The sequence below is a fragment of the Musca domestica genome, unplaced genomic scaffold (assembly GCF_030504385.1).
Source record: "Musca domestica strain aabys unplaced genomic scaffold, Musca_domestica.polishedcontigs.V.1.1 24, whole genome shotgun sequence".
Taxonomy (NCBI): domain Eukaryota; kingdom Metazoa; phylum Arthropoda; class Insecta; order Diptera; family Muscidae; genus Musca; species Musca domestica.
The window spans coordinates 6755273-7009743 of NW_026712272.1; the positions used below are offsets into that span (position 1 = coordinate 6755273).

Below are 254471 nucleotides of genomic sequence, written 5' to 3' on the forward strand. Positions count from 1 at the left end.
TCAGTTTTTATTTTTTATTTTTATAATACACGTTTTATCAAATATAAATGCAAATTGTTTGAAAGATATTTTCCAAAAATTTCTTGATACAGAATTTCTTTGATACAGAATAAATAATTGAAAATTTATTTAATTATTTCTCAAGGACTTCCTGATCTATAAACATTGAATTTATATTATTATTTTGGCAAGGACTAGATGAGTTTTTTTTTAATATTTTCAAGGATTTGAAATATTTTTTCAAAGACTTCCATACCATAGACATGGATGTTTAAAGGTTTTTTAATTACTTTCTCAACAATAAACATGGATTTTTTAAGCAAAATTTTCATGGAATTTCTCATATATAAATGTAGATTTCAAGGACTTTCTTAGCTGTAGAAGTAAATTTTTTCAGGAATGTTCTTCAAGGACTTCCTCAACCACAAATGCGTATTTTTAGGAATTATTTTTACAAGTATTTCTCAAACTACAATTTTTTCAAAGAATATATTTTTCAAGGACTTCTTCAACTAAACCCGTGGATTTTTTAAAGAGTATTTCTAAGGGCGATTCAGATCTATAAAGAATATTATTAATAACTTTTTTATAGTCCTTTATCTGCAAAAATATTATTTTCAGGACCTGTCATAATTTTTGTAAATTTTTAAGAAATTAGTGTTGTATATTTCCAATGAATACGTATTAGAGGAAATTAATACTAACATTTATATTTTGAGTTCTGTTATTGCATGACAGATATTTTCTCAAGGACTACATAAGTTTTTTTTTTAATTTTTTCAAGGTTTTAAAAGCCCATCTTTTAAAGTTTTCTCTCAATTTTCTTTCTTTTTTAAATATCTGATTTTTTAAGTGGATCATTCATAACTTTTAACGGCTATTTTCAAAAAAAACTACTCCACTTTTCCATTACAACATCTCCTAAAACAATTGTCGAATAGATTATGAAATAAATTTCAATTTAAAATCGCTGAGGCATAACCAAAGGATAAAGGTTTAAAAATTAAAACTCAATATCAATGGAATGCCTAAATCTAAAACACACAAGCACACTCACGGAGAGTCAGACACACACATAAATCTCCTTTGTAATTATTTTGAACTGAAAAACGAACACACACACACACACACACACACACACACACAAATAACAGCAACAACAGCAACAAAAAGATTCAAGAGTGTGATAAGCTTATTTTGATCTTTTCTGTCCAACTAAGCAATCCATCCAAATCTGATGAACGAGCTCTAGATTCGGTTTTTTTTTTTTGGATTTTTGAGTTTTTGATTGTCTAAGGGATTTGAGAGAGAACAAGGACAAAGAATGAACCAAAAAGAGAGATATCATTGTCTTGCTTAGGAGGGGTTGGAGGGCAAATGAGCCACAGCAACCCTCCTTTGGTGTAATGAACAATGCACAATTGAATAATATTATTGTACAATTTACCAAATACCCGAAAGGGGGGGGGGGGGGGGGGGGAAGGGAAAATGAGGAACACGTCCTACAATTGTTTGACATGATATACCCTACCCACCTTCATGAAGTTGCAGGACACATGAAGTTTGCATGTCAAGCCCACAGCAAAGAGGCGGTTATGCTCGATTGGTGTTTCTAATCTGTAATTATTGGAAAGTAACCAGAAATATTCCCTACCCTCCTCCCTGGGATGTGGTTAGTTGAAATTTTATTTTTTTTATTTAATTATTAATTTTCAATATTTTTTAATTATATATTTCTCTGAATATATAATTATAAGTTAATTTTTTTCAGGTTCTTTTTTTGTCAAGTTATCCAGGACATTCTTTGACGTCCACCCTCCTCTTTTCATGACCAAACCGAACACCCAAAAATTTTGTTTATACAGCTGCCCAAGAAAAGGACAAATTATGCCAAACAAAAAATAAACGAGACCTGATAAACATAGAAACAACGACAACAACAACCACAGGACATGCATTTGTTATTCTTCATTCGTCAGCCTGTTTTTGTTGTAAAGTAAACAAAAAGCAAAAAAAAATAACAACAAATTTGAAATTTGTTTATCATGGTAACCTTAGTAGTCGATTTAAATGAGGAGGACACCACAAAAAGCACATCCTTTGTGATCATCATTATTGAGGCACAGTGGCACAAAACCACATTTTTGAAGGAATTTTAAGGACATTTTTTTCAAGGACTTCCTGGTCTAAAAATCTTGATTTTTAAGGAATATTTCTTCGGAGACTTCCTTAACAATAAATGTAGATTATTAAAGAATATTTTTGAAGGGATTTAAAAAAATCAAGGAATTGATTTTTTAGAAACACTTTTTCAAGGACTTAATCAACCATAAACGCGGATCTTTAAATAATATTTTTCAGGGACCTCCTCAGCTATAAATTTGATTTTTTTTGAGAATAATTTTTTAAAGACTTAATGAACTATAAATGAGGACCTTTAAAGAATATTTTTCAGGGACTTTCTCAGTCATAAATGTGGATTTTTAAGGACTTTCTGAGATAGAAATAAGGGCTTTGGAAAGGATATTTTTTTCATGGAATTATTCAACTATAAAAGTGGACTTTTTAAAAAATATTTTTCAATTATTTCCTAAACTATAAACGCGGATTTTTAAAAAATATCAAGGATTTCCTGAGCTTTGAACGTGTGTTTAAGGAACATATTTTCAAGGACCTCTCAAACAATAAACCTAGAGTTTAATAGAATATTTTTCCAAAGACGTTCTCAAATATAAAAGTGGATTTTTAAAAAATATTTTTTAAGGACTTTCCGAGATTTTTTATGGACTTTTACAAGGACTCAAAATGTAAATTTTCGGGGTAAATCTTTCAAGGACTTCTTCAACTATAAACGCGGATTTTTAAATAATATTTTTTAAATTAGTTACTTAACTATAAAAATGGATTTTAAATGAATATTTTTTCAAGGACTTTCTCAGCCATAAATGTGTATTTTTTAGAGAATATTGAAGAATTCTGGTTATAAACATGGATTTTAAAAGAACATTTCTTCAAGGACTTCCTTAACAATAAATGTGGATTATTAAAGAATTTTTTTTGAAGGGATTTAAAAAAAATTCAAGCATTTGATTTTTTAGAAACACTTTTTCAAGGACTTAATCAACCATAAACGCGGATCTTTAAATAATATTTTTCTGGGACCTCCTCAGCTATAAATTTGATTTTTTTTGAGAATAATTTTTTAAAGACTTAATGAACTATAGATGAGGTCCTTTAAATAACATTTTTCTAGATTTTTCTTAGCAATAGATGTGGATTTTTTAAGGAATATTTCTGCAAGGACTTTCTGAGATAGAAATAAGGGCTTTGGAAAGGATATTTTAAAAATATTTTTGAAAGGCTTCCTGAAAAATGAACGTGGATTTTTGAAAAATATCTTATCAAGGACCTCCAGAGCTATAAACCTTTTTTTGGAAAATATTTACAAGGACCTCTCAAACAATAAACCTAGAGTTTAATAGAATATTTTTCCAAAGACGTTCTCAAATATAAAAGTGGATTTTTAAAAAATATTTTTTAAGGACTTTCCGAGATTTTTTATGGACTTTTACAAGGACTCAAAATGTAAATTTTCGGGGTATATCTTTCAAGGACTTCTTCAACTATAAACGCGGATTTTTAAATAATATTTTTTAAATTAGTTACTTAACTATAAAAATGGATTTTAAATGAATATTTTTTCAAGGACTTTCTCAGCCATAAATGTGTATTTTTTAAAGAGTATTGAAGGATTCTGGTTATAAACATGGATTTTAAAAGAACATTTCTTCAAGGACTTCCTTAACAATAAATGTGGATTATTAAAGAATATTTTTGAGGGGATTTAAAAAAAATTCAAGCATTTGATTCTTTCGAAACACTTTTTCAAGGACTTAATCAACCATAAACGCGGATCTTTAAATAATATTTTTCAAGGACCTCCTCAACTATAAATTAGATTTTTTAAGAATAATTGTTTAAGGACTTAATGAACTATAAATGAGGACCTTTAAAGAATATTTTTCAAGTATTTCCTCAGTTATAAATATGGATTTTTTAAGGAATATTTTTTCAACAATTTTCTGAGATAGAAATAAGGGCTTTGGAAAGGATATATTTTCATAGACTTATTCAACTAAAAAAGTGGACTTAAAAAAAAATTTTTTTTGAAAGACTTCCTGAACAATGAACGTGGATTTTTGAAAAATATATTATCAAGGACCTCCTAAGCTATACACGTTTTTTGGACGATATTTTCAAGGACCTCTCAAACAATAAACCTAGATTTTAATAGAATATTTTCCAAAGACGTTCTCAAATATAAAAGTGGATTTTTAAAAAATATTTTTTAAGGACTTTCCGAGATTTTTTATGGATTTTTTCAGGGACTCTAAATGTAAATTTTCGGGGTATATTTTTCAAGGACTTCATCAACTATTAATGTGATTTTTTTAGGAATACTTTTTCAAGGACTTCCTCAACTATAAAAGCGGATTTATAAATAATATTTTTTAAAGGACTTCCTTAACTATAAATATGGATTTTAAATGAATATTTTATCAAGGACTTGATCACCTCTAAAAGTTGATTTTTTAAATAATTTTGTAGGACTTTCTGGGTTATCTTTCTTTAAGAATATATATTTAAAAGAATATTTTTTCAAGGACTTCCTTAACTGTAAACGTAGATTTTTAAGAACTTTCTCAACATTAAATGGGGATTTTTGAAGAAAACTTCTTCAGAGCTTTCTCAACTACAAACGCAGATTTGTACAGTTTTTTTTTCAAGGACCTTCCTAACACCAAACTTGGATTTTTCTTTAAGGACTTCCTTAACAATATATGTGGATTATAAAAGAATATTTTTGAAGGGATTTAAAAAAAATTCAAGCATTTGATTTTATCGAAACACTTTTTCAAGGACTTAATCAACCGTAAACGCGGATCTTTAAATAATATTTATTAAGGACCTCCTTAACTATAAATTTGATTTTTTTAAGAATAATTTTTTAAGGACTTAATGAACAATAAATGAGGACCTTTAAAGAATATTTTTCAAGGACTTCCTCAGTCATAAATGTGGATCTTTTAAGGAATATTTCTTCAAGGACTTTCTGAGATAGAAATAAGGGTATTGGAAAGGATATTTTTTTCATGGACTTATTCATCTATAAAAGGGAATTTAAAAAAAATATTTTTGAAAGACTTCCTGAATAAAGAAGAATGTCTTATCAAGGACCTCCGTTTTTTTGGAAGATATTTTTAAGGACCTATCAAACAATAAACCTGGATTTTAATAGAATATTTTTCGAAGGACATCCTCAATTATAAACGTGGGTTTTTGAAGACTATTTTTTCCAAGGACATTCTGAGACTTTTTATGGACTTTTTCAAGGACTCTAAATGTAAATTTTCGGGGTATATTTTTCAAGGACTTCCTCAACTATTAACGCGGATTTTTAAATAATATTTTTTAAATTACTTACTTAACTATAAAAATGGATTTTAAATGAATATTTTTTCAAGGACTTTCTCAGACATAAATGTGTATTGTTTAAAGAGTATTGAAGGATTCTGGTTATAAACATCGATTATTATAGTATATTTTTCAAGGACTTTCTCGACTTTAAACTTGGATTTTTAAGGACCTTTCACACTATAAGTTTGGGTTTCTAAAGAATATTTTTCAAGAATTTTATAAGATTGGGTTTCTAAGGGATATTTTTTCTACATCTATTGACGTAGATTTTTAAGGTATATTTTTTCAAGGACTTCCTGAGATAGAAATGAGGGTTCGAAGGATATTTTTCCATGGGCTTCCTCAACCATAAACGTGTTTTTATAGGAACATCGTTTCAGGGACCTCTTAAACGATAAACGTATATTTTTAATAGAATATTTTTCCATGGACGTCCTCAATTATAAACGAGGATTTTTAAACATTTTTTTTTTTCAAGGACTTTCCCAGCTAAAGAACTTGTTTTTATGGACTTTTTCAAGGACTGTAAATGTAAATTTTCGGGGTATATTTTTCAAGGACTTCCTCAACTATAAACGTGAATTTTTTAAGAATACTTTTTCAAGGACTTAATTTACTGTAAGCGCGGATTTTTAAATAATATTTTTTCAAGGACTTACTCAGCCATAAATGTGGATTTTTTTAAGGAGCATTGAAGGATCCTGCTTATAAACATGGATTTATAAGGTAAATTGTTCAAGGACTTCCTCAACTTTAAATTTGGATTTTTAAGGACCTTTCACACTATAAGTTTGGGTTTCTAAAGAATATTTTTCAAGGGCTTCCACATCTATTGACGTAGATTTTTAAGGAATATTTTTTCAAGGACTTTCTGAGATAGAAATGAGAGTTCGAAGGATATTTGTTCATTGACTTTCTCAACTATAAAGATGTTTTTTAGGAACATCTTTTCAAGGACATCTCAAACAATAAACGTAGATTTTTAATAGAATATTTTTCCAAGGATGTCCTCAATTATAAACAGATTTTTGTCAAGGACTTTCCGAGCTAAAAGCTTGTTTTTTTTTTTTTTATGTAATTTTCAAGGACTATAAATGTAAATGTAAATTATTTAAGAATCTTTTTTCAAGGACTTCTTAACTATAAAAATGGATTTTAAATGAATATTTTATCAAGGACTTCCTAGATTTTTTTAATAATATTGTAGGACTTCCTAGGTTATAAACATGGATTTTAAAAGAATATTTTTTCAAGGACTTCCTTAGCTGTAAACGTAGATTTTTAAGAATTTTCTCAACATTAAATGGGTATTTTTGAAGAATATTTCTTCAGAGCTTTCTCAACTACAAACGCATGATCTTACAGTTTTTTTCAAGGAACTTCCTAACACAAAAGTTGGATATTAAAACAATATTTTTTTCAAGAACTTCTTCAATCATAAACGTGGAGTTTTTTTTAGATTTTTTTCAAGGACATCCTTATCCATAAACTAAGATTTTTTAAGAATATTATTTAAAGGACTTCCTTAACTATAAAAGTAGATTTAAAATAAATATTTTATCAAGGACTTCCTCAGCTATAAATGTGAATTTTTTAAAGAGTATTAAAGGACTTCCTAGACTATAAACATACATTGTTAAAGAATATTTTTCAAGGACTTCCTCATCTATTAACGTAGATTTTTAAGGTACATTTTTTCAAGGACTTCCTGATATATAAATGAGGGTTCGAAAGGATATTTTTTCATTGAGTTCCTCAACTATTAACGTGGTTTTAAGGAACATCATTTCAAGTTCCTATTAAACAATAAGTGTGGATTTTTAATAGAATATTTTTCCAAGGACGTCCTCAATTATAAACGAGGATTTTTAAAGAATATCGTTTTTCAAGGACTTTCCCAGCTAAAAACTTGTTTTTATGGAATTTTTCAATGACTATAATAGTAAATTTTAACGTATATTTTTTCTAGGACTTCCTCAACTATAGATGTGAATTTTTTAAGAATACTTTTTCAAGGACTTAATTAACTGTAAGCGCGGATTTTTAAATAATATTTTTTAAAGGATTTCCTTAACAATAAATGTGGTTAATTAAAGAATATTTTTGAAGGTCTACTTCAACTATAAACGTGATTTTTTAAAGAAGAAATTTTCAAGGACCTCCTGAATCGTAAATTTGATTTTTTAAAAAAACTTCTTCAAGGACTTAATCGACTATAAACATGGGTCTTTAAACAATATTTTTCAAGGACTTCCTCAGTCATAAATGTGGATCTTTTAAGGAATATTTCTTCAAGGACTTTCTGAGATAGAAATAAGGGTATTGGAAAGGATATTTTTTCATGGACTTATTCATCTATAAAAGGGAATTTAAAAAAAATATTTTTGAAAGACTTCCTGAATAAAGAAGAATGTCTTATTTTGGAAGATATTTTTAAGGACCTATCAAACAATAAACCTGGATTTTAATAGAATATTTTTCGAAGGACATCCTCAATTATAAACGTGGATTTTTGAAGACTATTTTTTCAAGGACATTCCGAGATTTTTTATGAATTTTTTAAATACTCTAAAATTAAATTTTCGGGGTATATTTTTCAAGGACTTCCTTAGCTATAAACGCGGATTTTTAAATAATATTTTTTAAATTACTTACTTAACTATAAAAATGGATTTTATTTTTTCAAGGACTTTCTCAGCCATAAATGTGTATTTTTTAAAGAGTATTGAAGGATTCTTGTTATAAACATCGATTATTATAGTATATTTTTCAAGGACTTTCTTAACTTTAAGTATGGAATTTTATAAGATTGGGTTTCTAAGGGATATTTTTTCTACATCTATTGACGTATATTTTTTTGGTATATATTTTCAAGGACTTCCTGAGAAAGAAATGAGGGTTCGAAGAATATTTTTTCATTTTTTCATGTTTTTAAAGGAACATCGTTTCAGGGACCTCTCAAACGATAAACGTATATTTTTAATAGAATATTTTTCCAAGGACGCCCTCAATTATAAACGAGGATTTTTAAAGAATATCTTTTTTCAAGGACTTTCCCAGCTAAAAACTTGTTTTTATGGACTTTTTCAAGGACTATAAATGTAAATGTTCACGTATATTTTTTCTAGGACTTCCTCAACTATAGACGTGAATTTTTTAAAAATATTTTTTCAAAGACTTAATTTACTGTAAGCGTGGATTTTTAAATAATATTTTTCCAAGTACTTCCCCAGCCATAAATGTGGTTTTTTTTGAGGAGTATTGAAAGATCCTGGTTATAAACATGGATTTATAAGGTAAATTTTTCAAGGACTTCCTCAACTTTAAACTTGGATTTTTAAGGACCTTTCACACTATAAGTTTGGGTTTCTAAAGAATATTTTTCAAGGGCTTCCACATCTATTGACGTAGATTTTTAAGGAATATTTTTTCAAGGACTTCCTGAGAAAGAAATGAGGGTTCGAAGGATATTTTTCATTGACTTCAACTGTAAACGTGATTTTTTATGGAATATTTTTTCAAGGACGACCACAATTATAAACGTGGATTTCTAAAGAATATTTTTTTCAAGGACTTTCAGAGCTAAAAAATATTTTTTTTGGAATTTATCAAGGACTATAAATGTAAATTTTCAGGGAATATTTTTAAGTACTTTCTCAGTCATAAACGTGAAATTTTTAAGTATACTTTTTCAAGGACTTTATCAACTATAGACGCGGATATTTAAATTATATTTTCGAAGGACTTCCTTATTTATAAAAAGTGGATTCTAAATGAATTATTTTTCAAGGACTTCCTCAGCTTTAAATGTAGATTTCTTAAGAGTATTTTTTCAAGGACTTCTTGGGCTTTAAATTTGGGATTTTCTTAGCTTAGGTATTTTTAAGAATATTTATTCGGGGATTCTTTTAAGAATATTTTTCAAAGAATGGATAGTGGAATTTTCTGATTTTTGTTTAAGAACTATATATTTGGATTTTTAAAGAATAAGACCTTTTTAATTCTAAGAGTCAGTTTTTAAGAATATTTCTTCAAGAACTTCCTGGACTATGAACGTGGATTTTTAAGGAATATTTTCAAATGATCCTGGGCTATAAACATGGATTTTTTAAAGGATATTTTCAAGGGATCCTGGGCTATGAACGTGGATTTTTAAAGAATATTTTCAAGGGCTTTCTGGGCTATAAACGTGGATTTTTTAAGAAATACCCGAGTTATAAGCAGTTATATTTTAAACAATATTTTTTAAGTACTGCTCTAACTATTTTAATTTTTTCCACGACCTCCTTAGCATTTTAAGTGAATTTTTAATTTTTGTTTTAAACAATAATGTCGGATTTTCTAGGGATTAATTTTTTCAAGAAATTCTCAAACTACATTTTTAAAGAATATTTTTTCAAGAACCAGTGTTATCAAAGTGGATCTTATTAAAAATATTTTTTTGTTGAACTTTCTATAGTGTTCGGTTTGTAAAAATATTGTTTTCAGGACCTTCCTTTATTTCGCAAGTTTTTAGGAAATTTCCTAAGAATACGTATTAAAAATATTATCGTAAAAAATAAAAAAAAATATCGTAATTTAATAAAATCAAAACGATTTTTCAAAATCTTTTTTTTTTTTTTTTTTTTTTTTGCAACACTGTGACATAATATCCGCACATACATGTTTACATATTCACAGCAATGAAAAAAATACATTAGGACATCGGCCTATCAATTTAACCCCCATTGGTGATGATGACAACGACGAACGCACGAATTCCGGTGACGATGAGTAGGCAAAATACTGCTGCAGCTCCGGGGAAAAGAGAACAGAACAAATTTCTGTTTTGACACTCTCCTCCTCTACACCGTAAGGCACCCTCAATTAAGGGCTGACAAAAGAAAAATGCAACACATACAAGTCCTAATAATTTTGTGTGAATTCAATATTTATTTTTGTATTTCATTTTTTTTTTTTCAAAATTATGTTGGTTAATGACAAATAAAGATGTTCAATAGTTTAAAACGAAACAAATCATTAATTTTAAAAATGTGTAACAATAATGCTAACAAATTATTGTTGTTATGGATTAATGTCAAGGATTAAAAGACATTTTTTTGGGACAACATTCAATTAATCAAACTCAACTTTATTATCTGTTTTTTAGATTAGCAAATGGTTTTAAAAAAAAATCACAAATTTAAAAAAATCTTAAAAATATCCCTATTTTAATATTAGGGAGTCTTTGAAACAATTATCTTCAAAAATCCGCGGAAAAATTATCTTTGGATGTAATCCAAAAATCACTATAAAATTTCAAAGTGGTGCGAAATCTGAAACTATATGGGTACCTTTGTAACGAATTTAGAAAATGTTGCTAAATTTTTCAGAAATAAACTATGCTTTTAATACCCTCAGCCATATGACTAGAGAGGTTAATTTGATCCGGACAACCGACATAGCGGTTTAAGACCCTAGGTCTCTTTTGACCGAATACGTTTCAGGACATTTGGCGTTGATATAGCGATGTCCGTCCATCTGTTTGTCTGGAAGGGAATATCCGATTTGGTCCAAGCTTGGTACATCGTAATATTATTATCAAACAGAGATCCAGTTCGGGTATGGGCAGTATTGGTCCGCTCCTTCAAAACAAAAGGTCGAAATTTTCCAAAAAAAAAAAAATATATATATATAAATATTTAACTGCACAGAAGGAGAAACCATTTTGCTCAAACTTTGCAAATCCTAATACTTGCATCAGTGCCAGGTCAGGTGCGAACATGGATAATATTGGTCAACTCCATCAAGTACCTCTACCACAAAGGGTTAACATTTTAAATAATTATAACTCTTATAAAATGTGATGGAAATGTCCGATTGTCTTCAAATAACACACACCACAATATTTTTATTAACCCAAGGCCTGGTGTGAAGATGAAATATATCGGTCCACTTTTTCTGGTACTTCCCCCACAAAGGGTCAAAATTTTGAATATCCATGAAGCTCATAAACGATTCCATTTAGACTTGGTACATCTCAATATTCCTATCAACGCAAGATATGTTATAAAGATAGTAGAATCGGACCGTACCTCCCCCACAAATGTTCAAAGTTTTGAATAACCAAAACGATTATAAAATCCGAAAAAAGCATCCGATTCTCTTCATATTTCACACATCTCATTATTTTTACTTACAAAAAGATCTGGATGGGATGTATCGTTCCACTCCTCCTGGTACCTCCCCCGCAAAAGGGTCAAAATTTTAAATATCCATTGAGCTTATAAAACGCGAAATTAACATCCTTAATACATCTCATCCACAAAGGGTCGCAATTTCCAATACTTATATCAATTTGTCCAGCATAAAAGGAAGTAGCAAGAATTCGCAAACTCTCAATGAAAGAGCGATCAACATTTTTCTCTTGAATTACTCTCTTTTGGAGAAATTTTTTGTTAACAGACACAAATAGATTCTATGGCGATTTTTTTCACTGGTGATATGCTATATCTAAATATATCACTTAACCAGAAATCTGATACGAATATGTAATTTATCAAAATTTATGATTTCGCATAAAATTGGATATAAATGTGCGATTTCCTTTAAAATTTCCCAAATTTTACCAATACTAATATTTATATCTGTATTAGAGGAAGTATAAAAATGGAATACTTCGGTCGACTATATTTGTTACCTCACGCATAATTGCATATTTTCCAAAAATTTACACATATTTCATATAAAGTATACAAAGTAGTCGATATAGTCCAAATCAGGCACGTTGTTATATTTATATCAGTCTTAGGTCAGAAACGAATTGGTCAGCTTCGTAACTTCGGAACCGCTCCCATAAAGGGTCAACAGTTTCAAGAATTATAACTCAAGGCTGGAAGTATACATTTGTCGGTAAAACCGACGGATACTATTTTACTTGTTTATCCGAGCCATCAGAAAATAAGTTTTAAAAATTTTCCAGAGCCCCGCAAAAAAATTTGAAATCAAGGTTCAGCAGAATTTTTAACGGATATTTTCTAAAATATCCACTTTTATCAGAGTTTTTTTTTTAAATATCACGTTTATCAGTGCCTTGTTAAAAATTATTTTTAAGAGGTCCACGATTAATAGAGCCTTGGAAAAAATACTTTTCTGAAAACCCAATATCCATGACTACTAATCAGAGCTTATGAAAATTATGTAAAAACCCATTATTATGTCTCTGGAAGACCTTGAGAAAAATATTTAAAAATGTTGCAGTTGCCAAGTACGCACAACTATTTAAATGTGCCACACGTTTCAAAATCTAAATTGGAAAATAATTTGCAAAAATAATTATGCGTGACAAATAAAATTACACAATTTCAAATTACATTCTATAGGCTATGCATGTTGCATATAAATTACTCTGTTTCATGGGAATGTTCTCTGATCTATACAAAGAGAAACGGGAATGAGATTGGATATTATCAACGAAATAGAATGTGATTTTTATGTTTTCTTGAAAATGGTCTCAAAGGGGAGATCAAGGTGCCGACATTACTTTTTTCTGCGACTTCATATATGAAATATATTTAAAGGTAAGAATTTTCCATTTTTGGTGAGAATTTTCCAGAAAAAAAGATATCCGTCATGGAATTCAAGCGGGATAGTTTCATTTCTTTATATTTGGCTGGAAAACCACAAGTGGCTATCCTTAGAGCACTCCAGCATTTAAATGTGAATAAATCTTTTTTGTCTCGTACCATCTCGTTCGTTAGCTCGTTACTGATACTGGTAGCGTAGTCCGACGTCAAGGAAGTGCGCGGAAGAAAATAGCAGCACCAGCAGGAATAATTCAAAAAGTAAGGAAGCGACTTGATCGAAACCCGAGTCACAGTGGCCGAAAAATGGCTCGTGAGTTGAAAATATTGTAATATTCCATTCGGCAAATATTGAAGAATGAGCTCGGGGTAAAGCCTTTGAAATTCCAAAAAGTGCAAAAACTTACACCGCAACAGAAAAAAATAGACACAAAAGACCTAAAGAGTGGCTTCGCTTGGCCGAAAGTGGTGAACTGCCGAATTTGGTTTTCTCCGATGAGGAAACATTCGTTGTCCAGTAGTTTGTAAACAAAAAAAAAATGATCGTGTCGTACTTGCCAAAGAGGTCAGCTGAAAATGTGCACCTTCGGTTGGCCACCAGAACTCAAGCACCGGCCATGGTGATGGTGTGGACCGCCATAACAGCCGATGGTCGCTCTCCTCTCGTATTAATCGACCGTGGCATCAGAATAAATGCCGAATGTTATCGCGAAAATATTCCGGAGGGACTATAAAAGCCTTGGGCACGCAAACATTTTGGCCGCAGACCTTAACATTCCAACAGGACTCAGCACCATCGCACTCAGCATGCACCACCTAAGAATGGTTACAAAATGAGGTTCCTCACTGTATTTCCAGCGCACAATGGCCACCAAAATCTCCGGATACCAATCCGTTGGACTATTGTGTCTTGAGTATTTTGGAAAGCAAGGTTGGCACTAAAAAATACCAAAGTGTCGATCACCTAAAGCACACGTTTCGGCTGGAATGGGCCAAAATACCGCAGATCAACATTCGGGCAGCGTGTGACGGTTTCATTGGCCGTTTGAAGGCCATAATTCGTGCCAAAGGTGACCAATTCGAACAAATCTTAACTTATTCCAAAATTTGATGCTACCTCCGACATTTTTTACTTTCATTCAATAAAATTTAAAAAAAAAAATGTAAAAATTATGGCGTTGGACTTTGTTGCAGATTTTTTATCTCACCCTGTATTATGGCGATTTTTTTTCACTAGTGATATTATTTTCAATTATGTTACCTTCCCATCTCTCCACCCTAATGTCCACACTCCTATAAATAGAATGCAACGGTTAAAAAAGTTAACTAGTTTAACTCGATCGATTTCAATTAATTTTTATTTTTATATTTCATCTCCAGCCATTGGGGCATTGAATTGAAAACGAAGGAATCGAAATGAAAAACTCGGACACAGCAACTGACGTAGCGCCATGTCATCTCTTAATAAAAATAAATGGTCATTGCAAATGTGCGCTCTCTCTCGCGATCTCTCTCTCACACACACTCTCCCTCAGTTACTAGTTAATTTTATTTGTTCTAAGTTTTCGGATCGCAGATGGGGGATACACGGAAAAAATTACAAAAATGGAAAATAATTTTTAAATTCACATTTCCAAAAAATGTAAAAATTCAATTCAAAATATAACTTCAAAAAAAAAAAAAAAAACAGCTTGAAAGACAAACGCGTTCAGATTGCCTTTAAAAATATTAAAAAAAATCCCATTTGTTTATAAAATCTATGGTTTGAGAATCTCTGAAAATTATGAAATGAAAAATAAAAATTCAATTCAAAATTTAAATTCCAAAAAAAAAATTTAAAAAAATCCATTTCGAAAAAAATGTAAAAATTCAATTCAAAATATAACTTCAAAAAAACAGTTTGAAAGACAAACGCGTTGAGATTGCCTTTAAAAATATTAAAAAAAATCCTCTGAAAATTATGAAATGAAAATTAAAAATTCAATTTCAAAAAAAAATATATAAATTCAAATTCCAAAAAAAAATTGAAAACCCGCCTTCAGATTGTCTTTTGAAAAAAATCTTATATAAAATCCGAATGTTTTTATAAAATCCATGATTTGAGTGTCTCTGAAAAACAAATATGAAATAAACCATTATAAATTCGAATTACAAAATTTGCTGCAGTGCATGGAAATTTTGTATTCTCAATCGCTGTGTTTCCACAGCAAATGATAAAATTTTATTAAATTATTTGATGTGAGCAGAAAGAACGATGGAACGAAATATTAAATGATCGTCCGCCAAAGCAATCACTAAATGCTGAGAGTAATAAAGTGGATGCGGTGGAACCACCAGCATATTAGCTACAGCAATTGTGATGAGCGCGCACGTCAGAACGTGGCAATTGCTGGAACGACTGGTGGGTAATTTTCAAAAGATTGCAACGTGAAAACAATATTAATCACAATTTAGTTGGAAAATATTGGGGTTGGAAGGCGGTCGTTTCCGAAGAGTTGCAAAAGGAAATTTTGAAAAACAACACATTTTAAAAAATTTTAAGATTATTTAAAGAAGAGAAGAGTTCACGGAATGGCTTCCAAGGAGTGTTTGAAACTTATCTGTGATGGTATAAAAAATGAAAAATATTTGAAATTAAAAAAAAAAAAAAAATAAAAATTATGATATTTTAGGTGACATTGAAATTGTGCGAATTACCGAGGATTTGTACGATGGGACAATTGAGGTGGGTATTGAGGGAAATAGTTTGATGAAAGTGAAATTTGAAAAAGAAGAATTCTAGGCTCCTTCGATAAATGTGGATTTTTTAAAAATTATATTTTCCAAGGCTTCAATTAACGTGGACTTTCTTAAATTTTTTTTCCAAAAAAGTTTTTTTTTTCACGGCTTTGATAAACGTGGATTTTTTAAAAAATATTTTTCCAAGGCTTTGTTAAACGTGGATTTTTTAAAAATTATTTTTCCAAGGCTTTGATAAACGTGGATTTTTTAAAAATTATTTTTCCAAGGCTTTGATAAACGTGGATTTTTTTAAAATTATTTTTCCAAGGCTTTGATAAACGTGGATTTTTTAAAAAATTATTTTTCCTAGGCTTTGATAAACGTGGATTTTTTAAAATTTATTTTTTTAAGGCTTTGATAAACGTGAATTTTTTAAAAAATATTTTTACAAGGTTTTGATAAACATGGATTTTTTAAAAATTATTTTTACAAAGCTTCGATAAACGTGGATTTTTTAAAAACTATATTTTCCAAGGCTTCAATAAACGTGGATTTTTTAAAAATTATTTTTACAAGGCTTCGATATACGTGGATTTTTTAACAATTAATTTTTCCAAGGCTCCAATTAACGTGAATTTTTTAACAATTAATTTTTCCAAGGCTTCAATAAACGTGGATTTTTTAAAAATTATTTTTTCCAAGTCTCCGATAAACGTGGGTTTTTTTAAATTAATTCTTCCACAGCCCAACTAAACTTGGTTTTTTTTAAATAATTTTTCCCAAGACTCCGATAAACGTGGATTTTTTAAAAATGATTCTTTCCAATCTCAAATAAATGTGGATTTTTTAAAAATGATTCTTTCCAATCTCAAATAAATGTGGATTTTTTAAAAATGATCGAATAATTGTGGATTTTTTAAATTTTTTTTCAAGACTCCAATAAACGTGAATTTTTTAAAAATTATTTTTCCTGGACCCCAATAAGAGGATTTTTTAAAAATTATTTTTTCCGGGGCACGGATAAACGTAGATTTAAAAAAAAAATTCAAGGCTCAAATAAAAGTGGATTTTTTGAAAAATTATTTTTTCCGAGACACCGATAAACATGGAGATTTTTTAAAAATGATTTTTTCCAAGGCTCCAATAAACGTGGATTTTTTAATTTTCATTCGAAGGGACCGATATACTTGGATTTTTAAAATTGGTTTACCCCAAGACTCTGTTAAAGTTGGTTTTTTTTTAAATTACTTTTTCCAGTGCTCGAATAAACGTGGAAATTTTAAAAAAAAAATATTTTTTCCAAGGCTCCAATAAACGTGGATTTTTTAAAAAATATTTTTTTCAAGGATTTTTTAAAAATTATTTTTTCCGAGGCTCCCATAACGAGGGTTTTTTAAAAATTACATTTTCCAGGACTCCGATAAACGTGGATTTTTAAAAATTATCTTTTCCAAGACTGCGATAAACGTGGATTTTTTAAAAACTATTTTTTCCAAGACTCCGATAAACGTGTATTTTTTAAAAAATTATTTTTTCCAAGACTCCGATAAACGTGGATTTTTTAAAAATTATTTTTTCAAGGCTCCATTAAACCTGGATTTCTTAAAAAATATCTTTTTCAAGGCTCCGAAAAACGTGGATTTTTTAAATACAGTTTTCCAAGAATTTTTTAAAATTTATTTTTTCAAAAAACGTGGATTTTCTAAAAATATTTTTTTAAAAAAACGTGGATTTTCTAAAAAATATTTTTTTAAAAAACGTGGATTTTTAAAAAATTATTTTTTCAAAAAACGTGGATTTTTTAAAAATTATTTTTTCAAAAACGTGGATTTTTTAAAAATTATTCTTTCCAAAGCTCCAAAAAGTTTGGATTTTTTTAAGTTTTTTTTAAACAAGTGAATTTGTTAAAAAATAATTTTTCAAAATAAATAATTTTTTGTTTTTTTTTTCAAATAACGTGGGTTTAATTTTTTCCAAAAACGTGGTTTTTATAAAAACTATTTTTCTCAAGTCTCAATAACGTGAATTTAGAAAAAAATGCAAGTCTCAAAAAATGTGGATTTTAAAAAAAATTAAGTTTAAAAAAATCTGCATTTTTTAAAAAAAATCCAAGTCTCAAAAGATGTGGATGTTTTGAAAAATATCTTTCCAAGTCTTTAGTTACGTTTAAATTTAAAAAATAAAAATACCTTTTTCCAGCTTTACCAAAATTATTTCATGAAATATGAAAATGTTAGCATTGCCTGTGAGCTATTGGAATCCCCCGAAACCATTGCAGAGATGGAGAAATTAATCCGAGCCATACTCAAGGATAATATCTCCTTTGCGGCGCGAAATGTTAAGACCAAGCAGTTGGTGGGCATGTGTATCAATAAAATGGTGGTAAGTATTTGAATTTAAAGTCCACACTTAAAGTTAATCCAAAATTGAGTTTTTATTTACAGAACCCCTCTGCCAACATAACCCTCGACGAGGTTTTCGATTCCTTTAAAACCGAAAACATGAAAGCAGTTGGAAACTATCTACACTATGTGGAATATACCTATGATATAAGTAAGGAGTGGCAGATCGATTGTTGGATCGAATTATCATTTCTGGCAACACGAACGGAATATGGTCGGAGAGGTATTGCTTTGGCGCTCTCTGAATATCTCATGGAATATGCCAAGAAATTGAAAGATGGTCATGATGAGGAGGTTGGAAAGTTACCCGACCACATCAAGGATCAGAGACCTGGGGCCATAACAGCAGCATTCACGTCAAGATTTTCCCAGAAAATTGGAGAAAAATTACAATTTGAAACCCTGTTTGAGGTGGAGAATTCAGAGTTGTCATTTCGTGGCATAAGTTACGCGGCGAAAATTGATCCAATACACAAGTATTCGAGATTTGCTGCAAAGAAATTGTAAAATATGGAATTTTTAGTAGTAAATAAGGGATAATTGTAGGTGTATAGAAAATTAAAAAAATAATAATAATGGTTATTTTTTCCCATGGTTCCAATAAACGTGGATTTTTTAAAAAATTATTTTTTCCAAGACTCCAATGAACGTGGAGTAGTTAGTCTAACACTCAGATAAATTTAAAAAAATCAAGGCTCCGATAAACGTGAATTTTTTAAAAATTATTTTTTCCAGTGCTCCTATAAACGTTGATTTTTTTAATTGTTTTTCCAAAACTCCTATAAACGTGTTTTTTTAATTGTTTTTTTCCAAAACTCCTATAAACGTGAATTTTATCAAAAGTATTTTTTCCAAGGATTCAATAAATTCGGATTTTTTAAAAATTATTATTTCCAAGACTCCAATAAACGTGGAATTTTTAAAAAAAAAAATTTTCCAGGGCTCCGATAAACGTGGATTTTTTAAAAATTATTTTTTCCAGGGCTCCAATAAACATGGATTTTTTAAAAATTATTTTTCCCAAGACTCCAATAAACGTGGATTTTTTAAAAATTATTTTGTCAAGGCTCCAATAAACGTGGATTTTTTAAAATTATTTTGTCAAGGCTCCAATAAACGTGGATTTTTTAAAAATTATTTTTTTCCAAGACTCCGATAAACGTGGATTTTTTAAAAAATATTTTTTCCAAGACTCCAATAAACGTGGATTTTTTAAAAACTATTTTTTCCAAGACTCCAATAAACGTGAATTTTTTAAAAAATTATTTTTTCCAAGACTCCAATAAACGTGGATTTTTTAAAAATTATTTTTTCCAAGATTCCAATAAACGTGGATTTTTTAAAAATTATTTTTTCCAAGACTCCAATAAACGTGGATTTTTTAAAAATTATTTTTTCCAAGACTCCAATAAACGTGGATTTTTTAAAAATTATTTTTTCCAAGACTCCAATAAACGTGGATTTTTTAAAAATTATTTTTTCCAAGACTCCAATAAACGTGGATTTTTTAAAAATTATTTTTTCCAAGACTATAATAAACGTGGATTTTTTTAAAAATTATTTTTTCCAAATCTCCAATAATCGTGGATTTTTAAAAAATTATTTAGGGCTCCGATAAACGTGGATTTTTTAAAAATTATTTTTTCCAAGACTCCAATAAACGTGGATTTTTTAAAAATTATTTTTTCCAAGACTCCAATAAAGGTGTAGGTATAATAATAATATTTTTCCTAGGTTCCAATTCCAATTTTTAAAAAAATATTTTCTTCAAGACTCCACGTGAATTTTTTAAAAATTATTTTTTCCAAGACGCCAATGAACTTGGATTAGTTAAAAATCATTTTTTCAATAAACGTGGATTTTTTTAAAAATTATTTTTTCCGAGACTCCAATAAACGTGGATTTTTTAAAAATTATTTTTTCCAGGCTCCGAAAAACTTGGATTTTTCAAGAATTATTTTTTCCAGGCTCCGAAAAACTTGGATTTCTCAAGAATTATTTTTCTATGGCTCCAATAAACGTGGATTTTTTTAAAATTATTTTTTCCATGACTTCAATAAACGTGAATTTTTTAAAAAATATTTTTCCAGGGCTCCGATAAACGTGGTTTTTTTAAAAAAATATTTTTTCCAGGGCTCCGATACACGGGGATTTTTTAAAAATTATCTTTAAGATTCGGATTTTTTTAAATTTACATTTCCCTAGATTCCGATAAACGGGGATAAAAAATTATTTCTTCCAAGATTTAGATTTTTTAAAAATGATTTTTAAGATTCGGATTTTTTTTTTAAATTACTCTTCCCGATAAATGTGGATTTTTAAAAAAAATTATTTCCTCCAAGATTTGAATTTTTTAAAAAATTATTTTTAAGATTTTTATTATTATTTTTAAGATTTTTTTAATTTACTTTTCTCGAGACTTCGATAAACGTGGATTTTTAAAAAATGATTTATTAATTTATTTTCTTAAGACTTCCTTGGGTGTCAACGTGCATTATTTTTAAATATTTTAATCATATATTTTCAAAATAAATTAAAAATTATTTATTTTTTTCTCTAAAAATCCCAACAAAAAAAATACAAATCTACATAACTTTCTACACAAAAACAGAAAACAAAAACACAATTTTTGACCTCAAAACAAATACACCGCATGCGCACAATCCTTGTGTATCGGTCCAATGCGTTCACTAAACGATTTACCATTAAAATGGAACTTGGTATAGGGCACGGAATTCATGGACTTGAAACCCACAGCCTTGCCAACTTTCTGTGAATAGTTTGAAGTCCATAACACGGTAACGGCCTCGGGGCGGCGATGTCTCAGACTGGGATGTATAAACTCCAAACCCTTGCCATTTTTCAACTCCCTCGTCAAATCGATGGTATGTTGAGTCAATGCCTTGCCAATACCTTTGCAACCCCACTCGGGCAATGTGGCCAAGAACATTAGTTCGCAGGTACATTTGAAATTGAATTTATCGAAAACATCATATTCCGCATCGACATCGATCATAAAATCCATCAGCGATTGAGCCTGCGGGGAATGGGCTTTCTCTTTGCGGAACTTTAGGAAGAAGACATCATCACCGTTTTCGGGAATGAACTGAAAGAGGGGAAAAGAGAGAAATTTAAAAATCGGATTTGAAACAAAAACAAATTAAAAAGTTTCTGTCGGTCTTGCCGACAGATGTATACCCTCAGCCAATGCTCGATTTTTTAAATATATTTTGACTTGTGTTGTGATTATTCAAACTGTTGACCCTCCATGGAGTAGGTTCCGAAGGAATGAAATGAAATCTGAATGGAAACGCATGTTAATTTTACATTTTATGAGCTCCATGGCCCTTCAAAAATTTGACCCTTTGTGGCGGAGGTATCACAAGGAGTGGACCGATATATTCCATATTCACAGGAGATATTGTGGTAGTAAAAATAATGGGATGTGTGAAATATAAACAGAACCGGATGCTTATTTCGGATTTTATAATCGTTTTTGTTATTCAAAACTTTGACCCCCTGTGGGGGAGGTACCAGAAGGAATGGTCCGATATCTATCATATTTATAACAGATATTGTGTTGATGGAAATATTGAGATGTGTAAAGTCTCAATGGAATCGGATGTTAATTTTGCGTTTTATGGGCTTCATGGATATTCAAAATTTAGGCCCCTTGTGGGGTAGGTACCAGAAGGAATTGTCTATATCTACCATCTTCATAACATATGTTGTATTGATAGAAATATTGAGATGTACCAAGTCTGAATGGAATCGGATGTTAATTTCGCGTTTTATGAGCGTCACGTATATCTTATGCAGGCCTTGTATATCTGAAGGGATCTTCTAGATTTTTTTTAAATACCAGATGATCTTCTTCCTCTGGAAAATTCTTCTTATATATCTCCAATGTGTCTTGAGATTTTTGAGACTCGTTCAAAAATCTTACCTGAATTTTATTAAAAGCCACTGACACCGGTTTTCCACTAGCCTTTTCTATGGCCACCAATGACACGCCATCCTGGGCGGTTAATCTGCTTAATTCTCGCAACTCCTGGCGGGCTTGAACATTTTCTGGCAGATTAATTTCCGAACCAATGCTCACCGATTCGTACAAGAAGAATGAGCCATCCAAAACCTGCAAAGGAATAAATGGGAGGGTAATTAATTTTACAAGTCTTTAGCAAGTAATCTTGTTACTGAACCATAAAGCCGGAATCCATCTAAGCTAGGGTAGTATCATTGTCTATTGAAATGTGATATATCCAAATCTGAACCGATCTCGATAAAATTTGGCAAAGATATTTCTGAGCTGTATTTGATATATTTTCCTGAATATCGTTGTTACGGAGTGCATATTACGCCTGTGGTTAACAAATATAACAAATCGGATGAATAATATATATGGAAGCTATAGCTATATCTGAACCGATCTTCACCAAATTTGACATACTAGCTTCTAGACTCAATTCGGTCGTAAGTGCCAAATTCCATCCCATTTGGACAAATATTAGACGTTTGGTGCACAATAAAAGGTAAATCGGACGAAGTTATATATGGGAGCTATATCCAAATCTGAACCGATCTCGATAAAATTTAGCAAATGTATTTCTGAGCTGTATTTGATGTATTTCCCCAAATATTGTTGTTACAGAGTGCATATTACGGCTGCGGAGGACAAAAATAACAAATCAGATGAACAATATATATGGGAGCTATAGCTATATCTGAACCGATTTCGATCAAATTTGGCATATTTATTTTCAGGCCTAATTTGGTCGTATGTGCAAAATTCCATCCCATTTGGGCAAATATTAGACATATGGTGCACAATTAAAGGTAAATCGGACGAAGTTATATATGGGAGCTATATCCAAATCTGAACCGATCTCGATAAAATTTAGCAAATGTATTTCTGAGCTGTATTTGATATATTTCCCTGAATATCGTTGTTACGGAGTGCATATTACGGTTGTGGGTAACAAATACAACAAATCGGATGAACAATATATATGGAAGCTATAACTATATCTGAACCGATCTTCACCAAATTTGGTATACTACCTTCTAGACTCAATTCGGTCGTCAGAGCCAAATTCCATCCCATTTGGGCAAATATTAGACGTTTGGTGCACAATAAAAGGTAAATCGGACGAAGTTATATATGGGAGCTATATCCAAATCTGAACCGATCTCGATAGAATTTGGCAAAGATATTTCTGAACTATATTTGATATATTTCCCCAAATATTGTTGTTACAGAGTGCATATTACGGCTTCGGAGGACAAAAATGACAAATCGGATGAAAAATATATGTGGGAGCTATAGCTATATCTGATCCGATCTTCACCAAATTTTACATACTAGCTTCTAGACTCAATTCGGTCGCATGTGCCAAATTCCATCCCATTTGGACAAATATTAAACGTTTGGTGCACAATAAAAAGTAAATCGGACGAAGTTATATATGGGAGCTATATTCAAATCTGAACCGATCTCGATAAAATTTGGCAAAGATATTTCTGAGCTGCATTTGATATATTTCCACAAATATTGTTCTTACAGAGTGCATATTACGGCTGCAGAGGACAAAAATAACAAATCGTATGAACAATATATATATGGGAGCTATGGCTATATCTGAACTGATTTCGATCAAATTTGGCATACTTATTTTCAGGCCTAATTTGGTTGTATGTGCAAAATTCCATACTATTCCGGCTGATATTACACGTTTGGTGCACAATAAAAGGCAAATCGGACGAAGATATATGTGGGAGCTATATCCTAATTTTGACCTATTATCTCCAATTTCAATAGGGTTCGTCCTTGGGCCAAACAAATGTTGTTTGGAAAATTTCATCTCAATCGGATAATAAATGCGACCTGCATTTTGTTCACAAGAATACATGGACAGACGGTCGGACGGATGGACGGACAGACGGATTGACATGCATAAATCAATTTAGAAAGTGATTCTATGCAGATCATCAAAAGGAACTATGGGTCTATCTCGTTTCCTTTTGCCTGTTACAAACAAATGCACAAAGACATAATACCCTGACCACCTTGTGGTGTAGGGTATAAAAATTTAGCTTTTCAACTTCCAAAGTTTATATGAGTCTGCTGGATGTCTTGCGCGGGGATATCATATTCATAGTCTTATGGGTTTTTACTGTCAGAACTGCTATTGCAAAATCCTCCTTAATTTCTTTCACTCCTTCGAATTTACCCTTTTTCATTGTCTCCAGGTTATTGGTGCTTTTTATCTAGAGGTTCCTATGGATTTCAATTCTGCCCTGTTATGTTTTTTTTTATTTTTTTTTACACCATCGTATTTAGTCTCGTATGGTATTTTGTAAAACCTTTACTTCGATGAGGCACGTTTTTGGCCGAATAAACATAATTTCTCCTAGCAGCGTGTGTTTTATTTAACCTTGCACCTGAACGCTCTCTGGACTAGTATTTGCTATAAACGTTACTGCAATAAATTTTCTTTTATCTAAATGAAGCGACGAATGATATTCTAGGCACGAAATATATTTTTGCAATAATAAAGTTATTCGTTATGGTACAACACTATTGGAATTTGTTAATAAGTTTAGAACTTACTTTTAAATGCCTGAAGTTTTCATCGTGTCTTCTTCTGATCACCTAACTATTGGGGTACATATATTATGGAGGAGAGATATAATCTCCCCTTTAAGAGATGTATAAATAACAATATTCAATAAGTGCTTAGATAATCCCTCTTTGAAACCTTATATTTTTTTGTTTTGAAAAAGTTAAATATTAATAATTATTTCATTACTCACATCTAATGCCTCCTCCAACTTATCTTCGGTCAATGATCTTATTTCAATTAGACCTAAATAATAGATTAAAACATTTATTAGACTTGATTTTGCTTGATAGCATAATTTAATAGACACACCATTGCAGATAGTGCTCCAGAGACGTCCATTTGTTGCTTGCATTATTATTATCGACAAGTTATAAATCTTTAAACTATTTTTTAAAACTGAGAACAAAAATCAATACTCGTTCGTTAGTCTTCTTCTGTACGAAGATGATTTTAAAGCGTCTGCACTACCGTTAGTCCAGTTAGAGACTGATAAACAAAACAAAACGGCATGAAAACATTTTAAATTCTCTGTTTCCAGCCATAAAGGCGGAAAGAATGCCTAACACACATGTACACTAACACATTGAGAATTGTTGTGACGACGCTCATATACCCAATAGAAATTGTTTTTTTTTTTATGGAGTGAGAGGAGAAGGTGAGAGAGAACGTTAGAATGATGACGTTCCGGTTTAGATTTACTTCTCTGTTTTGTTTTTCTCTTTGAAAAAATGGCAAGAACTAATATGACATGTAATTCTAACCAAGTTAAAACCAGACTTAAATTATATTTTATTTATTTTAAAATGTTTTCTACAATATTTCAGAAATTTTCCTATGGGGTTTGAGAACATTTCCCCTAATTCATATCATATGTTCGCGTGTATTTGATAAGATGTAATCAACAAGAAAAAAAAAACATGATACTTTTATTGCCCAATAATCACTTGTATAATTTTTTATTTAATGTCCAGCTACATACAGTCACTCACAGCTCAAAATGTAAACAATATTCGGTCTGAAATAAATGTAGAATTTTTGCTAGCTGTACGCCCATATTTATGGAAGATCTAAAAAATATAAATCTGACAAATAAAAAATTGTAATTACATGAGAATACCTTGGTAGTTGTACCATGGTTTTCCCAAAGAGAGTTGTATTTTATTACTACATACATACACGGCCAATTAGTTTCCAAGTATACCATGGTAGAAGAATACATATAGTCGAACAATACAATGAACTGTCAAACCGATTTTGAAATTGAAAATGTTGAATGAAAAATGATTGAAATCTACAAAAATTACTGAAAAATCCATATCATAATTGAGTTTTACCCATGGCTCAATTAGGGTTGTCAATCAACTTCGTTTATTTTATTTTTTTTACTAAATTCTTATATTTACTTCTAAAATTTGCATTTATTTTGCAAATAAATTTGAAATAATTTCAAATCATTGTATTTTATTATAATTATTGTAAGGGCACCAACATAAAAAATTGTATTTAATGGGTAGATTTGTTCTACCTTCTGTAATTGTGCCATGGGTAAAACTGATAAACTAAGAACTATCATAACGTTTACACAAGGCAAAGTGTCTTTAATCACATACATACATACATACTGCAGAAATTGATTTCCTCATTGTCTACCTTTTTTCCATGGTAGAAATAAGCTTCCATTTGCTTACAATTTTTTAAAAAATTATTCATTTGACATCTTATTGTCAAAATATATGTTTGTAAATCAGAGATGGGAATCTTTTTTTCAGTGAAATTTGACAAGGTATATTAGAGAAAATGCAGAGATGAATATGCCTATTTGAAATCACTTTACCTTCTTAATTTTATTATTCTTTTTTTAAAGACAGCAAATACTAACAAATTCTGACTTTATAAATAAATTATGGAGAAAAAGAATTAGGCTGCAAATACATAAAGAACAGATTTGGCTGGCTTAAGTCATCGGCTTGCTTCGTATATGAACAAAGTAGTTTTAGGTTGACATAGTTCGATTTTGGCCATAGGCTCCTTTGTTCATTTCCGAAGAAGCCAGCCGATGACTTAAGCGAGCCAGATAAGCGCTTTATGTATTTCCACCCTTAATTAAAAAAACTCTCCATATCTGTAAAAGCCATATAAATATTTTCTTTCTGGCTTAAATCATCGGCTGGCTTTTTGAAAAAATAACAAAAATAAAAGAGAGTTGGACCAAAATCGAACTAAGTCAACCTAAAACTCCTTTGTACCCATGGTAGAAGAATACAGGTAGTCGCATCGACACAGCTGCTGGAAAAATGAACTGCAAATGGAAATTTTGAATGAAAAATTATTCAGTTTTGTAAAAATGGTTGAAAAATTCATATCGTTATACCTTCGATCTGTGTCATATAAGAAAGCATATGAATATCTAATTATATTTGAAAAACAAAAAAAAAATAAAAACATTTAGAAGTTATTTTCCGAAGAAGCCAGTCGATGACTTAAGTCAGTGAAAAAGCTTTTTATGTATTCTAACCTTTAAATCAGTCAGAAAAAGACTTTTATCATATTTTACTCATCTTTACTTTTTCTAATTTAAATTAGTAAAAAAACAGGTTCCCATCTTAAAAATTTACTACACCAACACTTTTTGCCTGATTTGAAATAAAACATTTTTTGTTTAAAATTATTACACAAGCTTTGAGTGACTGTACCATACTGTATCACAAATATACATATAAGCAATCGTTTTCCTAATTGAACAATACAATATTTAAAATTACAAACATCAATTGTTACAATATAAACATGCCTCTAATTACGATAATTTGTAATTTATGTTATTATCTAATTTAACTGCATCCGATATAAATAATGTGAAATCTTAAAAAAAAACATGTGCAAAAATTGGGTGTTGGATTGAGGGTAATAAGTTTAAAAGTTAATTGACATATATGTATGTATCTTGACACACGATATTCTCAAACTGGACCTTAAAATAAATCTATCGTAACATCCATGGTCATGAAACTTGTTTCTTATATAATTGGGAATCTGGAATATTTGGTAAGAGTCCCAGGGTTTTTTAAACCAAATCCTAGATAAATTCTCTGTAATTCTATTATCGTAGCCAGGGCGAAACAATATTGTATTAAGGAATTTGGATTTGTTTCGTGTGTACAGCTTAAGCACAGATACAATGTTCCGTTTGACGTGAAAAATACAACACTGTTGCCACTTGTATTTTCATCCCTGTGGGAAAAATAGGTTATGTGTCGCCATGTCACCACAGTTGTCACTATTGATCCCTTAGATCAATGTTTGGGAACATTGATATGTCAAAAATTCATGGTATAAGAATATAGGTAGACGCGTCGACACAGCTGCTTGGACAATGAACTGTCAAACCAATTTTGGAATTGAAAATGTTGAATGAAAAATTATTTAAATTTGTAAAAATTTTTGAAAAACGGGAATTATAATAGCCTCCGAATGACGTAGTATATGAAAGTATATGAAAATCTACTTATATTTGAAAAACATTTAAATTTTTTTGACATATCAATGCTCTCAAGCGTTGATGCATCTACCTGTATTCTTCTGTCATGTCAAAAATTTTAAAATGTATTGACAAAAATTAGTAGTTTTTTATAGGTTTTCTTATACGACAAAAATCGTGGGTTGTACTGACATTCATTTTTCAACAATTTTTACACATTCCAATAGATGTTCATTTAAAAATCTCAATTCCAAAATTGGTTTGACAGTTCATTGTTCCAACAGTTGTATCGATGCAACTACCTGTACCGTGGGTCATTGTCAACACTTTTTCTACAAGCTTAATTTTTCTTCCAATAAGAAGAACATAATTTGTACAAAATGTATAGTTAAGGTACACACCATGGTAGAACTAAGAAGATAAGGTCCTATAATCATATGTTTACAATTTTTTCAAATGTATACAGAAGAATATAGTTAGCGCTTCGACGCAGCTGCTGGGACAATGAACTGTCAAACCAATTTTGGAATTGAAAATGTTGAATGAAAAATTATTTAAATTTGTAAAAATTGTTGAAAAATGCATATCTTTACAACTCACGATTTGTGTCGTATAAGAAAATATATAAAAAACTACTCATATTTAAAAAGAAATTTAAAAATTTTTGACATATCATTGCTCCCAAACGTTGATGCATCTACCTGTATTTTTCTACCATGTGTATACATTTGACAACATCTCATTGTCAAAATCTGTATTCATAAGTCTATTGTATTCACACTGTTTTTATGTTTTAAATTTTGTCAAGGTTAACTTTATTTCATTGTACCAATATTTATTGAATTGAAAAGAATACACACACATAAAGAAAGAATATAAAAAACTAAAATTAGAATTTAAATAGCCCTCACCATGGTATAACAGTTAACAGGAAGTCGCAGCTGATTTTACTCTATAGTAATACCAGTGTCAAACTCAATATGACGTTTTGCGATTTAATTCCATTCCACACAATAGGTATACCCCTTTTTGATATAAAAATTCACTGCAGGGCAATGTGAACATATTTTTTGCCTAACAATAGAAAAAATCGCCGTACTTAACAAAACACTAAAGGTGATGGTTCGGAAACTTTTTTTGCATTTAAGGAAAAGCGCCACTACGTTAGCTAATATATTCGTATATTTCATGTTTCCTAAAATTGCAAAATGTACAATACTTTATGTATGTATGCTGTTTGGTTCCAACTTGAAAGGGATGTCGCCTTTTCCACGATTTTCTAGCGATTGCTTGAAGTGTTGATAGATTAGGACCAACAGCTAACAGCTATACATTCAGGGCATTGATGTGAAAGCAATAAAATTAAATATTTTAAGAACTATTCTTCTGCATTTTCAATTTAATAATCCAAATTCCAAGAATGAATTTTTTTGAAATTTAAATCATTTATTGAAAATTAATTATTTTGTTTACATTTTTGGACACATATCTCTGACACTTGTATTACGTACAAAAAACAAATTTGTATGTGGTTGTAACTTGCTGTTACCTGAATTATTCTACCATGGGTACACACCTATAGCCGTTAAAATGTGTGTTGCTATCGATTCAAAGTGAATGAAAATATTTTCAGTCAAGAAGCAGTCAATTTCTGCGAAGTTTTTTTTTTTTGTTTTTTTTTTTTTGTTTTTTTTTTTTTTTTGAAAAAAAAAATACTGCCAGGTTCAATTGATAATTGTTTAACTTATATAGATTTATAATAGTTAAAAAATACTTTAATAATAACTTAAAAAACTTTAATTCATGTTAACCATTCAAAAGAATGGCGAGATATTTTTCGATCTACTAGAACCCTAACGACCAATCGTTGCTTTTGTTTTGATTTTTATGTTTATTGCGCATCTGTGCTTTGTTCTTGTTTCTTCCACCTATTGTTATTGTGCGGTGACGGATGTTTTATTAAGTTCTTACAACAAAAACAAATATTCAAGTAAAGAAAAGAACAACGAAGGTCAATTAATAAATACTTGGCAATTTTACATATATTACAAGATATTAATGATTATTGGCCTTTAATAAATCAGTAATCGATTACAACAATACGTCCAAATTAATCAAGTTACTATGACGACAACATAACAAGGCATTTGCTAGGATATCACAGAGGAAGTAGGTAGGTGGTGGTTGTTTTTTTTTTTTCACTTACCCTTCAGTTTACAAAACATTTCATCAGCTGCTGCTACTTTCCTTTCATTGCAGACCAAAAAGAACACGTCATTACTACATAAAACGCAATAACATTCTCCAAAGGATTGGAAGGACTCGAAAAAAGCTCAATTCAAACTATCCATCATGTTCATTTTGGATAAAATTCTGCCATATATATTCGTTTATATACGTCCATTTATAAAATGGTTCCTACACACCTTTACACGTCTAAGTGAGCTGCAAAGGATTTGCTATGGTGCCCGTTCAGGGGCCAGCCGTACCCGCCAGGTGGAACGTTCTTTGTACTTGTCGAAAAAGCCCGAAATAAAACATTTGTTAAGGGAAATGGATGAGGCTGCCGAATATTGCAGCCACGAGGAATTAATGCAATTCCCCGTCAAGGCGGTGGCCGTTGTGCAACGCGTGAAACGCATAAAGCCAAGGATACATCCAGGTAGGTGTTGTAAGATTTTAATATTGGCAATATAATTCGGAAAACTTCTTTTGTAGATCTCGTATGTGTGAAGAAAGACAATGGAGATTAAACATTGTTTGGAAATTTAATTTTAATTTAATTTAAATCTGAAAGTAGTGGGTCCTATAATTCTTCATTTGAAATGTATGAAGATATATGTGACTCAATTAAAAGGCGCTCTTGGTCATCGATTTCGTGGGAAGACCTATGGTCATATAAGGGCTGTTTTGGAATACCTTCTAGTCTCTATCATAATACCTTGTAGTATTCCAGTGTGCTTTCATACAAAACGTCCTTGTGGTTTTCTTTACAAAGGACCTTTCTCTTTCTCTCTTTGAAGGACATAAACAGCCGTTATTGTCAGAAGAAATTCTTCTTAAGAAGAAGGCCTTACAGCTAGTACTCTATATAAAAAGTCCTTATGCTCTTCTTTATAAGATCTTTAGGTCTTCTTCACAAGAATACATCAAGAAGTTCTTTATTAAAAAACCATAAAGAACAAAACCAAAAAGGTCTTGTGTCTTGTAAATAGCTGTTATTTTTAGAAGAAAATTTTCTTAATAGGAAGGCCTTAAAGCCAGTCCTCTTTATATAAAGACCTTATGCTCTTCTTTATAAGTTCTTTAGGTCTACTTCAGAAGCTTTTTTTATAAAAAAGGCTGAGACTTCCTTATAAAAAGATCCAAGTGTATCCTAAATAATAAAACCCTATGAGAACACATTGTGGTCTTCTTTACAGTCGTATAGAAGAGACCTCTTGGCGTTCTTAAAAAAGAGATGATATGAGATCTTATGTTATTCTAAAAAAATAACTTATGCCATTTGCTTCTATGAAAGAGAGACCTATGGTCACATGTTAAATTGCCTTAAGGAAGATATTATGGAAGGACTTAACAATTCCCTCCTGGTCTTCTTGGATTTTATTGGACAATCTTCTGTACATCTATGAGAAGAAGTCCATATCAAAAGGCCCTGTATACTTGCCAAGGATCTGATGAAAGTGGATTTTTTAAACATTTTTCACCATTCAACAGATGTGGATTTTAAAAAAATCGATGTCATATCTTTGATATAAGTGGAGTTAAAAAAAACATTTGTTCGGAAGCTCAGAAAGACTTGAATTTTAAAAATCGCTTTGGAATCTCCGTATTCGTGTTTTTTAAAAATAAAATATTAAAGGCTCGGATTTAAAGAAACTTCTTTCCAGGGTCTGATAATCGTGACATTGAGAAGCGTATTTTTCCAAGCATTTTTAAGAATACATTTTCTAAAGGCTCTGTAACGTGGGCTTTAAAATCTATTTTTACAAGGTTTGAAGGATTTTTAGGAGTACAGGGTGAGATAAAAAAAAACTGCAACAAAGTCAAAAGCCATAATTTTACATTTTTTATTATTATTATTATTATTATTATTTTTTAATAAAAGCAAAAAATTGTCGGAAATATCATCAAATTTTAGAATATGTTTAGATTTGTTCGAATTGGTCACGTTTGGCACGAATTATGGCCTTCAAACGGCCAATGAAACCGTCACACGCTGCCCGAATGTTGCTCTGCGGTATTTTGGCACCTTTCCCGTCGAAGCGCTTGCTTGAGGTGATAGACACTTTAGTCTTTTTTAGTGCCAACCTTGCTTTCCAAAATACTCCAGACACAATAGTCCAACGGATTGGTATCCGAAGATTATGGTGGCCATTGTGCGGCCAAAATGTTTGCGTGCCCAAGGCTTTAATACACCTTCCAGAATATTTTCGCGATAATATTCGGCATTTATTCTGATGCCTAGGTCGATTAATAGGAGCGGAGAGCGACCGTCGGCTGTTATGGCGGCCCACACCATTACCATGGCCGACGCTTGAGTTCTTGTGGCCAACCGAAGGTGCACATTTTCAGCTGACCTCTTTGTTTACAAACTGCTGGACAACGAATGTTTTCTCATCGGAGAAAACCAAATTCTGCAGTTCACCACTTTCGGCCAAGCGAAGCAACTCTTTAGCTCTTTTGAGTCTATTTTCTTTCTGTTGCGGTATAAGTTCTTGCACTTTTTAGAATTTCAATGGCTTTACCCCGAGCTCATTTTTCAATATTTGCCGAATGCGATATGTTCAGCTCACGAGCCATTTTTCGGCCACTGCGACGTGGGTTTCGATCAAGTCGCTTCTTTACTTTTCGAACCATTTCTGCTGATGTTGCTGTTTTCTTCCGTCTACTTCCTTGACCCCGGGCTACGCTACCAGCCAGTGTCACGGTAACGAGCGATGGTACGAGACACATAAGATTTATTCACATTTAAATTCTGGAGTGCTCTAACGATAGCCACTTGTGGGTTTCCAGCCAATATAAAGAATTCCATGACGAATAACTTTTTTTCTAGAAAATTCTCACCAAATTCCTTTGTAGGCTTGTAAATAATATGAGATGTCACTGGAATAATTTTAACAGCTGTCAGACAAGTGGCTTAGAAATGACAGCAGTCTGAATTTTGTTGCAGTTTTTTCATCTCACCCTGTACTTGCTAAGTGTGGATTTTTTAAATCCAATAAACGTGAATTTAAAAAACCTTTAATCAAAAGCTCCGATTAACAAGGATTTTTAAAAATCATTTTTTCGAAAGCTCCCATAGACGTGGACTTAAAAAAAAACATTTTTAGACGTGAATTTTAAAAATCGCTTTCGAATCTCCGATACGTGGTTTTTGAAAATAAAATTTTCAAGTCTGGGATTTTAAGAAGCTTTTTTTCCAGGGACTAATAGTCGTGAATTTAAGAGGTATATTTTCCAAGCATTTTTAAAAATATGTTTTCTAAAGGCTCTGATGAAGGTGGACTTTGAAAATTATTTTTTTCAAGGCTCTAATTCAAGGATTTTTAAGAATACTTTTAAATTACAGTATTTACGTTTTTTTACTTGTTATAATTTTAGACTTTGCTGGTCTCTTCGGATCGTGTGTATTACATATCTGGAGCTATAAACACTTGATGCATGAGGTTGAAAGGTTACGCTCCGAAATGTATGATGCTGATAATTTGGAACATGAACAAAAGTTATTGGAATTGTGGAAACGTTTAATGCCTGATGAGGACCTGACAGGACGTATATCCAAACAATGGCAAGATATTGGATTTCAGGTAAATATCCAGATTTTAATTTTAAAGAAAAAATTAATTTTTTTTTCATTTCAGGGGGATGATCCCAAAACCGATTTCCGTGGCATGGGTATGCTGGGTCTGGAAAACCTGCTCTTTTTTGCCCGAGAATACAAGGAGGCAGCCCACCATGTCCTGTTGCATTCACGTCACCCCAAATTGGGTTACACTTTTGCCATTGTTGGCATTAATCTCACCGCCATGGCATATCGCCTACTCAAAAATGGTGATGCTAAGACACATTTCTATAATTTAGCCCAAGCCATAAAGCAGCCATGTTCCCTGACACATTTCCATAAATTCTATTGTTATTTACTCTTTGAATTCGATCGTTTTTGGTTGGAATCCGAGCCGACGAATATCATGGATTTCCGTGAAATCTATCAAAATTTTGAAATAACCATTATTGAAGCTTTGCAAAGGGACACAACGATTTTTAAGACAAATTTAGTTGTGGAAAATGTCTAGGAATAGTTAGCTCGAAATTACTTTTAGTTACTATTTTTTTGTTGTTGCACCAATTTGTTATTTTATAGGGAGAAAATTATTTATATTGTAATTTATATGTAGGCACACGAAAAATGTAAGTTTTTTTATTAATTAATAACAATTAGTGTATGTATTTTGTAAATCGAATAAATAAAATTTAAAAGTTCTTTTCAGGAGAACAGAAAAACAATTGATTTTTTATAATTTTGAGGGATTTTTTAAGAACAATCTTAAAAAGAGAACTTCAATGGTGTAAATCTAGCTTAACACTACTTTGTAAAAAATCTCTATACCTACTTAAAATGTTAATAAATGATGGATCCGAACAGCAGATATGGGACGTTAGGGTACTTTTGTGTTATTGTAAAATAAAATAGTTTAAATCTAATATAATAGTTCAATTTAAGTTCAATATTTATTTAATGCCAAAACTGTTTCCCTTTGGCCAGCACTTCCAAAATTCGTATGCATTTCTTAATTGCCCTCCACATTCTCCCCAACCTTTCTCACGTATTCTGTTACTAAGACTTTATTTATTTAAAATTAGAACACACACATCAATACTTTCTTTATTTGCAATTGCCCAAATGTTGTGGCATATCATCTTTCACTAAACAAACCAGCCAACCAACCAACCATTACTAAAAATGATGAGTCATTTCTTTAAACTTTAATTATTCAAACACATTCTCTTGTCTATCTTTCACTTTTATTTTTGGTCAAAACAAATGTTTGGCCAACATGAAGGTCATTCAACTACAATGTTCGTTTTTTACTTTTTTTTTTTTTTTGAAGCAAACCATATGCTGCTGTGAGTCATAGAGCAAGAGGGAAAAAGTTGGCAAACATTTGTGATAAAAATGATGAGAAGACGAAAAGGTATTTAAAAAATGAAACATAAATGTGTTATTTTTGTTAGAAGAGGAAGGAGGAGGAGGAAACAATTTTTATTCATAAAACAGGCAAACATTTTTAATGGCTTCAAGGTATTTTCGAATTGAGCCAGTTTTTCCCAGAACAATTCGATTTAGTGAGTTGGTCCCAAAGAAACATATATTCTCCTTTAAATTTTACTAAGGGTCACAGAACAAAAAAATTTGATTGAGGAAATATTTACCAGAAATATAGTCCAAATCTAATTTAATTCATAAATTAGCCAAACATTTTTTACTGCCGTTGGGGCATTTTGGTATTAAACCAGTTTTTCACCGAACAACTCGTTTTAAGGAGTTGGTCCCAAAGAAATAAATATTCTCCTCTAAATTTTATTAGGGGTCAGTGACCCCAAAACAATTTGATTGAAGAAATATTTTCCCGAAATAAAGTCCAAATCTAATTCCGTTCATAATTTAGTAAAAAAAATTACTGCTTTCAGGGTATTTTGGAATATGGCCAGTTTTTCAGCGAACAACTCGATTTAGCGAGTTGGTCCCAAGGAAACATATATTCTCCTCTAAATTTTATTAGGGGTCACCGAACAAAAGAATTTGATGGAGGAAATATTTAACAAAAATAAAGTCAAAATTAAATTTGTATCCTAAAATATACAAACATTTTTATAATTTGTTTCAAAGTGTTTCCTTATGGTACCGATTTGACCTTTAATATTCTGATTTAGGAAGGTAGTCCCGAAGGAAAACATTTTCCTAACTTAATTTTATTGAAGGTCTCCGTACAAGCAAATTTAATAAAAATAATATTTACCGAGAAAAAAAGTGCAATTAAATTGATTTTATAGATTATGCAGTTTTTTAAGTCAGCTCTTTCGAAATATGCCAAATGGAGAGCCATTCTCGGGTTGAAGGAAGTTGGACTCAAGGGAAAAAATATTCCCTACTAAATTTTAATAGGGGTCTATAAAGAATAGAATTAGATTGAAGAAATATTTACCCGAAATAAAGTCCAAATCTAATTCCGTTCATAATTTTAGAAAAAAAAATACTGCTTTCAGGGTATTTTCGAATTAAGCCAGTTTTTCACCGAACAACTCATTTCAGCGAGTTGGTCCCAAAGAAACATATATTCTCCTCTGAATTTTACTAGGGGTCACTGGACAAAAGAATTTGAAGGAGGAAATATTTAACAAAAATAAAGGCAAAATCAAATTTGTGTCCTAAACTATGCAAACATTTTTAAAACTGGTTTCATAGAGTTTCCTTTTTGTACCGATTTGACCTTTAATATTATGATTTAGGAAGGTAGACTCCAAGGAGAACATACTCCTTACTTAATTTTATTGAAGTCCTCCGAACAAGAAAATTTAATAGAATTAATATTTACTGAGAAAAAAGAGAAATTAAATTTGTTCCAAAAATTAAGCAATTTTTGTATTAACTTTTTCGAATTATGCCAATTTGACCCTATATACTCCCAGTAATGAAGTTGACCCCAAAGGAAAAAATATTTTCCATTGAATTTTATTGGGAGTCTCCTTACAAGAAAATTTCCCAGGACAAATATTTGCCATGATAATATTCATATTAAATTGCATATATATGCCTTTAACAACATTTTCTAAAGAAATTCTTAAGGGTTTTCTGAATTTTGCCTTTTTGACCCTCAAAACTTCTATGTGGGCAGATGGTCTCAAAGGAACACATATTCCTGACAAAATTTCACCATGAGGCAATGAAGAGAAGGAATGTGTATATGGAATGTATACCACCAAAAAAATCAATATGAATTTATATATATGAATTTGGCAACCTTTTCCCGTATATTCCAAATATATTTTGACTTGTATCGATTTCTCGCACAATAATATATTTTAGCGGAGTGGTGCTAAAGAAGAAATTATTCTCCACCTATTTTTACTATAAGCTCTAGAAGAAAAGAAATTTGTATAAATAATAAATACCAAGAAAAAATCGACATTAATTTCAATTTACAAATTATGATGCATTTTTTGGGAAATTTTATAGTTTTTTTAGTAAGACCAGTATTAACGCGATCTCAACGGACAAAAATAGTCTAAAATACAATATATTAGATATCTTTGAACGAAAAATGTACAAATATTATATATCATAAAATCCAAATCCATATTATATTCGATATATTAAGGAATATAAACAACATTTTCTAAGAAATTTCTTAAGAGATTTTCGAATTATATCTATTTGACCCTCAATACTCGTATTTTGGTAGGTGATCTTAAAGGAAAACTTATTTCTGACAAATTTTCACCTCGAGTCCTTGAAGAAAATAAATTTGTATATAAAATATATACCAAGAAAAAACTATTATTAAATTTGACATAACAATTCCCCAGTTTTTTTCTGTTCATCTGACATGTATTCCGATTTGTGTCGTTATCTCTCACAATACTTCATTTTAGGTTGGTTGTACTAAAGGAAAAACTATTCTAAACCAAATTTCAATATAAGTTTCTGAATAAAGGAAATTTGTATAAATAATATGTACCAAGAAAAAAATCCACATTAAATTCTATCTACAAAAAATGCTACACTTTTGGTAATTTCATAGTTGTTGTCGAAAAGGGCTAATTTTTCCAGGAGAACTATAATTTATGAACATGGTCTCAAAGAATAAAATGTTCCTGACAAAATTTCGTTGTTACCCTCGGAACAAAAGAAATGTGTGTCTCTAACCGATAGCCCTTAACGAGCCACCTTTTTTTAATATTAAATTCAATTTGCAAGTTATTTTTAAAATTTCGTAGTTGTTTTCGAAATGGGCCATTTTTTCCCAGAGAACTATAATTTAGGAACTTGCTCTCAAAGTATAAAATGTTCCCCATAAAATTTCATTGGAATCCTCCACACTAAAAAAATTGTATCTTTAACCCATGTCCAACATTTTTTCAATATTAAAAGCAACTTATAAGTTATGCAGCATTTTTGGTTAATTTCATAGTTGTTTTCGAAAAGGGATAATTTTTCCAGGAGGACTATAATTTAGGAACATGGTCTCAAAGAATAAAATGTTCCTTACAAAATTTCGTTGTAACCCTCCCAACAAAAGAAATGTGCATCTCTAACCGATAATCCTTGATGAGGCACCTTTTTTCTATATTTAATTCAACTTACAAATTATGCAGCATTTTTGGGTAATTTCATATTTGTTTTCTAGAAGGCCCAATTTTTTCCAGAAAACCTTAATTTAGGGACATGGCCTCAAGAAAAAAATGTTCCTTATAAAATTTCGTTGCAACCCTCGAACAAAAGAAATGTGTATATCTAACCGATACCCCTTAATGAGCCACCTTTTTTCAATTTTTAATTCAATTTACAAGTCATGCAGCATTTTGGGCCATTTCAAAGTTGTTTTCGAAAAGGGCTAATTTTTCCAGAAGAACTATAATTTAGAGGCATGATGTCAAAGAATAAAATGTTCCTGACAAAAATTCGTTGCTACCCTCGGAACAAAAGAAAAGTGTATCTCTAACCGATACCCCTTAATTATACCCTTTTTCAATATTAGATTCAACGTATGCAGCATTTTTGGGTAATTTCATAGTTGTTTTCGAAAAGGCCCAATTTTTCACTGAAAACCTTAATTTAGGAACATGGTCTCAAAGAATAAAATGTTCCTTACAAAATTTCGTCGTAACTCTCCGCACAAAAGAAAGCGATACCCTTTAACGAGCCACCTTTTTCAATATTCAAATCAACTTAAAAATTATGCCGTTCTTTCCGTACTTGTTTTTTAAAACCCCCAATTTTCAACGGAAAACTATAATTTAGGGACTTGGTCTCAGAGAATAAATTATTCCTGACAAAATTTCGAGGTACCCCTCCGCATAAGAGATATGTGTATCTTTAACCGATATCCCTTAATCAGCCGTCTTTTTCCTATATTAAATTCTAGTTATGCAGAATTTGTTTGTCATTTCGTACTGGTTGTTGAAAATGGCCAATTTTTTCCCAACAAACTTAAATTTATGGTCATGATCTCAAAGAATAACATATTCCTCATAAAATTTCATTGGAACCCTCCACACAAAAGAAATCTGTACCTCTAAAAAATACCCCTTTAATGAACCTTTTTATTATCCCAAATTAAAACACATTAATTTGTTTTTTTTTTGCGTTTTTCTTAGTAGAAGTTAGTATTTATTATATCAGATAAATGTCATTATATATTGTAGTTGTTGTATGCGTATTTATCGTATTATAATAAATTGTAATCCATTGTCGTTTCGTGATGTCGGGGGAAATTTCCAATTTTCCCACACTGTTACACAAAACATCAATGGGATGGGGGGGTTGTTGGTGGTGGTGTTTGAGTGGATCCAGTCGGATCCCCACTTTGATGATTTTTTTTTTATTTTCGTCATCTTTGTTGTTGCTGCATTGGATCTGATGTTGTTTGATCATTTGCAAAATCATTGGGTGTGTCTTTCGTTTTTTTTTGTATTATGCTTAACCTCCCTAAGCATTTACACCATTTGCCCTCTTCCTTGCCCAAAATAAAGAACCCCAAAAAAGTAAGAAGTGGCAAAGACCTAGATGTCGTTGTTAAACGGTCTTAATGCATAGCGTAAAAACCATATCCACGAGCTTTACTTCTCGAGTGCAGGTTATAAGTGATTTCATACGGGTATAAATGTTGGGAAATGGCTTAAACACGACCAAAGATGTTGTTATGGTACTTCGACCCTCTTCTTTTCCGGGGGGTTATCTTGGGGGGGAAAGGAGAAAATGCTGCACAGGGGGAGGGGGTTTTCAAGTTTTTTTTTGTATTATGACACATCTCTTGTGGAATGTTCATCATCTTAATATCTAAAATCGTTTTGTCTATAATTGTAGATTTTTTTCTTTTGGTAGAGGAGTGGAGATTTCCTTTCCTCGGCTTCCTGATGACTTATAAGCAACAACCCAAGACTACCTGCCTTGTTATGCTATAACGCGAACATAACATTTCTTGAGATGTTATTAAGAAAAGACAAGTAGTTGAGATTGCTGTTATGTTACCAGAAATGGAGAAGAGGAAAATATGCCTCCAACCCCTCTGACCAGTTTCTTTACAATTTAGTACAATTATCGTATGGTTTGTCATCAAATCACTTACAAGCTATGGGGGTTTTGTTTATAATATTTATGGTTGTGTTGTTGTTGTTGTCAACATTTTTTATATTTTTATGGGGGGGTTCTGTTATGGATTATTTCATTTCATTTCATCTTCATGTTATTGGTTTCTTTCTTTTTTTTGTAGTTTTATAGGTTATGTTTGTCAAGTATTATTTTGTTTATCGTGCAATTGCGGTCATATGCTTGTACCACATTACTAAAATCTAATAATAATAATAATATATAATAATAATAATAATATGTATGTATATATATGAAATTTTTCTTATCAGTTTTGTTGTGTTTCTTGTTATTATTTTTTGTTTTTTAAGATATACTAATCAAATCGTTTTCAATAATATTATAATAATATTTTTTTTTTTATAATTATTAAATAATTTTGTTAGTGTAAATAGGAACATGTGGATTGACATTGAATTGTCTTTTGAATTCCACTTCATTTCATATGTTTTGTTTTTATTATTATTTTAATTTTATTTTTAATTTTGTTGCAATATTATTAAATAAACATTTCATGTATGTTTTTGTATTTGTTTGTTATGCATCATCATGGGGGAGTTTTTTTATTTAAAAGTTTTATATCATCTCAAAACTTTTTAATATATATATATATATTTTTTTTTTTTTGATTTTTTTTGTGGTTATTTTAAAATTTTTTTTGTTATATTTTCTTTTTTTGTTAGGTTATGTCTTGTCACTTCATCTAATTTTCTAAGATTAATCATTCATATCATCTAAGTTGAGAAAGTTTTGAATGTTTTTCAACTTTTCATGTTCATTGTGTTTTCATATTTATTATTATTATTAATAAAGTTAAGAAACAAAGTCCCGCCCAGGGTCATGTTGGGCGAAACTTTGTGGTTTTCGTGTTTGATATTTTTTTTTTGTTGTTGTGTGGAAATATCAAGGTTTTGAATGTGGATTTATTCATTGAAAAGTATGTGTTAATATTCGGTCAAAGTCTGGTTAAAATTATCTCTGGAACGGTAAGTCCGGTTAAGGCAATCCAGGGCCAAATCGAGGCCTGGATTGTGTCAAATCTGGTGGAAAATTGTAAATAATATAATTATCTCTCAAGGAAGCTTGGGGACATTTTAAACTGATCAGGAATAAAATAACCCAAAGCTTCCTAAGTCAAAATAATAGCAAAAAAAAATATTTAAACAGGATTTCGTATTTTTTTGAGGGTGGCTGTTTGAAGCCAGCATCATCACAAAATCCTGGGTCCTGGCCGGGTGGTTTTTCTTTTGTTTTTTCGTCTTTTAAATATTAATTTTTTTAATATTTTTTTTTTTTTTTGCTTACATAACTAAGTTTTTTGTTTGTTTTGTTGTTTTTTTTTTTTTTTTTTGTATTATATATCATAATTCCAAAAATTATGAAGCGAGGTTTTGAGTTATGCGAGTTTGTTTTCAAGGTTTTACCAAATTTTGTTGCATTACTTTTGTGTTATTTTTTTTCTTTAATAATTTGATTTATAATTTTTGTTTTTTTGATGATTTTAAAATCAAGCTTATGATTTTGAGACTTTACTTAATAGATATTATCGTGAAAATCATTAGCCATTTAAACATTTGCCAAGGGTCAGTGTATCCTAAAAAATCATGCCTTCCGCGGTAAACAATTCCAAACCATGTGAACCAAAAATCATTGAGCCTTTAGACATTTTTAGCCAGTTTGTCAACCCAGTTTCGAAAACCAATAACTGTAACCATTAAATCGTTATGCATTAAACCATTTATCCATTTGCCAAGGGGTCGTGTCAACGTCGTCAGCATGCGGCCGAGGCCGAGGTTCAGGTATTATTTTAACGATAAAATTTCACCTCAGCCTCAACGCAATCTTTCATCAGCTCATCCAGTTCCTCGGTAACAGTTGGATGTTCCTTCAAATAGGCCGTTACCTCTTCAACACAAGCCGCTTCCAATGCCTTCAAATGTTCCAATGCCGATACCTTTCGTTGTCCATGTAACTTGTGCAGCAGTGTCACACTCCCACCATCCGGTGGAGCCTTGGTCAGCGGCGATATCTTCGGTTTGGGTGCAAAAACGAATGGTTTAAATACCGACTCACTTGTATTCGGAGTAGCCGTAAACCAATGCGATGAAATGCCATTCTTGGAGAGTACAAAGACCGATGCCGAACGTGATGATTCTTCCTTGGCTGCCGAACGTAAAGTCTCAAACATATCCGTTACCGTAAATGTCCCGTCGTCGGGTGGTTTATCACCACACCATTTCGTCGAGGCCGTGGGGGTGCTATCAAAGGCCGCAGCGAAATCAATTTCACCCTGGAAAAGAGGAGGTAAGAAATTGGATTAATAATGGGATTTTATTTCACAACTTTTTTTAGGATCAAAGATGGATTTTTTTTTTGATTTTTTCAAAATATTCTGAAAACCACTTCAGAGAAGAACTGGAAGGAGTCGTATTTCGACAAATTTGCTGAAACAGCAAATTCTTTAAAGATCAAATTCAGGGAGGCAGCCAGGTCGTTTTTAGAGGAATTAAAGGTCTAAATTAAGTTTTTATAGACGAACTGAAAGGAGTCTTCCTAGACTAGATCTGGATGGAGTATTTCTAGTCAAACTGGAAGGAGACTTTATATATGAACTGAGGAAGTATAAACAAGATGGGAGAGGCTAGGTGAAAAGTTTGTTGGCGATTGAATGGAAGAGAGTCTTTCTTGAATGGAAGAGTTGACGGGAGTCTTTTTGGACGAGTTGGATGGAGTCTTCTAGAAGACCTGGAGGGAGTATTTCTAAACGATCTGGATGGAGTCTATTCTGGCGGTCTAAGGAGGTTTTTCTAGACAAACTGAAGGAAGTCTTTCTAGACGAGTTGTAGAGAGTCTTTCTAGCTGAGCTGAAGGGAGTCTTCCTTGGGGGTGTGAAAGAAGTCTTTCTAGACGAACTAAAGCCGACCTAGACGAGCTGGAGGAAGTCTTTCTAGACGAGCTGGAAGTAGTCTTTTTTAGACGAATTGTAGAAAATCTTTTTAGGCTGTCTGAAGAAAGTCTTTCCAGACGAACTGAATGGAGTCTTTTTAGGCGATCTGAAGGATGTCATTCTAACCGAACTGAAGCCGTCCTTCTAGACGAGTTGGAGGGAGTCTTTCTAACAGGGCAAGTCATTCTAGAAGAGCTAAGGGCAGCCCTTCTAGACGAGTTTGAAGGAGACTTTCTAAGCGAGTTAAATGGTGTCTCTATAGGTGAGCTGGAGGCTGTACCCCACTAGACGAGTTGTTGAAGGTACCTCTAGACGAGATGTAAAAAGTCCAAAAAGAACAATTTGGAGACAGTCACTCTAGACGAATTAGACGAGCTCAAATGGAATCTCATTAGACGAACTGAAGAAGCAGGGCTCTATAGACGAACTGAAGAAGGGCGGCTCTATAAACGAACTGAAGTAGGAATTTTCTATAAACGAACTGAAGAAGGGCGTCCCTATGGACGAGTTGAAGAGGGGAGGCTCCATAGATGAGCCGAAGAAGGGAGTCTCTACAGACGAACTGAAGATGGGAGACTTCATTGACGAGGTAAAAAAGAGAGACTCTATAGACGAACTGAAGAAGGGAGACTATAGACGAGCTGAAGAAGGGCGGTTCTATAGACGAGCTGAAAATGAGTCTCTATTAACGAGTTGGTCTCCATAGAGGAACTGATGGAGCCTCTACAGACGAGCAGAAGAAGGGAGTCTCTATAGATGAGCTCAAAAAGGGCGGCTCTATAGACGAGCTGAAAAAAAGGGGGGGGGGGGGTCTATAGACGAGCTGAAGAAGGGCGGCTCTATAGACGAGCTGAAGTAGGGCGGCTCTAAAGACAAGCTAAAGGAGGCGGCTCTATAGACAAGCTGAAGAAGGTGGTTCTATAGACGAGCTGAAAAGGTGAGTCTCTATAGATGAGCTGAAAAGGCAAGCTAAAGAAGGAAGTCTATATAGACGAGCTGAAGAGGGGAGTCTCTATAGAGGAGCTAAAGAAGGGAGTCTCTATAGACGAGCTGAAGAAGGTGGCTCTATAGACGAGCTGAAGAAGGGAGTCTCTATAGACGAGCTGAAGAAGGGAGTCTCTATAGACGAGCTGAAGAAGGGAGTCTCTATAGACGAGCTGAAGAAGGGAGTCTCTATAGACGAGCTGAAGAAGGGAGTCTCTATAGACGAGCTGAAGAAGGGAGTCTCTATAGACGAGCTGAAGAAGGGAGTCTCTATAGACGAGCTGAAGAAGGGAGTCTCTATAGACGAGCTGAAGAAGGGAGTCTCTATAGACGAGCTGAAGAAGGGAGTCTCTATAGACGAGCTAAAGAAGGCGGCTCTATAGAGAAGCTGAAGTAGGGGGTCCATATGTTCCAAAATTATTCTAAAATAAAAAAATAAAAATTTTGAATTTCTGGGAAGTGAATTTCAAAAATGGTATTTCGAACACATTTTTAAATCTAAGCTGATTGATATCTTTGATTCCAGCTAAAGAAAGTCGACCCTATAGAAGAGCTGGAGAGACTCCAAATGAGTTAGAGCAAGTCATTTCCAACGAGTTGGGGTCTTTCCAGACCGTCTGAAAGGTGGCTTTTGTAGACGAGCAGAAGGGAGACTTTCTATACAAAGGGGGGGGGGCGTCCTTACAGACGAAATGGAGAGAATCTTCATAAACGAGTTGATGCCAGACTCACTGATTAGAGACTGATATAAAACTTGAGAGACAAACTGATAGGCGAAACGAGTATTTGTAGAGAACTTGAAAGTATTTAGACCATCCGAAGGTAGCCTATCTAGATAGGAGACTTTCCAGACATGTAAAAAGTTATCCTTGTAGGCCAGTTGAAAGGGGTCGAATTTAGATGGGAAAACATGATTCAAATACGGTACTAAAATTGAAAAAAAAATAATAATATTAAATTTCTGGGAAGTGGTTTTCAAAATTGAAATACATCTTTGATTCTAAAAAATCAAACTTTTTCGTAATTGAAAAACAATCTCTATATAGAAAAAAATATATATGTACACAAAAAGAATATCAGATCACAAATTCAGATCTTTAAAATGGCATTTAACAATGTCCACACAACATAGTAGCAAAATATTTTTTTTCATTCAGGAGCCCTTGGCTTAGAAATCTGTCACTTAGTTTCAATTTACAAAAAAGGGGAGGAAGCATTTTACAAAATTTCTTTCTATCACTTTTTTTCTACATAGAAAATGTCCTCCGCATACGAAAACAGGTAAAGCTCGAATTCAGTCGGTGAAAATTTTTCTAAATAGATTTTTGAGTTTCTGAGAGGGAATGAAGACGAAAAAGTGTCTTCATCTTCTTCCTTAGCCATATGCTCGAAAATTGCTCTTTGAAAAATTTCACCATCTGAATATCGGCAATTAACAAAAAAAAAAAAAACATAACGTACCCAAATTCAATTCTTTTTTTTTTTCATGGTGGAACTGCTCACAACCAAATACACAATTTTCCAGATTCCAAAAGCAAATTTTTCTTTTCGATTTAAATAACAATTGAATTGTTTGTTTTCTTTTCCTTCCAATAATCATTGTCCATTGTTCATTAGCCGAGTGTTGTCTACAGGATGTTATTATGTATATGAAGGCATTTTGTTGTTGTTATTTTTTTTTTCGTTTTTTAATATTGCATTGGCTCATCCGCCTAAATGTGGACATAGAAAAACACACACATATGAGTAGTGTTGATATTTTTTGGGAATGATATACTAAATCTAATGGAATGAATCTTAAAATAACCTATTGACTTTGTCTTAAACACTAAGATATGGAAGATACTTATATAAATTTAGGAAAATTTATGGCGACATGAATTGTTTTCAGGCCTGAAAAACTGACACGGAATGCACTGAACGTATACAGAATTCATTATATACCGGCTGACGGTGACAGAAGTCCTGAGAAGTCTATGGGTTTCTAACTAAAAAAGATGCAGCATTTATTTTTGGATGGCTGACGTTCAGAGAGACTACTACAGACTTATAGATTTGATGATCATACAATTAAATTATTTGACATTTATATCTATCTGAATTTGAACAGAAAATCAGTTGTATAACAGTTTAAGAAAAACTGTTATACTGTAGAAAATCCTTCACATGAAGGCCAAAAATTATGTTGCACACAAATTATATATCAACGAGTTTTTTATATAGAAAAGTTAAGGGCATGGGTTATTATATAGACGATCTGAATTGCATCATCAAGTAGAATATATGGAAGTCCTATATAAGCAAAATAATAACCAGAATGTCAAGATAAACTGATAATTTTTAAACAAGTTACTTGGATAGCTCACAAATTACATATTTCTTTGTCTCTTATACTAAAAAAAAACGAGTATAACAGTTTTACAAAACTGTTATACTCAAGAAAATTCACCCGATTTTGCAGTAAATTTCATAACTATTCATGTATTTCTAAAATTAAAGGGGAAATAAATAAAAACTGAAACCCCCAACAAACACACTACCAAGAAGGCCAGAAAGTTACATACGATTTAAGAGTTAGTGATTCTTTTAGAGACAAGCTGAAGCCAACCCAGTTGTTCACAGGCCAGAATTAATAGTCAGAACGGCTAAAGGCTCAAATAATGTTTATCCATGTTGTTTTTAAAACCACGCAAATGCCGTTTTCTTCATTTTTATATCGAAAAACCTTGTATAACAGTTCTGTTAAACTGTTATACTCAAGAAAATTCACCAAATTTTACAGCAAAAATCATAAGAAATTTAAGTATATCGCAAATTTAATTGGAAATAAAGTGTATGCCACTTAAAAAAAACTGTTATACTGCCAGAAACTAAAACTAAATAAAATGAATGGATATAAAAACAATTTGGATGTGGAAAAATATTGCTCGCATCCCTTAGGATAATGAAGAAATATGTTTTTGGGATGTGGGAAACATATTTACAAACTTATCAGGATAACGATAAAAATATAATCCGAGTTATTTGGGCATCGAAATAAATTATCCGCATTATTTGGATGGTGAAAATCTATCATGTTATTTGGATAATGAAAATTTATTGTCCCCATTATTCGAATAGGGTAAAAATGTCTGGATAATGAAAATGAATTACCCCCGTTAACCGAACAACGAAAAAACATTCTCCACGTTATTAAGATAACGAAAAAATATTATCCACTTTAACCGGATAACAAAATATATACTACACATTATTTGGATAATGAAAAAATATTATCTCCAAAATTCGAACAGGGTAAAAACATTATCAAAGTTATCCAGATAACAAAAAAAAATAATATCCACTTTATCTGGATGTGGGAAACACATTATCCGAGTTATCCGGATAACAGAAAAATATTATCCACGTTATTAGGATAACGAAAAAATTTTATCCACGTTATAACGATAACGAAAAAATTTTATCCACGTTATCTGGATGTGGGAAACACATTATCCGGATGACGAAAAACATTATTCACGTTATCCGGATAATGAAAAACATTATCCGCGTTATTCGTATAAGGAAATATATTATCCAAGTTATCTGGATGTGGAAAACACATTATCCGCTTTATCCGGATAACAGAAAAATATTATCCACGTTATTAGGATAACGAAAAAATATTATCCACGTTATCTGGATAACGATAAAATATTATCCACGTTATCTAGATGTGGGAAACAACTTATCCGGATAACAAAAAACATTATCCACGTTATCCGTATAATAAAATAATATATCCACGTGAAAAACACTTTATCGACGTTATCCGGATAACGAAAAAATATTATCCACGTTATCTGGATAACGATAAAATATTATCCACGTTATCCGTATAATGAAATATATTATCCACGTTATCTGGATGTGGAAAACACATTATCCGCTTTATCCGGATAACAGAAAAATATTATCCACGTTATTAGGATGACGACAAAATATTATTCACGTTATCTGGATAACGAAATATAGTATCCACGGTACCTGGATAACGAAAAAACTTTATCCACGTTATCCAAATAACGAAAAAATATTATACACATTATCCGGATAACGAAAAAAAAAACATTATCTATGTTATCCAGATATCGAAAAAATATTCTCCACCTTATTAGGATAACGAAAAAAAAAAATTATCCATGTTATCTGGATGTGGGAAACACATTATCCGGATAACAAAAAAAACATTGTTCACGTTATACGGATAACGAAAAAACCTTATCCATGTTATTCGTATATCGAAATATATTATCCACGTTATTTGGACAATGAAAATCTATTATCCCTGAAATACGAATGGGGTAAAAATATTATCCACGTTATTGGGATAACTAAAAAATATTATCCATCTTACCCAGTTAACGAAAAAATGTTATCCCCAAAATTCGGATAGGATAAAAATATTATCCACGTTATTAGGATAACGAAAAAATATTATCCACGTAATGCGGATAAGACAAACGAATTAGAAAACTTGCATTCACTTATTTTTTGGAAATGCTAAAAATGTGATTTATCTGTCGCTGCTCTTAATTTTCTAATTTTTGTAAATTTCGAACTAAGCTATGTATCTCTTGCTCGCGCCCATCACATCATATCATGCATGTGTGCGATTATTATTTTTATTATTGTTATTATTGTTGCTGTAGGAAATCTGGCTATTAAATACACAAATCTGCTAATGAATGAAATTCATTGAAACTATTTATCCAATTAGTGACCTGAATAGAGGAAACACAAGCGCTGAGTGTTGATGATGATGATGATAATGACTGGGCCAGCCAGCAGCCAATGAGACTGGGGTGTCATTGCAAAATAAAAAAAATGATAACAACAACAAAATTCCAATCATCACCATCTTTAATAGAACAGAAAAAAAACGAAAAAAACTCGAGATGATGCTTTGCGGTTAGTCCAAATGGAATGCATTTGGCAAATGCAAATTTTCGAGAAATCCATTGCAATGGAATTTTGACTTGCTCCAGAGACACTTGGTGTAAATCAAAGTGAAGTGTTTTTATATTTTTTCATTAGAATCTTAGAACTCAGACATGAATTCGAAAATCCTCATTTCCCAAGAAATTCCAATTTGAATATGTTTTTTTTTTTTTATTATTACTCTCCAGAAATGTCTCCACTCCTATTCGAGAAATCTTAGAAATTCGCAATTTAACTCAGCCGAACAGGGGGCGAACAATAATAACGAACAAACAAAGTTGTTGCAAGTTAACCCTTTTCCCTTTCCCTTGCTGCACACACACACACACACTCGCACACGCAAAAAAAAAGAAGACGAAATTAAAATATATTTCTCCAGCAATTATTAACAGCCATTCCTGCACATAACCTGGCTCAAAAAGTTCGCATACATTCACGTTGACGTTGTTAAGCAGCCACTGACTGCATCTCTTCTCAGCCAGCGCGAGTCAGCCAACCAACCAACCAGGCAGCCAGTCCCGCCAGTCAGTTAGTAATCAACAGCATAAAAGAAGACGAGGAAAAAAAAAACAACAACACACACAACATAAATCCTCAAATAACTTCTCAGCCAACGGAAAAAATACTATATGCTCCCCCCCACCAATACTAAGGCAAATGCACACATATACACACACACTCACACTCATTACAAAAAGCATCATTATATTGTGTTTTGTATGCACAGGTAGGTAGAATGAATGAATGGTTGTGATACGATGCGATGCGATGCAGCTAATGAGGTCCTCGAAAAGAACAGAGGCCAAAGGAAGCCAAGTCGTTAAGGATTTAAGCTGTCTGGATGGCTGGTCTGTGTCGATATTGTAATGAAACATAACCTTAAAAATATTGATTGGGGAAAATACTAGGCAGACCCGAGGAGAGCTAATTAACCAAATTAAAAAAGTGAGAAGTCATTAATAAAATTTGAGGTGGAGATTTTGGGGGATAAGTTTTTGGAGCAATGTAATCAAGATTAACAAAACAAATCCGCGTTGTTTTAATAGCGAAAAAATATTATCCGCGTTATTCGGATAATGAAAACATATTATACAAAATATTGTAAATGTATTATCCACGGCACATGGATAACGAAAAACATTTTTATTGTCAGGATGATGAAAAAGTTTTATCCACGTTATCCGGATAATGAAAAAATATTATCCGCATTATTTGGATAATGAAAATCTATTATCCCCATTATTCGGATAAGGTAAAAATATTGTTCATCTTATCTGGATGTGAGAAACATATTATCCACGTCAATTATTTAAGTCAAAAATATTAACCCAGCCATTAGGATAAAGAAATTTATTATCCACGTTATTATTATTACGAACAAATTATCCAAGCTATCTGGATATGTGAAACATATTACCCACGTTATCAGAATAACAAAAATAATATTATCCAAGTTATTTGGATAACGAAAATATATTATCCGTGTTATTTGGATAATAAAAGTCTATTATTCCCGTTATTCGGGTAAGGCAGAAATATTATCCACTTTGTCAAGATGACGATAAAATAATATCCAAGTTATCTAGATGCGGGCAGCATAATATCCACTTTATCAGGATATCGATAAAATATTATCCGAGTTATTTGGATAGGAAGAAAATATTAGCCACGCTATCCGAATAACGCAAAAATATTATCTATGTCATCTAGATTTGGGAAACATATTATCCATGCTATCCGAATAACGAAAAAAATATCTAAAATATTCATTTGGATAACCGAAAGAAATTGTCCACCTTATTGAAATGATTATTATTATCCATGTTATCCATGTTATCCAGATAACGAAAAAAATATTATCCAAGTTATTTATACAAGTCAAAAATATTATCCACGGTATTTGAATGACAAAATATATTATCCACGTTATTTGGATAAAGAAATATATTATACAAGAAATTTGGATAATGAAAATGTGGTATCGCCATTACTCGGATAAGGTAAAAATATTATCCACATTGTTAGGATGACGAAAAAATGTTATCCACGTTATTTGCATGTGGGAAACAAATTATCCACGTTATCCAGATAACGAAAAATATTATACGAGTTATTTGGATAACAAAATATATTTTTTAAGTTATTTGGATAATAAAAAAAAAATAATATCCACAATTTTGGATAATCGAAAAATATTATCCATGTTATTTGGTTAACAAAAAAATATTATCCACATTATATGGATAAAGAAAAAATATAATCCACGTTATCCGGATATCTAAAAAGTATTATCCAAGTTATTTAGAAAAAAATATATATTATCCACGTTATTTGGCTAACGAAAAAATATTAGCCACATTACGTGGATAAAGAAAAAAAATATTATCCACGTTATCCGGATAATGAAAAAGTATTATCCAAGTTATTTAGATAAAAAATATATTATGCACCTTATTTGGATAACGAAAAAGTATTATCCATTTTATTTAGATGACAAACAAAATATATCCACGTTATCTGGAAATATTAAACATATTATCCACGTTATTCGGATAACGAAAAAATATTATCCACTTAATTAGGTTAACAAAAAACACATTATATGGATGTGAAAAACATATTATCCACATTATCCAGATAACGAAAAAATATTATCCAAGTTATTTAGACGAGTCTACAATATTATCCACGTTATTCAGATAAGTCAAAAATATTATCCACGCTATTAGGATAACAAGAAAAAAATATATTGGATAACGCATTATATTATCCACGTTATTTGGATAATGAAAAATTCTATCCACTTTATTTAGGTAACTAAAAAATATTATCCACATTATTTGGATAACGAAATATGCTATCCACGTGATTTGGATAATGAAAAAAATTTATCCACTTTACTTACATAACTTAAAAATATTTACCACGCTATTATGATAACGAAAAAAGTTATACACGTTATTTGGATAACAAAATATATTATCCACGTTATTTGGATAATGAAAAAAAAAAATATCCACAACATTTAGATAGCTTAAAATTATTATCCACGATATTAGGATAACGAAAATATATTATCCCCGTTATCCGGATAACAAAAATATATATTTAGCTTAAGGCCTCAGCAGCTAGAGCTACTACAATTTATTATATTTGTAATCTAACTTATAAATATAATTGTTAATAAATAAATAAATAAATAAAAATATATATTATCCACGTTGTATGGATGCAGGAAACATATTATCCAAGTTATCAGGATAGCGAAAATATGTTATCCACGGTATCTGGATGTGGGAAACTCATTGTCCGGATAAAGAAAATTATTATCCACGTTACTTGAATAAGTCAAAAATATTATCCACGCAATTAGGATAATATATTATCCAAATTATCTGGATAACAAAAAAATATTATCCACGTTATTCGGAGAAAATAAAATATTATCCACGTTATTCGGATAACAAAAAAATATTATCCACGTTGTCTGGATGCAGGAAACACATTATTATCCACGTTATTTGGATAAAGAAATATATTATACAAGAAATTTGGATAATGAAAATGTGGTATCGCCATTACTCGGATAAGGTAAAAATATTATCCACATTGTTAGGATGACGAAAAAATGTTATCCACGTTATTTGCATGTGGGAAACAAATTATCCACGTTATCCAGATAACGAAAAATATTATACGAGTTATTTGGATAACAAAATATATTTTTTAAGTTATTTGGATAATAAAAAAAAATAATATCCACAATTTTGGATAATCGAAAAATATTATCCATGTTATTTGGTTAACAAAAAAATATTATCCACATTATATGGATAAAGAAAAAATATAATCCACGTTATCCGGATATCTAAAAAGTATTATCCAAGTTATTTAGAAAAAAATATATATTATCCACGTTATTTGGCTAACGAAAAAATATTAGCCACATTACGTGGATAAAGAAAAAAAATATTATCCACGTTATCCGGATAATGAAAAAGTATTATCCAAGTTATTTAGATAAAAAATATATTATGCACCTTATTTGGATAACGAAAAAGTATTATCCATTTTATTTAGATGACAAACAAAATATATCCACGTTATCTGGAAATATTAAACATATTATCCACGTTATTCGGATAACGAAAAAATATTATCCACTTAATTAGGTTAACAAAAAACACATTATATGGATGTGAAAAACATATTATCCACATTATCCAGATAACGAAAAAATATTATCCAAGTTATTTAGACGAGTCTACAATATTATCCACGTTATTCAGATAAGTCAAAAATATTATCCACGCTATTAGGATAACAAGAAAAAAATATATTGGATAACGCATTATATTATCCACGTTATTTGGATAATGAAAAATTCTATCCACTTTATTTAGGTAACTAAAAAATATTATCCACATTATTTGGATAACGAAATATGCTATCCACGTGATTTGGATAATGAAAAAAATTTATCCACTTTACTTACATAACTTAAAAATATTTACCACGCTATTATGATAACGAAAAAAGTTATACACGTTATTTGGATAACAAAATATATTATCCACGTTATTTGGATAATGAAAAAAAAAAATATCCACAACATTTAGATAGCTTAAAATTATTATCCACGATATTAGGATAACGAAAATATATTATCCCCGTTATCCGGATAACAAAAATATATATTTAGCTTAAGGCCTCAGCAGCTAGAGCTACTACAATTTATTATATTTGTAATCTAACTTATAAATATAATTGTTAATAAATAAATAAATAAATAAAAATATATATTATCCACGTTGTATGGATGCAGGAAACATATTATCCAAGTTATCAGGATAGCGAAAATATGTTATCCACGGTATCTGGATGTGGGAAACTCATTGTCCGGATAAAGAAAATTATTATCCACGTTACTTGAATAAGTCAAAAATATTATCCACGCAATTAGGATAATATATTATCCAAATTATCTGGATAACAAAAAAATATTATCCACGTTATTCGGAGAAAATAAAATATTATCCACGTTATTCGGATAACAAAAAAATATTATCCACGTTGTCTGGATGCAGGAAACACATTATCCAAGTTGTCAGGATAACGAAAGTACGTTATTCACGGTATTTGAATATCGGAAACTCATAATCCGGATAACGAAAATTATTATCCACATTATTTGGATGAAAAGAACAAGTAAAAAAACAGTAAGTTCGGCCGGACCGAAATTTGAATATCCTACACCATTTAGAACGAATTTAAAAAATGTCAAAAAAAACTTGTCAAAATTTTGTTAAAATCTTAAAAATACCGAATATAGCCGTTATATTGGGGTCTACACGAAGATGTGGACCTGCAAAGGTCATAAGCCATTACAATATTCAAATACGAAACTTAAAAAAAATCCGGTGAATAATGCAGCTAAAATCATCAAAATACATCTATATAGACAATTCACTTTCAGGAGGTAAGGTACTCGCAATGAACTCCTTTTGTGAATTTTAAGACAATTCCATTGAAAAATGTAGCTAAAATCTTAAAATTACCGAATATTGGGAGGAATACGGGGGTTATACGATATCGTGGAGCTATATAGACAATAATCTTCCAGGAGGTTAAGTACTCAGAAAGAGTTCCTTTTGTGGATTTTTAGAAAATTTCATTGAAAAATTTGGCTACAATCATTAATAAACCGAATATCGGGGAGTACCGTTGCATGAGGGCTATACGGTATTGCATACCTATATTCTCTTCCAGGGGCTTATGTACTCAAAAGGAACTCCTTGTATTAATTTTTGGACAATTCCATTGAAAAATGTCCCTTAAATCGTAAAAATACCGAATATCGGGGAGGTACCGCTGTATGGTGGCTATACGATATCGTAGACCTATATAGACAATTTTCTATCAGGTGGTAAAATAGTCACGACACAGTACTTGTGTAGAGTTTCAGACAATTCCATTGAAAAATGTGGGAAAAATCATCAAAATACCGAATATCTGGAGATAGAGTTATACGGGGGCTATAAGATATCGTGGACGTATAGAAAGAACTCATTGTGTGGATTTTCAGACAATTTTATTGGAAAATTTGGCTAAAATCATCAAAATACTGAATATCGGGCGGTACCGTTCTATGGTTATTTAGGTCTTATCCTCATTACTCGGATAACGAACAATAGTTTGCCGAGGAAGAAATGTCATCAAATTACTTGGATAACCACCAAATATTTGCTCTGTTTCAGAACTTTCAAGAATCTCATAGTTTTCATTTCGATACCATAAAGGGAAAATCAGTTTTTGTACTAAAAACTTTACTTTCTGGAAGGTTCTGGAACAATAGTGTCACTTACTTTATTTGGAAAATGTTAAAATTATTTCTACCTTTGCAGGATAATGAAACTTATTCGAAAACAAAACTAGTCTTTCATCAAGTTTTCTGTAGATGAAGATTCATCTTCCGACAAGTTTCCTGTAGAAGAATACTGGTATTTCACCATATTTCTCATAGAAGAAAATTTCCCTCCAGCAAAGTTTTCCAGATTTCTGCTGAAAAAATTGTCTTCAATTAAAAATATTTATTTTTAATGGAAATAATAATATTTGTCTTAGTTTTTCCTGAAAATTCCATTATTTTCTGTTTTAATTTTTCCCCAAAAATTCAGTGAAAAAGTCAAATCTCATTTGAATCCTTAAATGAAAAGAAAAACTAATAAATTCCCTTTTTTTCGCCAAATCAAATATACGCCGCCTTGAGTATACTAACTACCAAGATGGTGAGAGTGTGTGTATGTGTGTGTGTGTTTGCATTACTTTTTTTTCATTTTGCCATTTTTGCTCCATCTTGTGACAACAAAATCTAATTATATATTCCTTTTTGGTAAAAATCTCCCCTCCTTTTCCAGCCCTCCCTCCCCCATAACATATGTATGTATGGCCGCCGTAAGTGGTGCTAAAGAAAAAAAAAAGTTCATGTACATCAAGTATTTTCTTTCATTGTGTCTCTGTGTTGTGTTCTTCGTTATTTTTTTACTAATCTCCAGCGGTTGAAGTAGCAGCAGTAACGTCAAATGAAAAATCTTTCTTTCAACCACCACCTTTTTTTATAATTCTTCCACCTCACTCCCCCTCACTACACACATATTCCTGTAATTTCTCATTCCTTTACTCTTCCTTCATCGTCATCATCATCGTCACCATCGTCATGTAGTATTGCCAAAGAAACAAACAAACAAAAAAAGTCCTTAACATCAACTAACGACTTATAACGACGATGCTGCTGCTGCTGCTGCGGCCTGCTTCCTACAACAAAGTTTATGTATGCAAAGAAACAACAGCAATAGCAGCAACAACAACTACTACAACAACGAAAAAGGCGGCAAAAAATCAAATCCCAACAAGAAGAGGGAAAATTATTTTTCTATGTACAGGCAACTTTTTCTTATACAAGAAAATTATTTGAGAAACTTTTTTATTCATAACGAATGAACGAACGACAAACGAAACGAATGTGGAGGAGGCAGGAGGCAGCAAGAAAAAAAGGAAGTCCTTTTTGCATCTCATTACTTTTGTTTGTGTGTGGCTGCTGCTGCTGGCGGAGGAAGAGGCGGCGGCGGCGGCGGCAAGGTGGCAAGCGTAAATGAGTGCTGTGTGTTGTGGGTGTTGAGTGGTTCTCACTCTCCCCGACACACAGCAGAGGCACATAAACAAAGAAGAAGGAAAAAATAACAACATATTCATCTCTTTATTAAAATAGACTCACAGCAGCCATCCAAGGGGGACTGAGAGAGCGAGGCAATCAAAACCCCCCACAACACAGAGAGAGAGAGCAAAATTTAACTGCTATGTTTGTTTTGTTTTCCTGTGGCTGGTACTCTCTCTCCCTTTCGGTCTCTTCTCTCTGACACTGTAAGGCTCCCCAATTCAAATGGATGCTGTATGAAATGCAACCCTGTTCGGCTGCTGTTAAGGCCATGTTATGTGCTAATTACAGAGTTGTATTTGTAACGGATATGTGCAGTGCTGTGCCACAATGACGTTACAGGTACGTAAAGTACGCATGTTTGCCAGTGTAATGTAACGTACACATTGGGGAAATGTAATTACCATTTTTTTGTTGTTGTTAATTTCAACACTCATTCGCAGAGAAGAGACAAACAACGGACGACGACAGCAGCAGCTGCAGCAGCACACAAAACAAAAACCCCCACAGCAAGCAGCAACAGCAATGGCAGCGCCAATGAGTTGTTATTAATCACCAACAACAACAAAGTAATTTCTCTCATTTATAAATGAGAACTCAAACAAATAAATGGAAGGCAACAAAATTACTCATTTGGATTGTGGAGCTTGCATGCGAGAGTGTGTGTGGGGTGGTCGGGGGCTCACAAGGGGGATACACATGACGACGACGACAACGACGATGATGTTGGTGATGAGTAGAGAAGGAAGAAGAATACTAACAACAACAACAACAATGCAAACAAGTATGTACTCACAATTATAATTGGAGGTTAATTAAAAATGTCTCATTGGATAATAAATCGCAACGAGCTGATTTCTTTTTCTCCGTAAAGGAATTTTTGTTTACACTTTCCATAAACGCTTGCCACCAGAGCTTTGGGGCATTGCAAGCAATAGCAGGCTGGATGGCAAGGAAAGGCAGGAAGGAAGGAAAATGAAGACAATTAGCATTTTAAATTTTACAAATGGAAAATTTTGGAAATGAATTTGTAACTATTTTGTTGTTAGTCTGTTTTTCTGATAAGAAAACTTGTTTGTGTGCTTATTGAATTTTGGGTTTCCTTTGTACCAGGATAAAAGGAAAATAAACACAATTAGGATTTTAAACATTTTCTAATGGAAATTTTTGTAAAGGAATTTGTAAATATTTTGATTTTAATATATTTTTTTCTAATAAGAAAAAAATGCTGATTTCCTGTTTCCTTTCTACCAGGATGAAAGGCAAATTCAGAAGAAGAATTCCCTATTGGAGTGTTTGGAAATAGACTCTTGCTTCTCCTCTTTTCTAATCAGAAAAAAATGTATTTCCTTTCTACCACAATTAATTGATGACTTAGAAAAAGTGCCAGATTTCTAATGCTTAGGAACTTTATGTTACGTTTTATTTCAAATCAAATTGAATTTTTGTTTTTTGAACAGTTAATTTTTTTCAAAATATTTTAATTTTTTCTTAATTCTTTTGGAAGGAGCGGAATGCATAGGAAATCAATAATAACACTATGATCCATTTTGTGAAATTAATTCTGCTCTGTAGAAGTATCCTCTTCAGAGTCCTTTTTTCGATAAATTGAATAAAAAATAATAACAATAATAAAAAAAAATAAAGAAGAATGTTACGATCGAACGTTTTTATGTTAATATAATGAACATTTTCAAAATCTCCGGCCATGTAATCAATGGAAAGTAGACAAAAGTTTATTCTAATAAGGGGGAAATTGAAAAACATTTATTTCTTTAAAAGGGAAAAAATCGAGAAAGTTCTTAAATTTTCCTCAAATTATAGACAAATCAAGATGTGAATATTAATCTTTTGCCCTCAAAAACAATTACCAAGTATTTCAGTTTAAAAGAAGGGTAAAAAAAGAAGTTTTAAGCCTCAATCTTTTGGGGTATACACCATCGATCCTAAAAATATTTATATGTATCGCAAACTAAGATTTTCGAAAAGAAGTAGTGGAAGTCTGTTTATTCATACTTCACTCTTAATAATATCATTTTTGTTTGATAAATTCTTCATATTTTATGCCTTTCTTTACTTGAGAATCATAAACAAACCATTCCTATTATGCAAATTGCTAATTTGTGGCCAAAAATTTAGATAAATGTGGAAAGTAAAAATAGTTCACACTCCGACCACTTCCCCAAAACTTATTTTTTCTAAGAAATAATTGCCTGCCTAAACATCATTGCAAATTTTTGAGGATTTCACACGATTTTATTAATGATTTAGATGAAGTTTTAAAATTTAAACCAAAACTCAAATCGGTTTAATGGTGCTTCTTTTAATTTGCCCTAATCTAATTAATAATATTTCTGATAGAACCCCAACTGTCATTTCCTTGCACTTGATACAATTTTTAGCAAACAAAATTTTTTTAAATGTCCAATCGTGTGTACCCCACATAAAAATGCCCCGTAACGAATTTTCAATGTCCCGTTTCCTAAAAAGTCGGTTTAAATTCCATTTAAACTAATTATCGTAAATTGTTTATTCAATGTGTACCACTCTTTAAATATTCCATGGTGTGTACCACACTTAATAATATTTCTGAGAAACCACCTTTAACTTTTCCAAATACAAAACCTAGTGCATCCTTAGAAATGATACAAATTTTTAACAAAATTTTAAATCTGTAAAATGTTCAATCGTGTGTACCCCACATAAAAATACCCCGTAACGATTTTTCAATGTCCCGTTTCCTAAAAAAATCGCTTTTACTTAAATTTATACTAAATATCGCAAATTATGAACAACACTGGTTATTTGATATAATAATATGTACCGCTCTTTAAATGTTCCATGGTGTGTACCACACTTAATAATATTTCTAAAAAAACCCCAAACTGACATTTCCTGATAAAAACCTAGTTTTCTTGCATTTGATACAAATTTGAATAAAAAAAAATTAAAATGTTCAATAGTGTGTACCCCACATAGAAATACCCCAAAAGGATTTTCCAATTTCCCGTTTCCTAAAAATTCGATTTCTATTCCATTTATAGTAAATATCGTATATTAAACAAGAGAAGTAAGTTGATTCAATAATGTGCACCGCACTTTAAATTCCTTAAAAAAATGCCCTAACATTCTCTTTGTCCCACCTTCTTAACTAGAACCCAACAATTAGAGTTTTCCACAGTTCCTTAGCAAAATTGAACAGGAATCAGAAATGTAAACAACGTTCAATGGTACGTAGCCCACTCAAGAATGTCCCATAATCTTTTCCCACCAAATATATGTTGTGTACCGCACATAATATATCCGCTTTTTATTTTTTCGTCTCCCAAAAACTCAATATCTTTCAAATCGAACTAGATTTTAAAAATTTAAATTTGAATGAAATAAAATCTTATTTTCATTTTAAAATAATCCGACCAAAAAGCCCGATAAAAACCAGAAATAAATAATTAAATTGGTCGAAAATCAAAAAAAAAAAAATTGGTTGATGGTGTATACCACACACAAGAATGTCAGAGACATTTTTTTTAATTTGCCTCTTAAAAGAATTTTTCTTACAAAGAAATCTACAAATTTAAATTTATTGGTTTAATTGTATGTACCGCACTTTAAAATGTCTCATCACCAACTTCCATCCTCTCATATTCATTCCCTCCCACATTATCCACAATGTATCCCCAATTTTCTGAAAGTGTTAGAATGGGTTCCATGATTGGTACCACAAAAAATTGTCTTATAAACTTTTTTGTTTCCCTCGCTCATTTCCCTTCCTCACCACTTGGTTTCCTAGACAACTTCGAGAAAAAACCGTTAATGTAAACAAAAGTGTCAAAATGTTTCATAGTGTATACCACACTTAACAATGCCAACTAAATTGGCGCCTTTTTCCCCTTAAATCACCGATTTGTTTTAAAAGTGAAGATTTAATTTGATTTTATTCAACAGACCGAGAGCTCAGCTCTAGGCGACACACCAAAATTGGATTTTTCAAATTTGAATCCAAAAATAATTGAAAAATATTCAAACCAAAAAATATGTCAAAATATTTCATGGAACCGAGAAAACAAGGCATTACAGTTTGCTAAACTGAGGGGATGAGGATCACCAATTATTATTTTTCAAAATATTTTGGGAAGCTCTTTTTCAAATTAATGCCCAGAGGGGAGGTGGCACTTATTTTCTTTTAGCTTACGCGAATGGAGGAGGTATACACTTGCTTTAATTTTAAGTAATGTGAGGGGGGAAGGGAAAAAACGATTTTTTCTCGAACTTTTGCGTGCAAGTTAACACTAAAATTTAAAACTATGACACAGAGAGAGGTAACCTCGTCAAATTATTGCGGGTATAATTTTCTTAATATTCTCGCTTTCACATTTGTTCACACTACGCACCGGAGATTTTGAAAATGTTTTCCGCAGAAGTTGAAACTTTTTTCTTTCATACAATAATCCACTTGTTTTCACATATTTACCTCACCATCCCAGCGGGCCCGTTTCCTCAACGTTTCACCCAGATCCTCATTGGATTTCTCATAGTCCTTGGTTACAGCCATACCGTCATTGGGCAAATGATGAACACCCTTCAAGATTTGCTGGCCAGCCCAATTCTTGCCGGCACAACTGATGATCCATACCTTGGTAGGATCACCAACAATCAAGCTAAACTTGGCATCATCATCCCCATAGCGCGTTATCAATTCCAAAATGCAATCGAAAGCATCATCGGCCGTTTCCGAGGAGGCCAAAGCCAGGCGGATCACATCGTAGACGGTTACCTCGCCCTTGATTTCATTGGCCCAGGTTATGGCAATGCTGACGCTACGTTCATTGGAGCCGCAATCACCACCCCAGACACCGGGACTGGGTTTTTGCAAGACCACACGGAGGGGGGTGCAATCGGGCAAGTAATGGGCCTGTGGAAAATAAAAACAACAAAAACAACAACACAAACAAACATAAGTAAACAGTGAGGTAATTTTGTAAATTTTCGTTTTGTAAACATCAAATAATAATAACAACAACAACAACATCATCGCATCACATCATAACTTCAACACACAATATTGTTTTGCTTACCTTGCCCTCCAAGGATTCCGATGGCTCATAGTAGGCCACCTCTTGGGCCACACCCACCAGGCTGGGATTTTCCGAGTTACGGCCAATGATGACAGTATCCGAGGCAGTGTTTGGTGGCATAGCCACAAAACAATTACCTTGAGTGCTATCACTCATTTTCCCCTCTGACTTCCGTTTACTTCCGTTTACTTCCGTTACAAAGTAAAACCTCTTCTTCTTCTTTTTGTATTTTATCCGAACACTCCAAATTAGACGAAACTGTTATAGAATCTTCCAGACAAAGAAATTTGTCTTTGCAATTAATTAGCTGCCAACAAATAATTGGTTAATAATTCTCGCCCAAAATAATTGATTTTCTGTTTTCCTCTTTGTGAAGACGACAACGAAACGACGATTAAACAATGATCGGCGAACGGCGGCCAGCAGTCGGCCAACAGCGGTAAGTTACTACTGTGCCAAACACACACGTATTGATGCCAGCCAACGTCAATGTACCGTACGCAACAAAGAGCCCGAATTAGAGACAGAGAAATCTCCACCACACTCACCGCAAGTGAGACAGACAGAGAGAGAGAGCGACACACACACACACAGCGGGAGAGAGAGAGACTCGCCAAACTCCGGTTTAATGAGACCAACAACTAAAATAAGAAATTAAAATAAAAAGAAATATTTTTTTTTGCTTTAATTCACACCATCATCGTCAAACACAGGAAAAACAATAACAACAAATATTTTGTTTTATTTTTCAATTAACTAATTGATTTTATTTTATTGTTATTTTGGATTATTTCGCATTTATATTTTTTAACCCTTTTCTTTTTGTTAATTTTTTAATTACCTTCGCGAACGGAGGATATTTTAATTGTGTATAAGACTTTTTGTTTCTATATTCCAATCAGAACTGAAAAATGAGGGTGGCAGGCCAAGCAATGAACCGTCGTCAGTCATTCAGTGATGATGCGCCAGCAACGACGTCACAGCGCTGCCGCTGCCTGGATGGCTGGGCTGACTGGCTGTTTGTAATTGCAAATAGAGGGAAGCTTGTGTGCTGCGCGGTAATTAGGGTTTTTTTTTCATCCACATTCGTTGTGTGTTTTTAGGCAAAAGAGAAGATTAGCATGCTCTCTCGAGTTGAGATTTCATCATCGCAAATACAACGACGAAGAACAACGGTTATGCAAAGTTTCTATTTAGCGGTTTCTATAAATAATGGAGAAGAGCTTTTCTCCATTTCATTAGTTTTTCATTTAACCCCTTTCCTTTCCTTTTAATTAATTAATTATTTAATTTATAGATCGTACATTGTTTTTATTTTTATTGATTAGTTGCAAAAATCTTCTTTTAATTATTTGTTGAATTTTAATTGTTTTCCTTGTTTTAAGACGTTACATGCGTAGTAGGACCACCATACAATTGCATTGGAGTCTGGCAACTCTGGTAATTAACACCTTTTGCCTTCGAGTGAAGATATGTTGTGTTCTCGCTCTTACGCTCTTTCATTTGCACTAATCACTCATAAACAATGTTGTCAATGTGGTGATGCCAATGGTGGGGTTTTTATTTTGTGACAAATGAGGGTTTTTAGCGTTTTTTTATATATTTATCCACTCCTGTGGAGGAAAATGTTAGATATTTATATGCTGTTGTATAATTTAGAATAAATACCTATGGTATAATTAAGAAGGAAACCTCGTGCAATTATATTTCTACAATTTCTTCAAAATTACACGTTTGACATCATTTAAAAGTGTATTTATAAGAAATATAGGAAAATTTGATTTTTTAAGAAATATAGGAAAGTTAACAAGTAAAAGAGCAATAAGTTGGGCCAAGCTTTGAATACCCCCTACCATTTAGAAGAAATTTGGAAATTTTCAAAAATATAACATCCGTTAAAAATTCTGTTGAAATCTAAAAAATACCGAATATAGCCGTTATATTGGGGTCTATACGAAGAAGTGGACCTGTATAGGCAACTTTTGACATAAGCCATTACAATATTTAAATACGAAAATTGAAAAAAAAATCCGGTGAATAAAATCATGAAAACACCGAATATTGGGAGGTACTGATATATGGGGCCTATACTAAGACCTCAACCAGCATAGACAATTTTTAGTCATACACTGCAGTTCCTATTACGAACTCTAAATACGAATTTTGAAACAAATCAGGTAAATAATGTCGCTAAAATCATCAAAATACCGAATATTGGGAGGTACCGTTATATGGAGGCTATACGAAGAAGTGCGCCTGCATACGCAGTTTTTTGTCATAGGCTGTAGTACCCATAACGAATTCTAAATACGAAATTTGAAACAACTCCGGTGAATAATGTTCCAAAAATCGCCAAAATATCGAATATCGGGGGGTATGTGAGCTATATGATATCGTGGACCCATATAGACATTTCTCTTCCAGGAGTAAAGTGCTTAGAAAGAACTTCGTGTATGGATTTTTTGACAGTTCCATTGAAAAATGTTGCTAAAATCGTCAAAATACCGAATATCGGGGGGTACTATTATATGGGGGCTATGATATATCGTAGACCTATATAGACAATTTTCTTTCAGGTGGTAAAGTACTCTGAAATAACTCCTTGTGTAGAATTTCAGATAATTCCATTGAAAAATATGGCTAAAATCATAAAAATACCGAATATCGGGGGGTACCGTTGAATGGGAGCTATACGATGTCGTGGACCTATATAAACAATTCTCTTCCAGGGGATAAAGTACTGAGAAAGAACTCATTGTGTGGATTTTCAGACAATTCTATTGGAAAATGTGGCTAAAATGCTAAATATCGATGGGTACAGTTATATGGCAACGGTGGACCAATATGGACCAAAGTTTTGACACCGGTTGTGGAATCCATTATTAACTACAAGTACCGAATTTTACACAAAGCCGTTAGAAAATGTGACCTAAATCATCAAAATACCGAATATCTGGGGTTGCCGTTATATGGGCGCTATACGAAAACGTGGATCTATATATATACAATGTTCCGCCACCGGAGCTAGAACCCATTGCAAACTATAAATACCAATTTCTAGACAAATCCATTGAAAAATGTGGCTAAAACCATTAAAATACCCAATATCGGGAGGTATCGTTACATGGGGGCTATAGCAAAACGTGGACCGATTTCCTATACCAAGCATTCTAGACGCAATACAAACTAGTGTGTGAATTTTCAAAGCTCTACGATTTATGATGGGAGTTGTATTGTGATTTCAACAGACAGACGGACTTCGTGTCTCTCATTTTTTCATATTTTCCAGAAATATGATCGAAATTGTTTCAAAGTGCATAAAATCTTCTATTTTTATAGATATGGTACAATTACAATGGTAATCTCATGAAATCAAAGGATTACACATTTTTTATTTGATGTCCCTTCATCGCCAAATTTATATTTTGATGTTCCACCTTAGATATGGACGTAGAACTGGCAAAAAAAATAAATTTTTTTCCGACCAAATATTTTGTCACTGTCACTCCTTTTATAAACTCTGTCTCCTCCTCTCCTTTTTAAATGATTAAGTCCACGAATATATAAATAAAATTCGTATTCCTAAAATATGAAACGGATAATTGTTTTTACGCGCCAAGGAATATTTGTATGGACGTAGAACCGGCAAAAAATTGCCATTTACTTCCGACCAAATATTTTATCACTTTCACTCCTTTTATACCCTCTGTCAAGGAAGAATATAATCTAAAACAGTAACTAACATTTTATTCCCATAACCGGTTACGCCAGCTGGGACAGGAATATTAAATCTATTTTTTTAAATATTTAAGACCAAGAAAATATATATGTAAAATCCGTCTTCCTAACATATGCAATAGATAATTGTTTTTACATGCCAAGGAAGGCCGAAAATAAAATATTATTTATTACTTTTGTAAAATATGCCACTTGTCATATGTATATCATATGTTATCATGAGATTACTTGTTTAGTTTTGCCATGGGTTGTGTCAAAAGAAGCTTATTAGTCAGGAAATTTACCCATTATTCTCTTTTTACAAATTTTCTGACATTTATTGTTTTAAAATAATCTTTGAATTTTAAAGGTAATGCATTTTTTTCCAATAACGCAAAAAAACGCCAATTTACCACACATTTTAGCAACATTGACAACACTCCAACGCTCTCTCTCTCTCTATCTCATTCCCCACGAAAACAAAACGAAATCAATCGGAAGAGACGACTTGAGTAATGAAATGTATGAGGCTGTTTGTTGTTGTTGTCTTTGGCGTTCATTTGCTGCCGTTTCTTTTGTTCATAAAAACAAATGAGCGCGACTTACGGGTAAATGAGTAATAAAATTGTCCCCCATCCCATTGCAAGTACGCATGAACTGTCATGATAACAACAACAACAACAACACGAAAACAACGGCGGCAAGCAACAGCAATGACAGCAGCGCGCATCCATCCAACGAATGAAACGAAAGAAAGGCAACTCTTCTTGTAATGTAATGTACGCATGAGATAGATAGAGATATAGAGATACAATTTCTATATGCAAATATTAATTAATTAACAAAAAAAAAAAAGAAAGAAGGAAAAAGCTGACTTTCACACCACCACAGCTAACTCAAGCAGCGTCAACACCCTTAAAACAGAGAGAGAGACATTTTTTTAAGGGGTGTACCACCTATGTATAATTATTTTATTAAGACATTTTTTTATTGTTTTTTAAATTATTTATGGGTAGGTGTCTTGTTTTTAACAATCTTTATTTATTTATTATTTAATTATGCACTTTTTTGGAATAGTTTTATTAAAAATAATATGATTTCAAAATTATTTATTTTTTTAAAAAATTTTGATTATTAAATAATTTTTAATAAATTTTTAATTAATTTATTTGTTGTTAATAATTTTTCTAATTGTTTTTTTATTTAATAAAACATTAATTTATTATTTAAAAATTTTAAAAAGTCAAATAATTTTTTTCTATTTGTTTCCATTTCTTAAAATTTTTATTTGTTTATTTCTCATTGTTTATTGTTATTTTTTTAATAATAATATAGTAGATATATTAATTAATTAATTAATTCATTAACACACAAATCCATTTACTTACTTATTTTAAGAAAATATTGTTCATTAGCCAATAAAAAAAGTCACACCAATTCAAATCAAAACAACCGACCGTCGTTTAGCTGATAGACCACCACCGAACGAACACACAAAAGCGACAGAGCGACGACACAGTTAAAAAGATGTTGTTTTAATTGCGGCGAAAAATCTGTTACTGAGGACACAAAATTTACCATCTGAAAGGAAAAAAGGATTGTTGCAAGGTTGGTTGGCCCCTTAGTTCTTAGTTCTCCATAAAAATTCTGAAATGAGAACTCATTTCATTCTCGCGTTTATTTGACTTGTTTTTTTTTCTACTACCTTTGTTGTTGTTGCTAGTGTTGTTGCGGGGTGTACGGCTGATGAGAAACCCCCCTCTTAATGAATATGATTTTTTTTGTTGTTGTTGTGTTTTCCTCTTCTTCACATATGCAAATTCTCATAAGGATATAAACAGGGCTATGGAATGGCATGGCTGGGCTTTGGAGGTAATGAGACAACAACATCATCATCATCATCCATCCATCCATCTTCTCCGCACAAGGAAACAAAAACAAACGAAATGAAATGAAACTCCTTCGCAAATAACCGCCACCAACCAACGATTCAATGTTGGCTCTCTTTGCACCTCACTCACTCTCAGACACACCAATACACACTCTCGCATGCATGTAAACAAAAAAAAAAGAGGTGTAAGGTGTTTGCAGTCGAGAATTAATTGCTAAAAAAAACGCCAAATTGTCGCGATACAACAACAAACCCCTGTCACCAGGGATGGCATTTGTGAGTGAAGAGAACGTACGAAACAAGGGAACTAATTTGGTACGCATAATATAAAGGCAATATCATGCAAACATATGATTACATTTTCCTTTATTTGATGTCCCTTCATTGTCAAAGTTGTAATTTACTGTTCTTCCTTAAATATGGACGTACGGCTGGCAAGATATTTACATTTATTTCTGACCAAATGTTTTGTAATTTTCACTTCTTTTATAGAATACTGTTATAAGCATGGTACAATAAGGAGGTAGAACAGCTTCGTAAAACTACAGAAATACAGCCCTGAGGCTATGCCCGCTTCCTGTCAGACTCATTCAAATTTATATACAACGAGTTGTTTTCAATTTTTTCATATTTTTTCCTCATTTTTAAAATTAGTTAAATAGCGCGAAAAATTAATGAAATGCCTGGATTTTCTCTCAAAAATATGATCCAAACTGTCCAATCTTTCAATTTCATGGCTGAACTGGTTAATAGCATTATTGCGCGAGCCGCAATGTACGTGTCTTCCAATCATTGGTTTTGAAAATATTTTGTTTTCATTTTTCAAAACAATAAATACATACCCAAATTTGGCAGAAGTCGGGCACACTTAGAAAAAATTTGTAATCAGCTGGTAGCTCTACCTTACCTTTTTATTGTACCATGGTTATAAGCACCAAAAATTGATGTCTGACACCAGAGCTGCAAAAAATTTAAAGCTTTTACTAAGATAACCGATTTTTTCTTCACGATATAGAAAAACATTGAAGAACTAGTAGATTCTTGCATGGAAAAATTATTACAAGGTAGGGCAGAATGATTAAATTCAACAAAAAAAAAAAAACAACCCTTAATGTAGAGTCTTGTACAGGGTGAGATAAAAAAAACTGCAACAAAGTCAAACGCCATAATTTTTACATTTTTTTTTTTTTTAAATTTTATTGAATGAAAGCAAAAAATGTCGGAAATGGCATCAAGTTTTGGAATAAGTTTAGATTTGTTCGAATTGGTCACCTTTGGCACAAGTTATGGCCTTCAAACGACGAATGAGACCGTCACACGCTGCCCGAATGTTGCTCTGCGGTATTTTGGCCGATTCTGGGCGAAGCGCTTGCTTGAGGTGATCGACACTTTGGTATTTTTTAGTGCCAACCTTGCTTTTCAAAATACTCCCGACACAATAGCCCAACAGAATGGTATTTGGAGATTTTATTCTGATGCCACGTCGATTAATACGAGCGGAGAGCGACCATCGGCTGTTATGGCTTTATGTCCCACACCATCACCATAGCCGGCGCTTGAGTTCTGGTGGCCAACCGAGGGTGCACATTTTCAGCTGACCTCTTTGGCAAATACGACACGATCATTTTGTTTGTTCACAAACTGCTGGACAACGAATGTTTTCTCATCGGAGAAAACCAAATTCGGCAGTTCACCACTTTCGGCCAAGCGAAGCAACTCTTTAGCTCTTTTGAGTCAATTTTCTCTCTGTTGCGGTGTAAGTTCTTGCACTTTTTGGAATTTCAATGGCTTTGCCCGAGCTCATTTTTTCCGAATATTTACTTACTTACTTAGCTGGCTCGCGACAGAACATTTGTTCCATAAGCCCAGTTTAGAAAAAATTTCCTGGCGCGTCGGTCTTGTGCGCAGTTTTTCCAATTTGAAGGACCATTTTCCGATATATTGTCTTCTACTTGGCCTTTCCATCTAATTCTTGGCCTTCCCCTTCTGCGTGAAACATCAGTAGGCTCGCTCTTATATACCTTATGAGCTGAGGCATCCTCATCCATTCGCACTACATGACCTAGCCACCATAGTCGCTGCAGCTCGATACGTCTGACTATGACGATGTCCGAGTATAGATGGTATAGCTCGTGGTTCATTCGACGTCGATATTCACCGTCGATGCAGATCGACCCGTAGATCTTTCGGAGAATTTTTCTCTCAAACACTCCAAGCGCTGCCTCATCTGCTTGCGCAAGTACCCATGCTTCAGATCCATACAACAGCACGGGTAGTATCAGTGTCTTGTAGAGTGTGAGTTTGGTCTGGTGAGATGTGCTTACATAGACCATAGTAGCATCTATTGGCCAACACTATCCTTCTCTGAATCTGAAAACTAATTTCATTTGTTTTGTTTATGGCGGTACCGAGGTAGATAAAGTCACTGACTACTTCAAAGCTGTAGTTTTCAAGTTTTTTTACTTGGTCCGAGTCTACAGGACGTCTTGCGCGTTGATACCAGAAATTTCCGAATATTTTCTGAATGGAATATTGCGATATGTTCAGCTCACGAGCTATTTTTCGGCCACTGCGGGTTTCGATCAAGTCGCTTCTTTACTTTTCGAACCATTTCTGCTGATGTTGCTGTTTTCTTCCGTCCACTTACTTGACGTCGGGCTACGCTACCAATATCGCGGTAACGAGCGATGGTACGAGACACATAAGATTTATTTACATTTGAAGGCTGGAGTGCTCTAACAATAGCCACTTGTGCTTATCCAGCCAAATATAAGGAAATCACACTATCACGCTTGAATTCGGCTGGCTTCTTCGGGAAAAAACGACCGTAGACCAAAATCGAAATAAATCAGCCTTAAAATCCTTTGTTCCTTTGCAGAATTAACAAGGCAATCTCATTTGCCAAATCGGCCAAATTTTTAAATATTTTCTAAAATACGAAATTGTCTAAAAATTGTCTGTACGATCAGTATTTTTCCATTCCCCTTCCCTCTTTTTCTCCTACAAACAAAGACTTGCGGCAAGTAAAATAATTTAAATGTAAATTTGGACTTATAAATGTTTCAAATTTTCATAGAACTAGAATTGAGCCCCTGTTTAATTCTGTTTAAAACCTGAGACCCTTTCTTCATTTATTCCATCCGAAATCAGCTGTGTTTAATTACTTGTACCAAACTAAAGTACCCATCTTTCACCCAACACTGACCAAAGAGTGAGAGAGAGAATAAATATTTCACAAAAAAGCGAAGAGAGTATAGAGAAAATCTCAAATTCATTAACCTTCATCCCTATTTAGTTATATTCTTTACATTGTCGGATTGGTGGTGGTGTCACTGTCACTGTGAGCTGCGGTGAAAAATATAAATAAAATATTAAACATTTAAGTGGAAGAAAAACAACCAAAAAACCATAAAACTATTAAAAACACAAAAAGTTATAAATTCCTTAGAGAATTAAGGCAATTGTCGCCGAAAAAACCCAAACAAAAACAAGTGGAAAACGATAGAAAAACAACATTGCAGTTGTGTTGTGGGGTATGTTCAGTGCGAAACATTTTTAGTTTTCTCTGTTATTTCATTAAAAAAAAAACGATTTTCGTGTGCCGAAACAAAACAGAATGAGACAAAAATACATGCCCATTGACGAGTGTGCGAATGAGTAAATGCAATTCCAAACCGACAGAGAGAGAGAGAGAAGAGAAATCCAATTGGGAACAAAACAACACAAAATATTGTTGTTGGCAGTCCATTTGGGTGTTTGTAATGTGTATGCGTTGTGTGTGTTATTTCTTTAATGAATTGATTACAATTTGAATTTCTCTCGCTCTGGCTCGCTCTCGTGGTCGTGTGCCTTGCTTGCTTGCTTGGTGTTCTGCGTTGAAAAAATATTCAGAACAAGTTGGCTCTGCTGTGGCTGCCGTATTAGAAATGGAAAAGAAAAAATAACTCCAAAAAAAAACTAAATTAAAGAAAATATTTGATGAAAATTTGTGAATAATTTGGAAAATTCATTGAGAATTGTGTGGAATATTGCAAAGAAAATTACGGAAAACAATAGTTCCCTGTAGAACTGCAATAAAAAGCGAACGAAAAAAATACACTAAAAAAATCTATCTATTGCTGGTGTTCTTTTGTGGTGTGTATGTGTGTAGAGAAGAAAAATAATAAAAAAAAATCCAAGAAAATAAATTGTGGTACGTGCAGGAAAATAGTAACAAAAACAAGAAAAATCAATTTTCTAATGTTTATCCCAAGTGAAATGATTCCATATTTATTAATTTTTAGTTAAAAAACAATACTGTTCATGGTGTAATAAACGTTTTCCAAATCGAGTGCCCATATTTTGTTGCTGTCATAAAAAATTTGACTTCAAATCGGCGTTGTTTGACCACTTTTTTTGGTCAATGGTGATGGAGAAAAATAATTTACGCGGTTTTTTTGTTTCCATGTTAACCACAAAAGAGCTTCTCATTTATCCAACATTTGTTTTAAATAATTTAAAATTAATTTTCTTCAAAAAAAAGTTTGGTTAAAAATCAATACATCTTTGGTATACTAGGTTCCATACAGTGCTCCCAACTTACATATTTCCCCCTCATTAATGCACCTCATTTTTCGCCCTATTTGTGTAAAAAAGCGCCCTTTTTCAGTTTATCTTTGTCGTTCTTTCTTGCACACTGATGCCTGTGCCCCCGCACCCATGCCATTTTTCTAATCGGGCTCAAAGTAACAAAACTTATTTCCCTGATCCACCCTCCTTCTTCACAGCAGCAGCACATTGGTGTTTAACGTCTTTTCACATGTTTGTTACTTGCTTGCCTGCTTCATTGCAGTGCATTGCTTTTTCTTCAAAATTGTATACATTCTTTCCCCCATTCCGTTCTGCTCCTTCTCCCTCATCATAACAACAGCATGCCTCATAATGGTGTTTTTTTTTTTTGTTTTTGGTATTTCACTAATGCTTACGTCTTCTTTTTTACATTTTTTTCTTTTCTTATTAATAGTTTTGTTCCTCTATGTTCTGGTTCTTCTTCGTGTTTTGTTTGTGTCTGTTCTATTTGGTATTTTTGTTTTCTCCCATATTCCATCTTTTTCGTCTTCTTCGTGTTTTCCAATTTCCTATTAGTTTGTGTTTTTGATTTGGTACTTGTTTTTGTTTGATTTCTTGTTATGTCAGCATTTTTTGTTTACAAATAAATGAGAGACAAAAATGTGCTGTGTTGTGTTTTGTTGCCCTCCCCCTACCCTCCTTTGTTATTGTTCTTCTATTTTGTTTTGTCACGAAGAGGCAAGCAAAAATAAAATTGCAATTAGGTATGAAAATGAAAAAATTGCTGCAAAACAATTGTATGGCTCACGTTGACAGGCCGCCAAATCATATGTTTGAAGTAAGTGACAGTTGTGAGTGTAGTGGGGCACAATGTCAGCGTTGGCGTTTGTCGATAAATGTGGTGACATGGAAGGAGATGGGATTTTTAATAAAAAAAATAAAGAAATAATTAATATTGAAAAATATAAATAAAAGAAAATAAAAATAAAATAAAATGAAGAACAATTGACCGATGCGGGAAAGTAATTATTGCCAATACAAACGTTGGCGTTTGCCGGTAAAGATCCAATTTATTTTTTGTGAAATAGGAATAACATGAAAAAACAGGAATGTGTTTGCAAATGGATTACGTTGACAGGCCGCCAAATCATATGTTTGAAGTAAGTGACAGTTGTGAGAATAGTGGAGCACAATGTCAGCGTTGGCGTTTATCGGTAAATGTGGTGGCATGAAAGGGATTTCTTGTAGAAAATGGGTGTTATTCTTAAAAAAGAGATGAGATTTAAAAAAAAGGAAGAAATATTTCAAATTTTATAATAAAAATAAATGAAGAATAATCTGCCGATGCGAGAATGGAATTATTGCCAATAAAGCGGCGTTTGTCGGCAAATATGTTGAAATAAAGAAACTTATTTAAGAAAAGAGATGATTTTATTCAAAAATATGTGATATTTGTACGAAAACCATTGTTTAATGTTGACAGATCCTCCTGTTTATGCCATAAAATAAGGGAGTTTGAAAGGAATTTTCATTGGAGTTAAAAAAGAAGAGGGCATGTATGGATAAAAAACACGCGGCGGGTACATCCCGATATTCGGAATTCGGATGATATTAGCCCCATTTCACAAAGGATTTGTATAAAATTTTATTATAATTTTGTAATTTGTGGCTTTACTATAGGCGGGCGGGCGTCTCCTTGACATTGACTCTTGCACTTCATAACCTCAATCTTGATTTCTTGTCTATTATAGACTTTCTGGGTTCTCATGGATGTAAAACCCCTTCTTATTCATATTTTCCTATTAGAAAGTCTTTCTAAATCTTTGTTTTCTTAACAACACCTAATATCCTATTATTTTCTTTATTTTTAGGAAACGCATCTAACGCCTCAACAAATCCCAGCCATTTAACCAACAAAAACACCCCCCCCCCCCAGAAATTTCCTTTTTCTCTTTCTTCTCGTTGGGTGATGAAGAATTACCGCAAACATAGATTCACGCAAGCGTAAAAGGTTTCTACAGACCACAATGAAGGAGATGGTCGGAGGATGTTGCGTTTGTTCTGATGAGCGTGGATGGCCCGAAAATCCACTTGTGTATTGTGATGGACAGAATTGTACTGTGGCGGTGCATCAGGCATGCTATGGCATTGTTACCGTACCCACGGGTCCATGGTTTTGTCGTAAATGTGAAAGTCAAGAGAGGTCGACGCGGGTGCGTTGTGAGCTGTGTCCCTCGCGGGATGGTGCTTTGAAGAAGACCGACAATCAAGGTTGGGCACATGTGGTCTGTGCCCTCTACATACCGGAGGTGCGTTTTGGTAATGTTACCACAATGGAACCCATCATACTGCAGTTGATACCTCAGGAGAGGTATGGAAAAAGTAAGTTGAGAATTTTATTATAAAAAACTCCTTCAGGAAGAGGTTTACATTTATTTCCAATTTTCTCCCTTTTCCAGACTGCTATATCTGCCAGGAAATGGGCAAGCCCCATCGCGCCACTGTCGGCGCCTGTATGCAGTGCAATAAATCCAATTGTAAACAACAATTCCATGTGACATGTGCCCAAAGTCTGGGGCTGTTGTGTGAGGAGGCCGGCAACTATTTGGACAATGTCAAATACTGTGGCTATTGCCAGCATCATTATAGTAAATTGAAAAAGGGTGGCAATGTCAAGACCATACCACCCTATAAACCCATTAGCCATGATACATCGTCGGATTCGGGTTCATCACCGGAAAAGGAGATTGACTCAACCATGAGTGCCACGGCCTCATCCACCTCGGCGACCAGCATTAAGATAACCACAAATATGGCCTCCTCGTCCTCGTCGTCATCGTCCAAACAAAGAAAGTCCTCAAATGCCACCAAACAGTCATCATCGTCGTCATCCTCCTCGGTGGCGGCCTCAGCCTCGGCCTCCTCGTCATCGTCGGCATCGGCTGGCAACAATAATCTTTCTAGTTCTTCGGCCCATAATCTAGGCAATACGCCCAGTGGAGGTTTGTTGGCATTTCTCTGATTTAATTGAACCATTCCCATTAATAATTCCTCCTCTTTTCTTTAGGTTATGGCGGCACTGGCCCCAGCAACTCTCTAGCAATAGGTGCAGGCACCAATTCTTCTTCATCTTCTTCAAATATCAAATCATCCTCCTCATCATCGGGTGGTGGCGGCGGTGGTGGTACCTCCTCATCGGGCAGTTACAAAGACAAGGATGGCGGAAAACATAGTAAAAATCCCAATAAGCTATCAAGCTCTAGCAAAGATAAGGAAAAAGAAAGCTATTCTTCGTCTTCAACATCATTTTCCTCCTCGCGGGACTCTCGCGAGAAATCATCGAAATCGTCAAAAACCAAGGACTCTTCATCATCATCGTCTAGCAGTAGTAATCTTAATTCCACAACAGCGGGAGCGGGAGGCTCATCAAATAACTCCAATAATTTATTTTCCTCAGATCCACATCATGCCCATCATCATGGTAGCAATCAAGGTGTTCAAAATCTATCCACCTCCAATGCGGGAGGTAACATGACATTTGGTGGGGTATCTTCAAACTCCAGCAATTTACATGGCAATATGACAACATCCTCATCTGTTTCCTCCTCCTCTTCCTCTGCGGCAAGTGGTGGCAACTCTGCAAAAGAAAACAACAAAAATCCCTTTTCTTCGTCCAACACAAACTCTGCCACCAGTGGTGGTTCATCGGGAAATCAAACAAATTCCAATTCTAATTTTCTCTCCGAACATCATTCAGATGCCACCAATTTAACACCCATACCCATGGATATTATACCACCCAGCAACAGTAGTAGTACGGGTGGCAACTCAAATATGCCCACAAATCTATCATCGTCCTCTTCTTCGTTCAATAAACATTCAAACAATTCAATGCCCTCCATAAGTGGCAACGGTTCAAATCCCAATCTTCATGGCAGTTCATCATCCCAACCATCCTCCTTTACATCGAAGAAACGCAAAAGTGATGCAAAGTCGAGTAATTTTTCGTCCGATGATGTTAATAAGTAAATATAAATGGGGTTTCTTTGGTAAGGAAGATTCATTAATTATTGTTTTTTTTTTTGTTACAGTTCCTTCCGTGATATTATTAAAGATGTAACCGTGACCCTGACACCCCTAACAGATTTTGAAAAGGAAATCGAAAAGAGCTCAAAGAAGGTAAGTGAAATGAGTAGCAGCTTAAGATTCGAATGGAGTGTTATAAAAATGTTATCTATGAAATATTGTTGGAGTTTTTCTAAAAAGGAAAATAATAATCGTCAAGACTTCCAGAATACATAATGTAAAAGAGGAAGGCACATGCCTGAAACTCTTCAGGAATTCCTGACACTGCACAGGAATCGCTGAATGTCTTATAAAAGATCGTTCAATACATTTTATAAAAATAAATTCTTTGAAGATTTGTTGAAGAATTTTTTTGAAAATTGAGATGCTTTCTTAAAGAAGTCCTTCAATGTATGATACAACAAGACTTTGAAAATGTTCTATAATAAGAGGTTTCGAACGTCTTTTAAGAAAACTCAATAAACTCTTATGAAGTGACTTTGAAAGTCATTAAAATCTTATACAAAGTATCGACTATAGTTTCCATAAATATCCCATAAGAAGGCATTAAAGTCCTCTATAAAAAATATTAAACTTATTTTATATTTTTATACCCTCCACCATAGTATGAAAGGGTATATTAAGTTTGTCATTCCGTTTGTAATATCTCGAAATATGCATTTTAGACCCCACAAAATCACCATAAAATTCTATGTCGATTTAGCGATGCACGTCTGTCCCTCTGTGGAAATCACTCTAGCTTCCGAACGAAATGAAGTAGGTTGATAAAATTTTACTTAAATGTATATAATGTTTGCAGGACTTTTGGTATTGAAAATGGGCCTTGTAGGTCCGCTTTTTGGTATAGCCCCCATATAATGGTGCCTCCCTATTTTCGGTATTTTGGTGATTTAAGCGAGATTATTCACCGGAATTGTTTCAAATTTGATATTTGAAGTTCGTAATGAATACTACAGCCTAAGACAGAAAATTGTCTGTGCAGGTCCACGTCTTCGTATAGCCCCCATATAACGGTACCTCCCGAATTCGGTATTTTAATGATGTTATCGACATTATTCCTAGGAATTGTTTCGAATTTGGTATTTGAAGTTCGCAATGGATACTACAGCCTAAGACAGGAAATTGTCTGTGCAGGTTCACGTCTTCGTATAGCCCCCATATAATGGTACCTCCTTACATGCGATATTTTGATGATTTTTGCTACATTTTTACCGATTTTTTTTTTTTCAAGTTTCGCATTTAAATATTATAATAGCTTATGATAAAAATTGCCTATGCAGGTCCACGTCGTAGTACAGGCCCTAATATAACGGCTACATTCGGTATTTTTATGATTTTAACAGAATTTTTAACGGATTTTATTTTTTGAAAATTGCCCAATTCTTTCCAAATGGTGGAGGGGATTCAAAGTTCGGCCCGGCCGAACTTACAGCTTTTTTACATGTTTTCTATTATGATGAGTCATCCAATGTAGTCCAAAAGGAATCTCTAAAGTCTTCCTTGTGTGGGCCAAGAAAGTTTCTATTAAAACGCATTGAGCTCTTTGCTAAGAAATCTTGGGAAGTCAAATAAGAAATAAATCGAAAATATTCTATTACTTTAATATTCCCTAACCTATTTCATAAGAAGACCTAAAATTCAAACACGAGAATCTTAAAGACTGTCATAAGAAAGGTATTTAGACTTTTATATAGAGTCTTAAATAAATGAATTTTAAGGTCTTTTGAATACTACAACAGTCACATTTTTTCTGTTATAAAGAGTCATCCAACGTAGTCCAAAAAGAATCTCCAAGGTCTTCCTTATGTGAACCAAAAAAGTTTCTATTAAAACATATTGAGGCCTTCTCCAAGAAGTCTTGGATGAAGATCTATTACTTTTTTATTCCCTAACCAATTTACAAGAAGACTTCAATTCAAACACGAGAATCTTCCAGTCTGTTATAAGAAAGTTGTTTAGACTTTTTTTTAGACTGTTCAATGTCTTGAATAAATTAAATTTAAAGTCTTTTAGGATTTTTTAAAGACTTTTATTTTTAGTATCTATGCAAAGACCTCCAAAGTATTCTATAAGAGAACTCTAAAGTCTTCCATGACACTAAGGTCTTTTTAAAAACACTTGGAAAGCATCGTATAAAAAATGTAAAGAAGATCGAGGAAGCTATCTTTATGAAGAACCTAAATTCGAGAGAGTTAACTTTTTTTGTGCCTAATAATTGCCTAAAGACCATTTACAAGCATTGTACTGACAGAGGACCTTTAAAAGGGTTTATGTACATAGAAGTTCTTTTTAGGGCTTTTACAGATAGAAGCCAGATCTTCTATAAGTAGAATCCATATTCTTGGTTTTGTATAGAAAAAAGACCTTTAATAGATCTTCCATTGTCAAAATTGATTTGATAGGCTTTCTATTGGTTGAATTTCGTTATACGAGCTTAAATATATCTTCTACTGACATAATATGTTTTACGCTTCTTCTACAGATTAAGGCCCTTTTACGTGTCTTCTATAGCAAGTATATATTTTATAAGTCTTCCTTTGCATCCAAACGTTTTAAAGGTCCTCTACACAGGTTGCTTTGCAAGTGTTTTAGAACTGTTACAGGTCTTCTAGTGATTACAAATCTTTTTTGAGGAAAAGAGAAATATTATATTTTTATTTGCAACTGTTAAGAAGGTGTTATGGTATTAAGCTTTAACGCATTATTTGAAATTGAACCAGTGTGTCTGAGGTTGGATAAAAGGGGATAACTACAAAATCAGTCTTTTGGGTTTTCCTAGAAAGAAGGAGAAGGAGCTCTACGCTACCATTTCCACCCATTCTTTGTCTTTTTAAAATCTTTAATGATCCAAGTTTTTTTCCATATCGAAATATAAAATAATCATAAAACCATCACAATAACGACTGCAGTAGGCAACAACTTACCAATACGCCTTTTTGTCTGCTTTCTTGACACTTTTGGCGTCCAGTGAAGTCAGGGACACCTCCATTTTTTTCAGTAGAGGTGCCACTCTCTTCTTCTTATTCTTGTATAGAGAGCAAGGACAAGGACCGACGATGTAGTGCTGGAACCACGAGAACTTTTCAGGTCAGCAGACCCAGCTTCATCCCATGGGGACAATCATTGTCTGGAGGTCGAGTCATGGCTTACCTGTCAAGGAGGTCTCCCAGAAATCAGCTGGAACCCTGTATGGGTTTTTTTAAGTGGTCCCTATTTGATTCTAATTTTTGTATGTTATTGCCTCCCATACGTCATCGAGTTTTAAACCAGCTGAGGTCGAACAGCATCCTTAACAAGGCAATGAGTTGATAACTATATTTAATATTCGTTTAGGTGCCCAAGTATCAACATTACTCCCTTAGAATGCTGTCGGTATTCTGACTGCAAATCTATAAAACTGATGGGAACGAGATCGTATTACACTCCGATATTCTCTTTATGTGGGACCAGTGCAGAGGTTTGCCTTATTTAGAAGCGCCGATAAATCACCTCGTCAGTCTAAGGATCAACGGCACTCGAGTATTTATTTAATTGAAAACTCATCCTATACAACCCTGACTGTCGACGGCTGCTTTTTTAATTTGCAGCAACCCCATATATATATTGGACATTATCCACAAAATGTTAAAGAGTGTCATACCAATCAACTATGCCCCCGAAGGTGGAGCTTTGATAACCTCACTGCATTTCGCATAACTTGTCATAGTCAAGTCTTTTATAAGTAAATTTTGAGACTCTTTTGAAGAAAATTGGTTACATTCTTGTCCTTGTGTTTTAAGGCATGTCATCTATAGAGTATATTTAGAAGGCCACAACTTTATACCTTTGGTCCCTAATTATTACTCAGTGTGTGTTTTCTGTTATTTCTTGAAGAGCTTTGAAAATTTCCCCAAATTATTATATTATATTAAAATGTGTGTAATATATCTAGATTTATAATTATTGAAAGTTGGCTATATCTAAGCCTTTTACATTCACAACAATTCCAGTAATATGGTTTAAATATATTAAGCCCTCAAATGTCATCGACTCTTTACAGAAAAAAATATAAATCACTGATCTTTTCTTAAGAGAATGAAATATTCTAGCACGTCCCTAAAATGACAAAGTAGACTACCTCCTGTTGGGTTATTTTGTTATGACATTGTTGTTGCTTCTTTTAGAAAAAAATTATGAGGGTTCATAAAATCTAATAAATCAAAGTATTCTATGTCCATATAAGAGAGAACATCAACTTTCATATTAGAGGACAAAAAATGGTTATTTTAGTGGAGGCCAAACACTGGCAATTTATTACTATCTGTAAATGTTTACTTTGTAGCGATTGTTTTTGCCTTACTGGTCTTTCCACTGCAGTTACAAGAATCAAAAGGAATCGTACTTTTATAAATGGACCTTTTAATTTATTTCATTTATAAAAGTAAGATTTGCACAATAACCCTATTTTGTACTTATTTAAGGTATATTATAAATTTATTTCTTTTTGAGGTTTCCGTTGACAATTGCTTATCACACATGGTGCCAATGTCAGGGGACTAGCCACTCATAATCTTAAATCTGTTTTTGCACATCAATTGTTTGTCTTTAGAAAAGTATTTTACTATAACCACAAGGAACAACCAATGTCCCTACACTATTTTCAATATAAACAGTTACTGAGAACATTTATTTTTCAAAAAAGGCGTTAAAGTTTACAAGAACTCATTTATTGTTTCCAACCAGCAACATATATTGATAATTTCACGCTAACAGATTAATAAGTAACAAAACAGTAGTCTTGAGTTCACGTGCAGCCCCTTTTACGTGTAAATTTTCCTACATGTTTATGTTTACCTGCTAGACAAAAAAATGTAGAGTCCTTTTCCTTTTTTCATTTTTTTGTTTTTTTTTTTTTTCATATTCTTTGTCCATTTTTGCTTCTACGTTTTATTTTTAATATGAACTTTTAAGTGTCATTCCCTCTTTTTTCAGTTTAATAGAGACTTCTTTGAATTATTAGATTTTATTACCCCTCATAAATATAATTTTTGCTGGCAGAAACAAAAACAACAACAATAACACAGCAGAATAACCCAACAGGAGGTAGTCCACTTTATTTCTTTAGCACGTGCTCACATTTTCTTATTTTTTAGGAAAGGTCAATAATTGTGAGAGGTCTTTGTTTTGTATTGAGGTGGATGGGGAGAATGAGATGGAGGACTTTAACTCCTTGTCACAAAATTTTTTTCAGCTAAAAATTTAAGAAATTTGAGGAAAATATGGGTTAAGGTAAGGAAAACGGGAATGTCAGAGATAACACGACCTTTTTATGTGTGGTCCTTTGGAGAAGGACATATCTTTTTGAGGATTATCCCCTTCGAAAATTATTCCTTAGATCTCCTAGAAGCTATTTATATAGAAGATCAAGCGGATTCCTATCAGAAGTTCGTCTTCTATACTTCCAACAGATGAAGCAACAGGCTTAAAAATCCATGACTTGAAAGTTCAGGTTGGGCAAAGAAAAATGGTTGAAAATCCTCATCCTTGTAGGTCAGGGAAGATTTGAAAAAAACAATGCCTTGGAAGCTCAGGTTTGGTTTGGAAAAATGTTTGGAAGAACCCGCTCCTAAGGAGCATAGGCCTTGGCAGCTCAGGTTGGTCTTTAAAAATGATACAAAAGTCCACGCCTAAGAAGCTCACTACTTCTTAAGACACTTCTTTTTAGAGGGAAATGCTTCTTCTTCTTCTTTTACTGTTTTCAGTAGATAATTTAACTTTCCACTAAAACCAATCTACGCTTACATCAGTTCATTGACCTCCACTGGCTTTGCCATTCAAAAGCTTATAATTGCCAAGATTGTTTTTTATTCCTAAATGTTTTCGTTGTTCCCACCACAGAAGAAGTTGTCTTTCCCCTGCCACTCTCTCACTCACTCTGTACCCATAAAAATTATAAATTATTCTAAAAGCGTTTTGCTGTTTTAACTAATTTACCGTTTATTTCGAATAAACTTTACAATGCCGAACAGACCAATAACCCCCCTACTACCTACTGCCTGCTGTTGGTAGGGGAAAGGTAGAAATTTACATAAACGGCTTTTGGATGTCGTTTGTCATTATTTTTTATTTTCAATTTTTTTTTTTTCATTATTAAATATTCATGACTGGTGGATGAGGATGACGACGACGCCGGCAGTAGTGACTGGCTACTGTAGTCGTCTAGCAGAACCAATAATCACGTGCTGTAATGACAAACGACCGGCATTGACTACGTGAGACCCCACCATCATAACTGGTAGCGAGGCGGTGTCGGGGTTGTATGTGTGTGAGTGTGTTGGACAACCTTATGTGCGTGAGAATGTGTTAATCGCTGCTGATTACATTTATTTGTTTATCGATTGGGGAAATATTTCTGTTATTGTTTTTCATCATTTGTTGCTGATAATTTTTTTTCTAAATATTAATTTTGGAAATGTGATGTCACTCTTTACCCCCCATAACTGACTCACAGATATGCAGGATTTATAATATATAGTTATTAATCAGGGAAATATCATGTTTCGGAAGTTGGTGTTGGTAGGTATGGAAAGATGTTATATAAATAATATCATGACATTGTATTATGCTATGCTCTAACAGAACTGACGGTTCTCAAGGGGGTTTCGCTTATTTTATCGATTCAATGATCTGGAATAGTCCAGAAGATTATTCTTGAATTCATGCCTCAATACTGAAGCCTCCATTTCCAATAAATAATATTATTAAACATATATGTATATATATATAATATTCCTAAGTAGGTTTTTATTATTAAACAATTTACAATATAAAACAAAACTAGATTTTTTATTAATAGCAGCCCCCTGTTGTATTTTAAGGTCATAGCAACAAACGACAAGTTTAAATGCACACCGACGAAAGCGAACCCATAAAAAATGCGTTCCACGAGAGTTGCAAAACGTATAGCTACTATTTCTGATGATTTTTTGAAGTTTTCCAATATTATTGTCAATTTCATAATAACACATTGATTTTATGTTTCAATTGTATTTTTTGAGATCATCTAATATGAAAAAAAAAAAAACTAAACGACAATATTCACTTTCATCGCACCGACCGAAGCAGACTATTAAAAAAAATCGTTCCACGAAAGAAGGAATATTATTCTTTTTTTTTTAAGTTTTCGAATGTTGATTTCAGAATAACATATTACAGTTATGTTTCAATTATATTTTTTACCCGTCGTTGACCATTTATTGGATAATATATGAGAAAAAAAAACTAAACGGCAATATTCACTTTCATCGCACAGACTGAAGCAAACCGTTAGAAAATACGTTCCACTATAGAAGGTTTTCCTTGTAGTTTTTGGTTATTATTATTCAATGCTGATTTCGAAATAACAATTTGGTTTATTTTATGGACCATCTATTGTCAAATAATAAGAAGTAAACGGCTGTATAATTTTGATCGCACACACTGAAGCAAACCATTGAAAAATACGTTCCACTCTAGAAATAACACGCATATTTCTTCTTTCTGATGCTTTTCTTTGTAGCTGTTATATCCTCCACCATAGTATGGACGATATATTAAGTTTGTCATTCCATTTGTAACACCTAGAAATATACATTTTAGACCCCAAAAAGTATGTCGATGTCGATTTAGCGATGTCCGTCTATGGAAATCACTGTAGCTTCGGAACAAATTGAAGTTGATTGATAAAATTTTACTGAAATGTATGTTATGTCTGCAGGACTTTTGGTATTGAAAATAGGCCATTTAGGTCCACGTTTTGGTATAGCCCATATATAACGGTTCCTGCCGATATTCAGTATTTTGATGATTTTTTTAAGTTTCGCATTTGAATATCCATGGGTCCATGTCGTTGTATAGGCACTAATGTAACAGCTAGATTCGGTATTTTTAAGATTTTAACAGAACTTTTAACGGATTTTATTGTTTCTGAGAATTGCCAAATTCATTCCAAATGGCTGTGGAGGGTATTCAGAGTTTGGCCCGGCCGAACTTACAGCTTTTTTAGGATAGGATATTTCAATTCTGTTATGTTTCAATTTGTATTTTTGTTTTAGTCGCTGACTATCTATTGCCTAATAGAAAAAAGCTAAAGAGTAATATTAATTTTGACCGCACAAACTAAAGCAAGCCTCTAAAAAAAACGTTCCACGATGGAAGAAATGCGCTGCATATCTATCATTTATGTTTCTTTTCTATGTATTTTTCTAATATTAGTGTCGATTTCAGAATAAACTATTGTTGTTTTATTTCAATTGTATTTTTGGTCGTTTGATTGGCCACCTATTGCCGAATTGAAAAAAGCTAAACGGTAACATTCATTAAAGCAACCCATTAAAAAATACGCTCCACGATAGAAGTAATACGCTGCACATCTGTTATGCTTTTCTTTGTAGTTTTCCAATATAATTAGAATTGATTTCAGAATAAAATATTGCTGTTGTGTTTTTGTTCGTTTCATTGTCTAAAAGAAAAAAAATAAAAGTCAATATATATTTTAACGGCGCATACTAAACCGAACCATTAAAAAATACGTTCCACGGTAGTAGTAATACGATGCTTAAATACCATAATTTTTTAAGTTAAGCTACTTGACATTTCAGCAAAATAAAATTCATTATTGCATGCATTGGGTCCGCGTGAGCGAGAGATGAATCACAAATGTAGATTGAAATAGTAAAACAACAACAACAACTGCAACGTAATGTTAAGTAATAACCAGGGATGCCAATTGTTGCGTGGTAAAAAATCGCTACAGACAAGTTGTTAAACCTTTAACTGTCAAAGTGGTGAAAATTTTTAACCCTCTTAATTTAAAAAAAAAAATATTTTCTTCTTGTATATTTTAAACTACAAAAATAAAATATAGATGTTTCTTCATTTAAACAAAACAGGTACTCTTATTGATCGGAATAGAAGACAGAATTTCAACAAAATGTGAAAATAAGGTAAAAATACCACCACTACATCAGTTAAAAGTTAAGACCAAACAACAATATTAAAAAAAGTAAACAAATAAAAAACATAAAAATCGGATGAGCAATACATATAGGAGCTATAGATGTATCGAATCGATTTTCACCAAATTTGACATACTTATTTCTGGACTCAATTTGGTCTTAAGTAACAAATTCCATCCCATTCGACCCAATATTACACGTTTGGTGCACAATAAAAAGGCAAATCGGAGATATATATGGGAGCTATATATTAAAATCTGAACCAATCTCGATAACATTTAGCAAAGGTATTTTTAAGCTGTATCTGATATATTTCCCCAAATATCGTTGTTACAAAGTGCATATTACGGCTGAGGAGGGCACAAATAACGAATCGGTTGAACAATATATACTGGAGCCATAGCAATATCTTAACCGATTTTGATCAAATTTGGCATACTTATTTCCAGGCTTAATCTAATCGTAAATTCCATACTATTTGGGCTGATATTATTCGTTTGGTGAACAATAAAAGGCAAATCAGATGAAGATATATATGGAAGCTATATCTAAATTTTGAGCGATTATCTCCAATTTAAATAGGGTACGTCCTTGGGTCAAACTAATGACTTGTGCAAAATTTCATCTGGATCGGGCAATAAATGCGACCTGCACTTTGCTTAAAAAAATACATGAACAGAGGGACGGACATTTCATAAATCGAATCAGAATGTAATTCTATGCAGATCATCAAAAGGAATTCTGGGTCTACCCCGTTTCATTTTGCCACCTTGTGGTCTAGGGTATAAACATGACAGAAATTATCAATTCTTACATGAGTCCAGTATAGAGAGCAATTTTGACAGTTTAATTATTGAGAGTTACTTACTGGAACAATTTACTCAGTTAGAATTATCCAGCAACATCAGAAGATTGAAAAACAGCTGTTTTGTGGCCGATGCAAAAAACGTTAAAAAATGTAGGGCAATAATTTCATTATTTTAAAGAAAATTAGAATTTAACGTTGTATTACAACGTTAAAGGGCTATTTTATCTTTAAAATGGGATGCCAATGAACTATATGGCGTAAAAATTGGTACCTTAAACAGCCAAAGTAGCTACTGTTGCGATTTAAATACAAAAATCGCTAAAACGGTTTTATACGTCCAAAAATTGTTAACTTGGCAACCCTGAGTAATAACACCATAATATCTCATTACTCAGGTTTCGTTTAGTCAACAGCAAGGATGGATAATTGGATTAATTATTAAGCCGTTTTTACTCAATTAACCGGGTATATACTCATTTTACATTTCCCTGTTATCCATCTGATGATGATGACAATACACAATATTTCGTAAAAACAGTCAAAGTAGCTACATCAGCAATTTAAGAACAAAAATCGCTACAACTCTTAAACAGCTGTTTGAAACGTCAAAAAACCACCAAATTGGCATACCTGATTAATAACATCATAACATCTCCCTCTCCCAATCTGTATTTCTCATTACTCAGATTTCGTTTAGTAAACAGCAAGGATGAACAATTAGAGTCATCGATATCCGTTTTACCCGTTTTTTCCCATTTTACCGGGTATTTACCCATTGGGTATTTCCCTGCTATTCATCTCTTGAGATAAACAAAAAAACTTGTGCAACATCAAAGTTCCCATCCCTGTTGACTATTTACCGTGTAATCTTATTGGATCATTTGCTAGCTCTCTCTCGCTCTCTCCCTCTCTCTTAGAGTATAACCGAAACAAAATCTACGAAGAAGAAAAAAAACTTCAGCGGAAATTATATAAAAATAAAACTAAAAATAGTTAAAACAACTAACGACACATAATTTCCTCTTCTATGGTGTGTTTGCTGTTGCTGTATGTACAAGCGGGAGGGTGCTGGGAAAGGAGGTCGCTGTTGACTTTTTTTAAACAAAACAAACAGCTTTACTCTGAACCGAACCGAGCAGCAGCAGCACGGCTGAGCTGATTGCTATGATTAATACAAAACTATTTCTATTTTTGTTGTAAAATTTTCGCCTCATATGGTCTTGGTTTTTATTGTTGTTGCTTCTGCTGGTCTCCGACTCTGCCAGGCCTTTGCCTTGTCATCGTCATCATCAGCAGCAGCAACAGCAAACACCACACAAACATACATTCATTTCGATTTGTGTGTATGAAGACGCGACCACGATGTCTTCTTCTTCTTCTTCGGTTTCTTCTATGAGTGCTGAACTAAACACAGCAAAAACAACAACAACAAAACAATCCCATGAAAAACAAAAATCAAGCAACTCCTAAACAGGCATTGGATTGCTGGCAACAACAAAGAAACGAAAAAAAAACAACAAAAAGGGCACTGACATTGATGATGTGCTCACACACACAAACACATGCACTTGTAGTAGTTGTGAGTGTATGTGTGTGAAGAAGATAATAATGATGTTGGTAATAACCAATAATGATGATGACGATGATTATTTCTTTTTTTTTTGTGCCAAAGTTGTTGTCCGTAACTCTGCTGCCTTTGCTTCCACTTCTTCTTCCCGCATTTTGTTTTGAAGAAATAGAATGTTCTAATTTCATATTTACAAAGTTGTTGTTGTTTTTGCCCACTGCTCGGCTCGTTTGTTGTTATTATTACACCAGCCAGTCAGCCGTATCTAAAATACTTCCTGCTGTTGTAATCTTCTTCACTCACGGTTAGCCATGATAAGATAGCCAGTGTGGCCAGTAGTGTGTCGTGTTGTTGGGCACTCACTCCCATATGATGACATTTACAATTGGATTATTATTACAACATTTTTCACAATATCTCAATCACAAACTATGGAAAAAATGTAAATTATCCATAGCTTGTTCATTAAAATTGCATTACTTCCCCCCATCGCCCCAGGCCCACCTCCTTTGTCAACAAAAAATGCATTACAAAAGTAAATTCATTACAAAATGCATGCATTGCATTTGCCTTGCAAAGCAAACACTACGCTCTTTATTCTCTCATAGCTTAACTCTCTTTATTTCCTGTTTTGATTTTGTTTCATTGCATTTTCTTCTCCCCCTCTTGGGGTTTTTTTGTAATGTAAAAAGAACAGGGTGTTTTTTTTAGTACTCTTCTTGATTTACCACAACTGTACAGCAGCAGCAGCAGCCAACACACATCACAAACATTGTTGCCCGCCTCTACTTGTGTGTGTGTGTGTGCACGTATGTCCGTGTGTGTGCATTTGTTTTTGTCTGCTTCTTGTATTTCCCACCATTCGTTTGTTTGTTCCTCGTAAAAATAAAAACAAAAGGTGAAATGGGGAAAAAATATAATGCCTACGTGCAGATTTACAACCGGCAACATCAAAAAAGAACTGTTGTGTTGTGCAAGACAACAATGCAATGAGAGAGGAGTAAATGGAAAGAGAGAGAGAGAGAGTCTCTGCGTGTTTCTCGAAAGAGCGAGAATTATGTTGGACAAATGCAAGAGAAAAAGTATTGCATTCCCCTTTCATTTGTTATGCTTAAAAAGAAAGATATTCTCATTGGCAGAGAAGTATTTGGAAGTAATGCCAACCGGTGTTTTGTGGAAAATCGCCAGTTTATACTTTTCTTACCTATTTTTAATGTAATTAAAGGAAAAAAAGGATAAAATTGTGCAAATTGTGAGGAAATGATGGAAATTTAGAACCAATAAAGAAAGACTTAAAGTTGGGCGGACCGACTTTATGATACCCTACGCATTTTGTATATTTAATAGGGCTTTTCATATCAAATAAAAGTTTTTATTAAAAGTCCAAAGGAACTAATAATATATGAGAGGAATATCCTCCCTTGAACCGATTTCTTCTAAATTCGCCGAGGCATTTGTGCCTTCTCAATATGGGCTTTTATTACCTTTTTGGTACACAAATCTGAAGCGAAATTTGACAAAGGTATTTCTGAATTTTTTTTGATATATTTTCTCGAGTATAGTTTTTACGGAGGGCATATTATGGCTGTGGAGAACAAATATAACCTAATCGAATGAAAAATATATATGGGAGCTATAGCTATATCTGAACCGATTTTCGCCAAATTGGACATATATTTTTCTGGATTCAATTTGTTCGCAAGTGCCAAATTCCATCCTATTTTGAGCTAAATGTACACGATTTGTGCACAATAAAAGGCAAATCGGAAGAAGATATACAGGGTGAGATAAAAAAACTGCAACAAAGTCAAACGCCATAATTTTTACATTTTTTTTTAATTTAATTGAATGAAAGCAATAAATGTTGGAAATAACATCAAATTTTAGAATAAGTTTAGATTTGTTTGAATTGGTCACCTTTGTCACAAATTTTGGCCTTCAAACGGCCAATGAAACCGTCACACGCTGCCCGAATGTTGTTCATCGGTACTTTGGCCCATTCCTGGCGAAGCGCTTGCTTGAGGTAATCGACACTGGTATTTTTTAGTGCCAACCTTGCTTTTCAAAATACTCCAGACACAATAGTCCAACGAATTGGTATCCGGAGATTTTGGTAGCCATTGTGAGCTGGAAATGAAGCGAGGAACCTGATTTTGTAACTTGTTGGAATGTCCAATGTCTGCGGCCAAAATGTTTGCGTGCCAAAGGCTTTAATACATCCTCCAGAATATTTTCGCGATAATATTCGGTATTTATTCTGATGCCACGGTCGATTAATACGAGCAGAGAGCGACCATCGGCTGTTATGACATTTTCAGCTGACCTCTTTGGCAAGGAAACACGATCATTTTGTTTGTTTAGAAACTGCTGGACAACTGTGGCGAATGTTTTCTCATCGGAGAAAACCAAATTCGGCAGTTCACCACTTTCGGTTAAGCGAAGCAACTCTTTAGTTCTTTTGAGTCTATTTTCTTTCTGTTGCGGTGTAAGTTCTTTTTGGAATTTCAATGGCTTTGCCCCAAGCTAATTTTTCAATACTTGCCATATTTCGGCCACTGGGAAGCGATGCGGGTTTCGATCAAGTCGCTTCTTTACTTTTCGAAACAGTTCTGCTGATGTTGCTGCTTTCTTCCTTGACGTCGACGCTACCAGCCAGTATCACGGTAACGACCGATGGTACGAGACACAAAAGATTTATTCAGATTTAAATGTTGGAGTGCTTTAACGATAGCCACTTGTGGTTTTCCAGCCAAATATAAAAAAATCACACATTTAGGCTTGAATTCCATCACGAATAACTTTTTTTCTGGAAAATTCTTACCAAAATGCTTTTGTATGCTTGTAAACAATATAATGAACTATCACTGGAACTGTCACAGCTGTCGGACAAATGGCTTAGAAATGACAGCAGTCTGAAGTTTGTTGCAGTTTTTTCATTTCACCCTTTATGTTTTTTTTTATATTTCATGAAAATATTTGACAGTGAATTAATTTCTTTCTCATAAAAATAAATAAATAAATAATAATTTTTAATTAATTTTTTGTAACGTTTCTTTACAAAAAAAAAAAATTATTTCTGCGATTTTTTATACTCCACATTGACCACACTTCACTTCATTTCCTTCACATAACAGCAGTCTCTTATATTTTTACTATTTCAACTTTTTTTAGGTTAATAAACATTTGGCCTGTTTTTTTATTTGTGTTTTAGTTTTTGTTGTTATTTTAATAAATGTAATTGTTGTTTTTTTTCTTATAACGATTATTGTTGTTTATGCGTGCACTGCAAGAATCGAATCAGTCAAATCTTTGTGTACGAAATGTGGTGTGTGTGTGTGCCTGACGTATCCCACAAGAGAACACAGAGAAACACAAGAGAGCACATTACAAATTAAGAGAAAAGAGAATTTGTTTTCGGCTGGCTGGCTATGGGATGGATGGATGATTTTCCAATGACTGACAGTCAGTCGTTTAGTTACAGACGCAGCATTAAAACGTTGAAAATTGTTTGCACGCGCTTCGTTTTTTGTTTCGTTTCGTTCCGTTCATTGTCGTCTTCGACGTCGGGTTGCGCGTCATCAAAGAAGAAAAAAAAACAAAACACACAACAACTGAAAAAGAGTCTCGTGAATTTCAAGAGACAATTCTTTTTATTTCATTGTGTTATTTTAATTTCGTTTCGTGTGGTGTTGTGTTTCGTTTATTACGTTGTGTGTCTTCTTTCTTGTAAACCCCACAACAACAACAAGTAAAGTGTTTTTTGTTTTTGTTAAGAAAAATAACCCAAAAATTTAGTATTTTGGTTGTTATGTGTGAATAATAGACGACGACGACGTGTGATTCTTCCTCTTTTTCTCCGTTACCGTATCGTGCCGTCGTCATTATTGATCGTGGTGGCTGCATGCTATTCAACGTTGACGTCGTTATGATTTTGATATGCAGCGGCTTTGTGGTGTACATTTCGTTTTGTTTTAATTGAAATACTGCTGTGATTTTTTTTGTGAACAAAAAATACAAAAAAAAAAAATGAAAGAAATGAAAAAATAATCGTATGTCGTTTATCGCGGTTTATGCTTCAATGTATGTGTGTGCTTTGGCGGCCTTTCAATGTGTTTTTTTTTTGCTGCAATATATTTATTCTTTTTATGCTGTGAAGGTGGCGGCAGCTGCTGCGACAGAGTTAACCATGCTCTGCTTATTTACCTTTGAATAGCAACAACAACAGCAACGAGAAAAACATTGTATAGTGTGTTTATCGTCGTCATCATCATCCCAATCATCGTTGTTTTGTCGTTGCCGTCGTCGTCAATTGTCTGACAATTCTTATGCTAGCCACCATTCAGCCAACTAAACAACCAAACCCGCCAGCCAGCCAGCCCAGCAATCCAGCCAACTGTCTGTGGATATTCTTCGTGTTGTATAGCTGCTGTGTGTGTGGTTGTTTTTTGGCCGCGAGTTTTTGCCTTTTTTCCATGTTATGTTTTGGTTGGATAATATGCTGCTGCTGTTGTGTGTGGATACCAACCAACATCGTTGTCTGCCTCCAAACCATAAGGCCAAATAAAAAGAGCTAAAACAGAAAAAAATATAAAGGAAAAATATCAACGTCGCCAGCAAAAAAACAAAAAAAAAGTGAAGAAAAAAAAAAAACACACAAAACAAACGATTTGAGCCACCAACAACCACAGCAACAAAAATAAAATCAAGTCTTACTCTGTTTTTTTTGTTTTGTTTTAATAGCTAGCTAGTCTACCAGCCAGCCAGTCATTCCGAGACACCACAGACAAAAATGAAAACACAAGAAAAACCAAAAACCGATTCTTGATATGTTTCTTTTGTGTTTATTTTGTTACCAATTTACTACACTAGTTTACAAAACTTGGGCCCAACCTCCCGAGGATAGATTTTCATGGAAGGTATCTTTAACACATTTGTCATTGTTTTTGATATTTAATAATCACAATTCATTTTTTTATTTCAAGATATCTGAACAGATTATAACCCTCCATTGGATTTTTAAACCTGAGCGATTTATGATAGGAAAATTCAACCAAAGGTTAATCATTAACAGGAAATTAAAATGCAACCAAAATTTTCAATATCTAGTCTATGAAAAAAGCCTACATGGCTTCAGCCTTCCGAGGATAGATTTTCGTGGAAGGTATCTTGAAAATTTGCTCATAATTTTTGATATTTATTAAAATTTATTTCTCATTTCAAGAGAAAAGAAAAGAGTCCTGCATTGGATTTTTCAATAGAAGGGCTTTATAACAAGACATTTGAGGAAAGAAAAATCATATGGGGCAAAATCAGATGAATTTTTAAAAACAATCATTGGAAGTAAAATATTCAACTTCCCAGAGGTTTTTAAGAAAAAGCCATTTATTCCACCTCCCGAGGATCGATTTTTATAGAAGGCAGCTTTACCATTTAATCATAGATTTTGATTTTTAATAATTCCAAAATGTTCTTGGTTGAAGATAATAGACAGTCCTCTTATATAATCAACCTCCCCAGGATAGATTTTCGTGGAAGGTATCTTTAACATTTGCTCATAATTTTTGATATTTATTAATTCCAATTCATTTCTCATTTCAAAAAAATAGAACGATCATTGCCCTATCTTGGATTTTTGAATAGATGGGCTTTATAACAAGACATTTGAAGAAAGCAAAATCATATAAGGCAACATCAGATGAATTTTGAATAACAACCATTTTAATCTGCAAGTAAAATGTTCAATTTCCCAGAGGTTTTTAAGAAAAAGCCATTTTTCCACCTCCGAAGGATACATTTTAAGGAAAGTAGCTTTAAATGGATGTTGATTTTTAATAATTTCAAAATTTTATTAATTCAAGAGAATAGACAGACCTCTAATAAATTCTCAAATATGAGGGGTTTATGACAGGAAATTGATTGTGATCACACAGCAAAATCATTTGGATTAATGGGATAAACTAAAATCTAAATTCTTCAGGAGTTTCTGTGAAAGTTTCTCAAAGTTTCAAACAAAGCAAAGTAATCCTTGAAGCAATTTGGAACTATGTGATAATTTCATGACCGGGTCGATCCACTAATAATTATATGTGCAGAGGAACTTTATGTAGCAATCTCTGACAGAATCATTGATTTAATTTGGAAACAAAATTATGATTTTCCCAGAAGTTTTTGAAAAAAATTCGAGTAATTAACCTTCCGAGGATGGATTTTTATGGATAGTAACATTACCATTTGACCATAGAATTTGATTTAAAAAAGATTTTTTTTATTTCAAGAAAGAAGAGAGCCTTTCAAAATCTTCTCCAATCTGTGGGATTTACGGCAAGAAATTGTGACCAGAGCAAAATCAGTTGGAAGAAAATTGATTTTTTCAGAAGTTTCTGGGATGGATCCTCAAAGGTTTTATAAAGCAAATTCCAAGCAACGTAATCCTTGAGGCAATTTGCAACTCGGTGATAAATTCATATCCGTATCACTTCACCATTTATATACCCAGAGGAACTTTATGTAGCAATCATTGACAACATTTACAAGGCAAACCCATTAAATTTTCCAGAAGTTTGTGGGAAAGAATCTTTAATCTGTGGGATTTACGACAGGAAAAACAGTTGGAAGAAAATTGAATTCTTCGCCAGTTTCTGGAATAGATACTCTAATGCCTTATATAGCAAATTCCAAGCAAAGCTATGTAAAATTGAAACAATTTGTAACTCTGTGATAAATTCATATCTGGATCATTCCAACAATTATACGCCCAGAGGAACATTTGTGTTGCAATCATTGACACAATTTACAAAGGAGAAGCTCTGTATTCTCCACAAGTTTCTTGGAAAGCTTCTCGAAAGCAATTCCAACCAAAATTCAAATCCAGCTCATTCCACCAATTATATACCCAGAGGAACTTTTTTGTAGCAATAATTGAATTCTCCAGAAGTTTCTAGGAAAGGTCTTATATAACGTACTCCAACCTATGAGATAAATTCAATTGCGGATCAATCCACCAATTATATACCCAGATGGACCAATTTAAAAAGCAAAATATTTGAAATTATCAGAAATGGGTCGATGATTATTTTTTCCGACTAGAAAAAAATTCGTAAGACCCTTGGTTCGATGTATTTTTTCCCACTAGAAAAAAATTCGTAAGACCCTTGGGTCGATGTATTTTTTCCGCCTAGAAAAAAATTCGTGAGACCCTTGGGTCGATGTATTTTTTCCGCCTAGAAAAAAATTCGTGAGACCCTTGGGTCGATGATTTTTTTTCCGCAAAGAAAAAACTTTGCCCGACCCTTGGGTCGATGATTTTTTTTTCTGTATAGAAAAAATCCGCGAGACTCTTGAGTCGATGATTTTTTTCCGCTTAGAAAAAAGTTCGTGAGACCCTTGGGTCGATGATTTTTTTCCGTATAGAAAAAAATCCGCGAGACCCTTGGGTCGATGATTTTTTTCCGTATAGAAAAAAATCCGCGACACCCTTGGGTCGATGATTTTTTTCCGTATAGAAAAAAATCCGCGAGACCCTTGGGTCGATGATTTTTTTCCGTATAGAAAAAAATCCGCGAGACCCTTGGGTCGATGATTTTTTTCCGTATAGAAAAAAATCCGCGAGACCCTTGGGTCGATGATTTTTTTCCGCATAGAAAAAAATTCGTGAGATGATTTTTTTCCGTATAGAAAAAAATTCGTGAGACCCTTGGGTCGATGATTTTCTTCCGCATAGAAAAAAAATTTCGTGAGACCCTTGGGTCGATGTATTTTTTTCCGCATAGAAAAAAAAATTAGCGAGACCCTTGGGTCGATGATTTTTTTTCCGTATAGAAAAAAATCCGCGAGACCCTTGGGTCGATGATTTTTTTTCCGTATAGAAAAAAATCCGCGAGACCCTTGGGTCGATGATTTTTTTTCCGTATAGAAAAAAATCCGCGAGACCCTTGAGTCGATGTATTTTTTTCCGTATAGAAAAAAATCCGCGAGACCCTTGGGTCGATGTATTTTTTTCCGTATAGAAAAAAATCCGCGAGACCCTTGGGTCGATGTATTTTTTTCCGTATAGAAAAAAATCCGCGAGACCCTTGGGTCGATGTATTTTTTTCCGTATAGAAAAAAATCCGCGAGACCCTTGGGTCGATGTATTTTTTTCCGTATAGAAAAAAATCCGCGAGACCCTTGGGTCGATGTATTTTTTTTCCGCATAGAAAAAATTTCGTGAGACCCTTGGGTCTATAATTTTTTCCGAATAGAAAAAAAAACGTGAGACCCTGGGGTCGATAATTTTTTTTTCGAATAGAAAAAAAATCGTGAGTCCCTTGGGCCGATGATTTTTTTTCCGAATAGAAAAAAATTCGTCAGACCCTTGGGTCGATGATTTTTTTCCGTATAGAAAAAAATTTGTGGGTCCCTTGGGTCGATGTATTTTTTTTCCGCATAGAAAAAAATTCGTGAGCCCCTTGGCTCGATGGGTCAAGGGATCAAGTTTCTTAGAACCCAAAAAAACGAGTTTAGCTTCCGACTCCTATCTAAGCTTCGAAATTTTAAAGATGCCTTCCATTTCAATGGAAATTTCTGGTTCCAATCCCTGGAGTGTGGGCCCATAGCTTTTGTAAACTAGTGTAATAAATGCTGATCCGATTGTAATCTTTTCTCTTCTCCCCCTTTCTGCTGACGTTTTTCAGTGTAACTGTAGTGGTATTGAAATGATGATTGTCTAAAACAAATGGGTATTGAAAAGAACCGAGTACAAAGAAAGAACAAAAGCCAAGCTAAGAATAAGAAACCCTATAATTTGTAAATACCTACCAAAAAAAGACTGATTTTTTACTTATTTTTATAAACAACAACAACAACAAAAGTCTACAAAAAACAACAACATCATGAATGAGATTTAAAGCCATTGGCCGCCTTTTTTTTATAAAAAAAATAAAAATAAGAAATAAAGTGATTAAGAAGATAACAACATAATATTTTTGTACTCTCATGAGAACATGGGAGAGAGATCATTGTCTCCACTAAGAGAGAGCAAATTAAATGACTGTGATAATTCAAACTATTTTAAAAATATTAAGAATAACAACAACAAAAGTGAGATATTAAGATAATAAAAAGTGAAATTAAGAGAGAGAGAGAGAGAGAGAGAGAGAGAGAGAGAAAGTGATTTAAATTTGTAAAGGAATATTTATCACATCTAATCTTTAAAAATGATGATGATGGATACCTCAACCCCCATGGATGGCAGTTCGTCTACTGTTATCTCCCAAACTGGATCCAATTCGGCTGGCAGTGGAACAGGTGGTGGTCCCACAGATCTCACGGGCATAACGGCCATGGATACAACACCGCCCCATGATGTCAATGATCAATTGGCCCCACCTCCCACCAATGGTGATGGCACCACCATCCAAGCCGCCTTCACCGTTGTCGCCATGGAATCCACCAGCAATGATATCGACATGTTGAGCTACAAAGAAAGTCGCAAACACAAGAAAAAGAAACGCGAAAAACGTGAAAAAGATCGCAAACATCGCGACAAAGATCGTGAACATCATCGAAGCGACCGGGAACATCACCGCGACAAAGATCGCGAACACCATCGTGATAAAGAGCATCGACATCATCGTCATCGCGAACATCGTGGTGATAATTTGGATGAGAGAACAACAACGGGAGCGACGGCGGGAGATTATCACAACAATTTACAGCAGCATCATCATCATCAGCAACCTTTGCTAACAACATCTGCCTCATCATCGCCATCATCCCTCTCAACATTGTCTGCCTCAGCTTCACCTGCCTCGTGTTCGTCATCATCAGCCGGTGCTGGTGGTGGCGGAGGCGCCGGTGTTGGTAGCAGCGGCAGCATCTGCGTTACAAATGCCACAGCCACATCGTATCCGCATAATTTGAAAATACGTTTCCTACTATCTGGGGTAAATATTTTTTTATTTTTCTTTTTTTAATATCTTGGTTATTTATTTAGAGAAAGGTGTTAAAGAAAGGAAAGGAGAACTATAGAGAGAAAAAGCCAAGCTATGACAAATATTTGGGAGAATTCTCAAAGGTTTTCTCGCTCTCTGAAATCAGTGATATTCTTTATGGGGCCTCACAAATTTGCCTCTATATGAAAAAATCATCCACTTTAGTGTCTCGCGGATTTTTTTCTATACGGAAAAAAATCATCGACCCAAGGGTCTCGCGGATTTTTTTCTATGCGGAAAGAAAATCATCGACCCAAGGGTCTCGCGGATTTTTTTCTATACGGAAAAATAAAATCATCGACACAAGGGTCTCGCCGATTTTTTTCTATACGGAAAAAAATCATCGACACAAGGGTCTCGCCAATTTTTTCCTATACGGAAAAAAAATCATCGACCCAAGGGTCTCGCGGATTTTTTTCTATGCGGGAAAAAACATCGACCCAAGGGTCTCGCGGATTTTTTTCTTTGCGAAAAAAAATCATCGACCCAAGGGTCTCGCCGATTTTTTTCTATACGGAAAAAAATCATCGACCCAAGGGTCTCACAAAGAGACACAGGAATTTTTTTCTATACGGAAAAAATGATCGTTTCAAGGGTCTCACGATTTTTTTCCGATGCTATACAAAAAAAAAATATATCCGACCAAGGGTCTCTTAGATTTTTTCTATTTTTCAAATATTTGTATTTCTTTACCAAAAAGTTGCCCAGAAGAAAAAATGTTTTCTCCTTTTTCTTTCAAAGGATAAGGTATAATTTACCAATTATGCATACCCCCAAAAAGTAGGCAACATTTTTCTTTAAATTAAATACCTATGGCCAGAGTTGAAACAAAATTGTTCATTTCGTCCTTCCTTTTCCCATTGAAGAGAATATTTGGTTTGTTGTTGTTACTAAACGACATAACCGACCGTTACCATTGCCGCCATCACAAATGTATGAATGGTGGTTAGGCACAGGCCAAGGGGAAGCGCAGAGAAGGGGGGAATCATAAATTTTTGATATCAACCAACTGCCAGGATATGAAGAAATTCTGCGCAGATGTTATTTAAGTCACGTAGACCATCGTCATTGCAATCGTTTGCCGGTTGCAAAGAGACAGAGCGGGAGAGGGAGAGAGAGAAAAAGAGTAAAAGAGAGCAGAGCAACAAAGTGGAAGGAATTATGTTTGCCGGCAGGACATTTTGTGTGCAGAAAATATAGGGGTGTGTTGTGGCACACTCACACTTCATCGCCGCCATTGGTGTGGTGTTGCATAGGGGTCGCAACTTCTAGTTGTTGCTGCTGCACTTGACCAAAAGACGAAGGACAATAAAGGAGAGTTGTTTAGACTCTCTGTTATTTTAATAAAGACAAAGATCTTTTGATTTTTTTGTTAATATTTTTTATTTATTTTTTAAGATGATTTTTGGCCTGTTCCAGAACTGCACGATAATCGATTTTCCACTTATGATATCGAAAAAAAAATTGCAAAGCTAGTAGATTCTTGCAGGTTCTGTAACGGAGCATTTCTTTTAGATTTTAAAGGAAGGCCTAATTGAATTTTCCCATCTATTGCATCTTTCAATGTCCGCCAATAGTTGGTGTTGGAATAATAATTCTTTAATATTTTTGTTATCGTGATAATTCACGCCCCTTACCTTGGGCGCCAGAAAACTTTTGTTTGGTTTTAAGTATTTCTTGGATGAAAAAAGTAACGTTGGGCGCCACAACGAGTTAAATAGGTTTTAATTATTTCTGTCGTAAGTTATTCCCCATTTGGTCAACATTGAAATAGCGAAATTCACGTTGGGCGCCAAATTGATATTAAATTACATTTACAACTACAAATCATGGTTAAGCGTAGCACTTTTATCAAATCCCTTTAAAATTTTAAATGTTGGTGCATGAACAGCTATCTATAATTTCCACGTTGGGCGCCAAATTTATTTTTATCTTCACAATTAGGGAAGATTAATACATTTTTGTCAAGATTTCAATGAATAAGCATTGCATCCACTTCTGTGTGGGAGCCCAAATCTGTTATATTTTGTTTGCTTGCTATTAAAAAAAAAAAACAAAATCATTCAGAATACTCACATTGGGCGCCACTATTAGTTTATTTGATTTCAAGAATCAAGGGACTATCCGATTTGGTCCAAACTTGGTATATCGTAATATTACTATCAAACTTAGATCGAGTTCGGATATGGGCAATATCGGTCCACTCCATCCAGAACTCCCCCCACAAAGGGTCAAAATTTTGAAAAAGTATAACTTTTATAAAATGTGATGTAAGTGTCCGATTGTCTTCAAATTACACATATCACAATAGTTTTATTAACCTAAGGTCTGGTGTGAAGATGGAATATATTGCTCTACTCCTTGTGGTACCTCCCCCACTAAGGGTCAACATTTGGAATATTAATGGAACTCATAAAACACGAAATTAACATCCAATTTCATTCAGACTTGGCACATCTCAGTATTTTTATCAACACTAGATCTGTTATGAAGATGGTAGAGATCGGACCATTTCTTCTGGTACCTCCCACATAAAGGGTTCAGGATTTTGAAAAACGAAACGCTCAAAGAAAGTGAAATAAACATCCAACTCTCTTCAAATTTCACACATCCAAATATTTAGCAGATATATATCATCTTCATAACAGATCTACCGTTAGATCTGTTATGAAGATGATATATATCTGCCAACTCCTTCTGGTACCAATACTTATATCTGTCATAACTTGCGAAACAAGTCGGTGATTCTTTACAACTTGCTATAACTAAATATTTCTCTCAACCAGAAATCTGATATGATTTCCGATAATTTATAGGAATTTATGATTTCGCTTAAAAATTGATAAAAAATATTCGATTTCATTGAAGTTTTGCACATACTAATATTTTTATCTGTATTGGATAAAAATGGAATACTTCGGTCCGCTTATCTATTACCTCACGAATATTTCCAATGCGTTTTCCAAATGCCATTTTTCAAAAATTTGCACATAGGAAAAATTTGTATAGGAAGTAGTCGATATAGTCCAAATCTGACACGTTGTAATATTTATATCAGTCTTAGGTCAGATATTGGCCAACTGTTTTGGAAGGGTAAACAGTTTGAATAATCATAACTCAAGGCTGGGGTATGAATCTGTCGGCAATACCGGCTGATACTATTTTATTTGTTATTATTATCCTTGAATTAAGAATCTTTCCTTCTCCTATCCCCTTTCTCTCCCAAAAGTACATTTTTCTTTTATTGAAACTTTCCATGCCTGCTAAAATGCCTAATAAAATTCCTAATTTTTACCAAAATCTCTCTTCCACTTTCTCTGGAATAATTATCGAGAGAGTCCAGTTATTTGATGTTGTTTTTCTTATTTTATCAATTTCTATTATTTATAGTATTATTGCAATTATTATCGCTATTGTTATTATTATGTTTATTACTATTATTTATGATATTAATTTTATTATTATTGAATAAAAAATATTTTCTTCTCATGTCCCCTTTATCTCCTAAAAGTAATTTTTTCTTTAATTGAAACTACCCATACTTGCCAAAATGCCTACTAAATTTCCTATTTTTTACCACAATCTCTTCCCTTCTCTGGAATAACTATCATGAGAGTCGTTCATCAACTCACATCAACCTGAGAGTAGTGAGAGTCCAGTTATTTGTTGTTCTTGTTGTTCCTCGAATGCACAATGTGAAAATGAAGTTCCGGTGTAAATGACGTTTGGGTAAACAGACAAAATAAATATCAAAATATAATTACAAGTAGTCAGGGGAATTTCATTTACACTCTTTCTTCTTTTTCCTCTTCTACACAGCGACTCGCATTCTTCATGACTCCCTTTCCTTTTATTATTGTGATTGGCTGGTCCACACCATTGTTGTTGTTACAAATAATATTTACTCTGGCTGTAAAAACAACCCCCTCCCACACATGCACTCTCACACGAACACACACAGTCTCAGCTCACAAGGACTGTTTTGTTTATGATAGCTCAATGCCGGCAATGTTGATGTTTTGTGACGCCGTTGCCTCTATCAGTAAAAAGGCGTTCCATTAGTTGTAACTAAACGCCGTGCTCCGCTCTCCCATAATTTATCGAAGGAAATACAAATTCAATTATTATTTTTGTGGTGGGAGAAAGAAAGAAAAAAGGAGAAAGGGAGGACTCGGGAAAAATAAGGAAGGGAATTGTGATTGCATAAAATATTCACACACAATGACATACGTTATGTGTGACAACTCCACCCGGCCGGCAGTCTGCCAGCCGGCTAAGCAATTTATAGTCAGACATTTTTATTATTGGATTTTTTTCCACCAAAGCGCGCCTTTTCTTCGTCCTGCTATTGCCTGCCTGCATGGGAATAAAGGGTTGAAATGTTTTGTAGTTTTTTTTTTAGATTGCTTGGCTTGATTCAATGATGGATGGGATGGTTGAAGGATTGTAAATTCCAGAAACCTCTATTCGTTGGAATATTGAATTAATAAACTATCAAATTACCTTGCAAACGAGATCATTTATTTTGTTTTTTATGCAATAAACATGAACACCTTTTCAAGGTGTGAATAGAGAGTAATAGAAAAAAGGGAGAGAGATGAAAAGGGAGCAACAGATGTTCATGGGAATAGATTTTTAAGGGGATTGAATGAAAAGATGGTGTTTCTTGAAGGAATCTTAAAAACGATAACAGCTGTCTTGAAATCAAGGCAAGGAATCATTTCTTTTTAAAAAACCTGGAAAATATTTTTGTGGGATTTTTGAAGATTTTGAAAGTCCTATTATTTTTAAAAGGAGGCACATAAAAGCTCTTCTATTTGAAGGAAGCCCATGAAAGTATTTTTTTATTTGAATTGCTTTTTCCAGTTCTATATTTGGAACATTTGGCGCCAAAGCGAGTTCAAATCCATACCTCTTATTAAACCCACGTTGGACGCCATTATGAGTTAAACTGTTATTAAATACTACTGCTGTAAATAAGAACTCTACAAGGCACTATAACCAATTGTTTATCAGATTTTTTCATGCGAGAAACGTTGGGCGCCACAATGATTTTTTTGGCGTCGATAAAAATCGATCTTAGTTTGGGCGCCACAATTATTTCGTGTAGTTTCGGCAAAAAACTTATCGCCAGTGCTCCCAAATATCTACCCGATCATAAAAAGTTGGGAGCCACGATAGTTCTATTTGGTCTCAAGCTCCCTGCAAAACGTTGGGCGCCAAAATGTGTAAACTTTTCCAAAGAAATTGTAGTTTAACGTTGGGCGCCACAATTAAATAAACTTATCGCCGTTGATAGAATATAGAAATGACAAAACTCTCACTAACCTCTCGTTGGGCCCCAATATCAGTTTAACTTGTAACCAACTTATTATCTTTTTCACACGGAAACGTTGCGCGCCAAAATATTTCTAAAAAAATCAAAGTTTAACGCTAGGCGCCACAATTTTTTTTTTAGATTCAGTAAAGATCAAGAGTTTTTGAGGCAATACCGTTGATAAAATATTGCAATGACAAAACTCTCACATCACACGTTGGGCGCCAATATGATCTTGACATGCATTGAGCGTTGCTGGTGGAAATTAGAGTTTTACAACTATAAATACTTTTGAATTTTAAATCTGTGATCCTAAAACGTTGGGCGCCACAATAGTTCTATTTGGTCTCAAACGTAGGGCGCCAAAATGTTTTAACTTTTTTTTTTTAAAAAAAAATCGAAATTTAACGTTGGGCGCCACAATTATTTTTGTTTGGATTCGTTGAAAATAAGGAGTTTTAAGGCAATAAACTTACCGCCCTTGATTGAATATAGAAATGGCAAAACTCTTACATCACACGTTGGACGCCAATATTGGTTTGACGGTATTGGTAGAAATCAGAGTTTTACACAGCACCACGATATGTGGTTTTATATTTTTTGTCTGTGATCCTAAAACGTTGGGCGCCACAATAGCTCTACTTGGTCCTATGCAGTCTGTGAAACGTTGGGCGCCAAAATTTTTAAACCAGTATTTTTCCAAAAATTTAAAGTTCAACGTTGGGCGCCATAATTATTTTTTTTTATTTCATTGAAATTGTGGAGTTTTTAAGGCAATAAGCTTATCGCCGCTGATAGAATTGCAATGACTCTTACATCGCACGTTGGACGCCAATATGTGTTGGAGATTGGCCTTAAGCGTTAGTGGTGGAAATCAGAGTTTTACAAAGCACTACAACCTGTTGGTTTCTATTTTTCGTCTGCGATTCTAAAACGTTGGGCGCCACCAATAGTAGTTTTATTTGCTTTGAAGCACTCCGGGCCAAAACCGAAGTTTTTTTGCTATTATTATGTTTGAAAAACAAAAAGCGATCTGGATCTGGATCATTAACATTGGGCGCCAGAAAAATTTCATATATATTCACAATATCTGCTCTTTGCAGATCCTTCCATTTTCAAAAAATAACCTTGATTTTTTTTTTTTTTTTTTTTTTTTTTTTTTTGTTGTTAGAAGTTTTGTTGGTCTTGATGCATTCTAGCCATAGTCGAGGTTCGAGAGACACTAGTTGTTGACGATTTCTCTTCGAGACATTAAAGACCTTTCTGAGATCCTTTAGAAACATAAGACCTTCTTTTGGGTCTAAGGCAATATTTTTCAATCAGATCAGATTTTTCAAGCAGATCATTTCTCTCTGCAAATATCTAACCAAGTGGTAATTTTTGAAACCATATATATCTGTTTACGTATTTATATACCTACCAAAATTGAACCACCTTTGAGCATCTCTTAAAAAATATGTTTTCAAACATTCGTTCCCTAAACTTCCTATTTCAATTTCTTTTTCTTCTATTTATATCCATTACTCCAATTATCAGCAAAAAATTCAACATTCTTTGAATTCAGGATGTGTTTGTTTGTTGTTGTGCTCTCTTTTCCTTTTTTTTGGTAAAATATTGTGCCTTTTAAGAATTTGAAAACCAGCTGCCAGGCTGCTGGCTGCTCGATAATGATGAAATAGTTTTTTTGTTTTCTCTTCCTTCCTTTCTTTATTTGTGTGTTCCCCTCCAGAAAACACATTACAAGGACTTGCTCTGTTTCTTAACATCTGTCCTTTGTGGAATTTTATTTTCGAGACCAGCAACACGAAAAAAAATCCTAGTTATATAAGAGTAAACAACAACAACAATAAATAAACAACTAACATTTTTCTCAATTTCGGTCACCGGCATCTTGTTCGTCATCATAATCCTCTGCTGCTCTCATATTCAGTTATCCTGCAGGATTAGAGTGTGTGTAAAAAAGAAATTTGAGAGTTGAATTAAAGGCCATGCAATGAGGGTTCTTCTACTTGGTTTACTCACAAAGGATAACACAACAGCAACAACAACAAATTACGATAGTTTTTTTTTCTTGAAGTTTCAAGAAACATAGAAAACAAATTACAGCTGCAAGAGGATGAGGTTCGGTTATAGTTTTGAGGGGTAGTTCTTAACACACGCACACACAAATCGAAATTCCTTTTTGGAGGTTTAAAATAAGAACCTGCCTGTGTTTGTGTCTGAAAGGATTTCTTTGAGGAAATGCTATTTTTGGCATCTTATTGCCATAATCCTTAAATGTTATCCTGGAAATGGGTAATTCTTGTTATTATTTTTTCGATTGTTGTTTTTTTTTTTTTAATTTAATTTTACTTCCTTTCATCCTTAGAATATCCTCCTTATCCCATTGTCATGTTCGTTTTTGCGATCCAAATTTGATCTTTTTTTGTTAGATCACGTCATTACAGGTCATATTTTGTTTGAGATACTTGCTGTTTTAGCCTTCCCAAATCCTTTTTATCCAGTTACCATACATAGCAGAGTTACTTAAGATCCTACTTTTTCGAAAGCCGAATGCTATGGATAAATTATTCTGATCGAAAGCTGTGTTTCAAAATACATCAGAAATGTAGATTGAAATTTTTACCCTCCCTTTCTCCCCTTACGTTGGGCGCCACAATGTTTTCCGGACAAGATAAAGGTTTTTCCATAGATATATAGTAACTCTGGTCTAAGGCAGTGTTTCGCAGGGACATGTTTAAAATTTGGGAGGGTTTGAATTGTTAGCCCCTATTGTTAATCTCACGTTGGGCGCCACAAAGAATTAAAATAATGAGTCCACGTTGGGCGCCAATTAACATTTGGATTGGTGTTTAGAATTAATGGCCAAAATTTCGTTTAAAAATACCATGGAGGAACGAGCTACATTTAAAATCCCACCTTTAAACGAAAATTAGGCAATATTTTTTTGCCCCACGTTGGGCGCCACAAAAATTTTGAATTAGTTTTTAGTATTTCTCGGAAATATTGGGCTCATGTGATGATAAAATACCTTATGCCGTCGGTTGAGAATTTTAGCAATAAACTTCACATGAGCCCCACGTTGGGCGCCAATTACGACTTGGATTGGTGTAAAGAATAAATGGCCAAAACTTTCATTTAAAAAGAAATCGTAGCAGAAGCAATATGTAAAATATCTCCTTTGGAGAAAAATAAGATGTTGTTTCAGCGCCTCACTTTGGGCGCCACAATGATTTTGAATTAGTTTTCAGTATTAGGCTTATTTGACAATACCCTTAATATCGTTTGTTTAGAGTTGAAAATTAACAAACTTCACATGAACCCCACGTTGGGCGCCAATTACCATTTGGATTGGTGTAACAAATAAATGGCCAAAAATTTCGTCTAAAAATAAACCATAGAAGAAACAATATATAAAATCCTCCTTTGGACTAACACTAGATGATGTTTCTCGGCCTCACGTTGGGCGCCACAATGAATTTGAATAAGATTTTAGTATTTCGTGGCCATATTAGGTTCATTTGATGATACAACGTTTAATGCCGTTGGTTGGGAATAAAGGAACAAATTTCACATGAGGCCCATGTTGGGCGCCAATTGCCATTTGGATTGGTGTAAAGAATAAATGGCCAAAACTTTAATTTAAAAAGAAACCATAGCAGAAGCAATATGTAAAATATCTCCTTTGGAGGAAAATAAGATGTTGTTTCTGCGCCTCACGTTGGGCGCCACAATGATTTTGAATTAGTTTTAAGTATTTTGTGGTCATATTAGGCTCATTTGATACGCTTAATGCCGTTGGTTGAGAATTGAAGTAACATACATAACTTCATATGAACCCACGTTGGGCGCCAATTACCATTTGGTTTGAAGTTAAGAATAAATGACCAAAAATTTCGTTTAAAAAGATACCATAGAAGAAGCAATATGTAAAATCCCTCCTTTGGACAATGTTTCTGCGCCCCACGCTGGGCGCCATAATGACTTTGAACTGGTGTTTTAGAATGAATGGCCAAAAATTTCGTTTAAAAATTAACCATAGAACAAGCAATATGTACAACCACCTCCTTGGGCCAAAATTAGATTATATTTTTGCGCCCAACGTGAGCGCCACAATGATTTCGATTAGGTTTTAAGTATTTTGTGGCAGTATAAGTATTTTGTGGCAGTATTTTGTGGTAGTATAAGTATATTTAACAATTTGCTTAATGTCGTTGGTTGAGAATTGAAGTAACAAATTTCACACGAACACCACGTTGGGCGCCAATTACCATTTGGATTGGCGTAAAGAATTTATGTCCAAAAATATCGTTTAAAAGAATGAATTGCCAAAACAAATTTAGCTAAAAAACCATAGAAGAGAGAATACGGTAAATTCTTCCTTTGGACGCAAATTAGACGCCACAATAATTTTGAATTATTTATTTAGGTCATAAATCCATTCATTGGGATTTAAAATAACAAACCTCACATGAACCCTACGTTGGGTGCCAAAAAACATTTCGATCGATGTTAATAATTAATGACCAAAATTGATGTTGATCTTGAATAATCTCAATTTCAGTTTTTTTGTCAAAAGGTAGTTAAAAAAAACTGAAATAGCGTTCATCAAAGTTACCTCACATTGGACGCCAATGGGATTACAATGTTTGTCACAAGCATTATTTTTATATGGTATCATTATTATTTAAAATATTCACCCGGAACAACAGAAAGATTTTTACTGATTGCATTTGACCTCACGTTGGGATTGAAATTGATAGCTTTTGAGCTTAACGTTGGGCGCCACCATTTTTTGGGTTAGTTGTAGGGTTGTAATTTGTTAAAATTTACGGGTTTTTTTTATTATAATCCCAACTTTACTTTAGTTGATAATTGAAAACAAAACAGACCTCAGATAAACCCCACATTGGGCGCCAATTACCATTTGGACTGGTATTAATAATTAATAGCCAAAGCTATTATATTTACGTGGGTGAACTATATTCCCAAAAATATAAATAGCGATCGACAAATTTACCTCAATGTTTAGTCTTTTAAATATTGACGCGGAACAACAGGACGATTTTGGCTGATTTGATTTGACCTCACGGGATTGAAATTGGTCAGTTTTTGAGCCTTTATTTTAAGTTTATAGCTTGCCAATATTAGGGTTTTTACATAATAAGCTCAAGTATCTTAAATTACAATTAAATTAACAAACTGCAGATGAACCCCACATTGGACGCCTATTACCATTTGGACTGGTAGTGTTTATAATAATATACAGACAAAATTTATTTTGAACAAGAGTTTGACTAGAAACTATGTCAGTTACTATGTGGCCACAAACTGAAAAAATGATCTTCAGATTTATCTCATATTGGGCGCCAATATTAATTAGCATTAAAGTTATAGGTCCAAATCAATATTATTCGCAGCAATAATTTTCATTCGACCATTATTTTTTAAATTATGGATGTGTAAAAAACAACCCTAACGTTGGGCGCCAGGAATATTATTTTTTTTTACTTGACGTTACGTTGGGCGCCAATATGTTTTCGATGGATATTAAAGATTTGCATTCACAATATTTCGAACTGCCCTTATATTTTAAAATATAGATTTGAAACAACATCCTTACAGAAAACCGATGACCAAACGTTGGGCGCCGGATAGATTTTAAGAGGTTTGAGGAAGGGAGGAAATCCGATTTGTTTCAAATTTTGCACGTCGAAATATTTTAACCTATATTTCATGAAATTCGAAGGTGGATCACATCGGTCACTAGTACCTCCCACAAAAGTGGTCAAAATTTTGAAAATGTTTATAATTTTCTTTTAAATGTTTATAATTTTTTAGGCTACAATATCGTATCCGATTTTTCCAAATTTTGCACAGGGAAATATTACAACCTATTTTTACTGAAATTCGACGATGAGCCACATGGATCCACTCCTTTTGGTACATCAATTTCAAAGATGGCGAATATCCGATCACTCCTTTCCGTAGCTCATAGTGGTTTGAGGAAGGAAGGAAGTCCGATTTGTTTCAATCTTTTCACATTGAAATATTGTAACCCATATTTGATAAAATTCGAAGATAGATCAATCGGTCTCTAGTATCTCCCACACAAGTGATCAAAATTTTGAAAATTTCTTTTAAATTTGTATAATTTTTTAGGCTACAATATCGTATCGGATTTTTTTTTTCAAAATTTGCACAGGGAAATATTACAACCTATCTTTACTGAAATTCGAAGATAAGCCTTATGGGTCCACTCCTTTTGGTACATCAAGTTCAAAGATGGCCAATATCCGATCATTCCTGTCCTTAGCTCTATACACAAATGGCAGAAATCGGTGGTATCGGTGGTGGTAAAAGTGTTCAATGTTTCTTTGCCTAAAGTCTAAAGATTTTTTCTTGTTCTGTTTTTTATTTCCTTCCCAATTTTAAGGATCCTTATCCTTTTTTTGTGTAATTTATGTGCCTATCCTCCATGTTACCATCTGCAACAATTGTCTTTGTTCTCTCATGTAACTGACTGGCACATGTTTTTTGAGTGGTAAAACAATTGTTTTTGTTATGTGTGTTGGAATACAAAAACAACAACAACAAAGTAACAAGGATCAAACCAGATGTTGCAGGTGATATTAAAGATCACCAGCAGCAATAATTTCCTACAACTGTCAATATCTTTGAGCAGAGGGTTGGAGTGGCGGATGCCCCTGTAATTTTACAAACAAATGACAAATGTGTCATCTGCTGCTGGCTAAGGGATGCCAAGTTATGGAAAAGTCCCTCTCTCAAAGGCAGTTACATCAATTACTTATCGGAAAACAACGCAGAGCAAATAGGGGTCATTGTGACCCCTAGGTTATCACCTGTTGCTTTTTTCGATACCTATATGGTCTAGGGAATCCCAAAAAGTCCTTAGGCCTTTCACAACTCCCCATTAAAGCCCACACTTTAATAAGAGCTCTTAACATTCCGATAATTACCCGTTTCCAGACATTTAATTCAAACCTATCTATCCGAACTTCCATCCATCATTTGTCGCGTCACATGTGTTGGCTGGTGTTGTGGCGGACGCTGTCAGTTGTTGTGTTATATTTACTTATTTTTGTTGTCGTTGTTGTTGATCCTGACCGCATAACATCCTGTTATTGCGTGTTGCGTTTAAACGCAAACTTTGTATTGTTAAGCAATTATTGGTATTTCGTTCTTCGGCTTGCTTTCTTTTTGTTGTTGTTGTTTTTCTTTTTCTTTCGGTCTTTCAATTTGCCAACAAAATAGTTTGCCGGTCAGTCACTGTTCTTGTTATTTTTATTGTTGTTGTTATTGGTTGTTGGCGGTGGGTATTTTTTTCTTTGTTTTCCTTCGGGCCTTCAGGCAATTTTTAACCACACGCAAAAATTGGCTAATTTGTGTGTTGCTGCAAGACAGCAGCAGCAACAACAACAACACCAGATATTGAGAGCATAACAAAACGTGGAAGACAACAAAAAAAAGCTAAGCAAATGAAATGCAATACCACCAACACCTCTATGAATGTGTGTGAATACATACAGAGACACTGGGGAAATTTTTTTGTGATTTATTTAGCAAATAAAAATGTCGATAACAACTTTTCTTAAAAGAAGAATGTTCGATATCAACTCCTCGATAGAGAAATTTTATCAATAACAACTTTTTTGTAGAGAAAAACTGTCGATAACTACTTTTCAGTGTAGAAAAGTTATCGATAATAACTTCCGTACAGAAAAGTTATCGATAATAATTTTTTCGTACAGAAAAGTTATCGATAATAATTTTTCCGTATAGAAAAGTTATCGATAATAATTTTTCCGTATAGAAAAGTTATCGATAATAATTTTTCCGTATAGAAAAGATATCGATAATAACTTTTCCGTATAGAAAAGTTATCGATAATAACTTCTCCGTATAGAAAAGTTATCGATAATAACTTCTCCGTATAGAAAAGTTATCGATAATAACTTTTCCGTATAGAAAAATTATCGATAATAGCTTTTCCGTATAGAAAAATGATCGATAATAGCTCTTCTGTATAGAAAAGTTATCGATAATAACATTTCCGCGTAGAAAATTTATCGATAATAACATTTCCGCGTAGAAAATTTATCGATAATAACATTTCCGCGTAGAAAATTTATCGATAATAACATTTCCGCGTAGAAAATTTATCGATAATAACTTTTCCGTATAGAAAAGTTATCGATAATAACTTTTCCGTATAGAAAAGTTATCGATAATAACTTTTCCGTATAGAAAAGTTATCGATAATAACTTTTCCGTATAGAAAAGTTATCGATAATAACATTTCCGCGTAGAACATTTATCGATAATAACTTTTCCGTATAGAAAATTTATCGATAATATCATTTCCGCGTTGAAAATTTATCAATAATAACTTTTCCGTCTGGAAATGTTATCGATAATTAAATTTCCTCATAGAAATATTGTCGATAACAAATTTTCCGTATAGCAAAGTTATCGATAATAACTTTTCCGTATAGAAAAGTTATCGATAATATCTTTTCCTTATAGAACAGTTATCGATAATAACTTTTCCATATAGAACAGTTATCGATAATAACTTTTCCATATAGAAACGTTATCGATAATAGTTTTTCCATATAGAAAATTTATCCATAATTAATTTTCCACATAGAAAATTAGTCGATAGGAATTTGTCCGTATAGAAAAGTTATCGATAATAACTTTTCCGTCTGGAAATGTTATCGATAATAACATTTCCGCATAGAAAAGTTATCGATAATAACTTTTCCGCATAGAAAAGTAATCGATACTAACTTTTCCACATAAAAAAGTTATCGATAACGACTTTTCCGTATAGAAAAGTTATCGATAATGACTTTTCCGTATAGAAAAATTGTCGATAATAACCTTTCCCTATAGAAAAAAGTCGATAACAACTTTCCCATGTAGAAAATTTTTCGATAATAACACTTCTTAGTTAGAAAATGTCGATAACATTGTTCGCTTTTGAAAATCTTTTTTTATTTTTTTTATTTTTAAAAGTGTATTTCCTATTATCACAGCTGTTGTGAAAATTGCTTGTAAGAATAATCTTTGATAGACATGCCTCAATATGCAGCCACATTACATTCTTGCCTTTATTAGCCGCTCAGCGGGTGGTTGTTTATCGAACTGCATTTTTGCTTGATGCGTAACGCGAATTCAAACAGGAAAAATATCTAACCAGAATTTTGTTTTTTTTTTTTTATTTTTGCTAATTTTTTCTTTTCAAATTTTTGTGGTGTGGAAACGATATGAGTGCGGCCTGAGGGCTGTTTAGAATTTTTGTGGTTATTTTTTCGACAAAACAAATATGGGGAAATACAATTTTTGAGTTGATAAATTTCCCCATGCCGAGTTATTTTGAATTTCTAATTATTTTTAGAGCCTTAGCCATCAACTAAAAATATGCCAAATCATCCATCCATGTTGTTGCACCCTGATAACAAATTTTCTTTTTTTTTTTGTTCTTCTCGATATTGTTATTTTGATTTTTAGCTGCCGCTGTCTCATGCCATTCAAATTTGACCCGTGTCTCGTTTTATTTGGTGTGTGTGTGTCGTCGTCCCCCCACTACATATGTCTATGTTTATGATCTATTCCCCCCAATTTTACTAGTTCGCCGCCGATGTCTGCCAACAATTTTCATACAATATTGTGTTTTTCTGTGATATATGACCAACCATTCTGTTTCTTGCTCTTCTGCTATCCTCTGCACTCACAATTGTATGTAGATGTGTGTGTGTGTGTGTCTCTTAGGTACATTCAACCTGTCGCGTTTGTCTAATGCAGCCAGTCAACCAGCCAGCAGTCACACACTGCCTGCCGCCGCTATCTATTTATGTTTAATATTCATGTTTTTTGTGTGTATTGATTTATTTTGTTTTCTTTCCCTCATTTTCCTTTTTCTATTTTTACTTGTTTGTGTTTTTTGTTGTTGTCGTTGTCGTTATGGCTGTGTATCTATGACAAACGTTCACCACACGTTCATGCCACACCATCATCCATGTCATCAACATCTATTCACCCGTTAATTCTTCTTTTGCCTCTTTCGCTATCTCTCTTTCACAGTTGTAATATGAGCACTAAAAAAAACAAATTATGACGTATCAGGTCTTCTTTTGTGATTGCAACATTGACTTTGTTGTTTTTACAGCTATTATGTATGCTGGGTTATTGCATTTCCATAGGGTTATGCTACCATCCCCACCTTCCCTCTTCATTGATTCCTTGCCAACAGAAAAACAGTGAGAACTCATCATTCTCTTTCATTAAATCCCCAATTATTTGACTCTCTTTAACTTGCAACTGGTTCTGAGTAACGGCCAAAGCTATTCTTTCTCTTTGTTTACATTTTCTTTGGGGGACAAGAGAGACTCCTAACTCTTTTTCTCTTCAAATTTAACTAAGTGTGTGTGTGTCTGTGGGGGGACTCTTAGTCACGTTTCATTCGTTTGTTGTTTTTTTTCTTCTTCTTGGTTCTTCGAATGGGGAATTCATTTGCAATCGCAATTTCACTTGTTGTTGGTGTTGTTACTGTGGGGGTTTTATTACGAAATGCATTTATTGTTGTTGCCTTTGCTGTCATTTCCACTTCTTAATCTAATAAATGTGAGTGTGCGAGTGTGTAACATTTATTCTGTGTTTATTTTAGTTTTTATTTATTTTGTTTTCCTTTGGATTTCCCAGTAAAGCGGAAGTTTGTACACGTACGCGTTTTTTCATGTCATTTGTGACTTGTAATTCTTAATTTTTTATGCTTTTTTTGTTGTTCTTCCTCTATGGCAATAAAATTTTATATTCATGAATGTGAACTCTGCAATTGCAGGGTTCAATTAATTACTTTAGAATGTAATTATGCAGATGTGTTTTAAAATCTACACCTATTAATTTGAAATAAAGTCGAATACTATATTTCACAAAGGAAACCTTATCGACAATGAATTAAGACAATCTAAATTTAATCGATAACTTGTGTATTTTGTAGAATTGTCATAGAAAGTTATCGATAACAAATTTTCTAAATGGTCAATCTGTATGTAAGAGTTTTTTAGGTTCCGATAATAACTTTGTTATATTCAAAGCTACCGATAACAGCCTACTACTATGGAAAAACAAAGGATAATAACATTTTTGCATGATTTTTTCTTTACAATTTTTGTCGATAACAACTTTTCCCTGTAGAAAATTGTCGATAATACTTTTTCTCCGTAAAAAAGTTGTCGATGATAACTTTTTCATGTAGAGTAGTTATCGATTATGACTTTCCTCTTTTGAAATGCTAGCGATAATAAATATACCGTATAGAAAAGTGATCGATAATAACTTTTCCGAATAGATAAGTTATCGATTGTAACTTTTCCGCATAGCTAAGTTATCGATAATAACTTTTCCGAATAGATAAGTTATCGATTGTAACTTTTCCGCATAGCTAAGTTATCGATAATAACTTTTCAGCATAGAAAAGTGATCGATAATAACTTTTCCGCATAGAATAGTTATCGATAATGACTTTTCTCTTTAAAAAAGTTACCGATAGTAAATTTTCCACTTAGAAAAGCTTTCGATAATAACTTTTCCGCATAGAGAAGCTATCGATTATAGTTTTTCCGCAAAGAAAAATTATGGATAATAACTTTTCCGCATAGAGAAGCTATCGATTATAGTTTTTCCGCAAAGAAAAATTATCGATAATAACTTTTACACATAGAAAAGTTTTTGAAAGTTAGAAAGTTGCCGAAAATATTTTTTTCTGTAAAAAAGTGGTCATTGATAACTTTTTCATGTAGAATAGTTATCGATAATGACTTTTCTTTCTTGAAATGTTACCGATAATAAATATTCTGTATAGAAAAGCGATCGATAGTAACTTTTCCGCATAGACAAGTTATCGATAGTTACTTTTCCGTATAGAAAAGTGATCGATAATAACTTTTCCGCATAGAAAAGTTAACGATAATAATTTTTCCGCATAGAATAGTTATCGATAATGACTTTTCTCTTTTAAAAAGTTAACGATAATAAAATTTCCGCTTAGAAAAGCTATCGATAATAACTTTTCCGCATAGAGAAGCTATCGATAATAGCTTTTCCGCATAGAAAAGTTATCGATAATAACTTTTACACATAGAAAAGTTATCGATAATAATTTCTCCGCATAGAAAGTGATCGATAATAACTTTTCCCGCATAGAAACGTGATCAATAATAATTTTTCTGCAGAGAAAAGTGATCGATAATAATTTTTCCGCATAGAAAAGTGAAAGGTATTATCGATAACTTTTCTAGACGGAAAAGTTATTATCGATAACTTTTCTTGACGGAAAAGTTGTTATCGATAACTTTTCTATGCGGAAAAGTTATCCGCATAGAAAAGTTATTATCGATAACTTTTCCGTCTAGAAAAGTTATCGATAATAACTTTTCCGTCTAGAAAAGTTATCGATAATAACGTTTCCGTCTAGAAAAGTTATCGATAATACCTTTCCTGTCTAGAAATGTTATCGATAATAACTTTTGCGCATAGAAAAGTTATCGCTAAAAGCTTTTTCGTCTAGAAAATTTATCGATTATAACTTTTCCGCATAGAAAAGTTATCGATAATCAAATTTTTGGTGCAGAAAAAAATATCGATAACAAATTTAACGATATATTAAAAATAACCATTCTTTAATTATTCTTCTCCCAAAAATAATCGAAGTTAAATGTCAAGAACTCAACTAATTTTCTTTCTCCTTTCCTCTATCTCTTTGCAGCAAAAAACCGAATTAAGTCCACCTGCACATCAAACGATAGCCAGCAGCAGCAATGAATCCGCCACAGCACAAAGTAATCGGGACTCATCGGCAACAGCGATATCATTATCAACCTCCAATAACAGCCAAACATCAGCATCGGCGGCGTCACATCATAAATCAAATGAAGCCAAAGTCAATGCATCTTCAGCGGGTTCCAGTACGGGAGGTGGCCTGGCAACATCTTCGGCAACAACACATAAAAATTCCAGTACAGCAGCTGCGGCGGCTGCAGCAGCGGCTAAAGAGCGTGAGGAACGTTATGCCGCTGCTCAGGCCGCTTTGGCGGCAGCAAATGGTGGAAGTATGTCATCTACGACGGCAACAACTTCGCCCTCTGCCACGGGTAATGTTGCTGCGCCAAGTCTATATGTATCCGTGCCATTGTCAAATGCAAATGTACCTGGAATCAATATACCAACAACAACAGCAGCGGGAAGCACAACGGGAAGTCAAGGTAAATAATCTTTAATTAAAATGTCTTTTGTTTAAATATTAATATTTATTTGCTTTCTCACTTACAGAACAACACATAACAGGACAAACAACCACGCGATCAACTAGTCAACAGCAACAATTGGCGGCTGCAGCAGCGGCAGCAGCAGCAGCCTCATCCACAACATCATCACCCATGGATCGTCAATCACCTTTTAATAATTCTGCCAACTCTTCGACGACATCGTCGATACCATCACCGGTCAATCAACAACACAGTAGTGTTATTTATCAACAGCCAAGTGGCAAATCTCCCAATACCCATGGGACAGGAGCGGCCGGTGGTGCAGCCTCATCAACAGGCATTAATCTAACAGCCTCCACAACAGAAACCGGCAATTTAAAGATTAGCTATGAAAAACAATCATCGGCATCCTCATCATCGTCACGTGTTAGTCAAATACAAGATCAGGAGACGGCACCCATGAGACGTAGCAGGTTAGTCCATTAGCAAATATTTGCAATATGTAGCCAGTCAGTTACTCCTAATTACATCAACACACGTACACCCGCCACCACCACCACCACTACACGTTATTACTATTGACATAAACATCATCATTGTCGAAACCGAACCGAAAAAAAATTACTAACCACTTACACTTGTATTTGAATATTTCTTTAGTTTTGTGCATGTTTTTTTTTCCTTTCTAACCTCCACTCACCCTCTCTTTTTTTAACTATTTTTTTTGGTATTTTAAGAACTTATGTTTTATAATATTTCTTTACCGTTTTCTTCATCTCAAATCCTTTACGATTTGAATGAAGTAATAACCGGAGCTGTTGAAAATGTCATTGAATATCCATTTCTAAATTTTGTTGGCTTTGTTGTTATTGTATTTTAAAAATTGTATTATTTGGAAAAACTATTCTAAAAGAAGGTCTTTTGTTGTTGTTGCTACTATTTTCGAAATCCTGTTGAAATCCTTAATTTTCCAACTAGGAATGATGGGAGGATTTAAACGTTTTTTTATTCAAAAATTCTCAGGGAAATAAAGTCTATATTTTATACCTTTTATTTATTTGACGACCGATTCGAAACTTTTGTTGGCCCAATAATTTTGGTTGTGTCAGATTTTTTTTTTCGTATATATATTTTTCTAGGCAATCCTTTTCTATTTTAGTAATTGGTAGTAAACTTTTTTGTTTGGGTATCATCGTAAGCATTGTCGGTAATGATTTGTACCTCCAAAGAAGGTATTTAATACTTGGAGGTTGCCGTTTTTGCAGATTCTGCATAGAGAAGTTTCAGTCAGTACACATTGCTAAAATTGGGAAAGCGAGTCAATGGGTTACTTAATTTCGAGTTGGATCTTTCCTCTCATAAATGCTGTAAAGCATGAAACGGAGCTAAGAGAGTTATGTGAAACATGTGCGGATTCTTTTACATTTTGTGAATTCTTTTAATAATGATGCTTGATTCTTTCGTCTTCATTCATGAAGTAAATTAATGAGATCTTTGACAGCAAGAAGTTTGACGGCAGACCAATGTTGATGAATGCTCGAAAAAGGCACAAGTGTTTTATTTTAGAATTTTTTAGGTATTGACAATAGTATGTCAAAGAAGTCCTAAAGGTTTGGGGTAGGATTTGAAAAATGTAGCTTGAAATGTTGCAAAATGTTAAAAAAATATTTTAGGTCTCAGGGCTGGTTTTGAAAAATGTGCCTTGAAGCGTTGCAAAATTTTTAAAAAAATCAACGCCTATAGGTCTCAGGGTAGGCTTTGTAAAATATAAAAAAAACTTCATGCCAAAATGCCCCAAGATGAGCTTTCAAAGTTATATAAAAAGTCTGTGCCTAAATAGCTCAGGATAGGCTTTGAAAAATATTTACTTAATTAGCTTAGGCTTTAACAAATATTTAAAAAAAATCCACCCAGGATGGCCTTTGAAAATATTTAGAAAAAACCAAGCCCAATGAGTCCGGCATCATGTCCAAATAGCTTTCAACAAATTTTCAAATCCATGCCTAGGTAGATTTTGGTAGGTTTGTAAACCTCGCCTGAGAAGCTGAGGGTTGGCTTTAAAAACGATTGAAAAAACTCACTCCTACTCAGCAAACGTTGGCTTTGAAAAAGAATATAAAAATCCTAGGTTCAGAAGTTAAGATTTGGATTTGAAAAACGTTTAAGAAATGCTCGCCTAGCTAGCTTTAAAAAATCTTTAAGAAACCTATGCTCAAGGAGCTCAGAGTAGGCTTTGAGAATGTTTTAGAAATCTACGACAAGGGACCTCAGAGTAGACATTAAAAAATCCATGTTCAGGTGGCTTTGTCTACTCTGAGGTCCCTTGTCGTAGATTTCCAAAACATTTCTCCATGGTTCAGGTGGCTTTGTAAATCTTTAGAAAAATTCGCGCTCCAGAAGCAGAGGCAACATTTTGCAAATTTTTAAAAATCCACACCTAGAAAGCTAAGGGTAGGCTTTGAAAAAAAAAACACCTTTAGCTCGCCTAGGTGGCTAAAGATGTCCTTAAAACGTTTAAGAAATGGTCTCTTGGGAAGCTCAGAGCAGGCATTAAAAATGTTTTAAAAATCCTTAGATGCCTCAGAAGCTGAGGGTGGGCTATGAAAAACGTTAAAAAATCACACAAATGGAGCCCAGAATAGGCTTTAAAAATTCTCAAAAAAAAAAAACACAGCTCTACCCTGAGCTCTATAGAAGCCTTCGACCTAGGAGCACCGGCTAGACGTTGAAGAAGTTTGTAAAACCTAGGCCTAGGCTAGACGTTGAAGAAGTTTATAAAACCTAGGCCTGAGGGGGCTCTGGAAGCCTTTTTAAGTATTTAAATTTAACAGAAGGGGGGTCTTTGCGACAAAAAGAGTTGACAAACTGAACTTTTAATCTAATTTTCAAATGAAAGTAAATCGGAAATGAAGACTCAACAGTAGATCCTATATTAATTCGAAAATGGCTCGCAAAGTGAGGTAATTATCAAAGGAAACACCCCTTTTCAAGCCTAGACATTGAGGTTGCATTTTGTGTGCTGATTTTTCTTAGGCTTTATTTGACTCTTTTCACCATCGAAAGCTCTTCATCCCTTTCATTCTGATCTAAAAATTTTTGGATTTAAATTTTTGTTGTTAATTTGTTTTCCAAATTGAAATTTCGGAGACATTCAAATAGTTCTTAAGTTATGCATTATTTCTCCAACACTCTACCTCCCATATAATGCTCGTACCAATCAACACCCACCCCGCCCGTCCGCCCGCCCGCTCACACACACATACACAAATAAATATTTAACCCAAAAGATAACCTCAAAACATTTTTTGTGAATTGCAAAGAAATAAAATATCAAATTTTTCTCTCGATATTCTCTCTTCTTCTTTCCACTTTAATTTGGATTTTTTCATTTGATTTTCATTCAAAAAATAAAAACAATTTATAAAAAAATCACTGCAAAAAATTACGATTGGAATTTGTTGTGTTTGTATGTTTGTTCGTTCGTTCGTTCGTATTGTTTTTTTGTTTCGAAAAACAAAACTCAACTCAAAATAGATCACGCTCAGGTGAAAGTAGTATGTTGCAAGCACAACAACAACAACACCACCAGCAGCAGCAACATCATCAGCATCAACAACAACAGCATCACCACCATCATCAGCAGCAGCAACAACAGCAGCAACATACCTCTTCACAAAAACCCACTTCACGTTCTGCCAAAAAACGGGCCGCATCGGCTAAATCGGGGTTTGCCTCCTCCTCGTCCTCTTCTTCGGGGTCAAATAATAACAATAATGAGAGTATTGGTGGCCAACCACCGCAGGAGAAGTTGGCCAAAACAACTTCCAATGCTTCGCTATCTTCGGCAGATAAAATGGCCAGTTCTGCGGCTTCATCACCACATTACCATGCTGATTTAACAACACCCACACCACCACCCACGGCACCATCACCCCTATCATTGCCACCACCAAGTAGCACACCAACACCATCGACGCGTACACCTACGCCCACCTCCACCCCATCATCGGCCACGCCTTCACCATCACCCATTGTAATGCTGCAGCAGGGCGCAGAGCACAGCAATTCCTCCTCGTCCACCAACACATCATCAGCATCATCATCCTCAGCGTCGTCGACAACACCGGTTTCGATGCGTAATCTTAACTCTTCGCCCAGTGCGTCAGGGGGTGGTGGTGGTGGGGCAACCACCAGATCCTCACCATTGCCACCGCCCATCATAAATTCCTCCAATAGCACGACGAACATTCAGCAATCGACAGCTACCAATCTTTCGAAAAATAATAGCAACAGCAACACCACCATGTCAGGAGGTGGTGATCATGGAAACAGCACTTCGGCAGCATCCTCTGCTGGTTCTTCTAAAATCAGTAGTAGTTCTTCTATGGGTGTCAGCTCCTCTGGCGGCCCTTCGAATAGTGGTAGTAGTCTTCTAAGTAGCAGTAACAACAACAACAGCAGTATAGTTACCAATAGCAGTAGCGGTAGTAGTAGTGGTAGTAACAATGCCAATATTAATTTAAATGATGTTGCTGGCAACAACAACAACAACACAACGAATATATCCGGGGGAGGTGGTGGTCTCTCCTCAGCCAAGCCCTTGAACAAGAAAATGCTAAGGGCCCATCAGACGCACCTGCAACAGCAACAGGAGCAACAGCGCCAACAGCAGAACAACAGCTCCTCATCAGGGCATAAGAGCCAACAACAGCAGCACCAGCAGCAGAGACAACAATCACCACCTCCTCCACCTCGAGGATTTACGCAACGCAACGTCTCGCCTGAGCGTAACTCTTCCTCCTCCTCATCGTCCAAGCTACCCAATCACAAAATGAATAACAATTCCATTTCTTCTTCCTCCAACACCACCACCTCCTCATCCTCCTCCTCAGCCATCAATAATTCTTCTACTTCTTCGTCTGCTCTTTCCAATACAACTCAACAACAGAATGTCAATTTTGCAAATGCTTCAAATCCATCTTCTTCGTCTTCTGCAAATTCCTCCTCCTCCTCTTCCAACTCCTCCTTAGTTTCTGCGACAACAACAACAACAGCTACTAACAACAACAGTTCTGGTACTAATTTAGGATCCACAGCTAACAACACAGCTTCTACTAATAATAGTAATAATAGCAACAACAACAAAGCCAACACTAATAAATTAAATCACCAGCAACAATTACAACAACAACAGCCACACCATGTTGTTGTTGGTGGCCATGGCAATAACAAAATAAATTTGAAAAATTCTGACAATGATGTTATTGAAATTTTGCCATTAACCACAAATTCTTCTTCTTCTTCAAATTCTCTTTTATCTTGCAACAACAACAATACCATCAACAACAACATCAACACCAACCTCCCAACTCCCCCCAATACTACTAACAACAATAATAATAATAACAACAACATCAACATTATGGCAACATCATCAACTGGGACTGCTACCACTGCCAATAACAACAACAACACCACCACAACAACTTCTAATTCAAATAACAACAACAACAATAATAATAACAAATCTTCCAATTCTCAAAAAATCAAATCACCAACTGCTGGAACCACATCCAACAACAACACTACTACTACTCCTCCCCCAACATCATCAACGTCAACATCCAACAGAACTCCCGACAGCGGTGTCTTCTCATCCTCCTCATTCAATGTCAGCAATGCCAGCACCACCAGCTCATGTTCATCCAGCACCTCCATGAATATGGGAGGTCTGAAATTCTCCTATGAACCGCAGAGTGGAACCGGTGCCTCTTTTTTACCACCCCCCATGGATGGCAGCACTAGTCTGGTGGCCGCCGTCAAAGATTCACCACCCAGTTCGCCGGGTTCAGAGGCCGGCAGTAGTAGCACAACAACAACAGCGGCCACAACACGTAAACGCGGTCGACGAGCAAAAGAGGCTAATTCAAATCCCGCAACGGCGACCAGTAGTTCCTCCTCCACCTCCTCCTCCTCAACAACAACAGCACAAAACACCAGCATACCAAATGATCTCAAAGACATTAAAGTATTTCAAAATGGTTTACCACCACCATCGGCCCCGGCCAGCAATTCATCTCAGCAACAGCCAACAACATCGGCTGCTGCAGCTGCCGCAGCCGCAGCAGCATCTTCCTCCTCTACACAACCTGCAGTTACAGTTACCACCGCCCCTCATATGTTGGGTAATCAACTGAATCCCAACAGTGGTATGGCTCAAAAACTTTCCGACCAACTGAGCATGGAGATACAAGATCACAATGCCTATACGGGCCCGGAGGCTGTTATGCCGCAGTTTGTGGGGGTGCCATTCCCCGGGAAATTGGTAAGTTTCATTAAATAAATTATTCCATGAATATTTGCAAAATTTAATTAAAAAGCCCTAAAGTATGCTTCAAATTTTGAATGGATATTCGAAGTGGACTTTAGACAATTATTTAAAGGCGGCGACTTCTTCGAATATCTTCTAGAGATGGTCATTTCAAAATTACTTTGGAATCGGGATGTAAAATATCTTAGAGTCATCTTAGAGAACTTCTGGAAGTTATTTTAAGAATATTCAGAGCTCTCTATAAAAATTTTCGAAGGGTATAAAGAGCCGCCCAATAAACGGATGGTTTCAAACTTTTTCAAAGGATATTTTTAAATAGGTATCCCAGCTCCCAAATTGTGAAACTTTCGGACATTTTTAGAGCATATACATAGCTCTATAAAAGTAGATTTTTAAATATCGTTTAAAGGATATGCAGAAATCCACAAATTTAGATTTTTAAAATATTTTCCCAAAGGAAATTTTTTTTATTTTTATTTATTTTTTTTTTTTTTGTAACAATTTCCAAAGCTATTCAGAGCTCCATAATCGTGGATTTTTTAAACAATTTCCAAAGCATATTCAGACTACTCCATAGACATGGATCTTTTAAACAATTTTCTGAGGATATCTAGAGCTTCATTAACGGATTTTTTTTTTTTTTTGAACAATTTTTCTGAGAATATTCTGAGCTCCATAAACGTTGATTTTTTAAATAATTTTCTGAAGAGGTCTAGAACTACATAAACGTGAATTTTTAAAATAATTTTCTGAAGATATCTAGAGCTACGTAAACGTGGATTTTTAAAATAATTTTCTGAAGATATCTAGAGCTACGTAAACGTGGATTTTTAAAATAATTTTCTGAAGATAGCTAGAGCTACGAAAACGTGGATTTTTAAAATAATTTTCTGAAGATATCTAGAGCTACATAAATGTGGATTTTTAAAATAATTTTCTTAGGATATCTAGAGCTTCATAAACGGAGTTTCTTTGAACAATTTTTCTAAGAATATTCAGAGCTTCATAAACGTGGGTTTTTAAACAATTCAGAGATTTTTTAAATAATTTTCCTGAGAGCTCCTAAACATGGATTTTTTTTAATAATTTTCCTGAGGATATTCAGAGCTTCATAAAAGGGAATTTTTGAAAAAATTTTCTGAGGATATTCAGAGCTCCATAAACATGGATTTTTTAATCAATTTCCAAATCATATTCAGAGCTCCTAAACGGGAATTTTTGAAAAAATTTCTGAGGATATCCAGAGCCCAGGACTTCTTGAACGTCTGCTGGTCATAGAATTACTTTTTAATGACTTTTGGCCGAGGATATGTCTTAGAAGTCTGTTAGCCTTAAAAGATCTCAGAAATTCGTAAAATATGTCTAGAAGATCTCCAAGCTATAAAATACCTTTGGAGACCGTAGAAGGTCCTTCTAACCACAGAAAATCTTTAGATAATATTTATAACAGTAGCAGGCTTCTACTGGCCATACGTGATTCCTCAGGTTTCCCAGCCAAAGAAAATCTTAAGTGACCTTTCGAAAGTCAGCGATAAAGGAATATTTCTCGACGTTCTTCTAGCCAGAGAAAACCTCTTCAACAGATCTTCTAGCCACAGAAAATCGTTGGATGCTATTCCAGTAATAACAGACTTCTAGAGTAGGTCTTCTGGCCATACGAGATTCCTCAAGTTTTCCAGCCAAAGAAAATCATAAATGACCTTTCGAAAGGTCAGCCATAAAGGAATACTTCTCGACGTCCTTCTAGCCACAGAAAACCTCTCCAAGATCTTCAAATCCCCAAAAGACCTCTGAAAGTCTTCATTTTTTCCCATTAGCAGCAGACCTCTGAAAGTTCTACTAGCCATACGTGATTCCTCATGTTTTCCAGTCAAAGAAAATCATAAATTTCAAAAGATCAGCCATAAAGGACCTCTAGAACGTCTTCTATCCATAGAAGACACTTAGAAGATTTTTTAATTAAATTTGACACTAAAAGGCTTCAGGCTTCAAGACATGTAGAAGGTCTGCTAATCAATGATCACCTAACTTTCGAGGTCTCTCTCGAGTCATGGAACACCTCTAGAGACATTTTCATCATTAGAAAATTTTTAGAAGGATCGTTTGACGTGTTAACATTTGAACTATATCTGCCCTTCTACTGGCGATAGAAAACCTCTCCAAGGTCACCTACCCCCAAAATATCTCTAGAAAGTCTCCTAGCCACAGTAGTTCTTTGGATAAAATTAAAGACTTCAATTCAGACTTCTTTTGGCTGCAATAACAGACTTAAGACCTCTAGAATGTCTTTAAGCCTTCGTCTTTTAACGATAGAAGGACCATTGAAAGTTCTTCTGACCATACAAGCTCCCTCAGGTTTTCCAGCCTAATCTAAATAGCTAGCTAGAAGGATTCTTCAATTCATATCACATCTGTTAGATGGTTTTGATAACCAAACTAGACTTTTAAAAGGTCTTCTAGTCCCCAGAAATTCTTTAAAAATGTTCAACTCAAAGATGACTTATAGAAGGTATGGTAATCAAAAAAGATCCACTTCTCGAGATCTCCCGCGAGCCATGAAAAACATCTAAAAATTCTTTTAGCTTTAGAAAACCCTTAAAAGAATCTTAAGAAGTGTTAACATTTGAAAATTCAATTATTTACATATTTCGCCTCTCCCCCCTATAGCGCAATACCTCAACGCCCAGTTTGGCAGCTCCTGCTGCACCACCCAGTACAACCTCCGCGGTTAGTGCTGGACCAAGTCCTTTGGCCTCAATGTTTGGCAGTGGAGCCAATGGCAGTTTGGCCATACCCCAGAGTCTGGAACAATTGCTAGAACGGCAATGGGAGCAGGGGTCACAATTCTTGATGGAACAAGCCCAACATTTTGACAGTAAGCTTTGCACAATATTTTCCGAAAACTTTTCTTTAACCCAACTCCCTTTTCCCTTTTCAGTTGCCTCTTTGCTGTCCTGCTTACATCAACTGCAAACCGAAAATGTGCGCCTGGAGGAACATGTCTCCAGTTTAATAGCACGGCGTGATCATCTATTGGCTGTCAATGCACGCTTGGCCATACCGCTGAATGCCACCACCAATACGTCACAGAGTCAAGGTAAGTAGGTCTGAGAAGAGATAGATATTGGAGTGCGCACACACAATCAACGTGTTAACCAACCAAATCACCACCAATCAAGCAAAACACCAATCCATCCCAACACCCAAAAATCACCATCCGACAATCTGAAAAAAAAAAAACAATTAGGAAAATATTGCATGCCAGAGGAAGAGGAGACAAGGCACAGTTATAGGATAAGAAAACTGGAAAAAATTACTTTCTTTCTCAGAAAAAAAAATCTTGGCTTTGCATTCTTAAGATATTGGTTCAAAATTGCTATCACCCCTTGGGGAAAAATCTTTGTGTGGAAAAATCTTATTGTGGTTTCCGAAAGCAATCAAATCTAACATCCTTCAATTAAACAGAGTCAGTTAATTGTTCATAACGTACAAATATTTAAACATAATATATTTTATATAAAAAAATCCAATACTAGCTATATTCTAATTTTTAAGTATTATTTAAAAATTATAATTATATCTAAACAATTTATATATTTTTCACTCCCTCAAAAACAAAAAAGAAAACACATAACCTCATCTACATCCCCGGAAAAAAAATCACTCTCTATCTTTTTTTAATTATAACAAAAATTACTTAAGATTTAACTCTAAAAAATATTGAAAATAATTATAAAAAGAATTATTCTATTATATAATTTGTAAATAAATATATATTTTAAAAAATTAAAAGAAAAAAATACATTTTAACCAGAATTATTCTAAACCAATTATATTTCTTTCTAAGTGTAAAAACAATTGTTTGCTAAATTTTCATTTCTTCATGCTGCTGCTGTTCTCACCACCAATCATTTCCCATTTTCTTTGTAAAATTGCGTAAAAATAATATCCCCTCATTCACAATTGAATACTTTTCACTTGGCATTAATTATAAATTTTGTTATTAATTATTATGATTATTATTATTATTATTATTATTATATATTTTTTATAAAAAAAAATTAATGTGTTTTTCCTCTAATTTTCTTCTTTACACTTTGAGAATGAAATTGAAAATAAAACAATATTTTGCTTAAGTTCTTTTTTTTTACAAACTCCTATCTACCTACATGTATTTAGCTTACTTTCTTTATATTATATTTTCTGCAAAAAAAACAAAAAGAAAACCTTTTATTTGTTTTAAAAATAAATAAAAATCAAACAAACAACTATTTTAGTTAAAAAGAAATCAACAACTATTTCAATGTCAATAAATAAATAATTATTTGAAACAAAACAAAAAATCGAAAAAGAAATTTTGTTATTTTTTTCTTCTCCTCTCACCGGCCTTTTTCTCTATGATTTTCATGTGGCATTTTCTTATTGGAATTTTGATTTGTTTCCCCTCCTTTTTTATACATTCTTATTGGCTGTTGGACATTCCCACTCACCACCACAACCACCACCACCAATCTTTATTAAATCATGCATATTATTGGTTTAAGGTGTTATTTATTGTACATACATATTTTTACATAAAAGAGCATATTCTATTTTTCAAATAAAATATTTATAGCAATATATATTTTTTAGGGATGTAGTATAAAAATTGTTTATGGGAAAATATGGTAAATGATGATATCAAATTTGCCTTTTAAATGAAGTTCAATATTTTAAGGAGAATACAATTTGTGTTTTGGGGCCATATCTCAATATTCCCATGGCATATACAATGTCCAACGTATTGTTAGGACTGGAAGTAAAAATTTTTTGAAGAGCCTTAGAGGAAGATCTCTGGAATGAATTTTAGTCATAAAATACGTCTAGAAGAAGGGGCCTTAGCCATAAAAGACCTATGGGAAGTCTTCTGGCGATATAATGCCTCTCGATGGTCTTCTAGCCATATAATACCACTTCAAGGCCTTCAGCCACAAATATCTTGAGAAGGTCTTCTATAGCAAAAGCAATAACAGAAACACTGCATCTTTCGGCTAAATTTTTTTTAACCTTTAAATTCTGAGGCGACATACTTTATAACGTGGTGGTAAATTTTACCCCTCTAAATATTACAGAAAAAAAACTTTGTTAAAAATTTTATTTGATAATCATTTGTTTTTTAAAAGTAAGCTTGTATATTTTAAATTACAATAAGTAAAAAAAAACATTTTTTTATGTAAAAAAAAAAATTTATTCATTGTAATAGAATAGAGAATTTCAAGAAAATGTGAAGGGAGGGTAAAATTTACCACCACCTCAGAAGTTAAAGGTTAAAGATTCAAATATTGTTTTTAAACATTTCTAACGAATATCGTATTGTCTTCGTGTTTATATAACCAGAATCCTTTATGGTTTTCGTATAAAGTCTATGGCATAATTTTAGCTATGGGCGGTAGATAATATGTGTGCATGAAACTTGGCCAAAAAATCTTGGTATAACCATTAACTTTCTAATTTTGTTTTGAAACGGTTTAAAAAAATATATTTTTTCCCCAAAAATTATAAAATACTTTCAACGCTATATCTTGAAAACGAAGAGGAATTTCATTTGGATGTGTTCCACATCTTTGTAGCCAAGGACTAAGAGAATAAAAACTTCTTGGAAAGTATTTCCGAAAAATTCCAAGAAGCTTCTCAAATTAGCTTAAAATTTTAAAATACAAATTTTGTTTTTTTTTTTTTTTGATGAAATTGAAATTAGTTGAATAGTTTGATAGCTATATCTCCGAAATGAATAGCGATTTTATGTTATTGTTTTCCGTATTTTAGTAGCTAAGAACTAGGAGAACAAAAGCTCCTAGGGTAGTATTTCCGAAGAATTACAGGAAGCCTCTCAAATTTCCTCAAACTGTAGAAATAAAAATTGTATTTAATTTTCAAAGAATCTTAGATTAGTTCAATAGCTATATCTCGAAAACGAATAGGAATTTCATTTTGCTGTGTTCCGCATTTTTGTAGCCAAGGACTAAGAGAATAAAATCTTCTTGGGAAGTATTTCCGAAGAATTACGAGAAATTGCTTAAACTTTAAAAATACAAATTTGATTTTGTTCGAATACTTTTAAATTAGTTAAATAGTTTGATAGCTATATCTCCAAAACGAACAGGGATTTCATTTTACTGTCTTCTGTAGTTTGGTAGCTAAGAACTAGGAGAACAAAAGCTCCTAGAGTAGTATTTCCGAAGAATTACAGGAAGCCTCTCAAATTTTCTCAAACTTTAGAAATAATAATTGTATTTAATTTTCAAAGAATCTTAGATTTGTTCAATAGCTATATCTCGAAAACGAATAAGAATTTCATTTTGCTGTGTTCCGCATTTTTGTAGCCAAGGACTAAGAGAATAAAATCTTCTTGGAAAGTATTTCCGAAGTATTACAAGAAGCTCCTCAAATTTCCTCAAACGTTAAAATGCCAATTTGATATTGTTCGAATAATTTTAAATTAGTTAAATAGTTTGATAGCTATATCTCCGAAACGAATAAGAATTTTTATTTACTGTCTTCTGTAGTTTGTTAGCTAAGAACTAGGAGAACAAAAGCTCTTAGGGAAGTATTTCCGAAGAATTACAGGAAGCCTCTCAAATTTTCTCAAACTTTAGAAATAAAAATTTTATTTCTTTTTAAAATAATCTTAAATTAGTTCAATAGTTATATCTCGAAAACGAATAGGAATTTCATTTTGCTGTGATCCGCATTTCTGTAGCCAAGGACTAAGAGAATAAAAGCTTCTTTGGAAGTATTTCTGAAGAATTACAAGAAGATTCTCAAATTAGCTTAAACGTTAAAAATGCAAATTTGATTTTGTTCGAATAATTTTAAATTAGTTAAATAGTTTGATAGCTATATCTCCGAAACGAATGAGAATTTTATTTTACTATCTTCTGTAGTTTGGTAGCTAAGAACTAGGATAGCAAAAGCTCTTGTGGAAGAATTTCCGAAGAATTATAAGAAGCCTCTCAAATTTCCTCAAACTTTAGAAATAAAAATTTTATTTCATTTTCAAAAAATCTTTAATTAGTTCAATAGCTATATCTCGAAAACGAATAGGAATTTCATTTTGCTGTGATCCGCATTTCTGTAGCCAAGGACTAAGAGAATAAAATCTTCTTGGGAAGTATTTCCGAAGTATTACAAGAAGCCCCTCAAATGTCCTTAAACGTTAAAAATGCAAATTTGATTTTGTTCGAATACGTTTAAATTAGTTAAATAGTTTAAAAGCTATATCTCCGAAACGAATAGGTCTTCCGAATTTTGGTAGCTAGGAACTAGGAGAACAAAAGCTCCTGGGGTAGTATTTTCGAAAAATTTGGAGAAGCTACTCAAATTTGCCTGAACGTTAAAAATACAACTTCTATATAATAATTGTATTCTTCTAAAAATTATAAAATTGTTTCATGTCTATATCTCGAAAACGAAAGGGAATTTTTATTTACTATCTTCCTCATTTTGGTAGGCAAGGACTAGGAGAACAAAAGCTTCTTGAGCAATATTTCCGAAAAAAATTACAAAAAGCCTCAAAATTTTCTCAAACGTTAAAAATACAATTTTTTTTTTTGAAGAATTTTAACTTAGTTAAATAGTTTGATAGCTATATCTCCGATACGAATAAGAATTTTATTTTACTGTCTTCTGTAGTTTGGTAGCTAAGAACTAGGAGAACAAAAGCTCATAGGGAAGTATTTCCGAAGAATTACAGGAAGCCTCTCAAATTTCCTCAAACTTCAGATATAAAAATTTTATTTCATTTCAAAGAATCTCAATTATGTCTCGAAAACGAATAAGAATTTTATTTTGTTGTGTTCCGCATTTTTGTAGCCAAGGATTAAGAGAATAAAAGTTTCTTGGGCAATATTTTCGAAAAGCACAAGAAGCCTCTCAAATGTTAAAATACACATGTATTTTTTCTCTCTTGAAGTATTTCAAATTTTCTTCATGGGTATATCTTATAAATTCACTCAGGTATTTATACAGAGTTTTTGGCCTAAACTTAGCAAGCTATAGGCTGAAATATATTTCGGTCCCGAAAATCTGATCCTATTAACTCAAAATTGCTTGAGAAATATATAGATAGATTTTAGTCAAAATTGTTTTAAGCATTTTTTTATAATTCGGTTTTTTATCTATAATTCGGAAATGAATTAAAATTTCAGATCATTTCTCTCTAGGCATCCTTGTAGCCAAGTACTAGGGGCGGAAAGTTTCAAGTGAAAATCTGATATAGAACGGAAAACTCCTTGTGGTACCTTCTGTTAACCTTGTGGTGAAAATTGTGCATAACCGTGACTTATAAAATGTGAAAGAAGAGTCCGATTGTCTTCGAATTTCGCTAATCCTAATATTTCCCCTAATACATGATCTGGTATAAAGAACTGATAGAGCGGACCACTCCTTCTGGTATCTTCCCCACTAGGGGTCACTATTTTGAATAAATATAGCTCTTATATTGGCAAAAAAACTGAGCGATTTCCCCCAATATTTATATCTAAAATTTATCTAATTTAATTATGGGATTTGTCGGTCCACAATTTCGGAAACACAGATTTTTTTCTGCATCAGTGGAGAGGATCATTTCCGAATATTGATTAAAGAGCTAATTTATCACCTTCTCATCAAAATATTTTATAAAAAAACGCAATGCACTCCATTGGGCCTTTTAAACTTCAAGCAGCTGCGGCAGGTCAACAATGCTTTTTTTTGTAGGGACATTTTTTAATTTTAAATATTGCCCAACATTTTTCGAATTTTCTAAAAAGGCTCACCCATGAAAATTCGAAGTTAAAAATTCAATTTCAGGAATCTAGGTTTTGAGGTTATGTTTACATTTTGTCAATTTCCGCAAATATTTTATGTAATGGTGGAGGATCATTACCTATTATTCATAGAAAAAGCAATTTCATCACCCCTCATCCAATTATTTTATAAAAAAACGCCCATTGCCCTCCCATTACATTGTGCCTTTTGAATTTCCAGCTGCTGCGGCGGCTCAACAGGCCAATAATAACGCCGGTGCTACGGCCACAATGAATTCAACAACCGGTCATCATTCGGCTTCGTCCTCTTCAGGCTCCTCCGCAAGTGTGACATCAAGTGCTTCCTCGCTGGCAACTGCTGCATCGCTGGCCACAGCGGCAACCACCTCCATATCGGGTACAACATCGTCGAGCACATCAAGACAGCCAACACCATCGGGACCAATGGCATCAGTACCACCAACATCCGCCACCGGCGGCGGGCTCTCCGCCACGGAGAGGAGTCGGTCCAACAATAACATGGAAAATGGTTTGGATTTCCGACAAACCAACAGTCTTTCGAATAGCAATGCCATGGCAATGGTGTCTGCAGGCCATGGCAGCAGTGGAATGGGGTAAGTATTGTTGATAAGTATATCATTTTAAGTATATGACATTATTAAATGCTTCCCACCATTAACCCCCTCCTAATAGAAACCCCGCCCACCTTTCCCATAGATATTTAACCCTTCTGTGATAATATCATTTCCCACCATGGCAACATTTTCCCTTCGTTCCCAATTGACGCGTGATATCTTTTTATTCTCCAAAAAAACCGAACATTTTCAAAACTAATAATGCTCTCTCGTTTCCATGTTACGTATTAAACCCTTGTGGTGACCCTGCAAAACTAAAAACCACCAAAATTTAGTAGGCATCATTCAGCTGCAGCACCTGGAGCAATTGCATCAAATAATAGCAATAACAACAACACTAGCAATAATAACAATACAAATGCCAGCAATGCACAAATGCTTGGCTCTTCGGCGATGTTGGTGCAACAACAACAACAGCAGCAACACCATCAACAACATTTGCATATGCAGCCAATGCCGCAACAACAACAGCAGCAGCAGCCGCAACATATGCCACATCATGCAACGCATCATGCACCACCACCCCCAATGCCTCCACAGCAGCAGCAGCAACAATCACACCATCAACAACAACATTTGCAACAACAACATGCCACCACCACCACATTGCACCAGCAACAGCATCACACGCACTTATCGTCCCATTCAACATCATCTTCATCCCAGAATTCCTCCGCCTCCAATGCAATCTCCTCGTCGGCATCTACGGCCCAGCAGCAACAACAACAACTGCAACAAACGCTGCCACATCTCATGTCCACTTCGCGTATTGGAGGTAATTTATCCACTAATACAAATTGTCTAAATCCAACTACTAATCTAAGTGGGGCCAGTCGCATGGCAGGAGGATACCACCATTCACAGGTCAACAGCACCACCCCCACCACGAACAATAACAACAACAACAATTCTTCCTCTAATATCTCCTCTTCTTCTTGTGCTATGAAAGATGGTGAGCATTCTTCTTCTGCTGCTGGTGTTAGTAGTGGTGGTTCCATACAACTCCAGGGTGGTGGTGTCCTAAGTTTGACAAAATCTTCCCATAAGATTGATAATAGCCTTCAACACCACCACCATCACCACCAACAACAACATCATCATCTCCATCATGGCCAACATGGTGCTGGTAGCATTGGTGCACATTTCAGCTCCTCCTCCTCCACCACCTCCAAGATTTCTTCTTGTTCTTCTACTTCAACTACTGCCAAGGGTGGCACAAATTATCCCGGGCCTTATAAAGCCCATATGCAGGTAGTTGAAAAACCAAAAAAAAAAACCAACAGAATACAACAACAATACAACAAAGCGCCTAAAATGTTTGTAATCTCATCTCTCATGATTTTTTCTCATGCTTCACGGCATCTTCATTCATCCATCAATTATCTTTCAATTCATCAATCTCCATCGTCGTGGATCCTTCCAAAGGAGTTTTGCATTTGTTTGTTCATTTCTTTTCTTCAAATTTTCTTTTCGTTTTTCTTCTGGCGCCCCAACAAACAACCACCCACCCATTTTTAACCACCAACCATCAAGCGAGAGAGTTATTTTTGTTATTGTTGTTTAATATTGAGAATAAAATCTTAGCGAAAGTGCTGATCGTTCGAAAAAGGAAATCAAAAAAAACCCAAAGAAATGTTCGTTCCTTTTCGTTAAAGCGCGTTATCTCTCACCATTTGTTGTATCTGTCTGTACATATTTATGTGTGTGTGTTTTGTCATCAATCATGTTGCATTTTGTAAAATTGGGATTCGTAAATCAATGAAAACAAAATTGTAATCATTCTTTTCATGCTGACCTAAAATCAATCACCGACCCTCAACCACCACCACCAACCAACCAACCACCACTCACCATGCAAACTCAAAACGTAACCACCCACTAAAATTTTGTAATTCCCTCATTTGTCCCCCCTCGAAACAGATACATTAACTTAGTTTTAAAAATATTAAAAAATATATATTAAAAAATACATATATAATTATGCTTATATATGTATAAATTGTTTTAAGTTGTATGTATGTTTTTGTTCATTACTATTTTGTTATTAAGCCATGGAACATAAACATTTGTAGCCAGAAAATCTTACGCCCAGGAAAATTGGCCGTTCATAATTTGTATATATTTTTGCTAAGATCCAATCATATTTTAATCATTTCTTAGCATGGATTTAATTTATGTGCTTGAAATGCATTCATTCCCACTATGCGCCTAAAAGTATGCTCAACAATTTGTTTTTCTAAAGCAATTATTTCTACTTAACCGTAGATGGACAGGTATGCACGCTAGCGTTTGTGTCTCGTATTCTCCGTCATGATTGTAAAACATCAATTTACAAATATATATATGAATAATTTTCAAAAATTGTTTATATAAAATTATCTTGATTATATTTTTCTTAAAAAATATTAAAAAAAATCAGAGCAAAAAAGTTATTTCAAAACGCCCTTAAGAATTTCTTTTTCCTTATTTTGCCCTTCTATGACTAAGCTTCTTTTATCAGTACGATATGAAGAAAATGCTTTTGGAATTTTCTCAGCATGCCAGAAAAACTATTTAAAATATTCTATATTTTTGAAACCTTAAGGAAACGCGTCTGCATAGAAAATTCCAAAGTCATAGCATTAACTATTTCTTTTTGACGATTTATAAACTCCATACATACGCATACTTATCCATCTATGTTTTAACTCTACAGATAAACTCTTCTGCCAGGAAAAAAATTAAATCAATTTGAGGATCCTTCCTTCAGCACATCTGTTCAAATAACGTCCAAGTGAGTTTGTCATTCCGCGATACATTTATATTCGAGTAAAGTATTTATATTCATGGTTAAGGTTAGATTAAAGAATGTGTAGTTGTCCATTGTATTTAACCTAAATTTAAAAGAAGAAAGGGAAACGAAAAGGAACATAATTTTGTGGTCCACGAAGAAGTTAACGTGTTGTCTTTAGCCTCTGTAGTTTTCTGGTTAACTGAAGAATGACTATTGGTTCAGTGTCGGAGGATGAAAACAGATCGTGCAGAATTTGCTTTCCCAAAACGCTATGTCTCAAACCGAAGAGAGTTGGACAGTGGTGTCTTCGTCAACATCACTTAGAAGTCATGTCATTTTTGTTACAGGGACCTGATTTCTGATTTCCCAATGGAGATGAGTAACCAGGATCTTTTCAAAGAGAGTACCTGAAAGTGGTACAAGGATGGTTTCACCGAGTTGTCTATCTTTAAATCGATTGATTCGCATTCCCGTCTTTCATATTCATTACCAAAGATGTTGCAATGTCTTGGAACCCATCAAAGCTACATTCTTGATCTGTATAAAATTCTATTTCGAGTTAGCCATGTCCTTTCGTCTTTCTGCCTGGAAATCACTCCAGCTTCCAAGCGAAATTAACTAATTGTAAAAAAAATTGGCTCAGATGTGTTTTAGATTCGTAAAATTGTTGATACTGAAACTGGTCCATATTAGTCCAAGTTTTAACCAAACCTTTCGCCCAAATTGTTTCAAATTTGAGGTTTAAAGTTCGTTATGGGCACTACGTATGACAAAAAAATACCTTTGCTGTTTCGATATAGCCCCCATATAATGGAACCTCCCAATATTCGGTATTCTCATTTTTGTAGCCACAATTTTCATTGGAATTGTATCAAATTTGGAATTTGGAGTTCGTAATGGGCTCCACAGCCTATAACAAAAAAAATTGTATACGAAGCCCCCATATGACGGTACCTTCAAATATTCAGTATTTTGAAAATTTTACTACGAAAGGGTCTAGTCTACAGGAGGTTAAATGAAAGGTTTTTTAATCATAGAAGGCCTATTTAGGATCTTTTATCTATAGAAAACGTGTTGCAGCCTTTTTGTCTGAAGAATGCCTGTTCTGGATCTTCGGTCATATAAGATCCGCTGTGTGTTGGGCCCCCAAAATAATTTAAAGGCATTTCTGACAACGTCGTTGCTCCATGGAGCCCCTTTGTAGAAATTTTTTACGTAGTTTTTTGCTTTATTTTTTTTTTTTAATATTTTTAATAGGTCCATCCGAATTGTGTGGTTTTATTAAAAGTCCATCCGAACCAGGGATTTTTTTACGTAAATTTTTTCTAAAAAAAGGTCCATCAAAGATATGATTATTTTTAAAAGTATTTTTTAGAGGTTCCTCGTTGACGTCAATTTTTTATAAAATATTTTTTTTAAATATTTTTCCAAAAAACCCTTTGTGGCGTAGAGTTTTTAAAAATATTTTTCCAAAGACCCCCTTTGACGTGGATTTTTTAAAACTACATTTTCAAAGGACCCACTGTGACGTGGATTTTTATAAAAATATTTTTTTATAAAGAACCCTCTGCAACGTGGCCTTTTTAAAAATAATTTTTCAAAGACCACCAATGGTCCACCAAATATGTGTATTTAAAAAAAAAAGTTTTTTTTCCAAACTTCATCAAGGACCTGGTTTTGTTTGCATATTTTTTCAAAGAATCCCCTGTGACGTGGATTTTTTAAAAATATTTTTCCAAAGGAACCTGTGTGAAGTAGATTTTTTAAAAATATTTTTTCAAAGGACCCTCGGTAATGTGGATTTTTTAAAAATATTTTTCGAAAGGACCCTCTTTGACGTGGATTTTTTACAAGTATTTCTCCAAAGGACCTTCTGGATTTTTGAAAAATATTTTTACCAAAGCACCCTCTTTGACGTGATTTTTTTAAAAATATTTCTCCAAAGGACCTTCTGGATTTTTTAAATATACTTTTTCAAAGACCACCACCAAATATGTGTATTTAAAAAAACGTTTTTTCAAAACTTCATCAAGGACCTGATTTTTGTTTACATATTTTCCAAAGAACCCTATAGAAATGTGCCTTTTTTTATTTTTTTTCAAATTACCTCATAGTCGTGGGTTTGAAGTGGATAATTTTGAAATATTTAAAAAAACAATCTGAGATGTGGATTTTTAGAAACATTTTTTCAAAGCACCACCAGAAGTGGGGATTTTTTGAAAATATATTAAAACATAATTTTTTATATATTTTCAAAATTCTCTCAGAGTTGTGATTTTTTAAAATGTTTTTCATAAACTCACTAGAAGTTTTTTTAACCTTTTTCTGTACATTTTCTTCTAAAATCGATTAAAGACGCGGTTTTTGGGTCAGTGGATGTGAGTAACGGCTTGATTTCCTTTAGCCTTATCATTGTCTTTACTGACATTACATAAGACATGCCAACATTTTTTCGGTTGAGGTTATGTCGAAAATAGTTTTGAGTTAATGTCAAATGTTTATATTCGAATCCAACAAATATTTTATTATATTTTTTATTAAATTTATTATTTTTTGAGAAATAGATATTAACATTTATTTGAGGTTATGTCGAAAATAGTTTTGAGTTAATGTCAAATGTTTATCTTCGAAGCCAAACAAATATTTTAATGTTTTTTTTTTTTTTTGAGAAATATGTATTAACATAAAATATTTAAGGTTATGTCATTTTGAGGTTAGGCGATTTTTTTTTAATTCAATGTCAAATGTTTATGTTCCAAACCAGCTTTTTTAAAATATGTTAATGCTTTTTTGAGAATTATGTATTCGAATATTTTTTTTAATAATTCTATTATTTTTATTCTATTTATTCATACCAAAATTTAGTCACAACTAAGGCGAGACGATAACATACCAAAGGCCAGCTGAAATTTATACTCACATGAAATGCCGGCAAAATCAGCGAAAAAACCTAGCAACAATAGCCAACTGGGCAAAAGTGTAATGGCAAAAGATGACAACGCAAACAAGAAACCACACTCCAATTCGAAGGACCACAAAAAACAGCAGACAAAACTTACCCAAAATGCAATGAAGACCAATGAAATAATAAATCTCTCCTCCGATGACGATGACGACGACGGCGATCATGGTGATGGCGTTGATGATGCCGCAGGAGGTGGAGCGGGAAATAACCAGATTACTTCTACTACTACCACCGACCAAGTGAATAAGAAAAAATCCCATAACTCTGAATTGGATAAAAATAAAACGGAAAATTCGGTAATTATCAATGACAGTGATAGTGACTCTTCGTCGCCGATCACAACCACCTCATCATCCCGACAGTCAGAAAACTATGAAGCCGAGGATGAAAATGAATCGGCCATGAAGGCGAAAAAACAACAAAGCCTGCTGGAGACACAAACCCAGAAGCAGTTGAAACAAGTTCAGAGATTTTTGAAAAGTTTCGATGCCAATAATCAGCCGCTGAATCAAGATGACGACGACGATGAAGATGATGATGAAGACGAGGACGACGTGGTTGGTCACGATTTGCTGCAAGCACAACAACCAACATCATCGTCATCATCAACGTCTGGCCAACAACGCATGGCTTTGGAAAAATCCGGTAACACATTGGCCGAATTGAGAAGTTTCCGCCATGCCAGTAAAATGCATTTAGCCCACAAACCAGGAAAATTTAATATTTCAACAAAATTTTTACGAAAATCTCGTAATAAAATGAAAACACAGACCATGCATCAACCGGAGCCAACACCATCAACCCATAATGAAATGCAGGAACAGGAGTTACCATCAACGGATTTCAATTCGAATAATAACGATGAATCCATTAATAAATTGAGAACAGATTTTTCCATAGATTCTCTCTTAAATAATTGAAAAAACTAAACATATTAAAAAATAGATAGAATGAAAGAAAAACATATTGAGGTTATGTTTGTTTTAGAAAAGAATTAAGAAAAACAAATAACAGAAAAAAAACTAGTACGTTTTATGTACTATATTTGTGTGTATGTACTTTTTAAATGCAAATAATGTTTACAAAATTTTAAATTAAATTACATACATATTTCCCCTCTATGAATACATATTTATGATCCATTCCACACACACACACAAAACAAAGCTTGAAACATAACCTTAAAAATTATATATTTTTTGTTTGTAAACATTGGTGCAAACTAATGGAGAAATTTTAACAATTTGTTTTTGTAAGAAGTACTTATTGGAACCAGAAATAGCTGGGATTTATATCCACCCCCTAAAGACTTTTGATTTCAGATTACCCCTCTCGCGTACAATTCGATTTTCTTGATACTTGATGTCATTTTTAAAGACCTATATCTTCGAAATCGTAGGAAATTTTGATTCAATGTTTTTGCCAAACTTGTAGCTTAGAACTAGGAGAATAAAAGTGCCAACACTCACTTGGGTGGAGAAATGGATCTTGACCCACAAAATTGGATATAAAGAAAATAAATACATTTTTCGCCATTTTTCTTTCATTTGAAGCAGGAAGATATTATTTCACGGTTATATTTCTAGAATAATATTCTGATCGTGGGAAACTTTCAGCCGGCAATTAGTCAAAGCAACCTGACTTAAAAACATGCGTGACTACAACTTTTTTTCGATTTTGATCTCTTTTGATTTTTTAGGGCACTCCTCTTGTTTGCATTTAAATTTTCGTAGAAAACGATGTCATTCTGAAAGAGATATATCTTCCAAACCATAGGGAATTTTTATTTCACGTCTTTACCCCATTTGTAGCTAAGGACTAGGAGAAGAAAAGTGTCAACACTCACTTGGGTGGAGAAATGGATCTTGACCCACAAAATTGGATATTAAGAAAATAAATACATTTTTCGCCATTTTTCTTTCATTTGAAGCAGGAAGAAATTATTTCACGATTATATCTCTGGAATAATTTTCTAGTCGTGGTCAAACTTTTAGCCGGTCAAAATGACCTGACATAAAAACATGCATGACTAACATTTTTTTTATACCCTCCAACATAGCATGGAGGGTATATTATGTTTGTCATTCCGTTTGTAACACCTCGAAATATACATTTTAGACCCCACAATTTATATATATTCTTGATCAGCATAAAATTTTATGCCGATTTAGCGATGTCCGTCCGTCTGTGGAAATCACTCTATCTTCTGAACGAAATGAAGTAGATTAATAAAATTATACTCAAATGTATATTATGTCTGCAGGACTTTTGGTATTGAAAATGGGCCATGTAGGTCCACGTCTTCGTATAGCCCCCATATAACGGTACCTCCCTATATTCGGTATTTTAATGATTTTAGCGACATAATTCACCGGAATTGTTTCAAATTTAGTATTTGAAATTCGTAATGGGTACTACAGCCTATGACAGAAAATTGTCTGGGCAGGTCCACGTCTTCGTATAGCCCCCATATAACGGTACCTCCCTATATTCGGTATTTTAATGATTTTAGCGACATTATTCACCGGAATTGTTTCAAATTTGATATTTGAAGTTCGACATGGATACTACAGCCTAAGACAGAAAATTGTCTGTGCAGATCCAGGTTTTCGTATAGGCCCCATATATCAGTACCTCCCCATATTCGGTATTTTGATGATTTTAGCGACATTATTCACCGGAATTGTTTCAAATTTGGTATTTGAAGTTCGTAATGGATACTACAGCCTATGACAGAAAATTGTCTGTGCAGGTCCACTTCTTCGTATAGCCCCCATATAACGGTATCTCTCGATATTCGGTATTTTGGTGATTGTAGCGTCATTATTCACCGGAATTGTTTCAAATTTGATATTTGAAGTTCGTAATGGATACTACAGCCTAAGACAGAAAATTGTCTGTGCAGGTCCACTTCTTCGTATAGCCCCCATATAACGGTATCTCTCGATATTCGGTATTTTGACGATTTTAGGTACAATACTCACCAAAATTTTTTGAGATGTCGTATTTGAAGTTCGTAATGGATGCTACAGCCTGTAACAGAAAATTGTCTATGCGGGTCCACGTCTTCGTATAGCTCCGATATAAAGGTACCTCCATATATGCTATATACGGTATTTTCATGATTTTAGCTATATTATTCACCGTTTATTTCAAGTTTCAGATTATGAATATGGTAATGGCTTATGACAAACCAAGCCTATGTAGGTTCACGTCGTATAGACCCCAATATAGTGGCTATATTCGGTATTTTTTAAAGTTTAACAGAATTTTTAACGGATTTTATTTTCTTAAAATTTCCAAATTCGTTCCAATTGGTAGAAGGTGTTCAAAGTTCGGCCTGGCCGAACTTACTGTTTTTTTACTTGTTTTCAATATTTTTTTCAAAGGCCCTTCCGTGACGTGGATTTAAAAAAAAAATCCAAAAAAACTTAACTGAGGTAGATTTGTGTTTTTTTTTTTGTTCTTTTTTTTTAATTGGCCTCAGTCTCATGTTTTTTTGTATGTATTTTCCCAAAGTTTTCCAACCTTGTCCCTTAGCGGCTTTCATTTTTTTAAATATTTTTACAAAGATCCTAAGTGATCCGTTTTTTAATATTTTTTTCCAAAGGCCCTCAATGGCCTGAATTTTTTATAAAAATCTTTTAAAGGAACATGAGTGAGGTGGATTTTATTTTTTTTTTTAAGTTTTTAAAGGGGCCTCAGTGATGTACATATTTTTTTTGTTTTTAATATATGTTTTTAAAGTTCCCCCCAGTGACTAGAAATTTTATTAAATATTTTTCTAAAAGTTACTGACTTTATTTTTTTTTTTTAATTTTTTTTTACAAATATTGTTTCTAAAGATCGCAGAGTGGGTTTGGTTTAAAAAAATTCCAAAGGATCCTCAGTGAGGTGGATTTTTTAATATACATTTTTCCAAAGTTCCCCTATTATTTTTTCAAACTACACCCCCTTTAAAAATTTAAGTTATTCTAGTTCCAAAAAGTATTTTTGAACCCTTTTTATGTCCATAAGGAGTTTGCTCCATTGTTTTCCACAATGAAATTCGTAAAGGAATTCTCCCCTTTTAAAAACAAACCAACCTTGTTCCTCAATTTTTTAATATTTTAACGCAACAATACTAGCATAAACGAAACCCCAAAACAAGAACAACAACAATAATTATTGTATTAAAAAATGTTATTTAAAAAAAAACATAATGTAATTTTTTATATAGATAAGAGAATCCACGCCCCAACAACAACAATCACACATTATTTTGTATATTTGTCTAATAATTTAATTTGTTTGTAATTTATTTTTTCTTTTTTTTTCACATGTAGTCGCCCATATTTAAAAAGAGTTTTTAAATCAGAAATAGTGTTCTTAAAGTAATTAGTTGTGATTTAATGTCGTTTTTTTTTTAATTTTTGTCATTGTGTATAATTTAAAATAGTAATTTTGTTTTAATGTGAATAAATTAAAAAAAACAAAACTAAATATTGAAATACAAATAAACAACAAGAAAATATGTAAAAAATAATAAAGCAGAAAATAAAATTAAAAATATATAATCGCAAAAAAATGTTGGGAAATTATTTTTGGGAATAGAGGTGGGCATTTTTTTGGCACGAATATTTAAATTTTCCCAAAGGGTCTTTAATATGGAAATTAAATTTTCCGTATTAAATATGGAACAAAATCTAAGCGGCCTATTTGTTATAGATCCCATATAATGGAGCCTTCTGATTTTAAATTTTCCCAAAGGGGCTTTAATATGGGAGAAAAATGCTAAGCGGACCATTGTTTTTATGACCCTATATAATGGCACCTCCTGATTTGCGGCATTTTTGATATTTTTACACCCATTTCTCTGTCGTTTCTTTTATATTTCAACATCTCAGTGGGTACTTTAGCTTCTCCCCAACAATATTCAATGCAGGACAACTTTTTGGTATATCCTCCATATAATTTTACCTTCCGATTTTTGTCAAATTACCAACAAGCTTTAATTTGGCATTTTGGGTTGTCAGGGGATAAATTAACTCCTCTGCAAAAAAAAAAAAAAACCGTGAAGAAAAGTCAAAAGTCTGGCGGGACCTACTGCATGATACTCTACACCACTATGCATATTTAGTAGAGCTCCCGTAAAAAAAGAATTTATTTCAAGTAGATCACACCACCTATCAATATTTGACTTTAGAGCGGTTATAGCTTTGGTTTCAAAGGGAACTAATATATAGGCGGCATATGCAATTCTGAACCGATTTTCATTAAATCCGACGGAGACATTTTTATCTTTTATACCAAATAACATTGCCATAGAGTGCAGATGGATTATATTAAAGAAAAATATATATCGGAGCCGAGTTCGCCAAATGGAAACATACGTCGCGAAATTCGCTCCATTTGGGCTGATATTAGCCATTATTTGCACAATAAGCCGGAAATCGGATTAAGGATATATATGGGAGCTATATCCAAACCTTAGCCGATCTTGACAAAAATTTGGCAAAGGTATTTCCGAGCTCTATAAGATTTCTGGTACCAAATATCGGATGAAACATATACAGGGTGAGATGAAAAAACTGCAACCAACTTTTACAGAAAAAAAAATTATTCGTGATGGAATTCAAGCCTGAGTGATTTCTTTATATTTGGCTGGAAAACCACAAGTGGCTATCGTTAGAGCACTCCAGCATTTAAATGTGAATAAAGCTTTTGTGTCTCGTACCGTCGCTCGTTACCAGAAATCGCTCGTCAAGCAGAAATGGTTCGAAAAGTAAATAAGCGACTTGACCGAAACCCGCGCCGCGTCGCAGTGGCCGAAAAGTGGTTCGTGAGCTCGTGAACATATTGCAATATCCCATTCGGCAAATATTGAAAAATGAGCTCGGGGTAAAGCCATTGAAATTCGAAAAAGTGCAAAACTTACACCGCAGCAGAAAGAAAATAGACTCAAAAGAGCTAAAGAGTTGCTTCGCTTGGCCGAAAGAGGTGAACTGCCGAATTTGGGTTACTCCGATGAGAAAACATTCGTTGCCCTGGTCAGCTGAAAATGTGCACCTTCAGTTGGCCACTCAAGAACTCAAGCGCCGGCTATGGTGATGGTGTGGGCCGCCATAATAGCCGATGGTTTTCCCCGCTTGTATTAATCGACCGTGGCATCAGAATAAATGCCGAATATTATCGCGAAAATATTCTGGAGGGTGTATTAAAGCCTTGGGCACGCAAACATTTTGGCCGCAGACCTTGGACATTCCAACAGGACTCAGCACCATCACACTTAGCATGCGCCACCCAAGAATGCTTACAAAATGTGGTTCCTCGCTTCATTTCTAGTTGTGTCGGGAGTATTTTGGAAAGCAAGTTCGGCACTAAAAAAATACCAAAGTGTCGATCACCTCAAGCAAGCGGGCCAAATGGGCCAAAATACCGCAGAGCAACATTCGGGCTGCGTGTGGCGGTTTTATTGGCAGTTTGAAGACCATAATTCGTGCCAAGGTGACCAATTCGAAAAAATCTAAAGTTACTCTAAAATTTGATGATATTGCCGGAATTTTTTGCTTTCATTCAACAAAATTTAAAAAAAAAAATGTAAAAATAATGGAGTTAGACTTTGTTGCAGTTTTTATCTCACTCTGTATATGGGAGGTAAAGCTATATCTGAACCGAATTTGATGTTCTTCCTTCTATACTGAATTTGGTCGGATGTGCCGAAATTCAGATCATTTGGACTAATATTGGACATTTGGTGGACAATTAACCCCAAATCGGTTGAAGATATATATGGAAGCTATATCCAAATCTGAACCGATCTTGATACAATTTCGCAGAGGTATTACTGGGCAGTATCTGATGTCGCTTACCAACTTTCATTATTGTAGAGTGCATATTACGAATGAGAGGGACTTAAACCCCAAATCATATGAAACATATATATGGGAGATATAGCTATATCTGTACCGATTTTCAATTTCATCTCAATTCGGTTGGTTGTGCCAAAATTCAGCTAATTTTGACTGATACTGGCCATTTGGTGGACAATTAACCCGAAACCGGTTAAAAATATATATGGGAACTATATCCAAATCTGATCCGATTATCACCAATTTCAATAGGGTTCGTCCTTGGGCCAGGCAATAGATCTGTAGAAAATTTCATCTCAATCGGATGAATAAATACGACCTGCAGTTTGTTCAAAAGAATACATGGACATGTATGAATCGACTCGGAAAGCAATAAAGCTATAGCCAACTCACGTTCATATAGCGGAACTTCTTAGTTTGGCCCTAAATCAAATTTTTGCATTTCACATTTTTACATCCTTCTTAACATTGTTTGAACTTGTTCTTTATTCTCAACCACCGCATATTCACCTCCAATGTCATTTGATTTCTGGAAATGTGATACATAATTATTCATCGCACATATCTAGGTATGAAGGCCAATGCCGTACTTACCACTTAACTTCTCGTGAAAGATAAGAAAACAAATACCTTCTTTCCAACTCCTCCTCGTTATAATTACTTTTGTAATGAGAAAAAGAGATATGGTAATTAATGGTATCTATTCATCATCATCATCGTCGTCATCATCGCCATCGGTACAAATCATTTGGAAATTGCACATTCAAAGATTGTAAAGTAAAACGGGCCAACTCGATCAATACTCGACACAGACACCTAACGGGAAATCAGTTAACGTTGATACTTTGAAGTAGACGATAATAGAAATAGAAAACGAACCAACTCGAACTCAAACTGAAAAAAATGAAAAATTATTTCAAATTCCACTGCGGTTTCATAGTGGAATTTTTATTAATTTTACTTTTCCGAATCGAAATAATACACGGTGAAGGTATAAAAAAATCCCCTTAAAATTTAAAAAAAAACATTGGAAAAATAAATCTCTCATTTCCTTTCAAGGCTATGCCAATCAAACGCTAACCCGTTTCGCCCACATCCGTCAATTGTATCCGAAAATCTCACAGCATGGTGAGGCCCGCTTCTGGCGCATGGCACGCAGTGACAATTTCCAAGATCATCCGTGTAAACGTGAATGTGTGCCAAATCAACATATGACCTGTTACTATTACATGGTGGTACACTATGACGAAACAATGGGTCCGGGTTGTGAGGAATATCTGAGGCCACAAAATCGTTATCGCCTTGGAAAACGAGAATATATTAATGTGCAAAATATTCGAACGCGTAACAACAAACGGTTTGATGATTGCAAATATGCCGATGGGGTGCATAGTGAAATAATGGTGGTAAATGGTCAATTGCCAGGTAGGTGTTTTATTTCTGGATGAAGTTCTGGGTGAGATTCTCGTGCCACCATACATGAATTTTAAATATTTTGGTGGTATTTGAAAATAATGTTTCAAAAAACCTATTATCTGTAGGTCCATGGCAATAAATGACAGCTATGTGTCTGGAGGCTTAGAAAATAGATATATATTTAGAAAAAAAGAAGTGCAGTAAAAATTGAAAACCCCCTCATTATCACCCTCTTTGATATTTTAATTTTTTTATCATGGACCTACAGATGTTTTTTTGAACATTATTTTCAAATACCACCACGATTTTTCTAATTCATGTTGGGGGCCTAAGAACCCTCAGTAGTATTTGCCAATTAGTACTAAAAAAATCAAATTAAAATGCCAGTGGAAAATATTCATAAAACATTCAGATTTTGAAATTTGGTGGCACCCTAAAAAAATCAACTGAGAACCTGGTTTTAAGGTCTGATAGTAAAGAAAATAATAAAATATTCACACTTAAAGGTATTTCACCGCTTAAAAGCTGAATTATTAAATCCGACTTGAGTCCATAAAAATTCACTTAGATCCTTGAAAAAAAAAACACTTGAATTATAAAAAATAATTGAAAAAACAATTTGATTTCTTGAAAAAAAAAATAAAAAAATTCAGTCTGAATTCGGAAAAAATACGCTATGGTCCCCTATGATCCAAAAAAATAAAAGAACCATTTGAATTTTGAAAAGCTTTTATTCAAAAAATTCAATTTGACTTCTTTAAATACATTCCTCAAAAATCCACGATGGCCACTATAAAATATTCTCAAAAAAAACGATGGTCCTTGAAAAGATAATCTTAATGAACAAATTCAATATGAAGATCCCGAAACAAAAAAAAAACCGATTCTGGTTAAAAATTAAGGTAAAAAGATTCTAAATACAGAAAAATTCCAAAAAATTCAATTTTCAAGGTCTGGCGTCCTTGCAAACAATAATCCTAACAAGTCCTCGATGGCCCTTAAAAAATTACCCTAAAAAAATTCCATTTTAGGTCTTGTCGTACTTCAAAAATATTCTAAAACAAGTAAACTAAGTATCAATCGGTTTTGTCGACATTGACCAATTCGTATATGACCTAAGACTGATATAAATACTACAACGTATACTTTATATGAGATATGTGCAAATTTTTGGAAAATGTGGAAATATGCGTGAAGTAGCAGATATAGCGGACCGAAGTATTTAATTTTCATACCTTTACCTAATGCAGATAAAAATATTGGAAATTTTTGAAGAAAATCGAACATTTATATCCGATTTCATGCGAAATCATAAATTCCATAATCTTCATAGAGTCATAATTATTCAAAATTTTGACCCTTTGTGGGGAGGTACTTAATGGAGTGGACCGATTTTGTCGCACCTGACCTAGAATTATCCTTTCTCTTTCAGTGCAATAAATTATTTTCTTTGAAAATGTTGACATTTTGTGGGGGGAGGTACCAGAAGGAGTGAAGCAATATTGCCCATATCCGAACTCGATCTAAGTTTGATAATAATATTACAATGTATCCAAATCGGATACTCCCTTCGAGAGTTATCGTTCACACCAGCCAGACAGACAGACGGATGGACATCGCTAAAACGACTCCAAATGTCCTGAAACGGATTTTGGTCCAAAGAGTCATTGGGTATAAAACAGTTATTTCAATGAGGCCATATAGCTGAAGGTATAAAAAACGAAGTTTTAAAATCTGGTATTCTTGCAAAAATATTCTTAAAAAGTCCACGATGGCCCTTGAAAAAATAATCTTAAAAAATTTCCAATTTAAGGTCTAGTTATACTTCAAAAATGTTTTAAAAAAAATTCGTTGGGTCCATGAAAAGATATTCTAGGAAAATACACAATAGTTCTTGAAGACCTTCTTAAAAACCACTTGGTTTTAATAGAAGTAGTTCTATGAAATTGAATGTTTTTGCGAATAAATATTCTTGAAAAATCACGTCCAGAGGTCATACGGTACTTAAAAAAATATTCTTTCAAATTCTTTGGACTTTGAAAGCCAACTCACATTAGTAGATTTACATATATAGCTTTCCACCGTTAAAGCTCTTTGGTTCCTTCAAAAATATAATACAATTTTTTAGCGTTTTGGATCCTCAAAAAATTATAAAATATCCGAGTTCATAGTTCTTTGGCCCTTTAAAGAAATAGTTTAAAAATTCACATTAAGACTCGTGGAGTCCTTGCTAAAAGTATTTCAAAATCCACTTTTATAGATCTTTGTTTCTCTGAAAGAATATATTTTAAAAATCTACATTTGTAGCTCTTTTGGACCAAAAAATATGTTTATAAAGTCCCTATTTATAGCTCTTTGGCCACTTCCATTTATAGCCTTGCATATCCTTTAAACGTATGTACTTGATTTCTTTAATTAATCCCAGGTTCCTTGTTAAATATGTTTCAAAATCCCCTTTTATAGATCTTTGTGGCCCTGAATAAATATGTCAGAAAAGGTCTACATTTGTAGCTCTTTGAGCTAGAAATAAAGTCCTTCTTTATAGCTCTTTGGTTCCTTCCATTTATAGCATTTCATGTCCTTTAAACATATGTTTTCTTTAATTAATCCTCACTTTGCTCTCTTTCAGGTCTATCCATTGAAACCTGTGCCGGCGACACAATTGTGGCCGATATAATCAATAGCATGCATGAGATTACCACAATACATTGGCATGGAATGCATCAGATAAATACACCCCACATGGATGGGGTACCGTTTATCACACAATATCCCATTGAACCCGGCCAGGCATTTCGTTATCGTTTCGAAGTCGATCATGTGGGCACACATTGGTGGCATAGTCACACTGAACATCAGAGAGCTTTCGGTCTGGCTGGGCCTCTAATTGTGCGGCAACCACGCAAGGAGAATCCTCATGCTCATCTCTATGACTTTGATTACACGGAACACATTATTATGCTACAGGATTGGATGGGTGATTTTGATGAATCGGTTGCCAAGAGTATTTTAATAAATGGTTTGGGACGTAATGTCAATGCGTCGATGGCGGCGAAGCCCATTCTCTATGCCCGATTTGAGGTGGCCAAGGGTGGACGTTATCGATTTCGAGTTATTTTCAATGGCAACACCAATTGTCCGGTTTCGCTGAGTATCGATCACCATGATCTCTTGGTTATTTCAAGTGATGGCAATGACATTGAACCGGTAATGGTGCAAAATATTACACTGCATGGTGGCGAACGTCATGATTTTATATTGCAAGCCAATCAGGCGGTGGGTAATTATTGGATACGTCTTAAAGGCCATAACTTTTGTGAGATCAATGAATTACATCAGGAAGCCATATTGCACTATATGGGTGCAGATCGTTTGCAAATGCCCAAGGGGGCAACACCCTCCTACTCGTATGAGACGCAAAATGCAGTAACCTTTAATTCCATGGACATAAAACCATCAAAACTGCACAAACGTTATAGCTTTATGGAGGTCAAGGGATTGGCGCCGAAACATAGCAAGGCTACGGGTAAACCATATCGCACCTACTACACCAGCATGAATATTGTGGAAAGAGGTGAGACATTTCTCTTTCAAATGGATGATATCACCTTCACCATGCCAAAGATATCACTGCTGCAAACACGTAACTTGGGCATTGGCAAATGGTTTTGTAATCGCACCCAACAAATGTCGCTGGGTTTTAATTGTCAGAAACGTCATTGCCGCTGCACGAATGTTATACAGGTGCCTGCATTCAAATACATTGAAATGGTCATTGCTGGGAAATCGATTACAGCACATCCCGTACATTTGCATGGTTTTACATTTGAGGTGGTCGGCATGGGTGTGTTGGGACCAGATAAAATTGATAAGGTAAATGTTGTGCTTTCTTGGAATTTTTAGTTTCAAATGGGAAATGTGTCTAACGGCAATAGAGGGTTGGTCAACCTGTAAAATTGTAATTAGAACTAATGTTAAATATTCTAACTGGTACTTATCCGTAGTAATGGATTCCTGTTCTTTTTTTATGTTTCAGATTGAACAAATCGATCGCAAAACACCATTACCCCGAAGAACTACCAAGGCCCCGCAAAAAGACACAGTTGCTGTGCCAGCCTACGGCTATACCATCATACGTTTCTATACAAATAACCCTGGCTATTGGATTCTACATTGTCACATATCTATACATTCGGAAAATGGCATGGCCGCAATACTAAGAGTGGGTGATGATGAGCAAATGAAAATGTGTCCTGTCAGCAATTGTGGCCTATGCAATTCGGTTGTGTAAATTGCTACTATATAAAAAAGAAGTATTATATTCCGAGTTTTTAAATAAAAATATACATAATTTATTTTGCTAAAAATATTGAGAAATTCTTATGGGCGTCTTAATTATTATTATAAATCTATGCCTTCTTGGGCGGCCAGAATGGCTTTGATTTTCATAAGCAGTTCTTTTTTAACGGCATCAGGAACGAGGGCTCTAGCTTTGGGGGTAACCTCTGTGATTAATTGTTCCACTTTGACATTGGTTCCCTTTTCCTTGATAATGCCACGGAATAGCAAACGTACCTCGTCGCGCCAACCACATTCGGCCAAACGATTGCAAAGCAAATCTTTTAATCTAAAAATGAAGAAAAACAAAAAAAAATTAAATAGAGACCGTAAATATGGGACATTTATGTGAGGAAAACAAAGCTTTAGATTCAAGGCAAGGGTTATTGTTGATCATATCATCTGAATAATACAGGTAGCTCTAAATGCGATACTACCAGTCTAAGACGTTAAGAAATGTTCTGAATTAATGCAGATGTTCACAAATTGGACATGTAATGGGAATGCTTTTACCTAAGTCTCTCTTAGGAGGCCTAAATTTTTGTTATAGAAAAATATGGCGACTTAAATGGGTTTAGGGCCCCGGCTGATCGATCGTACCACAGTTACCCTTTGGTGGCCGGGGTACAACGATATAAATCTTGTGGAAAGCCATACAGGGTTAGATGAAAAAACAGCAACAGACTGCTGCCATTTCTAAGCCACTCGTCCGACAGCCGTTAAAATTATTCCAATGACAGCTCATTATATTGTTTACAAGCGTACAAAAGCATTTTGGTGAGAATTTTCCAGAAAAAAAATTATTCGTGATGAAATTCAAGCCTGAGTGTGTGATTTCTTTAAATTTGGCTGGAGAACCACAAGTGGCTATCGTTAGAGCACTCCAGCATTTAAATGTTAATAAATCTTTTGTGTCTTGTACCATCGATCGTTAGCGTGATTCTGGTAGCGTAGCCCGACGTCAAGGGAGTGGACGGAGAAAAACAGCAACATCAGCAGAAATGGTTCGAAAAGTAAAGAAGCGACTTGATCGCAGTGGCCGAAAAATGACTCGTGAGCAGAATAAAAAGCAATATTCCATTCGGTAAATATTGAAAAATGAGCTCGGGGTAAAGTCATTGAAATTCCAAAAAGCGCAAGAACTTACCCCGCAAAAAAAGAAAATAGACACAAAGAGCTAAAGAGTTGCTTCGCTTGGCCGAATTTGTTTTTCTCCGAGGAGAAAACATTCGTTGTCCAGCAGTTCGTAAACAAACTAAATGATCGTGTTTACTTGCGAAAGAGATCAGCTGAAAATGTGCACCTTCGGTTGGCCAACGGAACTCAAGCGCCGGCCATGGTGTTAGTGTGGGCCGCCATAACAGCCGATGTTCGCTCTCCGCTCGTATTAATCGACCATCAGAATAAATGCGGAATATTATCACAAAAATATTCTGGAGGCTGTATTAAAGCCTTGGGCACGCAAACACTTTGGCCGCAGACCTTGGACATTCCAACAGGGCTTAGCACACGCCACCCAAGAATGGTTACAAAATGAGGTTCCTCGCTTCATTTCCAGCGCACAATGGCCACCAAAATCTCCGGATACCTATCCGTTGGACTATTGTGTCTGGAGTATTTTGGAAAGCAAGGTTGGCACTAAAAAATACCAAAGTGTCGATCACCTCAAGCAAGCGCTTCGCCGGGAATGGGCCAAAATACCGCAGAGCAACATTCGGGCAGCATGTGACGGTTTCATCGACCATTTGATGGTCATAATTCGTGCCAAAGGAGACCAATTCGAACAAATCCAAACCTATTCTAAAATTTGATGCTATTTCCGAAGTTTTTTGCTTTAATTCAATAAAATTTAAAAAAAAATGTCAAAATTATGGCGTTTGACTTTGTTGCAGTTTTTTTTATTTCACCCTGTACTTCTCGATTTAGGGGCGTTAAAAATTCCATAAGTGTTCAGGTATCAATAGCTCGATCGTCCCTTATTACAAAAGGCTGCTACTTACCCAATAAAACTTTACTTTTAGAAGGAGATTTAAACGCATAGCCGGTATCTGTCATAGCTGAAAGTCTTAAATTTAGAAAACTTTAGTTCGCGTAGCAGGTGTTGGATATACCAAGAGGAGAAACCTCCAAAGTACTAGTCCCTACTTGTTCTTTCTAATGAGAAAAAGAAGAATTTTAGTCACGTAGCTGGTTCAAGAAACTGTCCATTTATAAAAGACTCAAAGTTAATAAAAATTGTTAAATTTATAACTTTTTAGATCGCATAGCCGGGTTCGACATGCTGAGAGGAGAAAATTTCAAGCCACAGTGGAAGTTAGTAGCCGGCCTTCCACTTTATTCAAATGTGTAAATTTTTTGCAAATATGGCGTAAATTTCAGATCTTAGCATTCGCGCTTCCAATGATAAGAGGATATCTTGCTCTCGCCTGAATAAGACTTGTGCCTTGGAAAATGTCGTCCTAATCAAGACCTCAAGGGACACCTATGTTATATCTCTGAAGTAATTCGTGAAGAGTCTTCGAAGTTATCCTTCTTAACACCGGCTGCATTTACGGGTTGATCTTTTTCAAGATTGTTAACATTGCTTTGAATCTGGACCAGGGTGTTACTTACTTGGATCTATCTCCACTTAAAATCGTCATTTGATCAACTGTTTTTGTTAGTGTCATCGCAGGGATATAAATATTAATTCAACCAATAAGTTCAATTTCTCCAAATGTTCCAAATGTAATTCCAATATCTTGTCCTTCCTTCCAAAGAGAGAATAACAAAGCAACACCGCAATAAAAAGGGTCCCCGATAAAACAAATAAGAGTGAAAGACGAAATGACCGATAAAAAATTAAAGTAAAAGGGAACTTGGGTTGTTTACGAAAGAGTAAAATGCATAACGTCGAAATACTCTGTGGTTAACGAATGAGACATGAGGAAACGCAATAAGCAGGGTTATGAAAATCGACAACGGCTAAATAAAAGGGATCTAGAAATCGTAAAGAAGCGCTTTAACGTATTATATGGGAATATGCGATTTGGTCCAAACTTGGTAAATCATAATTACTTTGTTCCAGTACCTGTCAGAATTTACTAAAAAGAAAATTGAATATCATGGTAAAAACTTTTACAATCTTGCATTTCTGGAACAGACAAAATGTTCATACCATGGTCGAAGAATACAGGTAGATGCATGGTACCATGGTACAATGAATTCAAGGTAGGGCAGAACTACCATATGATTTCAATTTTTTTTATTTTCTTGGCTTAATATGTCATCTTTATTTGTTTATGTATGTGTTTTCTTTTCAATAACAAAAAAATTGTTCAGAAAATATTCAAATTCGGGTGTTTTCAAAATGTTTATTTCAACGTATGCATCGACAAAATCTAGAGTTTTTGTAGCGAAATAATCCTTTAGAGATATATAGTACATGATTTTGAAAAGAAGTTCTAACCTTTCATTCAGTTATCGCGTTTTTCAATTATTTATTCAAAATAAATGCTACAAGTTGTTTGATTTTTTATTGTTTTGATACTAATTCTGACATTACAAGCCAAACAGGTAGACCTCTATACTTGCAATTTTTCAAAGTTGACCTACCTTCTTTTCATTGTACCATGCATGGTACAATGAATTCAAGGTAGGGCAGAACTACCATATGATTTAATTTTTTTTTTATTTTTCTGGCTTAATATGTCAACTTTGTTTGTTTATGTGTGTGTATTCTTTTTAATAAAAAAATTGTTCAGAAAACATTCAAATTCGGGTGTTTTCAAAATGCTTTTTGCAACGAATGCATCGACAAAATCTACAGTTTTTGTCGCGAAATAAACCATAAGAGATATATAGAACATGATATTAAGAAGAAATTTTGACCATTCATTCAGTTTTCGCGGTTTTAAATTATTTATTCAAAATCAATGCAACAATTTGTTTGCTTTTTTATTGTTTGGTAGTAATTCTGACATTACAAGCCAAACAGGTAGACCTCTATACTTGTAATTTTTTCAAAGTTGACCTACCTTCTCTTCATTGTACCATGGGTAGATGCATCCATGGTATCATAAGGAGATAGAACACCTTCGTAGAACTACAGAAAAAGCTATGCCCGCTTTCTGTCAGACTCATTCAAAATTATATACCACAAGTTGTTTTCATTTTTTTCATATTTTTCCTTATTTTTAAAATGATTTAAATAAAGCGAAAAAATGAATGAAATGCCAGTATTTACTCTCAAAAATATGATACAAACTGTTCAATCTTTCAATTTCATGGCTAGACTGGTTAATAGAGAACGTTGATATGTCAAAAAATTTAAAATCTCCCAGCAGCTGTGTCGATGCATCTACCTTTATTTTTCTACCATAGTTTTTACCAAACATAGATCAACTTCGGAAATGGGCAATACCAGTACTCTCCTTCTGGAACCGTCCACACAATATATGAAGGATATATGTTGTACCTGTTCACTACTTCAGTAAAGTATCAATGTTTTTAATAATCATAACCAGAGCTTATATAAACTCATTTTTACTAAGAATTTTATGCTGAATGACAATGTTACCTTTTTTTTGTACCATGCTTACAAATACTACACTCGTTCTCTCTCGAGTGACATCAAAAAATAGATCTAAAATTAAAAAATCAATGAACCAGTAGACCAGTTACCTTACGTCATCCACTAACTCCTGTTGTTATTTTCACAAAAAAACCAAAAAAATTCTATCGAAAGATTCTATGAAAGATTTTATGAAAGCAAAATAAAATCAACACATTGGAACGCCTACTTAAAAAAATATAAAACAAAAGCCTTTTACATTACATCGCCACTAACTGCACTTGCTGTCTTCATTAAAATACAACCCTGACACTGCTTTATCGACAATGGTCTGCAATGCATTAAAATACAACCCATCAATTTACAATGCTGACAACATTTAAAATTCACACTCTCGTTCAATTGTCGGCATTTCTTCGTCAATTTTTCTCTCTCTACTTTTCGTTGATTTTCCACTCATTCTTCGTTAAAATCAAAGTAGGCGTCATCGTCATATATAAATGCAAGTACGACCGCCTAGAAAAGTCATTCGATATCATAGTTTGGTACGCTTCATAGCTGGCTGCTCCGAACTTGTGTAACGTAAAACAAAACTAATTTGATACTTTCTGTGTGTGTTTGTTAAAAAACAAAAAACTCAAAATGGTAAGTTTGGAAAAAGAATAGTGAATTAAAAAAATTGACAGAATTAAAAACAAATTGTTATAATCAAAAAACTTGTGGAAAGAAATTCATGTGATGAGAGTGTGAACATCTAAAGAGAAAGTTGACTACAACAACTAATGCCGCCATTTGCTAAATTACTTTTGATAGTTTAATTTGCATAATTGAATGAAATTAGAATATTATTAATAAATCTCTTAAAGTTCCAAAAAGTTGCGGAACCGGTATGTTAGAATTTTGTCTATTTCGGAAATCGAACCTCGTTTTTCTGTGACCATTTTTCTCTACCTCTTAAAGCCGGCCGCACCCTTAATCTCTGCATGACGTCATTTTTTGCAGTTGACGTCTGCAGAAAAATTTGTCACATTTTTTCATAGAATTCCGCTAAGTTTTCTCGTATAGATACTAATTTTTCTCACTGTTATATTATTTTGTATTAATGTATGTTTTCCCCCCCCCCCCCCCCCCCCCCCTCTTTCTCTTCCTTATAGCGTGAATGTATCTCTATCCATGTCGGTCAAGCTGGTGTCCAAATTGGTAACGCCTGCTGGGAATTGTACTGCTTGGAACATGGCATCCAGCCTGATGGTCAGATGCCATCCGATAAGACTGTCGGTGGTGGTGATGATTCTTTCAACACCTTCTTCAGCGAAACTGGTGCTGGCAAACATGTGCCCCGTGCCGTCTTTGTCGATTTGGAACCCACTGTAGTCGATGAGGTCCGTACCGGCACCTACCGCCAATTGTTCCATCCCGAACAATTGATCACTGGTAAGGAAGATGCCGCCAACAACTACGCCCGTGGTCACTACACCATTGGCAAGGAAATCGTCGACTTGGTTTTGGACCGCATCCGCAAATTGGCTGACCAATGTACCGGTCTCCAAGGTTTCTTGATCTTCCACTCCTTCGGTGGTGGTACCGGTTCCGGTTTCACCTCCTTGTTGATGGAACGTTTGTCTGTCGATTATGGCAAGAAATCCAAATTGGAATTCGCCATCTATCCCGCTCCCCAAGTCTCGACTGCCGTGGTTGAACCCTACAACTCCATCTTGACCACCCACACAACCTTGGAGCACTCTGACTGCGCCTTCATGGTCGACAATGAAGCCATCTACGACATCTGCCGTCGTAACTTGGACATTGAGCGTCCCACTTACACCAACTTGAATCGTTTGATTGGCCAAATTGTATCCTCCATCACTGCTTCGTTGCGTTTCGATGGTGCCCTCAACGTTGATTTGACTGAATTCCAAACTAACTTGGTGCCCTACCCACGTATCCATTTCCCCTTGGTCACCTACGCCCCCGTCATCTCGGCCGAAAAAGCCTACCACGAACAATTGTCCGTTGCCGAAATCACCAATGCCTGTTTCGAACCAGCCAACCAGATGGTCAAATGCGATCCTCGTCATGGCAAATACATGGCCTGCTGCATGTTGTATCGTGGTGATGTTGTGCCCAAGGATGTCAATGCCGCCATTGCCACCATCAAGACCAAGCGCACCATTCAATTCGTTGACTGGTGTCCCACTGGTTTCAAGGTCGGTATTAACTACCAACCACCCACTGTTGTGCCCGGTGGTGATTTGGCCAAGGTACAACGTGCCGTCTGCATGTTGTCCAACACCACAGCCATCGCTGAGGCCTGGGCTCGTCTCGATCACAAGTTCGATTTGATGTACGCCAAGCGTGCTTTCGTCCATTGGTACGTCGGTGAGGGTATGGAAGAAGGTGAATTCTCCGAAGCCCGTGAAGATTTGGCTGCCCTCGAAAAGGATTACGAGGAAGTCGGTATGGATTCCGGTGATGGTGAAGGTGAGGGTGCTGAAGAATATTAAGCACGGTAAAAGAAGAAGTCCATTGAAGATTCTAACCTCAGCTGAAACAAAATTCCAAACAAAAATATTTTGTTTAATTTTTTTTCCCAAAACTATGATGAATCACTCGAAATTTTAAAAGATTTAAAACAAAAAGAAAACAAGCTGAAAAAAGAAAGACGACTAACTGAGAAAATAAAAACATGAACATGATTGCAAATCTATAAAAAAACACTTTTTGGTATTTATTGATTTGTTGACGAAGGGAAAAAGGGGTATATTTTTAGTGTGCCGGAAGTCAGACATTGAAGATCTTAAATTATAGAATTTTGAGACTGAGTGGGGGAAACATGCCTAAATTTGTCCCACAAGGTATACTGTTGTTGGGACTTTTGATTTTAGCCTCTGCATGAGACATGCAATTGTGCGAGTTCAACAAACTCAGGCCTATTGTTGCGCTGTGCCCTACACTGCGCTGCATTGCTTGCCACATGGTGAAAGCCACATACAAATAGAGATCGCCTAGTAATTAAAGAGAAATTTCCATTTTCAACTTCCGCATCTGCACCGATTTGCTTCAGTTATGCTTCTCTACAAAAGCCAAACATGTTTCTTGAAATCGTTCCCCTTTTGTGAACGAGTAAAGATGAGTCATAGAGCAGAACGCTTAGAAGCGAAAAATAGTTTTTGAACTGATGATGATTTAATAACCATGCTACCATGTTGTTTGTGAGTGTTGTTGTTTCGGAATGTTGTGGTTGTTGGGCTGATATTTTTATAAAAAGCATTAACTTCACGACTCGTTGCCGTGGTAAAAGTACAGTCTTAATGAAGAAGGTCTCGCTGCCTCTGTTCGTTTTGCTTGCTTTACATTTTTCTTTCTCATTTGAGTCTTTCCACTTTTTTTCGAGCCATTTGCAGCTGCTGTCTCTATAAATGGCACAGCACTATCTTGGTGGTGGTTTGAAATGTAATTTCATATGGCATTTATTTTTGGCTTCAAAATAGGCGTTGTGCTCGCCGCTGTGTTGTAAATCTTTAATTTTTTTGGAAACACACACAAACTCCATAAAAGATTTGCCTTTAATGGGCAAAATCGACATCGTTTGTCACCAATACTTATGATCAGAATGGGCATCTACTGATGATTTCATTCATTCCAAGTCGAAAGACAATGGGCCTGATGATGAGGAGGAGGTCGTCGTAGACAATTGCATGTCTGTCTGTAAATTGACTTCAAGGAAATTAGTAATCATAATCAAATCATTTTGAAGATATACGGAGTATTTCTGGTCTAGCTGTGGTTTCAATGTGTCATTCGAACAAACGCAATTGAAAATAAATGGATGAATGTGTAGGATGTCTCAAAAAACAAGCAGCGGGCTTTTAATTGATTGAATTCAATACTGAATAGCGGCTGAAAATTGAATTGATAGAAGAAGAAAAAACACAGTAAGGTCTACTTTTGTTGATAAAGGTCCGTAGTAGATGTTATCAATAATAAATCTTAGGCGGTTTTGAATCAAAAGGTAGGAGATCTTCTCTCCAAAGAAGTCATATAAAATAAATCTATTATTATACCCTCGGCCATATAACTAGAAAGGGTATATAACATTAGAGCGCATTACGGCCAAAACGTGCTTCATCGAAAAAACCCTTTTAGACCCCAGGTCTCTTTGGAACAAATCCGTCTCATTTTAATAGACTTAAATTAAAAAAGATTTAAATCTTCGCAATAATATTTGGATTCGATCTAGCGATGTCCATCAGTCTGTCTGGCTGGTGTGCACGATAACTCTCAAAGGGAGTATCCGATTTGATCCAAACTTGGTACATCGTAATATTATTGTCAAACTTAGAACGAGTTTGGAGATGGGCAATATCGGTCCACTCCTTCTGGTACCTCCCCCACAAAATGTCAAAATTTTCAAAAAAAAAAAAAAAATTTACTGCACAGAAGGAGAATGGATAATCCGATTTTGATCTAAATTTGCAAATCCTAATATTTCCATTAGTGCTTGGTCAGGTGCGAAAATGGACAATATCGGACCACTCTATTATGTACCTCCCCCTCAAAGGGTCAACATTTCGAATAATTATAACTCTTATAAAATGTAATGTAAGTGACCGATGGTCTTCAAATTACACACATCGCAATATTTTTTATTAACCCAAGGTTTGGTGTGAAGATGATATGTATCGGTCTACTTCTTCTGGTACCTCCCCCACAAAGGGAACAAAATTTTGAATATTCATGAAAATCATAAAACACGAAATTAACATCCGAATCCATTCAGACTTGGTACATTTCAATATTTCCATAAACAAAAGATCTGCTAAAAAGATGGCAGAGATCGGACCATTCCTTCTGGTATCTGCCCCACAATGGGTTAAAGTTTTGAATAACCAAAGCGATCATAAAATCCGAAATAAGCATCCGGTTCTCTTCAAATTACACACATCACAATATTTTTATTAACCCAAGGTTTGGTGTGAAGATGGTATATATCGGTCTACTTCTTCTGGTACCTCCCCCACAAAGGGTCAACATTTTGAGTAGCCATGAAGCTTATAAAACGCGAAATTAACATCCGATTCCGTTCAGACTTGGCACATCTCAATATTTCCATAAACAAAAGATTTGCTACCAAGATGGTAGAGATCGGATCATGGTATATCCCATGAAAAAAGAAAGCGAAATAAGCATTCAACTCTCTTCAAACTTCACACATTCAAATATTTTTGCAAACGCAATATCTGTTGTGAAGATGATATACATCTGCCAACCCCTTCTGGTACCTCACCCACAAAGGGTCATAATTTCCAATACTTATATCTGTCATAACTTGCGAAACAAGTTGGCGATTCTTTACAAATTTGCTATATCTAAATATTTCTCCTAACCAGAAATCTGATATGAATATATATTTTTTGTCGGAATTAATGATTTCGCATAAAATTGGATTTAAATTTTAGATTTCTTCAAATTGGATTTAAATTTTAGATATCTTCAAAATTTGATAAAATCATAACTCAAGACTGGGGGTAAAAATCTATCGGCAAAACCGACCTAAACTATTTTACTTGTTTTCTGTTTCTTTTTCAGACAATCCTGGATGGAGTTGTTGTTGGTGTTGTAGCAGCTCATACTGCCGTGTTCGATCTGACTCTTCTCAATCGGGTTCTGCCTCTAAGTCCAGCCTCAAAAAGGATACAATCAGTACGGAATGGGTTCATAACGAGACTGGAGTTAGATGAGTAGCTTTGGCTGGGCAGCTAAAAAGGTGCAGCTTGTCATGTGGTCCTGTGCCACAAGCTGGACAGATGTTCTGTACGTCGCAGTCGATCCGGTCTTAATAGGAATTGAAGCAGCCCTGCTCAAAACCGTGTTCTAGAACATGAGCCGAAAAAGAGAAAATGGATAATGGGGATGGTCTCCTAATAAGTATTCTCAATAACTTCTGAGACCGCTTGATAGGCCTGTTGAACTGTCGTTTTCCTAGCTGTGCCACACCCTTGTAAAACATTACGGCTTCTATCAAACAAACATGGTTTATAGTCATGATTGAACTACTTTTTGGATATCGAATACGGCAAACGGCACATATGTCTCACAAAATTTCCTGGTACATACATTGTTCCCTATTGTTCCATTCTTCCTTAAAATTAGTTGAACATTGTGTAATTAAAAATCTTAAATCTTTTTCTAAGGATATTTGCATTTGAAATCTAGAAAAGGATTCTACCTGTTACCTTATGTACTTAAAAGATATACACATTTCTTGTTAGCCATTCGCTCTGCATGTAAATCCTAAGCAGGGTATTTTTAGCCACACAAATGCATTAGTCATTCTTCCTTTACATTGCCAGGACGTATTATATAGGGTAAGTGTGCCTAAGTTCGGCATGTCCCAGTAGTCGGCACTTTTTATTTTTAAGCCCAAATAAATGAAACTATTGTAACTAAATGTATTTTGTTTACTTCAAATATATTGTCAGCTATCTTTGTGCACAATTTCGCTAAGAAAAGATGAATTATTCTAATAAAAATTAAATTTTTGTCTGTGAAGGTCCTCGACAATTCATATTCTTAAGAAAAGTACAATAAAGACGTCGAATCAGTTTAACTAAACAAAAATATTATATTTTAATGAATTAATTTATTATTATTATTAATTATTCTTACAAAAAAAAAATGGTATGCCGACTGTTGGAACATGCGATACCGACAATTGGCAAGTGGTGCCGACTACTGGCAAAAAAGCATTGTTTTAATAAAACTACAAATTTATGAAATTTAATAAAAAGTTATTAAAACTTTATTTATTATTGCAAAAACTATACAAAATTTCGAATCTGAATAAATTAACTTTGTAATAATTGAAATGTTCCACTCAAAATGGTGAGCGATTAAAAACGCGAAAATCCTAAAAGTGCCGACTACTGGTACACTTACCCTACATATAAATACATATGTATATGTGTATACACATTACATGTGCCAGAGAAAAATCGACAACAGTTGTATAAAAGAAATGCGGGCCTGGCTGTCTGCCGCTATGGCTGGGATGTTGGGCATGTATAACAGTTTTGAAGACCAACCCATCCAGCCGTACACAAAACATCTGCCAAACACCAAGCCACCAACCCAACCAACCACTCCCTATATTAAACTTATTAAAGTGACACACATCCGTTCAATGGTGTATTGCAGTAAGTGCTCGTTTTTTTTTTTCTGTTGTAGTAGGTATGTATCCATAGTTACAGACACAATAAGGGACAAACACGATATGAGTTGTTTGTTTTCCTTTCGTTGAACTAACAGCCGAGTCCTTTTGTACGGCAAGGAAACAGATGACTCATCACAATGCAGATACTCAACAAAATTGTAAAGGAGGCCTCCTAATGAAGGTCGATATGGTTTGCTTTCGTTTCGTTGAAGTATGTATAAAGATGTCTATGTACATAGTATATACATAAGAATGTATACATAGTATGTGTATATGTGTAGGTATATGTACTTGTCTTGTGATACATATTGCCATGGAAAAAGTAGTTTCCTTTTAGACTGGCCCGTACTAATTGCTTTAAAATTGATGGCATTTTTGAAACCTACATCAATAAGAAGCTGTTGAAATAGCAAAGACTTTGAAATGGTCGCAGGTAATGGGAAATCAATTCCTTCAACTAAAATATAGATATGTTGAATTTTGGGATAATATATTTGAGTTTAAAAATGATAAATTTTCCACCAAAGGGAGGAGTAAAAAATTAGATTAATGTCTTTGCCAATGAACCAAAAATATTCCATGTAGAACAAAAAATTAAAGATTTCCTATTGTTAGGACATTATGGACTATCAGAAGACATACACTCTTTGGAATATTGTAAGAGATCTTTTTATACCCTTCACCATAGTAGTTTAAGTTTGTTATTCCTTTTGTAACACCTCGTAATATACATTTTAAACCCACAAAGTATATATATTCTTGATCAGCATAAAATTTTAGGTCCGTCCGTATGTCCGTCTATCCGTCTGTGGAAATCACTCTAGATTCCGAACGAAATGAAGTAAGTTGATAAAAATTTACTCAAATGTGTATTATATCTGTAGGACTTTTGGTATTGAAAATGGACCATGTTGGTCCACGTCTTCGTATAGCCCCCATATGACGTTACCTCCCGATATGCGGTATTTTGATGATTTTAACGACATTATTTACCAGAATTGTTTCAAAATTGGTATTTGAAGTTCGCAATGGATACTACAGTGTAAGACAGAAAATGAGGCATGTAGGTCCACGTCTTCGTATAGCCCCCATATAACAATACCTCCCGATATTGGGTATTTTGATGATTTTAGATACATTATTTACCGGAATTGTTTTAAATTTGGTATTTGAAGTTCGTAATGGATACTTCAGCCTATGACAGAAAATTGTCTGTGCAGGTCCAGGTCTTCGTATAGTCCCCATATAACGGTACACCCCGATATTCGGTATTTTGATGATTTTAGCGACATTATTTACCGGTATTGTTTCAAATTTGGTATTTTTGAAGTTCGTAATGGATACTACAGCCTATGCCAGAAAATTGTCTGTGCAGGTCCACTTTTAATAACCCCCATATAACGGTATCTCCCTATATTCGGTATTCTGATGATTATAGCTACATTATAAACAGATTATATTCATGTTTCGCATTTGAATATTGCAATAGCTTATGACAAAAGTTGGCTATGCAGGTCCTCGTCGTCGTATATACCCTAATATACACTACACTCGGTATTTTTAAGAATTTAACAGAACTTTCAACGGATTTTATTTATTTTATTTTTTTTTTTTTTTTTGAAAATTGCCAAATTTGTGTCCAAATGGTGGAGGGTATTTGGCCCGGCCGAACTTACAGCTTTTTTACTTGTTTAGATTAACTGTATGAAAACCGTAAATTTACTTCTAGGGGGTGTTCGAATTGCCAACTAAAAGCTTGTCGAGCAGTGAGAATTTTTTTTTAGACGACCACTCGGGGCTTAGAACTTGTCCAGGGAGTCGCCAAAAAAAAGTTATTATAAACAACCATGGGGAGAATTTTTTAATGACCACACGGAGGAAATTATATACATCTTTAAGGGAATCTTTAAAGATGGCCAAAATGGAATTTTGGAACACAACCAAGAAGATTAATTATTAACGGCCTGAACGAAGGTTTCCTAATGAATAGAATTTGGACTAAATAGACGACCAGAAAGATTTCATAAACTACTGGAGAGGACTCATTATTGTCTAAATGAATGGAGTCTTTCCAACTTCATAAATGGTTAATAAAAGTGTTCATAGGCGAGTGAAGTGAGTGAGTGAATAAAAGGGTTATAACAGACAATTATGGCAAGTTATTATAAATGGCCATACGTAGGACTTTATAGAGGCCTTAAAGGGAACCTTTGAGGATGACAAAAATTACGGTTTTGTAGACAAGTAACGAGTGTATTTATAAACGATCTGAACCAAAGATTTCTAGAAGATTTCACAAAACAACAACAACAACAAGTAAAATAGTATCAGTCGGTTTTACCCACAGACGTATACCCCCAGCCTTGAGTTATGATTATTCAAACTGTTGACCCTTTATGGGACAGGTTCCGAAGCAGTTGGGCCATATTGACCAATTCGCATCTGACCTAGGACTGATATAAATATTACAACGTGCCAGACTTGGACTATGTCGACTACTTTCCATAATTTATATGAGATATGTGCAAATTTTGGTCAAATGTTTCAAAATGCGTGAGGTAACAGATATAGCGAATTTATTCAATTTTTATACTTCATCTAATACAGATAAAAATATTGGTATGTGTCAAATTTGAAGGAAGTCAAACATTTATATCTAATGCGAAATCATAAATTCTATATTCATCTCGCGATTCTGGTAAAGAGAAATATTTATATATATCAAGTTGTAAAGAATCACTGACTAGTTTCGCAAGTTATGACAGATATAAGTATTGGAAATTGTGACCCTTTGTGGATGAGGTACCAAAAGGAGTGGACCGATATATCCCAGACCTTGGGTTAATAATAATATTGTGATGTGTGTAATTTGAAAAGAACCGAATGCTTATTTCGGATTTGATGATCGTTTTGGTTATTCAAAACTTTGACACTTTGGGTGGGGGAGGTACCGGAAGGAAATGTCCGATCTCTACCATCTTTATAACAGATCTTGTGTTGATGGAAATATTGAGATGTACCAAGTCTGAATGTAATCGGATGTTAATTTCGCGTTTTATGAGCCTCATGAATATTCATAATTTTGACTCTTGGTGGGGGAGGTACCAGATGGAGTCTATCGATATATTCCATCTTCACACCATACTTTGGGTCAATAAAAATATTGTGATGTGTGTAATTTGAAGACAATCAGACTCTTATATCACATTTTATATAAGTTATAATTATTCCAAATGTTGACCCTTTTTGAGGGAGGTACTTGAAGGAGTGGACCTATATTGCCCATTTTCGCACCTAACCTAGCACTGATGCAAATATTAGCATATGCAAATTTGTAGCAAAATCGGATTATCTTTTTATGCAAAAAATATTTTTTTTTAAATTTCGATCTTTTGAGGGGGAGATACCAGAAGGAGTGGACCTATATTATCCATCTCCGAACTCGATCTAACTTGAAACTATGACATATTACGATGTACCAAGTTTGGATCAAATCGGATACTCCTTTTCGACAGACGGACGGACAGACATCGCTAGATCGACTCCAAATGTCCTGAAAAGGATTTGGTACAAATAAACCTTATCAAACGATATATATCCCCTCTAGCCAAATGGCTGAGGGTATAAAAACTGTAAACTGTCTGTCTTCTTTCAAAAACCTCTTAGTCTAAAGGGCATAACAGGCCTATACTGGCTTAAGTGTATGTCAACCAAAACATGTGGCGATCGTTTTCGCCCCTCTTTTCAACCTAACCTAATTTTTTACGAAAATTTAAATTTTTTGTTTTTTAGACTCCACCCACCTTCAAAATGATTTCAATAACCATTTGAGGCTGTCAATGTTCCATAAAATTCAATAACATCCAAATAAAAAATTCTTCCATTTTGGGAAAGTCAATTTAAACATTTGGCATTAACCACCATAACGGGAACATGTGGAACATTTCAAGAAGTAAATTCGTCGGAGCTTCATTTAGGTTTGATATTTTGAGAATTTTGAGAAAAAGGTGTATCATTTCAATTAAATTTCCAATTCACTTAACGAAAATCGTCAATCCCAAAGCAATGATTTCGAATATGATGTCATTGTTATGACCTCTACTTGTTGTGAGTTAAATTGCTGTTGTAGCTCTGTGCGTGTGAGTGAGTGTGTGTATTGGTCTCTGCTTTTTCAGCTTGCCGACAGTCGACACCTGCTTAAAAACCTCAGCTTATTTCAAAGAAACCAAAAGAAAATACTTTACAATTTCTTCAAAATTCAATTGGATTCTTGGAAAATAGTTACATTTCAGGTTTTTGATCTTGAAAATAACAGCATAAACTTTTAATTCTTTACAAATTAATCATTTCTTCAACGAATACCTACAATCATGCATTTAATGTTTGATTTTCGTTGCTTTTTTTTTTTGAAAACAAAAACCAGTTCTCCTCACTTCCATATGACGTGATTTGTTATTTGGTTTTTGAGTAGCGAGTTTGTCTTAAATAAACGACTGTGGGGGTTGGATATTGAAATTGTGTGTGTGTTTTGTTATTGTTGTTTTTGCGATCAAAGTTGTAGCACCATAAAAGGTTTCCGTCTATTGTCAGTCAATGCAATGCATGAATGGACACACAATTTTGAAGAATAGTGTACAAATATTTCATTACTACGCCTATCCAAGTGGGTCTGGGTGAGTGTGTGTGAGGCCTACCCAGTACTTTCAATGAGTGGGTTTCTTTTGTATGGTGGCTCAAGGAAAGTCTGCTGGCTTTAATACTACATTGAAAACATAAGAAAAGTTTGATTGAAAACAATGAAAATATTTTCAAAACTGTTTTCGGTAGAAATGGACTTTTGCTAGATTCAGGGTCATTTTAACTATTTAATACAGGGTGAGATAAAAAAAAAACTGCAACAAAGTCAAACGCCATAATTTTGATATTATTTTTAAACTTTATTGAATAAAAGCAAAAAATGTCGGAAATAGCATCAAATTTTAGAATAAGTTTAGATTTCTTCGAATTGGTCACCTTTGGCACGAAACCGTCACACGCTGCCCGAATGTTGCACTTTGGTATTTTGGCCCATTCCCGGCAAAGCGCATGCTTGAGGTGATCGACACATTGGTATTTTTTAGTTACAACCTTGCTTTCCAAAATACTCCAGACCAATAGTCCAATGGGTTGGTATCCGTAAATTTTGGTGGCCATTGTGTTCTGAAAATGAAGCCAGGAACCTCATTTTGTAAACATTCTTGGGTGGCGCAAGCTGAGTGCGATGATGCTGAGTCCTGTTGGAATGTCCAGGGTCTGCGGCCAAAATGTTTGCGTGACCAAGGCTTTAATAAACCCTCCAAAATATTTTCGCGATAATATTCGGCATTTATTTTGATACCACGGTCGATTAATACGAGTGGAGAGCGACCATCGGCTGTTAAGGCTGCCCACACCATAATCATGGCCGGCGCTTGAGTTCTGGTGGCCAACTGAAGGTGCACATTTTCAGCTGACCTCTTTGGCAAGTTAACACGATCCTTTTCTTTGTTTACAAACTGCTGGACAACGAATGTTTTCTCATCGGAGAAAACCAAATTCGGCAGTTTACCACTTTCGGCCAAGCGAAGCAACTCTTTAGCTCTTTTGAGTCTATTTTCTTTCTGTGGCTGTGTAAGTTCTTGGACTTTTTGGAATTTCAATGGTTTTACCCCGAGCTCATTTCTCAATATTTGCCGTATGGAATATTGCGATATGTTCAGTTCACAAGCCATTTTTCGGCCACTGCGACGCGACGCGGGTTTCGAAAAAGTTGCTTCTTTACTTTTCGAACTATTTCTGCTGATGTTGCTGTTTTCTTCCGTCCATTTCCTTGACGTGGGGGTATGCTACCAGTATCACGGTAACGAACGATGTTACGAGACACAAAAGATTTATTCACATTTAAATGCTGGAGTGCTCTAACCATAGCCACTTGTGGTTTTCTAGCCAAATATAAAGAAATCAAACTATCACGCTTGTATTCCATCACGAATAAATCTGGAAATTTGGAAACTTGAAAATTCTCACCAAAATGCTTTTGTAGGATTGTAAATAATATAATGAGCTGTCACTAGAATAATTTTAATAGCTGTCGGATGAGTGGCTTAGAAATGACAACAGTCTGAAGTTGGTTGCAGTTTTTTCATCTCACCCTGTTTGTGTACCAAAAAAGGTTCCCAAATCTCAATTGAAACCAGTATTTTTAGGGAATATAAATATAAGTTTCCACATTTCCCGTAAAACTTCTACAAACATTGATCTCTTTTTCATTGAACATTCCTTGTCACAGTCAGCCATAGACCACAATGTCTTTAAAAAATGGGGCTCTCCAAGTTTTCTTAATTAAAAATGCATCAATCAATGTTCATTCTATCTTATCTTATAGGACAAAAATTTGTCGGCTTCTTTAATTATCTTTTAATGATTATCTGAATTTATTTCAAATTGTTTCAGCAATTTACAGTAGTTTTTTCGTTGATAATTAAATCATATGAAGCATCAATGAATGGCTACTGCGATACATGAAAGGCAATACCATTTATTTAATTGAACTTGGCAATGCTGTTGCCGATTTGCTATGGTTTGTGTATTAGGTCATGTCATCGTATGGATAATAGTTTGTTTTATTTTATCTCATAGAAAAAAACATCTATGGGTCTCTTTAATTATATTTTATTGATTATCTGAATTCATTTAAAATTGTTTCAGTGAGTTACATTAGTTTTCTTTCTTTTATAATTAAATAACAAGGTTATTATTGTGTATGGATGGCTACTTCGATTCATGAATGGCAATACCATTTACCAAATTGAAGTTGGCAATGCCAATTGGCAATTTGCTGTGCCGTGGTTTGTGTATTAGGCGACGCCATCATATGGGTAACGGCGTTGCATTTTCGCCAGCTCGTCGAAACGGCGGGGCGTTGCTACACAATCTACGTTTATACACAGAAAAGAGTGGTTGAAATAAAGAAATTAAATTGTGGTTTATTTATGATTTTATTAATATGTATGCTAAGAAAAAATAGTATACATGTGAAAGAAGATAATAAAAATTCTTTAAAATAAATACTAAGATTGTGTAAATATCAAAATGATGACACAGAATTTATAAAGTGAGCAAGAGTTCTAGCAACGTTATTAGTATTTAATGTCGTCATTCTCAGTTTAGTTGACACCAAGAAGGGCACATAAAAAACACACAAACGTTTTAAGACCCCATAAGGTACATATATTCATAATCAGCATAAAATTCTAAGTCGATTTGACGATGTATCACGATACAGCCCACATTATTTGACGTAGAGCTTCAAAATTTGGCAGAACAATTAGTATTGTTTCTAAGATCGCTGGTATTGAAAATGAGATATATCGGTCCACGTTTTAGTATACTCCCTATATAACGGTACCTCCCGATATTGGACATTTTGATGATTTTTCCCACATTTTTTAACTGATTTGTCTAAAAATAGGTATTTGTTTTTGCATAGCCCTCATATAACGGTACCTCCCAATATTCGGTATTTTGATGATTTTTGCCACATTTTTGCACGGATTTGTCCAAAAATTGGAATTTGTAGGTCATAATGGGTTCTCCGGTGGCGAAATATTGTATATATAGCTCCACGTTTTGGTATAGACCTTTTATAACGGTACCTCCCGATATTCGGTATTTTGATAATCCTACTCACATTTAGCCACGAAATTGTTTCAAATTGGGTATTTAAGAAGATTTGGTATATGAAAATCCTGGAGGTATAAAATTGTCTATGGAGGTTCCCTGCCTTTTGATGATCTGAGTCGATTTATGCATGTCCGTCCGTATGTGCATGTATTTTTGTAAACGAAGTACAGGTCACATTTATTGTCCGATCCAGATGAAATTTTGCAAAAGTCATTTGTTTGACCCAAGGACAAACCCCATGGAAATTGGAAATAATTGGTCAAAATTTAGATATAGCTCCCATATATATCTTCGTCCAATTTGCCTTTTATTGTGCACATAACGAATAATATCCGCCCAAATGGGATGGAATTTTGTACATAAGACCAAATTAGGTCTGGAAATAAGTATGCTAAATTTGATCGAAATCGGTTCAGATATAGCTATAGCTCCCGTACATATTTTTCATCCGATTTGTTATTTTTGTCCTCGGCAGCCGTAATATGTTCTCTGCAACCACGATATTTGGAAGAATATATGAAATACACCTCTGAAATACCTTTGCCAAATTTTATCGAGAAAGGTTCAGATTTGAATATAGCTCTCATATATATGTTCCTCCGATTTGCTTTTTTTTGTACACCAAACATGTCGTATTAGCCCAAATGGGATAGAATTTGGCACTTAGGACCAAATTAAGCCTAGAAATAAGCATATCAAATTTGGTGAAAATCGGTTGAGATATAGCTATAGCTCCCATATATATTTTTTATTCGATTTGCTATTTTTGTTCTCCTTACATACCATCGACAAATTTTATCAAGATCGGTTCAAAGGGGTGTAGTGAGTATCATAAAGTCGGCACCGTCCAACTTTTACACTTTCTTTACTGCGATTCATCTGCAAAAATGTCATTCTGGAGAATAATGTTCGACATTCAACTCTCTCCTTGAACTTCCATTGAATTAATAAAGATATTCTTGATAAGGCGTATTTTTTGGAAATGTTCAAATCTCACATTTACACTTTCAACTACTTCCATTTACTTATACAAATATTGTCCCTTTCACCAGACTATACCATATGCAAATAAACCCCCCACATTTCGCATTGCTTAGTCATGATTTGCATAGATTAGGAAAATTCAATTTTTTTCCTCTTCCATTTAAATTCAATCCGTCATTTGAACGTAAAACGCAATTTCATTACAATAATAAACATATGTAACAGCGGGACAAAGAACCTTCAATATTCATATCATTACATGTTATCGAAAATGCTATTAAGGTTATAAATCAATTACCCATGCATAACTTGTGCCGACACTCCCAACATTACAAAACGGAGACAGGTAGGCCTTGTAAGTTATGTAAATGTTAAAATAAATAAAAATCCCTACGAAGTTATCATAACAAGGCATATATTTTCACCCTTTATCCACTATCGATAATCGATAGCAATTCATTCCCCTCCATTTCTCACAATACATTTACATTTGACTCATCCATTGACACCTATCTGTCTCACTCCCAAGTCATTCTTAATCTTTCATCACACACAAATGTAAACAAACAACACCCGCTCACTAGAATCTCCTTGTAATCGCATAGAGAAATACATCAGCAACCACCAGACGACCACCACAACTACTGCCATTGGCAATTCAATTCATGAAGTGTCGATGGGAGAGAGCGTTCAAGAGTAAGGAACAGAGATAGAGACAGAGAGAGAGAGACTTGAAAACAATGTTTTACAAGACATCGACGACGATGACGACGACGACGGCACACATCAAAAGAGCCACTATTTGACGCTTGACCGCATTTCAAATCAATTTTTGCAATAACTTTTGCCTCAACTATGGCCAGAGCCAGTTCAGGCGGCAGACGTCAGGCGACAGACGGTAGATAGCTAGTCTATAATACGAAAGAAATCTGAAAGATTCGCGTGCTCGTATGAAATTAAAATCACATCAGTTAGACAAGACTATGAGGTAGGTTTGGCTAAAACACACGCACACATACATATATATGACTTGCCCAAAAAATTGCAGATTTTGAATAGTTAATTTTTACAGTATCCTGAAAGGACTATAATTCAATATCATAATAAGGTGGAAAATATATCTGTAATATAGAAGAAATAGGGATAATACATCTTCACTACCCAAACAGCGTCCATAATGTATCTATATATCCAAACAACGTGGATAATGTATCTACAATATCCAACAACGTAGATAATGTATCTACGTTACCCAAACTTTGCGGATAAAGTATCTACATTATCCAAACAATGTGGATAATGTATCTACATCATGCAAACAACGTGGATAATGTATCTACGTTACCCAAACTCTGCGAATAATTTAACTACATTATCCAAACAACGTGGATAATGTATCTACATTATCCAATTAACGTGGATAATGTATCTGCATTATCCAAACAACCTAGATAATGTATCTGCATTATCCAAACAACCTAGATAATGTATCTGCATTATCCAAACAACCTAGATAATGTATCTACATTATCCAAACAACGTGGATAATGTATCTACATTATCCAAACAACGTGGATAAAGTATCTACACTATCCAAACAGCGTCGATAATGTATCTGCATTATCCAAACAACGTGGATAATGTATCTGCATTATCCAAACAACGTGGATAATGTATCTACATTATCCAAACAACGTGGATAACGTATCTACATTATCCAAACAACGTGGATAAAGTATCTACATTATCGAAACAACGTGGATAATGTATCTACATTATCCAAACAACGTGGATAATGTATCTACATTATCCAAACAACGTGGATAAAGTATCTACACTATCCAAACAACGTAGATAATGTGTCTACATTATTCAAACAACGTGGATAATGTATCTACATTATCCATACAACGTGGATAATGTATCTACATTATCCAAACAATGTGGATAATGTATCTACACTATCCAAACAACGTAGATAATGTATCTACATTATCCAAACATTGTATCTACATTATCCAAACATTGTATCTACATTATCCAAACAACGTGGATAATGTATCTACATTATCCAAACAACGGGGGTAATGTATCTACATTACCCAAACAACGTGGATAATGTATCTACATTATCCAAACAGCGTAGATAATGTATCTAAATTATCCAAACAACGTGGATAGTGTATCTACATTATCTAAACAACGTGGATAATGTATCTACGTTACCCAAGCTATGCGGATAAAGTATCTACATTATCCAAACTATGCGGATAAGGTATCTACATTATCCAAACGATGCGGATAAAGTATCTACATTATTCAAACTTTGCGAATAATGTATCTACATCATGCAAACAGCGTGGATAATGTATTTACATTATCCAAAAAACGTGAATAATGAATCTACACTCTCCAAACTATGCGGATAAAGTATCTACATTATCCAAACAACGTGGATAATGTATCTACATTATCCAAACAACGTGGATAATGTATCTACATCCAAACAATGTGGATAATGTATCTACATTATCCAAACAACGTGGATAATGTATCCACGTTACCCAAACTATGCGGATAAAGTATATACACTATCCAAACTATTCGGATAAAGTATCTACATTATCCAAACTTTGCAAATAATGTATCTACATCATGCAAACAGCGTGGATAATGTATCGACGTTTTGTAAACAACATGGATAATGTATCTACATTATCCAAACAAAGTTGATAATGTATCTACATTATCCAAACAACATGGATAATGTATCTATATTTTCCAAATAACGTAGATAATGTATCTACATTATCCAAACATCGTGGATAATGTATCTACATTACCCAAACAACGTGGATAATGTATCTACATTATCCAAACAATGTGGATAATGTATCTACATTATCCAAACAATGTGGATAATGTATCTACATTATCCAAACAACGTGGATAATGTATCTACATTATCCAAACAATGTGGATAATGTATCTACACCATCCAAACAACGTAGATAATGTATCTACACCATCCAAACAACGTAGATAATGTATCTACATTATCCAAACAATGTGGATAATGTATCTACACCATCCAAACAACGTAGATAATGTATCTACACCATCCAAACAACGTAGATAATGTATCTACATTATCCAAACAACGTGGATAATGTATCTACATTATCCAAACAATGTGGATAATGTATCTACATTATCCAAACAATGTGGATAATGTATCTACATTATCCAAACAACGTGGATAATGTATCTACATTATCCAAACAATGTGGATAATATATCTACACCATCCAAACAACGTAGATAATGTATCTACACCATCCAAACAACGTAGATAATGTATCTACACCATCCAAACAACGTAGATAATGTATCTACATTATCCAAACAACGTGGATAATGTATCTACATTATCCAAACAATGTGGATAATGTATCTACATTATCCAAACAATGTGGATAATGTATCTACATTATCCAAACAACGTGGATAATGTATCTACATTATCCAAACAATGTGGATAATGTATCTACACCATCCAAACAACGTAGATAATGTATCTACACCATCCAAACAACGTAGATAATGTATCTACATTATCCAAACAACGTGGATAATGTATCTACATTATCCAAACAATGTGGATAATGTATCTACATTATCCAAACAATGTGGATAATGTATCTACATTATCCAAACAACGTGGATAATGTATCTACATTATCCAAACAATGTGGATAATATATCTACACCATCCAAACAACGTGGATAATGTATCTACATTATCCAAACAACGTGGAAAATGTATCTACATTATCCAAACAACGTGGATAATGTATCTACATTACCCAAACAATGTGGATAATGTATCTACATTATCCAAACAACGTGGATAATGTATCTACATTATCCAAACAACGTGGATAATGTATCTACATTATCCAAACAACGTGTATAATGTATCTACATTATTCAAACCATGTGGATAATGTATGTACGTTATCCAAATAATGTGGATAATGTATCTACTTTATGCAAACAAAATGGAAAATGTATCTACATTATCCAAAACAAAGTGGATAATGTATCTACATTATCCAAACAACGTGGAAAATCTATCTCCATTATCCAAGCAACGTGGATAATGAATCTACCCCATTCAAACAACGTGGATATTGTATCTACACTATCCAAACAACGTGGATAATGTATCTACACTATCCAAACAACGTGGATAATGGATCTACATCATACAAACAACGTGGATAATGTATCTACATTACCCAAACTATGCGGATGAAGTATCTACATTATCCAAACAACGTGGATGAAGTATCTACATTATCCAAACAACGTGGATAATGTATCTACACTATCCAAACAACGTGGATAATGTATCTACATTATCCAAACAACGTGGATAATGTATCTACATTATCCAAACAACGTGTATAATGTATCTACATTATTCAAACCATGTGGATAATGTATGTACGTTATCCAAATAATGTGGATAATGTATCTACATTATCCAAACAACGTGGAAAATCTATCTCCATTATCCAAACAACGTGGATAATGAATCTACCCCATTCAAACAACGTGGATATTGTATCTACACTATCCAAACAACGTGGATAATGTATCTACACTATCCAAACAACGTGGATAATGGATCTACATCATACAAACAACGTGGATAATGTATCTACATTACCCAAACTATGCGGATGAAGTATCTACATTATCCAAACAACGTGGATGAAGTATCTACATTATCCAAACAACGTGGATAATGTATCTACACTATCCAAACAACGTGGATAATGTATCTACATTATCCAAACAACGTGGATAATGTATCTACATTATCCAAACAACGTGTATAATGTATCTACATTATTCAAACCATGTGGATAATGTATGCACGTTATCCAAATAATGTGGATAATGTATCTACTTTATGCAAACAAAATGGAAAATGTATCTACATTATCCAAACAACGTGGATAATGTATCTGCATTACCCAAACAACGTGGATAATGTATCTACATTATCCAAACAACGTGGATAATTTATATACATTATCCAAACAATGTGGATAATGTATCTACATTATCCAAATAACGCGGATAAAGCATCTTCATTATCCAAATAATACGGATAATGTATCTGCAATATCCAAACAGTGTCGATAATATGTCTGTGTCCACAAAACCTGAATAAAAACACTCTGCTACAATTTCTTGACATTAAACAGTTTTCCCAACGATTTCTCCCAACTATCTTCAAACCAAAGAATATCTAAAAAAATAAGTTTATTTTCTCATATGGAAATTAATACCCATTGCCGAAAATATTTTCCTACGCCTCCAGGCGGAAACTTCGTGGAAAACAGGAAACCACCAGAAAAAAAATAAAAAAATATGTTTTATGGCGGTTCTTTGGCGGTGATAAAAATAGAATTTAACGATTTTCTTCACAGCCACTTCATTCATTCATTTGCTCAGTCAGGCATGAATAGGCCCATTTTTTGCGCTTCCATATGCTAAACTCGGCAACTGGAACTGGAGAACGAAAACATTCTTCAGATTTAAGGTGAATGAAAACAAATTTGTGACATCAACAATCAGACAAACGCAGAAACCTAACAATGTGTGTGTGCAGTTTCCACAATGATTGAAACTGTTTGAGGCCAAGTCAAAGAAATATGTGGTCTTGTAGTTTCTACTCCATATATTTGCTGACTGGCTCTGGGCGAGCTGGCGGGCTGGCTGGCTGGCAGGCAGGCAGCATACAACAGCAACACACAACAAGCCAGACCAGGCCAGCCCCCATACTTGTACTCTCAACTCAACCATATTTGAATCTAGCCAACCAAAGGAACAAATCAAGCAACCAGTCTGTCAACCAACCAACCATCCAGCCAACCAGCCAGCCAGCCAATGTCTAAATGTAGGGGGAAAATAAATATTTCTGCTGAAGTTTCTTTTCTTCTCCGTGGTAACAAAATAAATGGAGGCACAATTTCAAATCAGCACAGTGTAATTTGAAATTTGACAGATTTTGAAAACGAAGAATTTGGGGCTTTTGAAATGAGGAGAACCAATGTAGAGGATCAGGAGAGTTAATATAGTGGCATAGGGCGTATGATGATTGTCAATACGTATACGGCAACCTTATGGAAGACCAAAGAATATATTTTGGAAAAGATGTAATGGTGTTGGAATGGAAATAACTTCGAAAAAAGCCATTAGTTTTCATAGACAAATTACTGGCACTTAAAAATGTCCAGAAAAAGTACGCATAAAAGTTATGATAAATATCCTACGAATCCGCATAGAATATTATCACATAATCATTGGAAATTGTATAAAAGGTTTTGTGTTTTGCAGGCTCCCATTTCGCCGGGCATCATTAAAATCCATCAAAAAACTTTCGCAAAGATGACCTCAAAACTTCAGACAACGATTTTCATGAGCCCCAAGAAGACTCAAGAAAAATGTAAAGACGTCTAGCCATTTAAGGCAAGGCTGTTTCATCTTCAAAAGTGTTGTTAGTTTTTTGAGAATTTCTACCGAATACCTTTAAATGTTTTTGGGTTCCGATCTGCAGAGAAAGAATATTCATGAATTCACATTTTTCTTGCATTTTTCAGGGATGGCTCTAAAGTTGAGAATACAGATATTCCAGTGACTAGCTTAAGTCAGCGGCTGGCTTCTTCGTAGAGGAACAAAGAAGTTTTAGGTTAAATTAGTTCATTTTCTTCTTTTCCGAAGAAGCCAACCGATGACTTAAGCCAGTCCAAAAAAGCGTTTTGTGTATTCTCACCTTAAGGATGTCAGGGGAATATGCCCACACATTGAAGAGAAAAAGAATTACGGAAAGTCCTTCAGGTCATCGAAGGAAAACTCTAGGAAATTCAAGTATAGGAGACCCTAATGAGTTTTTATGTAGAATCGATTATATCATCTAAAGAAATAAATGAGCATAAATTGTCTCCAATCGCATAACAGACCTGCTCCACCAGATTTCTAAGGCATTTTATTGCTTTTTCACATACAGGGTGTGATGAAAAAACAGCAACCAACTTCAGACTGCTGTCATTTCTAAGCCACTCGTCCGACAGCTGTTAAAATTATTCCAGTAACAGCTCATTATATTGTTTACAAACGTACAAAAACATTTTGGTGAGAATTTTCCAGAAAAAAAGTTATTCATTATGGAATTCAAGCGTGATAGTGTGATTTCTTTATATTTGGCTGGACACAACCACAAATGGCTATCGTTAGAGCACTCCAGCGTTTTAATGTGAATAAATCTTTAGTGTATCGTACCATCGCTCGTTACCGTGATACTGATAGCTCAAGGAAGTGGACGGAAGAAAACAGCATCGTCAGCAGAAATGGTTCGAAAAGTAAAGAAGCGACTTGATCGAAACCCGTGTCGCAGTGGCCGAAAAATGGCTCGTGAGCTGAACATATCGCAATATTCCTTCCATTCGGCAAATATTGAAAAATGAGCTCGGGGTAAAGCCATTGAAATTCCAAAAATGGCAAGAACTTACACCGCAACTGAAACAACAGGAAATAGACTCAAAAGAGCTAAAGAGTTGCTTCGCTTGGCCGAAAGTGGTGAACTACCGAATTTGGTTTTCTCCGATGAGAAAACATTCGATGTCCAGCAGTTTGTAAACAAACAAAATGATCGTGTTTACTTGCCAAAGAGGTCAGCGGAAAATGTGCACCTACGGATGGCCACCAGAACTCAAGCGCCGGCCATGATAATGGTGTGGGCCATAACGCCATAACAACCGATGGTCGCTCTCCGCTCGTATTAATCGGCCGTGGCATCAGAATAAATGCCGAATATTATCGCGAAAATATTCTGGAGGGTGTATTAAAGCCTTGGGCACGAAAACATTTTGGCCGCAGACCTTGGACATTCCCAACAGCATTGCACTCAGCACGGGCCACCCAAGAATCGTTACAAAATGAGGTTCCTCGCTTCATTTCCAGCGCACAATGGCCACCAAAATCTCCCGATACCAATTTGTGGGACTATTGTGTCTGGAGCATTTTGGAAAGCAAGGTTGGCACTAAAAAATACCAAAGTGTCGATCACCTCAAGCAAGTGCTTCGCCGGGAATGGGCCAAAATACCGCAGAGCAACATTCGGGCAGCATGTGACGGTTTCATTAGCCGTTTGAAGGCCATAATTCGTGCCAAAGGTGACCAATTCTAAACTTATTCTAAATTTTTATTCTAAAATTTGATGATATTTCCGACATTTTTTGCTTTCATTCAATAAAATTAAAAAAAAAACGTAAAAATTATGGCGTTTGACTTTGTTGCAGTTTTTTTATCTCACCCTGTAACTTATTCATAAGTTGCCCAAACTCCTCTACGAGTGATCTTCTCATATTTTAACTGTTGACAACATCAGAGACCTAAATAACAAATATCGGGATTCCAGCCTTATTCCTTCACGCAATACCAAATTTAGTACCATTTGGTATTTTTCGAACAAATATAGGACGTACTTTCAAAACCATCTCCACATTTTAACCACAGATACCAATAGAGACCTAAATAAAAATTTCGCTGGTTCCAGCCTTATTCCTTCACACAAAACAAAATTTAGTGTCATTTAGTAGTATTCGTAAAAATATAGGACGCACTTCCAAAACCACCTCCACATTTTAACCACAGATACCAACAGAGAAGTAATTAACAAATTTTGGGATTTCAGCTTTATTCCTTTACCCAATACCAAATTTAATATCATTTAGTAGTTGTTGTACAAATATCTTAAATATCTCTATCTCTTTATATCTTAAGCACAGACACCAACATAGACCTAAATAATAAATTTCGGTATTCAAGTCTTATTGCTTCACTCAATACCAAATTTAGTATCATATAGTATTTTTTTGTACAAATATAGGACGCACTTCCAAAACCACCTCCACATTTTAACCACAGACACCAACAGAGACCTACATAACAAATTTCGGGATTCCAACCTTATTCCTTCACCCAATACTCTCACCCTATGGTAATATTGATCGGAAATTTCTAATCGTGAAATACTATAGAAATAATATTTGTCGGAAATCTCCTTTTTTACTTTTACTTTCTTGAAAGTTTGTGGGACGTACGTCCTCCCTTAAATGATTTTTTTGTTGTTAGATGGGACCTTTGTTGTCCTCTTTAATTGTGACGCTTGGGTCGCTTGTTTTATTTTTTTAAAAATATTTGCCTCTACGGATTTTTGTGCTTCAGTAATTTTCTTCTTTTTTTGAAAACTCCTCGAAATTTTTTTTTACTCGTCGTTAAACTCGCAATTTGGACTTCATTTTTCGCTTTTCTACTACTTTTTTCGTAATCGTACCTTCTTTGGTGGTTCGCTCTTTATCTTCATTTTAGGATTCCATCGGTGATTTCTGCTTCTTCGTTTCGTTTAAAAAAATTCAAGTAAAGAAGAAATGTATGAGTTATTATGTAGAATCGATTGTATCCTCGAATGAAATAAATGAGCATAACTTGTCTCCAATCGTATAACTTATCTGCTCCAGAAAATTCCTAGGGTATTTTTTTCCTCTTTCACATATGTCGGTCTGTGTTTGTCTAATAATTCCAGTGACTTATTCATAAGATGTCAAAACTTCTCAAAGAGTGACCTCTTCACCTTCAACTTATGGTAATTTTAATCGGAGATTTTTTTCCACAATGCAACTGAACGAATTAATCGTAAAATATTTAAGAAATAATGATATTCGCCGGAGATCTTCTATTAAACTTCTTCTGGGGACCAAATCTCTATTAAACTCGTGGGACTTCGTTTTTTCGCTGCCTATTTCGTAATCGTACAATTTTCGTTGCTTCGTTATATACCGTCGTTCTCGGATTTTTGGGGTTTCTCATTTTTATACCCTCAGCCATATGGCTACAGAGGGTATATATCATTTGATACGGTCAAAACGTGCCTAGTCGAAATAACGGTTTTAGACCCTAGGTCTCTTTGGACCAAATCCGTTTCAGAACATTTTGAGTCGATCTAGCGATGTCCGTCCGTCCGTCTGTCTGTCTGGCTGGCTGGTGCGCACGATAACTCTCGAAGGGAGTATCCGATTTGGTCCAAACTTGGTACATCCTAATATTTTTGTCAAACTTAGATCGAGTTCGGAGATGGGCAATATCGGTCCACTCCTTCTGGTACCTCCCCCACAAAAGGTCGAAATTTTCAAAAAAATTATTTTTTGCACAGAAAGAGAAACGGTAATCCGATTTTGCTCCAACTTTGCAAATCTTAATATTTGCGTCAGCGCTAGGTCAAGTGGGAAAATGGAAAATATCGGTCCACTCCATCAAGTACCTCCCCCACAAATGGTCAAAATTTTGAATAATTACAACTCTTATAAAATGTGATATAAGAGTCCGATTGTCTTCAAATTTCACATATGACAATATTTATGTTAACCCAAGGTCTGATGTTAAGATGGAATATATCGGTCCATTCCTTCTGGTACCTCCCCCACAAATGGTCGAAATTTGAAAAAAAAATATATTTTTTTGCACAGAAAGAGAAACGATAATCCGATTTTGCTCAAACTTTGAAAATCTTAATATTTGCGTCAGTACTAGGTCAAGTATGAAAATGGACAAGATCGGTCCACTCCTTCTGGTACCTCCCCCACAAAGGGTCAATATTTTAAATAATTAAAACTCTCATAAAATTGATATAAAAGTCCGATTGTCTTCAAATTTCACATATCCCAATAATTTTATTAACCCACGGTCCGGTGCCGAGATGGAATACATCGGTCCACTCCTTCTGGTACCTCCCCCACAAAGGATCAAAATTTTTAGTATCCATGAAGCTCGTAAAACGCAAATTTAACATTCGATTCTATTCAGTATTGGAGCTTCTCAATATTTTCATCAATACAAGATCTGTTATAAAAATCGTAGAGATCGGACCATTTTTTCTGGTACCTCCCCACGTAGGGTTCAAGATTTTTTAAAACAAAACGCTCAAGGAATTCGAAAGAAGCATCCAAATGCATCCATCCATCTCCTCAAATTTCCCACATAAAAACATTATTGTTAACATAAGATCTGTTGTGAAGATGATATACATCTGTCAACTTATAACTGTCATAACTTGCAAACCAAGCATTCTGATATGAATATGTAATTTTTCGGAATTAATGATTTCGCATAAAATTGGATACGAATGTTCGATTTACTGTATTATATGAAGTATGAAAATGGAATACTTCGGTTAGCTATATCTGTTACTTAACGCGTATTTCCATTTTCCGAAAATTTGCACATATCTCATATAAAGTACAAGAAGTAGTCGATATAGTTCAAATCTGTCACGTTCATAACTCAAGGCTGGGGGTATACATCTGTCGGCAAAACCGACTGATACTATTTTACTTGTTTTTTCTATTATTTGTCGCCTTTTTATCTCTTTTGGTTCATCCTTTTGTCGTCTTTCCGTTTCCCGTGCGGATTTCCAATTCTACATTTGGATTCTCCGTTTCGTTTCCTCTTCCCTTTTATTTTTTAGTTTTTACGCCATCTAAATACATTTATAGGAAAGTTATTTTAAAATTCTCCTTTGAGTTTCTCTTTCATTATTTTGCCCATGTATGAAGTAAAACAAAACAATCGTTCTTTAATCTGTAGAAAATTCCAAAGAAGTTGCTATTGGTGATAAAAAGTTGTTAACTCTAAAGGGACAATAGAATTGTTATTATAAACCGCCCAACAACGACTTTTCAAAAGCAGGAAGTGACAAAAAAGTGTATTATTGAAGTGGGAAACCTTATCAAAAAGGCTTGCAGCGATAAAAAAATCTTTTTTAAATCACTGTTCCATTTCCAAAGGAATCATGAATGAGCACGAGGGAAAGACGTCTGTAGATATCACCGCCACTATCTGTTGGTTAAGAATATTTCAAAAAAAATTTTTTGCGTTTTATTTATCTTTTTTTAAGCAACAACAACAACCAAAGTTGTTAATTATAAACAACCTCGTCGCAGATATTCATACTTACCCATACATACATACGAATATGTGTGCAAAAATATTGTATCACACATAACAACAAATAAAAATATAAAACCCATAAATTAAAGGTTTGTTATTGCTGCTACTGCCTTATTTAATTTTGTTTAGGCGAAAGTGAGAGCTGCCATTAATAATTTGCAATTCATGTTGCAAATGAAGGAGCAGACAATCGGCGTTAACGAGGATGACAACAGAGAGAGTAAATAGAGAATTTTCTCTTTAGATTTTATGTTTTTTTTTTTTGGTTGACAAAATTTGATTGTTGTTTTGTTTTTATTGGTGTTTAAGAAAATGACGTTAAACCACAAAAATTTGGGGATATCTAAACGAACAGATGTCTCAGATGCAATAGAAGAGTTAACAAACAACGATGACAACAGCAACAGCAACAACAACAATACCAAGAAACAACGAAAGAAACGCCGACATCAATGAATTGACATCGTGTTGCCCCCAACTATCTCTCGGGCCATGCACGTTAAGAGCGAGTGAGTGAGTGATCAACCATATATCTCAAATGTAATGCATGTGAGTAAATGTGTGCGAGTGTGTGTGTGGCATAGTGTAAAAAAATATGCAAGCCTTACAATTGCGACGCATTGTTGTTGACATTGAGATTGTCTATTGGCCTGTGCCAGAGATGGAATATTGGAATTGCTTAGAATTATTTATGATAAAATAAATGTGCATTTCCATACGAAAAAAACTTGCAAATGACAAAAACGGCACAACTTCTTGCATATTCTGGAACAAAGCATATGTTAGATTTTGAGGCTATGTTTACACTGGACCGTTTATTTCCATACGTATATTTTAACATTTTTTACGTCAAATTAATCATGTTAGGCACTTTGAGTTAATAAGGGGCTTACAGTACGTTTATATATATGAAGGTTAACCCACTGGATTTGGATTTAAATTGTCATATCCATTACTTTTACTTCAAATAAATCCTCTCAAAGTAGGTTAACCCTACAAAAAGTTCTAACGTAAACATGGCATTATATGTTAATATGGTCTTAAAGCTCAAACGATTCTTCCGAATTCTTGATATGGAAAGGCGAGAGAATAAATATTATACTCTTAAGAACCTCCGCATACAAGAGAAAATATACGTATCGGTGACTACAAAAATAGATAGAGATAAAACAAATTTGTAATATTCCGATGCCTTAATTTAAAAAGTTCAACTTTCTGACATAGTATTAGGGGTTTTCTGTCATTTTTGAACATTTATTTTAGTAATTTTTATTCTACAGGATGAGATGAAAAAACTGCAACAATTTCAGACTGCTGTTATTTCTAAGTCACTCATACGATAGCTATTAAAATTATTCCAGTGACAGCTCATTATATTGTTTACAAACGTAGAAAGCCATTTTGCTGAGAATTTTCCAGAAAAAAAAATTATTCGTGATGGAATTTAAGCGTGATAGTGTCATTTCTTTATATGTGGCTGGAAAACCACATGTGGCTATCGTTAGAGCACTCCAGCATTTAAATGTGAATAAATCTTTTGTGTCTCTTACCATCGCGTGTCTCTTACCGTGATACTGGTAGCGTAGCCCGAAGTCAAGAAAGTGGACGGAAGAAAACAGCAATATCAGTAGAAATGGTTCCAAAAGTAAAGAAGCGACTTGATCGAAACCCGCGTCGCGTCGCAGTGGCCGAAAAATGGCTCGTGAGCAATATTCCATTCGGCAAATATTGAAAAATGAGCTCTGGGTAAAGCCATTGAAATTCCACAAAAATGAAAAAACTTACACCGCAACAGAAAGAAAATAGAATCAAAAGAGCTAATGAGTTGCTTCGCTTGGCCGAAAGTCGTGAACTGCCGAATTTGGTTTTCTCCGATGAGAAAACATTCCTTGTCCAGAAGTTTGTAAACAAACAAAATGTTCGTGTTTACTTGCCAAAGAGGTCAGCTGAAAATGTGCACCATCACAACAACTCAAGCGCCGGCCATGGTGATGATGTGGGCCGCCGATGGTCGCTCTCCGCTCGTACTATTCGACCGTGAAATTAGAATAAAATCCGAATATTATCGCGAAAATATTCTGGAAGGTGTATTAAAGCCTTAGGCTCGAAAACATTTTGGCCGCATACCTTGGACATTCCACCAAGGCTCAGCACCATCGCACGCGCCATCCAAGTATGGTTACAAAATCAGGTTCCTCGCTTCATTTCCAGTACACAATGGCCACCAAAATCTTCGGATACCAATCCGTTGGACTATTGTGTCTGGAGTATTTTGGAAAGCAAGGTTGGCACTAAAAAATACCAAAGTGTCGACCACTTCGCCGGGAATGGGCCAAAATGCCCCAGAGAAACATTCCGGCAGCGTGTGACGGTTTCATTGGCCGTTTGAAGGCCATAATTCGTGCCAAAGGTGACCAATTCGAACAAATCTAAACATAGTCTAAAATTTGATGCTACTTCCGACATTCTTTGCTTTCAATCAATAAAGTTTAAAGAAAAAGTAAAAATTATGGCGTTTGACTTTGTTGCAGTTTTTTTTACCTCACCCTGTATAGGCCTACGTTTTAATAGACCCGAGATATTCGGTATTTCTAGGATTTTCGCAACATCAAAATCGCATTGATCTCTTTACAGGAAGTTGTCAGAGTAATTTTCGCTTTCGTACAGAATTCAGGTATTGTGAAGAATTTGGCGGTTTTCATATTTAAAAACTAACTTTAAAACCCCCATTTCATGGTTACGCGAGAACTAACAACACCGACAATATTTCTTAAGGATGAAGGGTATAAAATCCACATTTTTATATATAGCATTTTCAGATTAAATGAAACCTTTTGCAAGTCAAATGAAACTTTTTTGCAGTGGAATTGAAACCTTTTGCAGTGGAAATGAAACCTTTTGCAACCGAAATAAAACTTTTTGCAAATCAAATGAAACTTTTAAATTTATAGAAGGAAAAATAACAAAACATTTTTATTTTTAGTAGTTTTTAAATTAAATCAATTAATTATAACTAATATATTGACAAAGAGGATTTTTTATTGATTATAAATATCTACATTTATTTATATTATTTCTTAAATTTTCAATTATTGTAATAACAAATGGTTCTTTATTGATTTGATATAAAATGCTTCCATATTATTAAATTCCAAATGCTTAACGCTAAAAAGAGAAATTTAAACAAATTTTGGCCTTTATAGGTATGGCCAGGACTGAAATGTGAAATTAAGCTTTACCACAATTTTTTATAGTTATAGTATACTATTAATCTTACCTAATAAAGGATTCCCGCTTCGCAGATTTTTTAGATTATGGAGATAGAGCAGTCGTGATTTCAATAGACAGATAAGTGGAAATCATTAAATCAACTATGATCATGATTGCATATACTTTATGGGGTCTACGACGAATATTTAGAGGTGTTACAAACCGAATGACAAATTTAATATATCCTCCCTTCCATGGAGGAGATTATAAAAAGATAACTAATTCGAGTCCTTTGAAAAAAAACCTTGAAAAACTTTTTTCAATCTTTCTGCATCTACACTTGTGTTTTATGGGAGCTTTAAGAAAAAATTTTATAAGAACATAGATATAAATAATCAATAAAAATTCCTGTTTAACTATATATTAGTTATAATTAATTGATTTAATTTAAAAACTACTAAAAATAAAAAGGTTTTATTATTTTTCCTTCTATACATTTAAAAGTTTCATTTGATTTGCAAAAAGTTTCACTTCGGTTGCAAAAGGTTTCAATTCCACTGCAAAAGGTTTCATTCCCGCTGCAAAAAGTTTCATTTGAATTGCAAAAGGTTTCATTTAATCTGAAAATGCTATATTTAAGCCCAAGTTAACATATATATAGTTCACCTTTCTAAGATTTGAAAAAAAAACTGGTTTTACATGCCAAGAAACGCCGAAAATAAGACGTTATTTATCATTTTGCAAAATATGCCATTCGTCATACGTAAATATTTAAGGTTGTCTGGTTGTCTTCTAGCATAAAAACCACTGCTGCCATTTTTAAGAAATAATGAAATAATTCTCTTATTGCAGTTTCACACTTGCCATCTCTGTCTCATATACAAATCTTGTGGTTAGAGCAAAGTAAAGAAAACACCGATTGTGAGGGAAAATGTGCGAACCCCAGGCCATAATTTGTAAAGATTTTTTTCTTGTTGTATTTTTCACTTACGTCGCATGGGGGCGAGCAAATGTCAGTTTCGTAGACAAATATGCTAATGTCAATAGCGCGTACCGCCACCGCATAGACCAGCCAAAACAAAAAAGGTAATGCCAATGAACACTCGATTTTCATTCATTCAAAATCGAACTAGCTAACCATTTACAAACTCCAACAACAACAACAAAACATTCGAAAATATTATAATGAATGGTTTCAGTCATTAATTAAACGCGATGCCGATCCAATCAGACATATCGACAGCGTTACATACACGACATGCAAAGTTGTGCTATCTTGAATTTAATAAATGTCAAAATTAATGGCCATACATACATACGTATATACGTATGTAGGTTCTTATATTCATGTGTCGGCTTGTGTGTAAGCCCTCATGTAGGAGCACTAATTATGTAAATTTATTGGTGTGCGTGAGTTGTTGGCTGATAAGCAAGCAACGCGGCAAAGCAAAGCCTCAAAACTTATTAGGAATTCATTGAGCAAATCTTTTTCTAGATCTTTTTGCATACATTTGGGTGTACACAAACAAACATGCACACACATGCATATGTATGTGTGTATACATTTTCCATGGAAAAGACAAAGCCATGCCATTCAAATGATGATCCAATCATTTGGTGATGCTCTGATGCTGTCTTACGTCCTCATCATCGCCAATTGATTTACAAAGTGCACATAAATTTGCAATGAAAACACCACCGCCACCACCACCAACAACAAAAACAAAAACATCTGTTCCACCAACAATGAAAAAAAAAAACAGAGATTGTTAACGGTGGCGACAAAAAGTGACGAGGCCAGAGATCCAAAACAAAAAAACACGCTCATGTCGTGCGAGAGTCAAAAGCAAAAGTAAACGCCGACGCCAAAAAGATCACAGACATTTGGAAAAAAATTAGCCATGACAAAAAAGTCAACAACAACAAATAATTTTTTGCAAAAAAAAAGAAACTGTCATTCTCCACCAACTAATTTTGTGGAGTGGGGGAGACAAATTGATCAATTTTTGAGAATATCGAAACAAATCTCAGAAAGCAAGAGAGCTGCATTTCCTTGCTCCTTCGAAGTGATGCCAACTGTTTTCTCATAAAAACGCCAAATAGACTTCTTATGGTACCTTTACAGTTTACCGGATTTAGTAAACCTAGCGGTGCAAATGCAATAGGTACATGAAATAAATCTCCCTAAAGGAGGTTAAATCGGAAAAAGGTCTTGTATCAAAAGCTCTTGTATCAAAAGCTCTTGTATCAAAAGCTCTTGTATCAAAAGCTCAATAGGAGATCACAACGATTTCTTGCAGAAATTTTTAAAATTCTTCTATCAGAAAGCAATGTTGTAGACGGTTTCAGAAATACCTTCTCTCATGGAATGCCTTTCTATAGACAGCCTTACAATGCCTCTTAAATAAGACCTCAAACTACTTCTTATAGAAGAACCAGAGAAATCCCGTATAAAAAGTCTTCAAGGCACTTTTTATAGGAGGTCTTATTAGAAATTAGATGGTCCTAAATGACTTCTGATTGTTTTTTTTTTTTGGATTGTGGTCCTTAAATGTTCTTATGAGAGAAGCAACGAAGCAACTCTTTAGCTCGTTTGAGTCTATTTTCTTTCTGTTGCGGTGTAAGTTCTTGCACTTTTTGGAATTTCAATGGTTTTACCCCGAGCTTATTTTTCAATATTTGCCGAATGGAATATTGCGATATGTTCAGCTCATGAGTCATTTTTCGGCCACTGCGACGCGACGCGGAATTCGATCAAGTCGCTTATTTACTTTTCGAACTATTTCTGCTGATGATGCTGTTTTCTTCCGTCCACTTCCTTGACGTCGGGCTACGATCAAGCAAACAAAAAAAATACATTGTTAGAAAATCTATATATACAACACGTCACTTTGCGAAAACGAAAGAATATTTCTGATATTTCGTAGTTGATTATAAAAGTATGGTCGTTTCCACAAAGTGACGTTTTGGAAAGGATGGTCGTTTACACAAAGTGATGTTTTGGAAAGTATGGTCGTCTACACAAAGCGATGTTTGGAAAGTATGGTCGTCTACACAAGGTGATGTTTGGAAAGTATGGTCGTTTACACAAAGGGATGTTTTGGAAAGTATGGTCGTTTACACAAAGTGTAGTTGACCAATACTGACCAATTCGTATCTAGCCTACGACTGTTATAACTGATATAAATATTACAACTTGCCAGATTTGGACTATATCGACTACTTCCTATACTTTATATGAGATATGAGCAAATGTTTGGAAAATACGGAAAAAATATTCCATTTTCACCATGGAGGTACCAGAAAGAGTGGACCGGTATACTCCATCTTCACAACAGACCTTGGGTAAATAAAAATATTGTGATGTGTGTGTTATTTGAAGAGAACCGGATGCTTATTTCGGATTTTATGATCGTTCTGGTTATTCAAAATTTTGACCCTTTCTGGGGGAGGTACCAGAAGGAATTGTCCGATCTATACCATCTTTATGACAGATTTTGTGTTTAGGGAAATATTGAGATGTGCCAATTTTGAATGGAATCGGATGTTAATTTCATGTTTTATGAGCTTCATAAATATTCAAAATTTTGACCCTTTGTGGGGGAGGTATCAAAAGGAGTGGACCGATATATTCCCCCTTCACACCAGACTTTGGGGTAATAAAAATATTCAGATGTGTGTAATTTGAAAACAACCGGACTCTTACATCACATTTTATGACAGTTATAATTATTTAAAATTTTGAACCTTTGTGGGGGAGGTACTTGATGGAGTGGACCGATATTGCCCATTTTCGCACCTGACTTAGCACTGATGAAAACGTTAGGATTTGCAATATTGGAGCAAAATCGGATTATCCTTTCTCCCTCTGTACAGTAAATTATTTTCTTTGAAAAAGTTGACACTTTGTGTGGGAGGTACCAGAAGGACTGGACAGTTATTGTCCATCTCCGAGCTTGATCTAAGTTTGATAATAATATTAAGATGTACCAAGTTTGGATCAAATCGGATACCCCTTCGACAGTTATCGTGTGCACCAGCCAGACAGACAGACGGAGGGTCGGACATCACTAGATCGGCTCCAAATTTCCTGAAACGGATTTAATCAAAAGAGACCTAGGGTGTAAAACCGTTATTTCGATGAGGCACGTTTTGGCCGTATCAAATGATACATTCCCTCTCTAACCATATGGAAGAGGGTATTAAAAGGCCTCGAAGGTATTTTTGAGGAGGTCACAGCGATTTCTTGCAGAAATCTATAAAATCCTTCTATTACTGACTAACTTAATATACCCCCCCCCATACTATGTATGGTGGAGGGTATCAAAAAACACAATATCATCTTTTTGATCATAATCTTGTAATGGTTGATATAAAATTTCTGCAGAATATTGCATAGAGTTTCGTATTAAAACTTTGAAGTACCCCAAAAATCTTCCGAAAAAACATGAAATTCTCTCTTCAAAAATATCGTTTAAACCGAAAATTAAATTTACACAAGGCTTGAGAGGCAGAGGCTTTACACAAGAAAGGAGGCTGAGCTAGAACCACAAAGGAACATAACTGAAGTGCTGGGGCTTATGATCGAATAACAATTTAAGGCCTTTCAGGAGAAAATGTAACAGTGTGAGTTGCTAATATTGCATAGAGTTTCGTATAAAAACATTGAAGTACCCCAAAAATCTTCCGAAAAAGCATTACATTTTCTCTTCAAAAATATCTTTTAAACCGAAAATCAAATTTACACAAGGCTTGAGAGCCTTCATTTCGGAGATGACCTCAACATTTTATTGATTTAAAAGACTTTAGAAGACCGCAAAATTCTTCTAAAAAACACTTAAAAATTCCCCTTTTAAAAATATTTTTTAAACGCCAGCAATCCGTTAAAAATCACGTGTTTAACAAAACAAAGTTGACATCACTCCCTCCTTATCGTTTTCTGACATCTCTTTCATTTTCCTTCATCTCTGAGATCTGAGAAAGGGAAGATCTTTTCCAGTTAACAAATGAGCATCTCGGTCACTCTCTATAACGTTTCTCATCATGTCGCTCTTTTTCTGTCGCTCTTTTTCTCTGACTCTCTGAGATATTTGCATTGAAAACCAATTGTGTTATTCCCCACAGTTAAAGGTTGTGTGTGTGTGTGTATGTGTGTGAAATGAGCCGAATAAACAAACAAACGAGGAGGGACAGACATCTGCCGGACGGACACACACACGCACACATCAAACAAGTTTAGAAAACAACTTGTGCCAGATGACATCACTAGCGCAAAATACTACGCGTCGTATGGCGTTTATTGGAATACAAAAGGCAGCAGTGGCAACAGCAACGACAACAACAACAACCATGGCAATTTTTATGTTATTCGTTAAAGTAGCAATATTTTCAATATACGAGTTCATACTTGACTTGTCGGTGGGTATCACCGACTGACTGGCTGTTTGTATGTCTGTATGTATGTACATCTATATATTTGTAGCTATGTATGTTAAAATTTGAGTGTCTGCTCGTTGCGCACCCCCCACCACTCAATCCAGTCCAGAAGCATCAAAGTCTTGAATGTTAATTTTTTTTTTTATTATTTGTTGTTGCTTTTATTTTCTATTTTGCTTTTGCTTATCTTCTACACCTTTGCAAAACATTAAAGCACAAACACACGCACACACTCACACTTGCATACATCGCCTATCTTAATTTGTTTAGCGTTTTGCTGCAGAGCCGTATTATTGCTGCTGCTCTAATGTCTACATTTTGGTGAAATATTTCCGAACAGAGGTGTAGTTGGGATGAGAAGGAGCTTGGAATTTTATTTATCTGGAATTGGGGAGTCTTTTGCGGAAAATTTTGGATTACAACAAGAAATTGCGGAAAAAGGTATCCTACGAAATTTGAATTAAATGTGTGAGGGGCGTATGAGTTATATTAGCGTCCTTATTAAAATTAATCATACGCCAATTAATAGCGATTATTACCGCATGAATGCATGGCAAGCAATCTAGATATTGAATGAACAGAGGCTCTAACTCTCGATGAGCATGAATTACGAAAAGTCATAGTAACTGCTAGAGTGTTTGGAACAGGAGACTGAGAGAGAACCACAAAGGAACATAACTGAAGTGCTGGGGCTTATGATCGAAAATGTAACAGTGTAAGTTGCTATTCGAGAAGACCAAACCAGCGAGGAAAATCAAAAGTCGGTCGCGGCCGATTATATGATACCCTACACCACTATGCATATTTAGTGGAGCTCCCGTAACAAAAGAATTTATTTGAAGTAGATCACACCGGCCATCAACATTTGGCTTTAGAGCAATTATAGTTTGATTTCGGAGGGAACTAATATATGGGAGGCATATCCAATTCTGAACCGATTTTCACTAAATTTGACGGAGACATTTTAAGCTTTTTCCCGAAATAACATTGCTATCGATGTTGGATATCACTTCGAGAAAGATTATATTAAAAAACCAGTAAAGAAAGTCCTAAAGTCGGGCAGGGCCGACTTTATGATACCCTACACCACTTTGCAAATTTAGTAGAGCTGCGCATAACAATTAAAAGTTTCTATGGGAGAACTCAATCATACACGCTATGATTATAACTATAATTTAACATTTAAAGGACTAAATATGCCGAAACATTTGTATCTTTTAAATTCGGACTTGTATTGCCCATTTGGTGCAAAATTAATTTGAAATTGGATAAAAATATATATGGGAACTATATCCAAATCTGAACCGATCTCGATAAAATTTGGCAAAGATATTTCAGAGCTGTATTTGATATATTTCCCTGAATATCGTTGTTACGGAGTGCATATTACGGCTGTGGGTAACAAATACAATAAATCGGATGAACAATATATATGGGAGCTATAACTATATCTGAACCGATCTTCACCAAATTTGGTATGTGCCAAGTTCCATCCCATTTGGACAAATATTAGACGTTTGGTGCACAATAAATGGTAAATCAGACGAAGTTATATATGGGAGCTATATCCAAATCCGAACCGATCTCGATAAAATTTAGCAAAGGTATTTCTGAGCTGCATTTGATATATTTCCCCAAATATTGTTGTTACAGAGTGCATATTACGGCTGCGGAGGACAAAAATAACAAATCGGATGAACAATATACATGGGAGCTATAGCAATATCTGAATCGATTTCGATAAAATTTGGCATACTTATTTTCAGGCCTAATTTGGTTGTGTGTGCAAAATTCCATACTATTCGGGCTGATATTACACGTTTGGTGCACAATAAAAGCCAAACCGGACGAAGATATAAATGTGGGTGCTATATCTAATTTTTTACCGATTATCTCCAATTTCAATAGGGTTCGTCCTTGGGCCAAACAAATGTTGTTTGGAAAATTTCATCTCAATCGGATAATAAATGCGACCTGCACTTTGTTCACAAGAATACATGGACAGACGGACTGACATGCATAAATCAACTCAGAAAGTGATTCTATTCAGATCATCAAAAGGAACTATGGGTCTATCTCGTTTCCTTTTGCCTGTTACAAACAAATGCACAAAGACATAATACCCTGACCACCTTGTGGTGTAGGGTATAAACATGTATCGGAGCAGAGTTCCACAAAATGTAACCGTACGTCCCGAAATTTACTCCATTTGGGCTGATATTATCATATAAATCCGATTAAGGATATATATGGGAGCTCTATCCAAATCTTAGCCGATCTCCATTAAATTTGGCAGAGGCATTACTCGAATGTATCGCATATCTGGTACCAAATATTATTCTTGTGGGATGTATATTACGAATGTGAGGGAATGTTAGCTATAGGTATATCTGAACCGATTTTCACCAAATTTGATTTATTTACTTCTAGACTGAATTCGGTTGGATGTGCTTAAATTCAGGTGATTTGGACTGATATTGGACTTTTGGTGCACAATTAACTTTAAATCGGTTGAAGATATATATGGGAGCTATATCTAAATTTGAACCGATCTACATACAATTTGGCAGAGATATTTCTGGGCTGTATCTGATATCTGGTACCAAAGATCATTGCTGTGGAATGCATATTACGTGTGTGGGGACTTTAAACCCCAAATCGAATGAAACATATATATGGGAGCTATAGCAATATCTGAACCGATTTTCACCAAATTGGACTTACTTGCTTCTAGACTGAATTCGGTTGGATGTGCCGAAATTCAGGTGATTTGGACTGATATTGGTCATTTGGTGCACAATTAATCCGAAATCGGTTGAAGTTATATATGGGAGCTATATCCAAATCTGAGCCGATCTTCATATAATTTGACAGATGCATTTCTAGCCTGTATCTGATATCTGGCACCAAATATCATTGTTGTCGAATGCATATTACGAATGTGAGGGACTTTAACACCAAATCGGATGAAACATATATATGAGAGCTATAGCTATATCTGAACCGATTTTCACCAAATTTGATGTACTTGCTTCTATACTGCATTTGGTCGGATATACCAGAATACAGGCCATTTGGACTTCTTTTGGTCATTTAGTGCACAATTTACATGAAATCGGTTGAAGTTATGTATGGGAGCTATATCCAAATCTGAACCGATCTCGATTAAATTTAGCAAAGGTGTTTCCGAGCTCTATAAGATATCTGGTACTAAATATCATTGTTGTCGAATGCATATTACGAATGTGAGGGACCTAAACACCAAATCGGATGAAACATATATATGGGAGCTGATCCGATTTTCACCAAATTTGATTTACTTCCTGCTAGACTGATTTCGGTTGGATGTGCAAAAATTCAGGTCATTTGAATCGATATTGGTCATTTCGTGCACAATTAATTCGAAATCGGTTGAAGATATATATGGGAGCTATATCCAAATCTGAACCGATTTTCACCAATTTTAATAGGGTTCGTCCTTGGGCCAAGAAAATATTGTTTGGAAATTTTCATCTCAATCGGATAATTAATGCGGACGGTTGGACTGACATCCATTAATCGATTCAGGATGTGATTCTATACAGATCATCAAAAGTAACTATGGGTCTATCTCGCTTCTGCACAAACACATAATACCCTTACCACTATGTGGCTATAAGTGCGTCCGGGCCGATCTTTGAATACCCTCCACCATTTGGAACGATTTTGGCAATTTTCAAAATAATAAAATCCGTTAAAAATTATGTTAATATTCTAAAAATACCGAGTGTTAATATTCTAAAAATACCGAGTGTAGAAGACGAAGACGTGGACCTGCACAGACAATTTTCTGTCTTAGGCTGTAGTATCCATTACGAACTTCAAACACCAAATTTGAAACAATTCCGGTTAATAATGTCGTTTAAATCACCAAAATACCGAATATCGGGAGGTGCCCTTATATGGGGGCTCTACGAAGACGTGGACTTACAGTGTCCATTTTCTGATTTAGGCTGTAATATCCATTACGAACTTCAAATACCAAATATGAAACCATTCCGGTGAATAATGTCGCCAAAATCATCAAAATACCAAATTTCAGGAGGTACCGTTATATGGGGCTATACGAAGACCTTGTCATAAATAATTTTCTGTCACAAGCTGTAGTACCTATTCGAAACTTTAAATACGAAAAAATCGTCAAAACACCGAATATAGGGAGGTACTAATATATAGGGCTTATACGAAGACCTGGACCTGCATAGACAATTTTCTGTCGTAGACTGTAGGTCCCATTACGAACTCTATATACGAAATTTGAAACAATTCCGGTAAACAACGTCGCTAAAATCATCAAAATACCGCATATCGGGAGGTACCGTTATATGGGGCCTATACGAAGACGTGGACCTACATGACCCATTTTCAATACCAAAAGTCCTGCAGACATAGCACACATTTGAGTAAAATTTTATCAACCTTCTTCATTTCGTTTGGAACCTAGAGTGATTTCTACAGACGTATAGACGGTAGACGGACCGACATTGTTAAATCGACATAGAATTTTATGCTGATCAAGAATATATATACTTTGTGGGGTCTAAAATGTATATTTCGAGGTGTTACAAACAGAATGACAAACTTAATATACCCTCCATAGTATGGTGGAGGGTATAAAAATGATGATATATTTTTAATGATAGAATGGTAGAATTATTTCACGGAAGTCTAATTTCATGTTCAGTTTCTTTAATCTAAACATTTCCCCCGTCAAGCATCAATTATTCCCCACCATCGAACTACCACACTGTTCAGTGTGGGCCCAATACGAAAAATTACATGGGTGTTTGATTGGAGCACATCCATGTGTAAGTGAGCAATCAATGCTTTACTTTTGCAACAATAACACCTAAGAGCAGAGAGATAACCCAACGAATGGCTCCCATTCCACATGCGGCCGTTTGCTCTCTCTTGCTCTCATTCTCTGTCACAGAGATATCCACCTCTGCAAAAGTAGATGTGGAGCGAAATACCAATCTACCTACACACAAACACATGCTCCACTCCACATGCTTGAATGATGTTGTTGTTGTTGTTAGACTTGTTGCTCCGTGATTTGGCCAAAATTGAATGAAATGAGCGAACGAATGAACGAAACGAAAGTTTTCGTTTGCTGTGGGCCAGCGACGACAGTCTTGAAATAATTCGCGAACTATGCGGTCGCATTACGATGAATACGCTCGTGCGGAAACGAAAAATACAACAGCAACAACTACGGCAACACAATATAACAAAATGTTAAATACTAATCATAATTATAGCAACAACAACAATCATTTCACATACAACAATAATAATAATAATAGTAACAACAACTACAATAACAGTAACAACAACAACAATAGCAATGGTAGCATACCATATCATGCCCGTGAAAATTCCCTACCATTCAGTTATGGACAAATTAGCAAAACATCAACGCCATTGAGGCCAACGGCGTCAGCCTCAGCTGCCGCGACGACGACGTCATCATCGGTGTCACGTAGTTATAAAAACGGTCTTGAACATGATTTTGACTTTGATTTCGATTTCGATTTAAGTTCTGATCGGTACAACAACAACAACGCCAACAATAATAATGATCATTTGCTCGGCTCTCATGCGAAAACATCAAATGGTGTAAATGGCGCCCGATATGCGTTGGATGCCAATCATTACAATCCAGCAACGACGGATCGTGCAAAAAAACGTATTGAATTTTTGGATACCTCCAACGGTGGTGCGGGTGTGGGTTGTACCCAATCTCTGAGATATAATAGTAAATCGTCGATTTCGGCAGATGAACCGGATCCCAGTATGATTAAAGTTCAGCCACGTCTCACTAGTCCTTTGCTAGTAAGAAAAACTTTGGGCAGCAGCAACAACAACAACCATAACTCGACTATTAGTCGCTCACCTACGCGCTCCTCTACCAATACCATTGCCAATACCTACCACTACAGTTATGGCAATAAGAATAGCAGTGGTGGTGGTGGTGGTGCAGGCGACAACTTTGACAAGTTTGGCTTAAATGGCAATATCAGTAGCCACAACAACAGCAGCAACAACAACAACATCTATGGTCGCAATACACCAACTTACGCTGGTGTTGACACACTAACAACCACTTCGAAAACCCCTGCTCGGCCTGATTTTGATGAATTGTTGCGTGAGCGTCGTGAAAAGGTTTTCAATGAATATCGTTCGACAACGCAAGAGGTCTTGACAACACCACCCAATCGCTCACCCCTGCCACCGCCCAGGCGTTTTATCAATGGCACGGTGCAGCTACCCTCAACGCTGCCGCCCAATCTAAACAATGGCCGTGGATCGTCTTTGTCAAATTATGGTGGCGCCCAATATGGGGAGATGGGTCCTCAGGTGCCACAACGCTCTGCTGGCAAATATAATTATGATTTTCAATTCAATTTGAATTTAGATGAACGTCAGAACGGCTTGGCGCCCAATGATGATGGCCGGCCACGCCATCAAACCCTGGATCGATCCCCTGTACGCTATCGCAACTATCATTTGGAGCAACGACAAAACGGTGTGGCGCCCAACAATGATGAAGTGGACTTTGTGAAAAGTCCACCACGCCATCAAACTCTGGATAGATCGCCGCAGCGTTATCGTTCCCCCGAAACTGTGCGTCAGCATCAAACTCTGGATCGTTTTATGACCACCCATTCGAGATATCAGGATGAACTGGATTCCGACATCTTAAGAAGGCGTCCAAATTTGGCGCCCGATGCCGCCTATGGCCAGTATCAAGAAAAGCAACAACACCAGCAATTGTATGAAACACGCAACATTCCATTGGCCTCATACAATGTGGAACGGAATTATCAGCAGCAGCAGCAGCAGACGACAACATCATCAGCATCGGCCAATGCTCCTCCGGCCTCCTCATCCTCCTCCTTCATGTCGGATATTTATGCTACGCCTTATGACGATCAGTATGCCAGCAACAAGTCAAGACCATTAGAGGCTAACACCAATACCAACAACCAATTGATCAGCAGCACCAGCACCACCACAACCATAGAACGCACAAATCGCCATGATCCGACTCCATATGGCAATGGCCAGATTTATGGACAACAGCAAGCACATGATGGCAGTCGTGGCCAGGCAACAACGCCACAAATGGCCAGAAGAAGAGAGACGTCACCTATTTATGCCACCAGTACCAAAAAGGTAACACAAGTAGCAGCAACAACAACAACACCAACATCACCAGCTGCCGCACCACTGTATCGCAGTGCAACACCGCAACAGCATACAAATGCCGCTGCCTCCACGGCCACAGCTTCCATGGCCGCTTTAAATATCACAGATTATCCAGCTGCCTCACCAGGCGGCACCATACGCCCGGAGACACCAGCATTTCCTGTTACACCGCGCACCCCCTTTGCCACCAACTCTGGCGTCGGCAGCAGCAGCTACAACACCATACAGCGCCACAATGGCTCTGTCACGGAAATCCAAAATTATTCCACAGAAACGTTGTATGGCACCAATTATAGGCCTCGTCTAAATTCCAGTCTTTCCATGGCGAACAGCGAGCCCCAAGAGGTGGCAGCACATTTGGTGAAATTTGCCAAAGATTCTTCGAAATTCTGGTACAAACCCAACTTGTCCAGGGACGAGGCCCTAGCTCTGCTGCTGCATGCCCCGCCGGGAACCTTTGTGGTACGCGATTCAGCGACCTACAAGAATTTCTATGGTTTGGTATTGCGTGTGGCCCAGCCACCGCCAGGCACGCCATCCAGTGGCCGACCGGATGAATTGGTGCGCCATTTCCTAATAGAACCCACCACAAGGGGTGTGCGGCTCAAGGATTGCAACAATGAGCCCGTGTTCACCTCCCTGTCGGCCCTGATCTATGAACACTCCATAAATCGTTTGGCTCTACCTTGCCTTCTACAAATACCTGAACGTGATATTGTCCAGCCTTTGGTGGAGCCAAGTCCGGCCCAAACGCAGCTGCTGACACAAGGCGCAGCCTGCAACGTGCTATGGCTATATTCATGTGACACCGAATCTCTGACGGGCGAGGAAGCCATACGCAAGGCCATGCGTCAAATGAATGCCCCCGGCAACAAGGTAACACCCATTGAGGTCCATTTCAAGGTCAGCCATCAGGGCATCACACTGACGGACAATACACGCAAGAAATTCTTCCGCAAGCACTACACCGCCGACATTATCTCCTTCTGTGCCATTGATCCCGATAATCGCATGTGGACCATGCAGGAGCATGACAATGACAACACCACTGTGGTGGGTGCCCTCAAGAAGACCATATTTGCCTTTGTGGCCCGTCGTTCGGCCAGTTCCAAGGACAATCAGTGTCATGTTTTCTGTGATTTGGCCATAAATCAGCCAGCATCTGCCATAGTTTCGTTTGTCAATAAAACCCTACCCACGGAGAAGCAAAAGAACTACATACTCTGAGCGCGAGAGAGAGAGAGAACGAGCGATAAAATCGAGCAGCCAATTTTACGAATTTCGATAGTAAACCAACCAACCCCCACCCTTACCCCAGTTTTTTTTAACGAAATCAGCAACAATTACCCATAACGAGTATTTTTTTTATGATTATTATTATTACCCTTTGCTTTGTTGTTAACAAAAAAAAAAAGAAAACCAAACTAATATAATTTCTAATTGTATCGATGAGTCCACTTTGTATATGTCCAACCTTTATATGTATTTGTATTGTATATGTGTAAAACAGCAAACAACAAAAACAATTTAAAAAAAAACAACAAGAAAACGAAACAAAAAAAGAAATATATACACCATGAAATGAAAATGAAATGGAATGATCCTTGGTTTTTTCAGTTTCCCACATAAAACACACAGACGTGAAGAGAAAGAGGGAGAGAAAGATAGGGGGAGAGCTTAAGAAAAATTTATAATAATGGCATGAACAATCCTTGCCATGTTTTTGCAACAAAACAAATACCAGTTGATTTCACAGATCTCTCTAACGGACAGAGAAAAACAGAGACAGAGAGAGAAAGAGAGTGTTTCCGTTAAATTGGCATATACCAAAATCCGTTGTTTTGTTTCAAACAAATGCATATTCATTTGTATGGTGATTTTTTTCCATTAAAAGAGAGAGAGAGAGCAAATGAAAAAAGGGGGAGAAAACCTGACATATAATCCTTTATTTTTGTTTCAACAAATAACAGACCTCAGAGAGAGAGAAACAAAAGAGAAAAAGAGCCACATTTCAACATTGTATGGCCTCCCCCCAATAGTGTGAGTGTAGCATAGGCTGTGTAGGAGTAAAAATTGTTTTTTTTTTCATTGTTATTATTTGTTTTTTCTTCTTCTTTTTGTTGTGTATTTGCTTTGCTTTTTTTCTTTTTGGTGGCCTTGTGTTTACATTACTCAGTGTGATCATCGGCTCTGTTGTTTATTTAAGAAAGCAATACCAACAACCCTGAAAAATTGTTGTCTGTTGAAATCATCCGAAAAAAAGGAAACTTTTTTTCGCCCGTTTCATTGCAATTGTTTGTTAAACAAGTGTTAATTGTTTCATGAAAAGGCAAAATCATTAAGGAATTCAATGGAAGCAAAACGTGCCCGTAATATATTCGAGAGTAGTGCCAGCAATAACATGAGGATGGGATTCAAATTAAAACATTGAGGAAATTTAAAAAATATGGATATTTCAACTGGTTTTGAGATACTTTTTTCAAGAATCAACAGATCTTTTTTCAGAAATAAAATTAAAAGGCCTTTATTTTTAAAAAAAAGAAGAAGGTTTTATTAATGGTTAAGAAGGTAAAGTAATTTCAAACAATATTTAAAAGAAGGATATCTCAATTTGTTTTGGGATACTTTTTCAAGATTCAACAGATCTTTTTTTTCAGAAATAAATTTAGAAGGTCTTTATTTTTGAAAAAAGAAGAAGGTTTTATTCATTGTTAAGAAGGTAAAGACATTTCAAACATGCATTCCCATCTTTGCATTTCTGTTATTTACCTTGTCAAAATTCACTGAATTAAAAACAGGTTCCCATCTCTGATTTCGGTGTATACAATGGATTTATAAATATTAATTTCGACCCATGGTAGAAGAATACGTGTAAATGCATTTTTAAAATGTTTTATGAAACATAATTGGATTTTGCAAAGATTTTTATACGACGAAAATCAGAGGTTGTTATAATATCAATTTTTACAAATATTAATAATTTTTCATTCAACATTTTCAATTCCAAAATCGGTTTGACAGTTCATTGTCCCAGCAGCTGTGTCGATGCGACTACCTATATTCTTCTACCATGTTTTGACCATAAGATGTTGTCAAATGAATATTTTTGAAAAAAATTGTAAACATATGATTGCATGACTTTACCTTCTTAATTCTACCATGGTTTTATAATACCCCCCACCATACATAGTGTGGAGGGTATATTAAGTCTGTCATTTCGTTTGTAGCTGCTCGAAATACTCATGTCAGACCCAATAAAGTATATATATTCTAGATCAGCGTAAAATTCTAATACGATTTAGCGATGCCCGTCTGTGTGTCTGTCTGTCTGTTGTAATCACGCTTTCTTTAGAACGTGTCCGTCTGTCCTGTCCATTCGTCTGGTGTAATCATGCTAGAGTCAAAACTATCTTTAGGAAGCTAACAATTTTGTACAGATCAATCGAAGATGGGCTATATCGGTCTACGATATCGTATAGCCCCGATATAACAGTACCCCAGATATCCGATATTTTGATTATTTTAACCAAATTTTTCAATGAATTGCCTTAAAATCCACAAAAGTAAATCTTTCTCAGTACTTTAACCCCTGGAAGAGTATTGCCTATATATGTCCACGATATCGTTTATCCCCCATGTAACGGTATCTCCCTATATTCGGTATTTTGAAGATTTTATCTGCATTTTTCAATGGAATTATCTAAAAATCAATACTAGAACTTCTTTTTAAGCACTTTACCCTCTGGAAGAGAAATCTCTATATAGGTCCACGATATCGTATGTCCTCCAATATCGGTACCTCCCGATATTCGGTGTTTTGATGATTGTCGACAAATTTTTCAATGAAATTGTCTGAAAATCCACCAAATCCTTTTGAGTACTTTAACTCCTGGAAGAGTATTGTCTATATATGTCCACGATATTGTATATCCCCCTTAAGACTGTACCTCCCTATATTCGGTATTTTGAAGATTTTATCTACAATTTTTAATGGATTTTTATTTAAAAATCAATACTAGGACTTCTTTTTAAGCATTTTACCCTCTGGAAGAGAAATCTCTATATAGGTCCACGATATTGTATGTCCCTGATATAACGGTACCTCCCGATATTTGGTATTTTGATGATTGTAGCCAAATTGTTCAATGAAATTGTCTGAGAATCCACACCAGGAGTTACTTCTGAGTACTTCACCCCCAGGAGGAGAATTGTCTACATAGGTGTACGATATCGTATATCCTACATATAACGAATATCGGGAGTTATATTCGGTATTTTGGCGATTTTTGGGGCATTATTTACCGGAATCATTACAAATTTCGTACTGGAAGTTCCTAATGGGTACCACAGCCTATGAAAAAAATTTTATATGCAGGTCCACGTCTTCGTATAGTTCTTATATAACGGTACCTCCCGATAGTCGGTATATTGACGCTTGCAGTAACATTATTTACCGGAATCATTTGAAATTTCGTACTGGAAGTTCTTAATGGGTACTACAACCTAAGACAGAAAATTGTCTGTGCAGGTGTAAGTCTTCGGTACCTCCCGATACTCCGCATTTTCATGATTTTTGCGACATTATTCACCGGAATTGATTCAAATTTCGTATTTGAAGTTCGAAATCGGTGCTACAGCCTATGACAAAAATTTACTTATGAAGGACCACGTCTTCGTATAGCCCACATATGGGGTTTCATTTTTTCAAAAATTTTATGTTCCTCTAAAATGGTGAAGGGCATTATAAGTTCAGCCTGGCCGAACTTAGCTGCTTTTGTACTTCTGCCAAGTTCACATGGTACGGGATTCACTCTCTACACGTTATTCTTGCCCTATTCTTGAATTTAGTTACTATGAATTACGAATCGTGACGTTAATTCTTCGTTTGCTTAGTTTTAAAAGCATTTTACATGATTCAAACTGCAATAAGAACATGGTATAATGTTTCTTGGTTATCCATAGTAGGGATTCGTAAGTCGACTTTTGTCGTTGAAAAAAACCTCATAGTAGAGTTTGACTTTTAGTGCTGAAAAGCCCCAAAGTCGGGGTCAACTGTTGGCGTTGAAAAAGCCCCAAAGTCAAGGTCGACGTACCTATTTCTAGGTAGTTTAATTTCAAATGAGCATATCCAGCTCTGAATTTTTATACACTACACCACATAGTGGTAAGGGTATTATGTCTTTGTACATTGGTTGTAACATGGAGAAGGAAGCTAGATAGACCCATAATTACTTTGAGGATCTTCATAGAATCACTTTCTAAGTCGATTTATGCATGTCCGTCTGTCTGTATGTCCATCTGTCCATGTATTTTTTGTGAACAAAAGTGCAGGTCGTATTTATTATCCGATTAAGATGAAATTTTCCACAAATAATTTTCTTGGACCAAGGACGAATCCTATTGAAATTGGTGAGAATCGGTTCAGATTTGGATATAGCTCTCATATATACCTTTATCCGATTTAAGGATAATTGTGCTCTAAATGGCCAATAGCGGTCCAAATTATCTGAATTTTGGCACCTCCGACATAATGAAGTCCAGAAGAAAGTACATCAAATTTGGTGAAAATCGGATCAGACATAGATATAACTCCCAAATATATATACTTTACCCGTTTGGTGTTTACGTCCATCACATTCGTAATATGCATTCGACAAAAATGATTTTTTGGTATCAGATACAGCCCAGAGATCCAAGATCGGTTTAGATTGGGATATAGCTCCCATATATATCTTCAATAGATTTCATGTTAATAGTGCACCAAATGGCCAATATCAGTCCAAATGACCTGAATTTTGGTACATCCGTCTAGAAGTAAGTACATAAAATTTGGTAAAAACCGGTTCAGATATAACCATAGCTCCCGTAAATATGTTTCATTCGATTTGGGGTTTAAGTCCCTCACATTCGTAATATGCACTCCACAAGAATGATATTCTTTTAGAGCTCGGAAATACCTTTGACAAATTTTATCAAGATCGGCTAAGGTTTGGATATAGCTCCCATATATCCTTAATCCGATTTCAGGTTTATTGTGAAAATAATGGCTAATATTAGCCCAAATGGAGTGAATTTCGGGACATACGTTTCCATTTGGCGGAACTCGACTCCGATATATATTTTTTAGTATAATCCTTCTCGAAGTGATATCTTGCACTCTATAGCAATGTTATTTGTTATAAAATAAAAAATGTCTCCGTCAGATTTAGTGAAAATTCGATTTAGAATTGGATATGCCTTAGTTCATTCTGAAACCAAATTATAACTGCTCTAAAACCAAATGTTGATAGGTCGTATGATCTACATCAAATAAATTCTTTTGTTACGGGAGCTCTACTAAATATGCATAATGGTGGTGGGTCGGTCGGTCCCGCCTGACTTTTGATTTTTCCTTGCTGGTTTCCGTTTTTGAAGACTTCACCATGTTAAAATATTTAGAGTACATATATACATATTACTTTACACACTCTAAAAAAATCTTATTTTTAATTTGTTTTTTAAGATTCCAAAAATTCATTCCAGACCCTTTTTTAAACCCCTGTTCTAAAACACAAACATATATAACGCCTCATCACCTGGTAATGCCAGGTAATGCCATTCATTAATTAAAATATTTATAAACCAGTCATGCATTTATCATTTCAAACGTAAACACTATTTATAAACAAATAACAAAAATAACAAAAACAAGAAAAAAAAACAAAGAATAAAGAAAACGTAACAGATTATGTCACAAGGCAATTTGTTATCTTCGGAATTCCAGAAACCATTCAACACCTTCAATTCTAAATAGCTATCACGTTTCTCATTTTTTTTTGGATATTTAACAAACAAATTGTGAATACGAAAAATATTAATAACAAATGGGTGGCTGAACAAAAGCAAACAATAACAAAAAAAAATAGAATTTAAGGTTATGGCAGTTCACCGCAGTCCTCCATTCATTCACTCATTCACTCATCATTGATCGATTAATGTAGGAGTTACAAAACAAGTTGTGTTACAAATTTTTAAACGATCCGATTAATTATTTATTACATCATTCAGAAAAACAACAACAACAACAATAAATTAAAAACAATCTATTTGCTTTACAACAATTGCTTGCTACAGCTCTACATATGCTCTGACCGTTTTGAACTTTTGAACAAACACTCGTCGAAAAAAAAGAAACCCCATTTTTGGTCGATTATTAAGAAAATAAAGCAATTACAACGAGAGTTGGGGAGAACCCATACAACACATATTTGTAATAATTGTTGTTGTTGCTGCTGTTGTTGTTGTATAAATGTCCATCAAAAACAGATATTTATTGTTTAAATATCTATCAACAAAAAAACGTAGACAATGGCTGTGAAAACAAACACAACAGCTTCAGCGGCAGTGGCAGGTCTGCCGACCGACCGACCGTCCGACAGACAGACAGTGCAATAATGCCGCCTTAAAACTGGTAACAATAACATTGAAGTGCGAGTGCGATCACAATTGTTTGCACTGAGCGATTAAGTTAAGACATAACGGGTATTCGGGTGGATCGTCAAATGTTACATTTTCTTATAAAAGAAGTTGAAAAGCAGTAAGTTTAACCGGGTCGAACTTGGAATACCCTCCACCATTTGGAACAAATTTGGAAATTAAAAAAAAAAATGGAATCCGATGATAATTCTGTTAAAATCTTAAAAAACAAAATAGAGGGAGGTACCGTGGACCTGCACAAACAATTTTCTGTCACAGCCTGTAGTACCTATTAGGAACTTTAAATTAGAAATTTCAAACAATATCGGTGAATAATTTACCTAAATTCGTCAAAATACCGAATTTACGGAGCTACTGATATATGGAGACTATATGAAGACCTGGACCTGCACAGAAAATTTTCTTTCACAGATTGTAGTTCCCATTGTGAACACAAATACGAAATTTGAAACAATTCCGGTGAATAATGTTGCTTAAATCATAAAAATACCGAATATCCGGAGGTGCGTTATATGGGGGCCATACGAAAACCTCGACCTGCAGAGACAATTTTCTGTCATAGGCTCTAATATCCATTACAAGCTTCAAATACGAAATTTCAAACAATTTCGGTGAATAATGCCGCTGAAATCATCAAAATACCGAATATTGGCAGATACCGTTATATGGGGGTTATACGAAGACCTGGATCTGCATAGACAATTTTCTGCCTCAGGCTGTAGTATCCATTACAAACTTCAAATACGAAATTTGAAACAATTCCGTTGAATGGAGTCGCTGAAATCATCAAAGTACCAAATATCGGGAGGTGGCGTTATATGGGGGCTATACGAAGTCCTGAACCTTCATAGACAATTTTCTGTCATAGGCTGTAATTCCCATTACGAACTTCAAATTCGAATTTTCAAATAATTTCTGTGAATATTTTACCTAAATTCGTCAAAATACCGAATATCGGGAGGTACTGATATATGGAGGCTATACGAAGACCTCGACCTGCAGAGACAATTTTCTGTCATAAGCTGCAGTATCCATTACGAACTTCAAATACCAAATATGAAGCAATTCCAGTGGATAATGTCGTCAAAATCATAAAAATACCGAATATAGGGAGATGCCGTTATATGGAGGCTATACGAAGACCTGGACCTGCAAAGACAATTTTCTGTCATAGGCTGTAGTATCCATTACGAACTACAAATACGAAGTTAGAAACAATTCTGATGTATAATGTCGCTAAAATCATCAAATACCAAATATCGGGAGGTGCCGTTATATGGGGGCTATACGAAGACCTGCACCTGCATAGACAATTTTTTATCACAGGCTGTAGTACCCATTAGGAACTTTAAATGCGAAATTTGAAACAATTCCGGAGAATAATGTTGCTAATATCATCAAAATACTGAATATTGGGAGGTACTGATATATGGAGGCTATACGAAGACCTGGACCTGAATAGACAATTTTCTGTGACAGGCTGTAGTACTCATTAGGAACTTCAAATACGAAATTTGAAGCAATTTCGGTCAATAATGTTGCTAAAATCATCAAAATACCGAATATAGGGAGGTACCGTTATAGGGGGCCTATACGAATACGTCGTCCTGCATAGACAATTTTCTGTCACAGGCTGTAGTACCTATTAGGAAATTCAAATACAAAATTTTAAAAAAAAATCGATGAATATTATACCAAAAATCGTCAATATACCGAATATAGGGAGGTACTGATATATGGAGGCTATAAGAAGCATTGACAATTTTATGTCACAGGCTGTAGTACCTATTACGAACTTCAAATTCGAAATTTCAAACAATTTCGGTGAATACTTTACCTAAATTTATCAAAATACCGAATATCGGGAGGTACTGATATATGGAGGCTATACGAATACTTCGACCTACATAGACAATTTTCTGACATAGGGCGTGGTATCCATTACGAACTTCAAATACCAAATATGAAACAATTCCGGTGAATAGTGTCGCTGAAATCGTCAAAATATCGAAAATCGGGGGGTACCGTTGTATGTGGGCTATACAATATCGTGGACCTATATAGACATTTCTCTTCCAGGGAGTAAAGTGCTTAGAAAGAACTTCTAGTATGGATTTTCAGACAATTCCATTGAAAAATGTGGCTAAACTCAATAAAATACCGAATATAGGTAGGTAGGTTTATATGGGGTATATATGATATCATGGATCTATATAGACAATGCTCTTCGGGTGTGTAAAGTACTGGCAGAGAACTCCTTGTGTAGAATTTCAGATATTTTCGTTGAAAATTGTGGCTAAAATCATCAAAATACCGAAAATCGGGAGGTGCCCTTATATGGGGGTTATACGATATCGTAGACCTATATAGACAATACTCTTCCAAGAGGGTAAAGTACTCAGAAGGAACTTCTTTTTTGCATTTTCAGACAATTTCATTGAAACATTTGGTTACAACCATCAAAATACCGAATATCTGGGGGTAGCGTTATATGGAGGCTATATGATATCGTCGAGCGATATAGCACATCTTCGAACTTAACCCGCCTGCAGACAAAATAATGATCTGTGTAAAATTTTAGCTTCCTATCTTTATTCGTTTTGACTCTAGCGTGATTACAACAGACGGACAGACGTACGGACGCACAGGGCTAAATCGCCTTAGAATTTTACGCTAACCAAGAATATATAAATTAATTCAATGTTAATTTATTTATTTTTTTAAAAATTTGTGATTGCTGCTTACTGCAAGCAATCACGTCTTTATTGGTTAAGGTTCCGGACTACAAAGTAAAGAATGAAATAAAACTACCCTAACTTATACTTTGGATTCATGCACCCAGATGATACTGGACACCTGCTCGTGTTGGCGATGGAATGTTGCTGTCTGCCTGTTGGATGTTGTTGTCAGTGTTTCGGTGGGAACTGCAGTGTCAGCAAAATGACACGCTTATACTTTGGTTGATGAATTCTTTGGGTTGCTAATGTTGAATTTGAATATGTCTGGTGTTAACTCCTCCCCTCTTAAATACAATCGTCCCGATTGTTCAAAATGAATGAATATTGTAAATGCTGGATGTTTTAGTTTCTTTCGAAGTTGTAGGTAAATTTACTTCCGCAATCTCTATTTCATCTCCTGGGGCATCTTCGATTTTCAGATTATTATTTTCGGAGTTTTTTGCATATTTTCTTTTCAGTGATATTATTGTTATAGTTGTAAGGATTATTGCAGAAACACAACCGATGCCGACTGCTAAGGTACCTTTGGTTTCCATAGATCGTATTCGTTCGATGTTCTTTACGTTCAACTGTTTAAGCAGCTCCAATGATATTACTTCTTCTAATTTGTCTTTTGGACCTTTTGGTTGCAAAAAGGCGGGAAGAGGTTTATTGGCACTTATTCCTCTTGAACTGTAACTGTGGCCATCGATTCTTATAGTGACGTTGAAATGTTTGATGAGATAAGTCCCGTTTAAAAAAATCTGCTCGTTGTCTACACTGATAGCGCCTTGATATTGGTTCAGCAAGAGCAAGTCCGATCCGATCTCTTCAATTGTTGGTATGTGTTCGTTGTTTATTTGGGTGCATTTCCCTACTCTACTTTTGAACAAATTAGTTATACAATTATCATTTCTTAATGAAATAAGCTTATCTCTATTACAAATTGTTATGTCGTAATTACTTTTACATTCTGTTTTTATTCCAAATAATTCTTTATTACATTCCAAAATTTTTTCGTATTCAATTTTATCAATTACATCTCCAGTTTTTATAGGTTTTATGAAATATACTTTACAAACTTCTTCTTGAGTTACAGGGATACTAAGGATGTACAAAATTTCTCGTTTATTTGTAACAATTTTTACGGATCCAAAAGTTAATAGTTCATCTATCGAATAAGTAGGAATATTATATTTTTCAAAAACAGTGTTTATTTGATCGATTTCGATTTTAGAAAGCAGAAATGAATTGACGATATTAGCTTTAGCCCACTGTATTGCAAACTCTACGTTTTGTAACTCTTTTTCAATAAAATTAAGTTTTCTTTCGATTTTGAATACTACTTCATCGTTCCACCCTTCCCTTTTTATCATTTCATTCGTCTTATTAGTTATTTCGGTTATTCTTTCCGAAATTAATTGGTTTATTATCAGCTGTCTATTGTTATTTTCCAAAATATTGCCAATTTTCTGTTCTAGGATCTGAAAATCATGACTATCTGGACTGCCTGCAATCCACTTCCAAGCACTTCCTATGAAGTCTATCGATCTTTTCTCTCTGTGCGGCATCAGACGGTCTAATAGTCCATTGATGTCAATTAATTGTTGCTTCATAAATGGACGGAGAGGATGGTCTAGGTTCACGAATTTGTCTAGAATGTGTTCGGTTTCACGAGTGAGGTTTTCATACTGTTCAAGATCTATTGAATGAATTACTTTAAATGTCCCGTTCTGTTTCCTTGCTATTCCATTATGAATTGAAATGAGTCTTGCGTTCGAGTAGTCGAGGATGCTGAAGTCAGCCAGGGCGTTTCCAGGAAACAATCTGTAAAATTTAGGATTTTATTAATTTCTAATATGGCTTTTGTGAATAGCCCTTCCGCTTTCGGTCAAAACGGTGGTATTCCGGTTTTCCTTAACTATTTCCTCTTTGTAACGGTCGCTTAGTTTCGTTCCTAACCTTTTGTTGTTGCTTACATAAATTAATTGTCCGGGAATATAATCCTTAACTGGTCGTTTCTTTTTGTTATGATACGTCAAGTCGTTGGCCTGTTTCTGTCTGAGTTTGTCAACAATATTCCGTCTGGTAGTCTCTATGTCTTGTGGAGAAAAGTCAATTGTGCGTCCAAAATACAAATCAACAGGTCTTCTATTCACCGTGGAGTGAATCGAGTGATTGTATTCATTAACAGCCCTCTCCAGTAATTCCTCAAAATTCCTGGATGTTCCATCACTTTTCAAACATCTCATTATCTCAGCGAGGGTAGAATGAAAGCGTTCTATCTGTCCGTTAGCCTCGCTCCTGTAGGATGGGGTCGTAAAAATATTTATTCCTAATTCGTCCTTCATCATGAATAATATCGAACTGGAATTTAGAGACGGTTCGTTGTCCATTACCACATTCTTCGGAACTCCGTAAGATAATAATAATTCCCTCAGTGGTCTTCTAATAGCCTCAGTAGATCTTCCGTCTAGTATTTTCACTTTAACGTACTTTGAGAATTTGTCAATGGAGGTCAGAACTAATTTCCTATCTGTAGAGAATATATCAATATGAATAGTATGACCTGGGTAATTTGGAATAGGCGTCTCACAAAGGTAAGGTTCATTGGGATGTCTCTCGTATTTGTTTTTCTTACACGTCGTGCACAGTTTTATAATTCGCTTTATTTTTCCCGACATCCCCGGAAAATAATAATTTTCCAAAATCTGTGTTTTGTTCTCTCTGTCGTTCCTATGGGCTCTATTGTGAGTATCAATAATTATTCTTTCCTGGTCATTTTCTGATAATATATCTTCTACTACCTTCTGAGTAAACCTGCATTTGTACTGGCTAAAATGGAGTGGATAAATGTTCTGAATTTTTCCCATTATTTGTTCGGGTGCCTTGATTCCGTTAATTACAGACGGGTTCAAATACCTCTTCAAGATTGTTTGAAGTTTTCGTTCGTCATAATGTGGTTCAGTAATTGTGTGTCGGTGGATGCTTGGGAAAATAACATTGAACTGGTACGTTGATGTGTCATCCACACTTATGAGAAGCTGGTTCTTGAAAACATTAATGGGTGACTCAACACTGGGTATAAGGGTCTCTGGTGAGCTCTCCGCACTATGCTGTGTGGGAGTCAGTGAATTAATCGGAGTAATAGCATTATTGTCCTTCTGTACCGTTCTAGACAGAGCATCTGCTACGACATTCTGTCTTCCGGGTTTGTACCGCAATTCGTAATTATATTCCTCCAGAGTACATTTCCAGCGTTTCATCTTCATATTACTATTTTTGTTACTAATGGCGTAAGTGAGGGGTTGGTGGTCGGTATAAATTATAACTTTCTTCGATCCGTATAGATAATTCCTCAAGGTAGTGAGGGCCCATATGATGGCCAACATTTCCCTCTCATTTGTGGCGTAATGCTCCTCTGTTTCATCCAGAGTTCTTGAAATGAATGCAATTGGTCTTCCCTTTTGACTCAACACTGCTCCAAGAGCGACACTGGAGGCATCCGTCGTTAGGTCAAAATCTTCTCTGAAATCTGGATACGCAAGTATCACATCGTTTGAAACCAATGCATTTCTTAGCTCGTTGAAAGCTTCTACGGCGGAAACATCTAATGTCACCGGAATTTGACTGGAAGCTGTCTTTGGAATTCTGCCTTCCTCCCCTCTGAGGAGCGATGTCAGCGGCTTTGCTACATCGGCATATCCCCTTACGAACCTTCGATAGTAGCCCGAGAGGCCAAGGAAAGAACGAAGTTCCTTAAGTGTCTTAGGAATCGGGAAATTAAGAATGGCTTCCACTTTCTTTGGGTTGGTTTTTATACCATCCCTCGACACAATAAATCCCAAAAATTCCACTTCTTGTTTAAAGAATGAACACTTGTCCAACTGGATCTTCATATTAGCGGACTCTAGTGTTTGGAAAACTTTCTTTATGTTCTCGGCGTGTGACTTCTCGTCCTTGCCAAAGATGATAATATCATCGATGTAAACAAAACAGATTTTTCCAATCAATTCTCTGAGTATATCGTCCAGCGTTCGCTGAAATATTGCTGGCGCGTTCCTCAGGCCAAATGGCAGTCTCGTGAACTCGTACTTGCCATTGTTGATTGAGAATGCGGTTTTCTGTCTATCCTCCTCCCGTAGGGGTATTTGATGGAAACCGCTTTTAAGATCAATGACCGTAAAATATTGATTCCCCCCTAGGTTAGATAGGACTTCCGTCACCTCGGGAATCGGATATTTATCCGGTATGGTGACGGCGTTGAGCTTTCTAAAGTCAACGACCAAACGATATTTTTTTCGACCAGAACTGTCCTCCTTTTTGGGCACTACCCAAATAGGGGAGTTGTACGGGGATCTGGATGGTCTTATGATGCCATCCCGAAGGAGACGACGAATCTCTTCCTCCACGACATCTTTTAATGCCATTGGGTAAGGATAACTTCGCGTATAGATTGGAGATTCGTTTTCAGTTCGGATTTCTCCAACCACAACAGAGGTGTATGTTAATCTCTCATCCGGATCTGAGAACAGGTTCCGGTGCTGCCTTGCAATATTATTGAGAGAACTCCTCTGACTTAATGATAGATGATCAGCCTCCAGCTCCAGACTATTAACATTCTGGGATATTCTCTGTCTAATGGCAATTTTCTTGCCACCTCTTACTTGGAAATAATCTTCGGAAGTATGAATTACTGCCGATAATTCCTTCAAGCTGTCATTCCCCAAAATCCCGTCGAAAGATACCAAACCAGGTAGAAGGAAGAATTTTAGTGGGACGTCATTGACGCCGAACATGTTAAGAAGAGTGTGGTGTGAAACTTCCACATCGCCGCCTACAGATTTTACGCTAAACCTATTGTCATTCAACTTGGGTCTCAGGACCAAAGTTGGTCTTATATAATTTTTACTGCTTCCTGTATCCAATAAAAAGTCTAATGTCTTCCCGTCCCTCGTTTTGACTTGAAAGTATGGCAACGAGGAACAGTTTAATCTAAAAAATTCATATCTATGAAGTTGGCTGGAATGTCATCGGGGTTACGTTCCTGGTAATCGTCCGGTATTATATCCTGTTGTCCGTAATTCCCTGTGTCATTTTCGTCTACTGGCTGATAGTCACTGTTGTCTCGGTAATCGTCGATATTTGGGGATTGGTTATCAATATCTGGGTATTGATTATCCACGTTTACATGAAAATTACGCTGAATCTTATTCATAGGAGTCTGTACCGAAAACTGGGCAGGTCTTTTAAAATTCTGGTTCTGTTGGGGTCTTACTTGTATTGACCTGTCAATATCCATGGGTTCTGGCTTACTCTGGTTATTGTAAAATTGTGAGGGAAATTGCCTAAATTGGTTCTGAGGAAAATTCTGGGTTCCCGTATAAGGACGAGTGATTTGGTGTCCTCCCATCTGATTTCGTTGAAAGAATTGCTGAGGACGATGAGCAAATGGTTGTCCCCCAAACTGAGGACGCTGATTCTGCATATTCAAATTGTTCGGAAATGGAAAAGCTGGGGATACTCTAGGCCTATGAGTCGGAATATTTGCCAATTCTGGGTAAAATTTCGAACCAGTTGACATCCTCAATGGTTCCTGTCTATGGCCTCCCTTCTGGGCATAATCTCTCCGAAATGCCATATTGTCTAGCTTCAAACAAAGATGTAGAGCCTCTGGTAGAGATGTAGGACCCTTGACACTGAGCAGCCTAGGAAGGTCGCCGTTCAGGCCTCTTATGAAGGTATCAAGTGCCTTCTCTCGATATGTATTCGTCATGGCTCTGAGACTACCGTCGTCCAATTCCAGGCAGGAAACCTTATCCAAAATTAGAGATAGTGTTTGATAGACGTCCTGATAGAACTCTGTGACACCTCTGTGCCCCTGACACAAAACATTCATTTGGTACTCTAGTGTACCTATATCTCGTTTATCCGCGTAGTGCACCATCAGACATTTGCGTATTTTGGCCCAATCCAATGGAGTCCTATAGGATTCTAAAGCAGTATCGGCCTCACCTATAATTTTCGTACGAATTGTATGCAAAATTGCGTAGTATTTCCCGGTACCACGAAGTGATGAGTATAAATCAATCACCCTTTCGACTGATTTCCTCCAAGAGCTGAATTCTCCGGGTTTTCCCGAAAATTCCCTCAAGGATTTCACTATATCTGGAACTTTGTCCAGTTCCTCCAGTCTCGAGGAGACTGTTCCTACCGGTATGTCACTACCATCGTCAAACGTTTCGTCTCGTCCGGCCAAAAGGTTTGTAATCATTCGTGTGATTTCATTTCTTTGTCTGTCCGTGAGTGCTGAACTACCTGATGTAAGGGTGTTTGCCCTTGTTTGAGTCTCCATGTTATTTGAAGATGGATTTATCGTAATTCTATTTAATTTTGCGGCAATATCATCCACTGATTCTAACATTTTTTCTCTTTATCAAAAGGAAAGGTGGAGCTATCAAAGTTACGTTATTTATCAGTATTGGGAACAAAAAAAAATTTCATAGGTAACAAATAACTATAACTATAAAATGTTAGGAACTAAATTTGTTCTTAATTTGAATTCTTAAAGTTATTCTTACAATAGCAGCATCATTAGAGTCTGGAGTAGCATCCTTCTAGTACAGATGAGATGAGATGAGATGATCGTTTTTCTTAGTCCTTTCAAAGTTTTCAAAGTTTTGTTGTGTCCGATTTTTTTCACTTTTATTTATAAATTGTTAAAATATTTAATATTGTTCAAACAATTTTTTTTATTTTAATTTTTATTTCTGTCTTAACTTTATTTTTATTTATATTCATTCAAACTTATTTAAATTGCTTTATTTTTTATCTCTTTTTTTTTATAATTTCTCACAATTGTTTCTCTTTTCTTTCTCACTTCATTTAATTTACTTTGCATTTAAGTTTTCACAAGTTTTTTTTTTTTTTTTTTTTTTTTTTTTTTAAGTTTTCATTTTGTAATTATCATTTTAATTTCCTTTATTTTGATACTTTTTTTTTTATTTTTTTTTTTTAAATTCTCACTTTTTATTTAATTTAATTTACTTTGTTTTTTAATTTTTCAGGAGTTTTTTTTTATTTTCTTTAATAGTTTTTCATTTTTCACAATTCTTGTATCAATGTTTTTATTTTACTTTCACTTTTTAAAATTTCCTTTATTTTGATACTTTTTTTTTATTTTTTTTTTTTTTTAAATTCTCACTTTTTATTTAATTTAATTTACTTTGTTTTTTAATTTTTCAGGAGTTTTTTTTTTTATTTTCTTTAATAGTTTTTCATTTTTCACAATTCTTGTATCAATGTTTTTATTTTACTTTCACTTTTTTTAAAATTTTTATTTGTAAACTACCGTAATCTAGTGATCCGCGTCGCGGGCTTTAGGGGCTGTAACATAACGTTACGTCCTTTTCACAATTAAGTTACTGGGGCGCCACCTGAAGGCTTGACTTTTGTCGGAAATCCTTTCTTCGGGTTTCGAGTACCTGTTTAAAAACAGGTCCCTGCTCTCGGGCGCCAATTAATTCAATGTTAATTTATTTATTTTTTTAAAAATTTGTGATTGCTGCTTACTGCAAGCAATCACGTCTTTATTGGTTAAGGTTCCGGACTACAAAGTAAAGAATGAAATAAAACTACCCTAACTTATACTTTGGATTCATGCACCCAGATGATACTGGACACCTGCTCGTGTTGGCGATGGAATGTTGCTGTCTGCCTGTTGGATGTTGTTGTCAGTGTTTCGGTGGGAACTGCAGTGTCAGCAAAATGACACGCTTATACTTTGGTTGATGAATTCTTTGGGTTGCTAATGTTGAATTTGAATATGTCTGGTGTTAACTTATATACCTTGTAATGTCTAAAATTATTTCAATGAGATAAGGTGAGAATACATGAAACGCTTTTTTGACTGGCTTAAGTCATCGGCTGGCATCTTCGTACAGGACCAAATGAGTTTTAGGTTGACTTAGTTCGATTTTGGCCATGGCAGAAGAATACAGGTAAATGCATCAACGCCTGGGAGCATTGACTCAAAAAAATTAAATGTTTTTTTCAAATACAAGTAGATTTTTATATGTTTTCTTATACTAAGTCATTCGGAGGCTATTATAATTTGCGTTTTTCAACAATTTTTACAAATTTAAATAATTTTTCATTCAACATTTTCAATTCCAAAATTGGTTTGACAGTTCATTGTCCCAGCAGCTGTGTCGACGCGTCTACCTATATTCTTCTACCATGGATTTTGGCCCTACGCTCCTTTTTTGCGAAGAGGCCAGCCTTGACTTAGGCCAGTCAAGAAAGCGTTTTATGTATTCTCGCCTTTTCAAACGGAATGACGATCTTAATATACTCTCCATACTATGTATGGTGGAGGATATAAAAATTAATCGAAACTCTCTCTCTCTCTCAAAATAAATTTATCGATCACTTCGATTTTTTCATTGTTTGAATTTGATTTGTTTTTTTTTTCGCTCCACCCTATTACCGTCTAAACATAATAGGAATATCCATCAAAAGTTCAGTGTAATGTGATGAGTTGAAATTGGACGTGGCTGCAGATCATTGATGTAAGCTCCGAAATCGTATTGTAAGACACTTGTCTCAGCTGTGGTTGTTGCAACCACGAATTAATGTCAAAATCCGAGCTATGTAAATCAATGTTGCTACTTTTGACAGGGTCTACGAGAAAACATTGACTTTAGGTATTAGATAATTAGAATATCGAATGATTTGGAATTGAAATTTGAATTCGTTTAGGTATTGGAGGGGGAAATGTGTAATTACAGAGTGAGATGAAACAACTGCAACCAACTTCAGACTGCTATCATTACTAAGCCACTCATCCGACAGCTGTTAAAACTATTCCAGTGACAGCTCATTATATTGCTTACAAGCGTACAAAAGCCTTTTGGTGAGAATTTTCCAGAAAAATCGGTTATTCGTGATGGAATTCAAGCGTGATAGTGTGATTTCTTTATATTTGGCTGGACACAACCACAAGTGGCTATCTGACAAGAGCACTCCAGCATTTAAATGTGAATAAATCTTTTGTACCTCGTACCATCGCTCGTTGCCGTGATACCGACATCAAGGAAGTGGACGGAAGAAAACAGCAACATCAACAGAAATGGTTAGTAAAGTAATCGAAACCCGAGTCGCATTGGCCGAAAAATGGCCTGTGAGCTGAACACATCGCAATGTTCCATTCGGCAAATATTAAAAAATGAGCACGGGGTAAAGCCATTGAAATTCCAAAAAACGCAAGAACTTACACCGCAACCGAAAGAAAATAGACTCAAAAGGGCTAAAGAGTTGCTTGACCTTGGCCGAAAGTGGTGAACTGCCGAATTTGGTTTTCTCCGATGAGAAAATATTCGTTGCCCAGCAGTTTATAAACAAATGAAATGATCGTGTCGTACTTGCCAAAGAGGTCAGCTGAAAATGTGCACTTTCTGTTGGCCACCAGAACTCAAGCGCCGGCCATGGTGATGGTGTGGGCCATAACAGCCGGTGGCCGCTCTCTGCTGGTATTAATCGACCGTGGCATCAGATTAAATGCGAAGTATTATCGCGAACATATTGTGAGGGTGTATTAACGCCTTGGGTACGCAAATATTTTGGCCACAGACCTTGGACATTCCCCAAGAATGGTTACAAAATGAGGTTTCTCTCTTTATTTCCAGCGCATAATGGCCAGCAAAATCTTCGGATACCAAGCCGTTGGAATATTGTGTCTGAAGTATTTTGGAAAGCAAGGTTGGCAGCGTGTGACGGTTTCATTAGCCGTTTGAAGGTCATAATTCATGCCGAAGGTGAACAATTCGAACAAATCTAAACTTATTCTAAAAATTTGATGCTATTTCCGACATTTTTTGCTTTCATTCAATAAAATTTTATAAAAAAAAATATAAATATTATGGCTTTGACTTGGTTGCAGTTTTTTATCTCACCCTGTATATAGAAGCTATAAATTTTGCTTTGAACCGATTTTAACCAAAATTTGAAGTACTTGCTTCTGGGCTGAATTCGGTCGGAAGTGCCACAATTCGCTCCATTTGGGCTGATATTAGCCATTTGGTTCACAAAAAACCTGAAATCGGATAAAGCTATATATTTGAATAGATCTTGATAAGATTTGGCAGATGTATTTTTGGGCTGTATCTGATATCTGATATCAAACACCAAATCGGATGAAACAAATATATCGTAGCTATAGATATATCTGAACTGATTTTCAACAAATTTGATGTACTTGCTTCTAGACTGAATTCGGTCGGATGTGCCAAAATTCAGGTCCATTGAACTGATATTGGCCATTTGGGGCACAATTAACCCAAAATCGGTTGAAGATATATATGGGAGCTATATCTAAATTTGAGACGAATACTGACCACCAATTTCAATTAGGTTTGTCCCTGTGCCAAACAAATATTGTTTGGAAAATTTTATTTCAATCTGATAATAAATGAGACCTGCATTTTGTTTAGAGAAATACATGGCCAGATGTACGGACAGATGAACTGACATCAATAAATCGATTCAGAAAGTGATTCTATTAAGATCCTCAAAAGTAACTATGGGCCTATCTCGCTTCCTTCTCCATGGTACAAACAAATGTACATAGACATAATACCCTTACCACCACAGTGTTGTGTAGGGTATAAAAAAATATTTTAGATTGAAAGGATATAGGAAAACTTCATGATATTGAGAGATTTACATATGTGACGTCTAAAAACCGGAAAGCGATATAGGTCGATCTGAAAGAAAAGAACCTGAAAAGATAGCTACAAAAGTTATAATCAAGAAAAAAACGAAGGAGCCTAGGGCCAAAATCGAACTAAGTCAACCTAAAACTCCTTTGTTCATCTACGAAGAAGCTAGCCGATGACGTTCGAAAGATAGCGTGATAGGTCCACGTTTTCATATAGCCCTCATATAACTGTACCTCCCGTTATTCGGTATTTTGATGATTTGGGCGACATTATTCTCCGGAATTGTTTCAAATTTTGTATTTGAAGTTCGTAATAGATACTACAGACTATGAAAAAAAATTGTCTGTGCAGGTCCAGGTCTTCGTATAGGCCCCGTATAACAGTACCTCCCAATATTCGGTATTTTAACGATTTTAGGTACAATACTCAACGAAATTGTTTGATATGTCATATTTAAACTTCGTAATGGATGCTACAGCCTGTGACAGAAAATTATCTATGCAGGTCCAGGTCTTCGTATCGCTCCGATATAACGGTACCTCCCTATATACGGTATTTTGATGATTTTGGCTACATTATTCGCCGTTTATTTCTTATGACAAACAAAGCCTATGTAGATCCACGTCATATAGACCTCAATATATTGGCTATAATAGGTATTTTTAAAATTTTAACAGAATTTTTAACGGATTTTTTTTTTTTTTTTGAAAATTGCCAAATTCGTTCCTAATGGTGGATGGTATTCAAAGTTCGGCCGGCCGAACTTACTGCTTTTAACTTGTTATATCTCAAAAAAAAGGTTTTTAGGATGCTTATTTTATTTAGAGAAAGTTCTCAGTTTTGTCACATACAATGTCCGCTTCATGCTGCCTTAACTGGATTTCTTTCTTGCCTTGAAACATAAAGGGGGAAGTACATAAAGAGCTTTTTTGAATGGCATAAGTCATCGGCATAAGTCATCTTCGTAAAGGAACAAAGGAGCAGAGGGCCCAAAATCGAACTAAGTCAACCTAAAACTCCTTTGTTTCTCTACGAAGAAGCCAGCGGGTAACATAAGCAAGTCAAAAAGCATTTTATGTATTCTCGGCTTAATTCACACATTTTCTATAGATCTTTGACTACTAAATATTGTGGAAAAATTAAACGAAATAATTGATTAATGAAAATTATTAATAAATAATTAAAAACAAACCGAAATAAATGAATAAATTAATACTCTCTGAAAAAATTTGCATTTACATACAGTGTCTATATTGGTGAAAGAATTTGAGCTCTGTCTACCTGCAGCGTTTCTACAAGATACTATCTGCTGTGGGAACTGACTATAATAGACTCAGACTTTCTCCTCTTCAACTTTTCAGTATAGTCTCCCTTCCTTCAGTCCGTCTAATAAATTCTTAATAGGAATTCATAAGACTCCCTCAAGCCACCAAAAAAAACTCACGATTTAAAAAATAAAAAAACCGCTTGAAAACGGAAATGATGAAATTTTCTAAATTAATTATCTAGCAATGAGAATTAATTAAAAAAATTACATTCAAGCAACAACAACGAAAACTGATACCATATAGACTAGTTTGACCGGTGTGTGGGTAAGAATTAGATAGCTATGATCTTGAATGTATCTGATTGAGAACTCCTACCCAAATGGCTAATGTAAACATATGCATAGCAGATTGTGCACACACACATAAGTGTGGGAGTGTGTGTTTTTGTGCAATTTCAATTTAAAATTTCCATACAATGTTGTTTTTTTTTCTTTTTTCCAGAGAATTTGCTTAAATTGAATATCAGTAGATCAGCCTCCGTTTTATACGCTTGACTACATTTCTTATAAATTAAGGCGACAATTTGAGACAACGAGCTTTCTAAGCTTTGTTGCGATGGATAATACCCTACCGTCCAGAGGGTGGTCGATTCTTGTATAGACGAACTGAAAATCGGGTAATTTTAATATGTCTTGTATACATCAAAAGGGTTTTGGGGATAAGTTGTGGGGCCAGGAAGTACTTCAGACGAGCAGGAATTGATAGCCCCGTGGTTCCATACATTGTTATGGGTTAGTGGAATAACTGTTGTGATTCTATTATTTGATCGTTTATATGGTTGAAGTCTAGATAACTTGCAGATCGCATTGTGTACCGACGACGTCTCTCTTAAATGCTTGCCCTATCTACTGTTGACATTTGCATCCATGGTTGTAAAGTGGAATCAGGATTCGATGACGGACATATAGCCCGATTAACAATAGCATCTAAAGGTGGGAATAAATAAAGCGCTTATTTGGCTGTTCTTAAGTCATCGGCTGGCCTCTTTGTGGAGGAACAAAGCAAAGACCTAAAATGGTAAAGACTAGACAAAATGCATTTTGAGCAAATGGTTTGTGTCTGCAATACATAGAGTAACAGCTCATGGCAGAGACATGTTAATATAAAAACCACAGTTACAGAAACGAATAACCAATAAAAAGTTCAAAAATCCAAAATTTTGGTTTCGAACTTTTATTCCATAGACCTTTCCAAAAATTTGCATATAGCTTTAGCGGTTTAAATCAGTTAACATTGGTGACTATGTAGTTATGATATCGTAACAACAGAGGTATTTTCACAGGGTTGCCATGTTTTGACTCTGTCTTGTCCTATCTTTACACTTCTATGTCTTTAAACAAAGGAGTTTTAGGTTCTCTTAATTCGATTTTGGCCCTAGATTCCTTTGTTCATTTCCGAAGAATCCAGCCGATGACTTAAGCCAGCCAAATAAGCGCTTTATGTATTCCCTACTTAAGAAAGACAGCAGAAGCGTAAACAACCGTTCAACAGGTAGAAGACAATCGTTTCTGTTGAACTTTTTTAGGATAAAGCTAAGCTATCTTTGATCGTTTATAAGGTTGAATAACTTAAAGGTGAGACTACATAAAACTCTTTTTTCTCTGGCTTAACTCATCGGCTGGCTTCTTCGAAAAATAACAAAGGAGCATAGGGCCAAAATCGAACTAAGTCAACCTAAAACTCTTTTGTTCCTGTACGAAGATGCCATCCGATGACTTAAGCCAGTCAAAAAAGCGTTTTTTGTATTCTCACCTTAACTCTAATTAATTTGAGTGAAAAGTTGAATTAGGTTTCGATACTTGAGAGAGAGAGGTGGAAATACATAAAGCGCATATTTGTCTGGCTGAAGTCATAGGCTGGCTTCTTCGTAGAGGAATAAAGGAGCTATAGCGCTTATTTATAGGCCAGTTAAATAAGCGCTTTATGTATTCCCACCTTAAGAAAGGCAACAGGGCGCAGATTTACCAACTCCCAACTCATGGAAATTATTACGAAAAAGGCCAGTTAGATTGTCAATTACTTTGCAGGGATGTCTTTGTTGGACTAAACCCAGATATCTTTGGTCGTTTCTTATCGTAAAAAATGACAAGCTGTCATCATTCAATAAGCCTGTCTGCTTACTTTTCTTGCAGGAATTGTTCAGGAGTTTTTTTATGAAAGTAAAAATACATAAAACGCTCTTTTGACTGACTTAAGTCATCGGCTGGCTACTTCGTAGAGGAACAAAGGAGTTTAAGGTTGACTTAGATCGATTTTGGCCCTACGTTCCTTTGTGCTTTTCCCAAGAAGCGAGCCATTCAAAAAAGCTTTTTGTGTACCCTCACCTTAAGGTAGATTTATTCTGTTTTGCAAGAAGTTATTAAAAGAAGAAGCATACACAAATAAAAATTAACAGAAAAATAATACAATTGAAGGTATGAATACATAAAAAGCTTCTTCGAAAAATTACAAAGGAGCGTATGGCAAACATCGATCTAAGTCAACCTAAAACTCCTTTTTTCACTACGGAGAAGCCAACCGATGACTTAAGCCAGTCAAAAAAGCGTTTTATGTATTTTCACCTTAAGGCGGGGTTAGATTAGCAGCTTAAAGTCTTCGCATAGCATATCACATATCACACTCGAATCCTCGCACTCGAATCCTGCCATCGTTACCCTTATAATTTTACATTAATATGCCTAGCCTTGATGACAAAGCGTCTTATGTATCAACACCCTAAAGTTGAGAATACATAAAACGCTTTTTTGACTGGCTTGAATCATCGGCTGGCTTCCTGCTAAAAGAACAGAGGAGTTTTAGGTTGACTTAGTTCGATAATGACCCTGCGCTCATTTATTGCTTTCCCAATTATATCACTCATGGTAGAAGAACGCAGGTAGTCGCGTCGACACAGCTGATGGGACAATGAACTGTCAAATCAATTTTTGAATGAAAAACTATTGAAATTTGTAAAGGTTGTTGAAAAAATGCAAATCATAACCACCTCCGATAGGCGTTGTATAGAAAACCTATAAAAATTATCTAATTTTAGAAAAAAAAAATATTAAAAAAATAATGACATGTCTATGTTTCCAAGCTTTGATGCATCTACCTGTATTTTTCCACCATGCCTTTATGTATATATCAAATAACAGATACGTCTTGGTAAAATGCTTTATTAAAGCCGCTATCGGACGATAAGGGTTTTACATATGTGATGCCACTTTTATTATACATGTGTATTTATATATATGTCAAAAAAACCATCACACACTCAAAGACCTAAAATGGTAAAGACTAGACAAAATGCATTTTGAGCAAAGGGTTTGTGTCTACAATACATAGAGTAACAGCTCATGGCAGAGACATGTTAATATAAAAACCACAATTACAGAAACAGATAACAGATAAAAATTTGAAAAATCCAAAATTTGGGTTTCACAATTCTATTCCATGGACCTTTCCGAAAATTTGCACATTGCCTTAGCGGTTTAAACCAGTCAACATTGGTAACTATGTTGTCATGATATCGTAACAACAGAGTTATTTTCACAGGGTTACCATATCTAGACCCTGTCTTGTCCTATCTTTACACTTCTATGTCTTTGACACACTTGAAAATAGGGATCGCTGTGATCGAAAAAGTACACATGTATTTTACTCATGTATTTCACAACTGAAATGTGTGCAATTTCTGCGTATGGACAAATTGACACTAGTGTGGTCTGCTGCTTTTACGACTTCGCACAGAGGCCTTGGTAGAAGGCACATCTCTTCCATAAACAAGATTCAAAATCTGCTTTCAAAGACCTAAAATTGTAAAGACCAAAGACCTAAAATTCTAAAGACTAGACAAAATGCAATCTGAGCAAATGGTTTGTGTCTATACTATCTAGATACCAGTTCATGACAGGACCATGTTAATATAAAAAACACATTTATAGAAAAAAAATAACAAACAAAAGTTTGAATAATCCAAAAATTGGGTTTCAAAATTCTATTCCATAAACTTTTCAAATTAATTGCATATCTCCCAAACAGTTTAAATCGCTAACATTGCTAACTATGTTGTTACGATATCATAACAACAGAGGTATTTTCACAGGGTTGCCATATCTTGAATATGTCTTGTCCCATCTTTATACGTCTATGTCTTTGTAAAGACTAGACAAAATGCATTTTGAGCAAATGGTTTGTGTCTACAATACATAGAGTAGAGAGGCATGTTAATATGAAAACTACAATAACAGAATCGAATGACAACTAAAAATGTGAACAATTCAAAATATGGTTTCAAAATTTTATACCAAGATTGCGGTTCCAAAAAATTGCGGTTTAAGTCAGATAGCATTGGTAAATATGATGTTATGACATCATATCAACAGAGGTATTTTCACAGGGTTGCCATATTTTGACTCTGTCTTGTCCTATTTTCACATTTTTTCAAAAATTTGCATATTGCCTTAGCCGTTTAAATCAGTTAACATTGGTAACTATGTTGTTATGATAATATAACAATAGAGACATTTTTACTTTCACGAACAGATCTCTATAGATCGACACATTGCATACCTCTTGTGTAGGGTATCAAACTAATCTATTGTCTCATTTTATGACTTTCATTGTCTTCAAATTATCATCTTGAGGGTAATAAATTGAGTTTTATTATTTTGTTATTGTATCGGCGTTGACATCATCCTCAACCCCTCAACTGTTGTTCGTATCGTGTGTACAAAGGGTGCTCCCAAATAAATTAAACAAAATCGTTGACACATGATTTTTTTCTTTGTTCAAGTGCTGCAGATATACAAATATTTCTAGGAAACCAAGTTGTTTGTTAGTCGAAAATTATTAATGTTATAAAACGAAAGTAAATTGGGAAAATATAAAATGGATAACGCCTATTACGGGTTAAACGAATTTATGAAGATTTTTTGAGGTTTAGAATACGTTTAGATTTACGAAATCCATTCGATCTCAAACGTCAATTACATTGCGCATACGTCAAATAATATCCACTGGATTTATGAAAACGCTTTACGTAACGTATACGCTATGGAATTGACATTTAAAATCGACTAGATTTAGTAGTCTAAATGTGCCCTTAGTCTACAGAGTGAGCATGGTAGAAAAATTCAGGTAGATGCATGGTAGAAGAATATAGGTAGACGCATCGACACAGCTGCTAGGACAGTGAACTGTCAAACCAAATTTGGAATTGAAAATGTTGAATGAAAAATTATTTAAATTTGTAAAAATTGTTGAAAACGAGTATTATAATATCCTCCGAATGACGTCGTATAAGAAAACATATAAAAACCTACTTATATTTGAAAAGAAATTTAAAAAATTTTGACAGATCAATGCTCCCAAGCGTTGATGCATCTACCTGTATTTTTTTACCATGGGTAGATGCATTGGGAACATTCATATGTCAAAAAAATTTAGATGTATTTTCAAATACAAGTAGATTTTTATATGTTTTCTTATACGACGTCATTCGGAGTTTTCAACAATTTTTACAGATTTAAATAATTTTTCATTCAACATTTTCAATTCAAAAATTGGTTTGACACTTCAGCTGTGTCGATGCGCCTACCTATATTCTTCTCCCATGAGAGTGAGATAAAAAAACTGCAACCAAATTCAGACTGCTGTCATTTCTAAGCCATTCGTCCGACAGCTGTTTTTAAAATTATTCCAGTGACAGCTCATTATATTGTTTACAAGCGTGCAGATTTTTCCAGAGAAAAAGTTATTCGTTATGGAATTCAAGCGTGATAGTGTGATTTCTTTATATTTGGCTGGAGAACCAAAAGTGGCTATCGTTAGAGCACTCCAGTATTTGAATGTGAATAATTCTTTTGTGTCTGGTACCATCGCTCGTGACCGTGAACTGGTAGCGCAGCCCGACGTCAAGAAAGTCGACGGAAGACAACAGCACCATCAGCAGAAATGCTTCGAAAAGTAAAGAAGCAACTTGATCGAAACCGGCGTCGCGTTGCAGTGGCCCAAAAATGGCTCTTGAATTGAACATATCGCAATATTCCATTGGGCAAATGGTGAAAAAAATGAGGTCGGAGTAAAGCCATTGAAATTCCAAAAAGTGCAAGAACTTACACCGCAAAATAAAGAAAATAGTCTCAAAAGAGCTAAAGAGTTGCTTGGCTTGGCCGAAAGTGGTGAACTGACGAATTTGATTTTCTCCGATGAGAAAACATTCGCTACAGTTATCCAGCAGCTTGTTAACAAACAAAATGATCGTGTTTTCTTGCCAAAGAGGTCAGCTGAAAATGTGCATCTTTGGTTGGGCACCTCACAACTCAAGCGCCGGCCATGGTGATGGTGTGGGCCGCCATAACAGCCGATGGCCGCTCTCCGCTTGTATTAATCGATCGTTGATTAATAAATGCTCAATATTATCGCCAAAATATTCTGTAGGGTGTATTTAAGCCTTGGTCACGCAGGCATTTTGACCGCAGACTTTGGACATTTCAACAGGACTCAGCACCATCACACTCAGCACGCGCCACCTAAGATTGGTTACAAAATGAGGTTCCCCGCATCATTTCCAGCGTACAATGCCCATCAAAATCTCCGGATACCAATCCGTTGAACTATTGTGTCTGGAGTGCTTTGGAAAGCAAGGTTGGCACTAAAAAAGTACCAAAGTGTCGATCAACTCAAGCAAGCGCTTAGCCGGGAATGGGCCAAAAATACCGCAGAGCATCATTCGCGCAGTGTGTGACGGCTTCATTGGCCGTTTGAAGGCCATAAGTCGTGCCAAAGTTGACCACTTCGAACAAATCTAAACTTATTCTGACATTTGATGCTATTTTCGATATTGTTTGCTTTCATTTAATAAAATTGAAAAAAAAAAAAACAAGTAAAAAAGCTGTAAGTTCTGCCGGACCGAACTTTAAATACCCTCAACCATTTGTATCGAATTTCGCAATTCTCAAAAACAATAGAATCCGTTAAAAATTCTGTTAAAATCTTAAAAATACCGAATGTAGATGTTATATTAGGGTCTATACGACGACACGGACCTGCAAAGGTAACATTTGTCATTTGCCATTACAATATTCAAATGCGAAACTTAAAAAAAATCGGTAATAATGTAGCTTAAATCATCAAAATACCGAATAAAGGGAGGTAGCGTTATATGGGGGCTACACAGACAATTTTCTTTCATAGGCTGTAATACCCTTTACGAACTTCAAAGACCAAATTTGAAGCAATTCCGGCGAATAGAGTCGCTGAAATCATCAAAATACCGAATATAGGGAGGTACCGTTATATGAAGGCTTTATGAAGACGTGGACCTGCACAGACAATTTTCTGAAAAATAACAAATTTGAAGAAATCCCGGTGAATAATGTCGATAAAATCATCAAAATACCGAATATCGGGAGGTACCGTTTTATTAGGGCTATACGAAGACGTGGACCTGCACAGATAATTTTCTGTCTTAGGCTGTAGTACCCTTTACGAACTTCAAATACCAAATTTGAAACAATTCCAGTGAATAATGTCGCGAAAATCATCAAAATACCGAATATCGGAAGGTACCGTTATATGGGGGCCATACCAAAACGTGGACCTGCACGGACAATTTTCTGAAAAATAACAAATTTGTAGAAATTCCGGTGAATAATGTCGTTAAAATCATCAAAATACCGAATATCGGGAGGTACCTACATTTCAATACCAAAAGTCCTGCAGACATAGCACACATTTGAGTAAAATTGTACTAATCTACTTAAATTCGTTCGGAAGCTAGAGTGATTTCCACAGACGGACGGACATCGACAGAGAATTTTATGCTGATCAAGAATATACTTTGTGGGGTCTAAAATGTATATTTCGAGGTGTTACAAACGGAATGACAAACTTAATATACCCTCCATAGTATGGTGGAGGGTATAAAAATGTAAAGATTATGGCGTTTGACTTTGTTGCAGTTTTTTTATCTCACACTGTATAGCTGTTTTATTTGCCTACGAACGCCGCAAATAATAGATTATTTATTATTTTTGTAAAAAATTGCCACTCGTCATACGTTAATATTTCAGATATGAAAATAAAATAAAAAGGTCGAGTACTTCAGAAAAGGGTTGCCATATTTGATTTAGTGTCTAGCTCTATTGTTTTGCCATAAGAATCCCCTACGTCTTTTAAATTTATGTTTTACTTTGTAAAATTTCACTTCCAGAAAAAAACTATTAACTGGCAAAGAAAAATAAATAAATGGTGGAAATAAAGATGCCTATTTTCAGTATTTCAATATTCAAATATTTCAGTATTTCAAATATTAATAATCATAATAATCATCCATGATATTCTTGGAATTCATTTCATTGCCTTTGTTTTTGACCAAGCATATGTTGGCGTTCCCGTTCCTTACCTGTGTTCTCATTGTTTGAATTAAAGAAAAATGATGGCGTTGATGATCGGCAAACAATGCATCCATTAAAATATTTTTTTTTTCTGTTGGTTTTCTCTACCACATCTGAAAAATTATGAACTAAAAATAGCGCCCAATTTACTAAAAACAGCAGCAGCAGCAGCCACAATTATATCTTTACATACATTCACAGAGATCTTTCAATATCATCTTTAATGGCAAATGTACATTTCAAAGACGATTTTCATTTTTTGATATCTGTGGATGCTGGTGTCCATGTGCGCATCATAATTTGTGGCCATCCGTCCGTCTGTCTGTCTACCCATCATTTCATTTACGCATTCATTCACCTACAGTCAGTCAACAGCTACAAAAGAAAACAAAAACAGATTGCTTAATTTTTTTGGTTTATCCAAAAAAAAGCAAAATATTTGTATTTCAGAGTAGTCCGGATGAAAAACGATATCAATTCTTTGTTGTATTTGTGAAAAAATAACACTATTTTTTGGTTAAAAAAACACAAGACAACAAAAGGGGCTAAGGAGAAAGGACTATTGGTATTTTTATGGGAAACTTTTCGATATTTTTATAAGAAAGCGTTTCTAGTCCACAACAAGTTCTTCTTCACAACATCCGGGATTATTGGTCTGTAAAGGTGGGAATACATAAAGCGCTATTTGGCTGGCTTCTTCGGAAATGAACAAAGGAGCCTAGGACCAAAATCGAACTAAGTCAACCTAAAACTTCTTTGTTCCTCTACGAAGAAGCCAGCCGATAACTTAAGCCAGCCAAATATGCGCTTTATATATCCCCACCCTTAATCCTTTCAAATAACTCATTAATATATCGACAGCTATTCTAAAGCTGCTATCAGACAATAATGGTGAGGATACATAAGCAGCTTGGCATCATGGCTAGACATATTAATGTCAAATTTTAAAGGGAAACGACGGCAGAAATTATGTTCGGCTTTGGCATCCCTTTATGATATGTCACAAAATATGTCATGTGGGGACTTGCAGCTCTTTATGAACTCTCACCTTAAAGGTGTAAGTACACAAGAAGCTTGAAGTAATGGCAAGGCATATTTTGTGACATTTCATAAAGGGATTACAGAGCCGCACTAAAATCCTGTCGTCGATTTCCATTATAATTTGACATTAATATGCCTAGCCATGACTTCAACCTTTTTATGTACTTGCACCTTAAGGGTTTTTGCCATGGTAAAATTAAGAAGGCAAAGTCAGGCAATCATATGTTTACAATTTTTTTTTTCAAAAATATTCGTTTGACAACATCTCATTGTCAAAATTTATATTTATAAATCCATTGTGTAGACAGAAATCAGAGATGGGAACTATTATTTTTTATTCAGTGAAAATTGGCAAGGTAAATTACAGAAAATGCAAAGATGGATAGTCTTATTTGAAATCACTATATTTTCTTAATTTTACCATGGGTTTTACATAAGTGCTGTCACTTTTCTTATCCATGTGTATTTCCGTGTGTATGTCAAAATTGTCATTTTACATATGACTTATAATTCTCGCTATCACACACTTGCATATGTTTTTTTATTTACTTTGGTTACTTTGTGATTATATTGTATTTTCTACAAATACTTTATGGATGCTTGTTTATCCTAACTTAATTTTTTATATATTTTCAACACTTTGGTTTAAATTATTTTTTTTTTCCGATGAAAATAGGGGTCGCTTTGATCGATAAAGTACATATGTCCTTTACACATGTATTTCACAACTGATATGTCCTTCATGTATCACACGATGTGTGCAAGTCCTACATATGGAAAATTTGACAATACATATGTAAAACTCTAATTGTCTGAAAGCAGCTTAACAAGAGAGAGTTTATACAAATGGTAGACGCATCGACACATCTGCTGGGATAATGAAATGTCAAATTTGGAAATTGACATTTTTGAATGCAAATTATTCTAAAGTGTAAGAATTGTTGGTAAACTCATATTTTTACAACCTCCGATTGACGTCGTATAAAAAACATATAAAAATATACATATATTAAAAAAAAACACATTTTAAAATTTTTGTTCTACCAATGCAATGAATCACAATTAGAGAATGTTTAGGCTGCTAAATCCACTCAATTTCAAATGTCAATTCCATGGCGTATACGCAACGTAAATCATATTCATAAATCCATTGTACATTATTTGACATATACGCCATGGTAGAGGTATTTAGGTAGATGCATCAACGCTTGGGAACATTGATGTGTCAAAATTTTTTAAATGATTTTTTCAATAATAAGTAGATTTTTGTATGTTTTCTTATACGACACCTATTAGAGGTTGTTAAAATATGCATTGTTAATTTCTTTTATTTTTCTTTCAAAATTTTCAATTTTAAAATTTGTTTGATAGTTCATGATTTCAGCAGCTGTGCCAATGCGACAATATATATATTATTTTACCATGTGTAAAACTCTTATCCTCTGATGGTAGCTTACCAGAAGAGAGATTATTCGTATTAACCATGGCAATTCACCAATCGTAATAAATCACCGTTAGAGCACATTTAGACTTTTAAATCTACTCGATTTCAAATGTCAATTCATGGCAGAAGAATACAGGTAGATGCATCAACGCTTAGGAAAATATAAGTAAATTTTTATATGTTTTCTTATACGACGTCATTCAGAGGTTATTATAATTCGTGTTTTTCAACAATTTTTACAAATTTAAATAATTTTTCATTCAACATTTTCAATTCCAAAATTGGTTTGACAGTTCATTGTCCCAGCAGCTGTGTCGATGCGTCTACCTATATTCTTCTACCATGTGTCAATTCCATGGCGTATACGCAGCGTAAATCGTATTCATAAATCTAGTGGATATTACTTCACGTATACGCTATGGAATTCACATTTGAGGTCGAGTGGATTTCGTTAATCTAAACGTACTTTAAATCCCTTTATAAACTTTGTATGTAAACGCACAAACTAACCTTCAAAATAATCTTTTTCTTATGGTATGTTTACATTAGAGCTTATTGCCGGAGGTTATACCCATGTTTTATTTGACGTATATACAATGGAATTGGCAATATAAATCTACTGGGCTTACTAAATCCGGTAAACTGTAAACGTACTATAATATAAGATGTTTTGGCGTGGTAGAATAATACAGATAGCGCATCGACACAGCTGCTGTGACAATAAACTGTCAAAGCTATTTTGGAATCGAAATTTTTCAATGAAAAATTATTGAAATTTGTAAAAATTGTTAAAAAATATGCATATCCTCACAACCTCCGATTGGCGTCGTGTAGGAAAATATATACAAATATACTTATTTTTGATAAAACATTTTAAAAATTTTGACATATATATTTTTTTACCATGATATCTTGGCCTTCTTTTTACTTTTAGTCAAGTGTAATTATTATTCCCACACCACACTGTACCGAAGAAGAAAGTGTGCTATAATTATTTTCAATATTTGTATTTCATTGTAGTTGTTTTTTTTTTTGTTTTTCTCTATAGCGCCTCATATTTAAACAATTTAATGGTTGTTTTGTTTTTTTTTTTTGGCTGCTGTGTTTTATTATTTTGCCATTGAAATAGTTTTATTGTTATGTTTTTTTTCGTTTTCTTTGTTATTGTTTTTTTTTTATAGAATTTAGAAGAAAGACATGAACCTATTGAGCCCACTATGAGGGCGATGAGTGATGGGAATGTGTGCGTCAATTGAATAAGATGGGCAGAGGCATCACTGCCTTTGACGCCAGTTAGACGGTCAGTGTTTGTAATGGATCAATTCGAAATAAATTATGTGTATTTACATACATGCATATGTATATGTTATGTAAACCGTGTTTGTGGTTTCTACCGGCCCCCAGCAGTGGGAGAAGAGTCTTTGACCACATAATGAATTATGATTTAATATGGAATGAATGAATTGGCCGTCTATTTGTTGTCTTGTTTTGTTATTTTTATGAATATAATATTAATTTCCTTGGGAAAACAAAATATGTCAAAAAATTAAGGAGAAGGGAAAATAAAAAGAAAACTAACAGTAAACTGCCAATTCCAGCCTAATTATGGAAACATTTTCCCCCAAGGGCTAACCGGCCGCGGAAATTCCCAGCCACCGAGAACCAGACTCGCCATGACAGGTTTCCATTTTCTTTGATTTAACAAATGGTCATTGTATTCTTCCTTAAATATGAGCGTACAGCTGGCAAGAAATTTACAGCCTATTCCATGATATCGAAAGAACACGTTTGCACACTTTTTACACGAAAACAGCTGACTTCCGTTCCTCAAAAATCCATCAGAATGAAAGATTTGATGCGTCTACCTGTATTCTTCTACCATGGATGCACCAACGCTTGGGAGCATTGATATGTCAAAAATGTTAATTAGATTTTTACAAGTTTTATACGACATCATTTGGACGTTGTTATGGTATGGATTTTTCAACAATTTTTACAAATTTAAATAATTTTTCATTGAAAGTTTTCAATTTTGGAAATTGGTTTGACACGTCGATGCGACTACCTGTAAGTTGTAATAAAATACAACTCTGATTTAAGGCAATTGGTTTTGCCAAAACTCCAGTTAAGTAATCTTCAGTTTTATTCATGGTAGAAGAATATAGGTAGACGCATCGACACAGCTGCTGGGACAATGAACTGTCAAACCAATTTTGGAATTGAAAATTTTGAATGAAAAATTATTTAAATTTGTAAAACTGGTTGAAAACGCGTATTATAATAATCTCTGAATGACGTCGTTTAAGAAAACATATAAAAATCTACTTATATTTATATTTAATTTAACAATTTTTGACATATCCATATTCCCAAGCGTGAAATTGGCATGTGGCCAAGCACTATAAAAATAGCTTATTTAACCTAGTGTTTACACAAGGCATAATAGAGTTTTCCATAAAGTGTCTCATTTTTAATGACAGTAAATATAAAAAATTTTAATATTTCAAACAATCGATGATGAGAGACAATCGAAATTTGATAAAAAAAAAACCCAGAAAACCAATGACTATTTATGACTCCTAGCCTTAAATGTGGTTTTCACACATGAAGATGGATTGCGGTCATTTCTGCATTCCGAAAAATTTCGCAATAAATTTATTATGAGTGGTCAATTATCAGGGTTGATTCGGATAAAGATTTACATTTGTAACGTATTTTGACCTCCCTTCTTAATAGCTTGATTTGTAATACGTAAGAAGCTTACTCAACCAAAGATCGCCAAATTTCAGATGAAAAAAACAAACACTCAAGAAACTGTAAAATTTTGTTTATATTATTGTAATTTTTTTGTTGTTGTCGGAGGCGATTTCGAAATTTCAATACCTGCAAAAAATACATAAATAAAACAAAACGTATAACAACAAAAATCGTGCGAACGAACAAAAAAAGTAAACAAAACACACAAAGTCAGGTTATCTCTAAGAGACTCAACACAAACGAAAACACGAATGATTCATCCAATTGTGTAGCCAGGCAGAAAATAAAATAATAATAAGGAGAGCATAAATCTAATCAATATTCCACCTTGAACTTAGGCGACAAAGCACAAAACAGAAATGAAAAACAGCAACACTAAAAAATAGACAATAAAAAATTGCATGTGTGTCCATCGAAATGGGAATATGTACATGGACTGCGTTTCTAAACTCCGTAGATGGGGAGTGGACACAATCAAAAAATCGTCAATCTCAATATCTGTCAACAAACACTTTAAATCAATTAGCATGGTTGTCCAGTGATTCATTTAATGATAATATTAGAAGATTTTATAAAACTTTGTGGCAAATACAGAATGAAATATAATAGAAGAAGGACAAAAGAAAATAAAATTTTATAGCACTGAGGGTTTATAGCCTAGAAATGCACGTATATAGTTAGTTACAGATTCTTAAAAAAAACTCTCTTAAATATTCCCCCCCTTATTGGTCTTTAGGCTTGAATCATGGTAGAGGAATATAGGTAGACGCGTCGAATTGAAAATGTTGAAAGAAAAATTATTTAAATTTGTAAAAATTGCTGAAAACGCGAATTAGAATAACCTCCGAATGACGTCGTATAAGAAAACATATAAAAATCTACTTATATTTCAAAAAACAATTAAAATTTTTTGACATATCAATGTTCCTAAAGCGTTGATGCATCTACCTCTATTCTTCTACCATGGCTTGAATGTTTTGTTAAAATCACAATTATTTTTCTATAGCAGATCCTTAAAAAAAACACAAAAAACACTTTAAAATATTCACGAACATTGTTCTAAAGATGTATCCAAAAAATTAGATGATGATTTCGAAAATATGTTTTAATTGAACTTTTTTATAGTATATAGAAGATTAGTAACAAGGATCCATTAAATATTCATGATTAAATGACCTCAATTATCAGGGTAACCCCTTAAAGATTTGGCCTTCAAACCATGGTAGAAGAATATAGGTAGATGCATCAACGCTTGCGAACATTGATATGTCAAAATTTTAAAATTGTTTTGTCAAAAATAAGTAGATTTTTATATATTTTCTTATACGATGCAAATCGGAGGTTGTTACAATATGCATTTCTCAAAAAAATTTACAAATTTTAATAATTTTTCATTCAACATTTTCAATTCCAAATTCGGTTTGACAGTTCATTGTCCCAGCAGCTATGTCGAAGCGACTTCAAACCAAATAAAAATGCGTTCCAAACTATTTTAGTTTTCCTTCAAATATCCATCTCATGCAATATCATTGCTCTGTTCCCATGGTAGATAAATATAGTTAGTCGCAACGACACAGCTGCTGGGACAATGAACTGTCAAACCAATTTTGAAATTGAAATTTTTGAATTTGTAAAAACTCTTAAAAAAGGCATATCATAACAACCCTCAATTGACGTCTTGTAGGAAAACTTACACAAATCTATTTATTTCTGAAGAAAAAATTACAAAATTTTGACATTTCAATGCTCCAAAGCTTTGATGCTTCTACCTGTATTCTTCTACCATGTCTGTTCCAGAACCTGCAAGAATCTACTACTTTTGAATTTTTTCCATATCATAAAGGGATAATTGGATATCGCTGTAAAAACTTGTACAGAGTGAGATGAAAAAACTGCAACCACCTTCAGACTGCTGTCATTTCTAAGCCACTCGTCCGACAGCTGTTAAAATTATTCCAGTGACAGTTCATTATATTGTTTACAATCGTACAAAAGCATTTTGGTGAGAATTTTTCAGAAAAAAAAAATTATTCGTGATGGAATTCACCACCAAGTGGTTATCGTTAGAGTACTCCAGCATTTAAATGTGAACAAATCTTTTGTGTCACGTACCATCGCTCGTTACCGTGGAAGTGGACGAAAGAAAACAGCAACATCAACAGAAATGGTTCGAAAATTAAAGAAGTGACTTGATTGAAACCCGCGTTGCAGTGGCCGAAAGATGGCTTGTAAGCTGAACATATCGCAATATTCCATTCGTCAAATATTGAAAAATGAGCTCGGGTTAAAGCCATTGAAATTCCAAAAATGGCAAGAACTTACACCGCAACAGAAAGAAAATAGACTCAAAAGAGCTAAAGAGTTGCTTCGATTGGCCGAAAGTGGTGAACCGCCGAATTAGTTTTTTTTTTTCCAACGAGAAAACATTCGTTGTTTGTAAAAAAAATGTTCGTCTTTACTTGCCAAAGAGGTCAGCTGAAAATGTGCACCTTCGGTTGGCCACCAGAACTCAAGCGCCGGCCATGGTGATGGTATGGGCCATAACAGCCGATGGTCGATCTCCGCTCGTATTAATCGACCGTGGCATCGGAATAAATGTCGAATATTATCGCGAAAATATTTTCGGGAGAGTGTATTAAAGCCTTGGACACGCAAACATTTTGGCTGCAGACCTTGAACATTTATACAGGACTCTGCACCATCGCACTCAGCTAAACTAAACTTATTCTAAAATTTGATGCTATTTCCGCCATTTTTAAAATTTTTAAAAAATGTAAAAATTATAACCCAAGAATGGTTACAACAAAATAATGGTTCCTCGCATCATTTCCAGCGCACAATGGCCACCAAAATCTCCGGATACCAATCCGTTGGACTATTGTGCCTGGAGTATTTTGGAAAGTAAGGTTGGCACTAAAAAATACCAAAGTGTCGATCAGCTCAAGCAAGCGCTTCGCCGGGAATGGACCAAAATGCCGCAGAGCAACATTCGGACAGCTTGTGACGGTTTCATTGGTCGTTTGAAGGCCATAATTCGTGGCAAAGGTGACCAATTCAAACAAATCTAAACTTATTCTAAAAATGTATGCTATTTCCGAAAATTTTAATGGCGTTTGACTTTGCTGCAGTTTTTGTTTATCTCACCCTGTATAGTCAATGGATATGACAACTTTAATCCAAATCTAGTGGTTTAACCTATTGATATGAAAACGTAATGTTATCTCAATAAATTACTCTATGCTACCATGGTAGAAAAATACAGGTAGACGCATCAAAGGTTGGGAACATTGATATGTCAAAAATTTTTAAATATTTTTTCAAATAAAAATAGATTTTTACATGGTTTCTTATACGATGTCATTCAGTGGTTATTATAATTCGCGTTTTTCAACATTTAAATATTTTTTCATTCAACATTTTCAATTCCAAAATTGGTTTGACAGTCCAATGTCCCAGCAGCTGTGTCGATGCGTGTACCCATGGTACAATAAGGAGGTAGAACAATTTCGTAAAACCACAGAAATACAGCCCTGAGGCAACAAGTTGTTTTCATTTATTTGGTATTTTTTGTTCATTAAAATGCGTCAAATAGCGCGAAAGATAATGAAATGCTTGGACGTTCTCTCAAATCCTAAGTGTTCAATCGTTCAATTCCATGGCAAATCTGGTTAATATTATTAATGCGCGCCCGCAATTGATTGAATTGAAAACATTGATTTTGAAAATGTTTTGTTTTTATTTTTCAAAACAAAAAATACACAAAATTGGCAGAAGTCGGGCAAAATTAGAAAAAAATTGTAATCAGCTAGGAGCTCTACCTTACCCTTTTTTATTGTACCATGCCCTATGCTACCATTGTCTAATATCAAGCTTAATCCATGGTAAAAGAATATAGGTAGATGCATCAACGCTTGGGAACATTGATATGTCAAAATTTCTAAAATGTTTTGTCAAAAATAAGCAGATTTTTATATGTTTTCTTATACGACGCAAATCGGAGGTTGTTATGATATGTATTTTTCAACAATTTTTGCAAATTTAAATAATTTTTCATTCAGTATTTTCAATTTCAAAATCGGTTTGACAGTTCATTGTCCCAGCAGTTTTGTCGATGTGACTATCTGAATTCTTTTACCATGGGTTAACCCGAATATAGGTTTCATAGCAGAAGAATACAGGTAGATGCATCAACGCTTGGGAGCGTCGATATGTCAAAAAATTGTAAATGTTTTTTTCAAATATAAGTGGATTTTTTATATTTTTTCTTATACAACGTCATTCAAAGGTTATTATAATTTGAGTTTTTCAAATTTTTTTTACAAATTTAAATGTTTTTTCATTCGACATTTTCAATTCCAAAATTGGTTTGACAGTTCATTGTCCCAGCAGCTGTATCGAAGCGTCTACCTATATTCTTCTACCATGATAGGTTTTATATGTATACGTACTTTTAAGCCTAGAAAGAGAAAAAACAATTTCCCATCACTTTGCTCAATTGCCCTCAAAACCTAATAAATCAAAATTCGTTCCAAACTACTTCACCATTTTGAGAACTTCCCCCCCAACTATTTAACTCAACAACATTGTCCATTTACAGTTCGTTCCAAATTTACAACCTATTAACGGTCGATCGGTCGCCGTATTGACTGCCAACTTCTTTGATGATGCATTTGTTTTATTGTTTCCGGAACAATAACAACAACGTGAAACGCCACCCAAAACACCACAGAGATGATCCCAGCGAAAAACAAAAACAAAGGTTGGTGTCTTCGGACTTTGGAATTGTAAAAAAACGAAAGAAAACAAAACAGAAAAATTTCAATGATTGGAAGGGGGCAATGGGGGTAGAAGGACAGTGTGCTGGTCATAATTTCTCTATAAATAATTGTTGTACTCAGTTTGCGATTTTTTTTTTGTTTTTTGCTTTTCAATTTCATACTTTTTAATGTGCTGGGCATGTCTGTACTGAATGACTTTTTTTGTGGCGGCTGTTGTTGTTGTGGTTTTGTTGTAATTAATGTATGGCTACTTGTTAGTGTACTTATTACGTGTGAAGAACAGTACAGTGTTTTGAATTCAAATGGAAGAGAAGGGCCACCCATGGAGGTGGCATGGAATAAATTTGCATATCGCAAATCTTAGTTTTAAGGGGAAAATATGACCATGGCCTTGGGAAACAACAAAATCAGTTTTTGAAAACTAACCGAGAGTTTGACTTAAGAGAGTCCTTTAAGGTGAGAGTACAAAAAAGGCTCTTTTGGCTGTCATAAGTCATCGGCTGGCTTCTCGTAAAAGAATAAAGGAATTTTAGGTTGACTTAGTTCGATTTTGACCCTACGCTCCTTTTCTTACGAATAAGCCAGCCGATGACTTGAGTCAAGCGTGAGAATACATAAAAGAAGCGTTTTATGTATTCTCACCTTTATTCTACTCTTGGTAAAATTAAGAAAGTAAAATCATTTCAAATCAGCATATCCATCTCTGCAAATTTTGTAATTTACCTTGTCAAATTCCACTGATTAGAAAACAGTTTCCCATCTCTGATTTCTTACCCATCTCTTCATTTTCTGTAATTTACATTGTCAAATTTCACTGGTTAGAAAACAGTTTCCCATCCCTGATTTCTTTATATACAAAAGACTTGTAAACATAAATTTTGATCATTACAGGGTGAGATAAAAAAACTGCAACAAGGTCAAACGCCATAATTTTTACATTTTTTTTTTAATTTTATTGAATAAAAGCAAAAAATGTCGGGAATAGCATTAAATTTTAGAATACGTTTAGATTTGTTCGAATTGGTTATCTTTGACACAAATTATGGCCTTCAAACTGCCAATGAAACCGTAACACGCTGCCCGAATGATGCTCTGCAGTATTTTGACCCATTCCCGGCAAAGCGCTTGCTTGAGGTGATCGACACTTTGGTATTTTTTAGTGCCAAGCTTGCTTTCCAAAATACTTCAGACACAATAGTCCAACGGATTGGTATCCGGAGATGATTTTGGTGGCCATTGTGCCCTGGAAATGAAACGAGGAACCTCATTTTGTAACAATTCTTGACGCGTGCTGAGTGCGATGGTACGCGAGTCCTGTTGGAAAGTCTAAGGTCTGCGACCAAAATGTTTGAGTGCCCAAGGCTTTAATACAACCTGCAGAATAGTTTCGCGATAATATTCGGCATTTATTCTGATGCCACGGTCGATTAACACAAAGGGAGAGAGACCGTGGGCTGTTATGTCGACCCACACCATCACCATGGCCAGCGCTTAAGTTCTAGTGGCCAACCGAATTGTCAGCTGACCTCTTTGGTAATCTGCTGGGCAACGAATGTTTTCTCATCGGAGAAAACCAAATTCGATAGTTCACCACTTTATTTTCGGCCAAGCGAAGCAACTCTTTAGCTTTTTTGAATCTATTACCTTTCTGTTGCGTTGTAAGTTCTTACACTTTTTGGAATTTCAATGGCTTACCCCGAGCTCAATTTTCAATATTTGCCGAATGGGATATTGCGATATGTTTAGCTCACGAGCCATTTTTCGGCCACTGCAACGCGACGCGGGTTTCGATCAAGTCGCTTGTTTACTTTTCGAACCATTTCTGCTGATGCTGCTGTTTTCTTCCGTCCACTTCCTTGACGTTGGGTTACTCTCACGAGCGTAGTATCACTATAACGAGCGATGGTACGAGACACAAAAGATTTAGGGTGGTAATACATAAAGCGCATATTTGGCTGGCTTAAGTCATCGGCTGGCTTCTTCGTAGATGAACAAAGAAGTTTTAGGTTGACTTAGTTTGATTTTTGCCCTAGGCTCCTTTGTTCATTTCCAAGAAGCCAGCTAGATAAGCGCTTTATGTATATCCACCATTATTCACATTTAAATGCTGGAGTGCTCTAACGATAGCCACTTGTGGTTTTCAGCCAAATATAAAGAAATCACATTATCACGCTTGAATTCCATCACGCATAACTCTTTTTTCTGAAAAATTCTCATCAAAATGCTTTTGTACGCTTGTAAACAATAAATTGAGCTGTCACTGGAATAATTTTAACAGCTGTCAGACGAATGGCTTAGAAATGACAGCAGTCTGAAGTTGGTTGCAGTTTTTTCATCTCAAATGAATAATTTCGAAAAAAAAATGTAAACATATGATTACATGACTTTATCTTCTTAATTCTACATTGATTTAACATTTTAATTTGAACTTGGACATTTTTTTTTTGTATTCAAAACATTAACTTTCTCTTGTTTTAAACTGTTCTGAAATAAATTTCTGCTATCGTTTCCGGGTATTTGGGGCCAAAATCCAATAACTATTTTGTTTATATTTTCTAGATTAGAGCTAACCGTTTTCCCTTGTTGCTTATTATTGTTTTCGCGATTATTGTTTTTATTATTTTTTTTTGTTGTTGCTGTGTGGGTTTTTTTCAGTGTTTTGTTATTCCCAACGCTTCGCGTTGCCCTCAACGTGATAACAAATCAATTAGATTAAATAGGTTAGGTACCTACATTGGCAATTCGTAGTCCAATGCTGGGGAAAAGTATGTCTACGCTTGGTCATTGGTTGATACGCTCGTAAACTGAGGCTAGCTGGCGAGCAATAAACTTGGTCAATTGGGGTCATTAACTTTACAGTAAGTCGGTGTGTAATCTGCTTATTTTTTTTTTCACCACAATAAAGTAATGGGGTCTCATTGACGCCAAGATAGTGGGAAAGATCTCAGCAATGGAGAAAAAGTATGCAGAGAACTCTAAACGTGGTAGTTCGGGTTTTTTTCTAAGCATCAAAGTATATAGTGGACATTATAACGTATTTTAAGCGAATCTGCTGCTTACCAAAAAATCATTGATTTTTAAGGATTTTTTAAAGTACCTGTTAGGGTGGAGATACTTAAAGCGCTTATTTCACTGGCTGGAAATACATAAAGCGGATATTTGGCTGGCTTAAGTCATCGGCTGGCTTCTTCGTAGATGAACAAAGGAGTTTTAGGTTGACCTAGTTCGATTTTGGCCCTAGGCTCCTTTGTTCATTTCCGAAGAAGCCAGTCGATGACTTAAGCCAGCCAAATAAGCGCTTTATATATTCCCAGCTTAAGTCATCGGCTGGCTTCTCCGTAGAGGAAGAAAGGAGTTTTAGGTTGACTTAGTTCGATTTCGGCTCTAGGCTCCCTTGTTCATTTCCGAAGAAGCCAGCCAAATATGCGCTTTATGTATTCCCACCCTTAGCGCTATATGTATTCCCACCTTTAGTTAAAACTTTTTAACTATTATCTCTTGCAATCATACGATTCTAATTTTTTTAATTGATGTCCTTTCATTGTCATATTTACATTTTGTAATACTTCCTTGGACATGGGCATACGACAGGCAAGAAATTTACATTTATTTCTGAGCAAATATTTTGAAATTTTTACGCCTTTTTTTTGCTTTCCATCAAGGAGATATATAATCTAAAACAGAAAACTAATATATTAGCTTAATTCTGCTGTAGCTAGGACAAGTATAAAAGTGTGAGTACATAAGCAACTTGAAGTCTTTGCATGGCATATTTTGTGACACATTATAAAGGAATATCGGAGCCACACTCGAATTCTGCCGTCGTTTCCCCCTATAATTTGGCATTAATATGCCTAGCCATGATGCCAAGCGGCTTATGTAACCTCACCTTAAAGGTGGGAACACATACAACGCTTATTTGGCTGGCTTCTTCGTAGATTAACAAAGGAGTTTCAGGTTGACTTAGTTCGATTTTGACCCTAAGCTCCGTGTTATGTATTCTCAGCTTAAAGGTCGTGAATATCGCGCCTTGTTTTGCTATAATATTAGGTGTGCCTGGTTACCCTAAAATTTGCAACAATTTTTGCAAATTGTTACTGGAAGTAGTCTGTTAACACAAATGTAATGCAAAAGAGAGCCGTTTGAGAGACAAATATTGACAGTTCTTTTACTGAGAGCTTGCAAACTCATCCTGGACAAATTTCTTCTTGCAAACACTTGCAACTCTTCTTCTTCTCCTTCCGGTGATGTACATATATTTGGGCAAGAAATTTTAAAACATTTTTATTTTGAAAAAACCCAAGCCCAATCGTTTGGTTTTTCGATTACTCTGTAATTTTTGAGCTCTTAAAAAAATTATTTGCAAATTGCTTTGTTTTGATAACTCAGCTGAGTATTTGCAGAGATTCCGTCTGTTTACTTTTCACAGTTTTCTTGTAAAAGAGAAAAAACTACTTCACTTTCGCAGAAAGAAGTTGCTGGACAATTCCTGCAGGGAAAGTAACCAGACATACCTATTGGTAGTATATTGTCATCCAGCATTTTCAGTCAAATCGACAGTTAATTCGTCACAGAAAATTGTTTTGCGTATATGTATGTTGTCGTTTTGATACAGAATCCATATGACAGGTATTTTTCAGATTTTGGCAACATTTCTCAGCTGATTATTCTGGGAGTTTGATCCTTAAAGGTCGACATTAAATAAAACGCAATTTTAGAGCTTCATAACAACTAATACACCGAATGGTTTACAATTCCTTCTTTTATATGTTTAAGCCCGTGGTAGAATTAAGAAGGCAAAGTCACGCAATCATATTTTTACATATTTTTCAAAATTATTCAATTCACAACCTCTCATTGTCAAATTGTATATTTCTGAATCCATTATATAGACACAAGTCAGAGATGGGAACCTGTTTCTATGCCATGTAATTTGACAAGAAAAATTACAGAAAATGCAGAGATGGATATGCTTATTTGAAATGACTACCTTCTTAATTTTACCATGGTTTAAGACCAAGAAACTTTAAATAAAATTCGTCTCAAATTATGAAACAAGTCAAGGAATTTCTGGGAAGTCGGGAATTTATAGGGATTTTCGTTTGTTTGTTTTTTCTACGTTTTCCGGAAAACGTATAATTTTCAGAGGAATTTCTGAGAAATGGCGAATTTAAAAGGATTTTTGGGAATACGTTATCAGTTTTCCGGAAAACGTAAATGTTTTTTTGAAAGACGTGGATTTTTAATGATTTTTTAATGGTTGTAAATCTTGTAATGTTTTAATGTTTTTTTTGTAAGTGCAATGAAACGATAAATATAGACACTGTATGTAAATGCAAACATTTATTTTTGTTCTGAAATTTCTCCATATTTCTTGAAAGATTAATATAGCCACAATCTGTTAATGGAAATTTTATTTGTGTTCCTATATTTGCCCTTGCCACCAAATCATCTAATTTGCCACAATAAAACTCACATCTATAAGGATCTTCAAAGCAGAACTTGTTTGAACATTTGATTATCTTAAATCCTTTTTTATTGAGTTTTTCGCCTTTTTTAGTATAATTAAGTCTTCGATTAATAATGAACATTTAATTTTCTTATTTTGACCATAACTCCTTTTATTCTTAATTCTTCTCATTTTTAGGTTATTTAAATCAGTTTTTTATAATGAACACATGGTAGAATTAAGAGGGTAAAGTCATGCAACCATGTGTTTAATTTTTTTTCAAAATTGTTCATTTGACAACATTTTATTGTCAAAATAGATAGAGATAGAAACTTTTTAATGCAGTGAAATTTGACAAGGTAAATTACAGAAAATGCAGAGATGGATATGCTTATTTTAAATGGAATTACCCTCTTCATTCTACCATGAATGAACACTTAATTGCCTTATTTTGTACAGGTTGTCAATAAACAAGGATATTCCAGAATAATTCTAGAATAGTCAATAGAATTATCATTTTGGACATTTTGGAAAGATTAGTAAAAATATGATAAAATGTCTATGATTATTTATAAGCAAATATTTTATCATATTTTTACTAATCGAAAATAATAAAATATATTTTTCAAGTGCTTTGAACCAATCATGGTGAACAATTTTAAGATTTTTTAAAGATTTCTTATGAGATGAATATAGAATTTCTTTCTTTTTAGAAAAATCTTTTCTTTTTTTGGAAGGATCCTCTGAAGCTGTAAAAGTGAAAATACAAGTCATCGGCTGCCTTCTTCGTAGAGGAACAAAGTAGTCTTAGTAGTCTAACGCCAGTCAAAAAAGCGTTTCACATATTTTCACCTTAATTGCGTATATTAAGGCATTTTTTGCAAGTTAAAAGTCGATTCATGGTACAAAAAAATAAAGGTAACCTCATTTCAAATTAGCATTTCCAGCTCTGCATTTTCTGTAATTTACCTTGTCAAATTTTAAGGATAAGAAACAGTTCCCATCTCTGAATTTGTGTCTATACAATGGATTTATGAATATAGATTTTTACAATGAGATGTCAAATGTATAAATTTGAAAAAATTATAAACATATTATTACATGACTTTACCTTCTTAGTTCTACCATGAGTCGATTAAAAATTTTAAGAATTTTTAAAGTTTCTTAAAGGTTAAATATAGGCGCTGTATGTAAATGCAAACTTTTATTTTTATTTCACCAATTTCCATCGCCATCAAATCAATCCCAAACCATTTGTCTTCATTTTTCTCGTCTTAAGGATTTAAAAATATAAAGTTTTTAAAGGACCATAATAATTAAAGATATTTTATAACAATTCTAGGAGATTTTTATTTAAGCACTTTTTTATTATTTAAGGTATTTTTATTAATCTAGACTATTTTAAAAATTTCTTTAAAAATATATATGAATATTTATATGTTTCATAAAAAATAAATATAGACGCTGTATGTAAATACAAACTTTTTTGTTCCATCATTTCCCCCTGCCCACGAATCATCTAATTTGTCTCCATATTTCACATCTTTAGTATGGCATTAAGGCCATGATTGACATTTGTGATTTGTTTATGTTCTCAGTTCATTATATAAATCATAACGTTGCGCTAACTTATGGGAGGATATTACAAAATTTTCCAAGTCGATTTTTATCATTCTTTTGTTTTTGTTTTGTTTTCTTTTTAACCAAAAAAAACATGTAAACATTTATCAACGCAGCAAACAAATGTTTTGCATTTGACAGTGACAACAAGTGTCAGTGTGATGACATGTGTCAACGAAATGAAATCAAATTATTTTGTTGTTATTTACAACAACAAAAATGCACTATATACACACACATAAATATATATATAGTGTGTGCATAAATTGACGTGTCTCCCTGTAAATAATTGCAACACACACACACACTACTCCGGTGACATGGTCGAAATAGAAATTTGAAAGAGAGACCAAAACAACGAAAACAAAAAGTGTGAGCACACTTCCAACAAAAATAGCAACAACGCCATAAACAATAGAAATTGTTATATTTTATCTAAAGCGTTTTTGTTGTTCTCTTTTTTTTAATTTTAGCATTATTTAATTACATTTTTGTGCTGTTGTAATTACTCCATAACAATGGAAATTTGAACTGAAATTTGCCATAGAGCTGGAGCGTAATTTATGGGTGACAGACAGCTAGTCAAATAAGCTACTGACTTTAGCCCGTCAGTTGGGTATATTTGATCTGCTTCCATTAACATGACAACGACTTTGTTGGAAAAATATAATTGCAAATTGTTATTCCACTTTGTTAACGCTTTTGTTGTTGTTGTTGCTGTTGCAAATTGGTTACGACACAATCCTCTAGCGTCAATTTAAGTTCCATTTTAATTACTGACAGAGTTTTTGTTTTCATTTCTGTTGGTTTTGTTTTTCGCTCTCTTGTCCCATAGGGCGCTATGGACATAGGGGAGGTATATTTAGATTTGGTCAATGCATAGGTTAATAGTTTTCCATAGAAAATCATATTCAGATTTCCCTTAGGAAACTTTATTGAGCCTAGCTCCAGCCCATGGTAGAATCAAGAAGGTAAAGTCATGCAAACATATGTTTACAATTTTTCCAAAATTATTTATTTGACAACATCTCTTCAAAATTTATATTTATAAATCCATTGTAAATACACCTTTCGGAGATGGAAACCTGGTTTTATGCAAGGTAAATTGCAGAAAATGCAAAGATGGGTAAGCTTGATTAGATAACTCTGTCATAAGTTATGTCTACTTCTTCATAGATGCATTTTGACAATACATGTTAAATCAGTTGGTCTTATCTGACCGAAATGGCACAAATATTTGATAGTGGATTTACCGCAGCTGGTCTAGATTAGTTGTCAAAGCACATGTTTTAAATGGAATCCTAGCACCTACAGCTCCGCTACCTTGTAAAGCAGAGACACGCCTGAACAAATATTTTGCAGTCTTATATAGGTACTTTCAAGCTAAATGGCCAGAAATGCTTGGCAATCTTATTTACCGGAAAACACTATATATTATCCGATCTTTTACGACCTACCGTCTGGTCTTAAGGGTTAGACCTAATGTCGTCGAAATGCAGGACAGGATAAAATACCTTGGGCTCATTTTTCAAAAGAATTTTTTGACTTCAAAGGGCATATAGATTTTATCCCGGGCAGAGCACAAAAGGTCTTCTTCAGCTATCAAAGGCTGATGAAGATGCGGGGTGGGTTAACTCCCCAAGTTAGGTTGCTGCTATATCGACAAATAATGCGACTCATTGTTGCCTACGCTTTTCCTGTCTGAACAACTTCTTCCAGTCAGATGCAAAGGCTTAGAAGATGGGAGCGAAATGTCCTGGCTTCATGTTTAGGCATGAGAGGACTAAAGCTGGAAATACATAAAGCGCATATTTGGCTGACTTAAGTCATCGGCTGGCTTCTTCGTAGATGAACAAAGGAGTTTTAGGTTGACTTAGTTCGATTTTGGTCCTAGGCTCCTTTGTTCATTTCCGAAGAAGCCAGCCGATAACATAAGCCAGCCAGATAAGCGCTTTATGTATTCCCACCTTTACGGATCTGTCAGGAGGTCCAATAATAGGGTCACCTATGATGAGGTGATGAGAGAGAATTGACAGGGCCGTAGTCTCAGGAGTATTGAAATTCTTAGATCGATCAGACGGACTGAACAACAGAATGACGGAGGACGCTCTGCATTGCGGTCTGGATGCAGAGACACTGAGGACAGTGGAGTGTCTACCCCCGGGTGACTTATAAAGGTTATTTGATGAAGGTTTGTGTACGCCTACCAACGGCACTACAAACTCCTTGACGTGGAGAATTCTGTGTACAGCAGTACACAGTAATTGTATATATTGTAAATAGTAGTTAGTAGAAATTAGTCCCAAGCCTTAGATTTAAGTTTTAGTTTTGAGATATAAAAGTAGTTGATATTGGATTAATTTTTGGATTTTTTGGGAAAAAACGATTTGAAAACGATAAACGTGACGTATGCGCTATGGAATTGACATTTTAAATCGAGTGGGCTTAGTAGTCTAAATGTGCTCTGAGTTCGATTGGGGACACCTGCTCTGTTCCAAAACGTGGTAAAATCTACTACTTTTGCCATTTTTTTTTCGATTGTATAAAGGAGAAATCGGTTATCGTAGTAACATTTTGTATATTCTATTCAGCTAGTTTGAATTCTTATAGCTCATTGCCAATTTCATCGCATAGAAAGATAAGATTAAATTTCAAACAAATGATAATTTATTAGCCGCCGCCGCATGCATAGCTAGTCGCTGGTAGACGTTGCAGTGCTCACGTTTCGCCAAAACGTTTTCAGCCATAAAACGATACAATTTGAAGAATTTGCAACTATGACGATGGTATGGAAATATAGACCATGACCGTTTACATGTGTCTCCGGGTATGTAATTTATATCAATTTTTTATACGATTATTAAAACAATTAAGAAATTGAGAAATCGGTATTCAGCCCAGCTAAAAAAATGAGTTATTGATGGAAATTTTCACTTCAATATTTGCTAAAGTGGATTTTTTATTGGAAATCTTTAGATCAAACTGGTCAAAAAGCGTTCCTTTAGGACATATTCAAATCAACCTAATGAAATGACATTTCTTTATAATACGTCATTAAATATGCCTTGTTATCATGGTCAGCTATTCAATTCAGCCTGTCGGAATTAAGTTTCTATAGAAAATCTTAAATTTACCCGGTTAAGGAGGGTTACCTAAAGGACATCATCATTCAGCCGATTAATAAACAAGAAGAAGAATGTTATCAGTTACAAGCATGGTAGAAGAATATAGGTAGACGCATCGACGCAGCTGCTGGGACAATGAACTGTCAAACCAATTTTGGAATTAAAAATGTTGAATGAAAAATTATTTAAATTTGTAAAAATTGTTGAAAAATGTATATCTTTACAACCCACGATTTGTGTCGTATAAGAAAACATATAAAAATCTACATATATTTGAAAAGAAATTAAAAAAATTTTGACATCAATGCTCCCAAGCGTTGATGCATCTACGTGTATTTTTCTACCATGGTTACAAGCATGGTAGAAGTAATAGGTAGACGCATCGACACAGCTGTTGGGACAATGAACTGTCAAACCAATTTTGGAATTGAAAATGTTGAATGAAAATGTATTTAAATTTGTAAAAATTGTTGAAAAACGCGAATTATAATAGCCTCCGAATGACGTAGTATAAGAAAACATATGAAGATCTACTTATATTTGAAAAAACATTTAAATTTTTTTGACATATCAATGCTCCCAAGCGTTGATGCATCTACCTGTATTCTTCTGCCATGGTTACAAGTGACAAATCAGCTGATTTGTGTATACGGGTTTTACAAAGATTCATGATTTATTTTACGATTGATCAATGAAAATAAAGCGCAGTGATATGTGCAGTGAAAGCCTACATTTACAAAAAATAGGGCAATAGAACTCAAGTCATGTTACGATTATTTAAAGGTAGTCTCATTTCAAATAAGCATACCCAGCTCTGAAAGACAGCTAGTTCCATACTATGATTTATGTAGATAAGATAGAATGGATTTATGAATACATGAGAGCTCTGGTTTAAACATATGATTGCACTGGTTTACCTTTTTAATTCTACCATGAATATGTAGTGTCAAATCCGTATTTAGAAGTTGCACACATCGTGTGATACATAGACAAAATTTCAGTTGTGAATGTACATGAGTACAGTACATATCATGGTAATATTAAGAAATCATTTCAAATAGGAATTTCCATCTCTGCATTTTCTGTAAATTATTTGTCAAATGTCACTGCATAGAAAACAGGTTCCCATCTCTGATTTGTGTATGTACCACGGTTTGAATGAAAAATTATTAAAATTTGTAAAAATTGTTGAAAAATTCATATTATAACAACCTGTGATTTGCGTCGTATAAAAAACATTTAAAAATCCACCTATTTTTCATAAAACATTTTAAAAATTTTGACATATCAATGTTCCCAAGCGTTGATACATCTACCTATATTCTTCCACCATGGTATGCACAAAGGATTAATAAAAAACACATTGACAATGAGATGTTGTCAAATGAATGATTTTGAAATAATTGTAAATATATGATTGCATGGCCATACCTTCTTAATTCTACCATGGTACATATGTACTTTTAGGATCAGAGCGAGCCCTATTTTCATCGGAAAAAATAATTTAATCAAAAGAGTAATATATAAAATTGAATTTGCGGTAAAATATCATCGAAAGAAAATAAAAAAAAAACACATGCAACTGTATGATAGCAAGAATTATGAGTCGGATGTAAAATAGCCATTTTGGCATACACATGGATAAAAAAAGGATAACACATATGTAAAACACTTATTGTCTGCTAAATCGACTATGGCAACCCTTTTCCGACCATTTTGATCTTGTAATTTTTCAAATGCATTTTTAATACCTAAAATAATTACGTATGGCAGGTGGCATATTTTACCAAAATTTAAAAATTTTGTCATATCAAATCCTACTTGAAAATATCTTTGGAAGATGAATTTTATATTTCTTTTCATGTCCTTAAAAATAAAAATTTAGAGATTTTAAGCCCCTCATCCTAAGGAAACTTTCTTGGACAAAGTAAGTCTTTAAGGATCAATCCCTTAGAATTATCAGTTAAAAAATTAAGCAAAAATCTTCACAATACCTGCTGAATGGATTCTGTAGTAAAACGAAAAAAGGTGAGAATACATAAAAAAAACTTTTTTGAATGGCTTAAGTCAACATTTGGCCTCATCGGAAAAGATCAAAGAAACGTAGGGCAAAATCGAACTAAATCAACCTATAACTCCTTTGTTCCTATACGAAGAAGCCAGCCTATGACTTAAGCCAGTCAAAAAAGCGTTTCATGTACTTTCACCTTTCACTATTTCCGGTAGTGACTTTTATCCAAAATAAAGTCTAACATTATCTATGTAGCTGTTAATTTAATTTTCTGTTAAAGATTATATATTTTTTTTTTTTTTTTGATAGAGTGCATGATAGGAGAATACAGGTGGTCAGCTCGACTGTCAACCAATTTTGGAATTGAAATTTTTGAATAAAAAATATTGAAATTTATAAAAAATTTTGAAAAATGGTTATGTTATATGCATATAATATCGTATAAGAAATCATATAAAAATCTACTTGTTTTTCAAAAAAACATTTTGAAAATGTTGACATATCAATGCATATATTGACATATCTGTATTCTTCTACCATGATAAAGGGTGTAAAAATTTTGAAACCGACAAAATATGTGGTTAAAAACAAAAATAAATTTCTTGCCAGTTGTACGCCCACATATAAGGAAGACCTACATGGTATACATACATTTGTGGAGTAACAGCCATTGACAGAGGCATGTTAATATAAAAAACACAATTACCGAAACGAATGACAAATAAAAGTGTTAAAAGTCCAAAAATGTGGTTTCAAGATTCTATTCCATAAACCTGTCCAAAAAGTTTTGCCTTAGCGGTTTAAATCAGTTAATATTGGTAACTATCTTGTTATATATCGTAACAACAGTGGTATTGTCACAGGGTTGCCAAATTTTGACTCTGACTTGTCCTATCTTAATACTTCTATGTCTTTGACATTTGACAGTGAAGGGATATCAAATAAAAAAATTTTAATCCTATGATTGCTTGGGATTACCCATGGTAGAAAAAGTCCCATCGACACAGCTGATGGGACAATGAACTGTCAAAGCAATTTTGGTATTGAATTTTTTGAATGAAAAAATATCAACATTTTTTAAAAAAAAATTTTTGAAAAGTGCATGTCATAACAAGCTTCAATTGACGTCGTATAGAAAAAAACATTTACAAATCTACTTATTTAAAAAAAAAGAAAAAAACATTTTAAAAATTTTGACTCATCAATGTTCCCAAGCGTTGATGCATCTACCTGTATTCTTCTACCATGATAGAGGGTGTAAAAGTCGTGAAAATCACAAAATATGTGGTTAAAAATAAATGTAAATTTCTTGCCAGTTGTACGCCCATATCTAAGGAAGAACTACAAAGTATACCTTTATCAATGAAGGGATATTAAATAAAGATTTGTAATCCTATGATTGTTTGGGATTGAAGAATACAGCTACTCGCACCAACACAGCTGCTGGGACAATGAACTGTCAAACCAATTTTCGAAAATTGTTAAAAATAAAAAGGCATATCAAAACAACCTCTGACTGGCGTCGTATAGGAAAACATATACAAATCTACTTATTTTTGAAAAGAAAATACATTTAAACATTTCTGACATTGTTCCCAAGCGTTCCTGTTCTTGTATTCCTCTACCATGGAATTACCTTTGTAATTGGAAATCTTAAATTTTAATCCGGATGATTAAGATTTCCATTTTTGCAAAGTAAATTACATTTAGTCATTGAAAATTACATTGCACCTTAGCTGAAAAAAATGTATTGTGTAAACAAGGTTCCAACAATAAAAATTTCATGTCACCTAAAAAGACAAATGTCCAGAACATTTTCATTTCCAGAAACCAAAAACGAAGAAGAAATGTGTCGAGATAATAAAAGACAAAACATTCTCCAAATAAACGCCAAATTACGTCGTAGCTGTTTTCTTCTCAAATTTATTATTGTTACGGCTGCTTGTTATTGTTGTTATTGTTATTTGTACATTAATATATTTATAAAATAAATACCATTTAGCAATATATACTCAACGGGCATGCATTCATTTCAATTTAAACAAAGTGAAGTGGAGCAGCACTTGAGTGATCTTTCACTCTTCATGGGATGGGATGCCAGCGTGAAATTGTCTAAGGCACACATCATTTTTAATTGTGGAGATTCGTCCAATTGAAGAATTGCCCAAACTCGACAGCTGTTTGAAAGCTGTGGGGAGAAGAGAAGGGCAGCGCTATGAGGTTAATTTTATGTGTGAACACTTGGTATTGATCACCCGTAATTGATACACATTTGAAAAAATAGAGATCACACTTGGTCATTGAAATCCAATTCAGCTGGCGGGGGAATTGAAGATTTCACATGGGAAATAAAGATATCCTACATAGCATCTAGTTTAGCTGGGCGGGAGAGCATATTTTCATATTGGAATTCTAAAGGTGGGAATACATAAAGCGCTTATCGTAGAGGAACAAATGAGTTTTAGGTTGACTTAGTTCGATTTTGGCCCTAGGTTCCTTTATTCAGCCAGCCGATGACTTATGCCAGTCAGAAAATCTCTTTATATACTTCCACCTTAAGGGTGTAAGTACATAAGAAGCCTGAAGTCTTCGCATGGTAT

The 254471-nt window shown here is 34.5% G+C and overlaps 10 protein-coding genes across 23 annotated transcripts; 7 read left to right on the forward strand and 3 right to left on the reverse strand.

Annotated features, from left to right (window-relative positions):
• The first annotated feature begins 15325 nt into the window (after positions 1-15325).
• On the forward strand, positions 15326-18711 carry LOC101901403 (uncharacterized). 2 transcript variants are annotated; one of them, XM_005178661.4, is made up of 4 exons: positions 15469-15648; positions 15713-15765; positions 17961-18143; positions 18206-18707. In XM_005178661.4, exons 1-4 carry the CDS (start codon positions 15612-15614, stop codon positions 18668-18670), a joined length of 738 nt encoding a protein of 245 aa, XP_005178718.1. In that variant the 5' UTR covers positions 15469-15611; the 3' UTR covers positions 18671-18707. The 2 variants fall into 2 exon arrangements, with proteins under 2 accessions (XP_058979297.1, XP_005178718.1); XM_059123314.1 differs by lacking the exons at positions 15469-15648; positions 15713-15765 and adding an exon at positions 15326-15441 and having other exon boundaries at positions 18206-18711.
• A 2005-nt stretch (positions 18712-20716) lies between these two features.
• Positions 20717-25278, reverse strand: LOC101901240 (uncharacterized). The gene is made up of 4 exons (XM_005178660.4): positions 25096-25278; positions 24977-25029; positions 22110-22298; positions 20717-21269 (listed from the first exon to the last, which is right to left on the reverse strand). Exons 1-4 carry the CDS (start codon positions 25136-25138, stop codon positions 20799-20801), a joined length of 756 nt encoding a protein of 251 aa, XP_005178717.1. The 5' UTR covers positions 25139-25278; the 3' UTR covers positions 20717-20798.
• Positions 25279-30179: 4901 nt separating this feature from the next.
• LOC101901071 (ELMO domain-containing protein 2) lies at positions 30180-34771 on the forward strand. Of its 4 annotated transcripts, none has more exons than XM_020035114.2 (4): positions 30180-30437; positions 30498-30926; positions 33869-34074; positions 34129-34771. In XM_020035114.2, the coding sequence occupies exons 2-4, from the start codon at positions 30617-30619 to the stop codon at positions 34558-34560; spliced, it is 948 nt and encodes a 315-aa protein (XP_019890673.1). In that variant the 5' UTR covers positions 30180-30437; positions 30498-30616; the 3' UTR covers positions 34561-34771. The 4 variants fall into 4 exon arrangements, with proteins under 4 accessions (XP_019890673.1, XP_005178716.1, XP_019890672.1 ...); XM_005178659.4 differs by having other exon boundaries at positions 30524-30926; XM_020035113.2 differs by having other exon boundaries at positions 30180-30433.
• Positions 34772-41425: 6654 nt separating this feature from the next.
• LOC101900779 (secernin-2) lies at positions 41426-67605 on the reverse strand. Of its 2 annotated transcripts, none has more exons than XM_005178657.4 (4): positions 67440-67605; positions 62335-62975; positions 61731-62171; positions 41426-42924 (listed from the first exon to the last, which is right to left on the reverse strand). In XM_005178657.4, exons 2-4 carry the CDS (start codon positions 62488-62490, stop codon positions 42442-42444), a joined length of 1080 nt encoding a protein of 359 aa, XP_005178714.1. In that variant the 5' UTR covers positions 62491-62975; positions 67440-67605; the 3' UTR covers positions 41426-42441. The 2 variants fall into 2 exon arrangements, with proteins under 2 accessions (XP_005178714.1, XP_005178715.1); XM_005178658.4 differs by lacking the exon at positions 67440-67605 and adding an exon at positions 63176-63332.
• Positions 67606-71261: 3656 nt separating this feature from the next.
• On the forward strand, positions 71262-138086 carry LOC101887778 (protein AF-10). Of its 9 annotated transcripts, none has more exons than XM_059123389.1 (13): positions 71262-71475; positions 74362-74872; positions 74950-75492; positions 75558-76515; positions 76582-76669; positions 116008-116503; positions 116571-116979; positions 122138-122831; positions 125505-125712; positions 125776-125934; positions 131844-132237; positions 132534-133509; positions 137897-138086. In XM_059123389.1, exons 2-13 carry the CDS (start codon positions 74518-74520, stop codon positions 137936-137938), a joined length of 5322 nt encoding a protein of 1773 aa, XP_058979372.1. In that variant the 5' UTR covers positions 71262-71475; positions 74362-74517; the 3' UTR covers positions 137939-138086. The 9 variants fall into 9 exon arrangements, with proteins under 9 accessions (XP_058979372.1, XP_058979371.1, XP_058979374.1 ...); XM_059123388.1 differs by lacking the exon at positions 71262-71475 and adding an exon at positions 71852-72134; XM_059123391.1 differs by lacking the exon at positions 71262-71475 and adding an exon at positions 71852-72134 and having other exon boundaries at positions 132537-133509.
• LOC105261515 (dentin sialophosphoprotein-like) lies at positions 137957-138916 on the forward strand. Its single transcript, XM_011292263.1, has 2 exons — positions 137957-138676; positions 138767-138916. The coding sequence occupies exons 1-2, from the start codon at positions 137957-137959 to the stop codon at positions 138914-138916; spliced, it is 870 nt and encodes a 289-aa protein (XP_011290565.1).
• Positions 138917-145527: 6611 nt separating this feature from the next.
• On the forward strand, positions 145528-150610 carry LOC101887614 (uncharacterized). The gene is made up of 4 exons (XM_011292262.3): positions 145528-145838; positions 145907-146272; positions 148893-150136; positions 150300-150610. Exons 1-4 carry the CDS (start codon positions 145751-145753, stop codon positions 150552-150554), a joined length of 1953 nt encoding a protein of 650 aa, XP_011290564.1. The 5' UTR covers positions 145528-145750; the 3' UTR covers positions 150555-150610.
• Positions 150592-153405, reverse strand: LOC101900418 (enhancer of yellow 2 transcription factor). Its single transcript, XM_005178655.4, has 2 exons — positions 153215-153405; positions 150592-150890 (listed from the first exon to the last, which is right to left on the reverse strand). The coding sequence occupies exons 1-2, from the start codon at positions 153268-153270 to the stop codon at positions 150665-150667; spliced, it is 282 nt and encodes a 93-aa protein (XP_005178712.1). The 5' UTR covers positions 153271-153405; the 3' UTR covers positions 150592-150664.
• Positions 153406-155647: 2242 nt separating this feature from the next.
• On the forward strand, positions 155648-157741 carry LOC101900596 (tubulin alpha-1 chain). The gene is made up of 2 exons (XM_005178656.4): positions 155648-155798; positions 156308-157741. The coding sequence occupies exons 1-2, from the start codon at positions 155796-155798 to the stop codon at positions 157655-157657; spliced, it is 1353 nt and encodes a 450-aa protein (XP_005178713.1). The 5' UTR covers positions 155648-155795; the 3' UTR covers positions 157658-157741.
• A 39189-nt stretch (positions 157742-196930) lies between these two features.
• Positions 196931-200453, forward strand: LOC101900252 (tensin homolog). The gene has a single exon (XM_005178654.4). The coding sequence runs from the start codon at positions 196972-196974 to the stop codon at positions 200254-200256; it is 3285 nt and encodes a 1094-aa protein (XP_005178711.3). The 5' UTR covers positions 196931-196971; the 3' UTR covers positions 200257-200453.
• Positions 200454-254471: the final 54018 nt, after the last annotated feature.

What these genes read in the sequence shown, in the direction of transcription:
- LOC101901403 (XM_005178661.4), top strand. Translation starts at nt 15,612, where the DNA reads ATGGCTTCCAAGGAGTGTTTGAAACTTATCTGTGATG. An exon ending in TGTACGATGGGACAATTGAG is followed by an intron (nt 15,766 to 17,960) that starts GTGGGTATTGAG and finishes ACCTTTTTCCAG; the next exon opens with CTTTACCAAAATTATTTCAT. An exon ending in TGTGTATCAATAAAATGGTG is followed by an intron (nt 18,144 to 18,205) that starts GTAAGTATTTGA and finishes TTTTATTTACAG; the next exon opens with AACCCCTCTGCCAACATAAC.
- LOC101901240 (XM_005178660.4), bottom strand. Translation starts at nt 25,138, where the DNA reads ATGCAAGCAACAAATGGACGTCTCTGGAGCACTATCTGCAATG. An exon ending in AGTTGGAGGAGGCATTAGAT is followed by an intron (nt 22,299 to 24,976) that starts GTGAGTAATGAA and finishes ATTCCTTTGCAG; the next exon opens with GTTTTGGATGGCTCATTCTT. An exon ending in TGGCTTTTAATAAAATTCAG is followed by an intron (nt 21,270 to 22,109) that starts GTAAGATTTTTG and finishes CCCCTCTTTCAG; the next exon opens with TTCATTCCCGAAAACGGTGA.
- LOC101901071 (XM_020035114.2), top strand. Translation starts at nt 30,617, where the DNA reads ATGTTCATTTTGGATAAAATTCTGCCATATATATTCGTTTATATACGT. An exon ending in AAAGCCAAGGATACATCCAG is followed by an intron (nt 30,927 to 33,868) that starts GTAGGTGTTGTA and finishes TTATAATTTTAG; the next exon opens with ACTTTGCTGGTCTCTTCGGA. An exon ending in GGCAAGATATTGGATTTCAG is followed by an intron (nt 34,075 to 34,128) that starts GTAAATATCCAG and finishes TTTTCATTTCAG; the next exon opens with GGGGATGATCCCAAAACCGA.
- LOC101900779 (XM_005178657.4), bottom strand. Translation starts at nt 62,490, where the DNA reads ATGAGTGATAGCACTCAAGGTAATTGTTTTGTGGCTATGCCACCAAAC. An exon ending in CGGAATCCTTGGAGGGCAAG is followed by an intron (nt 62,172 to 62,334) that starts GTAAGCAAAACA and finishes TATTTTCCACAG; the next exon opens with GCCCATTACTTGCCCGATTG. An exon ending in GGGCCCGCTGGGATGGTGAG is followed by an intron (nt 42,925 to 61,730) that starts GTAAATATGTGA and finishes CCTCTTTTCCAG; the next exon opens with GGTGAAATTGATTTCGCTGC.
- LOC101887778 (XM_059123389.1), top strand. Translation starts at nt 74,518, where the DNA reads ATGAAGGAGATGGTCGGAGGATGTTGCGTTTGTTCTGATGAGCGTGGA. An exon ending in AGGCAATACGCCCAGTGGAG is followed by an intron (nt 75,493 to 75,557) that starts GTTTGTTGGCAT and finishes TCTTTTCTTTAG; the next exon opens with GTTATGGCGGCACTGGCCCC. An exon ending in CAATACGTCACAGAGTCAAG is followed by an intron (nt 125,935 to 131,843) that starts GTAAGTAGGTCT and finishes TTGAATTTCCAG; the next exon opens with CTGCTGCGGCGGCTCAACAG.
- LOC105261515 (XM_011292263.1), top strand. Translation starts at nt 137,957, where the DNA reads ATGCCGGCAAAATCAGCGAAAAAACCTAGCAACAATAGCCAACTGGGC. An exon ending in AATTGAGAAGTTTCCGCCAT is followed by an intron (nt 138,677 to 138,766) that starts GCCAGTAAAATG and finishes ATGAAAACACAG; the next exon opens with ACCATGCATCAACCGGAGCC.
- LOC101887614 (XM_011292262.3), top strand. Translation starts at nt 145,751, where the DNA reads ATGAAAAATTATTTCAAATTCCACTGCGGTTTCATAGTGGAATTTTTA. An exon ending in CGAAATAATACACGGTGAAG is followed by an intron (nt 145,839 to 145,906) that starts GTATAAAAAAAT and finishes TTTCCTTTCAAG; the next exon opens with GCTATGCCAATCAAACGCTA. An exon ending in GACCAGATAAAATTGATAAG is followed by an intron (nt 150,137 to 150,299) that starts GTAAATGTTGTG and finishes TTTATGTTTCAG; the next exon opens with ATTGAACAAATCGATCGCAA.
- LOC101900418 (XM_005178655.4), bottom strand. Translation starts at nt 153,270, where the DNA reads ATGACACTAACAAAAACAGTTGATCAAATGACGATTTTAAGTGGAGAT. An exon ending in TTAAGTGGAGATAGATCCAA is followed by an intron (nt 150,891 to 153,214) that starts GTAAGTAACACC and finishes CTTCATTTTTAG; the next exon opens with ATTAAAAGATTTGCTTTGCA.
- LOC101900252 (XM_005178654.4), top strand. Translation starts at nt 196,972, where the DNA reads ATGCGGTCGCATTACGATGAATACGCTCGTGCGGAAACGAAAAATACA.